The sequence below is a fragment of the Crassostrea angulata genome, unplaced genomic scaffold, assembly GCF_025612915.1.
Source record: "Crassostrea angulata isolate pt1a10 unplaced genomic scaffold, ASM2561291v2 HiC_scaffold_102, whole genome shotgun sequence".
Taxonomy (NCBI): domain Eukaryota; kingdom Metazoa; phylum Mollusca; class Bivalvia; order Ostreida; family Ostreidae; genus Magallana; species Magallana angulata.
The window spans coordinates 1-288,358 of NW_026441657.1; the positions used below are offsets into that span (position 1 = coordinate 1).

General features: G+C 35.1%; 19 protein-coding genes and 2 long non-coding RNA genes across 26 annotated transcripts; 9 read left to right on the plus strand and 12 right to left on the minus strand.

Annotated features, from left to right (window-relative positions):
• Positions 1-246: 246 nt before the first annotated feature.
• On the minus strand, positions 247-3,997 carry LOC128169134 (uncharacterized; the record flags this gene model as incomplete). The annotated part of the gene is made up of 3 exons (XM_052835295.1): positions 3,788-3,997; positions 653-1,223; positions 247-341 (listed from the first exon to the last, which is right to left on the minus strand). Coding segments are annotated over exons 2-3 (666 nt in total), but the record flags the coding sequence as incomplete, so codon positions are not given.
• A 137-nt stretch (positions 3,998-4,134) lies between these two features.
• On the minus strand, positions 4,135-13,116 carry LOC128169161 (uncharacterized). Its single transcript, XM_052835324.1, has 4 exons — positions 12,980-13,116; positions 10,910-10,997; positions 5,091-5,215; positions 4,135-4,672 (listed from the first exon to the last, which is right to left on the minus strand). Exons 1-4 carry the CDS (start codon positions 13,026-13,028, stop codon positions 4,281-4,283), a joined length of 654 nt encoding a protein of 217 aa, XP_052691284.1. The 5' UTR covers positions 13,029-13,116; the 3' UTR covers positions 4,135-4,280.
• Positions 13,117-14,080: 964 nt separating this feature from the next.
• On the minus strand, positions 14,081-29,701 carry LOC128169160 (delta-like protein D). The gene is made up of 11 exons (XM_052835323.1): positions 29,537-29,701; positions 22,283-22,437; positions 21,696-21,828; positions 20,403-20,554; positions 19,731-19,867; positions 17,875-17,991; positions 17,166-17,639; positions 16,721-16,874; positions 16,420-16,609; positions 15,096-15,202; positions 14,081-14,945 (listed from the first exon to the last, which is right to left on the minus strand). Exons 1-11 carry the CDS (start codon positions 29,579-29,581, stop codon positions 14,783-14,785), a joined length of 1,827 nt encoding a protein of 608 aa, XP_052691283.1. The 5' UTR covers positions 29,582-29,701; the 3' UTR covers positions 14,081-14,782.
• Positions 29,702-30,113: 412 nt separating this feature from the next.
• On the minus strand, positions 30,114-34,465 carry LOC128169164 (3-beta-hydroxysteroid-Delta(8),Delta(7)-isomerase-like). Its single transcript, XM_052835326.1, has 3 exons — positions 34,038-34,465; positions 32,567-32,603; positions 30,114-30,961 (listed from the first exon to the last, which is right to left on the minus strand). Exons 1-3 carry the CDS (start codon positions 34,327-34,329, stop codon positions 30,619-30,621), a joined length of 672 nt encoding a protein of 223 aa, XP_052691286.1. The 5' UTR covers positions 34,330-34,465; the 3' UTR covers positions 30,114-30,618.
• Positions 34,466-36,045: 1,580 nt separating this feature from the next.
• LOC128169147 (uncharacterized) lies at positions 36,046-37,662 on the plus strand. The gene is made up of 2 exons (XM_052835310.1): positions 36,046-36,188; positions 36,536-37,662. The coding sequence occupies exons 1-2, from the start codon at positions 36,107-36,109 to the stop codon at positions 37,195-37,197; spliced, it is 744 nt and encodes a 247-aa protein (XP_052691270.1). The 5' UTR covers positions 36,046-36,106; the 3' UTR covers positions 37,198-37,662.
• A 3,338-nt stretch (positions 37,663-41,000) lies between these two features.
• LOC128169158 (protein CLN8-like) lies at positions 41,001-45,430 on the plus strand. The gene is made up of 2 exons (XM_052835322.1): positions 41,001-41,212; positions 43,766-45,430. The coding sequence occupies exon 2, from the start codon at positions 43,772-43,774 to the stop codon at positions 44,606-44,608; it is 837 nt and encodes a 278-aa protein (XP_052691282.1). The 5' UTR covers positions 41,001-41,212; positions 43,766-43,771; the 3' UTR covers positions 44,609-45,430.
• Positions 45,431-50,197: 4,767 nt separating this feature from the next.
• On the plus strand, positions 50,198-55,820 carry LOC128169163 (uncharacterized). The gene is made up of 7 exons (XM_052835325.1): positions 50,198-50,381; positions 50,515-50,563; positions 50,752-50,961; positions 51,090-51,166; positions 53,058-53,148; positions 54,054-54,241; positions 55,667-55,820. The coding sequence occupies exons 1-7, from the start codon at positions 50,367-50,369 to the stop codon at positions 55,754-55,756; spliced, it is 720 nt and encodes a 239-aa protein (XP_052691285.1). The 5' UTR covers positions 50,198-50,366; the 3' UTR covers positions 55,757-55,820.
• Positions 55,821-61,278: 5,458 nt separating this feature from the next.
• Positions 61,279-64,533, plus strand: LOC128169152 (uncharacterized). The gene is made up of 7 exons (XM_052835316.1): positions 61,279-61,293; positions 61,427-61,472; positions 61,610-61,825; positions 61,927-62,003; positions 62,378-62,468; positions 63,633-63,838; positions 64,370-64,533. Exons 1-7 carry the CDS (start codon positions 61,279-61,281, stop codon positions 64,457-64,459), a joined length of 741 nt encoding a protein of 246 aa, XP_052691276.1. The 3' UTR covers positions 64,460-64,533.
• Positions 64,534-69,752: 5,219 nt separating this feature from the next.
• On the minus strand, positions 69,753-137,854 carry LOC128169151 (protein polybromo-1-like). The gene is given in 47 exon segments (XM_052835314.1): positions 69,753-70,728; positions 73,093-74,478; positions 74,817-76,530; positions 82,008-82,045; positions 82,349-82,575; positions 83,246-83,360; positions 84,762-85,145; positions 85,490-85,525; positions 86,254-86,437; positions 88,697-88,822; positions 93,298-93,459; positions 98,973-99,044; positions 99,470-99,567; positions 99,978-100,016; positions 100,346-100,479; positions 100,767-100,839; positions 101,109-101,193; positions 101,640-101,786; positions 101,972-102,046; positions 102,665-102,766; positions 103,058-103,196; positions 103,460-103,539; positions 103,970-104,194; positions 105,242-105,328; positions 105,665-105,707; positions 110,530-110,618; positions 110,701-110,838; positions 111,315-111,482; positions 111,589-111,718; positions 113,153-113,337; positions 114,595-114,765; positions 116,113-116,163; positions 118,766-118,834; positions 119,077-119,175; positions 119,304-119,373; positions 119,528-119,767; positions 120,108-120,199; positions 120,383-120,550; positions 121,665-121,808; positions 122,087-122,248; positions 122,650-122,797; positions 122,913-123,010; positions 123,155-123,274; positions 130,608-130,746; positions 135,870-136,024; positions 136,189-136,307; positions 137,648-137,854. Coding segments are annotated over 47 exon segments (8,739 nt in total). The 5' UTR covers positions 137,772-137,854; the 3' UTR covers positions 69,753-70,639.
• A 4,045-nt stretch (positions 137,855-141,899) lies between these two features.
• LOC128169150 (glucose-6-phosphate 1-dehydrogenase-like) lies at positions 141,900-153,482 on the minus strand. Of its 2 annotated transcripts, none has more exons than XM_052835312.1 (12): positions 153,215-153,482; positions 149,449-149,486; positions 148,962-149,070; positions 148,512-148,720; positions 148,206-148,367; positions 147,963-148,088; positions 147,657-147,750; positions 147,253-147,379; positions 146,949-147,038; positions 146,395-146,603; positions 145,827-145,996; positions 141,900-143,507 (listed from the first exon to the last, which is right to left on the minus strand). In XM_052835312.1, exons 1-12 carry the CDS (start codon positions 153,425-153,427, stop codon positions 143,414-143,416), a joined length of 1,641 nt encoding a protein of 546 aa, XP_052691272.1. In that variant the 5' UTR covers positions 153,428-153,482; the 3' UTR covers positions 141,900-143,413. The 2 variants fall into 2 exon arrangements, with proteins under 2 accessions (XP_052691272.1, XP_052691273.1); XM_052835313.1 differs by lacking the exon at positions 141,900-143,507 and adding an exon at positions 144,033-145,147 and having other exon boundaries at positions 153,215-153,474.
• Positions 153,483-156,686: 3,204 nt separating this feature from the next.
• On the minus strand, positions 156,687-185,113 carry LOC128169135 (centromere protein P-like). Its single transcript, XM_052835296.1, has 9 exons — positions 185,051-185,113; positions 173,862-174,041; positions 172,964-173,042; positions 172,289-172,355; positions 159,815-159,894; positions 159,459-159,541; positions 158,704-158,880; positions 158,162-158,253; positions 156,687-158,046 (listed from the first exon to the last, which is right to left on the minus strand). Exons 1-9 carry the CDS (start codon positions 185,092-185,094, stop codon positions 158,012-158,014), a joined length of 837 nt encoding a protein of 278 aa, XP_052691256.1. The 5' UTR covers positions 185,095-185,113; the 3' UTR covers positions 156,687-158,011.
• On the plus strand, positions 160,398-168,102 carry LOC128169137 (uncharacterized). Its single transcript, XR_008241502.1, has 2 exons — positions 160,398-161,328; positions 167,432-168,102. It is a non-coding gene; the product is annotated as an uncharacterized LOC128169137 (long non-coding RNA).
• On the minus strand, positions 176,304-183,972 carry LOC128169136 (uncharacterized). Its single transcript, XR_008241501.1, has 2 exons — positions 183,850-183,972; positions 176,304-176,662 (listed from the first exon to the last, which is right to left on the minus strand). It is a non-coding gene; the product is annotated as an uncharacterized LOC128169136 (long non-coding RNA).
• Positions 185,114-187,864: 2,751 nt separating the features above from the next.
• LOC128169141 (PRA1 family protein 3-like) lies at positions 187,865-191,537 on the minus strand. Its single transcript, XM_052835303.1, has 3 exons — positions 191,317-191,537; positions 190,584-190,801; positions 187,865-190,074 (listed from the first exon to the last, which is right to left on the minus strand). The coding sequence occupies exons 1-3, from the start codon at positions 191,493-191,495 to the stop codon at positions 189,929-189,931; spliced, it is 543 nt and encodes a 180-aa protein (XP_052691263.1). The 5' UTR covers positions 191,496-191,537; the 3' UTR covers positions 187,865-189,928.
• Positions 191,538-191,683: 146 nt separating this feature from the next.
• On the plus strand, positions 191,684-207,553 carry LOC128169140 (NEDD8-activating enzyme E1 catalytic subunit-like). The gene is made up of 16 exons (XM_052835302.1): positions 191,684-191,837; positions 193,701-193,791; positions 194,230-194,310; positions 196,997-197,079; positions 197,608-197,688; positions 198,378-198,421; positions 198,663-198,727; positions 199,102-199,257; positions 201,747-201,849; positions 202,032-202,145; positions 203,090-203,143; positions 203,411-203,447; positions 204,885-204,966; positions 205,368-205,468; positions 205,777-205,895; positions 206,948-207,553. The coding sequence occupies exons 2-16, from the start codon at positions 193,702-193,704 to the stop codon at positions 207,043-207,045; spliced, it is 1,308 nt and encodes a 435-aa protein (XP_052691262.1). The 5' UTR covers positions 191,684-191,837; position 193,701; the 3' UTR covers positions 207,046-207,553.
• Positions 207,554-207,700: 147 nt separating this feature from the next.
• On the plus strand, positions 207,701-214,427 carry LOC128169138 (uncharacterized). Of its 4 annotated transcripts, XM_052835300.1 has the most exons (3): positions 207,701-208,972; positions 212,244-212,328; positions 212,696-214,427. In XM_052835300.1, exon 3 carries the CDS (start codon positions 212,702-212,704, stop codon positions 214,367-214,369), a length of 1,668 nt encoding a protein of 555 aa, XP_052691260.1. In that variant the 5' UTR covers positions 207,701-208,972; positions 212,244-212,328; positions 212,696-212,701; the 3' UTR covers positions 214,370-214,427. The 4 variants fall into 4 exon arrangements, with proteins under 4 accessions (XP_052691260.1, XP_052691258.1, XP_052691259.1 ...); XM_052835298.1 differs by lacking the exon at positions 212,244-212,328; XM_052835299.1 differs by lacking the exons at positions 207,701-208,972; positions 212,244-212,328 and adding an exon at positions 212,377-212,513.
• Positions 214,428-223,216: 8,789 nt separating this feature from the next.
• On the plus strand, positions 223,217-241,049 carry LOC128169144 (gelsolin-like protein 2). 2 transcript variants are annotated; one of them, XM_052835306.1, is made up of 14 exons: positions 223,217-223,326; positions 227,675-227,790; positions 230,689-230,769; positions 232,372-232,445; positions 232,633-232,707; positions 232,864-232,935; positions 233,240-233,367; positions 233,788-233,896; positions 235,504-235,614; positions 237,157-237,243; positions 238,715-238,803; positions 239,565-239,643; positions 239,998-240,093; positions 240,527-241,049. In XM_052835306.1, the coding sequence occupies exons 2-14, from the start codon at positions 227,784-227,786 to the stop codon at positions 240,620-240,622; spliced, it is 1,104 nt and encodes a 367-aa protein (XP_052691266.1). In that variant the 5' UTR covers positions 223,217-223,326; positions 227,675-227,783; the 3' UTR covers positions 240,623-241,049. The 2 variants fall into 2 exon arrangements, with proteins under 2 accessions (XP_052691266.1, XP_052691265.1); XM_052835305.1 differs by lacking the exon at positions 223,217-223,326 and adding an exon at positions 223,552-223,698.
• Positions 241,050-242,114: 1,065 nt separating this feature from the next.
• Positions 242,115-247,501, minus strand: LOC128169145 (uncharacterized). The gene is made up of 3 exons (XM_052835307.1): positions 247,340-247,501; positions 244,956-245,108; positions 242,115-243,638 (listed from the first exon to the last, which is right to left on the minus strand). The coding sequence occupies exons 1-3, from the start codon at positions 247,398-247,400 to the stop codon at positions 243,355-243,357; spliced, it is 498 nt and encodes a 165-aa protein (XP_052691267.1). The 5' UTR covers positions 247,401-247,501; the 3' UTR covers positions 242,115-243,354.
• A 7,256-nt stretch (positions 247,502-254,757) lies between these two features.
• Positions 254,758-256,990, minus strand: LOC128169142 (neuronal acetylcholine receptor subunit alpha-7-like). Its single transcript, XM_052835304.1, has one exon. It carries the CDS (start codon positions 256,423-256,425, stop codon positions 255,112-255,114), a length of 1,314 nt encoding a protein of 437 aa, XP_052691264.1. The 5' UTR covers positions 256,426-256,990; the 3' UTR covers positions 254,758-255,111.
• Positions 256,991-265,537: 8,547 nt separating this feature from the next.
• Positions 265,538-268,324, plus strand: LOC128169153 (uncharacterized). The gene is made up of 2 exons (XM_052835317.1): positions 265,538-265,571; positions 267,653-268,324. The coding sequence occupies exons 1-2, from the start codon at positions 265,538-265,540 to the stop codon at positions 268,255-268,257; spliced, it is 639 nt and encodes a 212-aa protein (XP_052691277.1). The 3' UTR covers positions 268,258-268,324.
• Positions 268,325-279,563: 11,239 nt separating this feature from the next.
• Positions 279,564-280,781, minus strand: LOC128169154 (uncharacterized). The gene has a single exon (XM_052835318.1). The coding sequence runs from the start codon at positions 280,779-280,781 to the stop codon at positions 279,564-279,566; it is 1,218 nt and encodes a 405-aa protein (XP_052691278.1).
• Positions 280,782-288,358: the final 7,577 nt, after the last annotated feature.

Consider the following 288,358-nt stretch of genomic DNA (forward strand, 5'->3'; position numbering starts at 1 on the left):
GTTTTCTTTTATGTCATCTCTTATAGCATACTCTACAAAGCTTCATTTTGCTAACGTTAAAAAGCGCACCAATGATCTCCTACCAAAAAAAAAAAGGATAATATCTTTTTCTTTAAAAATCTTAATAGTTTTTTCTGTATATTATTTGATAAATAAAACTACATATATGGAATCAGAACATTTTTTTTAAGTTGTTAAAACACAATATTTTACTAAAATACGCAATGAAAACCAGAGTCGGCGAACTTGAACAACTTGGAATTTAAAACAAAACAGAAATTTAAAACATTTACCTCTTTCTTTTTCATCACTTGTTGATACCACTGCAGAATGCTTCGAAGCTAGAATTGATTTTAAAAACACAAATTAACGGTATATATTAAAATTGAAAAACAACAGACCGCTGATTAAAACTCTATCCTTTTCATTATTATATTTAAGAGGAGACTCGTGAAGATATCAACTCCTGTACATATTAATTAAAATCCGGTTTCAGTAAAGTCTATTTTGGATACTGACATACATTAAACATTAAAATACGTTTTTTTTAAATAAGTTGATAGGTAACATAATTGGTATTCCTTACCTTACCCTAACCTGTACAGTTTTTGTATATTGGTTAAATTTTAACTAAACAAAACCCCAAACTAACCTTGTATTATTCTTAGCTTCTCTTGGTTGCTTTCCGGTGATGTAAAGATAGTTCCAGTGCGCAATGACTCTATTTTCCGTCGATATTTATTTCCACCAATCAACCCTTCTTCAATTAAGACAATAGCATCCCGCAATTCATCCCAATAATATTCAAACTCATCGTCACCCACTGTTCCGTTGGTGTGCGCTAACATGTTTCTTAAGAATCGTATTCTCTTTATACAAGCCCCAATGCCTCTGTCTCCTTTCTGTGGATCTTTTCCCCAAGCGGAAGAAAATGGAATGCGACCAATATTTCGTAAAATTTTAAAAAGCATTTCAAACTCAATGTCAGTTAAAGAGAGTGGTATTTCTTTCCTCATTGGAGACAGAATTCTTCTCTTTAGACCATATATGACCTTATTCAGTCTTCCTATGTGCTCGTGAGCCTCTAATCTCTCGTCGGAAGGTCTAATGTAATAACTGAGAACCTCCCGAAATAGTTCAGTACAAACTATCATAATAAGCTCCCATAAACGACTGAAATTTTCAAATGATTTCTGTGTTTCAGGAACATCCATTCTTAACATCTGTAAAATAATTAACACCATGCTATATAATATCAATATTCTAAACATTCAGTGCCCTACTCAAACATTTTAACCTTTATGAAACATTCTTAAAATAGTGAATGTGTGAAATATTATCTATATTGAATAAAAATGACTCATTACAAGCATGTTAAGATTATATTCATTTAACCACAGTAAATTTAAATCCGATATAAAAATGGTACATAAGTGAAAAGAAAAAAAGTTACAAAAATTACTGTTAAAACTATATAAAACAAAGCCGTATTTTTCATTGTGTACCTAAGAAAGTCATGCAAAATGTGGTTGTGATAGTAAGATTCATTACGCAATCTGATCGTTGTTGTCATCGTGTTAGTAAATTAATATTGTGACTCAATGTTTTGTCAGCGTTATGTCCCTTTTAATTTTGTAAGCATGTCCTCTGTCAATCCTTCACTAGTCGCTGGAACTACTCTCACATGTAAGCATCCAGTTCAAGGAACAGACTAAGACATACTAACCAGAGGATCAAGGGAGCTTTTCTGATTATGATGCTGACCAATGCACTTTGTGGGTTTCCTTATGCAGTTTAACACACAGTGTTAACACTTATAACATCAAATTAAGGAAGTCCTTGAAGGCAAGTAAAAATGGACTAGTTTTACAATACACTCCATCAGGCACATTCCCTTCTAGATATCATTAACTACAGGTGAAAAAGCATCCCTCTCAGTTGCAGAATCTACATTCATAAATTCTGTTTTAATATAATAACTTTTTACTTGTCTTCCGTTTAATGTTTGAGTTCATATTTTGATCATAACATGTTTACTTTGTTACAAAGCGTGTGAAAAACTGAAAATCACTTTAGCTATCAATGCGCTAATCTTCACGACACGATTGATGTGCGATGAAAATAAATCTGTTCGGTTGTTGTCTGTTCACAAGAACCTGCCGAAATAATGCGTCCCAAGACTTTGATTTACAGCAAGTTAGCATCCTCAATCGATATCTTTAACTTGAAATGATAAATATTTGTTTCATGAAACATTAAAAACTGTTCCTCGTTCAAGTCCGAATTTAAACCAAAGAGTATTCGCAACTTTGTGCATGTCAACAAACTTGACTAATCAAGTCTTCAATATTGCCATTAAAGTTATAAAGCTCTAGGAAAAACAAATTCATTTGATAAATGCATCATCCCTCGATTAATCATAAGCATCATTCAGGCAAACGGTTGGCATCAGGTGATCGAAGCCTATGTCCTTACCGTAGGTGGTTTGCCTATGGTTTTGTTCATCATAGAAAAGTCACGAAGTTACCTTTTTTTCTTAAATTTGACTGAAAAATGCATTTCTACAAAATAGTGTTCTTCGACAGTATACACTTTAACCCTGGTCAAGAGATTAAAAACAATGAGGATAGTGTTCCATGTTGATTGTTAACAAGCAACGATAATCGTTTTATATACGATTGGTCAAAATGCAAAAATATGGCTATTGACAATTCCAAAATCGCCACTATTCTCGCAAGTTTTGATTTGCTAAAAATTGAATATTGAGTACAAAAGGCTAGACTAGGATTTGGGTGTCGCAGGGTTACGTGTAACAGAAATATTAAAACACATACAAAGTATTGAAAACATTTTCCAGAAATAACCTGTTTACTAAATGGAAAACTTCACATAAATAATATGCATGGAATATTGCATTTAAAGGCAGGAGACACTCAATTGTGCTTTAATTCCAGCAGGGTTGACGATAAGTAGACAAGGTCAGAGTCGAGGCATTTTAGAGAGTGTGCGTTGTGCAAATAATAATGTGTAAATATGCGGTTTATCAAAGCCTTTGTGAAACATTGAACAATTTTTTGTTCTTAAATGAATAATCCGGCCCGAAGGCCATTTTTTGAAACGGAGTTTTAAGAGGAAAAAGATCATGGAATGCAATTAAAGAAATTGTTGACGTATCTGATGCGTTCTATAGCGTTTGCTATCACCAAGTATCATAATTTTCTTGTATGAAAATTTCAGGGTTTTCGTATCATTATGTACATTGTGTTTTATCCCAACGTGAAGATTAATTGTTTGTTTTAAGGTTATATCTATTGATTATTTTTTATACGTTAAGCCCTTTTTAGGATAATATTTAGCACTTATATTGCTAGGTGCCCGTTTACGGGTCAAACAACCTGTCTTTCAAGTTTCCTTTTAAAGGGGGTTTAAAGAACATGTTAACGGTTCATTAATTCGCTCATTGGTAATTCAGTACTGGTAATATGACACTAGCAAACTGTTAACACTGTCATGCCTATTTTTAGACCAGGGAAGTACATTATTTTCGTTTTGTTTTAATCGTTCAATTTGAAAAAAGGGTTATATATATGAAAACGCAAGAATAATTTTATTAATTTGATATATTGTCCAATTATATACATAAAGTTTGTGTTTTTATCGATTTATTTATTTCTGATATAGGAGATAAATATATCAATGGAATTGGTTAGTATTTCAAAAACAGTTTAATCATTCCTGCAATCGGTCAGAATATGATGTTAAATGCTATTAAATGAAAAAAACTAACCTTTTCTGCGATAATGATATTCTTTTAAACAACGGAATAGAGTTGGACAAGGACTGGCTTCCAGGTTTGCTAGCACAGTGGTTAGACGTCACCGGTTTCTGTGTACATTAAAAGACCATTTCGTTCACACGCTTAATAATTCCGGCTGCCAATATTTTGACAATGCCGCAAACGTGTTTGAAAATAGGACACGTGTTTCCCAAAGACGGTAAGAGTCAAATCGCTACAATTATATATCTAAAGTACGCTTTCTTTTTTCTTGAACACAATCATACTCTTTCACGAGTTTCAATGAAAATGATACATGTACACGTATCCCAATATACTTGAGTAAAAATTGTGTTCAATTCAATTTTTGTAATAATTTATTTTCAATCGATTCCATGCAACTTTTACATGGTAAAGAAATGGGATAGTATCAAGACATTCTACAAGATATCAAATACAATCAATAGACACTATCATCAGACAATAACTTGCGGGACATGTGGACCTAGCTGTCGGAGTGCTCTACTTCATTGTCAATCAGCCCGGCTTTGTCGTGTGTTGGTGTATCTTTATCCTCCTTACAGTTATTTTCGTTTGTCGCTTCTTTCATTTGGTCCTCTCGTATTTCACAAGGCCTCTCCGAGACAGCTATATTACAAGAATCAGTTCTTACTTCCACGTTTTGTTCAGTAAGTGTTTCGTCATCTGTAGTGAATGCTGGGTTGTCAATAGCACCTTGTGATAACGTGACGTCACCTGACGAATTGATGATGTCACTATAACGTGGTGGAAGGGGTCCTTCTGGGGGCTTTAGGCTTTGATGACCGGGTTCCACTGTTTGTGAGTATTGAGGAGGGTCAATATCGTACCTTGGACCGGCCGTGGCTGTTACGGAAGCTGAAAGTAAACAGCTAAAAATTAATAAAACATGTCTCTATGTAATGTTCGTTACAAGTAATTTTGACATTTTAACCATTTTAATAGTAAACTGACTTTACATGAAACGTCTTTTAATAATTCTTATAATAATTTTTTTCTTTAAAGCATTGTTGAACATACTATGTCCTCGTAAAATCGCGAGATGCAACCATCGCGGATTTTTAACCACACTTTTATTTTCCAGACAGTTTTGAACTATTAGGAAAACATTACAAAAAGTTAATGATCGCGATTTTATATTCTCACGATTTGATACAAAAAAACGGAATCGCGGAATTAGGTACTTGCGTAAAATAAGGAATTTACAGTACTTAAGGAATGTAAAAACTCTGGGCAAAATGTGTAGTATAACATGGAACACTAAACACTATCTCACCTCCAGTAGTTCCTGGTGCTGAGGGTTTACGTCTGCATTTAATGTAACAAAAGAAGCATAATAAAACCAGTATAATGGCACCGAAAAAGAATCCGACAAATATCCACATCAACTGTGAGTTTGTTCTGTAAAAAGACAAAAAGGGAAATATCAGTAGATGATATGAGAGATGGAATTTAACAATAGGAGAATAACACTTGAATAAATGATTCCATAGTGTCTTGTTGGTGCTAAAATCATTATAACGTCATAATTGATTTTATGAATCTTTTCCACGTATTTTACGGTTTTAAAGAAATTATGTAGACAAGGAAACAATTTTTTGACACTATATATCAAATCAAGGGAAATCGAGGTCATTTTAAAGAGGAGATCAAGAGAGTTTGATTTTTTGTAGAGTGACTGTAGGCATTCTACGTTTATTTCATTAGACAAAAATGAACAAATCTCCGAATTATGTTCCTTTGTTTCATATTTCATTACATATGAAAGTCTAAAACATTATTTTTATAGTGTTACCAAAAATCTAAGCCCAGGTACACCCTATTAAATTAAGCTAATGTTAGGAAGCATCATGTTAGGAAATTATAGCTTAACTTTCATAAACCTGTAGGGAATTTTTATATATCTAATTTTTGAATTGTTTCAACCTCATGCAATCAGGTGTGTATCATTCTCTCTAGAGTGTGATTTTTCTTTTTTTGTTAAGGTTCTCCGATCCTCAGCCTCAAATTATTATATTTATCATGAAAATATTATATATGCTTAAAAATTTATGAATGAAATAAAAATTTTAAATATATGGCATCCATGCATTTTACGAAGTTATTGCAATTTTTGCCACGATGGATATAATGTAATAAGTATACACGCTGAGATCAAATAAGACGATTGTACCGGTGCATTGGTGGCTCGAACCCTCGACCATTATGTAGTGGGTCTCCGCGTAGCCACAAAGCCGAACTGTTCGTTGAAAAGCTGTGTGTAATATTAACATCACAACACTTATTAAATTTGTCAATATAAAAGGCACATTTGTGGCACTGTGACCGCGTAGATTTTACGGTACTAGAGAATTCTTCTGGGTCTGCATCGGTCGTGTGCAGTACGAACCGGGTGAGGCAGTGTTGGAGTAAAGGGTATAAAGTGTAGGCGCGCTGTAGGCCGTAAGGTAATAACAAAGGGTAGGTTTGCCGTATTCCCGAAGGTCCACCAGTATACAGTTCCAGAGAAATAAACAAGCAATTGATGCAGGATTCCGTTTTTATTGAGACTTATTATATTCGGTGACTGTATGTGGTTCTTCTGTTTACAGTGTATGTATTTATGACTACATTTACTGACTATGTATAGTAAATCTGTTTACAGTGTATGATACAGTTAGTACTATGACTATACTCACTGACTGTATGTAGTCTTTCTGTTTACAGTGTATGTTATTATGACTATACTCACTGTCTGTATGTAGTCTTTCTGTTTACAGTGTATGTTATTATGACTATACTCACTGACTGTATGTAGTCTTCCTGTTTACAGTGTATATTATTATGACTATACTCACTGACTGTATGTAGTCTTTCTGTATACAGTGTATGTTATTATGACTATACTCACTGTCTGTATGTAGTCTTTCTGTTTACAGTGTATGTTATTATGACTATACTCACTGTCTGTATGTAGTCTTTCTGTTTACAGTGTATGTTATTATGACTATACTCACTGACTGTATGTAGTCTTCCTGTTTACAGTGTATATTATTATGACTATACTCGCTGACTGTATGTAGTCTTTCTGTATACAGTTTATATTATTATGACTATACTCACTGACTGTATGTGGTCTTTCTGTATACAGTGTATGTTATTATGACTATACTCACTGACTGTATGTAGTCTTTCTGTTTACAGTGTATGTTATTATGACTATACTCACTGTCTATATGTAGTCTTTCTGTTTACAGTGTATGTTATTATGACTATACTCACTGTCTGTATGTAGTCTTTCTGTTTACAGTGTATGTTATTATGACTATACTCACTGACTGTATGTGGTCTCTCTGTTTACAGTGTATGTTATTATGACTATACTCACTGACTGTATGTAGTCTTTCTGTTTACAGTGTATGTTATTATGACTATACTCACTGACTGTATGTAGTCTTTCTGTTTACAGTGTATGTTATTATGACTATACTCACTGTCTATATGTAGTCTTTCTGTTTACAGTGTATGTTATTATGACTATACTCACTGTCTGTATGTAGTCTTTCTGTTTACAGTGTATGTTATTATGACTATACTCACAGACTGTATGTAGTCTTTCTGTTTACAGTGTATGTTATTATGGCTATACTCACTGACTGTATGTGGTCTCTCTGTTTACAGTGTATGTTATTATGACTATACTCACTGTCTGTATGTAGTCTTTCTGTTTACAGTGTATGTTATTATGACTATACTCTCTGACTGTATGTAGTCTTCCTGTTTACAGTGTATATTATTATGACTATACTCGCTGACTGTATGTAGTCTTTCTGTTTACAGTGTATGTTATTATGACTATACTCACTGTCTGTATGTGGTCATTCTGTTTACAGTGTATGTTATTATGACTATACTCACAGACTGTATGTAGTCCTTCTGTTTACAGTGTATATTATTATGACTATACTTGCTGACTGTATGTGGTCTCTCTGTTTACAGTGTATGTTATTATGACTATACTCACTGACTGTATGTAGTCTTTCTGTATACAGTGTATGTTATTATAACTATACTCACTGACTGTATGTGGTCTTTCTGTATACAGTGTATGTTATTATGACTACTCACTGACTGTATGTGGTCTTTCTGTATACAGTGTATGTTATTATGACTATACTCACTTACTGTATGTGGTCTTTCTGTATACAGTGTATGTTATTATGACTACTCACTGACTGTATGTGGTCTTTCTGTATACAGTGTATGTTATTATGACTACTCACTGACTGTATGTGGTCTTTCTGTATACAGTGTATGTTATTATGACTACTCACTGACTGTATGTGGTCTTTCTGTATACAGTGTATGTTATTATGACTATACTCACTTACTGTATGTGGTCTTTCTGTATACAGTGTATGTTATTATGACTATACTCACTGACTGTATGCAGTCCTTCTGTATACAGTGTATGCTATTATAACTATACCCACTGATTGTATGTAGTCTTTCTGTATACAGTGTATATTATTATGACTATACTCACTGAATGTATGTGGTCCCTCTGTATACAGTGTATGTTATTATGACTATACTCACTGACTGTTTGTGGTCCTGTATACAGTGTATGGTATTATGACTATACTCACTGACTGTATGTGGTCTTTCTGTTTACATTGTATGTTATTATGACTATACTCACTGACTGTATGTAGTCCTTCTGTTTACAGTGTATGTTATTATGACTATACTCACTGACACTATGTGGTCTTTCTGTTTACATTGTATGTTATTATGACTATACTCACTGACTGTATGTAGTCTTTCTGTTTACAGTGTACGTTATTATAACTATACTCATTGACTGTATGTGGTCTTTCTGTATACAGTGTATGTTATTATGACTATACTCACTGACTGTATGTAGTCTTTCTGTATACAGTGTATGTTATTATGACTATACTCACTGTCTGTATGTGGTCATTCTGTTTACAGTGTATGTTATTATGACTATACTCACTGACTGTATGTAGTCTTTCTGTATACAGTGTATGTTATTATGACTATACTCACTGACTGTATGTAGTCTTTCTGTATACAGTGTATGTTATTATGACTATACTCACTGTCTGTATGTGGTCATTCTGTTTACAGTGTATGTTATTATGACTATACTCACTGACTGTATGTAGTCTTCCTGTTTACAGTGTATGTTATTATGACTATACTCACTGACTGTATGTAGTCTTTCTGTTTACAGTGTATATTATTATGACTATACTCACTGACTGTATGTAGTCTTTCTGTATACAATGTATGTTATTATGACTATACTCACTGACTGTATGTAGTCTTTCTGTATACAGTGTATGTTATTATGACTATACTCACTGACTGTTTTTCGTCCTGTATACAGTGTATGGTATTATGACTATATTCACTGATTGTATGTGGTCTTCCTGTTTACAGTGTACGTTATTATAACTATACTCACTGACTGTATGTAGTCTTTCTGTTTACAGTGTATGTTATTATGACTATACTCACTGACTGTATGTAGTCCTTCTGTATACAGTGTATGTTATTATGACTATACTCACTGACTGTATGTAGTCTTTCTGTTTACAGTGTATGTTATTATGACTATACTCACTGTCTGTATGTGGTCATTCTGTTTACAGTGTATGTTATTATGACTATACTCACTGACTGTATGTAGTCTTTCTGTATACAGTGTATGTTATTATGACTATACTCACAGACTGTATGTAGTCTTTCTGTATACAGTGTATGTTATTATGACTATACTCACAGACTGTATGTAGTCTTTCTGTATACAGTGTATGTTATTATGACTATACTCACTGACTGTATGTAGTCCTTCTGTATACAGTGTATGTTATTCCGTTTACACTCACTGACTGTATGTAGTCTTTCTGTTTACAGTGTATATTATTATGACTATACTCACTGACTGTATGTAGTCTTTCTGTATACAGTGTATGTTATTATGACTATACTCACAGACTGTATGTAGTCTTTCTGTATACAGTGTATGTTATTATGACTATACTCACTGACTGTTTTTGGTCCTGTATACAGTGTATGGTATTATGACTATATTCACTGATTGTATGTGGTCTTCCTGTTTACAGTGTACGTTATTATAACTATACTCACTGACTGTATGTAGTCTTTCTGTTTACAGTGTATGTTATTATGACTATACTCACTGACTGTATGTAGTCCTTCTGTATACAGTGTATGTTATTATGACTATACTCACTGACTGTATGTAGTCTTTCTGTTTACAGTGTATGTTATTATGACTATACTCACTGTCTGTATGTGGTCATTCTGTTTACAGTGTATGTTATTATGACTATACTCACTGACTGTATGTAGTCTTTCTGTTTACAGTGTATATTATTATGACTATACTCACTGACTGTATGTAGTCTTTCTGTATACAGTGTATGTTATTATGCCTATACTCACTGACTGTATGTGGTCTTTCTGTATATAGTGTATGTTATTATGACTATACTCACTGACTGTTTTTGGTCCTGTATACAGTGTATGGTATTATGACTATATTCACTGATTGTATGTGGTCTTCCTGTTTACAGTGTATGTTATTATGACTATACTCACTGACTGTATGTAGTCTTTCTGTTTACAGTGTATATTATTATGACTATACTCACTGACTGTATGTAGTCTTTCTGTGTATAGTGTATGTTATTATGACTATACTCACTGACTGTATGTAGTCCTTCTGTATACAGTGTATGTTATTCCGTTTACACTCACTGACTGTATGTAGTCTTTCTGTATACAGTGTATGTTATTATGACTATACTCACTGACTGTATGTAGTCTTTCTGTTTACAGTGTATGTTATTATGACTATACTCACTGTCTGTATGTAGTCTTTCTGTTTACAGTGTATGTTATTATGACTATACTCACTGACTGTATACAGTGTATGTTATTACGTCTATACTCACTGACTGTATGTAGTCTTTCTGTATACAGTGTATGTTATTATGACTATACTCACTGACTGTATGTAGTCTTTCTGTTTACAGTGTATGTTATTATAACTATACTCACTGAGTGTATGTGATCCTTCTATTAGTCACCGTTCTGGATGACCTACTGTACGATACAAACAATCGACTTTGCACAATGTTTGGCATATCTAGAAAACGATGAAATTTAAGAATTCATATAACACGTTTCACAAGGGGTTTCAAATAAAAATATTTTCATATATTTACAAGTTTACTTGTTCCATTAATTTAATTGATGACAACATCATGTTCGATAATTTTTCAAATGTGAGACATGGGAATTGGAAATATATTTCCTAACATTTATGAAATTTTGATTAATATCAATTTTGCCCATGCATCATAAACTAGTATCTTTATCCCATTACTATATTTAGCATTCGAACAGTTACTATATATGTCGATTTATGATAATGTATTTATATGTAAATTACATAAAAAATCACACACCACCATCAGCAATAAATCATTTGGCGAATAAGCCACATTGCATACCCTATCAACAATTTCAAACTTAGATAAAAACACCCTTCACTTACACTCATAATTTATCTTGAATTATCTTTATATGGGAGAAAATATATTCTGTATATAAAGAATATTTCCTTTGAGATTCAACTAGCATATGGTTTTAATCCAATGAGATTGGAGTGGGGGGGGGGGGGGGGTATAGAAACATCACAAATCATGAGAAACTATTTTATCACATGTTTTAACAATAACTCAAAAAATTATTACTGTATTGCATATCCAATCAAATTTAATGATACGATTAATGCTACATAGTGTTGAATTATGAACTCACGTAGCATATTGAGCTAATTAATAATGTAAAAAATACCTAGAAAAATATCTTAAGAGAACATAGCATAGGGATTCTTTTAAAATCTATTTTACATCTTTATCTCTTAAGTCATATTATGAGTTATCATTTGAAAGAATAACAAAGGGTTAACTGCATACTATAGCTATAGCATTTTATTTTCTTTGTATCTAATTCACATATAAATATATTTAACTGAGTAAATTATCAACATCTGTTATTATTATGTTAAAAATACTTTCTTGAGCGTACTTAATTTACTCTTCCTACTCTGTTTATCAACAATGCAGTGCTTTACCTTCAAGCCTTTTATCAACTGATTACTTGTAATGCTCTCGTGACTGAAATGGTGCATACTGTTAAAAGGTTTTAGTGTTACACATATGTGTTTATTAGACATGAAGATTGAAATTAAAAAAAAATTAAAGCTCCATAAGGAAGATACATTTTGCTTCACTTTCAACTACATGTATATATAGTCATAATTGCTATTGTAAAAAACTACCTGACAAAGTAAATATATATTTTTTAACTTTCTCTTTCTATATATAATGCATATAATCCGATTGTTTGATCTAATTCAATGAGCTGATTAATTGCGTTGTGTGTTGCTGGGACGAGTTGCATTAGTCACTGTCCTATACTCTGGCCGTCTTATGATGAGTACTGTATAAGTACTATAGGAGTATAACATCCGGTAATCCTCATCCGCCTTAAGTACATGTATCTTATACAATTTATTATACCGATGTTAACTACTTGTTAAAGGCGAAGTTTCTTCTTTGTAAAATTCATTTATAAATTTTAATTACAAAATATACCTAAACTTATATGATACACTATATGACATATATCGACTACTTAATATTGTTGTTTTGTACGCTATTATTGCCTATCACCTATAGCTTGATCTTGAGTTATGTATAAGTGATATATTAAATATATTATCCTGTATAAAAAATACACAATCTATTATATATATAATGTATACCTTTTGTTGTATGATAAACCTATATTATATACACAATAGCCATCAAACACGAGCTCATTATGTCTATCTAGTAGATTATTTCTAATGTCATTGAATATACATGTATGTTGATGGTGATGCATGGGTTAATCAGAAATGTAAAGTTTTCGTTTTTTATCATATTCAGCAAAATACAGTCATCATTTTGTACATTGTAAACAAACTTTTTCTCTCCTGAAATACAGTAACTCGTTAACAGTATTATAAAATATTCTTTTTTATACACCTCAGGATAAAAATCCCTTAAATGTACTCACCTAAAAGTATCATAAGAAGACTCCATGCTAACGTTTGACCGTACCCCATGTTTTCGCTGTACGACTTTACACAAGGAACTGACTATGAACAGGTTATATGTCATTTGTGTTTGTAACGACTTCCGGATGAGCACACGGATACAGTGAGTTCATACATTGATTACAACCAATAAATCACACTTTATCAATGAGTCGTGTGGCTCGTAGTTTAAACTATCTTATCCAGATTTCATCAAGAGCAACTAAGGATTGCCAAGTCATATTCAATCTCAAAGTTGTAACAAGTTCTTAACTAGTAAAAAGACGGAGATTTGGTTAGCCTGGTCCAGCATATCTCTATATAACTTGTCTGTAACTTTGGAAAAAAATTATATGTTAAACCTTTTTTATATTCTCAATGTTGAAGACATTTCATTATCGCTTCTTCTCTTTGAAAATTGAAGCAATGCTGAAGACATTACGCATGGTGTTTTACTGTTAATGAAGCAAATGAAATCTAGGTTACGTGTAATTCCGCGAAAAAAAATCGTAGTATTTGTTGTGTGTTTTGTACTTTACAAAGTATCGAAAGAACGAAACGTAGACCAAAATATAAAATAACAGACCAAATAAAAAATATCAAAGACATGAATTACGTAAGTTTACACATTGATGACGTCATGACTGAATGTGTTCACATCTCTTAAAAGCAAAATACTAACTTTCAGATCTGATTCAAAAGAGTAAATTATGATTTTGTGTTTAGAGTAAAAAGGCACTCATTTGATTGTATGCTTATCTAACATAACCGCGTACCATGCTCATTCTTTCTTTTTGGAAATTTTAGCAATAATAAAGACATTTTGCATGAACTTTTCTTCTTTTTATAGTTTAAGTCTCACAACTGCAACGGTGTGTGTGCACAACGTAAAAGGCTAATGGTCCAATGCTTGAATATGTTGACCTTAAGAAAAAATATATTTACAACTTTTATCTTTTTCACCTTAATGTCAAATGTGAACAGAATCTCAAGTTTTCTGTTTAATCGGTAAGCTCTACTCATCGCTCAATTCAAAAACGAAATATGAGTTATGTCTCTTAGATAAACACGAATGCTTTAAAAAAAACTGTTTTATTTGATATATGGTTTAAAGTACAAAACCTTTGGGAAAAAATGTGGATTCAATAATAAAAACATTCTTTAAGTATCATATTTACATTCATTCAATCTTTATCCAAGTAGTAGGTTGTTCACAAAGTCATGGCATAATCTTATCATACACACATATAAGTAAATGTAAAAATCAAGATAGTTTATCATTGTTCATACATTGTTATGAATATAATAAAGCAAATTTAAAGGCAGTTTTCACATAAAAGCATAAGTACTTTATCACCAATATTTTATTAGTAAATAAAACTGTCATTCAAAGCCTTGGTAATCTTACATTCTAAAAACTGTTAACAAGCAAACTAAAAATAGAAATATGTTATGTTAAAATATAAATGAAATATTCTACATAAATGGCACTGTCTTGTAACAAATATATATAATCAACAAGTGTACATAGTTCTAATACATCTAATCTATTATAAGCCTTTTAAAAGCGTATCAAATTCAAATCTCTTCTAAATCTCGTTTGCTCACACATTGACGTCAGTGTGGAATTACGTCAAAAATGGCACATAGCTTTAGAAGCACACGAACGTAGCAGGATAACCACCTTCATTTGGCACAGTTTTATGAGCCATTTGTTGGCCTGCATACTACGGGATAAAAATGGCTAATATTTATTGAGACATATGGTGCCATTATTTTGTGACTCATGGCATCGCCTTAAAATTAACTTTACTGTTGTTGTCTTTTTTCTGTTGGTTCATTTCAAAATACAGGGAATTCTCAAAGGATTGCGCATTTTGGGATTCTGTTACACCGGTGCTGCTGGTTCTAGCTACATTGGCTTTGTTTTCTAATTCCTCTAAAGATCTACAATACAAATCAATTTTTCTTAATCAACATGTCTCCTTAACGATTAATCCATGTAAGTCAAAAGAACAACAAAATAAAAATTGTTGCCAGCTTTGTTTACTCATCCAAAGAACTTTTCAGTCAGTTAAATGAAAGAAGACAACTCACTTTTTTCGCCTTATGATGATGAAGAACGTTATAAACATGACGAGAGCGACGATGGCCAGGACAATCAGTAGGACGACGAACCAGTACTGGTGGATCCAACCGTCATGCTGCAACCAAACAAAACACAGTCATATAAAAACAACCAAACAAAACACAGTCATATAAAAAACAACCAAACAAAACACAGTCATATCAAAAACAACCAAACAAAATACAGTCATATCAAAAACAACCAAACAAAACACAGTCTTATCAAAACCAACCAAACAAAACACAGTCATATAAAAACAACCAAACAAAACACAGTCATATAAAAAACAACCAAACAAAACACAGTCTTATCAAAACCAACCAAACAAAACACAGTCATATCAAAAACAACCAAACAAAACACAGTCTTATCAAAAACAACCAAACAAAACAGTCATATCAAAAACAACCAAACAAAACACAGTCATATCAAAAACAACCAAACAAAATACAATCATATCAACATCAACCAAACAAAACACAGTCATATCAAAAACAACCAAACAAAACACAGTCATATCAACAGCAACCAAACAAAACACAGTCATATAAAAAACAACCAAACAAAACACAGTCATATAAAAAACAACCAAACAAAACACAGTCTTATCAAAACCAACCAAACAAAACACAGTCATATCAAAAACAACAAAACAAAACACAGTCATATCAACATCAACCAAACAAAACACAGTCATATCAAAAACAACAAAACAAAACACAGTCATATCAAAAACAACAAAACAAAACACAGTCATATCAACATCAACCAAACAAAACACAGTCATTCCAACAGCAACCAAAAATCAGTCACTCTAGGAGCAACAACAAAAAAGAACAGTCATAAAAACAGCAACCAAACAAAAAAGTCATATCAACAGCATCCAAACAAAACACAGTCAAAACAACAGGCTAACCGTACATGTACACTGAGTTTAAATCATCTCACTCAAAAGAACTTATGTTATAGGTACACATATCTCAACTCTCTTTGTTTAAATCATGTAACAACACAAGGCTTACGTTATTTGTCGACCTATCTTAATTTTCCTTTCTAAACTAACGCTACGCCACGCAGCTTATATGTTAGTCGAAAACATATTTTGTTTGCTCACTTTGGGCTCATGTTTGCATCTAAAGATACAATTTAGGAACATACTTGCTAATGTTTCTCCATATGTAGCAACATAATATTTCTATTTCCAATAAACACGTAAGTAGATATTGCAAACATCCTGGCGTGTTATACTGTGTAAAGGAATGGTATACTAGGGTGCAGTCAATGACCATGTACCTGTATTTGGTCCTGGGCGGCGTTGGAGGGAAGCGAGGAGTGGGAATGTTTATCTGGGAGATCCCGGGGGATGGGCAGTAAGTGGTCCACCATCACAGCGTGGGAGTCGGACAGCACGCGCTGGATCTCTGCTATACTGAACGGCTTACCGTCCGCAGTGCCTCGAAAACCAATCTCAGTTAGGATTTCCCTGGAAGAAAATGCAAAACAAACATCAAAGAATAATTACAAGACACAAACTATCACCTCATAAATCAGGTGTAAAAACAACACCAAAAGATGATTTAAATAGCTTGTGTACCCTTCTTGGGTTTTGTACACCTCTTTCTCCATTTCCAGATATAATTCGCCCTTTATTGGCGTGAAATCGTGAATTATTTTCATCAATGCTTTTCGTATAGCCTCCTCATTTCGACTGTCTACCTTCCCTCTCAGAATCACTGTAGCCTTTGGAGCTGCAAAGATCGAAAAACATGATTATGTATTATTAAGAATTTTACATACCTGGCTATTACAGTGGAGTCAGTCGATTATTAGTACTTATTTGTGGTTCTATATATGAAATACATACTGTCAGGGACATTTGCTGTCAATGGAATTCTTATTCTAAATACCAACTGAGGTCAAATGTTTATTTTTTGCACTTATTACAAACTAGATTGGTGGTTATCTGACAATGAATCAGTGATTGGACTATTGTGGTGGAGGGTACACGGACGGTTATTTTGGTTTTTTATGGTACTTACCTATGGTAGTCGATGGTATGATGGCAATGGTGGTAGTTTCTATTGTAGTTATGTTAGAATCACTTGTTTCATTTATAGGCACTTCAATCAAAGTTTCGCAATGCTTTCCTGTAAAGTTGACAGGACAGTCACAGAAATACCACTCCTCCTTCAGATTTTCTTGCACACAACTCCCCCCATTTAAACAAATGTCTTCCTGTAGTACACATGTACTGACATTCTCACAGTGTTCCCCCTGTGAATCAAACGGACACTCACAGACGTACCCCACATTCTTGGTGTACACACATGTCCCGTTCCTTAAGCACGGGTTAAATTCACAAGGGTTGTGTTCTTCCTCGCAGGTCTCTCCTTTCCAGCCAATATCACAGATACAATTTAGTGTATTGTCTGAAACATTAACAATGCAGCTTCCATTGTTCTTACAGAAGCCATCGTAACACTCTACGGGAATCGGCTCTGTACAGTTCTCTCCTAGAAAACAACAGAACAAAGGATCAACTCCGAAAACCTGTTCATGCACCGGGGACGTGTCATTCATATATGACCGATATATTTATATAGTACATGTACTTTTATTTCCAACATATGAATCATTTTAGCATTGTTATGTATTTTCCATTGTCTTAACAACTGTGTGAATTTATTTAAGGAGACGATCTCTCAGAACATAGAATTTAAGATGTCAAAGGAGCATTTAAGTTGTTACCTTGAAAGCCTTTTTTGCATTCACAGATCTCTCCATTTGAACTGTTTGTACAAGTCTGATTGGCTCCACATACTTCACTGCCGCATAGGTTCTTGTCGCAGTTTATACCAGACCATCCTAAAGAGAAGTGATGATTTATTTGAGGGTACTTGTATGATTTAAACAAGTTTTAATCTAAACAAATTTACTGTCATAAATGACAAAGAGCTTCGTAATTTTATTGATACTTCTTTATATGAAGCATTTCAATGTATCAAAGATTCGTTCCACTGCGAGCAAACAGTTTTGATAATGATAGAAATAAACGAATTGAAGTATAGAATAGCTTAAAAAACACAATATATTTTGTTTTAGATGTGGCCTCGGGTGAAGAAACACATAATGTAAGTCGTTCTCACCATTAGGACAGACTTTCTGACAGTGTACAGTGTATATTGTATGGATGACGGGTTCTCACCATCAAGACAGACTTTCTGACAGTGTACAGTGTATATTGTAAGGATGACGGGTTCTCATCATCAAGACAGACTTTCTGACAGTGTACAGTGTATTTTGTACCATCAAGACAGACTTTCTGACAGTGTAGAGTGTATTTTGTAAGAATGACGTATCCTCACAATCAAGACATACTTTCTTACAGTGTACAGTTTATATTGTAAGAATGACGGGTTCTCACCATTAAGACAGACTTTCTGACAGTGTACAGTGTATATTGTAAGAATGACGTATTCTCACCATCAAGACAGACTTTCTGTCAGTGTACAGTGTATATTGTAAGAATGACGGGTTCTCACCATCAAGACAGACTTTCTGACAATGTACAGTGTATATTGTAAGGATGACGGGTTCTCAACATCAAGACAGACTATCTGACAGTGTACAGTGTATATTGTAAGAATGACGGGTTCTCACCATCAAGACAGACTTTCTGACAATGTACAGTGTATATTGTAAGAATGACGGGTTCTCACCATCAAGACAGACTTTCTGACAATGTACAGTGTATATTGTAAGGATGACGGGTTCTCACCATCAAGACAGACTTTCTGTCAGTGTACAGTGTATATTGTAAGAATGACGGGTTCTCAACATCAAGACAGACTTTCTGACAGTGTACAGTGTATATTGTAAGAATTACGTATCCTTACCATCAAGACAGACTTTCTGTCAGTGTACAGTGTATATTGTAAGAATGACGGGTTCTCACCATCAAGACAGACTTTCTGACAGTGTACAGTGTACATTGTAAGAATTACGTATCCTTACCATCAAGACAGACTTTCTGTCAGTGTACAGTGTATATTGTAAGAATGACGGGTTCTCACCATCAAGACAGACTTTCTGTCAGTGTACAGTGTATATTGTAAGAATGACGGGTTCTCACCATCAAGACAGACTTTCTGACAGTGTGCAGTGTATATTGTAAGGATGACGAGTTCTCACCATCAAGACTGACTTTCTAACAGTGTACATTGTATATTGTAAGAATGACGGGTTCTCACCATCAAGACAGACTTTCTGACAGTGTACAGTGTATATTGTAAGAATGACGGGTTCTCACCATCACGACAGACTTTCTGACAGTGTACAGTGTATATTGTAAGAATGACGGGTTCTCACCATTAAGACAGACTTTCTGACAGTGTACAGTGTATATTGTAAGAATGACGGGTTCTCACTATTACGACAGACTTTCTGACAGTGTACAGTGTATATTGTAAGAATGACGGGTTCTCACCATTACGACAGACTTTCTGACAGTGTACAGTGTATATTGTAAGAATGACGGGTTCTCACCATTAAGACAGACTTTTTGACAATGTACAGTGTATATTGTAAGAATGACGGGTTCTCACCATCAAGACAGACTTTTTGACCGGATTTTGAGTCACAGGTGTAGTGTCCGGAAGTGTCGTCATGATCCACACACTTGACGTCACACGCTGGGCCGTAGAAGTTTTCCTGACAGTACACACTGGCTTTGTAATCAAGTCTGTATAGCAATGAAATACAGCAATTCTTATAAACATCTTTATCCCATTGGCGATGAATATTTAATGTTAGAATAAAAAGACATAAAACTGATATGGTTTACGTATGAAATTAATGAATAATCGGTAAAAATAAAATTTAACACAGGTGAACATTATTATTTTACAATCAAGTACGCTAAATCTGTTTCCAAGAACTGGAATCACATGAATATATGAATTTTAGCTGCCCTTCAAAAGCAAAAAATGTATTGCCCTTGTCCTGTTTTTAACAAAACATATTTCATAAAAAAAATAAGTTTTGATTTTTAAACAGTTATTTCGGGCATCATGAAATGAAGAGGATAAAAGATTGCCTTTCTGTCCTAAAACAAAAACATGGAAAATACCCTTGATAAGACAAATATACAAAAGGTGGAACTCTTTTAAACCAAGCATCCTTTTATGCAATAAAAAAAGTAATTTGCTTCTTTTATACATCTCAACTAAGTTTCCTTGCGGACGTGCAATGAATTCTGCGATAGATTACAAACTTACATTGACTTGGCCGTTGCCAGGCGGAAGCTTTGTTCACGTGACAACTTTTTACTTTTGGCTGCGGACAGCGTGAAGTTTCCGTACAGGAAGTCCACCTTGTCGTCTTGGTTGTCATCCACATCAAACACGTCCACCTTCAGCTGGGCCTTCTCCTGGGGTCAAAGGTCATCAACATGTAAATTCAATGATGCTTACCATAGGGTCAATCACCGACCGAGACCTAACAGCGTGTACGGTCACTTCAACTACATATTATATGGCCGTATTTGTTCATCATTTATTCAAAGTCTGTTGATTTTTTTAATTCAAGAAGTATTTTGTATATTGTACACAAGTATAATGAAGTTTACTTAAGAATATTAAACAACAGGCAACAGAAATTGTTGTTTTTTGTAAGTGTATAGCAAATAATCATTATTTAAAGCTATACACGCTATAATTTGCGTCAATTTTGAATGACAGTGAAAACGCATGTGTTTGTCTACTTATAAAAGTTATCCTTAATCTGTAAATTACAAGGGTGAATTCCATCTCATTACAAAGATATAGATTTTTAATTGTTTATTTTCCTGCCAGGAAAATATACCTTTTCATGAATATTGATGAAGGAAGAGCAAACCGACCTCATTGCGCATGTCCGCGGAGAACTAGGTGGTCGTTATTGTTTGCCTAATTAAATATCCAACTTGATTTTTAATATGCTTAACAGTTGTTAATTTGAAATACTTACATGTATAATGAGTAAAATACGCTTGCCATTCACGATACCCTTACTTCTGCATTAACACTTATAGGATCTATAAATAGCACATAGGGGAAAACCACAGGTCTACGTCATTTTTTTAAAGGAAGTATTCATATCTACTCACAGGCTTGTATTTTTTTCTTTTGTTTGTACTCGTATATCGGACAAATTTATGCTTTACTGAAAATATCCTTTCCTTTGTGAAATTATCACAGTTATGAAGATGTTGACCCTTCACCAGTTTTGGTATGATAGGCTAAATTTAGCTGTCGATATCACGTGATAGATTGATATTCACGAGGAGGCATTACAATAAATATTTTTTATTGTTTAATATTTGATATATTTGTTACGTGATCGAATTGAGCATTATAATTAACAGAATAAAGGTAACTTTTATTAGTAATCAAACACATACATTTTCCCCTTTATTCAAAATTGACGCAAATTATAGCGTGTATAGCTTTAATTTTTTAGTGCAAAATGATTTTGAGGACTGTATTTCAAGTGATATAGTAGAAACGTTGATAAACAGTTAAGCAACATACATCCCATATATCCAGGCTGAATATCATTGGATTTCTGACGCCACCAAATGAGTCACCGAAGATGTTAACGTTAGCGTTGTCGATTCCATTGGAGGACCGCCTCCCGATCAAACAACGATTCACGTTTCTATTTCTGAAATACAAAAATTTGTTTCTATGAAGTCCTTTCAGATAATAGAATTTAGTGGATGATTTTAACGACTTACTAATTTCTGCTTTCGGTAACAAGGATGATACCCATATGAGCAAATAAGCTCATTAAAGGTCTCTGTGCTATCGCTTGAATTCATTTATAACAACGTTAAATTTACGTTTCTGTTTCGTTTAAACACTTTTTATTCTGCGATCAAATCGACTGACTTTTTTTTTTCTTTTTAATGTCTGCTACAAATGAAAATGAGCTTAGTCTACTTTGTCTAAACTAAGTTTAATATATGGTCACATGAACTTACGTTTCTGCTTTATCTATTACATATGAACAATCTTTGTTTATGTTTTGTCCATAAACATAACAAATCTTTGGTGACATGGGCTTATGTTTCTATTTTGTCCACACAATTAACAAATCTATGGTCACATGGACTTACGTTTCTGCTTTGTCAACACATATCACAAATCTATGGTCACATTTGCTGAAGCAGAAAAGACCTCTACCGTCACAGCAGTGGCCATTTTCTCCCGTCCCTGCGTGGTTTATGTAACGAATGAATTTCAGCTCTAATATAGCTTTGTTCCACACAGTCTGAAAATAAACATTTTTTTTAAATCAATGCTTAATATAACTTTTTTGTTTTTAATTGTTTGTGTGTGAGTATTGTAAAAGGTTTGACATTAAATTCATCTCGATTTCTGGGAAGCATAGTTACGGTAATTGTTTCACGTACCGATATTTATGAAATTAGGGATTTAAGGCGTTATACAGTTGATTCGTAACATATGAAAATAAAATAATATAAAATTCACTATAGTAATTTTTAAGCTATAAACGAGTGGTGTATTTGAAATTAATATTTAATGAAATGATGATCAATCCATTACTGTAAAATGTATCTCTCAAATAATGATCGATTGTGTTATTACATTGTGTTATTACATTGTGTTATTACATTGAGTCTCGTTTGTTTTTAACACCGTGCTACAAATTTCCTTTATCTCTTCCTTGCTACAGTTTCGGTTTATTTTCACTTCAAACCATATAATGATACTTGAGGTGCACGAAAAAAATAGCACTTACCTATATAAAATACAGTTATAATTGTCAAAAAGAAAATGGGAGGGGGGGGGGGGGAAATTTGATTATTTTTTGTATTAAACAAACGCAATTATCTTAATATCGTATTGTTATTTGAAGACACAATTTCTTAAAACTTTTAAGTTCGACATAAAAAAAGGTCATGGATGATTGCCTTTATTTACGTAATTGACTGGCTACTTCGAGAGAATTTCTTGCAATATTGGTCAGCGTAGTAGATTTGGTGATGCGAAGAATTGCTGTCTATACTGTCTGGTCTGTGTAACTGATTTGGTGATGTGGAGAGTTGCTGTGTGGACTGTTTTGATATTGTTTCTGATTTGGTGATGTGGAGAGTTGCATTGTATACTGCCTGGGTAATGTTTCTGATTTGGTGATGTGGAGAGTTGCATTGTATACTGCCTGGGTATTGTTTCTGATTTGGTGATGTGGAGAGTTGCTGTCTATACGGTCTGGGTAATGTTTCTGATTTGGTGATGTGGAGAGTTGCTGTCTATACGGTCTGGGTATTGTTTCTGATTTGGTGATGTGGAGAGTTGCATTGTATACTGTATGGGTATTGTTTCTGATTTGGTGATGTGGAGAGTTGCATTGTATACTGTCTGGGTAATGTAACTGATTTGGTGATGTGGAGAGTTGCTGTCTATACGGTCTGGGTAATGTTTCTGATTTGGTGATGTGGAGAGTTGCATTGTAAACTGTCTGGGTAATGTAACTGATTTGGTGATGTGGAGAGTTGCTGTCTATACGGTCTGGGTAATGTAACTGATTTGGTGATGTGGAGAGTTGCTGTCTATACGGTCTGGGTAATGTTTCTGATTTGGTGATGTGGAGAGTTGCATTGTAAACTGTCTGGGTAATGTAACTGATTTGGTGATGTGGAGAGTTGCTGTCTATACGGTCTGGGTAATGTTTCTGATTTGGTGATGTGGAGAGTTGCTGTTTATACTGTCTGGGTATTGTTTCTGATTTGGTGATGTGGAGAGTTGCATTGTATACTGTATGGGTATTGTTTCTGATTTGGTGATGTGGAGAGTTGCATTGTAAACTGTCTGGGTAATGTAACTGATTTGGTGATGTGGAGAGTTGCTGTCTATACTGTCTGGGTATTGTTTCTGATTTGGTGATGTGGAGAGTTGCATTGTAAACTGTCTGGGTAATGTTTCTGATTTGGTGATGTGGAGAGTTGCTGTCTATACGGTCTGGGTAATGTTTCTGATTTGGTGATGTGGAGAGTTGCTGTTTATACTGTCTGGGTATTGTTTCTGATTTGGTGATGTGGAGAGTTGCTGTTTATACTGTCTGGGTATTGTTTCTGATTTGGTGATGTGGAGAGTTGCATTGTATACTGTATGGGTATTGTTTCTGATTTGGTGATGTGGAGAGTTGCATTGTAAACTGTCTGGGTAATGTAACTGATTTGGTGATGTGGAGAGTTGCTGTCTATACTGTCTGGGTATTGTTTCTGATTTGGTGATGTGGAGAGTTGCTGTCTATACTGTCTGGGTATTGTTTCTGATTTGGTGATGTGGAGAGTTGCTGTCTATACTGTCTGGGTATTGTTTCTGATTTGGTGATGTGGAGAGTTGCTGTCTATACTGTATGGTCTGTAAATACCTAACTTTATTTTATCAAAGAGAACTAAAGTAATTAAACTAATCACGCGTGGGAGGTAAAGCAACCATACGGATTTTTGTCGAATGCCTTTGAAGTATTTCACAACATTCTCTCATCTGATGCGTAAATTGTTTCTTATTATGGCTTAAAACTGTCAATTATTTTTTAGTTTAGTTTTTTTTAATTTGATTGACCTTTGTGATATATTATGGTTTGAAGTTCTCTTATATTTTATATGTTGAATCACTAATTTGGATGATAAGTCATATGACTGCACAATTTGATTGGCCGGTCATTCTGTGTTTTTAATCAAGCAATGTGATTGAATACTTCTTGTGAGCCAGATACAACGCACTAGATATACCTCTCATGTGATGCATAGAAAATTTAAGATGTTAGCGGCTGCGGGTTGAAGAAGGAAGTAACTTTTAAGAAGGTAGTATAATACAATTTATGTCAAAAGGAAAATACCTAATACCATGTAAAATACAAGGTGTTGAATTGCACCATAACCCGAAAGTCCAGCGTAAAAAATTGCAACGCAACATTAAGTAATAAAGTCAGAGATAACTCAAAAATTCACTACACAGAACAGAAAAAATAGGACAGAGAATCTTAATTATGATGTGATTACTCAATCCTATAAAGACAAATTACGACAATACGTTAATATTGGGATACCTTAACCAAAGCAAATATCAATGTATTTTCGACTTGATTTGGGCGATTTGGGAATTAATTATAAAATATTAAAGCATAGTAAAATCTTTATACGTTCATTAATAAATAATGACTTTTACACGTATTAATTTTCCTTTGTTTACAAGGATTCATAAACATATTCAGAATGTTTCAGACACATCCATTATGTTTATTAAGACGAAGTAACAGGGACAAACTCTTAATTTAAGCAAATGAAATACAGTTTAAACCTTCTGCTCCCGCTATGAATATTTACAGGCCACAAAAAATTCAACTCAATTACAAAGAGGTTTTATCTTGCATCTATTACTTCAATTTGTAAAAGAAATAAAAACATCACGTGGAACATTTACATGTTTATGCTTTGTTTTGCGCATTGCGTTTTTAGCATCACGGAAGTTAATTATATTTTTAGAATATTTTTAATTAAGTGCATATTATGGCTACTGATTGAGAGACTTTCAATCAAAGTTCAAGGGATCAAATAATAATCAGGTGGTACTCGATTGAAAATTTTTGTTAACAATAAAATCAAGAAAGGGTTACTCACTGCACACTGTTACTTTAACTTTATATAATGTATCAACATCTGAAGCTTGGATGGATGGATGTATGAATGTATGAATGAATGAATGAATGAATGAATGAATGAATGAATGAATGAATGAATGAATGAATGAATGGATGGATGGATGGATGGATGGATGGATGGATGGATGGATGGATGGATGGATGGATGGATGGAGAGATGGTGACTCAGTGATCATTACAAAATTAAGAAGAGAACTTAACAATAAGCTTAAAGCAAGATAACGTTCGTAACATTGTGAACTTTCTTGTTTTGTTTTCTGCTTTATTTGCTCTTCTGGATATTGTGAAATTGTCCCCGTTTCTGTTGCCTTACATGTATTTCCTGTTCACGTTTGTTTCGACAGCTAACACGCTACTTTTGCCACAGTGTATAGACTGAGGGTTACTGTGTTACATCTGCATCATCACGTTAGATTAATGCTGTTTTAAATTCTCCATGCTAGACAATTTGAGAGTTATCTTATTGTACATGAATTTGGTGTATTGGATAGCTTTGGGACGCTCCGTTACATTTGGATAAGTTTGAGCGATCCTTTGTAGGTTGTTTGGACAGATTCAGAGAACCCCCGTTTTGTTTACGTTATTGAACAGTTCGAGTTACCCTGATATATACATGTAAGTCATTGTTTTGTACTTAGTGGTCTTTTTATAGGTTTGCATCATTGGAAAGATCTAAACCAATGAATCTCGTCTATTAGTGACTTATACGGATCTTAGATACATAAATGTCATCAGTAAAACTTCTGTAATATGTCAAACTTGCTTCATGTATATTCAGCCCCTAGGAATTGTTTTTTTCAAATTTCGTTTTTTCCTCAACAACATTATTACCGCGATCAATCAATCAATCCCGCATTCGTAGCTCTACGCACTTGACACAATTTTAATTGTTAACACTACATATTCATACATTTCTTCATCCTGTATATGGAGTACTTTTTAGCGTACATGTCTGACCCTCTCTATTCTGAGGACCGTTCTCAGATCGTATTCATCGAACTCCTGTACAGATGTGTATTGACAGAAAGGGACATGATAAAGTAGGTCAGTTGACCACACTGACCACAATGTAACCTACTGACGGGCTATTGGATGGTAATATACCATGGAATGATATTCTAACGTATCATGTATGGCTGTTAACAAGTCAAATATGGTATTAACATTACAACATCCCAAAGATTTGCACTTGAATTAAAAGCATGTTAAATTATTACATCACAGAATGTGCATCATGTTCATGTAATTAAAGAAGTTTCCATAAAAATAAATCATCCAAAGGTTAGTGATTACTTCACTTCCTGTCCAGATTTGTTGTGAAGCAGTAGGAGTGGAACAGGAGTTTTATTTCAAAGTTTGTTATACAGAAATGTAGCATTAAATCATGATTTTTTTAAGTATACAGTCTCATAACTGCAACGGTGTGTCATACAAATTGAGTAACGCGCGTTAGCGCGTTATAAAAATTTGTATGCACACATCGCTGCAGTTATGAGACTGTATACTTCATAAAATCATGATTTAATGCTTATATTTACATTTTCTTAACTTCACGCTTTGTCTGCAAATGTGATTTTTACCTTATCCTAAGGGTAGATTCATATAAATGGAAGACCCACAGTAACAGCCACAAGCGTGAACTTTGGTTTTCGCTTGTGACGTTGCAGTTTACAGCGTTCAACGTTTGTGATGTCATAATAAAACTCGTCATTTTAACCTTTGAGTACCCTGTGTGCATTACAATGTTATAACAGTCGTAACTTTCAACACACTTTACGAGCAAAAAATATGTGGAATGTTAATATTTCGTTGTAAATTATCATAATTATAAACATTGTAAATACATTAACATAAGTCTATGTAGATCTTGAACCTAGACCTAGGATGAATACGACTTAATCAAAGCCCTGAATGTCATCAGAAGACTTTTTGTAATATTGAGTTATAAGGTATTATGTATGTCAGTAATAACAAGCATTCTGAGAGTATTTCATAAGCAATACACGTCCCCTACCGGTTTGTAGAAATTTGTGAAAACAATGCACTGTTATGCAGAATATCATTCTTACCGTCTTCTGTACCCCGAATCAACAGACCCTGTCGAATAAATTAACAACACAATGCTTGAAACTATTTTATAAAACTTATTTGTTTGTTAGAAACAACAAGCATTCTGAGAGTATTGCATAAGCAATACACGTCCCCTACCGGTTTGTAGAAATTTGTGAAAACAATGCACTGTTATGCAAAATATCATTCTTACCGTCTTCTGTACCCCGATTCAACAGACCAACCCGATAACGAACCCGATTGTAATTATACAAAACCTGTCGATTAAATTAACAACACAGTGCTTGAAACTATTTTATAGAATTTATTTGTTTGTTAAAAACAATAAAAGGGATGGTCCAAGTAATGCACAATATTATTACTGACTACATACTTTCCTCGTTTATTCAATACACACCGAACCCGATACCGAATCCGAACATTAAAAAATTGGAATATAAAAAATTAATTTTCTCGAAAATATGTCAACCACACGCTACAAAAATGTAAACTTGATCTGTAGTTTGACATTTTGAAGCTGTTCAGCAAATTTCATGTCATTCCTCAAACGCATATAGAAAAAAAGCGTGGAAAACTGAAGTGGGACAGACAGACGGACGGACGGACAGACGGATGGACGGACAAACGGATCGACGGACGCAGAGGAAAGCTAAAATCCCCTCCGGTGAAACCGGTAGGGGACTAATAATGTGAAATTCCTTCATTCAGACTGCAAATAAAATTCCTTATACAAATATATAGCTGACCACTAAAAAAGTTACGTATTTTTCTTGTTCATCGACACTGATTAGCATGCAATTTTCAAAAAGATGAGATTTCTGCTACGATAATCGTCGCTTATATATTTTTGAAGTCTTGATCATTTGGGATGTATAAATTCCATATTGACATATTCATATGCGAATAAAACACCGTTAGTCCAATTCTTGTGTGTAAGTATGTAAACTGAGCAGGAAATGGTCTGTGTGACAATCGTATGTGGATTAATGAACCAGGCTTTATTCTAATCAACTCTCCGTGTAAACCAACGACCTGAGGTAATCTTGAGCCATTCCAGGACCGTATAAATCAAGGAAATTTTGTATATTGTAATTAATCAGGATGGTGTAAATCCAGGAAACTGTTTATATTAATCAGGGTCGCGTGATCACAAACATACGAAGTACCATTCGTCATTATCAATATCATTTCTGAAGGATAAAAAATGAGAAGGAAGACAAAGAGACAGATGCAGGTATCGTGCAGAGGTCGTTCAAGCGTGTTCATGCGTTAACTACATGTAATACAGCATTTGTAGGCAGCGCAAAGAGCAGCGGGCTAAATGGGCTCACTTGTTGAATACTCATGTGTGTTATAAATTAACAAAACGCCAAAACATACATAAAAAATTAAATTCTGAACACAAATTTTCTTTTACATCGTTTTTACTATGCTCCAGAAAAAATAACCAATAAATCAACTATTCGCTACATAATTATCTTTGGTTTAAACCGACTTTTTCTCAATACCAAGAGATGGAAAGAGATCTCCAACCCTTTGAAACTTAACATCATATCCCCGTTTCTTTTCACAAAACAATACAAAAATAATATGTAGTAGTTGTACCTACCGGCGCCACAGCAGAGAGAATTAATCCTAAAAGAACAAGATCCATGTTGTTTGTGAGGGACCAGAATACGAAGGAAGGAGGGGGAGGGGAGGGGCTAGTCCATCACAGTCCTGTGTGTAGTGAATGCGATGAAAAAGTGTGTACTGCCGGCCCGTGTGTCACACGGAAACTTGACAGGAGGCCATAAAGACACACAGCCCCCGGCACAATTATGACGTCAACTCGTTAATCATTACCGCGGAACGTTTTTATTTTGGTGTAAGCTTCTGTTGAATAATCAATTTTAATGTTTTTAATTAACGCGTCACTAATATTTAATCGTCATCCGCTGTTTTCTCTGGCCATTTGATGCAACGGCCAGTCCCCTTGTCTGACTCATCAGTTGTCACATATACTTTGTGAAATGATATCAGAATATTATCAACAATTTTTAAAAACTCTTCAAATTCCACTATAATTAGCCAGTGCGATAGTTTTAATTAATTCCTTACCTAAAATTTGCATAAATAAAAGGATGGAGATTGTGTTATGTCGGAAATATATATTTGTATGTTATAAAATACGCAAAATGAATCAATTCAATTTAGAATTTTTTATTTACATAGGTGACATTTAGTGCTATAACACAATGTATCAACAATATAATAATTTGTAACACTTCTTTAATCACGATTAAGTACATGTACTGCAGCGTACAATTTCACAATAAACATATTTTTAAATGTGCAGCAATGTTTCTGGTTTCTTTGACAAAGATTTTATTCATTTATTTTATTTTATTGCTTGGAATCGTACATATTTTTTTTCTTAAATTCTACAAACAAATGAAGACTTATAACATTTTTTTTCGAAATCCTCCGACTAAAATGCCATTACTTAAATTGAGAGGTATATTCACGTGCAAAACAATTAAATGTATCAGGGTTTCGTTTCAAAATATAAATAATATTGCAAACATCAAATTACCGGTAAACTCTCTCTCTCTCTCTCTCTCTCTCTCTCTCTCTCTCTCTCTCTCTCTCTCTCTCTCTCTCTCTCTCAAAATTTTAAAAATACAATGGTTTTGATGAATCACACTTCATTTATTTTTTCTTTTTAGTTTTGTGTAAATCTCCAGATGGACTCGCCGATAGGGCTACATAGGCTTGTATTATCAATATCAATGGTACAAATATCCAAAATAAATTCAGGAATACAAAATAAAACCAGAACGTGAGTGGGTGCCCGTACTCCCCGTGTACAAAGCCTTCCTTCCACTCTATACACATATAGAGCGTGTCTCCGTAAAGCTGACAAAGGGAGACAATCAGCTGTAGGGGGTATCGATGACGACTTCCGGTCAGGTGAGCAATGGCCGCCGCAAAGCTGAGAGGACCGTCTACCACGGCTGTAATGGTTTCCATGCAGACCGTGAATGAGTCAGACCTGTTGTCAAAACATAGATAAAAGTTAATTATAACTATAGGAGACGTCACTTAAAAGGATGCATGTCGAAGGTCATACACAACAGGATGATTCAAAACATGCACGATCAACTTCGAAATAAACTCAGTTCAGAATATCCTTATAATCTGCCTTCGAGTTATGGGACTTAAGATAAACGAATTGTAGGAGGTTTAAGCTTTGTTAATATTTTTTCTTTGAAAAATTGCTTTACATTCCAAATTCAAAATTTTTAAAAAAAATATGTCAGCATTCAGCCTCATTGTTTAGATTTTATGTCAATTGTCTATTTGAATAAAGCTTAAGGTTCACTCAAAACTTGTTATTTTCTATAGCCTGTGTGTTGGTTTGTTAAATCGAATTCAATATACTCAGGTACTGATTAACCCAGCCCCCCCCCCTCTTTTCGGAAAGTCATTAAATAAAATTGAGCAATTATATCAAAAGCTATCGAATCTTATTGACCTTATTTCGTAATCATTATGTATTGTAAAACTGAACATTATCAAAAGTTAACGATTTTCTTGAAGTAAACATTGAATGTGCTCTGGTTTCCTCTGGTCCAAATCTGTGTATCAAACACTAACTGGCATTAACTCTGGTTTATATCTAAAGCTTAGTTAAGTTTGTTTGGCGTAAGTCGTTGAGAGGCTTTGTCGGTACCAATGTGTCTTGAACCGACCAAATGTTGGATCTTGGTCAGATGGCAGGGGATAGCTTTTTTTTTTGTGATCTAATTTTCAGGGGATTTTTAAATTTGCTGAAATTGGTTTTGATGCAGGGGACACATGGTCCTGACTCTTGGGATTTTTTTAACATTTCAGAATAAAACAAATACAACTCATATAATAGCACTATATAGAATAGCCAGGGACGGTCTCAAAAATTTATGACAAATTGCCCTTTTTCACAGTTTCATGGGTCCAGCACCAATTAATGGGGGAGGGGGTGTCAATCACCTTCTTTTCGAGTGACATTTCGTGTTCTGAACCCATCCCACTTTTCAAGCATAAAACTGAAAGTAAAAATGTTGGCCTTAGTTTCGCATTTTCATTCCATATCTGATGAAAAGTGATACCAGTACTAAAATGTCATATATCAATGAAATGAAAATGAGCTCCTCTATCCACAAAATGATTGCAATAAATATTCTGACAACTTATACCTCTCAAATAACCAGCCAAACCCCAGGTTCTCGCTTTATTTCAAAGTAATTTAGACGACGTGTGATATCGAAAGCTTAGATGTTCTAAAAAGTCTTAACTTGGATATTGTCTTATTGAAAATACAACTTCGTGAGATATCGAGCGCTAAAACTAAAACTAAAATCGCTGTTTACAAAACTAATCGACTGTTTATAAATGCGCTCACGTCAGAGATCAACGGTTGTAAATGTGAAATATCGTCAGTTATAAATGTAAATTGACGTAAAATATCGAGTTTTTACAAATACACTCACGTGAAATATCGCTTTTGCTAATTAGATACATGAGAAATCAACTGTTTAAAGTATACTTCTTTCAGATATCAACTGTTCACAAATATATAAATATAGTTTAGATATCGACATTTCACAAATGAACTTACGTCAGATATCGACTGTCTCCTCGCCCGTATTCCTTCCCTGTCAAGTAAAAATATTCAACATATTCAATTGATCAAGCGTTCTCTACATTCAGTTTGCAGTTAGGGTTACATGTAACATGTGATTATTAAAGAACTATGAAATATCTTTTTTTTTTTCACACAGAAATAGGGCACTCTGGTCAACTCGTATGCTTAAATGTTCGTTTTGGAAGGATGGCATTACTATTATTTTTATCATATGCGTTATGATTTGATTACTCCAAAATATTGTAACAATCTGAACATCTGCTGTCGTGTTAATTATGTACTTGCATTTGAAGCACCCAGGAAAGCAAAAAAAAAATTAACTTTGACTTAAATATTACTTTTATATTCACTATGTTATGTTCAACTTCATATTGTATCAAAATCATCATTAAACAATATTTCAAACTATAAATATTTTGGTTTGATTCGTTCATATAATCAATTTCCGCGCCAAATTTTAGCAATATTTTCAGGAAAATTGTTATTTCTGTTTGGGGCCCCATAATAAAAAAAGGAAATGGCATGTGACATGGGTCACAAATAAAATAAACATTTTTGGTCCCCACCTTTATATCTTAATTGTTTTTGGATGATTGACAACCTCCTTAAATCAGTACGAGCATCCTCAAAGCTACATTTACATATAAATAATATAAAATCATAAGTCTTAGTTTTAGCGAAAAAAACAAGCTAAGTGAGAAGGTTCCTAGGTAAACCCTTCCTGTACCTACATGCTAGAGGTCGCATTGTTCCCCTCGGTGTTAAGGCTTTTTTACAATCAAAATCAATAATCACAGTTTTACAAGGTTGCCTAAAAAAATGATTCCTGGTCAAATCATAAGATCTGTTACATAACTGTTTGATTTAGAATATTAATAATTTTAAGAAGAGCTTGCACTTTGTGTAGTTGTGTCAAACAGCAATGTGACGTAGGCCTGTTTATTTCATTGCTAGCCACTCAGCCATTATCAACAAGATTTGTCTGTGTTTTGAGCTAAGACTACGCAATCGATGCATATTTCGCTTGAAACCGCGTCATTTTTAATTTGTTTTGACGCAAGGAATAGATAACTACTTCCTACTGAAATTCCAAGGTCTTGTTGAAATGGTTCTGGTGGAAACAAATATAAGTGATACATCAGCATATTAAATTCTAAAAACTCGGCCTGCAAATGTAAACATTAACAATGTGACATTTTGACTGGGACCGTTCAACCGTTTTAACGACAAACTAAATGTTATACCATGTGATATATACATGTATAACAAACAGCGGCCTATAACAGTTCTAATGTACAAAAAGCTTTGTATTTTCATTAAAAAAAATAATTACTGTCGTCTGTGCATATGTGTATTACGGTGTAGAGTTCAAAATCTAGTTCAAACGAGAGAGAGAGAGAGAGAGAGAGAGAGAGAGAGAGAGAGAGAGAGAGCTTAAGCTTACACATTTCGGCTAAGTAGGATCCGCCCCCGATGATCGTTTCATGGTTTGCGGCGAAGTAACCCTCCAGTACAGAGTGAATAAATCCACACACCACGAACCAACATATAACAACGCGATCCGCTCCTCGCTTGTTAAACCGCCCCGCTAGGATCCACGTGCTGATCAGCGCTATAGCGACCAGGCCGAAAAACAGTCCCAGGAGCTCTGTGAGTGGGACACGGTTAGGCCTGTACCCTGGGAGGGAGAGGTTCCGCGGGTAGTAGGGGTGGGGGGTCACCTGTCCCTCCGGCATGCTATTGTCTGTTGGTAGCCGCCAGTCACAGTTCACTGTCGTCAAGGATCGCTGACTCTAACAAAACCTTTATTTACGTTTACCCGAGAGCCATGCATGAGTACACACAAGGAGCTCTCCGAGTTGTCGGTCCTAGACACTCCAAGTGTTGTTGTTTCGGATTCGGAAATCGATAGAAATATAATGGCGCAGAATTCTATTTTCATTGTTATAAGTTTTTATGAAATGACAATCATAGTTAGACGCGCAGTACAGTTACCTGTGTTATAGGGGAGTCCAAAACAAACATAAAATCATTCTAATTTGTAACAATAAAAGACTTTAAAGAGATTGACATATCTTACAATATCTTAAAGTTCTAGCTGGGACATATTATGTGTACAGTCGTTTTACCGGTAACGAAAATTTGCCAGTATCGAATAAGTTTTCTAAAAATTATTTGTGAAAAACGAAGTTAAGGTTTTAAAAAATCCAAGCTAGGTAATTATAATACAGAAATAAATATTCTCTCAGTGTGTGGAGTTGTTTGACATTTGCACGATTATTTACCGTATTATTTACAAATTAAAAAGGTGACCCAGATATGAACTGCCGGAAGTGCAAGGCAGAAAAAACGAAAGTGTGAAAACAGTTAAACCTAACTATGAAAATAAGTTTGTTCTTGAACCCTTTTTAGTGGATAATTAGTAATTATAATCCATTTAATGAGATTATGCATCATATCAAATAATAATTGAGCTTTGAATGAAATAACGACTTCAAATAGAACCACGTGTAGTTTTCCTAGTATTGGTTCAATGCGACAGAAGTATTATTTGGCTGGATATATTGATAGATATACGGGCAAAACAAAGGCAAAAGGAACTACTTATCATCAATTACTATTATAAATTGTTTTCATGAAAATTCAATTTCATAAAGTAACGCAAAATGAAAACTGTTCAATTCCAGTTTCAATTTGACGAGAAAACTCTACGATAAAAATAACCATCATATTATTTGTTTAAATAACGTATTTCCACAATTATTTTTCCTTCTTCATTTATAAGTCTATTGACATGTACCTCTAGTGCATTTGTAAAATTAATTCGCCCCAAAATATTCGGTCAGAAATGATAGAGGGCGCTTGATTCGATACTGGAAAACGTATTCGAAACTAGGAAAATGGAGGGGGTGTTGAAATAACTATCTCCGTAATTCATCCTTTATATTTTCATAAGTTTGATACTACAGTTTAGAAGGACAAAGAAACGTGATTTAAACAAAAAATAAAAACATTAGGAATTCCGATAATAATAATCGTAGGCACGACGAAACCGCATACTGATTCGTTACCGGTAAAATGACTGTATATCTTTTATTGTTAATTTTTTTCTTGTTTTTATTTGTGTCTCACAAGTATGTCCGTGTATAATAAAATTAATGAATGACGTTTAAAGCCGATAATAATCGCTGTGCTGCATTTAGAGTGGGCTTCAAAATTGGGGTGTTTTTTTTATTTAACATTAATAAAAGAAGAGATTGGTCCTTGTTCTGTGTCAATGACTGACTTCCTTCATTCTGTAATCTCTGAGGGAGCGATGGTGAGAGGTCTTGTAGCTCATTAGCAGAGAACTCTGCCCTTCATGAGTTCTCCGTTCTAGAGTTTATGCCGTGTTTATGTCTCTGACTCTTACTTCTGTGTATTCTCCGTTCTAGAGTTTACACCGTTTGAACGTCTCTGACTCTCACTTCTGTGTATTAATTCTCTGTTCTAGAGTTTGCATCGTTCATACCCATGTCTGGACCATTAATCACCGCAGTCAAGCACGCGCCTCGCACGGGCGTTTACCTCAAAGGTTTGGCATCCCTGAAGACAGGTATGGAAGCCCTTGTGGCTATTTCACTCCCTCTTCCCTAACAGTTTAACGGAGTCGCCACAAATAAAACCTGCTCAATTATGAAAAATAGGTATCCTTTTTTAATTGAATATGAAGCCATTTTTATTTTAAATTGAAAAACCGTATTTAAAATAGCTTATTTAATTCCATCCATAATTTTGGATTTGAAAATGAGCTTTAATCTTTCAAAAAAACTGAAAAACTTCCTGATTTCTATGATATAAGCATGCATCTACTTTCTCAGTAGCCTCTCCTGGGCACCTTACTCACTCGGCGCATTTTTATTACGTATAAGAATAGCTGTGCGTCGTACATATATATTACAGAGGAATTCCTGAACAGTGGAAACTTCAGCCACAACTCAACAGCAGCGATAATGAACGCTCGTGTACTGTCGTGCCTGCTCTGTCTGTCCGCCGCCCGGGCGTGCCTCGTGGACAAGAACAACACACTGACCCCGAAGGAGCTGGTGTCCAAACTGGACATTATTGTGTACGGGAAGGTGACAGAGTTCACACAGAGTAAGTTGACGGACGCCTCCTTCCAAGTGTACTGTATCATTAAAGGAAATACGACGATCCTTCAGAACATCACCATCGAGGCCGTGAGTCCGAGGTCCTCCTGCTCGGGGACCTACGTCTACTGGCTCAACGTGACGTCAAACTTCGAGAAGGCGGGCGCCGTCATGATCCTGGGCCTCCAGGAGACAGACACCCCGGGGGTCTACACCTTCCACGAGGTCAGTGACCTTCAGTCCTCGGCCTTCAGCGACAACAAACAGTCGTGGGACTTAATGGACAGTGTCATCAAGTCGGAAAAATTCACCCCCATTGACGTTGTGGAGGAGAAAGGGTGCCCCGTGAACGGTGGTCAGACAAATGGACCAAAGCTTGAGTCTCAGAGAGAGAATCGGGGCGTACAGCACAGCATAGACAGCCTAGCAGCCGCCGCGGGGGCGGTCCTGTTTCTGTGGGGTCAATCTCTGTGACGGACCGTCTGTGTGTAATCTGTGAACACATTTCTGTGAACATTGAATCGGTGGCGGATCATTTGATGGATTCAGACGTTATTGTTTATTGTGGTATTATTACAAGTGAAGAGTTATGTAACTTCCATGGTGTGAGAATGTTGAGTATTTACATTATGAATCACTACATGTATAAAATTCATATCTAGGTTGAGATAACTCGAAGTACTTGATGAACGCGAGCATTGTATTATATACTTAAGTTACAAGGAGACATTGATGGTTTTATACGATCTCGTGTGAATTGTTAAACTTAGAGAAATTTATGCATATGAGTCAAACATATTTTAGCATGTCAAATTCTATTCCATATTCATTTTATTTTCGCTAATTTTTTTTTAACAAGCTATAATGCAGCATCTTTTACACAAATGATAAACCTCAAATATTTAACTGTATAAAGTCAATAAAAATGTTATTAGTTTGTTACTATTTTAAGTTAATTTGTGATTGAAATATTAAAAATATGAAGACAAAAATAGAAAATTAATTTCAAAAAACGTTTAATAGTCAAAATAACTGAATTTCACTATAGTAAACTTAAAAAAAAAACAAATAAACAAAGACTGGCGTTTTTACTGGAATAAAAACTTAACAAGTGACTTTTGTTGACCTTATAAGTTTTAACTTTGTCTATGAAATAACTATGAGGACATTAAACAGTTAGAATAAAGAATGATTAAGATATATGCATTTTATTTACATCAACCGAGAATGATTCCCTCTATTTCTTACGGAAACGTATAGTTAGTTTATAGCTCTAGAGATCAGCTACAGAAACTGACAGGACTGAAATCGACACGCCCCGTTTATCGATTGGTTGAAACCTACAACAACCTAAGAAAAATCACGGACTGCACGAAATAATCATGATGATGACAGATTCATCTGTCAGATCATAGCAGAAATTTTTTTTTACATAACCCGCTGACGCGGGTTTATGTATTTTTTCTGCAATGTCGCCACCTTCATATACCATATATTTAAATGACCTTTTAATAAAATAAAATAAAACAAGATAAACAGAAATTAAACATTAAGAGGCAGGAAAATTTGAATGGATTTTATTTGTGTGTGTTTGTGTTTTTAAACATACTTGTATTATTGCATTTTATATAACATATCGCCATTTTTAATAAAAAGAAGATCGTGTCATCTTAAAACTACTCATCTTTTGTCCATTTTTTCATTCCAAAGTGTCCAAGGTATCAGGAGAAAACGTACATTGAAAAAATATAAAATATTGTTTTAATGCAATAAAATAACTAATACAATAATTTGTATCATTTTTAATCACGTTAACAAACATCGCCTTAGCAACTAAACTAGTCTGCAATTAACTGACAGTAATAAAATCGTTAAAATTCCTCATCTTCTCTTGGTCTTGCTAACGACAGGAAATAATTCAAACACACGACGTTTCAAATTATGAACAAAACTTTGTTGGGCATATTTCACCGAGACCATTAATAAACCCTTTTCCTAGCATTTCAGCTGTAAACTAAACTTAGTGGAAAAAATTACACATAGATGACGACACACCCATAATCGGTGTTGAATAATTCTGGGCCCGGAGAGAGCACCTCCATAAGTTATTTTTGAGAGTGTTCCGGCATGAAAATGCACGAAGGGTTCCAGTTGTCTTCAATGATGTTGGAATGTTGTTAGACGGCGAATCTCCGCCTTTTGATGTAAACATATTTATAAAAGATACACGCATAGTTATGTATCTATCTATGGCGGATGAAAAAAAGCACCTGTCCTTGGCTTGTGTTAAACTGTGAAATTCCGATGGTGCAGATTTGATATTACGAGAACTATGGCGTGTCCGATGATGATTGGTCATTAATTAAATCATGCTGAATTCTTTAAATTAATAAATAGGAAATAATAAATAGGAAAAGAAACCGCATACATAGAAAGGCAATACTTACAAATTGCCCAAATCACTGGCAGCATTACAGAAAGCTAAGAAATGAGGTTATATCAATGGGCAGAAATGCTGAAGAACACTACAAAACCTCACATCCCAAATACTTGATAAAGACATCTCACCGGGTAAATGGTGGTGTCAAACAAAATCTCCTTACTTACTAATACACATAAACCTGTACCCCCTGTAAGATGACACGGCCAAATTTTACTTCACCCGTTGGAAAAAGCAGATGCACTAAAAACAACAACTCAAATATCTCAAGAATCAATGGGGATAAAACTTTACTTATTTATTCAAAACTTTATTTTATTATCCCAAATTTTTAAAACATGGGTCTGACCCCCCCCTAAATACATGTACCATTGGGAATATATTTATTACAGAACAGGACGTGTTAGACAGTTGAGGAATTTAAATGCTAACAAAACCCCCTGGTCCAGATGGTATAGCACCAAAATATTCTAAACTTACACCCTATTCTATATGCAAATCACTTGTAAAACTTTTTAATAGATCACTTAAATTAAAATGCCTCCCAAACTTATGGAAACATGCCAATGTTACACCGGTTTCAAAGCACAGGTCGTCCAGATTTAGTCAATAATTATAGACCAAAATCCCTGATCAGTTCAGTTTACAAAATTATGGAAAAAGTCATTTTTAAATATTAATACATTATTTTAGAAAATGATATCCTAATAAAATGTCAATCAGGATTTCAACCTAATGATTCAACTGTCAACCAGTTATTGAAATTAATAATACCATAACATATAACTTATATAAAGGTAAAGATGTCAGGCTTACTTTTTGTGATATTTCAAAGGCCTTCGATAAAGTATGACCAAAAGGACGGCTGTTTAAGCTAGAGTCTTGTGGGATAAATGGTAATATGTTGAAATATGACAGAGTCTAAAGAGTAGCACTAGACGGGTTTTATTTAAATTCTAGACCTATAACTGCAGGAATCGCACAAGGCTCTGTTTTGGGTCCCACTTTATTTCTCCTCCATATCAATGACATGTCCAATAAACTGGTTAATAATACAAGATATTTTTTACGGACAATACCTGTCAATAGTTGTGGATAATGATGTTAACACAGCAGCATTTTCTTTGTAACGATACTTTACTGAAAGTGTGTCAAAAAAAGACAGTTTGCAATTATAGTCATATAGCTCCTAAATGAAACAATGAACATACGAAAGTTTGGCGTTATATTGCGAAAGTAACGCGTTTATTCGCGAAACTCTCGCGTTTATTCGCGAGAGTTACGCGTAATATCGCAAAAGTTACGCGTTAATTCGCGAAAAAAATATTTTGTTTACCTACGAAAGTGAGCTTAATGGGCTTTCGTACAAACCAGTGTCAATGTGTAGATCGTAAAATAAATGTGTAATTGATGAAGTGTCAATTTCTGGGCAGTTTATTCATGTTTCCCTAACTTTTTAAAATCATATCTTCGCTGGCGAAGGGTGACGATCCACGGCGTTTCTTTATTTAGTTAAGAGAGAAACACTGCGGATCGTCACCCTTGGCTGGCGAACATGTAAAATTTAAACATCTCTTTTAAGATGTCGAGAGAGCTGTTATGAACTTAGATTAAAGTACACCTCCACTCTGTATTATCACTGTCCACGGCAATTAGTTTGACTTAGGAGGTGTCTCGGTGCAATCTCTTACGTCATACTGTTGACAAACACTTTGTCTGATACTGCGTTATCTTTTATATGAACTATACATGTACCTATCCAAATAAGTCACGTGACGTGCATATCAGTCACGTGGTCTCTAAATCTGACTGGGTTACAATGAGAGGACGATTATCAGTTCGAAAAATAGCTCATATCCTGTGTGTACAATTGATATCGCCATGTTAATCTCCTCCGTACACACGTCCCTGTGTTATCATGGCTCGTGATTCACCACGGGACTCGGCCATTGTGTCCAGCTTCTATCCTCCGTCCGGCAGATTGCCTCTCACACTCCGTACCCGTCCGATTCCGGCCTTACTGAGGGACATACGTGGACATTTTACAAGGTAATGCTTACTGTGTCTCTAAGGTGGTCTATAGGACACATCCTAGTTGTAACGTATGTCCTATCGAGATAAACAATGAAATCAAGTATATTAAACGGTTTATATTTTTTCTTTCCCATAATTGTTATATAACACATTAGCAGCTAACTATATAAATAAATATATTTGCATTGAAAAATATATATGCATTTACATATAAAAATATATAACTTTACCCTCATGACCCTGTAGCTTGTAATTTTTGGTAGAAATATACCTTTTACTTTAAATATATTTGAGTTATCGAGTTTTGTTTGAGCCGGTAGCATTTCGAGGTTATTGACATCCTTACACTCAGTTATTCGTGTCGACGATTGCTGCTAACTTACGATCTTGTGGACCCACTTTCTTTGAGAATTCTAAAATCGAATAAGTATTTTGATTATAATAAACTTATATCCACATTAATATCGACAGGTGTCCTATACCGTCTTACTAAGATTGTACACAAGTCAGAATGACCTGAGGGGATGTAAATGGTGGCAAAGTGTACGCGGATATAACACAAGTGCAACCATCTGTTCAACTAGAACGACTTTTATTTCGTTTATCTCCAAACGTACACATTGCGTTCGTTTCAGATTGACCGACATTTTTTTTAAGTTTGCTTTTAGAAGGAAAAGATTAAAATCAAAATAGAAACTTTAAAACATATTCTTTTGAAACTTTTTGTGACTTGTCAATTGACGAAGTTAAGTGTTTAATTCTTATAAAATAATTGTCGTTAAAGAAAATCTTCATTCAGGACTTTATCAAAAAGTGTGCTGTTTTATGCTATTTTCCCCCGGTACTTCAAACTTGCGACTGTTCTGTGTAGAAAGGAATTTAAGTGCGTATTGTTTGCTGAGTAACAACTGACAACATAGTTGTATTGACTGAATAGGGACTACATGTACAACAACTTGAACGTCTTCATACAGCCGCTGAGAAGTCGAATCCAGACATAATTAGTTTCACTAAATATATTAATGCATTCAATTAGATACTGGTATACATACTCCTTGGTATATTTAACATTGCTTTAATCAAAATTTCTAAGAGTAAGTACATCGAAACCGCTGTCATTTACTGAATTTGAATCATTGAGAATTAGACTTTATGCAGACTTTGATTCTCAATAATATTAAATGTTGTGAAGTACCCCACGCCGCACTGACCAGGCATCTAAGTATACATTGTACTGATCGGTATGGAACGCCATAGCTGCCTTATGTGGCTATTTAATGTGAAGATGGTGTTTTGTTATATTATGTTGTGGTTATTTCATATAAAATGGTGCTTTATTATATGAAAATGGTGCTTAATTATATGAAGATAATGCTTTATTATATGAAAATGCTGCTTTATGATATGAAGATGGTGCTTTATTATATGAAGGTGGGGCTTTATTATATGAAGATGGTGCTTTATTATCATATAATAAAGCACCATATTCATAAAAAAGCATCATCTTTTAATAAAGCACCATCTTCACATGAAATAACCACAGCATAATATTATGACCGGTAGAAATTCACAAGTCGGTATGTCGAATAACAATTTATTAACGATCCAAACTTGTCGTTTCTACACGATCTATGCAGTCGGCATAGACAATACAAGGTCCAGTCTCCAACTGATGATCATTGTGGATAACGACTAATTTATAGATAAAACATACATACAGGTGTAAATAAATAGAGTTATTCTTGACACAATAATTAATTTAAAGGATTACTCAAGATATATAATTAGTTAAATAACAGGTGACATCTTAGTGTCCGGCGGTGAAGGTCTAATTAGAAATATTTAGCACTAAATTGAAGAAACAGTATGTCACTCTAAATAAGAGTTTCTCACACGGTGACAATATAATAAAGCGCCATCTTCCTATGAAATAGCCACGTAGGACAGCTATGGCGTTCCATAGATCGGCATTAAGGTTAATGTGCAGAGATGTTACAATAAGAGTGAATTAATATATTTGTGGTCCATACAGGCAATGAGGATAATATTCACAGAAAATGTTTACACTTCCTGCTGGCACGGGTTGTTTTGGCATCATTTACTGTAGTCTTCATCAATGGTTGCTACCTTTATACCAGAATGAACTACCAAAGTAAATGGTTTATCGTATAATTGTAAGTTAGTAAGTTAAATGATGCGATTAAATGAAAATGATTTCTGCTGTTAACATTCAACAGTCTTCATATAACTGTCCTGTAGATTACCAGTCCAGAGTGAGATTCAGGATTGACATGCATCGACCTCCCTGATAACGCTTATCAAGAGGATTGGGCTTGCATTTAATGACTAATACTAATAGTGAAACAGAAAGGTTTAAAAATGAACTATCAATAGGACAATAGAGCAACGGATAGTACCCGGACGTTCATGGGGGGTCATAGCTCATAAAAGTTATCATATTGCTCAATACATATGCTTTTTAAAGCAAGGGGATCCTTCTCAATCGCTTAAATTTTGCTTGATATGAATACTTACTGCATTTAATTATTTTCATGACGTCTGTTTCAGACCAACATGGGACTTGTTGAACACATCCATCCCGCACTGGCGGAAGTAGATTATCGGAAATGGACTGTAAAGGTCACCTTTATTTTTGCGTCTTTCCTGTTCTTCGCTGCCCTGTATTTGTTAACTGGGCTCGTATCTATGACAACATGGACCTACCGGAACCTGCGCGAGAAAGAGAAGATGTTTTGGAAGTTGGCGGTGGTCCGCGCCATGTACGGTATTTTCTGCACGGTGGTGGGCGTCTGGGCTATATTCGTGGACACGGAGCTGGAGAAGGACCCGGTGTTCGCCACATCCCCCACCAGCTACTTCGCCCTCACCGTGACCGTCGGTTTCTTCGTGTTTGAGTGCGGGGCCATTCTGATCTCGGACATTGTTTACAGGAAGGTCAGTATTCTTCTGAACATTCACCACTGGTTGTCACTCCTTGGCTACTCGACCTTAATGGTCACGGAGGCGGCGCACTGCTTTGGTACTAAAGGACTTATATTGGAAATGAGCACGCCATTTTCCGCCATTTGTTGGACCGTACTGAAGGCGGGGAAGGCAGACTCCTTGTTCTGGCACGCCAATCAGTTTATGTTGGTCCACACCTTCCACCTTCGTTCTGTGGTGGAGTGCTTTATGTGGTATCTGACCTATCAGCACTGGGAGCGGATCTGGTCAGCCATGCCGCTCTCCATCTTCTCCTTCCTCTACATTCAGCTCATCCTCGTCACTTTTCTGATGACGCCATATTGGACCTACAAGAAGACGCAGCAGATGATAACCCCCGTGGACTGGAACTTCGAGGACTCGGAGGCCAACAAAGCCAGGAACGGCGAGGCCAAGAAAACCGCGTAACTCGAACTGAAACAATTATTGGAAAGCGCGGACGTGACGGAAAACAGGGACGATGCCTACTATGTGTAACAGGATCTCATCCTCTATAATACTCAGTGACTCTGATTGCCTCCTACCTCTGTTGTCAGCTGTGATACTCAGTTTATGTTTAAATTCGTGATTTTATTTGTAACATTTAACAATTTTTTATGTAAATAGAAAAAAGAAAATAAAACCATTTTCATTGGCTCATAAGCCGGATGTATGTATACCATTAATTGTTACGGCCAGTAGAGAAGTGATGGTATAATCATGACAAAACCTGTCTCATGCACTGATATATTTATCATACAATTACAGCATTGGTTGTCAATTTAGTATTTCATGTCAGGCGGGCATAAAATTGAATTGATATTAAACATACAGTGCCATCTAAATATTCAATGTCTGCTCACCTGACGGCCATGATAACCATAGTGACCTGTCAAGTTGTGGTGTTTAGAATTCCAATACGATAAACGTAACGTCGATTTTCTATCACTTAGTCTATGTATCCTGATATTAATTTTACAGTCCATTTTTATTCATCAGATTTCATCAAGTATTGTTGTACACCATTACATAAAACAGGAAAAAATGTATTAAAACAGTTTGATGTTGTAAAATATAGAAATAATTTGAAATTATTCTCTTGAATAAAGATATAATCTATCGTATAAAACAATATTTATTTACTTGCACATTGCATTACAATCACCGGTATTGTAACACATTAAAAAAAGCACGAATTTACGCACTTACCAATTTGTATGAAGAAATAAATACAGATTTTGATAAAAACTATACACTGCCTTTTTATTTATTGAGTACTATTGAAACAACCAAAACATTGCATATTTACTTGATGACGCTGAAAGTTGCTTTTCACTGCAATGCCTTAACAATCGTACTTTGCTGGGAACAACGAGAGGGTTGGTTAATATCCAATATCTTAATTATTGCTGGGAACAGAGAGGGTGGGTGAATGTCCAATATCCAAATTATTGCTGGGAACAACAGAGAGGGTTAGGTAATGTCCATTTTCCTTATTATTGCTGGGAACAACAGAAAGGGTTGGTTAATATCCAATATCTTAATTATTGCTGGGAACAACAGAAAGGTTGGTTAATGTCCAATATCCCTATTATTGCTGGGAACAACAGAGAGGTTTGGTTAATGTCCAATATCCAAATTATTGTAACATTGTGCGTTGTATTAGTCTCGCTGTACTATGTGGTATAATTCAATGTAATAGTGACGTCACAATAACTACCAAATATCCCACTGAGCCATCTTGCTGCATTTATTTAGGCTAACTCATTCATGACAGTATATGTGCTAGTGCTGCAGCCCATGCAGTGATTGTAGGTTGTTTTTTGTTGTTTTGTTTTGTTGTTTTTTTGTTGTTCTTTTTTTGGGGGAGGGGGGTTTTGTGGACGCCTAGAGGGTATACCGGCTGTCACACAGACGGTATAGCGACTGACGCACAAATAGTAAACCGACCAAAGCACAAATGGTATATCGACCGACGCACAAATGGTATAGCAACCGAAGCACAAATGGTATATCGACCGACGCACAAATGGTATAGCGACCGACGCACAGAGGGTATAGCGACTGACGCTCAGAGAGTATATCGGCTGACGCACAAAGAGTATAGCAGCAGATGTACATGGGATAAAGCAGCTGAAAGACAATCTGACCCGGCCTTAGAACCATTTTAACAAGACCTTGGACTTTCGGTACAGAGTAACTATCTACATGTAATTCTTGCGTCAAAACAGTTAAAAATGACACTGGTTTCAAGCGAAATATGCACCTATTGCGTAGCTTTAGATCCAAAGCCAGACAAATCTTGTTGATTTCAAAGAGACATGTATGGCTGAGTGGCCAGCAATTATATAAACAGGCCTACGTCACATTGCAACCTAAAGTTCAAACTCTTGTTAAAATGGTTATATTTACATTCAGTGAATTTTCCCCCTTATATTTGCTTTGAAAATATGTGTTGTTCAATTTCTTGTGAATACACTTAGCCTATTCATGCGCCATGGGCACAAATATAGAAGTGATCACGCGTCTTGAGTGTATTTATTATCGATGATTTGTGCTTAGGTCCAACCACTGTTTCACTTTCGGTTTGCCAGAGTAACCGCATAGGAGAGTTGATTAAAATCAACTCCCAAAAAACATTTAACAGACATTCCAAAGTAGAGCGATCCTCGTAGAATTTGGTTAACAAACATCACTGTCTATAATCAAATAAAAAAGAAATTCTCTCATTGAGGTTGGCACCTGAAATAATAGTAATGTCAATCATCCGAAAACCACTTGAATATAAAGATGGAGACCTAAATTGTTCATTCATTTTATCTGTGACCCATGTCACATGCCATTTTTGAAAATATAGGACCTAAAGCAGAAATGATAGTTTTTTGATGGAAATTGATAATTTGAAGAAGTCAAACAAGTATTTATAGTTTGAACAATTATTGAGTTATGATTTTAATACAGTATGAAGTTGAACACATGACGTAGTGACTATAAAAGAAAAATCTAAGTCAAAGTTTAAAAAATCTTGCTTTACTGGTGGCTTTAAAGGCTAGTACATAATGAACACAACAACAGATGGTACAAAAGTTTGGAGTAATCAAATTATAAAGCAAATAAAAAAATATTGTAATGTCATATTTCCACAACTTTGCATACAAGTAGACACTATATAAAAAGTGTCTGTTTGGGAGGGTAACTGTTGAAATTGACACCCCGAGAAAACTATTGTCAACCGACGCGAAGCGGAGGTTAACAATGGTTTTCGAGGGGTGTCAATTTCAACAGTTACCGTCCCAAACAGGTACTATTTATTTTATTATACTGAATGTCTTATTTTTAAAGAAAATTACTTCTTTTATATATAAATGAAGTGAATTCTACGGCGAACCGTACGCGCATAATTTACGCGCATGTAACAATTCGTTGTGTTACCCGTTGCCCGTTGCCAAGTGTGTTGCTAACGCTGAGGGTAATAGAACGGATTACCAAACCGCGTCTAAACCAATCAGATTTCAGTATTTAACATAAAAGTATAATAAACATTTAAGGAGGCTGGGGGGTCCAAAAAAAATTCTCCGAAATTCACTAAATTTTCAGAAATGTTTCAGATAATCTTCATTTACATTTTAATATGGAAGACCACATCACAATCATTGTTAATTTTATCATTTATTGCATCGGAAGAAATTGCACATTATGTAAAAAAATAAATTATGAAAAATATTTGAAATATAAATAAAGAAAAAAAACATACAAATAACATCACAAAAAATTAACACAATAAGAAAAACTTAAATATTATTTGTTATGAAGAAAAATATCACAATTTTACCAAAAATATATATGTCATAAAAATGCAAATATTTAAAACAAAAAAAAAGTAACCAAAAGATTATTTCCAAATTTTAACATAATAAAAATCAATACATGTGTAATAAAGATTGAGCATTTTAAAAAAAATTCGATGGTGATATTAAAAAAATAGATAAATAAAAGGAAAATATTAGAACAAAATATTTGGAGTTTTACAAGTTACCTCCCTTTGAAAAGTTAGAAAATGCTGAAAAACAGCTAAAATGATTTTTTTGCATCTTGTAACCCTTGGTTTTCATCAATTGACTCTTTAAATAATGCTTCAATACCATCATATCAATTTCTTTCAAAAGACAATTTCAGTACGATGTAAGAGTTATAGAACATTAAAGTGAAAATCTTTTTTGTATAGAGATAAAAACGCTTTAAAATAGCAGCCACCCCCCAGCCTCGTTAATGTCTCATTTAAAAGTAAAACAAGTAGGGATCACATTTCAAAAATTTGAGATATAGCATGAAATAAGCTAATTTTAGGCCAAAATTGGAGTTGATTTTTTTCTTAACTTCTATGAAATATAAGCTAAATATGCCACAATATATCGATAGAAAGATCAAAATATTGTATATATATGTATTTTAGAACATCATGAATGTATCGTAATACACAAACTATCTAGAAGTTTGGTCTGCGCTGAAAATTAGGAAGCTAAAGTAACAATACCCTAAAATTAGTGAGTTATGATAATTGTTCATTTTCTTCTTGAAAACCTTCCGCCACAAAATATAGTCCGTCACTAAACTCTGTGAAAATGTAATTTTTTTGATACAATTTTATTCATTAAAGTTTATTTGGCATTGTAAAATATAAATATACAGCTAGAATTAATAATTTTTATGTGATTCTGAATTTTCAGACTAGAGGTGACACAAAATGGCTACCGAAAACCTAAGGAGCGAACTTTTTAAGAGGTAACCTAACAAACTCTAAGACATTGAGGCAGAGTAGAAGTTGTCAACTGTTTATCCGACCATTCCGTGCAGCCATTAAAGCTATGCAGCGTATTTCCAACCTTTGATGATAACGTTACTTTACTGATTACACAAAACCATACAAGGATAAGCATAACACATCTACAAGCTTCATACGTGGTATGAAAAATACTACATGTACTACGTTGTGTAAATAACAGTTCAAATATGGTTTTCTGATGTCGTTTTAATTTCATGGGCAGAAATAAATTTTAAATCATATATTTCTTAATATATATACTTATTATCCTATAAGAACCATTTTAACAAGACCTTGGACTTTCACTAAGATGTAACGATCTATTTCTTGCGTCAAAACAAGTTAAAATGACGCTGGTTTCAAGCGAAATATACGCCGATTGCGTAGTCTTTGCTCAAAAGCAAGACAAATCGTGTTGAATTCAAAGAGCCATGCCTGAGTGGTCTACAATGAAATAGACAGGTCTACGTCACATTGCCTTTTTACTCAATCTTATTTTTTTCTTTCGAAACAATGACGCATTATGATAACAAACAAAGTACTCAACACTAAATCTTAAAAAGTTCAATTTCATGTACTAGTATTACGGTACAATTCGTGCAATTTGATTATAAGTTACGATCAACACTTATTTGGTTTATTTATCATGATTGGTTTATGTTGCATATCAAGTGAAATTTTAACAACTGAGATAAAGACTGTCGTATCGCTCCGTCCACCCTCCTTCATTAAGTCTAAACTATTACTTATTATGGTCTCACTATTGAAATACTTTCATAACTGACTATTTTTGGACCGGCAAGTAATCATTTATACGCTCTTTCTGGGTTATGAATACATGCTAGAACAGCCAAAAACCTGCTGCTCAGCGCGCCTCGATCATAAATAATAAACTATGAAACACCTTACATACACCCTCTGACTCCATCCTTGTTTACAAATCATCAGGTGTGGGGGTTTTTAAACGGCTCTGCGAAGTTCCGAGATTTTATCAATAATGTAATTAATTTTGTACTTTTTACTGAAGATTTTAAAGGAAGTATATAATAGATATCATCAAACTAATGATATATCAATAGTCAACTAGCAGGTACATCAGTAAACAATCGGTAAACAATGGACGGCCATGGGTAGGGGGGGAGCATTTAGATAGACAGGGAACTGGTCGTATAGAAATGTACTCGGAGATGACTATCTGACAGGGACTAGAAGTTATAATCTGCAAAGATCATCAAATACATTGTACTAAGAAAGTTCTAAGTCCTAATCAACAAATGTAATCATACAATAAAGTGCAATAGATTTGTATATATATAAACCAGTAACACGGCAAACCCACCACAAAAAGATCCTCCATCAACAGAGATGTCCAGACTTCAGGTATCTTTATGCATGTATTTCTTAGATTTCGAACTTTTATAAATATATGTTTAAGGAAAAATAACCATTAGCCTGAACAACTGCGTGTTTGTTTGTTAGTTATTGCTAATCTGTGTTTGGTTTAACTTCAAAGATTTTGACAACGTTTCTGCTGGCCTTCTCTTTGGCAGGGGCTGAAAGAGGTAATCATTTCTTTTTTTTCCCTATCTTTCTTTTGACGTACCATCTGGTAGAAGCGAAAACTCTCTCTCTCTCTCTCTCTCTCTCTCTCTCTCTCTCTCTCTCTCTCTCTCTCTCTCTCTCTCTCTCTCTCTTTCTCTCTCTCTCTCAGAGTCAACTCGTTTTGTAAACTTTTCTTTTGTATTATAAGTTGCTCGCTCACATATCAGTTGTGTCAACTGTAACAATGGAACATGTGTCCCAATTGCTGACACCTACCGCTGCCTATGTCCCACGGAATCTGTCGGAGACTATTGTCAGTACACGGCCTGTAACCTGGACAATTTCTGCATGAACAGCGGGACGTGCCAGGGCGGACGGTGCGTGTGTCCAGATCCTTACAACGGCGATAAATGTGAATGTAAGTGGAAGCGGACTACACACATATTAGTCATTCCTCAACATCTTTTTAATACTTTTTGGCTTGAAGCTACCCTCGTGAATTAAACATCTTTAACAAAAAAATAACTTTAGATGTTGTGTCTTTAGATAAAATCTATCGTAAGAATTGGGATAATGACATCGAAAACGACTTCGCTGTGGAAGGAAACATCAGCATTCAAATGGTAAGTACGTGAGTTTTATATGTCAGCGCCCTCTATACAATATTTACACTTTCCATTGTGTTGGTTTGTGATAAAACTACAAATAAAATTATTTTCTGCTAATCAACATTCCCATTACTTGGTACATAGCTTCAATAGGCGTGTTCAAAAGCGTCACGTGATTGATTGACAGCTGGGCCCGTACATATTCGGATTGGTAATCCAGATAGCCCATCCCAGTTTTCAGACCGAGAGTTACAGGGTTGATGTGCGCCGCGTGATAAATCACAGAATACATTATTTATTTTAAAATGATGTGTGTCAAATGACGTACACTGCTGCAGCAGAAAAGGGGGTTTGCATGATGGGAAATAATGTTTTCAGTAATTTTGATCTACGTATCTAATTGAAAAATATTGTAAAATTTATTTAAAGTAAAGGGAAATGTGTTTTTGAATGTTAAGTGAAAACACAGCGTTCGGCACGTGCTTTAATCTGTCATGAAGCTCTTCAGACTTTTTTGGATTTAAACACGTGCCCACGTGTAATGAATTCTGAAATAAGGAATCATACCTTGGGTATAATGAGATAATAATTTCAGTCGGGGCGTAATCAAATCCAATCAAGCACAAAGGGCTTTATGAATTTGATCACGAGCCGACCAGATTTATCACCTTATAAAATTCAAAAATCATATTTCATTATCATAGATATATCACCCTTGGTAGCGACATACCAGAATATTTGCCCCGATGTGACAGGAAAATCTTGGAGTGTTATCTTACCAAGGCCGAAGGCATTAATTGTCGCACAAGAAGACCTGTAATATATGTTATATAGCATTTTATAAAAATCAAAATCAGTTTGAGAACATATTTACCTTATGAACAAGTGTTTTTATTAGCACTTCATCATATCTTACAAATCATTGTAAGATTTTTTGCAAAAATTATAATTTCGATCTGTGCTTTAAAAAATGATGATTTGTCAAATTAAACAATTAAAGTTAGTCCCTCTGAATAGCTGACGCTGTCCTGATATCTTGATTTTCTATGAACTGTTCACGACGTAATTGATAGGCAGAATTATTGCACACGAGGGTGATATAACAGTTTTGGAAGGGTAATATACATTGTAACTATTTCTGTGAAATATAACTGTTTCCTCGAAAGCAATATAACCATTTTCGGTTTGATTCAGCAATTTTCGGGGCATATGAATAAAATTATCTTATTTGTGACATTACAAGAAAACTATTCAAAAATGCTAGATACATTTATATAATTTTCAGCAATTGCACCAATAAATATTAGAATATTAATTATGCAAACCCCGCTTGCGCCCCAACAATACGGCAATTTAATTTATTAGACTGTACATTACAAAATCGACTGAAGGGTTATTAGAGACAAAGACACTGGAAAATGTAAATATTACCTCACCAAAAATATCAAATTTAAAAGGGAGGATCTGATTGTTAGTTTGTTAACTATCTAACCTCCTTGAGGTAACCAACACTTGACTGATATAGTATCTCAGAGGTATTAAATCAATATAGCTGAATTTTCATGCTGAATTTATTTTCTTTACGAAAATGTTATTTTCCACTAAAATGACAAAAATATCATGGTTTAAAAATTTCTGTTAGCAATATTTTTGTGGGGAAAAGCCTTTAAGAAGCCTTAATCAAAGCAAAATTGAATTATAGTCGTCCTGTACAATAATTGATCTGCTTTATATTCCTTAGAAGAGAAATCTTTCTTCTGACAGAAATTAATGATTTTTTCAAATCTTGAATATCATAAAAGTTTAAGTGTTATGCAGACTTATCATACTAGCAGGTTTTTGCAGCAAAATAAAATTCTAAAAAATACAGCTGATATTGCTTTAAATATGTGAGTACATGTTGCAGGAAGGACAAGAAAACACTCCTCATAATGGACAAATCGTCAAAGGAGAAACATTTAAGCTCAGTCTATACGGCATTAGCCTAGCATATGGTAGTAAGTAGTCAAGCAACAACTAAAATCAATTATACTTTAGTTCATAGCCGCAAAGACAGCTATACCAGAGTCACTACAGCTACACTAAAGGGACAGTTACACTACACATTTAGCTACAGTTCCACTTCACAGCTACAGTAACTCTACACAGTCAGCTACAGTTACTCTACACAGTCAGCTACAGTTACACTACACAGTCAGCTACAGTTGCTCTACACAGTCAGCTACAGTTACATTACACAGTCAGCTACAGTTACATTACACAGTCAGCTACAGTTACATCACACAGTCAGGTACAGTTACACTACACAGTCAGCTACAGTTACACTACACAATCAGCTACAGTTACACTACACAATCAGCTACAGTTACTCTACATAGTCAGGTACAGTTACACTACACAGTCAGCTACAGTTACTCTACACAGTCAGCTACAGTTACACTACACAGTCAGCTACAGTTACATTACACAGTCAGCTACAGTTACATTACACAGTTAGCTACACTTACATTACACAGTCAGCAACAGTTTCCCGAGTAAGCTACAGTTACATCACACAGTCAGCTACAGTTTACAGTTAAAGGTCAGTCAGCTGCAGTACCATAACACACAATCAGCTACGGTTACCACAGTCAGATATAGTGTACAGTTAAAGGTCAGTCAGTTACAGTTACATCACACAGTCAGTTACAGTTACATCACACATTATTATGTAATCTATATCAATGTTCATCTTTGTAATACCTTTTTTACCTCACAATATTACTATGGTCAGTTAAAAAAGCTATTGTTAAACTTAAGCATAGGAAGTCATGTATCGGGTAATGAAGCTATGTAATAACTACATATAATGAATGCTTGGTTGTTCCTATACTCATAAATGATTGTTTTATTTTTAATTCAGGATTTGAATACTGCCTGAGGTTTCTTTACAAAGTCGCAGATTCAAGGGGCATACTTGAAGTAGCACAGAGACGGAAGGAAATTCTTCCCCCTCAAATGAGAGTGGAAGCTAACAGCAGCTACTTCAAAATGGATGGTCAGTGGCATGAAATGACACTGACCCTTCACGGCTGGTCCTGGTCGGACTTGGTAAGTAATCAGTAAGTTTGTCCATACTGGACGGGATGTGGTATAGACAAAAACAATCTTAAGTCTTGTACCAAAAGCTAACTTGATTTATTTTGTATAAACCATATCATAAGTAATGTGTCATATCAAATTAGTTAGTCCGGAATATACCTACAGCAAACTTCAACCAGGCATTAGTAATAGTCAACTAATAAGTAAAACTTTAAATTTTAACAAAACTAGTCATGTATTCATCGACAGATGCAGAAATTTAAACAAGACTTAATTTTATCTATAATTTTGCACCAGTACTGAGTACTTCTGCATAATGCAAAAACTAAAGGCAAGAGCAGACATGTTAAGTTATCAATCCATCGATTGCATGAAAGTTACAAACTTTATTCTAGTATGGGGATGTATATTTGAGAACAAAACTGCAAATATTTCTTGAACTGACTTGTTTCTGCCAAAACTGTTGTCGCAAGGTAAAAAGGCAATAAATAAGAGGTTTTACATGTTTTTTATGGAAATTACGCAAAAACAGGCAATGTTTTTTAATCACTAAAAACCGCGCAGCTGCAGACAGACATTGAACATTAAAAATCTGAAGAAAAAAAATCTTAGTAAAAGTCATTGGTATCCACTCTCCAACCGTATGTTGAAAAAAGGGTTAAAACTTACCCACTAAATTTGTAGTTTGTCTCAAAGTAGGATACCATATTCCTAAAATGGGTCTTAGAAACTACCAATCGGCACGAGGTATATTTGTGTCTTAGGAGGTACATTGATTGGTTTTTATTGCTTTTTTTCTTTTGACAACAGTTTTAGTCAGTTTTTGGACAGCCAGTTCAAAAATTGTTTACATTTTTTTATCCAATGTACAAGATGGCCGGCTGCACACCCCCTTAAATTGATTTTTAAAAAGTACACAGTATTTATGGCACTATTTGACAATGGATGCTTTGTTTTTCATAAATGAAAGTGTATTTGTTGCATCGATTTCAGAGGTTTTTAATTCAAGTAATGCGAAACAAATAAAAATTGTTTATGCGCATTTTTAACCAATAAATGTTTTTTTTAATAATTTATTTATTTATGAAATACAAGCATACACACAATTTTACCCCAAAAACCACACACAAACACACCAAACGCACACGCTCGCCTGCATATTTTAATAATAAACTCTATGTATAGAGTATATATGTTTAATCACGCTAAGCAGTGGTTACTTGCTTAAAAAAATACACCAAAAAAAACAGGAAAAACAAATAGCCAAAAAAGGGAGGAAAAGGAAAAATAGATGTTAAGTTAATAATACACAAGAGGAAAAAACAAAACATAAAACAAAGAAGAACAGCGAAACCGATAACTGTTGACTGATTGCGTATGAAAAGACATCAAGACGTAAACGTTTAAAATAAAGCAAACACTTTCTTTATACAGGTGATATCTGGAGATGCAAGAAACACAGCTTACATTGCTCTGGACCAAGTCAAGGTCATGAGAACGGACTGTCCCAATATTGGAATCTGAATTTGGTAGACTGAGATCTAGAATATTTGTTCAATTGTCGCCAATTATTTTGAATAAAGATAATCAATCCAGTATTTGATTTGTTGTTGAATTGTAAGCAGTAATTTAAGAGATACCATCAACACTTACAAAACATCTTTGTAATAAAACAAGTGGTGTCACACTGCTTAATGGAGCAAAAAACTGATACACCATAGTCCTAACTATAGTAACTAGGATCAAAGGGTTGCATTTGTCGTATCAACTAAGGAAGGGTTTTTTTGTTAATGAGACATTTTTTTCTTCATTATTCATGAGATGAACATTAAATTCAAACATGATTGCAGCGCAATGTATTATTTTAAAAGCCTTTAATGCCCACAGACATACCCACATACATTTAAGTACTCTATAAAACAATGGTAGGTTTGATCGTACAATGAGTTTCTAATTCTGAATATGTTACTTTGCTTGGATAGTTTGAAAGCTTCGGCAATAAAAATACAATTTTCGAAGGCAAAAAAGTAAAGAGGCTTGTTTTGATGTCACAAATGTTGAAAGATGAGCTTATGCAAAACCATCAGCAAAGTTCACGTTCACCTACATCGGTTACAGTTGTGGCTGATGCAATGGTCCTTCCATTATTGCGTGGACCCTGAGGTCAACGCAGAAAATATATAAGCGAGGTTAAACCGGATGCTATGGGGAAAATTCAGCCTGCGCATGAGCTAGTCTGGTTCATGTGGGTAATGGGTAGCTCAGGGAACCAGGCTAGCACACGTTTATCTGAATCGGGATCGGGATTCCGTGCCATATGCACACATAAGTTCAAATGCGCTGTAATTGTAAAGTTGTCGGTAAACAGTACAGAAACAAAGTATTCCTTTTAAAGAAATGATTGGGATGTGATATGAACAATCAGTATTATGAAATAAGTTAATGTTATGCCGAAACTACAACATGCATCAAATAGCATAATTTGCAATGTTTTGTTGTTTTCCGAATACACATGTAACTTAACTTTACATTTATAGTAGGCGAGGCTAGAGAACTTCCCGATTAAATTTTTTTAAGCATTTAAGTATGATTGAATAATTATGTCACTATGAAAGTTTAAATCTCAAGAAAAATGCATCAAAATATGAAATTTTTAATTTACACAAAGCTGTCACTGCATAGTTAACAAAGTAGTGCGAATTGTAATGTGTGCGCAAATAGTAGTTTGCATGTATAGTATCATGCATTCGGTGAATTCTACTATTTGCGCACACATTACGATTCGCACTACTTTGTTAACTATGCAGTGACAGCTTTGTGTAAATTAAAAATTTCATATTTTGATGTATTTTTCTTGAGATTTAAACTTTTATGCAGGGACATAATTATTCAATCATACTTAAATGCTTTAAAAAATTTAATCGAGAAGTACTTTAGCCTCGCCTACTATAAAAGTAAAGTTAAGTTACATGATTGTGTATTCGGAAAACAATAAAACATTGCAAATTATGCTATTTGATGCATGTTGTAGTTTCGGCATAACATTAACTTATTTCATAATACTGATGGTTCATATCACATGCCAATCATTTCTTTAAAAGGAATACTTTGTTTCTGTACTGTTTACCGACAACTTTACAATTACAGCGCCTTTGAACTTATGAACACATATGACACGGAATCTCGATCCCGATTCAGATAAACGTGTGTCAGGGTCCACGCAATTACAAACTCGATTGAAAATAACCGAACCCGATTGAAAACAAAATGAACCAACTGTGTTTAGGATTTGAGCTAATTAAGTCTGCTGTTTTTTGTATAATTGAATAAAAATCCAATATTTATACATAATACGTTAATTGGAAAAGCTAAATATTGGGGGGGGGGGGGTATTCTTCATTAATATTTAGGACAAATGAAACACCTAAACACATAATACTTATCTATCTATTAATATTCTTTTTGTTTTTGAAAATAATTTTTAAAAATTCAAAGATACACCATTCATTTTGCTGATTCATTTTGATGTTGGTTATTTAAAAAAAAAATAAACATCTAGTTGAACAGGACGGTCATAATAGCTCCTTCTGGCGGCCAGGAACAAATACAAGGAATAACACCTCTTTCTTAGGAAATGAACATTCCTTTTTCTTTCAGAATCAAATAGGCTTCTTCAAGTCCATACAATACTTTCCACTGTTCAAATACTCGTCAAATTTCCTTCTTTATTCAATTGTTATATTTATGGAGTACAGTCACGAATACTGTAGTATCTCTAAAGCTCTTTTGATAACTTGCTGTATAAACGCATTAAACCTTCTCGTGATGAAATAAACGCTACTTTCTTCGTCATGATCAGACATATACGATCAGTCATACGTAATTCTCAAATTTAACATATTCAGTATACTGCAGTAAGCATCAAAATCATTGCATAAACGTAAAAGTTGCGTAAGTTTTTCTTTTATCGTTCCTGCAAATCACAAAATTCTTTACCATCTCGCCAACTTCTGTCTCCCATTTTTAACAAAACAGTGCTACCCCATGGATTGCTGGACTTCCAAATGATCTCTGATTATGTTATTTCACATTTGTAGGTTTTTGGTTTGTTTTGATTTTTCAATCTAGAAATTCCCTTTGGATCAGTAGAAACCTTTCCATCTATTGGATTTAAATCTAGAAATTCCTTTTGGATCCGTAGAAACCTTTCCATCTATTGGATTTAAATCTAGAAATTCCTTTTGGATCCGTAGAAACCTTTCCATCTTTTATTTCAGACGTCGTTTAAATGCCGGTATTCTTTTCCAGCGCCATTCGGTAGCACAAATTTTCATTCAAAGTCATCTCGTTTAATTCAAGTTAAATATCGAAGAATAACCTTCTTGAATATATTACATTCCATTCATGTTCTTTTCTTTATCATTTGTCGAACTCACAGCTAAGAGGATAGTATCAGTTATGTTTAACCATTAAAGTGAAATTTTCAGAACAGATCAGAGACATCACATGGTCTGCATTGTGAACTAGATATTCTAAATTTAAGGAGGCCGGTTGGTCAACGAATTAACCATCAGATCTACCTAAAAGTTTAAGATATGGTTTGTTTACCTATAAACAATCATTTATAGTCTGTCCCGAGTTATTGCTTCCATCACTTTTTGATTATTTTTAATAAAAATACACATACCTGTGAAAGAAATGCTTTTAAAATCGTTAAAAGGGAAAATATCCAAGATATCTTCATTGACAAATTATCATTTTTCATTCAAAAAAGTTCACAGGAACGAAATAAAATTTCTTACGGAGATTAATAATGGGAAATGTTTACATCTTTCCTCCATTCGGAAGTACTCGGGACACCTAGCACAGTTTTTCAACGTTATCACCCGGGCTTATAAATGGCTGATACAATACAAAATCCCCGTAGACTTTCTATTTTATGATCTGTAATGAAACCTGAAGTGGTAAAAGCAGCGTTCCAAAACAGATAATCTGGACATTATTCATACTAGTGGGTGAACGTAGTTTTAGCACAAAGGTATTCATAATTATCGAAATATCAAGCGAAAAGTGGATGAAACAAAAATTCGGAACAGAGTATAGTAAAGAAAAAGTCCTTTTAAATTCGGGTATCATCCTATTTATATATTTTTCCTTTCAACATGAAGTTCTTCTCTTCTAAAGGGGATCAATAAAATCTCAAAATTGCCATCGAGCCCTTACAAAGAAATCGTGCGTTTTGGGAAGTAATTTGTAACTAGACTTTGATCAGTGCGTGCACGTGTTGACTTTGCATATGATATCGGACATTTACGAAATAGATTATCAACACGCCGTATTGTTGACATTTACATAACCAAGCTTTTAGTCGACAATAATGCTATTAATTTCACTATGCTCTGCTTACTTAGAGTAATCTAACTGTGTCTTGGTACAGGCCATCGCTACAGTAAAAATGCCTCCCATCTACGCGTAATGTAGCAAACAATTGCTCCGAAACGATTTTGGAGAAAATTAATGACATTGCATTGAAAATAACAATTAAATTATTCATAAAAACATTTTGAGGCTGTAAATATCTTTCATCTAAAAATCTAATTCATTTTAATGATTTCAACACTTTTTCCTCAACGTTTTTTTAACTCGCTTCGAATTTACACACCATGTTGACATTCGAAACTCTTGGGATTTTTCATATTAGATGCATTGAGTTAGAGTTATCTCTCGTTTTTCCTTTAATAAGAGAATATATGACAACTTTTCAATAAAAATTTACATGTATTTGTAATATCGTTAACTTTCTGAGTTTATCCATGCAAATGTGATATTGTGGAAACATAAATTAAAGAGCCTCCCGTGATTTAGCATGAATGTAATGCGCATGCGCACGATTGTAAAATTTAAAAAAATCCAGATGATTTCCGGTTTTTTAAAGGAATTTTCGTTGACTATCAATTAGCGAGGCTTAATTGAGAAAAGAAAATCAAAGCAAATTGGTAATCTTCAAGTACCAGTGATGTTTAAAATATATTAAACAAAAGACAGTACTCTTCCGATTTCTTGCCATTAAAGCCCAAAAATTCGAGTCTATTATTTTAACATAATAGTATAGATGTGTTCCATACCAAAAATTTGTAACTTTATTGATCTTCAAAACACTACGTAGCTACAATATGATAGTGGATTTTTAATACTATAGTTATCTTTCTGATCACGAGGAAAAAAAGGTCTTTATAAAGATGCAGAAAATATTCAAACAAAGCCAAATATTTCAACTTTTCAAGCAATACTTGAAAGTCTGTGGCTAAACAAACAATTGAAATCTTAAAGATAGATAAGATAGATAGAGATCTGAGAAATATGTTTACTTCCCCGTCTCTTTTAAAACATAAATTTCATAACAACATGGACTGCACACCCAATGTTTGGTCAAGTATTAATTTGTACCCATTTCCTTGAAATGGTAAAAAACGGCTAAAGTTGTGTCTGTTGTAAACTATTCATAGTCACCAGAGTTAATCACTGTCCTTCCTGAGAAGGCTGCTTCATTTCTTGCACAAAACATGATTTCAGATCAAATTTAGACCGACAATCTTTACATCTCCTATATTGTTTTGCCAAAAGTACACAACAACGTCGTATGCACCAACTGTCTCCATCCTCATTTACAAATTATCAGGGTGGGTACGTGGGGTTTTTGAACGACTTTCCAAAGTACTGAGATTTTATCAACCATATAATTAGTTTAGTACTTTCTCTAGAAAATCTTTAAAAAAAAAGCTATCTGAAAAACAAATCTCACTGATGGTATATCAATAAACAATTGACAGGTGCATCAGTAAATGAGCCGAACAGGGAGCGGTTTATAATAGAGTGGGAACTGGTTGTATAAAAAAGTACTTTGAAGATGATTATCACAAATGGAATAGGATTTTTAATCTACAACTTTCATCAAATAATTTACAATTATTTGTTCATATATATGTATATATACACGGATAACAGAGCAGACCTGCTAGAGTCAACAGAATCTACCACCAATAACGATGTCTGGACTTAAGGTAATTAGATTCGTGTCCAAATACTCTTACAATTATAAAAATATTAATTCAAGAAAATGAATACTCCATATATTTAATAGTGGGTAACTGCAGGGATATTTAAGTTATAACTTATGTTTGTACTTTAAATTAGATTTTCACAATTCTTCTGGCCATCTCTCTAGTGGAAGCTAAACTAGGTAACTCTGTCTGTCTGTGTGTGTGTGTGTGTGTGTGTGTGTGTGTGTGTGTGTCTCTCTCTCTCTCTCTCTCTCTCTTTCTCTCTCTCTCTCTTTCTCTCTTATAATATTACAATGTCTTTCCTTTGTAACGTTAGTTGCACGAGGACATGCCTACTGTCATTTCTCAATTTGTAACAATGGAACATGTATCCAAACCGCCGACTACTTCCGCTGCCTATGTCCCCCGGAATCTGTCGGGGACTATTGTCAGTACAAGGCCTGTAACCTGGACAATGTCTGCATGAACAGCGGGACGTGCCAGGGCGGACGGTGCGTGTGTCCGGAGCCTTACAACGGCGATAAATGTGAATGTAAGTGGAAGCGGACTTACAACGTCTTAAACGTCTAAATCGGTCAGAAGTTGGCATTATAAGATATCTTGTCAATGCATAATTTATTCTTTCAACTTCAGATAAAATATACCGCAAGACTTGGGACACTGACAATGAAAATGATTTCCATGTATATGGACAGATTAGCATTCAAACGGTAAGATATCAATCACGAATCCAATACATATTCAACAGCTTTATCATTCTCAATGTCAGCAAAAACTAGACATCAGCCTATGTTATAAACAGATTTACTGACCATGTCGATTGCGCAGTTGCTAAATTCCCAGGTACATTGACTATAGAAAAGTTACTTATTTGTGTAAATGGCCAGCAACATTTTTCAGTTGCTTTAGATAAAGATAAAGAAATATATTTTCAAACTGAAATAAACAAGACATTAGTGTAAGTTATTGTAAGGTATTGTAATAAGCCTATTATATAACGCGTTATTATTAAACTATATGCAATGGTAAAAATAAAGATTGACTGTCAACTGACACATAGTAAACATGAGGGTAAATGTTACAGACAGGACAAGAGAACACTCCTCACCACGGGCAAGTCGGCAAAGGCGAAGGATTCATACTCACCCTATACGACATAGCATACAAGTATTTAGGTTTGTATCCACGTGACACAAATAATACAGGCCATGTTTGAGAATTTTAAAAACAAAACTAGACATGCATATTGAATTTTCACTCAATTTACATGTTCAAAAAATATATTTTTCAAGATATTTTGGAAATGGACGTGAATGTTATCGTTAATGATGCGCAAAGTTTAAAAGAAAGGCTATGTTCGGCGTCGCACACTGCCGCTTGGCAAGCTCGCGGATATAAATTGTTTTGTTTCTCAAAGAATATATTACGCAGGCTTTTTGAATTTTTGGGTACTGTTTTGGGGTTACTGAAAATTGATTATCGTTAATAAAATACAGTTGTCTGACAAAATAACATTAAACATAATTTTAGTATTACCTTCAGTTTACGAAATCAAATGTTGGATTGCCTTCATATATCGACTTGTTACTATTAAGAATTGAATGCTTATTTTGGATATCTTCAGACCTTTAACAACGGGCTGAGAAAACAATGAATCATACTGCCTGCTCCAGCGCTGTGATAATTTGTCTGCTCAGCCTGGTGTGTTTTAGTTCATAATCATTCATGCTTTTATTAGTTTTTATTTTTATGTTAATTTCCATATTTTTGTGATTATACGCCGTGATTAGGTTTGACGCGTGTTTGACGTGTATTGTTGACACTGAACGTCACATATTTCTATTGCAAATATATAAGGAGATATACACTGAATGCAGACATATAGCAATATATACTGAACCAAAGGTCTAAGTGTTCACCCAGTATATACGGTAATGTTTTTAAAAATTTGTCTTGGCGTCGTGGTGAGCGATTCCCATGTAACTTTCAAATAGTTGAGAACGATGTATTGAACTTGACCTATTGTTGCGCCATTCGAGACCTTGACCTTTGTTGAATATCAACCAACCACTTCCAGTTTGGTTGAACTTCGCCCAGAGCTGCTTTCAAATTGTTTTAGGTTGCCGATAGAAAAGACGTTTCACTTATAAAAAAGAATCCACATTAAAGTTGAACTACAACAGCACAGATTACCTATACATGTATTAAGATCTGTATATAATTCTCATTCATAAGCACCATAAATAGGCCATTCATACCATGATCTGTTTAGATATGCTATATGCGGCAGGTTACATGTAGCTCTAGGTTATCATACTGATGAATTGACTTAATTCCAGGGTTTGACTATTGTGTGAGATTTCTATACAACATCGCTCTCGATGATAAGATTAGTGTGCATCCCGCCATTTTTGACGTTTACCAGAGGCGTAAAGAAATCGTACCCTTCCAAAATAGGATGGTTGCCAACAGCAGCGCTTTCATCAGGGACGGTCATTGGCATGAAGCCAAATTCAACGTGCACGGCTGGGAGCAGGCGGACTTGGTAAGTAATTGTAGACTAGTAACAAACTGTATTAATCTTGCAGATGCAGAAATGTTTTGAAGTATAAATGACCTGGTTAAACAATGATGGCTCAAATATGGCCGATAAATAGGATAACTATGTATAACTAATACATATAAGTTGTAAAAATTTCTAATATACCATTACACGCGTACCTATGATTAAAAAAGAGGAAATTATTGTATTATCATTATGATTAATACACTGATATTTCTAAATATCAAAGTGTAGCATCAATGTTGACTTACTAATCAAAAATTTTAAAAATCAAAAAGAAAAACTCTTCTTCCAAGTTAAAATTAAGAGTTTAAAATTTAAAATATTTTTAGTTATGGGTTTTTTTTTTTACAAGTGTAAATTCCGTTATCCTTTGATTTGATCCTTTGATTAAATCTAGTGAATAACAATAAGATTTATGATTTTATGAATGGTTTGTATGATGTTATCTGGCTGGCTTTGAAGGGAAATCGACTTAAGTGGGTATATCTGCTGTATTATGTTTTTCTACAGATAATATACGCAGCGTCGGCAAACACCTCGTACATCGCTATAGATCAAGTCAAAGTGATGAGAACAGACTGTGCCAATATTGGAATCTAAATAACCTCGATTTGAGTCTAGAATACACTGATGTTCAATTGTCATAAGATGAACTACAAATAAAGACTAATGAAACAGCCTTCTTTAATTAACTTGGTGTTGTTAATTTAAGATCGAAAAACCATGTTTGGTTGTATGGTCGTATGGTTGTAACACATAGTTTTATTGTTTGGGAAATTTAAACTTGTAAGTAATTGATCAGTTTGTAAACTACTTATATTGATAGAAAAACTAATAAATCATGATACTAACAATGGTGGATTGCATCAATTAGTTTCATGTATCAACTATACCCGGAAGTCCATACATCGGTGAGTCGATCCTTTTTGTCTTTAATAGTATTTCGCAGTCGACAAAAATCAGAAAGACTTGGTAGAAAATCAAACGTCATATTTTCTAGAAATTTCTACAGACATTACAAAGTGAATACTGTTGCCCAGAAGAAAATAAAATTTTAAAAGTTTATCATTGATTTTTAAATTCTCAACAAATACATACATTGTATATCCTTAAATATCTTATATGAGGGTATGTTTTCATATTTACATAGCTTAATCACTTTTTTTATTTTTAATTGTCATAAATTTAGTGTTTTAAAATAGTGTTTTTATTGACAATGAAATCTGCTCTATTAATGTACTTCGCCAAATATTTTCATACAACTGTAGCTAAGGTGCAAAGTTTACCTTAACAGCAGTATAACCCTTTCAAGACATGAACAAGTTTATATTCTTTAAAACAAAATAGTAAACTACATAATGTATCGCAGTTGGATGCTAATAATCGCAAAGTTCAGTTAAGGGACCGTTTTTTAAATTCTATTGTTTTCACTATTTCAAAGGCTTAACGACATGACTATGCATCGCATTTTACTGAAGTTATGAATTAGCATTAATAGATTTTGAAAAAGCCCTCGGGTTCAATTTCTTGGTCTTTAATTTACAAAGTCTTGAAATTTCTTTGCTTTGGTGAATACATTATTCAATTGGTAAAGATATCTAATACAAACTTCAAAGCTGAATCTTTACAAACTGGTTTTCTATCAAACGAAATTTCTGTTGAAAAATATGTAGACCCTGTTGCACCTTATTTATTTCTTTTCTGTCTCTAGATTTTATCAACTTCAATAAAGCATAATACTGGTATAAAGGCCTTTAATTGATACATATGACAAGGGTCATAGAAGATGATACATCTCTAGTTATTAATGGCTCACCCAATTCACTTGCTTTTGATACTTTAGATTTTCTTTTTTTATTATTATTAGTATTATTATTTTGGCTAAAAATAAATAGCTCTAAAACAAAACAAAAAATGGATAGGATCGAAAAAATCAAATCAAATATTCATCGCTCTAGATGGAAACTCGATTGGGGTTCAACGACATTAAATGATTGGATATTTATTTTTCTGCTGACCTTAATAAAACTACTGGCCTAAACGGAGCTATGCAGATTCCCAAAATAAAAACAATGAAAAAGAAGAAGATTTTCTAAAATTTTCACTAAATGACTATATTGGTCCTGCCCTAACCTGCCTAAACCCCTGTCCCAGGGGTCATGAATTTCACAATTTTGGTGGAAGACTTCATGGACATCATAACTATGCATTCAGTTTTTAACAAAAAATATGTGGTAGTAGAGAAAGGGTTTTCTAAGTTTTAACACTTTTTACAATATGGCCATATTGGCCCCATCCTAGAGCCTGAATTTTAAATGGAGTCATGAATTTTACAATTCTCACATGTGTTGGAGTAGAAGAGAATATTATTGAAAATTTTGGGTTTTTCGCGTTTTTGTGGCATCCCGGGGGTGGTAGAGCCATGAATTTCAAAATTTAGATTTGTCTTACCATAGAGATGCTTCACAACAAGAATGGTAACGATTGGCCTTGTAGTTTTTTTTAAAGAAGTAAAAATTGTAAAATTGTTAACCCACGACGGACGACGACGGACGAAAACAGATAGCAGTAGGTCACCTGGGTTTACTAGTTCAAATTCTAGTAATGTAATCCAATATATTTTAACAGTTGTCAAAGAACTTGAGAATGTAAGATTATAAAATCATCCTGTTACGAAAGGGGCTTAATGTTTTACATAAGAACATCTGGAGAAATTTTTTTAAAATTATCTATACAGGATCCATCCAACTACATTGTTAAGATATTTTGTATACGACATCATAAATCTGACTTTGTTATGGATATCCTTGCTCAGGTGAGCGATGTGACCTACCGGCCTCTTGTATTCGTTTAAGAAGGATTTTTCCCCAAGTGTACCATAACATGTCAGCAGTCTCTTTTATATTGTTATAATTGTAACAGTCTATAATTAAGTTCAAGAGGTCAATTGGCCTTAACGGTCACCTGAGTAGCAAATAAACCATACACAAACTTGTCGAAAAGTATCATATATGCATTTAATTAGTTTTCATTCTGGAGTAGAAAAATTATAAATCTGTAATAACGACCACCCCCCTGCCTGAAATCTTTTAAAAAGAACTATGAAACCTATAATTTTGGCAAAAAACTTAAAGATCTGGTCTTCAAAATCATGAATTCAGGTTTCCTTTCAGGTGTGTGGGAGTAAAGAAGATAACATTATATGCATTAACACCTATACATCCATTTTGGCCCTGCCCTAGAGTCAAAACCCATACCCAAGGGACATGCAATTTAAAATTTTAGTAGAGGACTTCCTGGTAAACATAATTATATGAAGTCAGTTTTACATACAGATGTGTGAGAATATAGAAGATTTCTAAACATTATATGCATTAACGCTTTATTGCCCCCCCCCCCCCCCCAATATGTCCTGAACCCCTTACCCAGGGGCCATGGATTTCACAATTTTGAAGTAAGTGGACATCATAACCATGTATTCAGGTTTTTGCCCACATTTGTGGGAGTAAAGAAGATTTTTTTTAAAGATTTATTACATTTTTACTATATGGCCATATTTGCCACACCCTAGAGCCCGAACCCCTGACACAAGGGTCATGAATTTCACAATTTATGTAGAAGACTTCATGGACATCATAATCATGCATTTAGATTTTATCAAATGTATATGGGAGAGGAGAAAAAGATTTTCTAAGATTCAATACATTTTACTATATGGCCCGACCCCAGGGTAAAAACGCCTGACCAAGAGGCCATGAATTTCACAATTTTGGTAGAGAGCTTCATGAACATTATAACCATGCAATCAGTTTTTTCCTCACATGTGTGGGAGTAGGGAAGAAGATTTTTGAAAATTTGGCTTTTTTTTCATATTTGGCCTCACCTTTGGCGCCTCGGGGATAGTAGAGCCATGAATTTCACAATATACATTTCTCTTACTATAGAAATGCCTCAGATCAAAAATGGCAATAATTAGACTTGTAGTTTTTAAGAAGAAGTTAAAAATGTAAAATTGTTGACGCACGACGGACGAAAACGGATAGCAATAGAATTGCGAGCTCTGCATCTTGATTTAATCTTGATCAATGAAGCCAAAACTTGGCTGACCATTTACAGCGCTTTTGTTTAATACTGCATTTAAACATGGAATATAAAATTTGTACCTTTTCATTTCAAATCTTGACCAAGCCCCTTTATTAGTGATTGATTTGTCAATATTTGGTTTGTTTAAGACTCTAAACCCGATGATTGACCTATCGCTGGTTTGGGACATTTCAGTAGTAAAATCAGCTACAATAAATCACATTGTAACAATGGTTGTTGCATCAAACCATATAGTCCATGGTTCAGGAGGCATTTGTTTTGTATAGTTTCATATTTCTCCACAGAAGAACAAAAATAAAGATAAGGGGAAAGATCAATATTTATTTTTAGAACCTACAATGTCTACAGAATTTACGTAATATATGAATACTGCTGCCCAACAAAAAATTTAATCCTAGAATTTGTAAATCTTTAATACACACATACGTGGTATATCAGTATAAAGTTTCATTAAAACTTTAATTACCCGATCATCCCCACCACACTAAATGTGACACATTTTCTGATTATCACTACTCCTCTATACCCTATCTGTGGCCAAACGATAATTGGAATGCATTGGAAATGGTACTGGTCTGAACCCCAGTTTGAAAAAATAAGTACAATAATTTCAGTTAAATATATAGCTCTTTCAGGGCACACCTATAAATTCTGAATAAAGTTATGTAGTACTTATATACTCTGTTCTGACTTGCTAAACATTTCAGTTGATAAATATTATAAAAGAAGACATTTTTGAAAAGATCATTTTTCAATTTATTTTGTTGACAATACTTATTAATGAAATTAAATAACGGTAAACCAATAAAATAATCATGTGGCCATAAGTTAAGTATAAATACTTTTGAAAAAATAAAAGGAAATTTCCAAGAAACTGTTTTAAAAATAAATAACAAATTATCAAAATCATTATTTTTGGGGGCAAAATGGTATTCATAACATTCCAAGCAAAATGTTGCACAAAAATAAATTGTGACGGATTCCGCTAATAATACACTGTCATCTTCATACAAAATGTCATACGTTTCACATCTTATATTGTTATGTAATAAATTAAACCATAGCGATCTCCGCCATACATTGTTGAACTTTTTTTCTAAACATACAATAAAGTTTTTTTTTCTTAATTTTCATAAGTTCAAAAAGAATGTCATACATTTCATATCTTATATTGTTATGTAATAAATTAAACCATAACGCTTTCCGCCATACATTGTCGAACGTTTTTTTTTCAATAAAATTTCAATAAGATTTTATACAATATACCACATTCATCAGAAAATAAACGTTCATTGCGAATTGAAGTGAATAAACTTCCAATACAACTTAAAATAGTATTAGGTCTGTAGTTTTATGTATTGTTTTTTGCACCCATATTCTTATATACAGGCATAATCCTCCCTTCCAGCCAAATGTTTGGAATTTTACCAGATGAAATAATTAAATTGAATAATTTTTCATAGATCGGTACCATAATTTATGAGTAGCTTTAATGAATTCATTCTGAGTTAAGTACTCGTTCAGTTGGTGACAATTTAAGTTGCTAGGTTGTAGATTTGCAATATATATATCAGCCTTGCTGTTAATTTCGTCACTGATTTAAGAAGACTTGTATATGTCTCTGAAATATGTATATAGACCATCAATATCGATTGATGTTTTTGCTGGCGTTTACTGTTTTTTATATATTACTTTCCGATATTCTTTAAGATTTTTATTTCTTATATCTTTCAAATGATTACTTTTTTTGCTTCTATACTTTACCTGTTCCTTGTCAAATTTTCATATATATATATTTTTTCATTATCTTTATATTTGTTGTAGGAATTGTTGGTACGTTTTCTAAAGAAATAAGTTTACTATTACTATATTAAGCACGAGCTATGTGGCATACATTTGTACAACAGGGCTTAGAATCATAACGTCTGTTTGGTGTTTGATTTTCTTGGTCATTTTTTCTAACACCCATATGTATATCTTATTTAAATTTTCGACAATTTCATTAATTACATCCCCAGTGGCATTGTCTAAATTACAGTTCTCTAACAGTGCCAGTATTTGGTTGTATTGGTCACCATCAATAGATTGTATATACAATTGTACATTAGAGGAATTCCATGATTTAATTTTTTTAACACAGTCAACTGTTAATTTTTTTAAAAATCTTGGCTTGTCTTTTTAGTAAAATTTAGTACATTACAATAGGTGTATGGACGTCAGAAAATAGGCTGCTTTGATCAAATACTAGCATATCTGACATATATTTGTAAATAGAGCAATCACAAAGAAAATAATCTACTACACTAGAGTTTTGGCTTGTGATTTTTCCGGTTAAATTGTCACCAATACGCCAATTTACATAATTCTATTAGAAGTTTTCCATATGTATTCTGTAGTTTGTCCTCATTGTTTCTTAGACGATCGTTGTATGTAAATGTTGGTTCGGTTTCCATTGTTTCAAAAATTCACTAAATAGGTCTTTTCTTTCGTATTAGATATCGTAAAAATCGACAACTGTTCCAGTTTTAGCATTTAACTTATTACCTAATATAACATGTTTATCATCTTTCGACAACTCCTGCATATCTAACCTGGTTCAATCATATATACTAAATGAGTCTCTACAACGATTTGTACAGAAACATTTACAACCTGTCAATATCCAAGCTATCTCCATTATACTTCTAGAGCTCTTGACAAGCCACCGTGTATACGAGTATATATAGTAATCAAGGCGTCTCCATCAGGTCGGGGTGTGTGCTCATCTACAACAAGTCATTAATGAGCTGTTTATTTTGCAGTTTATGTAATGATAGATCTAAACTACAAATTAAAAGTTTAAACTAATTACATTGACCGGTGCTATAATATTTATCTAATTAATTAAACCAATTCAATTGACTTGTAATAGAATAACTAATTACAAATATAAGTGTCACCAAAATAATTACAACTAGAAAGATTTCGTTACAAGTAACGAGTAGGTCCTCTGTTCTATTTTGTGAAACGATACTATGAAATATCGATAAAATTTTAAAATCATCACCTCCTTTCAGATAAAACATAAGATTGTCATATTTTTAACAATGCTCAACAACGTGTTGTTGTTGTATTTTTACCATAATTTAAGATCAAAGATCGAAGCTTTCAGTCCCCTGAGTATCCCTAAATACGTCATAAATGGGTGTGCAATGATTTTTCAAACAATGTTATTGTTACGATCGACAACTTTGCTTCTATAATGCTATAAAAAAATCTTTACCGTTTTTAAATTATTTGTAATAAACTTCACGAGTCTATTGACCCTTAATTGAAGGGGCCAGCCCCATTTTCTAATTATGATACTTTACTACTTTTATTTTATATGCCTTAACAAAATATCAACTAATAAAAAAAGTGCAGATCAAAACATTTGAAAATTCTGATTGAATATTCGTACCCAATTTTCGTGCCTATGTTAGCTCCAAAACATAGCGCCACTGGCGTAAAACAACTAAATAGTGCACAACTTCATATAGTCTTCTTATCCTTAAAATTTCATAGTCATTTCTCTGATTGCATTTGAGATCAGCTCTTCGCAAAACAGGTCGTAAAATTTTACAAAAGGGTCCGTGAATCGGGACTGAAAGTGACGACCGGAAAAAAATTAAAAATATATTAAGTTAACATCAAGTCTAATCCGTGAACAATTAGCTGAAATCGGTCGAATAATTTTTGAGAAATCGCATGCAAAAAGTTGGGGGAGGAGAGATGATAAGAAACAGTACGAAAACAATAAGGTCATCCGTTGGAAACGGAAGACCTTAATGATCATTCACTTGAATGAACTTAATAGAATGACATGTGACTGTATGAGGACTGTTCGGAAATTATTGAGACATTTTCTCTTATTCCCTTGGGAAAAAAGATAAACTCTTGAAATTTCACCAAAACATAAATCAGAATAGAGCTGATCATAAGAAAAGTTTCTAGTCCATGGCATGATTAGACCACTCTTGGTAAGCTGACTAAAGTTCCTTTATCCGCTGACCCGAACGAGTGCAACCCCTCACTCGTCATAACGTCATTTTAACGCTTCTCACTGCTCATTTGTTTTAAACACCTTACAAACGGTTAGGAGTAAGAATTATACTTCATTTCTCATCTTTTGGTTTTATTTCAAGATGTCAACATTTACATATTCTCTCCATTCTGGATTTTTTTGTGGAAAAAAAACGATTTATTATTACCAGAAAGTCAAAATTCTGTGAAATGTCTGTTACAGTCAGTTTGTACATATCTAATAACTGTTGACATCAGTTAGTGTATAAAACGTACTTGATATTTAGTCCCTTTGTCTTGATTTTAGTTAAACAATTAGTGAAAAAAGACGACAAACTGAGTTTTTATACCTTGCCATCGTATAGTTTTTTTTTAAGCCATTGCGTGGCCTCAAAAGGTATTCTCCTGAGATTTCCACTAATGTGCTGCATATTCGCTGGGCGCGCCCCCTTGACATCAAAATTCATTGTACATGTAACTTTGTTGTCAGATTTCTATTACTTTGTAAATATATTTGTACCATATTTCAACTTGATCATTAGTGAAACTTGATCAAAAGTTAGTCACAATAAATTGCAAATGACCATATTTAATTTGATTTCTTTTATCATTAACTGTTTGTCTACGGACAGTTAGAAAGTAGATGTTTAAGTTTTTTAATCTCCGAGTTTATACATGCACCGGGTACCTCTACCACCCACTTGTTTATCTGCCGTCGTAAAAAAAAATATTAGATACGCTTTTAATATTATTTGTTGGGTTTTCTTCAATGTTTATACCAATTTTCACCACAATTCGTCACTTAGAAAAGGGAAGTATTCGTGTTGTCTCAAAAATTTCCGAACAACACTAATACATCTAATTAATGAAAAAATGTATCTTATTTCTATTTACGATAAACAACTGAATCCAAATAACTGGCAGATATAGCTAATCCTATAACATTTTTACAATGAGCTGTTTATATTGACAAACAATAACTCAGATAAACATGTCTTACATGTATCTTATTGAATGATAATTAACACGGACTGTGTGTCTTAGTTATCTATATCTAATTAATGTGAACGATAATGACTCAGACTTACCTGTAAGAGTGTCCTGTCTGGTGATATACCTGTATATAAGCACCGTACTACTGTTGTACCGTGATCCGACCCAGAGATGGTGAGTGTTGACATCATAACTCAGGCTGCATGGTCCGAATTTCCCTAATGGGTTTATCAGAAGATGTGACAGGAACTGACCGTCCTTGTCTAAGATGTGTACTTTATCGGTTTTAGCATCATACACCAGGATGTGTGACAGCGGGTCAGTACAGATTCCACGTGGCTCAAGTCCTGATCCTGATGGATGTCCAGTGTAGGAAAAACGATGTCTTCCTCCACGCTCTGTCACTAATATGGCACCAGACCTGGTATAATAACAGTCTGACACCACGACATCCCCATTGTTGTTTTCTGTTATATAGTTAGGTTCAGTATACAGCTCCCGTCCTGTGTTGTCGTATTGAATAGTTTGTGTCAGTCGTCCACTCTGGTCGTACCGGGTTACCTTCCCTGTCGATGTTGTTATAAATTCTGTATCGTCTGTATCTTCTGTATCTTCTATATCTTCTGTATCGTCTGTATCGGCTGTATCTTTTATATCTTCTGCATCTTCTATTTCTTCTACATCTTCTGTATCTTCTATATCTTCTATTTCGTCTATATCTTCTGTAACGTCTGTATCTTCTGTATCTCCTATATCTTCTACATCTTCTATATCTTCTGTATCTTCTATATCTTCTGTATCGTCTGAATCGTCTGTATCGTCTGTATCTTCTGTATCTTCTATACCTTCTACATCTTCTATATCTTCTGTATCTTCTGTATCTTCTACATCTTCTATTTCTTCTGTTTCTTCTATATTTTCTATATCGTCTGTATCTTCTGTATTGGCTGCATCGGCTGTATTTTCTATATCTTCTGTAACGTCTGTATCTTTTGTATCTTCATAATCCTCTTCTTCTTTGAAATCCTCTCTACACATCACGACCAGTAGATCCCCAGTGGACGGGGACCAGTGCATACACCGTGGTTCCCATGCAGAGTCTGTTCTCTCTATAAATGTGGTGGTTGTTTTCATGTCCTTTGACAGTTTGTTGATGTTATATTTCCTATCTATATAAATCAGTTCATTCTCACTGTTCACTGTATGTGATCCTTTACATATATAACTACGTGAACCCTCCACACGATGTAGAGGGACACTAGTTGTGTCTGTCAAGATGAGTTTTTTCCTACCACCATTGACCCAGACCCGGTCTGATGTCACACAGGAAATGTGTAAACAACCATCAACACCTGTTACTGTGAGAGAGTGAAGTAACTCAGGAGGGGACATCATTTTAAGCAGACACTCGTTTACTTGCTGTGGTTTTTCTGTCCCTGTGGTTGGGATTTCATTTAGTGACTCTGTCACATCAGCAGTGGCTGGATTTAGATTTACAAACATCAGACACAAACAGTGAGATAGAACAGATTGATTACAAACATCACATCTTGTATAATGATTGTTACAGCAATGTTTGTCTGTTGTAATGTATCAATATAGAACAATTATTAATTAATAATAAACATATACATGTATCTAATTAATTGATTAGTCACAGATATGGAATGTAATTTCTTCTCTTAAAACGTGTGTGATGTTCACAGTCCTATAACAAATCTGTTCTTACATTTTTATTGACAAATGATAAAGATTATGTCATATGTCTGACTTGTATTTACATATTATATAGTTTACAATGATAATGACTCAAACTTACCTGTCAGAGCAAGCTGTCTGGTGATATACCTGTATATAACCACCGTGTTGTTGTACAGTGATCCGACCCAGAGACGGTGAGTGTTGACATCATAACTCAGGCTACGTGGATAGAATATCCCTGAAGGTCTTATCAGTAGATATGACAGGAACTGACCGTCCTGGTCTAACATCTGTACTGCGTTGGTCCAATCATCACACACCAGGATGTGTGACAGCGGATCAGTACAGATCCCATGTGGCCATAGTTTGGATCCTGATGGATGTCCTGTGTAAGAGAAAAGATGTCTTCCTCCACGCTCTGTCACCACTACAGCTTTATAGTCAGACACCACGACATCCCCATTATTGTTCTCTGTTATATAGAGAGGATCTCTATACAATTTCCGTCCTGTGTTGTCGTATTGAATAGTTTGTGTCAGTTGTCCACTCTGGTCGTACCGGGTTACCTTCCCTGTCCATGTTGTTATGATCTCTGTATCCGCTGTATTGTCTCTATCTTCTTTATCCTCTTTTTCTTTTGGTTCCTTTCTAGACATCCCGACCAGTAGATCCCCAGTGGACGGGGACCAGTGCACACACCGTGGTTCCCAAGTAGAGTCTGTTTTCTCTATAAATGTTTTGGTCGTGTTTATGTCCTTTGCAAGTTTGTTGATGTCATCATTCCAATCTATATAAATTAGTTCACTCTCATTGGTCACTGTGTGTAATCCACTATCACTAAATAAGTCACCCTCCACACAATGAAGACACACACCTTTTGTGTTTGTCAAGATGAGATTGTTTCTATCACTGACCCAGACCCGGTCTGATGTCACACAGGAAATGTGATAAGAACAATCAACACCTGTCACAGTGAGAGATTGATGAAACTCAGCACTAGACATCAGTTTCAGCAGACACTGGTTTCCTACGCGTCGGGTTCCTTTCTCTTTGATTTGGATTGCACTCAGTGCCTCCATCACATCCTCTTTTTTAAGTGACTCAGTCATGGAGAGCTGGCTGGTGTGGAGCATGAGATGAATCTCGGTGAGGGCTTTCTTAATGGATGAAAGGAATTGAAGTGCACTAAATGTGAATTCTGGCTGTTCGAATCTGTGTATATATCTCTGTAGGCTGTTGATATGTCTGCTCATTTCTATCTTCTGTTTTAAACATCTGTGTTTGAAATTAAAGTCACAAAACACATTGTACATGAAATTTTTTGTCACTCTATTTATTAGATTCTTCAGTGTCTTAGCCTTTGTTAACATCTCTGATTGATAGAGGGAGAATTCTGTGCGACAGGTTTTGAAATCAGCTTCGATTCCCGTAAGGAGAACCGGTCTGTAAAAGAGAGCCTCACTTCTAATGGTGTGAATGGTTCCTCTGTGTTGTTCTCGCTTTGTTTTATATGCTCTGTTAACATCTACTTGTCTGTGATTTCTATGTTTTCTGCAGTGGAAACAGACAGGGAGTTTACAAGGTTCACAGTAATTTACATAAACTTTGCTAGGATGTCCCACACAGATTTCTTCTGTTGGGATGTAGTTGATTTTATCACGGTGTGACACAACATCATGGTCTATTGTGTTGAGATCTTTTACATGGTTCTCTTTACACTGGGGACACAGATCACATGGACACGATACACAATGGTACCCTGTGTCCCCCGGACACTTAGAACACTTATGTATTCTATATGTGGAGCTTGCCGTGTTCATGATGTAGAAGGTCTAGATTTTTGAATCACAACCTGTAAAATAAAAATAAAGTGTTTTAGGACTATGTCAACCACATTCTTTCAAACATGTTATAGTGATGTTATGGATACATATAAAAATCATATGAGTTACGCAATATGTGTTAAGCAGTGATATGATGAGAGTCTAAGAGAGACTTTTTTTCTGCTTAACATGTACTCTGCTCTCTTTCACTATGAATCATTACATATTTACTCTCTCTCTTTCTTTCTTTCTCTCTCTTAAACATTGATATACACCTTTTCCCATCCGCTTTTTTCTCTGTAACATACATTTACTGCTAAACACATTCTATCTCTTTCAGAAACTGTATTTCTAAATACAATTATAGCATATTTATCATTTCTGATTTATGAATATAAAATGACATTTAGAATGAAAGAAAATTTTCAATCATGGTACACTTTTGAATTTTTTCAAAAGGTCTCTCTCTAAAGAAATGGACTTGATGTTGAATTTTTCAAAAACAAAAATATATATAGGTAAAATAGTAAAATTTACTCGATTGTTGTAATTTGTTTTTAAGTTAAGATTTATCTGCTTGTCCTGACCCGGGGCAATTGGATATTTTGTAGTGTTGCATATTTCTAAAAGAAAAAATCTATCTCTCTGTCTTTCTCCGTCCTCTCTTTAATTTTCTATTTTAAACATGTATTGTTGCTACATCTGCTTTCTCTCTTTCTTTATCTTTCAGTTTATATCTCTCTCCTTTTCCTCTCTCTATCTCTCTAATTTCACTGCTAACATGTATCTTTCCTCTCTCTCTCTCTTTGTTTCTTTCTCTCTATATCTCTTTCTATTACTATCTCTGTTGGACATGTACTCTTTCTCTCTCTTTCTCTCTCTCTCTCTCTCTCTCTCTCTCTCAGAAATCTACTCCTAAAGAAATACAAGAGGCCCATGAACCACATCGCTCACCTGAGCAACAATAGGCATGATAAAATCAGCTTAATGGAGTCATAATACAAAATATCTTGACAATGTGGTATAATACTTGTAGATCCTGTATAAATAAAATTCAATTTATCCCTCATTGATATTCTTATGTTTATAACCAAGTCCCTTTTCTAGCAGGGTGATTTCATAGTAATATCACATGTTGAGCATTGCAGTTCTAAAAAAGATCCTAAAGAATTGTTTTTTTATTTGGTTGTTTGTGTCCAGAAAGAATAGAACAAGTACCTATTGGTTATAGAAGTCAGTTTCAGCGGCAACTTCAATTGATTACTTGATCACATCCCGCTCAGTTGATCAGGCCCCAGAATCATGAAGCAATCTTATACTTGAGTCAAAAATTGTACACTTTCTTTGTGTCTCTTGATTGAAAACACTGACAAAATTGAAATGATGTTAAAAGTATCTTGATATTACGTTGTTAATTACAAATCGACATTTTATGATTACCAATGATTTTTTAGTGATTGAAATGTTGATTTAAGTCTAAGATTGCTTTATGATCCTTGGGTCATATCTTTTCAGATAACCCAAGATAAGGTAGATAAGCAAGACAAACCCGCTTGTACATGTTGTAGATGATGAATCCGCTTGTATGGACTTCGTCGTCCAGACATAATCTGTAGAGCCGTGTTGACCATTTTCCCAGTATTTTTAGTTCTTGTTGTTAGTTGCAGTCTGTTAAATGAACAATTAAATTCAATCGAATTGTTTAAAGTTTAGAATCAAAAGTCCAAACGAAAAAATACAAAACAGGACCAGATAAAAAAACGGACCTCTATTTTTAGAAAATCAGAGGTAGGATCAGTTGCCATGGAGGAGTAAACATCCTCTGCCAACCGGTCAAAATAAATTATATGAATAATAAATAAATAAAAATAAACATTTTTTTTAAATAATGTTACATTTGCTGCATTAGAAATTCTGAACTTACAAACATAAATACCGAATGTCAGCATTGTAACACCATCATAGATTAATTAAATGTCAGACTTCAATTACAGAACATTTAATTAATATATAATGGTGTCACAATCCTAAATAAATAAATCGATTTTATGAGTAGAATATACAGTCAAACCTGTTTTAAAAGGCCACCTTGGGGAAATTTGAAAAGTGGCCGCGTAAGACAGGTGGCCTTTAATTCCAGTTTGCACACAAAATCATGTAAATCAATGTATAAATACAAAGGCATTAAAGGACATGTTTAATTATAATTACAGAATCATTTGCGTTTGTAATTTCAGGTGTTTAAATGTACATTATTTATTTTACATCTTTGTATCAATAATTTTTTTTAGGCCTTTCCTTGTAATGATGGTCCTGCGACATTTATTCTACGAGATGTCGCATCATTGAACCAACAAAATTCATTTATATCCTCGTTCCCGGGCCATTACAAGGGTCTAATTGATTTCATAAATTTTTCGATACGAGTACTTATTTTTAAATTGTGTTAGTTTGAGTTTTTCAAACTTGAAACTCGACATGACATACCTAACTCAAGAACTTTTCACTTACATTTAATACTTCCCCCTTTAGGTTCGGAGTACTAAAAGCCATGTTTTCAAATAATTACAACACAAAAAAGGTAAACATATTTCATCGTATTTGATTTGAACACATATAGGGAACACAATAATTATTTATTTACCCAAGCGACTCCATGTTTTCATACGCTCGATCAAAATGATCGGGATATGTCATCAACTAACAAGGCGACATATCACGTGACAAAATAGTGGGGAAATGGCCGCTAAATTCAGTGAAATTACGTGGTCGGTTAGTAAATTGGATGGCCGCTGGCCGCGTCAATTTGGTTCTAAAATTATAAAAGCCGGAAGTTATTTATAACATGGAAGGATAGTCTAACAGGATAATGACGATTTCATTCGTATTTCGAGCTACATTACTTCAGTTTAAACAATACAGAACTTACTTGTGTGGTTATTAAGTTTTTTCGCGTTAAAAAACTTTTAATATATTATGTTATCTTAATCATAGAATATTTTAAATAGAGAGCGGTCTACTGCAACTTTCATGAGTTGTTGAAATAGGTCAGTTACAGATTATCTATCTACCCTTAGATGGAAGCAAGGGGTAGTGTCTCTTACGTAATCAATCAATTAACACTACCACGCCAGCCCCCTGGGCCGCGTTTTACAAAAGAACTTACGACAAAGTCATAAATATTTTCAGTCTCGCGGAATAATATAGAAAGAACAAAATTTAGACAGAACTTTATTTATACAACTACTCTGATGCCCATATAATAATATTCTACAGCCATGAGAATAAAACATTGATTAGTTTCTGATTAATTAGCATTCATTAATTTAGTCATAAGTCGTAATTTCTTTAGTAAAACGTAGCCCTGGAGTTCACTCGACCATCCAGGTAAGGTCCACGCGGAGCTATAATTATACGCTTGATCGGCCGCGTGTATACACTGCAACCACTGTCTTTGAGTTATCAAGAGTGAAAAACAATGAAATACGTATAACGGGCCCCACGTTTTACATGTACTTCGAGAGATCAAGAACTTCGAGATATCAAGAGTAAATTTGCTTAGTTATTTAGAGAGAAAAAAAATCGGGACCGTGAGCACACTTCGAAAGATCAAAAACTTCTCGAGATCAAGAACTTCGAGAGATCGAAGTTCGAACCATCGAGTGTCACTTGTAATCACATAAATAGATCTATTAACATATTTTCTACATGTAGATTGAACATAGTACTTACATGTATCTTGAATGACAAATATGTCGGAGTTTTGGCTGTTTTGAGGTATTCCTACGCGTCCCTTCAATTGCGTTGCCAGAACTTCCGCAAAAAATCAGACAGACTCATTAAACCACTAAAATAAACGTAAACTAACCAACACTTAGCATTGATGAAAAAAGGTTTTCCGAACAATTCTTCCATTGATACGTCGGTCTAAACAAAAATAATTTGAAGGTCATGGACGTATATATATATATATACGTCCCGGGTAAGGTCAAGTGATTTTATTTTTCATGATTTTTCATGGATGTTCTAATTGATATATTCTATTATATGCACTTTATTTCATATAGGTTTCACGATATACTTTATTTCATTCCGGTACCGGTGTACTATATAATTATTTTAATACTACATAAAATCAGTTCTCCAAGATCTTTTGAGAATGTGATAAGACGATAAAAATCAGCCTGTTACAAAAGGGGCTTAATGTTTTACAAAGAATATCTGGAGAAAAAATTAATAAAAATTATTTATACAGGATCCATTTTACTACATTATTTATATATTTTCTACATCATAAATCTGACTTTGTTATGGCTATTCTTGCTCAGGTGAGCGATGTGGCCTATCGGCCTCTTGTATACAGTAAAATCTTCTTTAACTAGGTTTTTTTATGCACGTGTACCATAAACATAATTTTATACCAGTCTCTTTCATCTTGTTTTAGTTGTAGCAGTCTATAATGGTAAAAACTTTACCATTATTGTTGTATACATCACTAAGAATTGCGAGCTCTGCATCTTAATTTAATCTTGATCAATGAAGCCAAAAGTTGGCTGACCATTTACAGTGCTTTTGTTTAATATTGCATTTAAACATGGAATATCAAATTTGTACCTTTTCATGTGAAATCTTGACCAAGTCCCTTTATTTGTGATTGTCACTATTTGATTGGTTTAAGATTCTAAACTAGATGATTGAGTTCATGCTGGTTTGGGACATTTCAGTAGTGTATCTGGTTGTTAAACACAGCTATATGATCAATAAATCACATTATAACAATGGTTGTTGTATCAATGGTTGCATGAACCATATAGTCCATGGTTCAGGAGGCATTTGTCTGGTTCGTATAGTTTCATAATTCCCCACAGAAGAACAAAACCTTGAAGATAAGGGGGAAGATCAATATTTATTTTTAGAACCTACAATGTCTACAGAAATTACATAATATATGAATACTGCTGCCCAACAAAACATTAATCCTAGAATTTGTAAATCTTTAACACACACATACGTGGTATATCAGTATAAGGTTTCATTAAAATTGACATAGCTTGGTTATTCTCACAGCATATAGAGAACTTCATTTTAACAATAATAAAGGAATTACGACGTATTACTAAGCTTTACATTTTGGGTTTACACACACACACAAACATAAAAGTTGTTCTTTCCAAAATACTACATGTATAATCACATCGAGCCATTAAACATATGAAGCATTGCAGCTCTCACCCCCATAAATACATGTAATTATCACCCCCATAAATACATGTAGTTATCAATGTCCACTCACTAATAACTCACCCATACATGACTATTCTAACCGTGTGTTGATATTTTATATAGGAATGTTGATGTTTCCACACATACACCTACACACACACCTCTAATAAGACAACCATACAGATAAACAGACACACATAACATAAGAATCGTCCGCCCGCCACTCATCTCTCAATTGCTGACAGTGAACACAAGCTCTGAACACAAAATATACAGATCCATGAACAGTCTCCTCCCGAGCCTGGGGTTACACAGGAATAAATTCTGGAGAAGAAAAATGACAAACATTCTAAATGATACATTCTATTAGAAGGCGTATAGAATGCCTCTAAATTTAATGTTCTATTGGTAGACTTGAATAGTGCCTTCAATGATAATGCCTTTTGATAGATTTTCATAATGCCTCAAATGTTAACATTCTAGAGAAAGACTCCATGCCTCAAATAAAAATGTACTAGAAACAGACTTACATAATGCCTCAAATGTTAACATTCTAGAGAAAAACTTCATGCCTCTATTGAAAATGAACTAGAAACAGACTTACATAATGCCTCAAATGATAATGTTCTAGAGATATTCAGAGTGTCTTTCAGCATGAGGTCACGTAATGCCCACAGAGCGTTGGAGGTGTTCCCATGGTAACCTGGTCCCTCGGCCAGCCAATGAGCAGGGAGACGATTTGGGTCGGTGCTCGTGTTCTCTGCGTTGGCAGTCAGGTTTTTGTCCCAGTCACTGATGAAAGGTTTGTCTGCCCTCAGACCCTCAATATATCTGGTCAAAAAATAAACTAACATTAGAAGACTGAGTAACTCTGTGAATGGGCTCTTGTTACGTTCATTGAAACCAAAGCTGTGTGAATAGGTGAGTTAAATGTATCTTGTTCAGAGAGCCCCATTATCTGAATAGGTTCCTTATATTATTATCTGGTAAATCTTCAGTCTTCTTTATAAATATACCTGGGTGGCTTTTACAAGATGTAATAGTCAATCTTGCCAATAATACAGTTTATATAATACTGTCTGGTTCAGTTTCTGAACCCCATTACCTGTTCTATATGGAGCTGAGAGAAACTTAAACAAATTATTTTTACCTTTGACATCTTTAATCCAAAATCTTTCAAAATAATTTACTTAATGGAGAAACATATTCTTTAATTTCTTCTAGAATCTGAGATGTTGTATACTTACGTGAGATGTTTACATTTACCAAAGATGTTCTTTACTCATCTGAGATATCAACAATTACTAGAGATTTACAATAATCACTTGGGATGTTAACAGTTACCTGAGATGTTAAATACTCACCTGAGACATTTACAGTTACCTGAGATGTTCACTATTTACCAAAGATGTTTACTATTTATCTGAGATGTTTACAACTACCTGAGATGTTCATTACTCACCTGAGATGTTTAAAGATACCTGAGACAATCATTACTCACCTGAGATAGGCCTCTGAGTGCAGCAGTCTCTGGGTCCGGGGAGGGACGCTGACAAACATTGGGGAGGGGGGTCTGGGTGGGGGTGGGGGAGGGGGTGGGGGCGCCATCTGTTGTCCTGTATAAACAATAGATCCATTTGTCATTGCTGTGATACCAGTGTAACAAGGATAAACAATGAAAATCAAATAGATTGATATACTGAAAAACTCCAAAAATACAAAAAATGCAACAACAAAATTAAATCAAAGAAAATATGTTTTAATATATCAAATATATCAAACATATAATGATACATCATCATTCTTTTTTTCATGAAATTTTTTTAATTGTTACTCCTCAAACAGTAGAAACTTATCATTAATAGCAAAGATAAGAAATTTCTTTGCCATTTCTTTTGCTTAAGTTTGATGAATTTAAACATTTAAGCTAAAAGTTATCTATTAAAATTATATTTAGTACACTCACATTGTCCAATTGAATTTTTGCGTTATTGTTAACATAAAACTAAGATATAAGTTCATGAAGATTAGGTAAAGCAAGTAATAAAATTAAACTCTTGTAATTTGTGTTGGTAAATGATTGATTTTTATCCAGCTTGTGAAAATTCTAATCCCTAACCACAGTTTGGGAAATTTAAACAAAAATCTTGCTGGATTAAAATCATATATATTATCAAAAATCATGGATGATTTAGCGTGTAATTATTTTAAATGATATGAGCAATTTTGGAGAAAAAAATAATTGAATTTTTCAACCTTAAACATTCTAATAATAAAAGGTTAAGATTGAGGAATAGTGATTATAAAAGGTGTGTATAAAACAAGCCAATCGAAGTTAATGATATGGAAGTAGAGAGAAATAATCAACAGTTATTGATACAGAAGTCAAGGGAGATAACAACAGCCAAGTGTAGTTTGACTTTGTGCAAATAAATCAGGATATAGTAAGGTAGAGGAGAATGCCTTTATATTAGTACAAAATCAGATACACATCATGCCAGTACATGTTAATCTGGACTGACCCACCATCAAAAACATTGCATGAACACTTCACAACTTCTTTTGTGTCAGTATCATCGAGACGTCCCCCTCCCCCCTCAAAATGTGAAATGTTGCAAGTTTTTCAATGGGTGGGTCTGAATCAGAAAAAAGCAGTAACACTCTAGCATATACAGGACTTCATAGAGGTCTCTAGCTCTGTACATACAGTAGTGGGCTTCATTAGCTGTCATTGGCTCACCAATATGAATCTTTTAACCTTGTATTGCAAGGACCACATGTGTAATCAATCAAAACTTTATTTAAAAATAACAATTATATTTTCTTCTGACATACTTTTTTTATATATCAATTCCAAAGAATTCTAAATCCAGTTATTTCACACTCTTTCTTTACTTTCATTTTGAATTTAAAATCTATGAAACAGTGATTTATTAAATCAGACTTAACATAGACGATTTCTACTGGACAATTTCTTTCAGTCTTAACCTTTCTGATTGGCTGAGCCAAAACTCTACCTGTCTCTACAGTGGGGTAGAACTCGGCCGTTGTTACCGAGACAGTTGCCCCCGGCGACGGAGAATTAAATGGCCGACGAAGCATTTCCTGTAGTGCTGACAGTCCAGAAGCAGAGAGAGAGGGAGGTGAGATGCTATAGCACATGTTAGGAGGGACAGCCCCTCCCCCCTGGCCAGGGGGATGGGGTGTCAGGCTGTAGGGAGACATACCACCCTGAGGGGTGCCCGCTAGGTGACCGGGCAGCATGCTGTTTGGCGGAGTGTTGGGGTATCCTCCCGTCATCGGCCTCATTCCTGTGGGGGTGCCGTGATACGGAGGCATGTACTGTCGCCCCGGCGACATCCCACTGTGTGGGGGGAGTCGAGGCACCCCATTGTGCAGTCCTTTGTTAACAAAGCCACAAAATAAAAAAACCAAAAAACTCAATATCATGCAGAAAAGATCCCAACAAAAATCAAAATATAATCAAGCAGGAAAAAATTACAAAAAGAAAACATCAAGTAAGCTGCTTTAATTACCTCACTTTGTAAAAGATCTTTTTATCACTGCTTATTGTTTTGCATTGATCAATGATGTTTTCATTAAACAAATACCCATTAAATTTATAAAATTTGATCAACTAACTAGTTTAAATTCAAGATGCTACAACACAGACAGTTATAGACTACATCTTTACAGAAGACATGCTGGCGTACAGACGGAACTATCCCCGGTGTCCACTACTCACCTTGTACCATGTGACCTTGGTACTGTCCCTGCATGCCTACAAAATCAAATCATACAGAGCCTCAAATCTAGTCATCAAATCAATCTAACAGGATTTATGATGAGGAAATGTCTGTTGTTAACTCTAACAGTTCTTGAATGTGTAGATCCTAAACACATACTGAAATGTTTTAATTTCTCTACTGGCATGCGACCAGTTCTCGCCGAGTACCATTTCTCGCCAGTACATTGTGACGTCATTTTATCAACACATAAAATTATAGACGAAAAATGACGTCACAATGTACTGGCGAGAAATGGTACTCGGCGAGAACTGGTCGCACGCCAGTATGCATACAATGTAATTGGCTGCAGACAATTACATCACTGTGACACCTAAATCAATTTGCTCGGTCACAATTCCTCTATGTGAAAGGTAATGCAAATCAGTGCCATAAATGCTACTGGTTCATTATATAAAATATAATTCCTTAAAATTACACTACAAGCTATTGACTTTGTAAAGATACACTAGGAATGAAATGGACTTTGCTATAAGAATAAATTTGTTATAAGCATGTACCCTGTAACCATGTGTTACTGTATTTATTATGAATTTGTTTGTTATACTTGTGATCAATGTTACCATGTTTTTTATAGTAACTACATTACTGTATATCCATGCTTACCTACCAATCCCTGGTCAGTGTACTGACTTTGTTATAAATGTGTTTCTTGTGACTGTGTATTTTATGGTGCCATATTGTACTGTACATCTGTACTTACCACCAGGGGTGCCTGGTCTGTTGGAGGGTGCGGGGGATCCCTTACCCCCGGAGCTGTCCCACTGCCCTTGCAGGGAATCGTTCATGGCCTTGGTGGCCTCCTGTTGCTTGGCTAACTGCTCCTCGGCTATCCTCTTGGCCCTCTCCTCATACTTCTCCTTATCTTCTTTGTTTAAATTTCTCCACTGTGAAAATACATCAGTCAGTCAGACAAATGATTTATCTGACCCCCTACCAGTTCAGCAAATTATCTATCTAATTATTTATTTATTACTAACTTGATTATTGGTCATTAAGTCGAAATAAAAAGATTTTTTTCTGTAAGCATTTCTGCAAATTTCTTGTTATTTTTAGCTGTATTGAAATAATATTTTTGGTTTGCAGGAAATTAACACATCTTTACAGTGAATGAAATGAGATTTATTCATCTCTGTTTACAGTTTCTGATAAAGGTCTTTAATGTACCACATCACATGCAAAATTGTCAAACCATGCAGTGGAAAATAAAGTACACTAAGCAAAATGAAAATGAAAACTGAACATTCAGCTACAACAACATCAATGTTTGAATGATATCACAAATCTATCCACATTTTATACAGAATATTTGGGAATTGTAAAATTAGGAAACATCATTTTTACCATTCATGCAATCGGCTAATCCAAGGATCTTTTCACCAAAAGATAAATTAGTTTATAAGTGTCCTGTTTTAATTGTTTATAGAAACATCAAGTATATACAGTACTGATAATTGACACAATTTTGCCAACAAACTAAGATACCCCTAGCATTAACTATAAACGCAAATGTCTACATATTTACTTCTAAGAAATGAAAAGCTAGGTGCAAAATGTTCAATCAGATGGCAGTATTACCTCCCCCAAAACGTAGAACTTTAATTACCCGAACATCCCCATCACACTAAATGTGACACATTTCCTGATATCGCTATTCCTCTTTACCTTAGCTGTGGTCAAACAAACAATAATTGGAATGCATTCATAATGATACTTTTCTGACCCCCAGTTTGAAGAAATAAGTACTATAATTTCAGTTAAAGATATAAATCTTTCAGGGTACAATTTATAAATTCCAAATAAAGTTCATTAGTACCTATATATACTCTGTTCTTATTTTCTTTTGCACAATGTTTTGCTAAACATTCCAATTGATAAATACTATAAAAGCAGAATTTTTTTTAAAGTGTTTTTTTTCAATTTATTTTGTGGTTGATATTTATCAATGAAATTAAATAACAGTAAACCAATGAAGTAATCATATGACCATATTTTATGTATAGACACTTTTGAAACAATATGAAATGAAATTTCCTTGAAACTGTTTAAAATAGATAACAAATGAACAAAATCATATACCAAATATTTTGGGCAAAATGGAATTCATGACATTCCAAGCAAAAGGTTGTACAAAAATAAAGTGGGATACGCTGAGTAATGAGGTATGATAAATTTGAACCTGAATAACTTAACTCCTAGGTAATCTCTGACCCCAAATAGTTTTATTCCGTATAGGCAAACTCTCCTCCTAAAATAATTTCTAGGTAAACTTTGATTCTAAAATAATTCCTATATAAACTCTGCTTCTTAAATAATTCCTATGTAAACTCTGCTCCTAAAGTAATTCCTATGTAATCTTTGCTTCTAAAATAACTCCTATGTAAACTTTGCTTCTAAAATAATTCCTATGTAAACTCTGCTCCTAAAATAAGTCCTGGGTAAACTTTGATCCTAAAAAAGTCATAAATAATCTCTGATTCTACATGTAAATAATCTCTGAATTTAAATAAGTCCTAGGTAAACTTGAATCCTAAATAAGTATTAAATAATTTCTGATCCTAAAAAAACCCTAGATAAACTCTGATCCTGAATAATTACCTGCACACCCACTAAGCGACTTATTTCCCCAAAGGAGATGTCAGGTGATTCGGCATTGATGATCCTACGACTTTCTTTAGAGAACAGAATATAGCCGCTTGGGGGACGCCATTTCCTGTTTTTCTACAAGTCAACAAAAAATAAAAGAATGCATGCAGCAGTATGACAATCATGCAGTGCTCAATACCCAGGGGTCTCTGTGTCTCAGGTCTCTCTAACACACACACACAGGACACTGACCACTGGGAACCACCCACAGGGTAAGGTCACCACCCACTACAACTGTCAGACACCACAGACACAGAAAGCCACCACTTGATCATTCCGATCAAGGTCTGTTAAAATATTTCAATCATGTAAATTTTTTTAATATTTCTGTGACAATTATATATCAGATTGTGGGGCCCAGTCTTTGGTCGTGACTGACAGGGTTGTGGGTAGGGCGATTGACCAGTAATCCATTGGGTGGTTCTCCGAGACCCCTTGTGTGACTACCATTGTGTTCATGCTACAATGACCACATCTACTGGTGACCACATCTAAGCTACCTTGCCCCCGACAATGCGGCTGATTTCTCCAAATGTACACTCCGGATTCTCCTGCTGAATTATCTTCCGGATTTCCCCGGAGTAAACAATGTAGCCACTTATCTGTCGCTTCATTGAATTCTTTCCCTGGAATTGATGGTCACACATGACTGAACAGGTTACACAACCAGTCAGGCATGACATAGGAATCTTATGCATGACCTGTCTGCTTGACCCCAAACAATGTAAAACAAAAACAATAAACAAAACAATAACAGAACCAGTCAACCATCTCCTGGTTACCGATACCTTGACGGCCTGAAAACAAAATTCATACCGGTATATCAATTCATTGTTATTATGTCAAATCATTATATCATTAATTAATGATCATTAAAAGTGATTTATAGATTTCATGAATTCAGAAAGTTAAGAAGCAACAATGCACTGAAGGAAAAAGACATATTCATTTATCATCATAATATAAAAGATAGATAAAATAGATGTATATAAAGATAGAATATTAATTCAATTGATAAACTAACTTGCAAAACATTGAAAGAAGGGCTAGATGTACATATAAAAGCATTAAATCAAAAGTTGATGCATAGAAATAGGACGTCATCACAAAACAAACATATTGGTATAATGGCATATCTTATGAGATAGGACGTCTTGATGCAAGTATACAATTCTTTATCAGTTTGAGATCAGAACTTTTCTTTTTATTATTAGTCTAACAAGTTATTGAATTATAAGGAGGGTAATCATTAATTGTGAAGAAAAATATAAGGCAAACAAAATCCCTGGCATGCAGACAAATAGATTGAAGCACACACAACAGGAGTTAGACATTCTATAACCATTCAGATAACTTTAGGGGAAGAGTTCTGTAACATTAGGACCTCATGGAACATGTAAGTGTAGGTCTGTCATGACAATGTTTATAGAATCCAAAAAGAGAGACACCAAGTCTTAATACAGCAATGAAGTACAGTAGTCCTCAGAAAGTCAGCAATGAACAAATGTGAAGTATGCCCACAATATGTAACTTAATTTCTCATTTAGTCATCCATATACAAGTCCCTAAAGAATCTACGATATACATGTCCCCAAAGATTCTACGATATACATGTCCCCAAAGATTCTACGATATACAAGTCCCCAAAAGGTCTAAAAATATACAAGTCTTTAAAAAGTCTTATAATATATTATTTAGTAGAAAGTAAACAAATTGCAAATTCTTAGTAACATGTTCTTAGTTAGTCAACAACATACAAGTCACTAGGAGGTCCAAGTCATCAGAAAGTCAACAATACCCAAGTTCTTTGTCTTCTAAAGTCTATGAAACAAGTTAATAAGTAAGCCTTCAATACATAAGATATCTGGAATAGTATATGCAAGTCATCTTAAAGTCAAAACTATACGTAAGTCTTAGGAAAGTCTTTAATACATGTCCTTCGTAACTTAACAATATGTATTAGGAAGTCATCAATAAACAAATTATACATATGTCCTCAGAAAACCAAACAAAAATGTCATATACAAATTATCCTATATCACAAGGTGGCGATTTATATGATATGTTAAATTGTTTGTATCCATCAATTTGGTTGTACATGTATCATCTTCATGGCTCAGTGGTTTGGGTTATCAGGCTTGTGAACATAAGATCATGAGTTCAAATCTGCCTTGGACCTTTTTCCTTATTTACTGAGTTAAAATTTTGAAAATCATAATTTTTATCCCAAGTTGCATATTTTTGTCTATTTGACTAACATACTTCTTATACATCATGCTATCACAATCAAGTAATATCTGCTGATTTGAGAAACTATTTCAAGGTATAGTGAGCCACCTTATACTTGACTGCCTTCCTTAACCTGTAGCCTCTGAGTCTTACAGTGTGTGAATAAAGACTAATGTAAAGAGGGCATGCTTAGGTACAAGAGAACTTTGTCTGCCACATCATAGCTGGGTATAGGCAGGAGAGTTAGTTAATTAATACGTGGTTCTAACAGAATAACCAGGAATCAGTGAATGTTTAATAGAGTTCAGAACATGATGCAAGTCAAGCATCAATCTTTATGATCAAGCAGAAATCTGGTGCACACAATAAATCAGGATCGGGCAGTTATCTGATACTCTTGGGTTAAAATAATACAAAATTCCAAACATTTTTTGATGAACTAGGTTTCAGTTACTTTTGCATTTCATACATTCATAATATGCAGCTTTATAAATCTTTTCTTATATTTTTGGTCATTTCTAATTCCGCAAAAAGCTGTAATATGTTTTTTTTCAAACACTTTAGATCTCAATAAATCTGAGAGGTCCATATATATCTCTGTGTTTTGAATTTTTCTTGAGAATGAATTTGAATAATTTATCCACATTTTGCTGCAGTATAAGTTGTTGAGGTCTACAAACATGTTTCACAAAGCCATAACAAAGCAGTTCTCTATGGATATATAAATCTGACAGGTTTAATCATCAAACGCAAGCTCAAAAAAATTCTACCTTCTTCTTTTTTTCTGTGTGTTCTTCCTAAAAAGGTTACCATGACACCATGAGATTGATTGACAACCATGACATGACATACATTGGAGACAGAGTCCCCGTAACTAAGGACATCATCCCTTCCTGGAATGGATCAACAAACTTCTCCTTCTTCTACACAAATGTCAAACTATGGAAGGTAATTCTTTCTACATCAAGATTTTTACACAGAAAACAGAGAAAGCAAACCTCTACTCCACAAGAACCAATAAGCGGCTTTGTCATGCTTAAGCTTTGTCACTAACACAGCAAGTGTACAGTCCACAAAATCAGAGGCAGCTCAAAGACACTCTAGTTGCTTTTCCAAATTTTCCAAAATAAATTATGAGACCATTTTGAACTTCTTGGGTCAACTAAATGTTCACCTCCATCTGATTCAATAATTTTTCCCATCTCTTCTGTAGCTGTTTCATTTAGATACGTAAATAATGTGTATCACCTTAATTCCATAGCAAATTCTACATGACTAGCTTTCTTCTCTTAAAAGATCTGTCTTCAGTAATAATTCTACCTGAAAGTTGCAAATTTACCAGTTGACCCAAGAAATGTGTTTGAAGGCTAGATCTTTACATAGATTACACAGTACAAATGAAAAGTAATTGGATACTGGGAGCCACTCATTTGATCTTAATTTGAAAAGGTTCCTTAACAGGAATCTACGCATAAGTTTTATAGTATCCTAAACATCCAAATGCTATTAAAATGTTACATTTCTCAAAATTACTTTTAATACTATAAAACCAAAATGTAACTTTTACATCTATATATTATCTTAACTTCTATCTTTAATGGTCATAGAAAACCTTAAATGACTATTTGTGTTCTCATTTTATCTTTAAAAACACAGTTTCATTCATAGATTTTCTTAACACTGCTGAATAAATAATCAAAGCACTACCCTGGAAGTTAGAATAGTTGTTAAAGATTAAACAAACATAAACAATAACAACTAAGGCTTGGCTGTCTACAGACACATAGGGCTATACCTTTTTGGTGGATTTTTCTGGTACAGGGGTGAATTCCTCCATAGTCTAAAATGAAGCAGGGTGTTAGCATTTCTTACAACTCACAGTCTAAACGATCTATAATCTGAACAGTACAGCTTTAAGTAACCCCCTCCTCTTGGTCTCTTATTGTTATGTTGATCAGAATTCTCTCTGAATCCATATCCTCCATAAGTTTAATGGTAGGAAAAGTTCATTTCTCAAGTTTATAGGGAATGAAAATCTAAGTAATTTGTAAGTGTTATTTTTGTAATTCAAAAAACATTATACATTTGTTCAGTAGTCATATAATTCATTCAATGACTGGTTAACATAAAGGTTTTACATTCATGTTAAACACAGTACTTCTAAATCTAACTTCTAGATTAAGTGTAAAATTGTAGTTTTATGAAACTACAAAAATAATGTAATGTAAATGTTTACTGTACAGAATGTTAATTCTACTTCAGAATCTTGTGAATGAAATTAATTTTAAATCAAACTTTATGTATAGACTTGAGTTATTTATAATCAGGCTCTGGGTATAAAAGTGTAATGATTATATTTTAGAATTTGATGATTTTTACTTTAACCTTTGATCTGATTATGACCATAATACACACATATTTTTATCCCCAATTTTACATTTGTTTTGACATAATCTTGGACAGGATTCTTGGATGGTCCCTGGTGAAGAGAATATCACAGCTACTTGTTTACTAGTGTGGGAATTCTCTTGATTGACAGATACTTTTTGGCAGGTTTTAGGGTGGGACGTACCTATTTGGCTGGTTTTATGGTGGGGACGTATCTTTTTGGTGGGTTTTGGGGTTGATATATTGAAGGGCTTAACGATGGGGACATACCTTTTTGGCAGATTTGGGGATGGGGACGTACCTTTTTGGCAGGTTTTAGGATGGGAACGTACCTTTTTGTCAGGTTTTAGGTGGGGACGAACCTTTTTTGTGGGTTTTAGGGTGGATTTATTGGTGGGCTTAAAGATGGGGATGTACCTTTTTGGCAGGTGGGCTTAAAGGTGGGGACTTACATTTAATGGTGAGTTTTGAGGTGGGGACATACCTTTTTGGTGGGCTTTGGGGTGGGGATTTCTGGGAACCCCTGGTGGCTGGCCTCCATGTCGAATGACATGTTGGTGTCATCCAATGTGTCCATCAATGTGGAATCCTGGGAGTCGTCCATGAACGTATCGTCGGCCGCCTTCATCAGTAATGGGGACGGTTCCTGTAACAAACAGCCAGAATGTAACTACTAACTAATACTCAAATCTGTCTAACACGATACGATCAAACTATATCAAGGCTACAACGGATATCTAAAACCTAAATAATAACAGAGAAGTCGGTGTAACATTTATACCTAACAGAATATTTGTATCACTATGCTTCCATTTTTCTAAGAGTATTAAATTTCAAAATAATCTGAGTTTCCATGGAAACTTAACAAGTTTATATCCCACGGTAATCTCAGAGACAGATGCCAGATTATCAATTGAAAATCTAAAATATTCTACAATTATTCCTTTGTACTACAATCCTCTATCCTATCACACCCATTCAACACTTCCCCAGAACCTGAATGCTGTCCCTGCATCACATTAGTATGGTGGTTTGTTATAAACTTCTGTGATGTAATAAACAATTACAGTGGCTATATAATGCCTGATATTGCATTTTTTTGTATGATACACATGTGTGTACAATAAGAAGACGAGTGATAAGATCAATTTCTATCTGTGATCTTTATTAGAAGTATTATCTGGGTCATGTGGCCAATGCCGAGTCATCTAAAGAACAAAGAACTCTCAATATAACAAAGGAAACTCCATCACACAAAAAACAGGAAAAACCAATAAAAGCATAAACATACAAAGGATTTTTGTCATTAATATTTTAATCAATGCTAATCTTTTAACAAAGGCTGTAAAAATCACAAATGAACAAACTGGGATGAAATACGAGATCTGTTCCAGATATATTTACACAGAAATGAGGGTGACCCCTGATCAAGGTCACAATGAAGCTTCCTTTTCCACAAAAAACATACATTGAACAACAAAGACGAGAGCAATGAGGCGACTATAGGAATCCCCCTCCCCCACCACAAACAACAGTGCGGAGTTCACCGACACTGGAGGGCCTACTGCCAGATGTCAGAGGAAATCACAGCTTTCTCTCTCAGACAAGATATTGATTGGGGTTAAATCTCACAAGAGGCCGACTACAGCAGAGAGATTGGCTGCTTGGCAGCTCTCAGTACTACCGCTATCTACAACACAGATACCTCCACTATACAGAATCGGGTGTCCGGCAGCATGGCTCGCTATACTGCTGGCTCGCTCACACTGCTGGCTCACTATACTGCGTATGCTGCTGTATCACTTAACGTCTCCCTCTCTTGTCCCTGCCTTCACTCTCACTGCACCGACACACCCTCAATGATTATTAACATCAATAGAGGCTAATTTATTCCGTCTGCTAGCAGAGGTAGTGAATTACATCACAGACATTTTAAAGAGTTCCCTATCGATCCCTGCAGTGAGTTCTGTGGTATAGCTGAAGCTGAATTCCTCTGACAGTCTGAGATTAGCAGAGGGAGCAGTCAGCAGACAAAGTGTTGCTTCCTACAGCGATGGCCGACTATTGATTCTGACACAACCCGGTCTTTTACACCAGATATTGATTTATTTAAAATTAACAGACAACAATTACTCAGAAGCCTGATGACAATCTGCCTGCTCAGTGTCTGAATTATTGATTATCAGTTAAACATAACATAATGACAGCTTCATGTTTTAATGGAGTGAGATGAATTGTGATGTCTGTGGCAGTGAACAGAGAGCGGGGTCTCAGAGATCTCAAGAGATCGGGAGATCAGGGAGAGAGAGGAGATAACCAATCACAGCAGGCAGCCCCATATAACACCAGCAGTATAAGACAGCGTGGCTCGTGCCACTGTTTACCTATTCAGCATGTGTAAAGCAGCACTTACAGAATAAACAGATTAATGATGGGTCATTGATACAAACACTTGCTGATCAAATACTTCTTATAAATGCCACATGTGTGTGGTATCTAGAACAGCATAATTATCTAAGCATGTGGCATACAGATTTATTTCTCACTGCTGTCTGTAGGTTGGGTGCTTTACAAATTTTATCACTGGGATAATCATTTCCCTTATCATTGAATTACAGCTGAATATCTAGTGTCTTTTCTTTTAATGAACATGTTTAACCAGCTGGCACACATAGACTGTAAAATTTGCAAATCCTTGGGATTCACATTATAAATTTTTCCTGAAAAGTTCAGTGATTTTTCTATGCCAACTAGAGGTTCAAATAAAGATGATTTTTCTCTCACTATAATTACTGAGCTCTCAACCTTTTGACCTGTAATTTTTAAAAAAGGAAAAATCTTCTTGGAAATAACAACAGGTGGACAACTATAACCTTAAAAGAAATGTTTATATCTTATAGTTCATGAGAAGCATAAGAAAGCGAAGAAAAAAGCAAATCAAATTGTAGGGTTAATTAATATGCTTAATATAATTTATTCAGCTAAATCAAGTGGAGGGGTTTTCAGCAGTTTGATTAAAAATGTTGATAATTTTGTAATTATGGTAAAAAAATTTGTAATTATGGTTAAAAAAAAATCAATAATAGTGTTAAATCTAGGATTTGAAAAGGGCATGTTAAATAATGGTGAAAAGGCACTTTTCTTCATGGTAAATATTAAAAAAAAACTTTTTTTCTATTTTTTTGATCATGTGGACATAATGATTCATTATCAAAGAAAAAGTATTCATTTTTTAGGGATGGCAATTATTAACATAAATAATAGTTAATAGTTTGGAACACTGGTAACCATTTACAGAAATCAATATAAGCTTATTCTTTGAAGTTGCATATTCTTACTTAATGCTCTTTAACAGGTTGACATTTCATGAAGTGAAATTGGACACAGTAAAGAGAGGGAGAGGGGATACATATGCATGTTTTTTTATATCATTAACAAGTTAGCAGAGGGTGTCAGTTTACAACCAAACAGCATGGTATATACAGGGCATATACAGAGCACAAAGGCCTACATAGATGCTTGATCCCACTGTTCATTTTATACAGGAGTTACAACAAGCAACATGCTCCCAATGAAAAGTCACATTCTCTGCATGGTCATATATCTGAAATTGCCATTATTACTAAGTCTCAATGAAATTATAAAAGGCATGAAAATGTAACATGCCAAAAAAAAAGTACCATCAATTGCACAGGTCAGTGCATTCAAATCAGTAATAATTTAGATACTGTGGAATCATTAAATTCCATGGGGGCCAATTTTCGTGGATTGCTCAAGTTTTACGAGTAAGTGGGGACGTAATTTCATGTATTATCTTATACCTACAATAGGATATATGACTTTATAACCCATATTTAATAATTCATGGAGGATGTTAATTTCTGGATTAGAGGTACCCACTAATTCCACGAAAAATTGAGCCACCACGAACTTTAATGATTCCACAGTATGTCCATCACAGGGCACCTGCTCCAAAAACCTTAACTTCCTGCTGCATCCCATGTTTATGGCTCAGATTTAGCATTCAAGTCTGTAACTTCAAAATTATCCCCAAATACAAAATCCAAGCAAGTTTGGTGAAGTTATAGGACTAGAAATAACTTAGATAAAGGACCTGCTCCAAAAATATTAACCAGACTCTGAGGCAGAGGTAAGGAATAAGCTCCCCTTACTTCATCTTAGTGAGCTAAACATGTCCTCAAAGTCATTCATATGAATCCAGAAGTTATAAGAAGCTATCATTATTATAATCAAAGTACTGAAAGCCAGGCTCTTTTGGTGTGTCTTTATGCATATTGTGTAGTAAAGACTGAAAATGCCAACACTTTTGACAAAACATGGCTCTTTGTGTAACTATTTGGTATAGCGGAAGCTTTTACTTTGACACTATTTGGTTTTTTGTTTACTTTTGAAGTTGTGCTATTTATAGTAACATTGGCGATTTGCCTGCCTACAGCCAAGACTCTGCTTTCAGCAAAGCCGCTGCCGGGCTAAAAAAAAGCACAGAACATGCAATATTTCATTAGTCATTGTCTTAACTAAATTTTAATATGATGAACAGTTCAAAATATCACCAGTCAGATTTTGAACACATACACTTGACTGGCTTTACAACTAAAACATTTAAACAAAGATTTCCAACAGAGTACCAAGTTCACACTTTTAGTTTACACCATAGGAACTTAATCTATATTTCCTCATCAAGGAGAAAATTTTAACTACAACCATTAAATCATTTTTACCATACTTTTATGTTGAAGGATATATATTTCCAGATAAAAAGTTTGTTTCTCTTTCCACAACAAGCCTTTTTAAAGTTAAATAGTCATGTTTGAGATGGATCAAAATCCCACAGAAGCCATGGTTTAATTTCATCAGTATTCTAACAAAAGCAAACAGCACACATTCACTGCAGTAGTACACTATACTTAAAGCTGTAAACGATTCATTAAACGCCAAGATATAATGGTACATAATGACCATATATCCATTTATCACATCTATTTGTGCACTTCACATAACGTTTCCCTTAGAATCTTTTATATTGAGATCTACATAATGCACAAGTATAATAGTTTTTTATGACAGCCCAATTTAATTAGACATTAAACTTCACCTTCATTGTACAAAACCTATGAATGAGGGAAGTTGAATTTACACAAAGTTTTCTAACAAGTGCTCCTTATTCATTGAGTGTTCGAATTAAATGTGGACTAACTGTTGAATGAAACATGTATGTACTGTCAATTATACAGCTTTATTCAGTAGTGACCTACGCTATGTACAATCACTGCTTTATATACTATCAAGGGCTATGTGCGGTTTTATGCATTTTTGCCCCCAAAATCAAAGTTTTATAAAGAGCTTTAAAAATAAGGTGAAAGATAGTTAAAATCATATTGAAAATAAGGGTGTAAAAGGTTATCAACACAGTGACGTCATAATGTAGAAATGACGTCATGAAGATTGCCTTATTTGGATAAATTGATGTTTAATGGCAAACTATGGGTGTTTTCCGATGGTTTTTTAACTGGGAAACATCTAGCGCCGGCTTGCTCAAGTACCATTTTTTAGTATAATGTGTATAACTATCTGAAGAAAAAATGTTAAAATCGCACTTGAGCAGACCTGCGCTCTATACTTCCGAATGCAAAATATAAAGCAAAAATGAGAATATTTTCATTTGTTTGCAAATTTGCGGGAATTAGGTCATTTAGGGTGTACGATATTTGGCGGAATATGATTTTTGAACAAGTTAGCTAAATTTGATTTAGCCCATATCTAAATGTAACTATTTATCTACTGACATATTTTACATTTGGCGATATATTTGATTTAGCGGACGCCGTTTTCCGCCAAAAACGCTAAATAGAATACACAGCCAAATGTAATACGTTTACAGTATTTCACCACACCGCAAATAGTCCTTTCTCATTTTACGCCAGTACTTAATTCCGCAATTCAACCGTTTTGCATCAAATTGCAAATTGTGAGAATATAAAATCGTTAACACCAAATGTTTATCACAGATTCCTTTAGTTTACATCCATCAGAAAAATAAAAGCGAGATTTTAAAATCTGCGAGATTTGGTACTGGCGATTTTAGGTGGATGTTAATTCCTGGCGTTTAATTAGGAACCTACAGTAATGGTGGCCTACCTTCTGTGGGGTGATGGGCTTCTTGTAGAAGAAGATCTCATCATCTGTCACCAAGCCAGACAGGTTGTACTTCTGTAAAATGTCAAATAATATCAAATAATATTAATATTGATAATTCATATCTGTAAAACAGTGTTAAATCTCGGTTATTTACCAAGCCCGACTGGTTATATTTCTGTGAAATATCTATTGATTATTACAATGTGTACCATCAGGAAATGATAAATGCAGCAATTTTGAGCAATGACTTTTGATACATAATGGTCTTAGGTTTTAAGTTGGGAATAATGCCAAGTTTATATATGTTACAGTTGAGGTACAGTGTAACGCCTATTCCAATTGAAAAGCCATTCATTTCCCTTTCAACCCTTTGCAGACTTGTCTTTTTCTATTCTTTAATTTCATCTGTTAATTTTCTCTCTCTCTCTCTCTCTCTCTCTCTCTCTCTCTCTCTCTCTCTCTCTCTCTCTCTCTCTCTCTCTCTCTCTCTCTCTCACCTTGAGTCCCTTCCCGAGTCGTTTCACTGTTCGATCAGCCTCCTGTACTTTAGACTCACAGAGAAATGTGTCTTCCTCTGAGATTTCAGTCACTCGACCTACACAAAAACCAACCATTACAAAATTACTGATATCTAGTACAAGATAACATTTCTATAGCATAGTTCACAATGATATCTTTATCAAAGCCCAAAATGTCTGATATCTAACACAGCATTTAATGTCTGATATCTAACACAGAAAATAATGATTTATATCTTTATCACAGCACAAAACAACTGATATCTAACAATGCTTGATATCTAACAGCACATAATGACTGATATCTAACACAATGACTGATATCTAACACAATGACTGATATCTATCACAATGACTGATATCTAACACAATGACTGATATCTGTAACACTTACTGCAGCAGTATTCCTTAAGGTGTAGCACACAGCACCAGCCTGATATCTAACACAATGACTGATATCTAACACAATGATATCAATAACACTTACTGCAGCAGTATTCCTTGAGGTGTAGCACACAGCACCGGCCTGATATCTAACACCATGACTGATATCTGTAACACTTACTGCAGCAGTATTCCTTGAGGTGTAGCACACAGCATCGGCCTGATATCTAACACAATGACTGATATCTAACACAATGACTGATATTTTACACAATGACTGATATCTAACACCATGACTGATATCTGTAACACTTACTGCAGCAGTATTCCTTGAGGTGTAGCACACAGCATCGGCCTGATATCTAACACAATGACTGATATCTAACACAATGACTGATATCTAACACAATGACTGATATCTGTAACACTTACTGCAGCAGTATTCCTTGAGATGTAGCACACAGCATCGGCCTGATATCCGGGAGATCGGATGGACCGTCTCCTGAGAGCTGAGGAACAGTTCCCGCCGGTAGAAGAGACGCGTTGGGGAGTGAGGGATGTCAGCCGGGCGGACAAAGGCCGTACCCGTGAAGTAGACATCATTGCTGGAAATAGACCAAAAACAGAGACTGAGCATTCTTAATGAAATCAGATCAACTGCTGCAGATATTAACTGGGGGAAATTCAGAAATACATTATGATTTACATAAACTAAATACCTCAAACAATACACAAGTCAGTATTTTTCAAGGAATTTGCATAAAATCTTCCAAGTGATGTCCATCTTAAGCTACCAGAACTTTTCTCATTTTAGTCAGACTTACTTGGGTTACATTTACTTAGTTGAGTCCAGTTGCTTGTTTTTATTTATTAAGTATTTTTTCAGACTCACTTGATAACAAAGATTTTCTCCACTCGGCTGATTTCTGGAACCTCTGTGCTGTTTTTCAGATAAACTGTGTCACCTGGTTAAAACAAAACACCCAGAACTAGCATGAAAAATTTCAGTTTTATTGGATCTTCCTAGTAAACAGAATAAATTGTTTTCAATTTCATGTTCCTGATTAGATTGTTTTCCACAAACTTTATTTAAACTATCATAAATACTATGTATTGATATGAGAATGCCTACAAAGATTAACGATATTTCATTGAGTCACATTAACTGATCACAGAGAGATAAATAGCTATAGCAGCTCCCGGAAAAAGCTAACATGCCACTGAAATGTTTTACCTATTTTAAAGGTTCCGTATGAAGTTTTCAGTTGTTCATAGTAAATGTAGCCATCATCTGGGTTGGGATTTTCTAGAGGGACATCCTTCAGAAGAAAAAGAATGAATTGATTGTTACCATTCTCTTTCAACAAACAAACAAACATGGAGCTAGAAGCTATAACATTGACCCCTGAAAAGGGAGTTAACTCTCCAAAGAATTCATCACTTTTAGTAATTCACATAGTTGTCCAGATGATTGGTATTTTTAGAAAAATGCTTTGAGTTCACATTATTTAATACTGATGAAAACATCTTCACAAGTCACTGGTTTTTCCATCTCCATCTCTCTCTCTCTCTGCACAAACCATCCTCTCTGTCCAGTATACTGGTGTCCCCATCATCGACCTCCTCCTCTCTCCTTTATATATCTCTCTCCTTATCATTCTCTTTATCCAGTAAATATCTCTCTCTCTCTCTCTCTCTCTCTCTCTCTCTCTCTCTCTCTCTCTCTCTCTCTCTCTCTCTCTCTCTCTCTCTGTACTGTACCTACCATTCTCTCTTTGTCCAGTATACTGGTGTCCCCATCATCCACCTCCTCCTCCTTGCGACTGGCGAACACTGAGGACACTCGCACCGGGACTAGGGGGATCTCCCGGGGCAAAAGGGGCACCTGCTCCCTGCCCGGGATCTGCCACACCTACAACACAACAGACCAGATATCCTTAGGTGACAAATACTCGTAACATTTCATGACACTCAATATAGCTTATGTAATCTTCAATTTTTTTTTACCTTCCTGAAATTGTCAAAGTATATATGTACCGGTAATCTATAAAGTAGTTGCCTAGTAATAATAACCATGGACAGGGGTGTTTCACTGACCTTGATTTTCTTGAAGGATTTGTGGCGATTGCTGTATCTGGATTCACAGACATAGACATCTTTGTCCTCAAACCCCTGTTAATAGAAACATACGGCAAATATGATGCACAAATATTTCCCTTATCATTTAATCAACAGTTATTTCCTTTGTTAATCATTGCATCAGAAGCAGGTTTTACTTCTTATATAAAGTATCAAATTTTATCATCTTTCAGGTCAATTTATCATAAACTTTTGGTGTAGTGTACAGCAGACATTATTATAACCATTTGGTGTAGTGTACAGCAGACATTATTATGACCATTTGGTGAAGTGTACAGCAGACATTATTATAACCATTTGGTGTAGTGTACAGCAGACATTATTATAACCATTTGGTGTAGTGTACAGCAGACATTATTATAACCATTTGGTGTAGTGTACAGCAGACATTATTATAACCATTTGGTGAAGTGTACAGCAGACATTATTATAACCATTTGGTGTAGTGTACAGCAGACATTATTATAACCATTTGGTGAAGTGTACAGCAGACATTATTATAACCATTTGGTGTAGTGTACAGCAGACATTATTATAACCATTTGGTGTAGTGTACAGCAGACATTATTATAACCATTTGGTGTAGTGTACAGCAGACATTATTATGACCATTTGGTGTAGTGTACAGCAGACATTAATATAACCACTGACCTCTGGTTTGGACTTGAAGTAATCTTTGACGTACATCACGTAACACTTGCCAAGGACTTGTGAGATAGGAATACTGGTGTAGAAGTCACTCTTAAACACCTCCTGTTAATTAAACAATTAGTCACAGCAAATTCTAAATATGTATATAGACAACCTGCCAATCAAACAAAATAGAAGTCTCAGCAAATATTCTGTCAATCAAAAATAGAATAGTCACAACAAATAAGAACATTTTCATAAACACCAGAGGAGTGGCAAAAACAACACTAATTTGGTGGTAAAGTTGTGCTGTTAATCAACATAACAGATTTCTAAACAAGAATATCTTGACATTTTGTAGAAATGTTCTGTTTTTTTAGGTGGAAACATTTGATTCATTGATTGATGTCCGACCTTCTCCAGGAACTTGCGACTTGCGAGGTGGAACGTCTCGTTGGGCCGGTAGAACCAGTTACCATGGAGATGTTCCTGTGCATTGTTGTCTGTGTACAACTTCTCAACACACATTATATGAGCCTCTAGCCCCTTTTCTCTGAAATAAAATAAAACACACACATTATGTGAGCTTTCAGTCGCTTTTCTCTGAAATAAAATAAAACACACATGATGTGTCACATTTTATTTTATATCAGAGAGAAGGACTGAAAGCACAAATAATATGTGAGCTTTCAGTCCCTTCTCTCTAAGAACACAAATAAAATGGACAGACATTATAAATGAAAGTGTGGTTCCCTCTACCAATACACTGACTTTAAAAAGTATCCACTGTTTGTTTAGTAGGATAAAACAAGTTACCTGGGCTCTATGTAAACAAAGTCCCCCACTCGGAACGTCTCATCCTTGTACTTAAAACAATCCTCTCCTTCTTTCTCAGACTGAAAAAATAATTTGCATTAAATCTTACTTTTCTTGAACACTTGATTAAGTAATAATAAACAGAAATCTTCAAACAGTGAACTTACACAAACGATAACTAAGGAACAATCTCCATTAAACTTATTGTATCAGGATAATTATAAATCCATCCCTTGAGATTACTGAACTCAAGACTTAGAACAATCTAAAATCCAACCCCTGAGTACATGAAGTAGTATTAGAATAATTTAGAGCCAGACCCCAGGGTAATAAAACCTAGACATCTCAAGTTCATGTTAGATCTCAATCTAACTTTTCCAAAAAACATTCCTAATGTAAGCATGTGACTGAACTTATAGTAACAGTATAGTAATATATGATCCACCCCCTGAGATCAGTGATTTACATTATAGGATATTTTAGGATCCACCCCTAATATCAGGGACTTACACTATCTGGATCCAGGATCCTCTCCTCTGATTCCCTCTTGGACTGTTTGTCTTCGTCCTCTTTCTGTTCCTGCTCCAGTTTGCTCTGTTTCTCCGCATCGAGTGCCACAGTCAGATGTTTCTCCTGGTAACTCAGGGCCGGGGTCAAGAGTCGCTCTCCATTACGGCAAATCTCATCTCGCTGCTTGATGAAAAACATCTGCATTTCCACTGCATCTTCATAAAGCTGAGAATAAAAGAAAGTTCATATGTACATATGTAGCTACCGTATAACGGGTATTTTCTGCGGCTTGAAATTTTTGCGGTTTAACCCCTAAAAAGTATCTAATAATATTCTGCGTTTTCAATTTCTGCGGTTACATTAGACCGCCAAAAAAAAATAAATATATGTTTACCGGATTTGCCTTAAGGAACGTAAACTAGAGAACCAAACTTGCACTATTGTTGCATTTTTATTTCAATTTCAATTATTTTATTTCAAATTCTAATTTTCTTTTTCTGTTTGTAAGCTCGCGTTAATATGAATCTCTAAAATATCTTGTCGTGGACTCTTTTAATTCTGGATAATCGGCTTTGTATTTTTTCATAGCTGCGGCAGGTCCATATTCAGCGGCGTAGTTCCCGATTATGGCTCGGTCCCTGGGTGAATAGGTCGAATATGAACCATGTTTTTTGCTCAAATTTGGCGTTGTAGTTTAATCCATAAATTCAGACACCCTTGTGTTACACTCTTGGATCGATCTAGGGGATAAACTTGCCGATTACTGTCCGTTAGGATTTGGAAGAATACTTCCGCGCTTTACATATCTTAAAATCGACATTCTTACCGTGTTCACGGTGAATGAGAACTAACTCTCAAATGTTTTACAAGTCTACTAAATACTGCTTGTGAACTTTTCTCAGATCATTTTTATTTCATACTCGACTAAACACACAGCCCTTATATCTGTTCAGCTATAATTGATATCGCACAGGTAACATGAGATAATTAGGTGTGAAATAGGACGCAGAGCCCCCTAATAACGGACTGATCACGTTTGAAAATTATAGCTTGTATTTTAAATAGTGTCAAAATTAGTGATTTTTTTAAAAGAATATTTTGCGTTTTGAATTTTTGCGGATTTTTCTTATCGGCAAAATACAGCAGAAAATAAACAACCACAGAAAATACCCGTTATACGGTATTTATTCATTAAACACAAAATCTTTTTTTATCTTTAGTTTATAAAATATCTTATTTTCTTCGACATTTTAATACAGCAAGTGTACTCACTTGAGAGTCTGTGCGACTGAGCCTCCGAGCGCGCTCAAACACTTTAAACATGTCTTCCTGGAACCGATCCATACGAATGTAGCGACCCTGTATCCGTAAAATAAGTCCATAAGACAAAGAATTCATGATCTAATTACGTGCGTTTCAATTTTTAAAAATAATAATTTTCTTTTAACATTGTTAAAGAGAAAGAAATTTTTAGTAGATATATAACAATGTGTGCTTAGGAAGTGATGAAAAAATCATCCAATGACACATGTATGTATGAAAAAATCATCCAATGACACATGTATGTACTTTGAAGTTACAACTGATAACCTGTTGCATTATTTACAAACATAAAACATGACCAAACTCTGATGGATCTAACCCTGACATTTTTCTTATATAATGGAAAGTCTCAATGTGTTCTCCTGGCCTTACCTTTTCTACATTTCTTTTGATTTGATCAAAGGATAGGGGTTTCCTACAAAGAAAAGTATCTTGTAATTAAAATAAATGACATAATAAACATAAAAATTCCGGAACTATGGAGTCAGTGTTACTGAAATACAGAAGTATCCAGTAACAATGGAGTCAGTGTTACTGATATACAGAAGTATCCAGTAACAATGGACTCAGTGTCACTGATTTACAGAAGCATCCAATAACAATGGAGTCAGTGTTACTGATATACAGGAGTATCCAGTAACAATGGACTCAGTGTTACTGATATACAGAAGTATCCAGTAACAATGGACTCAGAATTACTGATATACAGAAGTATCCAATAACAATGGACTCAGTGTTACTGATATACAGAAGTATCCAGTAACAATGGACCCAGTATGTAATACAGATGTATCCAGTAACAATGGACTCAGTGTTACTGATATACAGAAGTATCCAGTAACAATGGACCCAGTATTACTGATTTACAGAAGTATCCAGTAACAATGGAGTCAGTGTTACTGATATACAGAAGTATCCAGTAACAATGGACTCAGTGTTACTGATATACAGAAGTATCCAGTAACAATGGACTCAGTGTTACTGATATACAGAAGTATCCAGTAACAATGGACTCAGTATTACTGATATACAGAAGTATCCAGTAACAATGGGCTCAGTATGTAATACAGATGTATCCAGTAACAATGGAGTCAGTGTTACTGATATACAGAAGTATCCAGTAACAATGGACTCACTGTTAATGATATACAGAAGTATCCAGTAACAATGGACTCAGTATGTAATACAGAAGCATCCAGTAACAATGGACTCAGTATGTAATACAGAAGTATCCAGTAACAATGGACTCAGTGTTACTGATATACTGAAGTATCCAGTAACAATGGAGTCAGTGTTACTGATATACAGAAGTATCCAGTAACAATGGACTCAGTGTTACTGATATACAGAAGTATCCAGTAACAATGGACTCAGTATGTAATACAGAAGTATCCAGTAACAATGGACTCAGTGTTACTGATATACTGAAGTATCCAGTAACAATGGAGTCAGTGTAACTGATATACAGAAGTATCCAGTAACAATGGAGTCAGTGTTACCAATATACAGAAGTATCCAGTAACAATGGAGTCAGTGTTACTGAAAAACAACAGTATCTAATTACAATGGACTCAGTGTTACTGATATACAGAGGTATCCAGTAACAATGGACTCAGTATTACTGATATACAGAAGTACCCAGTAACAATGGACTCAGTATGTAATACAGAAGTATCCAGTAACAATGGAGTCAGTATTACTGATATACAGAAGTATCCAGTAACAATGGACTCAGTATTACTGATATACAGAAGTACCCAGTAACAATGGACTCAGTATGTAATACAGAAGTATCCAGTAACAATGGAGTCAGTATTACTGATATACAGAAGTATCCAGTAACAATGGACTCAGTATTACTGATATACAGAAGTACCCAGTAACAATGGACTCAGTATGTAATACAGAAGTATCCAGTAACAATGGACCCAGTGTTACCGATATACAGAAGTATCCAGTAACAATGGAGTCAGTATTACTGATATACAGAGGTATCCAGTAACAATGGACTCAGTATTACCAATACACAGAAGTATCCAGTAACAATGGACTCAGTATTACTGATATACAGAAGTATCCAGTAACAATGGACTCAGTGTTACTGATATACAGAAGTATCCAGTAACAATGGAGTCAGTGTTACCAATATACAGAAGTATCCAGTAACAATGGACTCAGTATTACTGATATACAGAGGTATCCAGTAACAATGGACTCAGTATTACCAATATACAGAAGTATCCAGTAAAAATGGACTCAGTATTACCAATATACAGAGGTATCCAGTAACAATGGAGTCAGTATTACTGATATACAGAAGTATCCAGTAACAATGGAGTCAGTGTAACTGAAAAACAACAGTATCCGATAACAATGGACTCAGTATTACTGATATACAGAAGTATCCAGTAACAATGGACTCAGTATTACTGATATACAGAAGTATCCAGTAACAATGGACTCAGTATTACTGATATACAGAAGTATCCAGTAACAATGGACTCAGTGTCACTGATATACAGAAGTATCCAGTAACAATGGACTCAGTATTACTGATATACAGAAGTATCCAGTAACAATGGACTCAGTATTACTGATATACAGAAGTATCCAGTAACAATGGACTCAGTATTACTGATATACAGAAGTATCCAGTAACAATGGACTCAGTATTACTGATATACAGAAGTATCCAGTAACAATAAACTCAGTATTACTGATATACAGAGGTATCCAGTAACAATGGACTCAGTATTACTGATATACAGAAGTATCCAGTAACAATGGACTCAGTGTTACTGATATACAGAAGTATCCAGTAACAATGAACCAAGTGTTACTGATATACAGAAGTATCCAGTAACAATGGAGTCAGTATTACTGATATACAGAAGCATCCAGTAACAATGGACTCAGTGTTACTGATATACAGAAGTATCCAGTAACAATGGACTCAGTATTACTGATATACAGAAGTACCCAGTAACAATGGATTCAGTGTAACTGATATACAGAAGTACCCAGTAACAATGGACTCAGTATTACTGATATACAGAAGTATACAGTAACAATGGACTCAGTATTACTGATATACAGAAGTATCCAGTAACAATGGACTCAGTATTACTGATATACAGAAGTACCCAGTAACAATGGATTCAGTGTAATTGATATACAGAAGTACCCAGTAACAATGGACTCAGTATTACTGATATACAGAAGTATACAGTAACAATGGACTCAGTATTACTGATATACAGAAGTACCCAGTAACAATGGACTCAGTATTACTGATATACAGAAGTATCCAGTAACAATGGACTCAGTATTACTGATATACTGAAGTATCCAATAACAATGGACTCAGTGTTTCTGATATACAGAAGTACCCAGTAACAATGGAATCAGTATTACTGATATACAGAAGTATCCAGTAACAATGGAATCAGTATTACTGATATACAGAAGTATACAGTAACAATGGAATCAGTATTACTGATATACAGAAGTATCCAGTAACAATGGACTCAGTATTACTGATATACAGAAGTATCCAATAACAATGGAGTCAGTATTACTGATATACAGAAGTATCCAGTAACAATGGAGTCACTATCCAGTAACAATGGAGTCAGTATTACTGATATACAGAAGTATCCAGTAACAATGGACTCAGTATTACTGATATACAGAAGTATCCAGTAACAATGGACTCAGTATTACTGATATACAGAAGTACCCAGTAACAATGGACTCAGTATGTAATACAGAAGTATCCAGTAACAATGGACTCAGTATTACTGATATACAGAAATACCCAGTAACAATGGACTCAGTATTACTGATATACAGAAGTACCCAGTAACAATGGATTCAGTGTAACTGATATACAGAAGTACCCAGTAACAATGGACTCAGTATTACTGATATACAGAAGTATACAGTAACAATGGACTCAGTATTACTGATATACAGAAGTATCCAGTAACAATGGACTCAGTATTACTGATATACAGAAGTATCCAGTAACAATGGACTCAGTATTACTGATATACTGAAGTATCCAATAACAATGGACTCAGTGTTTCTGATATACAGAAGTACCCAGTAACAATGGAATCAGTATTACTGATATACAGAAGTATCCAGTAACAATGGACTCAGTATTACTGATATACAGAAGTATACAGTAACAATGGAATCAGTATTACTGATATACAGAAGTATCCAGTAACAATGGACTCAGTATTACTGATATACAGAAGTATCCAATAACAATGGAGTCAGTATTACTGATATACAGAAGTATCCAGTAACAATGGAGTCACTATCCAGTAACAATGGAGTCAGTATTACTGATATACAGAAGTATCCAGTAACAATGGACTCAGTATTACTGATATACAGAAGTATCCAGTAACAATGGACTCAGTATTACTGATATACAGAAGTACCCAGTAACAATGGACTCAGTATGTAATACAGAAGTATCCAGTAACAATGGACTCAGTATTACTGATATACAGAAATACCCAGTAACAATGGACTCAGTATGTAATACAGAAGTATCCAGTAACAATGGACTCAGTATTACTGATATACAGAAGTATCCAGTAACAATGGACTCAGTATTACTGATAAACAAAAGTATCCAGTAACAATGGACTCAGTATTACTGATATACAGAAGTATCCAGTAACAATGGACTCAGTATTACTGATATACAGAAGTACCCAGTAACAATGGACTCAGTATGTAATACAGAAGTATCCAGTAACAATGGACTCAGTATTACTGATATACAGAAGTATCCAGTAACAATGGACTCAGTATTACTGATAAACAGAAGTATCCAGTAACAATGGACTCAGTATTACTGATATACAGAAGTATCCAGTAACAATGGACTCAGAGTGACTGAAATACTGCTTACTGGTGATATTCTGCCAGTTTCGTTACACATTACAAAATCTATCACTGATTGTGCTATATGACTGTGGCAATTAACAATATGCCTCATTTAAACTGCAACTGGATACTCTAAGAGCATATCCCAGGTCAACATCCTTCTATGCCATACTCAGAATGGTCACTACTTATGAGATCTATGAGATCAATGAGATATTCTAATTTTCTTGTTCTCCTTGTTTGGCTGTTACTATAGTGTCTTCCTTCCTTTGTTTGGATGATGTACAGTAACTCAACTTTGTTTGTTTTATGTTTCTTTGGTGACTTACTCTCTCTGTTTTGATGTCTCCAAATCTTCATCTGGGTCTCTTTCAGGGAGTTCTGCAAAGGAATCACTGTAGCAACGGCCCTCTTCATCCTGAAATTAAAGAACATGGAAGGTATATGAACTGAAAAACTTCAAAACTGACAACTATGTTTACATACTTTGTACAGTATACCTGGTGATTGTAGGTAGATATAAATAGATTGGTCATCATTTCCATCACCAGGGCTCTGACGTCTGGCACATCATTGGTTCCATCATCCGCCAGCTCCATCTTTTTCTCCAGGACCAGACGTTGTAAGGTCAGGGCATCCTACAATAATAAACATAACTATTAGAAGGGTTATTTCTCTGATTAAATCAATTGCCGGTACATCCTACCTATTTAAGTATCTACAAACCAACTACATTGTTTTCCAGATAATTATAGGAAGATTTCTAATTAACCAATATATAATTATAATTATCTAGACTTTGAATCCTTTATCCAAGAATGATGAATTTCATAGTTTACGAAAATCCAAAAAACTGTAACAATCAAAATGCGAATCACTTTGTAAAGATGTGAATCTGGTTCACTGCATTTACAGACTTTCTCAAACATCTGTACAAGGAACCTTCAAATGAGCGAGTCTGGCTCATTGTATTTAATATGTACCTTGTAAATGAGCCAATAAGGCTCATTGTATTTAACATATACCTTGTAAATGAGCGAGTCAGACTCGATGTATTAATTTTAATATGTACCTTGTAAATGAGCAAGTCAGGCTCATTGTATTTAATATGTACCTTGTAAATGAGCGAGTCAGGCTCATTATATTTACAGGCGTTGTCAAACATCTGTACAAAGTCGGCGGTCATGTCTTCTATGGATTCATACTGATTCTGCTGCATCTTTAACAGAATCTTCTGCATGTCTATCGGTTTCTTGATCACCTCATAATAGTCGGGATAGTCCTACATTAAACAAAACAACCCATAAAACATACAACAGAATTCGAAAGTTACCAATAGATGACCATTAACATTACTTCCATAAATTAAACTGAAGCCGATGACTCACCGTTTTGAGTGGCAGCTTGAGGAAGGGCAGGGCAAGGTCGCGACCTTTGGGGTCCTGGTAGTTGCTGACCGCGTCGTACATTTCCTGGAGTCTGACTGGTAACAGAGTCTGAGACTTGGCCTTGTGTCGACTGACAGATCCACAAAAACAAGAGCAATATACAAAGTGAGTCCAGCTATCTCATGGTACTGGGGTACAAGACTTACACTAACCAATACATAAAAAGGACAGAAATATATAAAGCACACATTGTGAGAAAGTGTTTGCCTCTGTCATATATCTGATCTTCAAAGTGTGACAACTAGGTACATTAATGTACTTTCATTAAATTTAATTATAAAAGAGATGCTTACCATCTAACTCAAGTTTTTGAAATTACTTTCATGATAACGCTAGTATTTTTATGCAATAACATATATATATATACACTGTTTTACAGTTGACTCCATTTTAAACAACAATAATCAATATCAAAACCAATCAACTCAACAAATCAAACAATATCCACATGCAGTAACCGTGGTAACAAGAGTTACCCTTTAGGTTTTCTCCCTTTGTCTCCATCACTGAAATATGACATCACAGACTTTTAAACTGTCATCATAATATTTCAAATATTGGCTAACAAAATCACATACTGTAACATATTATTTATGGCATGTCTTTGGCGGAAATTGATTTTTCAAGAAGTGATTTGAATTAGCGTATTTCTTGATGCACTTGTTCTTATACTCTTATATATGGCATTTAAAGATGTATTAGATTTAGTGGAAGTTGCTTTCCACCCAAACTGTAAAAAAAATACACAGCCAATGTATTTTGCAGCCTTTTACATTGTTTTACAGTATGATGACATTCATGATTGACATGAAAACAGTTTCCAAATGAATCCTTGAGGAATTTCTTATTGTAGATTATCCTCAAAGAAATGCTTTTCAAGGCTTACATGTAGATGAACTTTTGAAAAGTTTTAGAAGCAGTACTTTATTATACATGTAACATCTTCATAACTAAGATTAATTTACACACAGCACTCAAAGTCAGAAAAAAGAAACATCAGAGGGTAAGGCAGAGAGGTGGGGGTGGGTAGTTACTGTAAAGTACTGTATACACAGGGATAACACAGGTCACTGAACTATTTGGTACATTGAGAATTAAAGCATTTTATTAATCTTATGGCATTTTGAAAATAATATCCCTATTGCAATATCGTAAAACGAAATAGAATAATACATATAATGTTTTATTAATTGAACTGAAATCCTTGTAAAAGTGAATATATTTAAACTGATATAATAAAATATCTCTCAAGAAATAATAGAAAAAAGCCTAGAGATATGGTATACTAGCAGATGTGCTAAATACAGAGGATACTCCGTGATTCCAGCAAGAGAAGAAAAGCTTGACTGTTCTGTAAACTGTCACATATTTTTCCCATTCAGCAATTCATAAAATGTCATCACCAACAATAAATATTTCAGGATTTGAGACCCACTGAATTCCCATGTAGTCTTGCTGAGATCACAGAGTCAAAGACAGAAGGAAGAGAATACACAACACTTACTGGTACCTTTTGCTGAGCGCGGCTCGGCGCGACTCAATCACATGGCAAACCTGCTTCCACCGGGTCTTCAGGACTCGCTCAAGTTGATCCGCGTCCTGGTAAACGAGCGAGTCTTCCTCGTTGTAGAGACGCGCATTGTTGAACATCAGCTCAAAGTCATTAATGATGTGCTGTTCACTGGGGTACTGAGGAGATACAAGTACATTAAGCAATATCATAACAATTAATTAAAAAAATCAAAATATTAAAATATATATATAATATGACACATTGAATTAACAGTAAAAATATAAGGACCTGATGCAACATAGGGCTGATTTATTAGATACTATTTACCTGTACAAAGATTAGGACATGATGTCGTAGTTTATTTTTACCTTGTCTGCCTTGAGTTTGGACTAACTATTTACCTTGTCTGCCCTGAGTTTGGACTCACTATTTACCTTGTCTGCCCTGAGTTTGGACTCACTATTTACCTTGTCTGCCCTGAGTTTGGACTCACTATTTACCTTGTCTGCCCTGAGTTTGGACTCACTATTTACCTTGTCTGCCCTGAGTTTGGACTCACTATTTACCTTGTCTGCCCTGAGTTTGGACTCACTATTTACCTTGACTGCCCTGAGTTTGGACTCACTATTTACCTTGTCTGTCCTGAGTTTGGACTTACTTATAATATTTACCTTGTCTGCCCTGAGTTTGGACTCACTATTTACCTTGTCTGCCCTGAGTTTGGACTCACTATTTACCTTGTCTGCCCTGAGTTTGGACTCACTATTTACCTGGTCTGCCCTGAGTTTGGACTCACTATTTACCTTGTCTGCCCTGAGTTTGGCCTCACTATTTACCTTGTCTGCCCTGAGTTTGGCCTCACTATTTACCTGGTCTGTCCTGAGTTTGGCCTCACTATTTACCTTGTCTGCCCTGAGTTTGGACTCACTATTTACCTTGTCAGCCCTGAGTTTGGACTCACTATTTACCTTGTCTGCCCTGAGTTTGGACTTTCTATTTACCTTGTCTGCCCTGAGTTTGGACATACTATTTACCTGGTCTGCCCTGAGTTTGGACTCACTATTTACCTTGTCTGCCCTGAGTTTGGCCTCGATCATGGACAAGTCTATAGGGTTGGTGATGACATGGTAATAATCAGGGTAGTCTCGTTTTGATGGCAGCTGCATGAAGATGTATCTCAGGGGACGACCATCTGGATCCTATAATGATACAACAGATAAAGATACAGGTTCTATTGTTTATATTATTCTCCGTAAAAATATCTAAAATATCTAATACATGTAGTATTTTCTTAAAAAAACTCAACAATAGGAACTGGCAATAAATTTAAAAAATGTTTGAGGTGTAAATTGAACTTTTGTTCATTTATAAGATTACACACATCATAATGTGTAAAATATGTATTTGGTAAACTTAATATAGAGTATTCTTACAGTGGCATCAAACACGGATCTATACAGTGTCCACAGCCTCCTCTTCATCATCTCCTCCGGGGTTGCCCGCTTGGCCCGCTTCTTGTCACTGTCCGACAGCCCGCCACTCCTCCGCTGTTTACTAGAGGAACTCATCTGGCTGTCCTCATCAAAATAGTCGCGCGAGATCTTCTAGAACAAAAACAACCCACTGATTTCATCTCCATTAATTGCAAAATGTTAATGCTTTTGAATTTGTTGTGATGGATATTATCACACATTCTTATTCTTTGCCATAAAAAAAGAAGTAAAAATCAAGTAGAGTAGCACTGTTTGCGATGAAATAAAATGTATTGTTGAATTAATGAATGTTCAGAAGATGGTCAATATAAACAGCACAGCATAGAAGAACTCTTATTTCTCTTATCTATCAGAACTTGGGCAGAGGAAGTCACCAGTACAGCTTCTTGTGTCACATGACATACAGAACAAACACACAATGTGGCTCACATTTCACAAACACAGATACTTTATTTCCGGGATAACATAAAATTTAACATCATTCCAGTATGACATCACTAAAACATAGTCAACACCAGACACAAAATGCCTTACTATGACATCACTAAAATATAGTCAACACCAGACACAAAATGCCTTACTATGACATCACTAAAATATAGTCAACACCAGACACAGTGCCTTACTATGACCTCACAAAGGAATCTCCTTATTCAGACCCCCTTATAAACAAAAACAACTCATTCTCTAAATCTTCAAAGTGAAACAAACAACCCTGTAATTAAACTATTTCTATGTATTCTCAGTACATGTTTCATAAAACAAAAGTAAATATTTTCATTTTTCTTTTCATCTAAAAAAGCTTTTTGTACCCCTGAAACTTCTAAAAATGAAAAGACTCCATTCTTGATAGGGAAAATGCAGATCTAGAGAACACAACATCATCAGCTTAAAAGGATGATAAAGCCTCCTTGATAAATGATTGATGAGAGACATTCTAAAGTACAGTAAAACGTGTTTAATCCGGTGGAGGATGGTTCTGAAAAATATGGCCGGATTAGCCAACACCAAGTTTGGAGGACATTGTTGCATGCTAAACATATGTAATGAGCCTCTTTAATATATAGTGTGAAGAGCCTAATGTGATGTGCCTCCATAATATATATATGTAGTGTATGAGTCTCCGTGACATTTAGTGTGACAAGCCTCCATAATAATGAGATATCATACCCCCCTTTGTATATAATGTTATGAGCCTCCATAACATTATTGTGACGACTCATTAATACATTGTAAAGACCCTCCTTAATAAATGGTTTGATGAGCCTGCTTGATATCAAATGTGATGAGCCTCTTTTTTATACAATGTAAGATGAGTTTGTTTTTATGAGCCTTCTAATCATAATTCAAAGATGATGAGCCTCCTAAATGAATAGTGTTAGAAGTCTTCTTAGTACACAGAAAACTTCACTTTATCTATAAGCAGGAGGAATGTACTTCTGTTGACACACAACTTACCATCACAGGAATATCAAACTGAGAGGAGGACATGTCATCGAGTCCTAAGTCCTGGGGAGAGAGAACATCAGACATGGCAGACATAGTTAGCAGTAAAGACTTCAGCCTCGAGAGCTTCACTGGCTGATAGCCTTAACAGGCTCCACGCACATTATCCACTTTAATATATATTGTCAATTCAAGTATTTACTGCAAATTCGATTAAAGATTTTTCCAAAATCTCTTACATCATATCATTCTTTTCTTTAAATTGCATGCTAATTCAAAATATATTTCAGATGCTTTTTAAATGAATACTCCAGGCAGATATATTGTTTAACTGATGGCTGGTAGGGTACAAGCAAAGCGTTATTGGAAAGGCAACTGAACACACTGACTATAAAATATTCAAAATATTCATAGGAAATGGGGAAACCAAGCATCACTTCTTCTCTAGGGACATATTTGTAAAAAGAAATGGTCACTGTTGGATGAGAACTAGAGACGACCTGATAAAACCTGTTTCATCACTTCCATTCCCACCCCCTCAAACTCCCCTTTTTGATTTATCTGTGAACTTAAAACAAATAAATCATGCCTGATATGTACAAATAATTTTGTAAACAAATCAATGTATATCTCTCTTGTGTTAAGAAACTACATTGCATTATATTTTGCCAGCATTATTGAACATAGCATGTAAAAGATCTTCCAATGTCCGCACCAGCTATTGTTCATAAACACACATAACTATTAGTCCCTATTTAAGAATGTTCATTAATATTATTTAGTTATATCCAGCATCTAACACCCAGCAGCAGTGGCTAAGCACCACCTTCCCCTCAATATCTTCCCATTTTTTATGCCTTCTTTCCTCAAATTTCTTTACTGCTAAGGAATCTCACTACATTTTTATTTCATTTTTTTCATAGCAAATTGCTCTCAACAAATCAACATTTTACTATACTTGTACAGTGAAACAGCAACTATATTGTAAATTGAAAGGCAAATATACAAGCATATTCATTAACATGTCCAACTTATTAACTTAAACCCCCAAAACGGTAAATCAATATTTCTCCGCATAAAAACTGATATCCCTGCGGTTTTGTTTATAAGCAACATGTGTATCTGTGTAAGTCAGTTTCATTACATACAGAAATCAAATCCATTCAAGTAAAATGTACTGGGAGTCACAACATCACAGCAACATTCTGTTACACATAAAAAATTCACAACAATCATCGAACACAACAATCACATGCTATATCAAACAATCTACATATGTCCAGAATTGATATCTCAAGCCCTGAGGTGATGGGAAATCTATAGCCATAGTTACAGATTTGTAATCCATAGTTACAGATTTATTATCTGTAGTTTGAGGTCTATCAGCAATGCTTACTAACAGATATAAACTCATAGTCAAAGCAACTCATAGTCACAGATATATAATTGATAGTTACTTAAGATACTGTGGAATCATTAAAAGGGGGCCAATTTTCGTGGATTGCTTAAATGTTACAGGTTCGTGGTGAGGTAATTTTGTGTATTTTCTTATACCTACAAAGGGGAATATGACTTTAAAGCCCTAATTTATTAATTCGGGGAGGATGTTAATTCATGAATGAGAGGTAACCACGAATTCCACGAAAATTGAGCCACCACGAAATCTAATGATTCCACAGTAACAGATATATCATCCATGGCTAATTTTGTATAGCCAATATATAGAGGTTCATTAGGAAGGTTGGTTAACATTAGGGGTACAATGGTCTTGCATTTTTTTTGTTATTTATTGTAGTGTGCTTACTGTTAAATTTTGTCAATTTCATTTTTAGTGTAACTTTGCTCCAATTTGACAGCTTTGCTGAACACATGTATAAACGATACCTGACCGCCGAAAATAAAGAATTCCTGTCCCTGTACAAACTCGTCTTAGGAAGGACCACCTACTTATAGCAAACCACTCTATGACTCAATGTGACACACATTTGTCAAAGAGAGGGTTCTCAATATGAAAGTCAGACAACACAGACACCAGCTATACACTGAGTCGGTGACCCCTGGCAGCATTCCACAGCAAGAGAGATTAGTTAATCCAAAATGGGACACAATGCACAAAACAACACAAAATTCTCAGGCCAAGTTTAATTAATCTTCAGTTTCTCTGGCCAAATATTTCATAATATAATGCAGCAGGCAGGTATTTTATTGCAAGGTTGAAAAAACAGTCAAAGGTCAATTCTTAAATTTTGACTAAAAATTTTAACTTATTAATAAATCAATGCGGCAGCTGTGCCTGAGAAACTAAACATTAATTTTTAGGAAGCCTAATAAAATGTGGCTATCATTCCTGCAAACAAAATCTAACAATAAAACATACGAAAAGACTTTTGATATTAGCAATTTGACAACATCAAATATGGGTTTGTTGAATAAACTACATGTACATGTATGTGACAACATCGAGTATGGGTTTGACAACATCCAGTGATTCCACAGTCACAGATCAAGCCTCCTGACAAGAATCATGATACCAATAACACCCCCACTGTACACTTCCACTGTACACTCACACTGTACACTCACACCAGAGTCAGATAACACTAACTGTGTTACTCCAGTCAAGAACCATGACTCTTGTCAGGAACCACAACTCCTGAATACTGACCTTGTTGGTCTCCAGTCGTTCTAGCTCCCGCTTTTTGTCAATCATCACTTTCTGGAGAATCACGGCATGCTGCAAAAAGACAAAGACAACCAGCACTGATTCAATAGAAATCAATATCATTTGTTGTTGTAGCCATTGTACATGTACCTCTATTTGTGTGGATTCTCTTAATCCAAAAACTTACTGCAAAACAATTTTATTGAATAATCCAAGAATTCTGAAAAGTGTAAATCTCATATTAAATTGATTTCTCAGTTAAAGTACTTGTATCTGTCAGGCATGACACAGGTGTGTCCCTACCTGTTACCTACCTGATAGAGCAGGGAGTCGTCAGCATTGTACTGCCTGGCATTGTCAAACACAAGGTTTAGGTCTGCAGCTACTTCTTCCAGATTTCTGTACTGGTTAAACTGTCAACACACCCAAAGAAAAAACATTTCTTTTTAAGGTTTAAGAGTCATTATCATTATTGTTCAAAACAAATTTGATATCAATTAGAAAACTTCTATTTAAAGCCAAACAAAGGAAGCAGGGTTACCTTGATCTTCTTGCGTACGTTGGATAGAGACATGGGCCTCACAATCTCCTCGTAGTAATCTGGGTAAAACCTGTCAACAGAACACAGCATCTCCATCAACTCAATCAATCCACCCAATTGCAAAATCAAACTAGCATATGTTTGAAAAATTCAGACAATTTGTATATCAATAAACAGAAAAATTCCTTCTTTATAACAAAAGTCCTTATCAATCTTATGATTACCTTTTACTGGGAAGTTTAATGAATGGCTCATGGACGGTCTCCCCTGATGGCAGCTTGTAGTTTTTGACGGCATTCAGCAGCATCACGTACAGATTATCGTCCTCTGACATTATTGTCTCCGCTCCGGAATCATCATCGTAATCCATCAGACTCGCATCCAATGATGCTTCATCGTCTTCATCATCTGACGGATATTTCAGTGCAGCACAAATTGCTGACATCTTCTGTAGGTTTCTTGTTCTAGAAATAAAGATAAACTTGTTCAACACTTAATGAGAAATTTTCACAACATCAGGTGGTATGATACAGCTTTGATACAATGATTAAAACGCCTGAATGGTCCACAAATTACCCATCAGATTTGCTTAAACTTTCAGTTATAATATTTTTGGTCATAAACCATTATATAAGAAAGACAGAATCCAAATATTCAAGTTTGAAATATTTGAACGTTTTCCTATATATTTATATAGAGCTCTTTGTTTAAAAGAGGTAAATACAGCCTAAAAATGGCCATGACCACTAAGCCCTCCTAAATGTGATCCTTGTTTTGTTCACAATAATAAATGTAGACACTCACCTCACTCTCTCTGGTGGCTTTGGCACCATGCTTTTTCTCTGTATTATTTCCTGTTTCTTCTTCTGAACAATTCTTTTCATTTCCACTGCATCCTGAGAATAAAGAATGAAAAGCTATAAGCAAATTGTCACAAACAGATTTAAAAAGCACAGACATATGTTTGTAGTTCTGTTCAAGATACATATACCAGACTTTAATATGTTCACAAAAGTTGTCTTCAAACACAATTTGTTCAACTGTTGGACATTTTATTACCTTTGTTTGTTGACACATACCTTATAGATGACAGACTTTGGCTCATTAAATGTTCTGGCATTTTTCACCATCAAGAAGAAATCTCTCTCGATCTCATTCAATGTATTGTACATGTTTCCTTGGATTTTCTGAGCAATCATCTTCATGTCGATCGGGTTCTTGATGATCTTATAGTACTCTGGATATTTCTAAAACACAAAGTCAAACTCCTGATAAAATCTCTCCATATTAGATCCTCTTATTCAAATTATGCTTCATTTTCTAATACTGTAGACGTACTTTTGTCCGCGTGGTATTAATTTACGCTATGAACGCGGGCACAAATTTTCCGCGGAATTTTTTCACCGTGTACTTAAAGTGCATTTTGGAATGAAATTTTGAAATTGCATTACATGAATAAGGATAATCGGAAGTTACTACATTATATAACACTTGCATATACGTGTACCCAATGTATATCGTTTTTATCTATGCAAACTGTCAAACTTTGTATTGAGAATTCACATAATAAATAATTTAATCTCCTAAAGATTTGAATTTTCTGTAAATTTACTTGCATGAAATTTAAACTTCTCCCAGCCTGAGATAACGGCACGTGTCAGACGACAAATAGCCCCAAGCGGGTCTGTCCTTCAATGACCCAATTAACTACCCGCTAAGACCCGTGTTTTTACTGCAATTTTTAGATCCCTTTGTGCTCTGACTTTTAATTGATAAAACTGATCAACTCATAATTTAAACGAAATGTGAACCCATAAACTGATAGTTAATTAAAGATGTGGTGTTTCACAAGACGATTTTAGCCAGCGTCGTAACATCTTAACGGCTCACTAATGACTACCGATCAGTGCACATCTGATAATCACTGTTCACTGTGTACAATTTAAGTCCAAAGTTGGACAAATTCTAGGTAATGAAAATCGCTCAGAACTAAATTTAATAATTATCATTCACATATTTTTTTTTCATTCAAAGAATCCGCGTCAATTTTTACCCGCGGATTAAATTGATATTGTGATTCCGCGGAATTATGACCCCGTGGAAAAAAATACGTCTACAGTACCTAATTGCTACACAATATGATACTTTCATGACTAAAAAATCTGCTTCAACTCTATATCGCGGAGCCCCTGGCCAAGCTATTTGGTCATGGGTGTCTGATGTAGAAACTAGCTGCAACTTACTGATCTTTGAGGCAGTTACTGCAACACAAGGCTGTAACTATAACTTACAGATCTTTGAGGCAGTAGCTGTAACTATAACTTACAGATCTTTGAGGCAGTAGCTGTAACTATAACTTACAGATCTTTGAGGCAGTAGCTGGAACACAAGACTGATATCTCGGTCTCCGTCTCTAGCGTTCATGGCTGCAGCAAACAGTTCCTCTATTTCCTGAGGGTCATCCTTCACGTCCTCTGACTGCTTCTCTACAGGTGCATCATCCTCCTGTAAAAAAGATATGTGGTTATCTTCCTGTCTCAATGTTTACACAAAGAATGCAACTGTAATTTGAAATTTGGACAATGACATTTGTAGAAAAGACAAGAGCAAAGGAGATCAATTTCATATACCGGTAATTGCAAGTCTTTTTCTGTTATAATAAACATTCTAAAAAAATATCATATCTTTAAAGAATTCATCAGTATGTGGCGCCACAAAGTGGCATTTTGATAACTTTTCCCAAAGAGTAGAGGACCCAAAGATATTTATAGAAAGAGATCTACCTCCTCATCCTCGTCCACTTCCTGTGCAGCCTGTCTTGTGCTGCGTCGTCGCTCCACCCTCGGTTGTTCCGGTTCACCAAACGCTTCGTTTAACAGCTCGCTTTTTGTCTCGTGGTAAATTTCCAACAATTCTACTGCATCCTTGTATTCTTGAGAGGATTTCTATGGAAAGTACAATCAATGTTAATAAATAAAGCATACTAGCATCTAAAATAAAGTAATGAATGACCAATCTCAAAATATCAAGAGGTTCCACAGTCTTGAGGAAAACTTGGAAAAAATTTAATGATAATGAATACTTGAGGAAAACATGGAAAAAATTTAATGATAATGAATACTTCAGATGATAGGTTTGAGCGAAGAAAAATATAAGAAAATTTATAACATATTTTGAATTCATTCTTCCTAAAATATAAATCTCAAGTAGTTGAATAGATCAAAAGATGAGTGGGAATACATTCATGAAGTGTGAAGTGGTTGGTTGGTTACATTATAAGACAGCTTCCTTTCCTCTTACCAAACACTAGATCATGTGCTTGCTTTACACAGCTACATATGTGTACCTTGTAATACAGCTTGGCATTGCTGACTAGGAGCTCTACATCTGTGGTCAGCTGGTCTATATCCTCATATTCCTCCATTTTCAGCTTCTGTTGTATTTTACGCAGGTCGATGGGTGTCGCTACTACTTCATAGTAATCCGCAGCAGCTCTAACAACAAATTAAATGGAGTTTACTGTACCCTACTTAGTGTGATGCCTAATGTGACTAACTAAATATATATATGGTTGTTAAGAGAGTGCATTTGTTTCATGAGGTGACTCACCTCCTCTGAGGAACTCGAATAAACGTTTCACAGACGAGCCGCCCATCCTCGCCCTTGTAAGTCTTGATGGTCTCATACAACTCCTGACAGATCTCAACCTTCAAGCAGATTTCAGATAATAAACTTACAGTCAGGTAGAAAAATCATATAAAGAAACTGTCAGGAATACATTATAAAAATCTCTGATTCCTTATAACATCCAAATAAAAATTATTTGTTGATTTTAAGAATTAATTAAATACAGGGTCATATTGGGCTTTCCGCTTCCGTTTCTGCGATGTTGGGGCTGGGGACTCCTCCCTTTCCTCGCTCTGTCTCTCACTTCTAATAGTTGATGTTCTTTTCCTCTTTCCTGGCATTTTCTGAAGTGTAAAAAAAATTCTCATCAAAACCAATCTTAAAATAAATTAAGTTATTCCGTATTACCTGTCACTGTGTTGACTTGTTTATAAACAGTATGCTATATCAATAACCATAATATATTTCTTCATGGTATAGTTAGCTTGGTGAAAAGTTATGTTACATTTATATGCCTCTTGGCTTAAATATGTGGTATTTACGTCGGGCTCGGTGCCACTTATCAAGCTTAATTACAGTGAACACTAATCAGCGCCTTTATTCCCTTGTCCTGGAGACGTTCAGACGTTTTTCTTAGGATTGAGGGCCATCTACTGCTGACCTTTTGGTAAGCTTTAGTATAGATATATATATTCACAAATATAACAAATAGTTAGAGGCAAGCCAATAACCTGCCAATCAAAAATTAATAACAGACGGTTAAGTTTTTCTGGCACAAACCAAACAGACAATCAAAATGTAAAATCACATCAAAACATGTTTTCTATGTAAGATTTCTGTGTTAAAAACTTTCCTGCTGCAGTCACAGACTCACTGTTGGACTAAAAATCGATAAGCAATTTTCATCGCGTCTAAAACAAAGAAAACCCGTTAGTTTACTGCCGAAAAATGCAAGCATTGCTGATCCATATAAACATCCATATTCTACTGCCGATTTTGACTTTATACTTACAATTGCTATTTAAAGACCGGGATAATACATAAAAGGCTGCATAACATTTGTATTTCCAAATAAATATTCAACGAGTTCTGCAAACCCGGGATGAAAACGATGATCTGAGTCTTTCACATGCTTAGCCTAATTATAAAAGCCGAAATCTATTTATACAAATATTTTTATTCCGGATTTTAACTGATATCAAGAATCGTGTAATCAAACGGATTCAGGAAATGTACAATAACATCACCCAATATGCAACAATTTTATAACGAATATCATTCTTCCAATTTGCAAAATGCATGTGTACTAAATTCAATCCATTTGAAAATCAAAATATCAAGGTGAAACTGAAAGTAGATTTTTCTTCTCAAAAAGTCACACGGCAGAAGTGTTTTGTGGTGACATTCTATCGGTCGTTATCATCGGTGATGTGTTATCAATGTCAACGGACACTGATAGTGAAGACATCGAGTTTGAATCGCTCAGCATGACTGAAAAGCGACCGTTGGTTCCCGAGCCAAAACCTAAACGATCTTCAAACGTGCAGAATGATGACGCCCAGGGGCAGGTCCAGAGAACCCCCCAGTTTGTATACACCCTTGCTTTCTTCGCTGCAATCGGCGGCTTCTTGTTTGGGTATGATACAGGCGTTGTGTCAGGGGCGATGCTTCTTCTGCAGCCCGAGTTTGAGCTGGACTCTGTCTGGGAAGAGATGGTTGTGAGTGCTACCATCCTGTTTGCCGCTATATTTGCTCTGGTGGGAGGACCGCTAAATGATAAGATCGGGAGGAAGGCGGTGACTGTGGTGGCCAGTCTGGTGTTTACAGGGGGAGCGGTGCTGCTGGGTGTGGCTCAGAACAAGGTCATGCTGCTGGCAGGTCGGAGCATCTTAGGGGTGGGAATAGGTAAGTTTAGGAAGAGCGTCCTAGGGATCGGGTTAAGTTAATGAGAGAAGAAGTATCCTAAAGGTCAAGATCAGTAAGTGTAGGGGGAGCATCCTCTGGGTGGGGATCAGTAAGTGTAGGAGGAGCATCCTCTGGGTGGGGATCAGTAAGTGTAGGGGAGCATCCTCTGGGTGGGGATCAGTAAGTGTAGGGGAGCATCCTCTGGGTAGGGATCCTCTGGGTGGGGATCAGTAAGTGTAGGGGAGCATCCTATGGGTGGGGATCAGTAAATCAATTTAAGGGGCCAGGGTATATTAGTGTAGGATGAGCATTATAAGGGACAGGATAGGTATTTTAGTGTTGGAGGATCATCATAGAGTGGGGATAGGTAAGTACATGCACGGTGTAGCATTATAGGGGTGCTAAGAGTTTTTAAATGTATAGTTCTATTGGAGGAGCATCCAAAGATCAAAATGGTTAAGTACAGAACAAGGTCGCAACTTTATGCCAGGTGTTTGAAGACATTAGCACATTTCCTGATGTTAAATAGTTCTGAATTTAATTATTGAATAACAATGACCAAAGTTATAAGTCAATCAAGAGCAATATACGCATGCATATCATTCTGCAACATTATCACCATCATAGAAATCTTTGGAATAATTGAATCATGTATTAGCTTGTAAATTTTCTACATAATTTATCCAATAGTGCTCTTTAGGTCTGGCTTCTATGACGGTTCCGATGTACATCGCTGAGTGTGCCCCGGTACATCTCCGGGGTCGGCTGGTCACGGTTAATAACCTGTTTATCACAGGGGGACAGTTTGTGGCCAGTGTTCTGGACGGGGTGTTCAGCTACGACAAGAATGGATGGAGGTAAATGATACTGATATTTCAAAGATGACAAACAACACAATGGACAGATGTTACGTTATTGTAAATTTTAATCTGCACTTTCCAAAAGTTATATTCTTTTTCCCCCCGTTTTGGGGAAAAACTGTAGAATTCACACAGCAGCTTTACAGTTTCCCTGTTTGTAACCTTGTCATTAGATTTTAAAAATCCATTTTCATCCTTCCATCATGCATTTTTATTGTCAAAGTGGGCCTACCTACATAAAATTTTTCAAAATCTAAAGAGAATCTATCACATGATGTCCAATTGTTTGGTGGCATAGAAAAGCAGATGATTGGATTTTACCCTTTTGACTTTGGAGTTGACCCCCACAAAAGGATTCAAATCAATTCACATAACTAGCAAAGTACAAAATGGTTTGTTTAATGTAAATCAACTTTTTTTCATGTGCAAAAATTTTCACACGGTTCACGAGAACGTCATCATTGCAAATATTTCTCACCGAGAACCAGTCTTCAAATGTCTTTGATATATGATTGTCCAGATAATCTACATCTTGATCATGAAGATTAGTCACCATAAACCAGTTTATCTCTGACTGGTAAATAGTAAAATAAAGTCGTCACAAATAATGTTTGGTTTACAGTACTTGATCACTCGTGCTTGATGCTATGTTGACAGGTGGATGCTGGGACTCGCGGCCGTGCCATCAGCTGTCCAGTTTGTGGGGTTTTTGTTTCTACCTGAAAGTCCGAGATGGTTGATAAAACATGGTAGAATAACTGAGGCCCGAGAAGTCCTCCAGAAATGTAGAGGAACCGAGGATGTGGAGGAGGAGCTAAACACAGTGAAAGAACTGTGTGAGGAGGACCAGAGACTAATGGAAGAGACAGGTAAAGTAAGATACCAGAGACTAATGGATGATACAGGTAAGGTAAGAAACCAGAGACTATTGGAGGAGACAGGTAAAGAAAGAAACCAGAAACTAATGGAGGAAACAGGTAAAGTAAGAAACCAGAAACTAATGGAGGAGACAGGTAAAGTAAGAAACCAGAGACTAATGGAGGAGACAGGTAAAGTAAGATACCAGAGACCAATGTAGGAGACAGGTAAAAAAGAGACTAATGGAGGAGACAGGTAAAAAAGAGACTATTGGAGGAGACAGGTAAAGTAAGATACCAGAGACCAATGTAGGAGACAGGTAAAAAAGAGACTAATGTAGGAGACAGGTAAAAAAGAGACTATTGGAGGAGACAGGTAAAAAAGAGACCATTGGAGGAGACAGGTAAAGTAAGAAACCAGAAACTAATGGAGGATACAGGTAAAGTAAGAAACCAGAGACCATTGGAAGAGACAGGTAAAGTAAGATACCAGAGACTAATGGAGGAGACAGGTAAAGTAAGAAACCAGAGACTATTGGAGGAGACAGGTAAAGTAAGAAACCAGAGACTAATGGAGGAGACAGGTAAAAAAGAGACCATTGGAGGAGACAGGTAAAGATCGAAACCAGAAACTAATGGAGGATAAGGGTAAAGTAAGAAACCAGAGACTAAGGGAGTATACAGGTAAAAAAGAGACTAATGGAGGAGACAGGTAAAGTAAGAAACCAGAAACTAATGGAGGATACAGGTAAAGTAAGAAACCAGAGACTATTGGAGGAGACAGGTAAAGTAAGATACCAGAGACTAATGGAGGAGACAGGTAAAGTAAGAAACCAGAGACTAATGGAGGAGACAGGTAAAGTAAGAAACCAGAAACTAATGGAGGAGACAGGTAAAGTAAGAAACCAGAAACTAATGGAGGAGACAGGTAAAGTAAGAAACCAGAAACTAATGGAGGATACAGGTAAAGTAAGAAACCAGAGACTATTGGAGTAGACAGGTAAAGAAAGAAACCAGAAACTAATGGAGGATACAGGTAAAGTAAGAAACCAGAAACTAATGGAGGAGACAGGTAAAGTAAGAAACCAGAGACTAATGGAGGAGACAGGTAAAGTAAGATACCAGAGACCAATGGAGGAGACGGGTAAAAAAGAGACAAATGGAGGAGACAGGTAAAGTAAGAAACCAGAGACTATTGGAGGAGACAGGTAAAAAAGAGACCATTGGAGGAGACAGGTAAAGAACGAAACCAGAAACTAATGGAGGATACTGGTAAAGTAAGAAACCAGAGACTAAGGGAGTATACAGGTAAAAAAGAGACTAATGGAGGAGACAGGTAAAGTAAGAAACTAATGGAGGTGTTCGGTAAATAATTTAAAAAAACAGAGACTAAGAGACTGAAGATAAATAATAAGGATGCTTTTGTATATTTAATATATGGTTGACAAAGCATAAAAAATAATTAACTAGCAAATTAAACTCACAGATAAGAAGATACATTATCAACCAATTTTGCGAAGGCTATGTACTTTCTATTTGACAATGGTGAAAATTTTTAGGAAAGGAAAACATCTTAATGAAGATTCTCAGAACCCCATCAGTCAGACGAGCAGTCTTGGTTGGAAGTGGCCTACAGCTTATTCAACAAGTCAGTGGAATCAACACTGTCATGTAAGTCACAAAACAAGTCAGTGGAATCAACACTGTCATGTAAGTCACATAACAAGTCAGTGGAATCAACACTGTCATGTAAGTCATACAACGAGTCAGTGGAATCAACACTATCATGTAAGTCACATAACAAGTCAGTGGAATCAACACTGTCATGTAAGTCACATAATAAGTCAGTGTAATCATCACTGTCATGAAAGTCAAATAGCAAGTCAGTGGAATCAATACTGTGATATAAGTCACACAACGAGTCAGTTCAATCAACACTGTCATGTAAGTCAAACATCAAGTCAGTAGAATCAACACTGTCATGTAAGTCACAAAACAAGTCAGTGGAATCAGCACTGTAAAAAATGTAATACAACATGTCAGTGGAATCAACTCTGTCTTATAAGTTATACAATGAGTCAGTTCAATCAACACTGTCATGTTAGTCACATAAGAATTCAGTGGAATCAACGTAGTCATGTAAGTCACACAACAAATCAGGGGAGTCAACACTGTCATGTAGGTCACACAAGTCAGGGGAATCAACACTGTCATGTAAGTCACCACAGGGGAATCAAGACTGTCATGTAAGTCACACAACAAGTCAGTGGTATCAACACTGTCATATAAGTCACACTATGAGTCAGTTGAATCAACACTGTCATGTAAGTCATACAACAAGTCAGTGGAATCAACACTGTCATGTAAGTCACACACAAGTCAGTGGAATCAGCACTGTCATGTAAGTCACACAACAAGTGAATGAATTCAACACTGTCATGTAAGTCATACAACAAGTCAGTGGAATCAACACTGTCATGTAATTCATACTGCAAGTCAGTGGATTCAGCACTGTCATGTAAGTCACACAACAAGTTAGTGGAATCAGCACTGTCATGAAAGATATACAACAAGTCAGTGGAATCAACACTGTCATGAACGATATACAACAAGTCAGTGGAATCAACACTGTCATGTAAGTCATACAATGATTCAGTTCAATCAACACTGTCATGAAAGTCATACAACAAGTAAGTTGAATCAACACTGTCATGTAGGTCATACATTGTCAGTTGAATTAACACTGCCATGTAAGTCATACATTGGCAGTTGAATTAACACTGTTACAAGTAATAAGGTTGTTTATGTCAGTTGCATTAACACTGTCACTTGTGTCACTCAACAAATTAATCCATGTTGTCCTGTAGTTAAGTTTTCTTGTAAAGTACAGTCATCCAGATCCTACTTGTATGCAGGTACTACAGTCTGACTTAATCACTATAACTTGTTTTATCGTAGTTCATTACTAAGTACAAAAAAGTAATTATTATCATTACATGCTCTGCCAGGTACTACAGTGCGACCATCATAAGAATGACCGGTGTTAGAGACACCAGCCTGGCAATCTGGCTAGCCGCCATGACAGCGGGCGTCAACTTTGTGTTCACGATCCTCGGGGTCTGGCTGGTGGAGAGGATTGGTAGGAGGCCTTTAATCCTGGGAAGTCTGGTCGGTAAGTCACAACCCGACACAATTCCACTGTCAATCTGTCTATATCAACTCCATTGTATATTACACCACCACAAACCGACACAAGTCCATGCACTGTCTGTCTGTATAACTCAACTGTTAATTACACCTTCACATTCATCAAATGGTTACTATGGAGATTCAGTTATTTCTGTAGTAAGACATCTTAATATAAATGGTACTCTGTAAAACATTTTAGTTTTTAAAAATGACCATTGAAGTTACAGAGCACTTTATTTGTCCTGTTTAAATAAAGCGCTATGGCTATTGTTTACAGGCGTGTTGATAAGTCTGGTCGTCCTAGCGGTAGGGTTCCAGCTAGCTGCCTTCCATTCTCCACCAGTCACATTCAGGGAATCCAACGACACCTGCTCATCATACAGGTAAGTACACTATGTATCTATAGGTTTAATGAAGAATCTGACCAGAAAGTTGGAAACACACTCTGAAATATTAACACAAATATACAGTGTAATGAAAGTTAAAAACACACTCCGAAACATTAACCCATTTGTTGTCAAATATTTTATGAACAATGTTGCTTTAAGGGAGACACTTGCTGCAAATTAATGCTCCAAAGTCCCCAATAGCAACTGATGAAAAGATTACTTACATAAAATCTGATGAATAGACTTAAATGGATGTGACCATTGAATGCCCTTAGCATTAACTAAACGTGTTACTTCCATAATATTAACCAACCAGAAAATATCAACATAATCTGGACATTTTCCTGTGATATTTCTGAATATTTTGATTTTTCCAGTTGGTGTGAAGACTGTATAGAGAACTCTGACTGTGGATTTTGTTACACGGAGATTGGAAAGTCTGTCCTCAATGGATCATGTGTCACTGTGGCTACAAACCTGACAGATGGTGCGGGTCAAGGTCGGTGTGACTCTGACCCCTTGACCCCTGGGACAGTGTGGGCCCATGGTTACTGCCCCACGGACTACTCCTGGATGGGGCTGCTAGGCCTGGTCATGTACTTGATGTTCTTTGCACCTGGTACGAATTACTTATTGTCTATTCCTGCATGTAACTTTTCATTTCAAAGTTTTCTTCAGCGAGCTGAATTCACTTCATGTGCCTGTCATACTCCAATCTATCCCTATTTTTTGCTTCATCTTTGTTGTAATTTTATCAGGTTAATGGAATCAATTTAATTTTTATTTGAAAAATCCTTTAACTTTTTGATAAGTGTTCTGGAACCACATACTAAACATATATTTATTTTGGTATTTTGAAAAATATAATGCTTGTACAAGACAGCTAGTATATTGAATCAATGTATACTCTAAATGAGTGCATTATTGAAGTTTCAGATAAATTCACTGGGTAAGACATTTATGTAGGTTTTACAGTATACACTGATTTCTGTAGGTATGGGCCCCATGCCGTGGACCATCAACTCAGAAATTTACCCGCTTTGGGCCAGGAGTACCGGTAACGCTATCTCCACGGCAACCAACTGGTTCTTTAACCTGGCAGTTGCCATGTCGTTTCTAACCCTGACAGAGAGCATCACTAAGTATGGTGAGTTTAAGTTTGAGATTGACCGTGAAATAACTTAGCTGTAACTACAGGCAAATCTCTGCTACCATAGTACACCAAATAAGGCTACAAAAAAGCAGTTAATAAATTGCTGCTGCCACTAGGTTTGTTGTTTTAAAAAGTTAATTTAAGTGTCAGTATATGTACCTTTATAAAATCTTTTTTGTGGAAACACGTGTAAAATCTTGATTATCACTTTGAATTAATAACAGGTTCCCTATTTGTGAAACATGAATGTTCATTGAAGTCAAGTCATGTTATCATGGTGTGTGAGAGAGCGATGTTAAAGATACACAGTTGAACTTTGTTATTAATTTGTTAAACCATCGCAAAGGTTATCTTCTGTTTCTATTAGTGACAATTACTCATTAACAGGGACCTACTGACTATTTTTGTTGACTTATGTTTTCTACTGTTGATATATTGACATTTCCTCATTGTAGGGACCTACTGGCTGTTTGTGATATATTGACATTTCCTCATTGTAGGGACCTACTGGCTGTTTGTGATATATTGACATTTCCTCATTGTAGGGACCTACTGGCTGTTTGTGACATATTGACATTTCCCCATTGTATGGACCTACTGGCTGTTTGTGATATAGTGACATTTCCTCATTGTAGGGACCTACTGGCTGTTTGTGATATATTGACATTTCCTCATTGTAGGGACCTAATGGCTGTTTGTGATATATTGACATTTCCTCATTGTAGGGACCTACTGGCTGTTTGTGATATATTGACATTTCCTCATTGTAGGGACCTACTGGCTGTTTGTGATATAGTGACATTTCCTCATTGTAGGGACCTACTGGCTGTTTGTGATATATTGACATTTCCTCATTGTAGGGACCTACTGGTTGTTTGTGATATATTGACATTTCCTCATTGTAGGGACCTACTGGCTGTTTGTGATATATTGACATATCCTCATTGTAGGGACCTACTGGCTGTTTGTGATATATTGACATTTCCTCATTGTAGGGACCTACTGGCTGTTTGTGATATATTGACATTTCCTCATTGTAGGGACCTACTGGCTGTTTGTGATATAGTGACATTTCCTCATTGTAGGGACCTACTGGCTGTTTGTGATATATTGACATTTCCTCATTGTAGGGACCTACTGGCTGTTTGTGATATAGTGACATTTCCTCATTGTAGGGACCTATTGGCTGTTTGTGATATATTGACATTTCCTCATTGTAGGGACCTACTGGTTGTTTGTGATATATTGACATTTCCTCATTGTAGGGACCTACTGGCTGTTTGTGATATATTGACATATCCTCATTGTAGGGACCTACTGGCTGTTTGTGATATATTGACATTTCCTCATTGTAGGGACCTACTGGCTGTTTGTGATATATTGACATTTCCTCATTGTAGGGACCAACTGGCTGTTTGTGAGATATTGACATTTCCTCATTGTAGGGACCTACTGGCTGTTTGTGATATAGTGACATTTCCTCATTGTAGGGACTTACTGGCTGTTTGAGATATATTGATAATAGTACCACCAACATCCCCGCAATAGTACCACCAATATCCCCGCAATAGTATCACCAACATCCCCGCAATAGTACCACTAACATCCCCGCAATTGTACCTCCAACATCCCCGCAATAATACCACCAACATCCTCGCAATAGTACCACCAACATCCCCGCAATAGTACCACCAACATCCCCGCCTGGGGGATTCCCTGCAATAGTACCTCCAACATTCTCCCAGCACACAACACAAAGCAGAAACCACTGAATTATGCCGCATAGCAGACAACCTCAAAAAGACACCAATAATCGAATTCAAACGCGACCATACAGTTTCATTGATTCATGACCTACTGGCTGTTTGTGATATATTGACATTTCCTCATTGTAGGGACCTACTGGCTGTTTGTGATATATTGACATTTCCTCATTGTAGGGACCTACTGGCTGTTTGTGAGATATTGACATTTCCTCATTGTAGGGACCTACTGGCTGTTTGTGATATAGTGACATTTCCTCATTGTAGGGACCTACTGGCTGTTTGTGATATATTGACATTTCCTCATTGTAGGGACCTACTGGCTGTTTGTGATATATTGACATTTCCTCATTGTAGGGACCTAGTGGCTGTTTGTGATATATTGACATTTCCTCATTGTAGGGACCTACTGGCTGTTTGTGATATATTGACATTTCCACATTGTAGGGACCTACTGGCTGTTTGTGGGTATCGTGTTCTGTGGTCTCGTGTTCATCATGGCTGCCTTGCCGGAAACAAAGGGCCGCAGTCTGGAAGAGGTTGAGACACTTTTTCAAGGATCCATTTGTCCAGGGTTTTCCCGGAAGTCTCCAAACATACTCACTTCTACACAACCAAGTTTATCTATAGGCGGTAACTAAGCATTTGACTTGAAACTCATTTTCTGTGATATTAACCCAACACTTTATAACCCCAATGGGGCATTATCTTGTAGATCTGACAAAAACCACCAAATCTAAAGGTTTTACTCAATCAACAGATCCATCTGCTATTATCATTACTCACTTTTGATGATCTCAAGTGATTGTTCATGTTCAAGGTACAGAAATCACTTTTAACCATGTTCTATGCAATATATTATGTATACCGATGTGCCTGGACCATGTGGATATGTATATTACATTTATTGAGTCTTCATATAGCCAGGAAATTATTTGCAGTTTACACAGTTTACCCAGCAACACTTTGGATTGAAAGATTGGTTGATTGAATCAATTGATTGATTCTGTGCTTGACTGATTGATTAACTGAGTAATTGATTAATGGACTGTTCCATAAGATGTTATTAATAGGTGTTTGATTGATCATTTTTTTCATTCATTTATTCCAATCAATTTACATAGTGATGACAATATCAAATCTATTTAACTGTTATATGATGTAAGTCAATAAATGAATACAGTCATGTACTATTTTGTTGGCGCTGTTAGTATGTAAGTGTATGTATCTGTTATATGGTGAAAGTAGAGGGACAAATCTAAGTTAATTTGGGGGCAAGTAATATGCCTCGTTATTCTGTGATATGGGTTTATTGTACGTTTGTTGTTGATGGAAGAATGACAAGAACAAATACTGAAATAAATATTTCTACTTAATAAACTTTTTTATTTTATTGAATAAGTTGTCCTTTACAAGTTGAAAATTAGAGATGTAACATGTTCAAATATTCTTTTTTGCTTATGTAGTACAAGTTCAGCATGGCAATAAAATACTTCTAATATTCCAAATTAAAGATATATTTGTTGGCAATAAATATTATAACGTGTGGATCTAGAGGGGGTAAGAAGTTAGGGGATTAGGACACCCCTACTACCTCCACCCTCGGAAAGTTCGAACAGAATAAAGATACCAAAAATATGCCCGGGGGGGGGGGGGGGGGGGGCAATTATATATAAATACCACTCTCTCTTTTATTACATGTATAGCATTTTAAATCTCAACTAATTGTTATATATGAAGTAAAGGATAAAAATGATTTTGATTTATAAAATATGATGAACAAACATATAAATTACAAAAGGTAATAACACTGACTTTGAAATTCTGCCCGCGGAGGATTGTTCAACATATGTATTTTTAGAGATAGCATAATTGATCTATAAAAGAATTTAGTCTATGAGTAAGTAGTCATAAAAATTCTTGCAACATTTCCAATAATGGTAAAAACAATCTGGATGGTACATATATACTTTGAGCTGCCAGAAGGCTAGGGAACTTGCGCACCATACAATCGGTACCGTAATACGTTTCACTTTCCGGGTGGCAATTCGATCCCGATGGTTAGGGGTTACTTAAAATATCTCCGGTTGTCACTGTCTATAATGGGCGAGATGAAGTGGACAGAAACTTAGTTGATGCAATGAATGAAAAGGACGTTCTGATTGCCTAGCTGCCGTCTATACTTTGTCACTCGCCGTCCACATAAATTTAGACAGCAATATCGTTCAATGGATGTTATCCTATAACAAAGCCTTATTCTAGTCAAAGGCTAAACACTTAATCTTAAAACATATTTTACGTGCATTGCTTGCTAGAAAGTTCAAATTCGCATTGAAAATGTACATGTTTTGTTTTACTTGAGAGTGTCTTTTTTAATACCCTAAAAGATAAAAAGAAAATCCGTCTTTGATTTTAGCATGATTTATTTGATGATTGAGACACCGTTTACACACACTCCTTTAACACGCGAGAACAATGGACGGTATGACAGATAGTGATGTACTATCCAACAACCCCTGGCTGACAGTTAACCACGCCCCTCTGACAGGTGCACGTCACACCCCCACGCTGTATATGGTCACCGTCTCTATACAACCTAAACATAGAATAATTATCACGTGAAAAAAACATGTGCACGTCATGTCCCAGTTGAACATGTATGTGGCCCCAATCTCTATACAATTTTAAACTTACAAGTACGTGCAAACATTAACGATTTTTTAAAAACTATCAAAGGCGTTCGATTTGATAAAATTGATAGTGAACCTTTAAACTGTAACCACAGTCACAAAATAAAACTAGAGGACTTATAAGGAGACTTACATTCCGCCCTCCGTGCAGGTTCCCGCCCTGAAAATGTCCCCCCCGGAGAACGGATCAGAGCCGGTGATGGAGAAAGGGGTGGAGCTGACGGTAGCTGACCCTGCGCACGCGGTCCTGTCCTTAACACGGAGGTGGTAGGCGTTAACCCATCCCACCTACAAACAAATAAACAGAGAGTATTATGTGCATGTCGACAGGACGTGGTAGGCTTTAATCCAACTTATCTATAAACAAACAACATCCTACCAACAAAATTAAACAAACAGAACATAATTATAATTATCTGTCACCTTTATAATGACGACCTGTCTAGCTTTACCTGGTTTTGGACGTTAAGCAGTTCATACCACGTGGCGCCAAAAATATGGAGGTAGCCTCCCTTTGAGAGAAAGCAGTCGTCCTGGCGTAGGACCGCTACCACCTTGTGTTCCTCGCCAGCTGAAGAAGACAACAACAAAATACTGTGTAGCACTACCTGATAAAGACAACGGAATAATAGTACTGACTGTATTACATTAGCTGATGAAGACAACATTATAATAGTAGTACAACTGACTGTATAACACTAGCTGATGAAGACAACATTTTAATATTAGTACAACTGATTGTATAACACTAGCTGATAAAGACAACGGAATAATAGTACTGACTGTATAACACTAGCTGATGAAGACAACATTATAATAGTAGTACAACTGACTGTATAACACTAGCTGATGAAGACAACATTATAATAGTAGTACAACTGAATGTATATTAACACTAGTTGATGAAGACAACAACATAATAGTAGTACAACTGAATGTATATTAACACTAGCTGATGAAGACAACAGTATAATAGTAGTACAACTGACTGTATAACACTAGCTGATGAAGACAACATTTTAATATTAGTACAACTGATTGTATAACACTAGCTGATAAAGACAACGGAATAATAGATTAGTACTGACTGTATAACACTAGCTGATGAAGACAACATTATAATAGTACTGTAGTACAACTGAATGTATATTAACACTAGTTGATGAAGACAACAACATAATAGTAGTACAACTGAATGTATATTAACACTAGCTGTTGAAGACAACATTATAATAGTAGTACAACTGAATGTATATTAACACTAGCTGATGAAGACAACATTATAATAGTAGTACAACAACTGACTTTATAACACTAGCTGATGAAGACAAGGACATGATACTATAGTACAACTGAATGTATATTAACACTAGTTGATGAAGACAACAACATACTAGTACAACTGACTGTATAACACTAACTGATGAAGACAGGACATAATACTATAGTATAGTAATTTGACATCCAAACAAAGATTTTTTGACCGACAATTTTAATTCTGTCACATGTTAATTCTTATACTACAGTTTGTCCATGAGTATAATCGTTAGAGGATCTTTATCTATATATATATATCACGCAATTGAGTGTAAAATAATGTTTATTGTTATTAAAAAAATGTTTCCAAAAGGACAAGCAAGTGGCGGTAATATCGGCCGTGGAACGTCAATATTAAATAATCCTTTCGTTTACAGGGCTACATCATTGCTATTACTGTAACCATATTAATCGGTCAATCATTTCTCCACATTTATAAATAAATACCTACTTGACAAAACATTACATCATTCATCTGACGAAATTATATTATAACTTTTGTTTTATGAAAAAAAACTCTACAACATTTGGTGTAAACAACATTACAGTAACGCGTGTTGTAACAGTGACGTCACGTGACACTCTGTGACTTACGTCCGTCCCTGGCATAGATGTCGTTGTCCGCCACACACAGACACAGTCCCTTAGTCAGCGCATCGTGTATACCGGCGCCACCCACCGACCCAGCCAACAAAAGAAGCAGCCCCAATGTTGTCATGACACCTGTAATTGACCAGCATGGCTTATCCTAGATAACGTGTAACCGCTAGACAGGGTCGCCTTATCATTCTGTAGAACTCTGTCACATCAGAGATATTGCGTACAACAGCAGTGTGGTGAAGTGCATTATCTACACTTTCTTTGATTTTAGGTACGGCCGGGAAGGGACTCAAAAAGGAATCATTTACCTCTTTCTTATCTCATTTGTATAAAGATGTAAACACATCTATGTACAAACAGCCATGCCCTTGTCTCTAAAAGGTTCGGGAGTAGAATTACAATTTCTAATGCCATAATATTTAAGGGCTTTGACCCTGTGAAAGGAGAGATGACTTTTGTGACCAAATGTCTTCAATTAGACATGAGTCAGATAATGATCGTGTGTAACTATAGATACTATCAGGCAGTAGAATTATATGTCCACGTGTCTACATAGATAACATCAGGCAGTAGAATTATATGTCCATGTGTCTACATAGATAACATCAGACAGCAAAATAATGTGTCCGTGTGTCTACATATATAACATCAGACAGCAGAATGATGTTTCCATGTGTCTTCATAGATACCACCAGACAGTAGAATGATGTGTCCATGTGTCTAGATATATAACATCAGACAGTAGAATAATGTGTCTATGTGTCTACATAGATAACATCAGACAGTAGAATGATGTGTCTACATAGATAACATCAGACAGTAGAATGATGTGTCTACATAGATAACATCAGACAGTAGAATGATGTGTCTACATAGATAACATCAGACAGTAGAATGATGTGTCTACATAGATAACATCGCACATTAGAATGATGTGTCTACATAGATACCACCAGACAGTGGAATGATGTGTCCATGTGTCTAGATAGATAACATCAGACAGCAGGATGATGTGTCTACATAGATAACATCAGACAGTACAATAATGTGTCAACATAGATAACATCAGACAGTAGAATGATGTGTCTATATAGATAACATCAGACAGTACAATAATGTGTCAACATAGATAACAGCAGACAGTAGAATAATGTGTCCATGTGTCTTCATACTAGTATATAACATCAGACAGTAGAATGATGTGTCCATGTGTCTACATATATAACATGAGACAGCAGAATGATGTGTCTACATAGATAACATCAGACAGTAGAATAATGTGTCTACATAGATAACATCAGACAGTAGAATAATGTGTCTACATAGATAACATTAGACAGTAGAATGATGTGTCTACATAGATAACATCAGACAGTAGAATGATGTGTCCATGTGTCTTCATAAGGTATATAACATCAGACAGTAGAATGATGTGTCCATGTGTCAACATAGGTAACATCTGACAGTAGAATAATGTGTCTATGTGTCTTCATACTAGTATATAACATCAGAGAGTAGAATAATGTGTCCATGTGTCTTCATACTAGTATATAACATCAGACAGTAGAATAATGTGTCTACATTGATAACATCAGACAGTAGAATAAAGTGTCCACATAGGTAACATCTGACAGTAGAATAATGTGTCTATGTGTCTTCATACTAGTATATAACATCAGACAGTAGAATAATGTGTCCATGTGTCTACATAGATATCATCAGACAGTATAATAATGGGTCTACATAGATAACATTAGACAGTAGAATAATGTGTCTATGTGTCTTCATACTAGTATATAACATCAGAGAGTAGAATAATGTGTCCATGTGTCTTCATACTAGTATATTACATCAGACAGTAGAATGATGTGTCTATGTGTCTACATAGGTAACATCTGACAGTAGAATAAAGTATCTACATAGATAACATCCCACAGTAGAATAAAGTGTCCATGTGTCAACATAGATAACATCAGACAGTAGAATAATGTGTCTATGTGTCTTCATACTAGTATATACATGTAACATCAGAGAGCAGAATAAAGTGTCCATGTGTCTTCATAAGAGTATATAACATCAGACAGTAGAATGATGTGTCCATGTGTCTTCATAAAAGTATATAACATCAGACAGTAGAATGATGTGTCCATGTGTCAACATAGATAACATCAGACAGTAGAATAATGTGTCTATGTGTCTTCATACTAGTATATAACATCAGAGAGTAGAATAATGTGTCCATGTGTCTTCATACTAGTATATAACATCAGACAGTAGAATAATGTGTCTACATTGATAACATCAGACAGTAGAATAAAGTGTCCACATAGGTAACATCTGACAGTAGAATAATGTGTCTATGTGTCTTCATACTAGTATATAACATCAGACAGTAGAATAATGTGTCCATGTGTCTACATAGATATCATCAGACAGTATAATAATGGGTCTACATAGATAACATTAGACAGTAGAATAATGTGTCTATGTGTCTTCATACTAGTATATAACATCGGAGAGTAGAATAGTGTGTCCATGTGTCTTCATAAAAGTATATAACATCAGACAGTAGAATAATGTGTCCATGTGTCTTCATACTTGTATATAACATCAGAGAGTTTTAAATTAGTAACTGTGTCATAATGAATTGCGTCCGCCAGTTAAAATATATATCGCGTGTCTACATATATAACATTAGACAGTTGAAATTTGTGTCTACATGTGTTTATAGTTAACAGGAGACAGTTGAAAAATCTGTTTGTATGTTACCCATAAAACATTAGACAGTTAAAAATGTTCTTGTGTTAACATCAATAACATCAAACTGTTGAAAACTGTTTGTATATCATCGTAAAAACAGCAAACAGCTGATATCTGTGTTCATGGCATTGTGTCTCCATGAAGAACAATAAAAGATTGAAATATGTATCATGTTTCACTATTAAGAGCAGTTTTTTCTGTTTTAATAGGTATCTATTTGTGGATAATTGAAGTTTAATATGTGACAGTGTGCAATTATATAGAACAAAAAACGTAATGCGGCTATGTTTCATAATGAAGGACAATAGTGAAATTTCAATTAAAAATTGTGTCAACATGCACAGTCTTTATAAAGAGCAAAACGAAGATAAGAATAAGAGTCAACATAAAACTGTAAAAAATAATTGATAATTTGAAATTCTGTTCATATTCATATGTCATTATGAACAACAATGCAAAGTTGATATCTATTTCTCTTTGTCACAATTATGATATGTTTTTAAGGGACTTAGACACGATTTAAGCTCCAAATTTTAAATTTTATTTTCCCATTTTTAACGTTTAAAATGGTTAATATGGGTGTTTATAATGCTTTGTCCAGATTTGAAAGTCAAATTTTGAGTTATAAGCAAGATACAGTTTTAAATTCTTTGTTTTGTAAACAAAGCTCGAGCCTTGTTATTGTTTACATACATTACCGATCAGACCCCACCTAACACCAGAGTAAACCCCAACTAAACTCAGGGTTTACTTTTTGGGTTAATTTGGGTTTATTCTGGGTTTACCTTTTGAAAATTTGGGTTTACTTTGGGTTTACTCGGGAATTGCTTTTGGGGTCAAATGTATGCACTGAACCCGTCTTTTATCTTACTATCTTACTGCCTGTAATTCTTGCTCCTTGTATAATCCAAATACACATGCAGCGTCTGCTTTCAGGGGTATACTTTTGATCGGGGTTTACTCTCTGTGTCCACTCTGGGTTTACACTGGGTCCGCTCCAGTGTTTAGTCGAGGTTTACTTTCTGTAAGGTTGGTATAAGTTTCAATCAAATGTTGCGTTCTTCTGTTATTAATATTATTTATGAACACATTGAATCAGTTTATCTTGTTTTCCACGAGTGATATTGTCAAAGAAATCGTAATTCCATACTTTCAAATATAAGACTCGAGATTTGTTTACATAACAATGAATTCTTACCTCTGTATCTCTCTTACAACTTGACTTTTGGTCAAAGATTCAAAATGTGCAAGTAAACCATTTTATACATAAAAAATAAAATTTTGATCTGAAATTGTGTCCAAGTCCCTTTAAAATGCGATCTTTTAGATCTACATGGAGTTAAAATCTATGTTCATGCGTAACCATACAGAACAACTGACAGTTGATTGTTGTTCAATTATCACATTTTGTTCTATGTGTCACCATAATTATGAATGTTAGATAGTTGAAATCTGTTTCTATAAAGTGATTGCTGGATTGGGAGATGAACATCAAGATATTTCAGTGGAACAGTTTATTGTAGATTGTAAAATATATATCAGAATAAATAATGCTGTGTGTTTGAAAATGTAATACATAACAATAGGGACAATAATTCATCTATTAGTTACTTATTATTGACAAGACAAAATAACAAAAAATGCAGTTTGCAAACTGCTTGATAAAGATAAACTGCCATGTTCTAAAATTGCTTCATTCAACTTGACAAATATTGAATGTCAAGACACTTGATGAAATGTTGCTATAATACTTAAAAAAGAGTTTAAGCATTTCATTTACAAACTTTGATTTTTAATTCTGCTGGTTTTCATGACAAAATATAAAAGTTTAAAAAATAATTTAATAACATATACAATCACAGGGGGTACATTCAAATAAATTGTCACCAGAATGAAAGAAAAAAGATGGACTACTATTAATAGTATTTGATCAATGTAATATTATTTACAGCAACTCTTCTAACATGATAAAGTACATGTACATTATGTAAGTGTGCAATATGAGCCATTTTCAATAATAAAGACAGACATTTTGTAAATTGATAAAAAAAATTTACATTGTGTCTGAGTGTAAAAGTACAAAACCTTAAAGACAGTCCCTTTAATACCTTATATACATTTGGAATATTATGAATATTTACATAAAACGACAAACAATGGCTTTACCCTGGTGATCAAGTTCCTGATTGTAGCACTATACAGAAATTATGTACAACTGAGCACTTTAATTGATGCTTTAATACACAAAACTACACAAAGATTTAGGTTATCAACAACAACTTGATAGTAATTATTATTATCAACAGAAACCATTCCACTTCTTATAATTAACATTCTCAACCAGATTTCACCCCCAACTACCAGTAGAAAAACACAGAAACAGCTCGTTGATATGTGTATAGCATTTTTTGTTTGAATGTCTAAACCTGTCTGTTTATAAAAGGAATATTAGATATACACAAATGACACTAAAGTATGATTGATTACAATGGGGAAACCCACTAACAGACTCTTAAATATGCTTCCTGATGATGAACCAACTCCGTTATAAAGCTTCTCAATTCAATGAAAATTGATCACACTGAATCTACAAATAAGACTGAAACTCTTTACTCAAATTTGGACACATTTAAAATGGAGACCAAGTTATAAAATCCTGCAGTTGTTTATGGAAGCATGCGTAGGCATCAATAGGACTGATGACTTTCTTTATGAAAGTATGACAGAGCCAATTGGCATAGAACGTATGATTTACTGTATTCACATGATATTCAGAAATATTCAGCACAGTCAGTAAGTGTATGCAAGACCAGCTGTGGGTTTACTTTGTACTGTGAAGACATAGAGCATGCTTAAAGAAACATGACACAATAATACAAGATGTCTGGCTAATCTAAATATAGCACTCTGAGGTTTGTACACTTTTATTTTTGTTCAGTCCTAGCTGTAATGTCAGATTTCATTCACTCTTCTTTAATGTTTTGTTCACAGGTTAATATATCACATTTTTGGTGCTGGTTTTTCCCACTTGTAAGTTCCAGTGTAGATAAAGTTAAAACGCGAGCACAATTCGTCACTTTCAGATGGGCCACGACTGCAAGTAAAAAGTACACATATTATATTGTTATCAACAATAAAAATTTATATATTGGTTATAACATTTTCATGAGCAGAATACTTTTTAAAATGTTATCTTATATTACTTCTATTATTAAGAATCTTTATCTTTGTTATCCTTAGTCTGTCCACTAATTAGCCTGCATAGGATCTCTTCACAAAGTCTGATTTCAACATGCACTCAGCCTATGTAGGTATGGAAAAAGAACAGTACTCTCGATCTTTAACCTTCTTTTGAATTCTCAGCAACACCATGCTGTTTTATTATAGCCCTTTCAAACAGCTGATTCTCAATAAGGGCTTCTTATGAATGGACTCTAATGGTTAAGTTAGCCTTTAGAGCTATATATACAGTAATCACAAATATGTAATTGTGTTTTGCATTATGTGAAGTTTATAAGCAAAATTTTTTCATTTGAATATTGCAGATTTAATCAAATTTGTTTTATTCAAATGAATATCTTTTCAGAATAATCCATTAATAATTGTTAAGTTACATGTAGCGATCCTTACAATTCCCTAATAATCAATTTTAAGGTCTATATTTCATGTATTTGCCTTCAGCTTCTTTGCATAATTTTATCTGATCAACATAACTTCTTATTAACTTCAATTGTTTAGTCTACAGCTTATGAATTTCTGTTGTGTTATTGCCACAGCAAAAGAAACTATTTAAAGGCAAAAAACAGCCATAAAGATGACAATTTTGGACAATACTTCAACATTACTGACACAAGAAAAAACCACCAGGATACTTAAATTTGTGAAAATGTCTTAATTTTATTGAAAAATACAAGATATACAATGTCCGATTAGTGATAGAGAGATCATATATCTATTGATAAATAACAGGTCTACAAAGTACAATTAGTGATTCATTATCGTCAGTTTAATAATCAATAGAAGATACATAAATTACTAGTGAAGTAATGATGGAGAACTCAGAAATACAATAATTAACATCTTTTAATAATTTGTGTCCATCTTTCAATATCAATGTGGTGTATAAAAACCGTTCATTGTTGCATCAACAAATTAAAATCAAAAGTACTGAAAACTTGTGTTGATATAACACGCCAGAGATATAATTAATGCATGTACTATGATCTCTGATATGCAATAACACAGGCATCATAGTTCTTAATTATATAAATTAAGCATTGGTTACTTGCCCTCAGTTGAAGCTATATGAATGATATCAACTATAACCAAATGAATTACATGTTAATCCTTAATTATTTTTTTTGATAAAATAACAAGATCAAAATTGTAAAAAAAAACCCACGAATAAAACACCCAAAACACAACAAAAACAGCACCCAATACATGTTAATTCTAGTGAATCTAACGATGATTCTACAAAAACCAGGTCATTAGTATGAAATGAAAGTTAAATCAATCCAAAGGTGATGGAGGTAAAAAGAACAGCCAAAGGTCATCAGTGGGTGGAGGGAAAAGGAACAGCTTTACATCATCTAGCAGGGGGAGCAACACAGACTTGCTGGTCTCTATCACAGAAATGTTTATACAGAGGGTTTCTTATCATTCCATTTGTAAGTTCCATAGTAAATGAAATCAAATCTATGGCACAGTTCATCCGATTCTTTTGGTCCTCGGCTGAAAACAGGAATGGGATTTCAAGTAGCAGGTAGAAAAAAAGAAAACTAATGGGTACAGAATATAAGAACAACAACTAATTACTGCAATGTACAAAAATTAAACATAATAAAAGGAGTATTTAGTCTTATCTTGTTTTTTTAATCAGGATATTGAATATGATTTTAATTTGCTTTTTTGATGATTTTATAAACACTATAGTCAATGCATTATACATGGAAGTTTTAATCTACAATATCAATACCACTACAGATATAACAGTGTTATATCAGACCAGTAAATAAGCCAACCAAAGCATTAAGATTACAGGTAAGCTTTCATTATAATCTTATTGATTATCTTAAATTAGTAAAGCAGTTTTTCTTCAGTTTTTGGAGAATGCATCAAATAAACAAGCACTGGTGTAACCATGATGAAATCCAATTGATTTTCAATTTGATTCTTTCAATATATAGTATACCTTCTTCTGTACATACCACAACTATCTAAATACCAAAGATTTCTATGTTTAGTACTGTTAAAACTTGAGTGGGTAATATCGCATTAAAAGGAGTACACTATAGAGTATCATTAGTACTACACAGACATGCCCCACGCTACACACTACACTACACACTACACACACAACACTACACACACAACACTAACACCTACACTACACAAAACCCATAACACCTACCTGCCGTATTTGTAGGGAATTGGTTTGGGTTTCTCTTTTTCTATTTTGTGAAGTAATGGTGTAAATATTCTCCACGCCTCGTAGAGTTCGTCAGAGCGAACAAAGTGAATTTGGGAACCAGTAAAAACATCCAGAATGAGACGTTCATAGGCGTCGGGAAGCTTGGAGTCCTACAGCAGAGAAGATGAAGTAACGTACTGATATAGTGGTATCATTACAGATATACATTGAATATTAACATATACTAAAAATTTGAAAAAAACTTTCTGTATTATAAACTTTTCCTTTTTACATATACAAAAAGTTCTTTAGTTTTCTGAGTAAATAGGTAACTGTTGATGCAAAGTTTAATTTTTAGGAATCTTTTTTGTTATGAATAAATAAATATATATATATATATTTGAAGACATACTTCCAATATTCTCTGTGCTTTCATTCTACCTTGTTTTATTGCCAACTCTACCAATACTCTCAGTACTTTCATTATACCTTACCAATACTCTCAGTACTGTCATTCTATCTTCATCTATTGCCAACCCTACCAAAACTCTCAGTACTTTGATTCTACCTTGTATCGACTTTTATAAGACAGGTCAAGCTCCGTCTCTTCACAGCCAAAAGTCATGCCCGGCGATTTAGTCATCATCTTAAGGTACACTGCCTCGTCTGGCTGGACACGGATCACTAATTCGTTCCGCTTCACCTCCCCTGCTGGGAAGATGTCCCCTGCCACGTCCTTGAACTGTATCCTGACCTCAGCCTTCCTCTCATTCAGGGCTGTAACAAAAAAAACACAGTCAACAGAAATATTAAAACAATACCAGAATATAAATCTATCACCTGCATAACTACCATAACTCACAGATCAAAATTGGAACAATTATGTTCCCTATAAATATAATCACGTTTATTTATAAAATTATTTCATTTGGCAAAATCATATTCTTTATTTCCCTTAAAAAAATTATGGCAACCTAGACTATCATTTACAAAGCAAATTAAAGAAGGAACTGTTTAACTGGTTAAACATGTAAATGTCATCTAATAAAAATCAAACTAGGATTAAAAATCACCCATTGTTGTCCCATTCAGAGCCACCTGAGAGAAGAGTTGCATTCTCACCTTTTCCACACCTGAGTATGAATGGCACACCTTCCCATCTCTCATTTTTCACCATCAGGACAGCTGTCACAAAGGTTGGGGTCGCGGAGCCTATAGGTCAAATGTCATAGGTCAAAACAATTTGAATTCAATTATGATTTCATGGATAAAAGCAGGCATTGGCATGCACCCGGCAACATTCTTATTTTGCAATGCCTGGCTAATTTCAATTCTTAAATGAATTTTGATGCAGCAAATGTATGAATTGAGCTGATTACCGTGAATGTTGTGACAGAGATTTATAAAATATGTAATTCCCATTCACCTTTGGGAACTGTTGGGTCATCCAGGTAGCCCTGTTTCTCGTCCCCCTGTCCTTCGGGATTTCCCACATACTGTCCCAGGACGACATTGTCAAGCTCCACTTGGGAAATACTCTTCAGAACCTTGACCTATAGACAAGAGGTCAAGGTCATTCCAAAGTGAACATATACTGCTTCAAACTTAATATACATGTACATTGAACATTGAATAAAATGCAACAACCAACTTACAAAAAACTAGCTAGTATACTAGCTCAATTGAAGAGTGGTTGTTATGTATGAAACTGAGAACCATCTTTAGACTCATAACTCTTTCAGATAATTTACCATAAGTTTTATGCATCCATGTAATCTAGACACCAATAAAAAACAATATAAAGACAACACAAGCTCCAGCTCTGCCAACCTTCTCATTCCTGATGTCCTCGGCACCAGTAGATGGAGGCTTCTCCATGGCAACCAAGGTCAGGATCTGTAGAAGGTGATTCTGCATCACATCTCTGTAACAGATACAATTTCTTTAACTTACATTTGCAAATATCTTTCCTAAGACTTATATTTCACAAGCTTCCCAATCATAAGATTTGATGTTTCCAAGCAATTTCCAATACCATTGAAATTATCCAGGTTTCGAATTATGTCTACAAACACAATAACATTTCCTAGTCATTCTTGCATCAGAGACTTTTTTATTCCCAGTGGTCCTCCTTACCTGATGATTCCAAACTCATCAAAGTAGCCTCCCCTTCCTTGGGTCCCGAACGGCTCCTTGAAGCTGATGACGACCGAGGCGATTCCATCTCTGTTCCACACGGGACTGAAAATCTTGTTGGCAAACCTACAAACAGACAGACAAACATCAATACAATCTTCAGTTGACGACAAACCTCAGATACCTAGCAAAGCAGTTAGGTAGATATTTGATCAATAAAGCTAAGATCCCTCTATATCTCACCTTAACACCATGAGATTCTGCACCATTTCCTTGCCGAGATAATGGTCGATTCGGTAGATTTCCTCCTCCTTAAACAAAGCTCCAAGGTGATTGGATAACTGATTAGAGCTCTCGAGGTCCTTACCAAACGGCTTCTCTACCACAATACGTGTCCATTTGTCTCTGTAGATATAAAACTACAATATGATCCAACAACCAATCAAATATTGTAATATGACAAAGCAAAAGAAATCTCAGTGAGATAAATTACTCACTTCAGATTCAGCGACTGAGACAATTTAATGTTGAGTGAGATAAATGACTCACCCTTTGGACATACAGACAGCCTTGAGATTCAATGTGACCGTCTCATAGACAGAGGGAGGTAGGGCGAGATAAAAGATGCGGTTACAGCTGCCTTTTTCTTCGATGGCTTTGTTCAATTTTGCAAACCCGTCTGGTTTATCATAACTGCCAGCAATATACTCATTGACCTTGAAAAACTCTTCCATTTTCTGTTTTTCAGAATCCTTGACCTAAAAAAAAAACTTACATTATCGATCATGTCAGATATTAAATGATAAAAGTTTATGCAGCATTTTGCATGTCTTCATTCTGCAATTCAAATCTCAAAAGAATTTTTCATCTTACAAATATGACAATTACTTTTGCATTTTTTATTCAGCCTTAATTCGTTTTTAAATGTTTATGATCAAGGTATAGCTGAATTGACTACTTAAGGCAGGTGAAAATTGCCTCCCCCTTCCTTCCCCTCACCTTCATGAACGGCAGCGCCTTCTGTCGAATGTCCTCCATTGACATTTTGCTGCGAGCGTATCCAATGAAGTACGTCTTCTCCGGGACTAGGCCATCTCTGTAGAGCCACCTGTCAACAAACGTCAACAAAAGTAAGTCAGGGGACAAAACAGATACAAACCAACACATTTACCGGACCGTGTAAACATAATACTAAAGATTTGTGCAATACCCTAGGAAATAAATAGAGATGATTTAAAACAAACACTGTGGAATCATTAAAATTTGTTGGGGTCAATTTTTCGTGGATTGATGAAATTTTATAAGTTTGAGGGGACGTAATTTCGTGTATTTCCTAATACCTTAAAAAAGGAAATATCACTTTATAGCTCTAAATTATTAATTCTGGAGAATATTAATCTAAAATATAATATTTGCATGATATGTTAGGAGCAACTACACATTTAATGTATGTGCCTTATTTTGAAGAGAAATGAATAATATTTACCATAATGTGGGATAAATTTTCTTCTTGGCCAAGTCTCCCTGTAAAAAAAAATATTTAAAAACTGAAATTTTAAGGATGTGTCACAGAATATTCATAATATGTCTAGATATGTCTAGGGCTCTTCAGTAGAATTTGTTCATAATATTCATCTAAAACTCATAAAAATTCAATGTTGAAATTGACCTGATAAGACAACAATGTAGTTTTTTATTTTGTAATTTTTAGAAGGATGGGAGTGAACAAATCATCAAATAAAGTTTTATTGAATTTAGGTTACAGAAAATTTGCATAGAAGTTCACCTGTTAAAAGATTTTGCATTTTTATTAATATCAACAAGTCAGCATGACAATTTACATACAAAAGGAGAAAATGTTGATAAGTCTCTGCCACAACAATATAACAGAGAAAGAACAGGCCAGGAAAAGGCTGAGTTAGCAATCCTGACAACACAATACAGCAAGAGATTGTTTATGTTTCAAAAAACATCAAATACAAATCAAATTGTTCAACCATTTCTTCACGATATTGAGAAACGAGATATGTATCACCATTTCTACATGATGTGAGAAACAAGATATGTATCTTTAATCTTCAATCTCGACAAGATGCTGACAACTGTTAAGAGGGTAAGGGTTCACATAAAATATTTATGTATAAACATACATAACTGAATATATATCTGGTGTGAAAACTATTTTCACTTGGCCATATCAGCTGTATAATGAGAAAAACTTAAATATCTAACATTCATATGACCAAATAAAATTTTGCCATGCTATGTTTGGACCTTTACCTAAATATACCAGAAAGAGTCAGTCAGATTACATGTTCAAGATAGAGGTCACATACTAATTAAGACAATGAACCCAAATCAAGACTGTCAAACAAATCTCAGTTATTTTATCGAAGTAACTATTAAAATCCATAAATGTAATATATTTCTGTTGGAAAGGAGAAAGTTTGATGTATGACAGGTTTTAACATTAACGCCTCATTGGTTTCCATAACAACAAACACAATGATGGATGAGAACAGAATATATTCAATATAAACCTTTGTTTTTCTATTTGTCCTGTCATCAGAAGCAATTAGGTCATGAACGATTTAATATTGTTCTAAAAAATAGCTATATTTATAAGCAAACAACAATATTGTAAACTAGCTAAAATTAACTATCAAACAACAAGAGTTCATACAATATTATAGAGGACAGGTGAACAGTGAGTTCAGAATATCTGGACATACGCTAACACGTACATGTGTGGATCCAATAAAAAAAATTTTCCCACCTCTCCCACTTGCTAACATGATACACATCTTGTAAACCTTTCTTATTTCGATTCGTGTAACACATCTATGCATCTTAAACTGAGCATCTTTTTCTTTTAAGAGACAACTAAAACTTCCCTGTGAGTCAATCTAACACAAAATGTGTGTGTGTGTGTGGGGGGGGGGGGGGGGGGGGGGTTACTGACTGACCTAGGTATGAGAAGATCAGGCACACCAACAAATATAGGTAAAGACAGATAAATGTAAAGGGCCAATGGGTGGGTGGATGGATGGACAGAGGAACTGATAAATATTTGAGTGGATGGATAGACAGATGGAGAGGATGAGTGGACTGATATGTGGTGGCCTCCTTCTCTGTATGATGTCACCAAATGATGTGTTTCTCCACTTAGTCAGGAGATATCCCCCGGTACAAGCTGAGGTTGAAAGAAAGAGAGATAGCTAGGTTTGACTAACCCTTCTTCCTGGTTGTTCACTTAATCGTCGGTCTCAAGCCCACCAAAGCATTGTATCCACTACTTTACAGGTTTTTGTGATCTTTAGGGTTAGGATGTCATATATCTATATACATGTATTGATATTTGCTCCTTTGTTGACAAAATTAATTTTACTCTTAACTCATACCAGGTAAACCTTGGGCCATTTTCATAGCTACCCCACAGTTGATCTACATGCATTTGCTCTCTTTCTTCTCGATTTCTCAAAATCATTTTTTAATTATCTTAATTCTGATTTTTACATCTTGACAGGGTAAACAAATTTGTACAACACTTTTCTACTAAAATTCCTAACAAGACAATCATGTGCATAACGTCTTAATCTGCTTAAATGCGAATCTTAAAATTTGTACAAATTATATATTAATTTTTTTTTTTAAATTCTGCCTCTTATTTCCTCATTATACAATGGATGTAGTAGAATATAAGATTCATTCCTTAGATACATGTACACTATACAAAGTTTCACTCATTCCAATTCAAATAATACTGAAAAAACAAGCTTTTTAAATTTTTTTTAATCACTTTCAACATCTCTGTTTTACATCCACATAGCCAGCCTAATATTGCCCAATACTTGTCCCTGTTAAAATGCTGGAGAATGTCAATTTTGACTTCACATATATACATTACCGGTACACAAAAAAATCTTTGAAGCGGTGTTATGAACTTTGTCTGACCGGTCAGCAATACACCTGTAATTGTCCTCAGCAGGTAACTTACAGGTAACACTGGGTATCTACTTACCTGTATATTCCCTCTATCCACCCACCATGTCTCAGATAGCGTGACTTTTGATATGCAAGATATACAAGCATCCTATTGACTTTAATGGAGGTTTGAAAATTCAAATAAAAGTAACAGCTGGATTCTAATAATGCTTGGTTGCATGACAAATTAAATATCTATATTTTTGGGGTACATGATATTCATACATGTAAGTTGTCATTTCATGCAGAAATCTAAAATCTCTAACCAATGTATAAATATATACAAAGTATATTTCTAAACACTTGAAGAAACGTTAAATCAAACAAAAATTACATGTTCTCATTTTTAAAAAATAAAAATCCCAAACACTTGGTAACAGCCCAACAAGGGTATCAGCTATGTTGCATGTACCTGATTCTGATTTCATGATTTCTATTCAAAGAATAAAACGTTTGTGTACAATGGACTTTAAATGTCGTCATGAACTTATTCTTATCAAGTTTGAAACACAAAAGTTTCACTTTGAAATACCTGCACCAGACTAAACGTGAAGGTTGCAAGAAGCTTATAATTATTCACTGTGAAGAAATTGAGGAACGTCACAAGTATGCCGATTATTTTTTTTCATCACGTACTGGAAGGAATAAATGCATTCAATATCGCCTGATGACATTTTGAATTATAATTAATTGCAATCATTCTATCATTGAATAAACTGATATTGGGGACAGTCCATTACCAAAGCAAATTAAATCAAATAGAATCTGCTGATAATGAACATGTAACATCACTCACTTTAAAATGGTGGTGTGTTATGACTGAAACAAGCAGAGAACTACTACACATGTATACTTGAATATTAGGCAACTAGTCAAATCTCTGCATTCAAACTTCCTGATTTAGTGTGTATGTGGGGAAGGGGGGGGGGGGGGTAACTAAAGAATGACAATATTGAGAGAGACAGTATGGGTCAACTTTAAAGAACATGTCCAAATACTCGTATATTTATCTAGTCCTCTTACCATGCTTACGGTTAAAAATTGGGACAACTGCTTATTCTATCCGACAAATCAGTCATTGTTATTTAGCCTTTTTAATGAGCTGCTCAGGCATAAAATATTTTTGATTCATTACAAGATAATACATTGTCTGACATCGTAAACATGATATCTGTACACACTGCACATGCACAGTGCAAAGATTTACATATTTAACATGCTAAAATGCACGTGCGTGTCAGCGCGCGTGCGACGGTTTGCACACTTACCGATGCCCCAAGGATGACGAACACGTGCGAGGCCCCTGTCCCCTCGTATCGTAACCCTTCCCTCAGCAGTGATAGCGCGTCCAACTTCTCCCGGTCTGCCATTCTTGTTTGCTTCCCGAATACAGGAAGTGATCCCTGGTGTTTACTCATCCGTGAAGGGGGCGTGTCTTTTTTCCCGATTTCATCAAGTTTCTGTTTATATTCTCTGTACATTGTCGCACATGCTTTCTAACTGGTCGGTGATGGAAAACGCGCACCGCTTGTACATGCAATAAATAATATGACATCAAAGAATTAGCTAAGATTAAAAGGAATTCCCGAGTTAATATAAAATCAATGGGACTTAGCCTTGCTTACGATATGTTCTAGATCCTGATCTAAAATACATGTCACTAGTTGTCAACATCGACCAATAACAACCATCTAAACGGTGACAGCAAGAATAAAACTTCATAATCATCAATGTATAGGTTCTAGCAGGGACGTATATATAGTATATACGTCCCTGGTTCTAGCCTTTAATTCTCTGATCGATGCCACTTTTGAATTTTGTCGGATCCCGGGGAGGGGGCGGGGGTATAGCTATATGGTTTTTCTTTCGTCATCATGCAGGCACGTTTTTGTTTTTGTTTTTTTTTATTAAAAGGGGAGGGGGTGGGGCAGACTCATCCTAAAAAGCATAAAAAACAACTTCTTAAAATCATGAAAATCCTAATCGGTGAATCCGTTGGGCGTAGTGTACCTATAACTTTCAATTTCACTGTTAATTTCTTCCTACAGATCTTATACTTCAATGTTTTAAATGCTCCAAAAAGGTTTTTTAAAAAATTAGGGAGGGAAACTTAATAATTTAATTCACTTTTATGTACGTTATATCGGTAAATTAAAGAAAATTGCTTGCTGCGAGAAAAAAGGGGGGTGAGCCCCACCCCAGATGCTGCGTGCAAGTGCCTGGTCATTCAAGAATCGTGTATTTTGCGAATTGCAGTTACAGGGTCTTATCTTAAATACATATAGTGCATTTTAGTGAAAGAAAAGAAAACCATTTCCAGGTAAAGTATTAGTATTGTCGAAACCGAGCAAGGTTTTGATGGATAATGGGGTTTTCCTCATGCAAATCCTTGAGAACAGTAGCCTAGATCTTTGGATAAAAGGATCAAATAAAATGTATCCAATATTGCATCAATTCTATTTGTTGCACACAATTTAATGGGTATATTAGACTGGATGCATCCCTTGCAACAACCAACATCCTCTCTTAGTTTTCCAATAAAAGTATATACGAATCTCATAAGATTGACAAGCCCTATATTACATGGCTATATCTTATAACCATGTCGTAAAACCACGATTGGATATCATCAACAAATATATGCATTCAGTCAGTGTCCATTAAACATCCATAGTCGATTAAAACATCTATACTAGTCTAATGTACTTTACATGTACTTTTTCATAAAAAAAAATTTTGTTAACAAATACAGAGATTGCAAATTCAGACATATATAGGAAATTGCAATTTTCCGCACTTCCGATCTAAAAATACTAAAATATACATTTCCTACTGGCACGTAGCATTTTTTATTTATTTTTTTCATTTTTTTTTTCTTGTCAAAATTTTTTGGATGAGACCCCCCCCCCCTTTCAAAAATCGATGCTACGTGCCTGTCCTAAAATTTTAATAAGTGATTGGAAATATAATTTTCTACCTTTAATATGTAAAGCCCCTTTCACAATTGGCGACTTTCTAGTCGTGCGACCGATTCATCTCACGACTTTTAAAAAATCGTGCATCACTCTTACGAGTACACAAAATGTTGGAAGACGTTTGTACTAATGTTCGTGGGTTGCATTGCGATAATTCTGATCGCAGTCGGCCGCGTTTGAATAGCAAGCGTTTCCACTATTTTAAGGAGACTTGATGCGACCACTAAAACATGCATGCAACGAATGCGAGACATTGTGGAACATGTATATGCGAGAGTTCGTGCGAAACTAAAACAATCCGCGATTGCAAAGTGTTGTGAAGTGTTTGTGCGTCAATTGTGAAAGGGCCTAAAAACACCCAATCGTACAGCCTAGCTGGTTTTTGAAAAGAATCATCTCAAGATATCAAAATGCCACAAAAAGCTATTTATTTGGAGCATTACAAACGTAGATACAAAGGTATGAAATAGCATTTTTCTGTGTGAACTATCCGAGGTGTACATTATTGCTTCTTTTCTCCAACAAAGCTTAATATTTTATCAGCATAATATCAATCCTAACCTACCGAACGACGGGTATCTCGTTTAAATATACCTTGGCAAGTTTCTTGAAAATTCCAAGTGATGTTTTTCTAACTGTATTTACACAATTTCTTATAAAAGGTATACACGATATCTTACAAGCATTGTAAATCGACAATGCCTGAATTCCTGATGCAGAATCTACTTATGTGCATCAAAAAATATGTTGAAATTCAGTATTTCACAGACTAACAACTTCATTACTAGCTGTGCTTGGGAAATGTGGACGGGCTCCTGCCAGCTCTCGACACAAAATCTGGCCAATGGTTGATTAAGTTTTCAGTTGGGATTAAAATTCAAAGATCAAGATTGGTTGAATCTATGAATATAATGTATAAATACCATATGCACAACACAATCAACTGTTCTATTCCACAATTTACACAAAGGAACCATTCAATATAGGAATAACATTAGTAGGAAGGAAAAATTGTTTTCTATGAAAAGAGCGATTCAAAAAAGTTTGCTAAAAGTAGGTATCACTAGTATCTCACATAGCAGGTATGGTTTTAGATTATATTTAAGGTAGTCCATCCTTAACTATCATATTTCATATCTAATAGATTTCAAGTTTGATCACAAAAATCTCTGTGTGATTTTAAGGGTTTTATTAAATAATAAAGATTCGCCTTTGAAATTAAAAAAAAATGAATATTAACAAATTTTTCATATGTTGAGGTTAACATTAAAGTATATGGGAAAAATGCATTTTTAAATATATTTCTTTAGTACTAGTAATTTTCTCACACTTCTCTTGGTAAAAAGTTGCAAATGCTTTCCCTTTCTTCGAATATGCTAAAATAATTCATAATTAACCATACCTATTTTCAGAAAATGACTTTTTTAAATTTTCCAAAAGGGCTGACAGCTCTTTAAAAAAGTTTTAAGTGCAAAAAGTTCATTTAATTGACTACATTCATACTCCCGAGTTTGGTTTGTGTCGGCCTCATAATAACTTTAAAAGATGTATTTGATGTAGTATAGATCAATCAAAATTGCTAAATTTGCCTCAGCTATGGATGGACTACCTTAAAGCAAAAGCAAAGTCGGTACAAACCATGGCTATGACATTTTTTGGGACTCCGAGTTTTCAAAAGTTTGAATGACTATAAATTTGAATAAATACATTATTCATTCATTTTTGTGTGGTAATTATATCATTCAATGGAATAAAAACAATGAAAACAATTTTACTATTTATTTTTTCTTCTGCTTTTCAGGTTTTTAGTGCATGCCATATTTCTTTAAAAAAAAGAAAGATCATATAACAAGACATGATTCAAAAACATGTACAGCTATTCATTGCCTTGATATCAAATCACCGCATCGTTAACAAAAGGCCCAGGGGCCACATCACTCACCCAAGAAACAACAATAACATGAGAACATGTATCTTTGCAACCCTTCCTTGGGCTAACAAATTTAAATGAACACTAATACACTATATAAGGATGCTTTCATAGTAATATAACTAATTTTGAAGACTGTACCCCTTATACTGATACATCCCAGGGGAAACCATTACTGCTGAGTTCATTATTGCTTTGTGGGTACCAAAATGAACAAACACTAAACTAGGATCCCAGCATAGTAATACCATTGCATCACACTCTGTGACAGAATTTTCGAAACACTTTTTTCAAGAGTTTACCAAATTAATCTTTTTAAACATGTTTTTGTTGAGAGTCTCAAGAAATAAACACCTTTGAGACATTTATCCTATTGTTGTTTTTTTTTTAATTACCTTTCATTTGAAGGATCCTCAACTCTATATTTTATATTTTGCTTTTCCTTTATCAATGGATGTTTGGTAAAAATTTGCTCATTGATTCTAGAGAATATGCTGTAATTGAACAATGTGCGAATTTTACATACAGATGGTCAGACAACTGACATCATGTGATCAGGAACACTGACTGCCAATCGCAGCTCTGCTCTGTTAGGCTAGTACCCAGTCAGTGTCAATCAGATACATTAATTAGACAATAGACATCCAATTCAGTGTCTGTAAACTTCAGTCAGACATCCAATTCAGTGTCTGTAAACTTCGGTCAGACATCCAATTCAGTGTCTGTAAACTTCAGTCAGACATCCGATTCAGTGTCTGTAAACTTCAGACAGACATCCAATTCAGTGTCTGTAAACTTCAGTCAGACATCCAATTCAGTGTCTGTAAATATGTCAGACATCCAATTCAGTGTCTGTAAATATGTCAGACATCCAATTCAGTGTCTGTAAATATGTCAGACATCAAGCTGGTGTCTGTAGAACTGTTCATCAGTCAGTATCAATTAGATATATCAGTCTATGTTTGTTGAACTGTTCATCAGTCAGTATCAATTAGATATATCAGTCTATGTTTGTTGAACTGTTCATCAGTCAGTATCAATTAGATATATCAGTCTATGTTTGTTGAACTGTGTCAGCCCCCACTCATCAGCTGTACCATGGCATCAATCCCTCTCTCAATTCCGTACAAGTCCACCATCTTCTGGAACATTTGTGGAGCTTACTTAATCAGATTCTCTTGATCTGCTTCCAGCACTGGAACACAATGTAAAATATTCTTAATGAGCCCACTTATAACATCATTTAAAACACAGGAGGCCTTTATTTATACATGTTCCATGTTGTACCAGGGTACATCAATTACACTTACACTGCTTGTGAACTATGACCTTTAACCTTAGGTCAGGGTGAAATCGACATAAAGGGTCAATGGTGAAGGACCACATCACACACAGAGTCAGGCTGAAACAAACAGATGATATTATCAATATGTATCTAACAATAAATCAATACTGCAATATAATAGTTTAAATAACAAAATATTTTCATATTCCTCCAAAGAGAATTTGATAATAATAAGAATTGAATTTTTCACCCTAATTATTCATAAGGATCCACGATCTTAAATTTCATTTGGGAAAATGATTCCAATATTATTAACTTAATTAAAGTTGTTTCCTTTTGATTAAAAGTATAGCGATATTGCTTTCATGAAAGATAATTTTAACAAGAATACACCCATATGTGTTACAACAATTGCTAAAGAAGTTAAACTTGTCCAATATCAATAGAGCTTGTCAGGAAAAAGAAGACTTCAGAAGAAGATAAAGTCCTCAATTCATGTGTATTAATCAGCTACAAGTATAAACATATGTACTTTAAAATGGAATGACACCACTTAATGTGATGTACCTATCAGAAATCTGTGGATTTTGGAGCAACAAAACCGTCTCTTCATCCGTATCTGTAGAGACTATGTCAGGATATTTCTCTGTGAAGTGATGAAAGGTTTCTTGTCTGTAAATATTCCATCGAGAAAACTGTTCCATCAGAGAGAAGAAGGAGCCCAAAGCATTGTTGTCACTAAGTCTGAAAAAACAAATCTTACATTGCTCAAGCTGTTGATCTGTAGCTTAGTTGGAAAATTATGTTGCCATGCCAAAGAACTACTGTTCTTCCCATGGAAAAAAATTGCAATTTACTGTGCACAAAAACATGAGCTAATTTTGTACTAATTAATACTGTTTCATAACACAAGAAACTTAAATAGTGTCAGTAGCAGGACTGGTCATTATTCCCCACAGTGGGATCAGTCAGTCCTCTAACAGATATAGCAGTGATTTCCAAGATTTCAACATAAGCTAATGAGGACCATCCTCATCATATTCACTGATTCCTTGCTGGAATTTACTGTAAACCAACTTTTATTCACAATGACTTTATTTTATGGTTTACCCAGGATGAACTGGTATGGGGCAACTACCGGTAATTTTTGCACCAAGCTTAATCCAAACCCATATTGTTATTACAACCAAACGACAAGGAATAGTTCACTGCATAAAATATTTGCAATAATGTCAGAGACTCTCTTGAACTTCATGAAATTTTTTAGTGAGCAAATAAAAGTTGATTTCCAGTATCTGGTCAGACACTGGCCTGACACTTACTGTAGCAATGGATCATGGAGTTTCTTCAGAATACCGTCTTCTACCAACAAGTTCAGGTTCCTGATGGCTACACTGTTTTCTTCCTACAATATTGACATTGATTTTCTCAACGCTGTTGTTCATCTTAACTGGAAATCGATTTTCGAAAGAAAAACAAAACTACTTTGACTCTTAATAAAGTTAAATCCTGTCAAGAAAATGTGAATATTTTTATGGCTCTGCTATTAATTCATAAGCTGCAACTGAACAGTCAGGTCAAAGTTGATCTCTTGTTAAAAACGTTATTATACAAATTCATAGATGTTGTCCAATAATACCAATTGTCTTCATTAGATGATAGCCTGACTGACACCTACCTCTTGGATCTCCACATCAAACTGGACACTGAATTGATTTCCTAGAACACCGCCTTCTACTTCTAAATGTGAGTTTTTTCCTGAAAAAGAGGAGAATAATGTTTTCAATTACTACCAGGTACTCCTTGATGCTCAGAAAGGGACGATTCTTGATCAAACTCAAACTATACCTGACAAGGGATCAACGTTCATCCGTACATGTAGTACACTGTACCAACAAATTAAACAGATTTTTGATTCCCACAATAATTTTTATAGTTTACGTTTAAATCGAGGTTATTGTGTATCCTGATAGAAATATGCTCCTCCACATGCAGATTTGGACAAATTGGGTAAAACCATGTCAATGTATTAACCTGGTAGGGACTCTACATTACAAGCATGTTCTGAGACCAATGCGAGTGTGTTGGGGGGGGGGGGGGGGGTTGGGGGGGGGGGGGGAGGAGAGGGGTGTCAACCTGAACAGCAATGTGTATGGAGTCTGTAAATATTTTACTATTATATATTTTTTCAAGTTATGTTATTTTCTCAAAATAAAAACATAGGTAATCATAGATTACTAAGCTCACCGAGACGGAGCATCACTGTAACACAATTGACCCCATTTTTAATTGTGTTTAATTGTCATAACAATTATGTACTATTTAATGACTTAATATTAATTCCTATGTTTTCGCTGTTTACCTGTACTCTTATAGTAGTCTGTTTACCTGGACGCATGAATGACAGAGGTCATTCGACCGTGCAGAATGCAGCGCTTAGACAAGGACGTACTTGTACACGTGCCGGGGGCAACAGAGCAGAACCGTGAAGACCGCTACCTGGACGCCAATCAAGGACACAGTTACTGGTGAACCAACACTCTTCTCGATGATCTACTCACTGACCAGGACGTTCTGACAATTGTTGTCATTCGAGTGTGGCTGATTGACAGTTAAACTAATTACTACACAAAGACTGTGTAAACGTATTTTAACGACTGGATCTTTTATGGACAGTTTACGAGCTTCAAAAGTAATGACCACGTTAATGCCCACGCATCAGTGACAAGGGGGCGTTTCTAGTGACCGTATATACGAACTGACATGGACAGAGTGAAGCAGTCCTCAACTGACCACCAGTGAGGAACGGTCTCCCTCTGTTGTTACACCCGGCTTCCCAAAGTGTTGTCTGACTTTTTATTATTATATTTTTCATTACTCTTGTTCAGTGACTCTGACATTCTAAAAGACTTTAAATTATTATCAACAATTATTCTTTGATTGTAAAATCCTTAATTGTTTTTCTTTATTGTTTTTGCCTTATTATTGTAATGATTCAATTACTATAGTATTTTTGTTAACTCTATTAAAGTAGTAATTTAATTGGATCTGTTGTTGGCTTTCTTTATGCTGTGTTACAGAGTCAATTTGGTGCCGTGACCAGGATCTGCTGCATCTATCAGTGTCAGTTGCATCACGAACGGGTTCAACTTGCCAAGGAAATTTAATTCGGAATCTTCTACATTCTCTCTGGTAAGTTTTTGTTCTGTATTTTGCCACTAAACACAACGCGAACTAACATGGGTGAAGAAGCTTTTCTTAACGCAATGCAAGGGTTAGCAACTTCTATAGTAGATAACATTGGTCAGGCTTTTGGGGCAACTCAAATCAAACCTTTTGAGGGAGATCCTAAAGAATTTAAGAAATGGATAAAGGCTATCGAGAAATTTGCTTTGTTGAGAAGGGTCCCTGATGAAAAAATCAAACTTGTAGCTTATGAAACTAGTTCTGGACATGCTAGCGAGTTCATGCACCGTTATTTGTCGGGAAATCCGGGGGTTAATTGGGAGACAATGAAAAAGGAACTAAATCAAAGGTTCAACGCAGTAAACGACCCACAACATGCCCTTCAATTATTAAGAACGGTAAAACAAGAACATGGTGAAAACGTACAGATTTACGCTGAACGATTGCTTTCTCTCGCTGAACAAGCTGTAGGGGTTCTAGAAGTACAGTTAGTGGGTATTTTTACAGATGGGTTGCATTCAGATCGCGTAAGGTTAAAGGTAATGAGAGATAATCCTCAAACAATGACCGATGCAATCGCATCCGCGAGACAAGAAATAAATTTACAAATGCGTTTTCAGTTACGCACAGGACGCGACTACTTCTCACCGCGAGATACTAAGGGCGAGCCAATGGACATCGATCATTTTAGGGTTAGGCGCGACCGACAGCAACATAAACGCCAACCGCGACCTGAAAACAAACCAAGAGTAATTCACAAGAAAGTTTTGGCAGTCGATGAGCATCGACCACGATCGCAAATCACTTGTTGGAATTGTCATAGAAGGGGCCATTTTAGTTTTGAGTGTACAAATGCACGCGTCGCAGCGCGAGGTGCCGATGTAAGATTTACATCACGGAAAACAACACCGCAAGTCGCAGCGATTGACGAGATCGCGATTTATGATCAGGAAAGTCAGGAAGAGTTAAACTAAAACGCTCCGTCCATGCCGGGACGATTGGGGGGAGCAAATATAAAATTGAAAATAAATTACCAACTGTTACAATAAATTCGGTTGAAAATCCAAATTCATGTATCATTAAAATTGGAAAACGAAGATTTAGACCTCTTTTGGACACGGGCGCCGCCGTTTCTTTGGTTAACGCAGACGTTTATTGGTCGCTTCCTTATCCTTCAAAATTATCGAAACCGAAAGTAAATTTAAAATCTGTAAATGGCGCCGATTTGAAAATTGAAGGTTGTGCAAATATTAGATTCAAAATTGGTGGATTAACTTTAGATCATGAGTTTTATGTAGTCAAAAATGTAAATAGATCATTCATTTTGGGAAGAGATTGGTTAATTAAAAACGGGGTTAGACTTTATTTTGATTTGGGAAGTTTAAGAATTGGTAAAACTTATGTCCCTATGATGGAAGATATTCATATAGCTTCTATCTTACGTGCATGCAAAAAGACTGTTCTTAGACCTCAGACCTCGACTGTGTGTTATGCAAAACACAAGAACCATTCGAACTTTGTGAATAAAACTGTTGAAATTAATGCAATTGATAAATGTTTTCTAAGTGATGAACCAGGCCTTATGATCGGAAGTGCAATTGCGAAAACAAGACAATCGTGTAGAGTGCCTGTATTGCTGGTTAACAATACTAACAAGATTTTTAAGGTGAAGCGCGGCAGCATCATTGGTAAGATCAACGCCGTCGACGAAATGTGCATCGAACCAACTACCAGTACGGGGAAGGATGATGATCTTCAAGACATCACAGCGGAGTTAAACGTTCCACCCGAACATCGCCAACGGATAGAGAAGTTAATCTCACAACACCGAGACCTATTTGCTGTGTCGGACGCAGACCTAGGACACACCAATACCATACAGATGAAGATTGATACTGGAGATCATTCCCCGATAAAGATGAAACCATACCGGACACCTTTGAACAAACGTAAGATTGTAGATCGCGCCATAGACGATATGTTAGCAGCTAACATCATCCGAAGATCAAAATCACCATGGAGTTTTCCTATCGTCGTGGTGGACAAGAAAGATGGCTCCAAAAGATTCTGCGTAGACTTCCGACGATTGAACAAGGTGACCAAGACCAATTCCTGGCCCTTACCATTGATTGACGATCTACTGGACCAGCTAGGAAAAGCGTCGTATTTCACATCGCTGGATCTAAAGTCCGGATATTGGCAAGTTCAAGTACAAGAAGAAGACAAAGAAAAGACTGCTTTTACGTGTCACCGAGGACTCTTTGAATTCAATGTGATGCCTTTCGGATTATGTAATGCTCCACAAATATTCTCAGAACTGATGAGTGTAGTGCTTCAGGGCTTAGATTCATGTGCTTTGGCCTACCTTGATGACATTTTGATCTTTTCCGAAACTCTGGAACAGCATGAACAACATATCAAGACTGTGTTCGATAGACTTAGAAAACATGGATTAAAACTAAAAGCGAAAAAGTGTTCATTTCTCAAGGAACAAACACAATATCTGGGATTTATCATCGACAAAACTGGAGTTAAACCAGACCCGAACAAAGTGGCTGCTATTCGATCCTTACCGAGCCCTACAACTGTCCGAGAAGTGAGAAGTTTCATAGGAATGTGCAGTTATTACCGCAGGTTTGTTCCTAATTTCTCAAAGATTGCTGAACCATTGGTCTCCCTAACGAAGAAGTATGCGAAGTTTAAATGGAACCCACAGTGTCAACTAGCCTTCGACTACATTAAAGACAGTTTGACGGTTATTCCATTGTTGTCATATCCAGATCCGAGCAGAGAGTACGTTCTGTATACGGATGCTTCAGACACAGCAGTGGGAGCCTGTTTAGTACAAGAAACAGACGACGATGATCAAGAAATTATTCCGGGTATCCGAAGAGAGAAACCACTCTACTACCTGTCCCACAAACTGAGCGATACACAGACTCGTTGGTCAACCGTGGAGAAAGAGGCCTTTGCGATACATTTTGCACTTCAGAAACTGGATCATTACCTACATAACGCAAAATTTGTGATAAGAACTGACCACAAACCTTTAAAGTATCTACTTGATGCTCCTATGAAGAACAAGAAGATTCAACTTTGGGCTCTCGGCATCGCGGGATACAATTGTACGATTGAGTACATTCCAGGGACAGAAAATACTTGTGCTGATCTTCTGTCCAGGACTCCAACAACTACAGAAGTTAGTACGACGGAATTTGACGAGCCTGATGTTCATGACAACACATTGGAAATCAACTTTATTAATTCCAACGCAATCAATCCTAGAGAACACACAAACTTGGACATTGGAGAACCAGACATCCCTTATAAGCCCAAGATTGAGTTACAAGAGAACGGAGAACTCAACATTGCTGAAGAACAAGCTAAGGATCCAGAAATTGCATTCCTTGTAAAACAGCTACAACAAGGCCGGGCAACAAAATCCACAGGAAGTAAGCATCTTTTAATTGATGATGTTCTCTATTATCTCACCAACGCAGATAATGATCCTGTATTACGCCTGTTTGTACCAATGCATTACCGATCTGGAGTTATCAAGCAGTACCATGATGACAATGGCCACTTGGGAATCGACAAGACGTTTGATGCAATTAGGCAAAAGTACTTTTGGCCTAATTTGTACAAAGAGTTATAATTATGATTATGTCGGCAAGTGTGTCATATGTGCAACAAGAAACCTAAAACAACTTAAACCAACAACGCAGATAACGGATGTTCCACCGTTCCCGTTTGCAAAGATTGGTTTAGATCTATCAGGTCCTTATCCGAAGTCTTTATCGGGAAACAAGTATATTGTGGGATTTGTAGATCTACTTTCTGGATGGCCAGAAGCATACGCAGTACCAGACAAGACAGCTGCTACGATCGCTCATTTGATTATTGAGGAAATCTTCCCTCGTCACGGAGCTCCTATGGAAATAATCACAGACAATGGAACCGAAAACGAAAACAGAACTGTGAAAGAAACTTTAGAAGCACTGAACATATCTCATGTGAAGACCTCATACTATCATCCGCAAAGCAACGCCAAGGTTGAACGATTCCATAGAACTTTACATGATGTAATGGCTAAGAAGATGGACGACAACCTAACAACGTGGGATATTCATCTAAACCAAACTTTGGCTGCCATCAGATTCAACGTCAACGAATCAGCAGGATACACACCATTCTACCTGTTGTATACCAGGGACGTTGTTCTGCCAATTGACAACATCCTGAGACCAAGGCGACGGTACCTTGGAGAAGATCCTCACAGAATTGCGCTTGAACAACAACACAAAGCATTTACTACAGTTCATAGGATCTTAAGACGCTCGAAGAAACGACAGGCTAAATATGCTAACAGAACAGCAGTAGATATCGACCTGAAGGTAGGCGATCCTGTTTACTACAGAAACAATCAGCGCCAGAGTAAACTTCAATCCAGATGGAAGCCTTTCTACAGAATCATTGAACAAACATCACCAGTAACGTTCAAGATCAAGAACCAACTCGATGGCAAGGTCACTAAAGCCCACAAAGAGTTGCTGAGATTTGCTAAGATCGATCAATGGGAGATTCCAAAGGATGATACAGGAAAACCTCTACGTAAAACAGCGTATGTTATGCCACAAGAGTCAGAGTCAGACGATGATGAACCACAAGAAGAAGAAGAGGACGTGAATAATGAATCACACTCAGCAGCACCAAACTCTGATGATAATTCAGAAGCGCGATCTGTAGTTTCAGATCAAGATTCATTAATGACTGAAGAACACCATGATCACGAAGTACTCCCTAGCGAAAGTGAAGATGAGGACGACAATGTTCCGCTGGCACAGCTAGCACGACAGTATCGAAGAGAACGAGAAGACTCCTCTTCCGAAGATGATATTCCTCTGTGGGAACTTCAAAAGAGACTTAGAGCAAAAGACAATGTTAAAACTGACAAAGACTTGGACCTTACTACTGACACTGACAATGGGAATGGGTCTCTTTTGGATATGGATGTTAACGCATGTCATATTAAACCCAAGACCACTCGTAAACCAAAATCGGCTGAGAATAAGTTCAGATTCCTATTGGAAACTGCCACTCGACTTATGTAAACTATGTGTTTGAATTTCGAATTGCGCATAATGATCAGTCCTGTTCAGCCGTCACAAGTGCAATGACATTACCCCCTCATTATCACCAAGAAAGTAAATATAATGCGACAAACCTTCTGACAACTTTCATGCAATCTTATAACGTGTCTGCCATCCAATTATGGAAACCTGTTCATTCCAATTTTGATAATTTAAACAATATATCTATTCCTGAAAAATTAAATGATCTTGAAATGGTTAGCATGGACAAACTGGTTGAAGAATTAAAACTGGTAAATTCAGTACCCCCATTATTCGATTTCTGGGGATTACCTACTTGGGCATATGTATTAATGGGTGTAGCTTCTGCAATAATTATAATTGTAATAATCTTTGTCTATTGTAAAATAAAAAGGCGTTGGTCAGGTAAATTGTGGCGAAAACAGGGCAGGGGCAGTGACAAGGGAGAGAATGGAGAAGGATTTCCTTTGGTGATGATTAACTCATCTGGCGATGTTGACGCTGGCAGAGGCAGCAAGCCGTCTGCACCAATGGTGACTTCAGTATATAGCACAGGGACTGATGACCCAGATGCCATCAGAAAAATGTACCCGACAATCATTGGCGAGTATGAACGCACTAAAGGTGACAATTAACCTTATGTATTTTGTTTTGTTCTTTTGTATATAGTGTTCTTTACGGGAAGTCGGGATTTGTATTGTTATATTTAAATATTATGTTACTACATTCGTTCTACCGAAGTAGTGGAGGACCTCTCATATAATTACTTACTGGTGGTAACGGGGACTTAATTATTATTGATTTTATAATGAATCTTCTTTTATGTATATCCATGTATGTTGATGATATGAATTAATCTTAATTCATCTTTTTGCAGGGGACGGATGTAACACAATTGACCCCATTTTTAATTGTGTTTAATTGTCATAACAATTATGTACTATTTAATGACTTAATATTAATTCCTATGTTTTCGCTGTTTACCTGTACTCTTATAGTAGTCTGTTTACCTGGACGCATGAATGACAGAGGTCATTCGACCGTGCAGAATGCAGCGCTTAGACAAGGACGTACTTGTACACGTGCCGGGGGCAACAGAGCAGAACCGTGAAGACCGCTACCTGGACGCCAATCAAGGACACAGTTACTGGTGAACCAACACTCTTCTCGATGATCTACTCACTGACCAGGACGTTCTGACAATTGTTGTCATTCGAGTGTGGCTGATTGACAGTTAAACTAATTACTACACAAAGACTGTGTAAACGTATTTTAACGACTGGATCTTTTATGGACAGTTTACGAGCTTCAAAAGTAATGACCACGTTAATGCCCACGCATCAGTGACAAGGGGGCGTTTCTAGTGACCGTATATACGAACTGACATGGACAGAGTGAAGCAGTCCTCAACCGACCACCAGTGAGGAACGGTCTCCCTCTGTTGTTACACCCGGCTTCCCAAAGTGTTGTCTGACTTTTTATTATTATATTTTTCATTACTCTTGTTCAGTGACTCTGACATTCTAAAAGACTTTAAATTATTATCAACAATTATTCTTTGATTGTAAAATCCTTAATTGTTTTTCTTTATTGTTTTTGCCTTATTATTGTAATGATTCAATTACTATAGTATTTTTGTTAACTCTATTAAAGTAGTAATTTAATTGGATCTGTTGTTGGCTTTCTTTGTGCTGTGTTACATCACCCTTATGAGACATCACCTTCATAAGACCACCTTTATCATTTTATATGAAAATCATACTTTATGATCTTGGATATTCATGGATTCTGTTTTGACAAAATATTGTATATCATCTGATAAATTTTTTTATGATAATCATATGTTAATATGTTAATCAATACAATGATATAAAATTAAATATTGCATCATGTCATATCTCTAATATAATATATATCATATAATAAATAAAATACCGTAATAAACAATAATGAGATTTGATATTGTAACGTATGATATGACATTGTATTGTGTTATACCTTATTGTATTTGATCACATAATACAATATCATAAAATATAATACAATATAGTATCATATTACAATATCATATTACATAATACATCATAACACTGAAACATGATATTATATTGTATAATATAGAATGATATTGTATTGAATGAAACTGAAACATATTTGATACATTATATGATATTATATCATATAATACAATATAATTTGATTCCAACATTGTATCTTATCAAATGATACAATATTATGTGATATGGTAAAATATTATAAAATACATTATTATATTATACATATTGCATCATATGACACAATAAAATATATTACAATATCATATAATACAATTTCATGTGATATGATAATATATCATATAAACCAATATCATATCATACAATATCGTACGATACAATATTATATAATATAACAATATCATATAATACAATTTCATGTGATATAATTCTATATTACTGAAACCAATATCATATTATACAATATTGTATGAAACAATATTATAGAATATACAATATTGTATCATAGGATACAATATAATATTTTGCAATATCTTATGTAATTGTATCATGTGATAAAATAATAAATTAAAAATACAATATAATATTATACAATATTGTATCATAATATACAATACTATACATAACAATATCATGATACATAATCATATCATAAAATATCAAAAAAATTGATACAATATCATATCGTATCGTATAACTTTTTATAATATAACATATGATATCATATTGTATCATATCAAACAATATTGTTTCATATCATACAATACTTTATCATAGGAATCATGTTATATCATTTATCAACAAACACATCTATCTATCGAGCTGGTTTGAGTGAGGTAGGAGATTTCTTTAGCATCCTTGATAATGGAGATCAAGCTCTGCTTCTGAAGCAACCTCTGCATTTAATTTAAAATAAAGTTAAATCAACTATGCAAGCTATCATCTATAAAACATGTGACCTGTTCCAAAAAACTAAACCTCATCCAGCATCCGAAACCTATGGCTCAGATTCAGCATTCAAGCCCATCAGGTGCATTTGTATCATAAGACGCATCATCCATGCAATTTTGGTGAAGTTTGGACCAGTAATAACTAAGATATCATCATCAGAGGGCACTAGCAATTAAAACCTTAACTTCCTCCAGCATCCGAACCTATGGCTCAGATTCAGCATCCATGCCTGTCAGGTGCATCTGTATCATAAGACACACCATCCATTCAAGTTTGGTGAAGTTAGGACCAGTAATAACTAAGATTTATTTTTTAGCATCCTTGATAATGGAGATCAAGCTCTGCATCTGAAGCTACCTCTGCGATTCATTCATATTACAGTTAAATCAACTATGCAAGTTTGAAATAGTACTATCATCTATTAAACATAAGACCTGTTCCTAAAAACTTAACTTTATCCAGCATCCGAAACCAGACTATGCATTCAAGCTTGTCAGGTGCATCAGTATCATAAGACACACCATCCATGGAAGTCTGGTGAGGTAAGGACAAGTAATAACTAAGATATCATCATCAGAGGGCACCTGTTTCAAAAACTTTATCTAACCAGCTCTTAAAACCTTAACCTCCTCCAGCATCCGAAACCTATTGCTCAGATTCAGCATTCAAGCTTGTCAGGTGCATCAGTATCATAAGACGCACCACCCATACAAGTTTGGTGAAGTTAGGACCAGTAGTAACTAAGATATAATCATCAGAGGGCACCTGCAACAAAAACTTAACCAGCTCTAAAAACCTTAACCTCTTCCAGCATCCGAAACCTATTGCTCAGATTCAGCATTCAAGCTTGTCAGTGCATCAGTATCATAAGACGCACCATCCATTCAAGTTTGGTGAAGTTAGGACCAGTAGTAACTAAGATTAATCATCAGAGGGCACCTGCAACAAAAACTTTAACCAGCTCTAAAAACCTTAACCTCTTCCAGCATCCGAAACATATTGCTCAGATTCAGCATTCAAGCTTGTCAGGTGCATCAGTATCAGGCTTGGGGCGAATTACATAGTAAAGTAATGCATTACATTACCATTACTTCATGAATTTGGGCATTAAATTACCATTACCATTACTTAATTTTCTTGAAGTAATGCATTACATTACCATTACATGAGTAAAGTAATGCATTACCATTACCATTACTTTGTGAAAAGTCGACAAAAAGTGTTGAAAAAAGTAATTAAAAGCTGATTAAAAAGTTTTTGCAAATGTTTTATATATAAAACACGCTAAAACATATTTACAGGTTCATGTTTACTCTCAGGCTCAAATTCAATGACTTGAACAAGACTGCTCTTGCTCTTTGTGATCAACGAAGTTTCAAAGGTTTCATTTTTGAACTGCATCCTGTCGGGTTTGAAAATCTAAGATGTAAGTGTCCAGGCAATAATAGAAAAAATATACGAATTTTGTATACTCTATCAGTCAATACTATTGTACTTAATATACAACAGAGAGAGAGAGAGAGAGAGAGAGAGAGAGAGAGAGAGAAAGAGATTATTTTCAAATGGGTTATATTACTGGAAGTTATTTTTAAGCTTTCAGAGAGCATAGTTGGACAGTGCATTCTTTTCTTTTTTGCTTTTAAGGGTGTATGTCTGTTCTCTATTCTAATAGAACACATTTAAGAGAAGGGCGGGGTTCAGGGTGTTTAGCACCTCTTAAAACAAAAGAATGTTTTGATACTACTGAAATTGTCCTGGGGACATTGTGTATTGTTGACACAATCTTTACAGAATGCACAACTAATTGGAGTAAATTTTTCAAATGATATAAAATTCTTAATAACAACACTTTCAAAATGTTATTAAATTGTGTTTTACATCTAGTTATATTGACAATTTAAGAATGCATTTTATATTTTTTTTTAATCATACAACCAAAATATCTTTAACTCAAGAATGTCTTTTTCTTCTTTAAAACAATTTTTAATCAAATACAATTTCTATTATTTAATTCATCACAATTTTAAAATGAACATGCATAGAAAAGCAAAGTAATGCATAGTAATGCAATGTAATGCCAGCATTACACTAGATTTTGGAAAGTAATGCATTACATTAGCATTACTTGTAATGCTAAATTTGTGGCATTACACATAACTAGCATTACTTTGAAAACATGTAATGCATTGCAATGCATTACCATTACATTTAGCATTACCCCAAGCCTGATCAGTATCATAAGACGCATCATCCATACAAGTTTGGTGAAGTTAGGACCAGTAGTAACTTAGATATTGCTATCAATGGGCACCCGCAACAAAAACTTTAACCTGCTCCAAAAACCTTAACCTCCTCCAGCATCCGAAACCTATAGCTCAGATTCAGCACTCAAGCCTGTCTGGTGCATCAGTATCATAAGGCACACCATCCATGCAAGTTTGGTGAAGTACAGACCAGCAGTAACTAAGATACTGCTATCAAAGGGCACCTGCAATAAAAAACTTTAACCTGGTCCAACAACCTTAACCTCCTCCAGCATCTGAAATTTAGGACCCAGATTCAGCATCCAAGTCTTTCAAGTCCATAAGTAGGTCCAGATGCATCATCCATGCAAGTTTGGCGAAGATAGGACAAGTAATAGCTTAGATACAGGACCTGCAACAAAAACTTTAACCAGGTCCGGACGCCGACGCCGACGGTATAGCATAAGCTCTCCTTGACTTCGTCTCGGTGAGCTAAAAAGCATTGTATTTAAATGTTAAAATACATATTTAAAACAGTCTATTTGCAACAGAAAAAAAAGCTTCAGAAGACCTATGTTTTTAAACTGGAGGGAGAATGAACAGCCCATCCTTTACACAAACATTGGTGACATCACATGATACAGACCTGTTTCATCAGTTTCCTTGCTATACTTCTGTATGGCGACTCCTGTTATCTCCTTCGTCCTCTCAACCTGAATCCAGAAAAAATATAAATGATATACAAGTTATACATTTACTGAAAACTGTAAAAGAATTCTGAATGAAGATGAAACCACTTTTCACCATAATGAATTTCTCTTGCGTTCATAGTAAATTATCAATAAAAAATATTGACATGAATTTGCTGTTTGATACATATTTACAACCAATATATATTTTTGAATGAATATGAACTTCAAAATTCTGAATGCTAAATATCATGCATAACTTCCTTAGCTCTAAGATATTTGTTTTAATAGAACAAACTCAGTTTTGAGTTGAATTTTGATACAAAGTTAAGTACTTTAGGTAATAAAAATTCAATTCCCTGCTTCTCATGCCCATCAGTATCTGATTTAACATTGCAAATTGTAACTTTTTATGTGCTTTAAAACATTACTTTTTTAGCATTATGATCAGAATTGCAAATTGTAAAAATAAAAGAAAAATTCCAACATCCTTTATTATGAAATAAAAGAAAAATTAAACACTGCTGACTGCTCTGTTGCATCTGATTTTTAAAAATCTTGGTCACAGAACCAAGCAATTAATTTCCCATGGCCTCATCATTATAATGATTGGTGCCCTATTTAGATCAGACCTGTGATTGTAAAAGCTGAATCTCAGCCACAAGTTCCTCTTCAGTTTTCTGCCTCCTTTCCCCATACTGGAGTTCATATCTACAGGTACAAATATCTACAGGTACAAATACCTGGTACCTAAAGGTACAAATATCTACCGGTACATATACCTACAGGTACAAATATCTACAGGTACAAATATCACCTGATTAGGAATTAGCCTCAAGTTTAAAAAAACTATTTCACTATAAAAAAAGATACTTAATTCAGATTCCTGGTTTAAGTCATAATGAAACACTTACAAGGACAATTTGATTAGAATTCTGACAAGTGTAAAATACACATTTTGCAATCTGTCATAATAATTCAAAAGATTCCTGTTTAAAGGGGCATGGTCACGATTTTGGTCAAAAATTATTTTTTCAATTTTAATGTTTATAATGCTTCAGTAAGGCATTTTTAATTGGCAACCAAAATTTGAGTGTCATTTTTTGAGTTATAAGCGAGTTTCACAGCTTACAATTTTTCGCTATGTAAACAAAGCTTTTGTTTACATTTTGAATGTTGAAGTGAAAATTCCAGTTTTAGACCTAAAATGAATATGTTTATGGTTAGAAACTGTTTATTTATGCTAAAAAGAATAAGAATATAGACAAATCATCATGAAAAAGATATTTTACTGGTATATTGAACATATGTAAACAAAAACAGGGCACGAGCCTTGTTTACATGATGAAGAATTGTGAGCCCTGTATCTTGCTTAAAACTCATCGACGGGCACCCAAATTTCATTTGATCATTAGAAATGCATTCATAAAGCATATATTGTAAATAATAAAAACAGAAAAATAAAATTTGCCCAAAATCGTGACCATGCCCCTTTAAGTAATTGTATCAAGGGTTTTATTTTATCCTTACAGTTCCTGGGACTTCCTGGACACGGTTTCCGTTTTCTGTCGGACAAGTTCCGTCAGCCTGTCTATTTCTTTCTCCAGCTGTGTCAGATCTTTATCCAGACCCTGGGTCAGAGTTTTCCTCTGGACAGGCCGCGACAAAACAGACGGAGTCTGTCCCAAAGCTTCATCCTCCTTGCCAAACCTAATCGAATAGTCCTAATTAACATTTGCATCTACAACAGTCTTAATTCTTATCATCAGTTTAAATCAGATGTATGAAAACAATTTTAAACAAAGTACCAAAGAACTGACTGGAGTTGATTTTATCGATGTTTATTTATTTTAAATCATTGATACATATTATTTTGCATAACAAGTGCAGGTAGTTTTTAATCTGTATTTGAATTACGCACATTTTTGGGAGTTGAATTTAATCAACTCTCCATGCAGTTACTCAGACAAACCGAAAGTGAAACAGTGTTTGGACCTCAGCACAAATCATTGCTGCTGACAAGACTTATAGTTCTTGAAAATAATTGATAAATTCGATGTAATGTATGCTAAAGAATTGTTTTTCAAGGAAAGTTATTTATAAATACTTTGGAAATAGTAAGTTTTAAATGGTACGAACAATTTAAATATTTTTTGTAGTCATCTGTATTCCTACGCCAGATTTCAATATAGTTTCTCGTTCAACTCGACGCTCGGCTGTCTCCAATCCTTGTCGGAGATTTACGGTGTCAGCCGAGCGTTTGGTTGAATGAGACGAGAGTTCAATATTGCTTTGATCCATACAATTTTCGAGAAATATTTCTAATACTGATACATAGTTTGATTGAATTAATTTTATCTTTAAATATTTTTTAACATGATTCATATGGGGGTTTCTCGACATTCTTGTCAAAGAATTCCAAAAATTCATATTATAAAAATGTGCATAATTCAAATTAGAAATTACATGTACTTGTCATGCAAAATAACATATTGATTTTAATATAAATAAACATCGACAAAATCAACTCCCGTCAGTTCTTCAGTACTTTGATTATAATATGAATTTTCGGACTCTTTCGACGCAAGAATGTTGAAAAAAAACATATGAATCATGTCAAGTAATATTTAATGATAGAATTAATTCAACCAAACTATGTATCAGTGATAGAAATATTTCTGGAAAATTTATGGATCCTAGCAATATTGTTCAACCAAACGCGCGGCTATCGCCGTTAATCTCCGACAAGCAAGAAAGACTCTCTGCTTATCGGAGATTTACGGAGACAGACAAACGTCGAGTTGAACAAGACTATATTAAACTCTGGCGTAAGAATACACACGACTACTAACTTTATCTTAATTAAATGTTCGTACCATTTAAAATCTGACTATTTTAACGGTATTTAAAAAATAAGTTTCCTTGAAAAACAATGCTTTAGCATACATTAAATCGAATTTATCGATTATTTTCAAGAACTAAGTCATGTCAGCGGCGATGATTTGTGCTTTGGTCCAAACACTGTTTCACTTTCGGTGAAAAAAAGATACATTGATTTAAACTGGGAACACTTTACAATAGGGACCGCAGGGTGTTAGGCCAAAAAAAAAATTATTCCTGTTTCCTGTCGCCCGACCGACCCTATCTTTTACCCTCCGACCCTAAAAGTTTTTTTTGTGATCATGATGGTGATCGGTAACTTCGCCAGAATTTCCTCAGAAAGAAGTGAAAGTGCCCGGTCTTCTAAATTCACAATCGTGTAAACTTACTTCACTGGCAAAATAATGATAGTATACTAATATACAGACATTTTTACTGCATAAATTAACCTTGTGGTTATATTATAACTTGCAACTATCTTGTATTCAGTGGTTATATATAACTTGCAACTATCTTGTATTCAGTGGTTATAAATATGGGTGATGCAACAACATACTGTGCATTGGAAATTACAAAAACGATGTTTATTACTTTGAATCCTGATATAACAGTTAGTTAATCAGCTGTTAATAACCTGTTATTAGTAAATAACTGCAATAAATGTTAAAATTATCATTGAACTGATGTCCATATTATCTTGAAAATTAAACAGATCCACAACATAATAACGTACGGTAGTAAGTGGGTCAAAGGGTTGGACTAATACCCCAAATACACGAAAGTACAGACACTGATTTGATATTGACATTAAGCTAAAACAAAACAGAAATATTTATCCAGAAAAGGATAAATACATTCATACACATGTAGATTAAATTTTGCAAATAATATTTTTTTTTCATTGCAAGTTGTTTTCAATAGATTACATGCATCAATAATACAAAAACCTTTGGAAATTTTGAATCATCACTAACATACTGTGCACTGTGAACGTACTTTTTTCTCATTATAACACACATCCTTGAAGTTTTTGAAAATAAAATATTTTTTAAAAATGTTACAGTCTTTGTTTATAATAACTGAGAACAAAGATATCTGTATGGTTCGTTTATTCGTATCCGGACACAGTGACTTTAAAATTTGCAATGTATATTTAAGCCCTGAAATATCATAAAACAATAATATAATTTATATCAAAATATAACATTAGTACAATATATATGTATTTCCATCAAGATAATATTTTTACATTATCTTACTATAATTGTACTTTAAACATTTAGCGGGAGGTAACTCTTATAATATACATGAATTACATTTCTCCAAAATAAGTCATAAAATATATTAATCAGATAAAAAATATTCGAAAACACTTTCTCACCATTCTATGGGAACAGGCTCATAATACGTACACCGATTGCGTGGTGAAATTATATTGACATTGACTGATTCTGTAAAAGAGCAAGGTCTGGTCCAAAATTAAATTACTTCTCTATATAATTATAGTCTGTTCTGGTCAATGTCCAGACAAAGATTGTCAAACTTGGCGGTAAAACACATAAAGCAAAATATACAAACCAACCAAATTCAACCTGACACAAACAACCAATAAAAACCAAGATCACAAATATCCACCGACCAACTCATGATCAAGTACTGCCCTAAGGGTATATGTACATGTGTATGAATTAAAAGAAAGGGTGGATCTAACTTTTTTATATGTGAACTGTTTAGATGTATTAATTACAATAACTTTATTTATTTCATACTCTTACACTCTCCCCCCGGTCGCAGAATGACTTCCACGTCATTCAACTCGGAAGCTGCATATATCTGAAAAGTAACAAGGCATAAAATACATATATTTACAATTTAAAATATCATGTATTAGAACATGTAGAAGCAGACACAATGTTAAGTAAAGCCATCTGGCATCTACTTTGGTCAATGTATCGTAGTGAACCATCATTCATCAACCCTTTCACAAATACTGCTCTTTGTAGCCAATCTGGTTGTGTCTGGTTCATCATGACAAACTCTTTTGTCCATGCTGGCATTTTTCTTTGTCTGGTAGATCTTCTTGGGGCTGGAGTAGGTGTATCGACATTTTCTCTGGAAGGCATTTCATCTTCAGAATCATCAGATTCATTGATGTCATCATCAGTGCTATCAACATCATGGATGATATTCTCATCATCATCATCATTGTTGACATCATCCTCTGGTTCATCATCATTGATGATCTCTTCAGGTTGGTTCTCAGGCTCTCTATCCTGATGGGAAGCGTCCTCCCCTGAACCAGCGGCTGAAGCTTCCTCAGTTGTAGATTGATCGTCATCATCTAAACTGGGAGTAACTTGGGAATTTTCATTTCTAAATGCAGAGTTATCTACATAAGAAAATTCACTGTCACTATCTGAATCATTCTCAGTAATAATGCTTACTGGTTCTGCCTTCCTTCTCTTTCTAGGAATAACTGGAGGAGGAGAAGTACTTCTTGGAAGCTTTGTTCCGATAGGTAGAAGCAAATTTCTATGAAGAACTCTAGTTCTTCCTTCTCCATCCTCACGTCTGACTTTATAAACAGGAATGTCATCATTTGCTTTCGCTAAAATGACATAAATATCATCTTCCCATTTATCAGCAATTTTATGTTTGCCATCGTATGCCACTTTCTTGACGAGAACTCTGTCACCTTCCTCTAAAGTGATGGCTCTTGCTTTTATGTCATAACGGCATTTCTGCTTCTGCTGAGAAGATTTTATTGCTGTTTGTGCCTGTCTGTAAGCATCTTGCAGTCTTTGCTTCAGCTCGGATATGTACTTAGTAGTACACTTATCCTCAGAATGGCTGCTGGAAAATCCAAAGACCACATCTACTGGCAAAACTGGTTCTCTTCCAAACATTAGATAGAATGGTGTGAACCCAGTTGTATCGTGTCTAGTAGAGTTATATGCGTGAACCAGTGTGTTTATATGCTTTTTCCAATTAGCTTTCTGAGCGTTATCTAATGTTCCTAGCATTGATAATAATGTCCTATTGAATCGCTCTGTAATACCATTACCCATAGGGTGATATGGCGTTGTCCTGGATTTAGAGATGCCAAATATGGAGCATAATTCCTTTATGATGTTGCTGCAGAAATTTGTCCCTTGGTCCGAATGAAGTTTAGCTGGAATCCCGTAATGAACAATAAAATGGTTATAAATAGCTTCTGCTGTTGTTTTGGCTGTTTGGTTCTTGGTTGGCACGGCAACTGAATATCGTGTGAAATGGTCGGTTATGACTAAAATGTTTTGTATTCCTCCTTTCGATGGTTCAAGAGTGAGATAGTCCATGCATACAAGCTCAAGTGGCTCTGATGTTCTGATGTTGACCAATTCTGCTCTCTCATTGCTGGTCTTGCTCTTAATGCATCTTTCACAGGAGTTGATCCAATCAGAAACATCACGCTGCATCTTTGGCCAGTAAAATCTTTGCCTAATTAAGGAGAGACTCTTATCTCGCCCTAAATGACCCATCTTGTTATGTAAGTATTCCAAAACAGTGGGATACACTGATGCAGGAATTACATATTGCTGATGAGTATTGTCATCTACTTTGACTTCTCTGAGTAAAATACCATCTCTTACTCTAAGTTTGGCAAAGTTCCTGTGGTAAACAAAATCATCTTCAGTAATGAGTGTCTCTCGTTTGGGTCTAATACATTCCTGTACCTTGTTTTTCCAAAAACTAACAGTAGGATCTGTGTTTTGGATTTCCATGATATCCAAATACTTTCCAATATCTGTACAAGGTTGTACTTGGTTGCAAATAGCATCATCTATAGCAAGAGATTCTGCATATGGCTGTCCAGTTGCAAGCTGGCAAATTGCCTTAATGGTGTCACTAGATACTGTTTCCACTTCCTTTAATCTGGATAGTCTATCTGCATCTATATTTGTTTTCCCTGGTTTGTAGATGATCTTGAAATTAAATGAAGCTAATGCTGAAATCCATCGATGTCCAGTTGCATCCAGTTTTGCTGAAGTTAAAACATAGGTAAGGGGATTATTGTCGGTGTATACTACAAATTCTTTGCCTTGAAGGTAATCTCAAAATTTTTCTGTGACTGCCCATTTAAGTGCCAAAAATTCCAGTTTGTGAGTAGGATAATTTTTTTCAGATCTACTCAATCCTCGACTAGCATATGCTATAACTCTATCCATTCCATCCTGCTCCTGATATAGCACTGCGCCTAGTCCTGTCTGACATGCATCGGTATGGAGCTTAAAAGGTTTGTCGAAGTCTGGGTAACCTAGGACGGGTGGTGATGTAAGTTTCTGCTTAATGAGGTCAAATGATGTTTGCTGTTCCTTCTCCCACCTCCACTTTGGATCCACTTTCTTACTTCTTGATTTTTTTCCTGTGGCCATGATATCTAATAAAGGTCTAGCAATTTTAGAGAAATCATGAATAAATTTTCTATAGTATCCTGCAAACCCTAAAAATTGTCTTACCTCTTCAGGATTCTGTGGAATAGGCCAGTTTTTAACTTTAGCAAGTTTATCAGGGTCTGGCTCAACCCCATGCCCAGACACAATGTGTCCTACATATTTAACCTTCTTCATAAGTAAGGAACACTTTTTGGGAGAAAGTTTAAGCCCATAATCTCTAATTCTCTGGAAAACTTGCTGAAGGCGATTAAGATGTTCCCTGAAAGATTTAGAAAATATGATTAAATCATCTAAATATATAAAACAAATTTTTAGATGAAGGTCGCCTAAACATTGCTCTTGAAGACGCTGATAGGTTGCAGGGGCGTTTGCAAGGCCAAAACTCATGCGGTTAAATTCATAAAACCCAAGTGGACCGACAGTGAAGGCAGTTCTCTCCTTATGCTCCTCTGCAATTTCTATCTGATGATAGCCGGACTTCATGTCTAATACACTGAAGTAGGTGTTACCTGAAAGAGAATCTAAAATCTCTTCTATTCTAGGCAGAGCATAATTATCTTTGATAGTCCTAGAATTAAGATACCTATAGTCTATACATAGCCGCAAGGATCCATCATGCTTTCTAACTAAAACTACATTAGATGAAAACGGAGAATGAGATGGTCTGATAATGCCTGCAGCTAGTAAATCCTTGATGTGAGTACGGACTTCCTCAACCAATGCTGGTGGTACTCTCCTGTACTTCTGCTTAAAAGGTATCTCATCAAGGAGTTCAATTCTGTGCTTCACTTTGTCCGTTGTACCTATGTCTGTTGCTCCTGTTGAGAATATATCCCTGTAAGAATTCAACAAATTCAAACAGTCCTGTTTTTCATCTTCTCCAATATCATCTGGGAGTTGAATTTTGGATATAATATCTTCAATTTGTTCTGAACTTGACAAAGAGGGTTTCTCAACTGTTGTGTCCTCAATAGCAACAGGCTGTATTTCGCAAATCACTCCTTTTGGGGATATTGAAATAGTCCTGGTTGTTATGTTGTTGATGGTAACAGGCATTGTTTGACACTCTTCATACACATACTGATGCAGTGTAGCTTCTATGTCTACATCAGATGGAATGCAGGATTTTTCAGATTGCTGCATCATGACAGTTACTTGATGATACGGAATCTTCTTATCCAAGTATCCAAGAATGGTCACATGACTGTTCGGAGGGATGATAACTCTATCTGTCTCAGCACTCTTTACTAATCCTAATACATAGCCATGTCTGTGTAACTCCCTCTCTCTCAATGCAATGCATCTGAATGCTAAATACCATGGTGTGTAAATGGCTGCATCCTGCAGAAATCTTGAGCCAAACTCCTGTTTTGTCACATCCATCAGGTTCTGTAAGATGTTTGTTCCTATGAGCACTGGTACATGTGCATTATAATTGCTCTTGGGAACAACTAAAAACAGACAATCATTTAGTTTGTTCAAAGATGGAATACCAAATGGTGTTAAATCAACACATACATAGCCAAGATAGGGCATCAGTTGACCATCCGCACACTCTATATTGATAACGTCATCCAGTGAATGAAGCTCTACATCTGAAAGGTACTGATTATAAAATGCTTCGCTTAGAGTGGATACTGTTGCTCCTGTATCTAGAAGAGCTGTACATTGTACATCATTGATGGCCACTGATATTTCATTTGGTTTTCCAATTAGTTGTTTTTCTCTGGGACTCTTGATCCTCTCGCCAACCCCTTGTCCCCAGGTGCTGACGTGTTGTAGTTTAAAGCCTGGCGCCTGTGGTTGACTAAAACTCTGCATCCCACAGCGATATGGCCTACCTGTCCACATCTATAACAAGTAGGGGGTTCTCTTACCCTGGAACTCTGAGGTTCCTTAGCAACATCTGTACTTTGGGGCTGAGGAAATCTGGGATATTGCCTATATCCTCCTCTGTATCCTCTCTCCTGTCTGCCTCTCTGATATGGTTGTCTTGGTGCCCTATAAGGCTGGGGCATAGGAGTATAAGAATACTCTTTTTCCTTCATACTTCTGACCTCAGTGGTTAACTGATTAATCTTAGCTTCTAAGCTATCGAATCTGTCAGCTGACTGGTCTTTCACTGTGGCAGCTTTTGCTGTAGCTGATTTCTTTTCTGTAGTTTGTGGATGATGTTCAATCTCTAATTTTCTCACAGATGTTCTCAATTCATCGAATGATTTGCATTTATCATATAGATGTCCACATATATCTTTAAGTGAAGGTCAAAGTCCCTTTAAGAACATGGTTCTTAGCATCTCCTCGAACTGACTACGGTCAATGAGGTTTTTCTGTATGGCCTTATTCAGAATATCCTCCAATCTACAACTCCATCTCGCACATTCCTCATCCTCTCTCTGTCTAGCACTGTAAAACTCTGACAGAATGTCCTCTTTTTCAGCCACTGTGCCATAAATACTGTCTAGCTTCTGTATAATTGAGGATATTCGTGCTCCTGGTCCAAGATGCATTACCACTCGACTTGCTTCTCCTTTAAGTGAGCGTCGTATAGCATGATGAATGACATCTGGACTATAAGACTCATTATAGAGACATTCCACCTCATATCTCCAAACTTCATATGTTGCATCATTCTTAGAATCTCCGGAGAAAAATGGAATTTTAGGGAACTGACTAGGAGGTAGAGATTTGGCAGGTTGTGAAGAAGCAGAGGCAGTATCAGTACTTACAACCTCTTCCTTGATCTTCTTCTCCTGAACAGCAGATGACATCCATGATAAAAAATCTTCAGCTGAATCAGCTTTTGGTTTCATCTTCAGCTGCTTGAGTGCAGATACCACTTTGGCTATCTCCTCTGTTGACATTGATTCCTCAGTGTCTGCCATGGTGTTAAATTGTATGATTGTAGCTAACACAAGTAATATTGAATGTATCAAAGAAAATTCACACAAATTCATGCAATAATACAATGCATGTATCCAAGTAGATGTTGGTATAAGCAAATGAGTAACTAAATTTCACACAGAATAACTTTCTGCAAGAAATAGCAAATTCAGCAATGTGAATTGTTTTGAATCAGGAGGGTAGTTCAAAATGAACCGTAAATAATTTGGACAGTATGCAAAAGGCACAATAAATTATTGCAAGCAACAGCTGATAATGTTTCTTTAAGTAAATGAATCAAAGAAATAAATAAGTTCTACCTGAAAGATAAGATTCAGTTCAAATATAAAGATGACAATGAACAAATGACGAAAGAATTCGATAAATCTTTTTCTATATTGAGATAAACTAGAAAAAATACCGAGATGAATGGAAACAGCGAATTTCCTCGATTACACTTTGTTTACTTCCGGTGTAACGCTATTATTACGGAAACCGAGCCCGATTAGATTTTTTTTTAACGGCAAAAACCGAACCCGATGATTTTTGAACGGCGAAAACCGAACCCGATGATTTAGATACGAGTAGAAATAATATAAACAATGGAGATAAAGCTTAAAACTAAATTAAAGGGGAAATTAATTAAATGTGTGTTTTAAATACTGTGTATAGCTATCAAACAACACATAAACCACTTAGACTGATACTACTACAACTCTGCGACAGAAAACTTGTTCAACACTGAACTCGTCCTCAAAATAAACAATGATGCAAAACCAACTCAATCAACCGACAAAGTAGTCCAAATCTCACGTCAGTCTCGTCAATAAACTGTCAAAAGTCTTGAGAGTATACAGCAAATAGTTTTCTAATTAGCTTTCATAATTAGTATATTTGGGAATACGGGGGAAACAATATGGGTTGTGCGCAAATTGTTAATCTTTTCACTTACACTGTACTGTACCCACACTTCCTTTCTTGCTATTGTACTTCTTAATTTCAAATTCAAATGATCAATACACAATAAAGGGCAAAAATATATCTCAACAAAAAATGGTTTAAGGATTGTGGCCAAACGCAACCCTGTCTCAATCAATATTACACAGGTATTTAAATCCGGATAACTTATACTAAAGTGCACTGTCAAACTAAAGAAATCACAGATTTACATGCTTTGTGGTATACCAATTCTTTCAACAGTTTAATGAATTATGATAAATCAAGACTTGTCTACCTTGAGGTAAAGTGTGCATACATGCGCGCACTCAAATTACTAATGTCAATATGGTGCACCAAAGTCTTATATCTATACGACTCACCAGGTGAGATACACAGTTTGTTTGCACGTGTTGTACTCTGTCAATGAGTTGAACAGCTGATCCTAGGAATAACAATAGATGCGCGGATCCCAGTCAATTTAGGAACACAGGCGCGGAACACTAGTCATGGTTCAATAGGAATACACTGGCAATGGTCGTCATGGTTCACAGTTCACTGGGTAGGGTTGGTGAAGTCTTTCCAGCTCCAATTACATATAAAGTCACTGTGTCCCAACGTGGGCGCCAAAATGTTACAGTCTTTGTTTATAATAACTGAGAACAAAGATATCTGTATGGTTCGTTTATTCGTATCCGGACACAGTGACTTTAAAATTTGCAATGTATATTTAAGCCCTGAAATATCATAAAACAATAATATAATTTATATCAAAATATAACATTAGTACAATATATATGTATTTCCATCAAGATAATATTTTTACATTATCTTACTATAATTGTACTTTAAACATTTAGCGGGAGGTAACTCTTATAATATACATGAATTACATTTCTCCAAAATAAGTCATAAAATATATTAATCAGATAAAAAATATTCGAAAACACTTTCTCACCATTCTATGGGAACAGGCTCATAATACGTACACCGATTGCGTGGTGAAATTATATTGACATTGACTGATTCTGTAAAAGAGCAAGGTCTGGTCCAAAATTAAATTACTTCTCTATATAATTATAGTCTGTTCTGGTCAATGTCCAGACAAAGATTGTCAAACTTGGCGGTAAAACACATAAAGCAAAATATACAAACCAACCAAATTCAACCTGACACAAACAACCAATAAAAACCAAGATCACAAATATCCACCGACCAACTCATGATCAAGTACTGCCCTAAGGGTATATGTACATGTGTATGAATTAAAAGAAAGGGTGGATCTAACTTTTTTATATGTGAACTGTTTAGATGTATTAATTACAATAACTTTATTTATTTATTCAAATCAACAATTTTCATACTCTTACAAAAATAAAATTGTTTTCCTACCTACCTACCCTAATTTTTTTGGTCAGGTGACAGGAAACAGGAATATTTTTATTTTTGGCCTTATTTATGTCTCTGGTTCTGCAACTTTATTACTTCCCCCAACTTCGATAAACAATTTCTATGGAAACCCAGGAAGCTTTTGATTTTCAGAATACATTTGTCACACAACACGTTATAATTACATGGACTTACAAATCGATCTGTTGTCGAATATTTCCAACTTGTTTTCCCGCCATTCTCAAAACCGGATATTTACTTGGCACTGAAAACTTCTGAAATCTATTCTGATAGATAAAATATTTCCGGACAATGCGGGTTTTTTTTGGGGGGGGGGGGGGGGGGGGTCATCATAGCCTATTGTACCCGATTTTAAAGTATTCTTTTTTTTTTTTAACTTACACTTACACTTCGTACACTTAAATTTACATTGCTTTTAAGCCGAAAAAAGACACCAAAAATCGTAGCCAAAGGAGGAAAAAGGAGGAAAAAATTGCAATTTGGAATTTTGATAAAAACAGCCGTTCTGATACCGATACGTAACCTCTCTCGAGAGCGGTCGTGTATCAGTCCGGTTAATCAGATTGAAAAAAAATGACAAAATCTAAATCAAATTAGCTGATATCCAGCATACATTGTTATAATGATCATAGACTGTCTGTATACTCTAAGTATACAACTTGCATTTTTATATGGGCCATTGTTGTCTATATACTTAGGAATGTCAGACATGTCGGCCCAACGACACCTCGGCCCAACGACACTTCGGCCCCAGGACACCTCGGCCAAGACGGGTCGGCCCAAAATTTGAGACACCTCGGCTAACGTAAAAGACATCTCGGTTCAAGCAAAATTAAAACAAAAATATTAATTTGATTTAAATGTTTTTATTTTATTAACATATATATTTTATCAAAATATTACATATCAAATACTTGTAAAAGACATTGAATTAATGAAAAAAAAAATGATACCATTACGTTCTAATTGTTAAGCAAACAATTAAGAAAGTAAAATTAAGAAAATGACGACAATTTCGACAAAAGGGAAATAAAAAGAAGAAATCAATGAATAGATAAAGTAATTATCTGCTCCTATTTTTTTTTTATATTTATGTTTAGTAGAACCGAAAGTTTCATTGGGCCGAGGTGTCTTTTACATGGGCCGACGTGTCAATAAATTTGGGCCGACCCGTCTGGGCCGAGGTGTCAAACGCCCTTGGCCGAGGTGTCGTTGGGCCGAGATGTCCGTCTACCATACTGAGATATCCAGCATTACGTTGTTATATTGACCATGCATTGTTGTCTGTATACTCAGATATCCAGCATATGTTATTATATTGACCATTGCTGTCTGTATACTCAGATATCCAGAATACATTGTTATTTTGACCATTGTTGTCTGTATACTTAGATATCCAGCATACATTGTTAAATTGACCATTGCTGTCTGTATACTTAGATATCCAGCATACATTGTTATATTGACCATTGTTGTCTGTATACTCAGATATCCAGGATACATTGTTATATTGACCATTGTTGTCTGTATACTAAGATATCCAGCATACATTGTTATATTGACCATTGTTGTCTGTATACTCAGATATCCAGGATACATTGTTATATTTACCATTGTTGTCTGTATACTCAGATATCCAAAATACATTGTTATATTGACCATTGTTGTCTGTATACTCAGATATCTAGCATACATTGTTATATTTACCATTGTTGTCTGTATACTCAGATATCCAACATACATTGTTATATTGACCATTGTTGTCTGTAAATACTCAGATATCCCGCATACATTGTTATATTGACCATTGTTGTCTGTATACTCAGATATCCAGAAAACATTGTTATATTGACCGTTGCTGTCTGTACATCAGATGTCTAGCATACATTGTTATATTGACCATTGCTGTCTGTATACTTAGATATCCAGCATACATTGTTAAATTGACCGTTGCTGTCTGTATACTCAGATATCCAACATACATTGTTATATTGACCATTGCTGTCTGTATACTCAGATATCCAGCACACATTGTTATATTGACCATTGTTGTCTGTATACTTAGATATCCAGCATACATTGTTAAATTGACCATTGTTGTCTGTACATCAGATATCCAGCATATGTTAATATATTGACCATTGCTGTCTGTATACTTAGATATCCAGCATACATTGTTATATTGACCATTGTTGTCTGTATACTTAGATATCTAGCATACATTGTTATATTGACCATTGCTGTTTGTATACTTAGATATCCATTATACATTGTTATATTGACCATTGCTGTCTGTATACTCAGATATCCAACATACATTGTGTTATTGACCATTGCTGTCTGTATACTCAGATATCCAACATACATTGTTATATTGACCATTGCTGTCTGTATACTCAGATATCCAGCATACATTGTTATATTGACCATTGTTGTCTGTATACTCAGATATCCAGCATACATTGTTATATTGACCATTGCTGTCTGTATACTCAGATATCTAGCATACATTGTTATATTGACCATTGCTGTGTGTATACTTAGATATCCTTTATGTATTGTTTTATTGACCACTGTTGTCTGTATATACTCAGATATCCAGTGCACATTGTTATATTAGCCATTGCTGCCTGTATATTCAGATGTCCAGAACACATTGTTATATTGACCATTGCTGTCTGTATACTCAGATATCCAGCATACATTGTTATATTGACCATTGCTGTCTATATACTCAGATATCCGCATACATTGTTATTCTGTCGAAAATTGCTTGATCGTACCCAATATCGAACTAGACCTAAATATTACCATGATAAACCTGTATACCAAATTTCATTTCAATATGTTCATCCTCTGTGAAGAAAATGAACAGAAACTGTTGGTGGACCGACAGACAGCAGGAAAGCAATATGCCCTCCCTTCTTTGAAGGGGGCCATAATAATGAAAAAAATTTCCGCTAGTATTGTACATCAATAAGTTTGAGCTGATGATTATATACATTTATTTTGTTGCTTTTTTCTGAGTTAATATAGAATAAAAAGGAAAAAAATAAATAGGATAAATGAAGCATGAAATAAAACAGAATTTCCAGGTACCTGAAAATTTTAAATAATATTATTTGTAAAGTTTTGTTTTATATGAGCGTGAGGGTCTGACGAGCAGAACAGCAAATTGCTGTGCCCTTATTTATTCAAATTTGTTACATGGATATTATAAATTCTGAATTAAGTGAAGTAAATGCAATGGTCCTCAAGACTTGGCTATAACAGAGTTCTTGCTTGTCTTGTGTTTCACTATTCATGTAATTGTTATGAACAAAGCGTATATTCAACATTAATGTACCACATCTGTTTATACTGACACTTTTGTTCTTCATTATGTAAGTTAATAGTACATAAAACATATATGAAAAAAACAATCTAATAAAAATTCACAGGATTTAATGAATTGTTGAGTTAAGAATTCAACTGGCTGGTATAAATAGTCACGTATATCAATACATGTACAATAAGAAACAAGCTAAACAGTGCTCTGAAACATGCACAAATACAGAATACAAAAAAAAGCAATAGTGTTACCATGAATACACACACAATACTCTAGTTCCATGTTAAATTCAATAACTGTATTTTTTTTAACTTTTAAAAATGCACCACATACTAGTATACATTTAAATGGAAGTTATGCAGATTAGTTCATGTTTAATATTGGAATAAATACTTGAAAATAAAACACTGTAAAACAACTCAAGTTTATTTTAGTCCAAAAAAAAATCAAAATTTTTTTGGTGTTATCCAGTTTCCTAGCATTATGAAACTGTTTATGTACTAGTACATGTATTACAAATATGAGAGTATTATACACTTTGGCTTTTTGGAAAGTTATCTTCGCATACATATTCAATTTCAATAGAAATTTCAAGTTACAAAATTCCTTTACAACAAAAAAAGTAAATATCAAAATCCCACACACGCTTTATCAAAATAAATCAGAGGAGACAAGCACAACACAATAGGCACCATTACCGACTCAACAAGCCTACACAAAGTTATCTACATAAAGTTATCAAAAATTGTAACAAATTAATGCATCTCAGTTCTCCCTAGATCCAATAAAATAATACAAGCACTTTAGAAGTATAAATTGATGATTCCATGGCAAAAACAGTCACAAGAACAGCTGAGGTCATGATAATAGTCATAAACCTGCAATTAACTAAACAAAGTTGTAATGCCTTATATAATGACCCAGATACATACATGTGACCTTTCTACCAAAAATGTTGACCCTGTGCAAGTTTTCTATGTATTGCAAACATAAATACATAAGTGTACATCAATCAAAATGAATAATGATTTCACAAAAATAGCTATATACTTTACAGTATCAAATACAGCTTGGGTGAAATTTACATAACAGCAAACCATAAAATTTTACATATGGAATTTAGGTAAGGTTAAACATACTATAGAGACACTCATTACAAATCATTGCACTTTGGGTAATGCTTATAAGAGCCATGGTTCCCGATCTATTGCACACTTTGACATCAGCTTTATAACAATTAAAACATGGCCACTACTTAGAACAAGAATCGGCAAAATGGCAATCTCAGCAGAATTCTAAAATTATCATGATTAGGGGGAAAAAAATGCAGGTTAACAAAAATCTTAATACACTCAGGCATTAAACGGTGGACACTCAAACTCAAGTTAAAATAAATATGTTGAAAACTTAAAACATTTTGTAAATTATGAATATAAATCCAACAACACTGACAAGGTTCTGTTGAACTGACCTACCTCACAAACACAAAATCTCTTTTAGGTTTGAAATCTTCCTTTTGATTGGTTGACTTACGACAATCTATATCGCAACAGTGTGGTCGACATGTCATGCTCCAATTGACAAAGTTGAAGTCTAAATCTTACAGAAAATGCTTTAGAGTTACAAAGAACTGATGTCCTATACTGAAAAATAAATCTTTGTACATTTTGTTGTCCCCCCTTTAGCACTGTCATTCTGTCACCAACAATGCCCCTCCCCCTCTATCCCTGGACTGCGATTTCTGCCTCCTGCCCCAGTCCATCCAATATAATGCCCATCGGAGTTCTCCTGAGCCCAGACGTTTCGAGCTTGTTGGTCAGTTTGTTTCTGATACCCCGCATCCTCAGTGAAGCATGAATCATTGTCACTAAAAGAAATATGCTAAAACATTTAATAAATTTAATGGTACTTTGTAAGTTCTGCACTATTTTAGTGATGTTTTTACAAAAGACAACTTTTCTGTGAAGATAATCAATTTAAACAAATACATGTTTTTTGTATTCAAGCATGTGTTATGAATATGCAACTACACACAATTAATTTCCATTAAAGGCTAATGACTTTCCTGTTTAGTGGATCTAAGACTAACTTTAATTTGCATTGATTTTTTTTTCCGCATAAAGCGAAAATTAGCTAGTTTAACATTTTAGGATCAGTTTGTGGTGAGAATAATTTGCAAGCAAATAATAAAAGTTGGTTTACAGTGATGGGAGCACCTACTAAGAATTCCTCCCATTGTGGGGGAGTCTTTTTATATCACACAATAATCTTCAATGGAATTGTTAAAAACTTTGCACTTGATGCAAACAACTTATACTAATCTGGTTACTTTGCATCTGAGGCAAACTTAAACTAAACTGGTTACTTAACACTTACGCAGCAATGGGAAAGCTATGCCAAACATAAACACAATGACTGCCCCGAACATGTACACCAGCAGGTAGCCGGCTGCCACGATGATGATCAGACTAATCACTGGGTGGTTCCGCTTGAATCGCCTTGCTGTCCATTGGCTGTTCGTACAGTACACAAAGATGCCAAATGCTGCAGAAATTGCAGCAAATCCACAAACCATCTTTACCGGGTGAAGAATTCTGAAAAAGAAAGAACATTTCCTTATTTGTGAGCACTGCCTCCCACTACATGAATGTCAAGCTCAAACTCAATCTTCCTTCTTCTGAGTCAGATTTTTTAAAATTCTTCTCAAGCTTCAAATCTGTTGAAACAAATATTACTGTAATTGCATTCCATTTCTTTGAAGTAATTTGCTGTTTAAATTTACTAGAAATGAAATTTATACATGATATATCTTAAAGATATCATATCTTAAGACTGTACACATTTAGTACAAATTGTGGTGAAATGGTGTATTCAAAATGAACAACCGGACTATTTTTTAAAAAGTTTTTTTTTAATGAAAACTTGTAGATCTACAACATCTACATGTACCAAGCCTGCTTCAAGTGAAACAGTTAACTGTAATGTTCCCAAGCAAGTAGACATACTGTGGCACGGTGACAGTTAGCTGAAGAACTCTTTGATCTACCTACAAGTTCTATGTTTTCAAGCTATGAGGAATACTGAGATACAGACACGGTCTGATGCCTACCCGATGATGAGGAAGATGATAAGAGTGGTCAAGAAGTAGTTTGTCTGGTAGTAATACAGATTGTGGATCACACGGTTCGCCCATTTGTCGGGATCCTTCATGTTTGGCATCTGGAAGCGCGCCGACTCCAGTAAAAAGTCGCTCAGACTCCTCAACGGGGCAAACGTTACATCCACCATCCTGTTGTGTGTCTGCAACAGAAATTGTTTGGGCTACTTATATCACCAACATTAATTTTTTTTTTTTAAATATTAACAATATATTATATTAAAAATGGAACAACACAACTATTTTACGCAAGTTAAAAGTAATTCATGCAAAAGTCAAACCGTATTTTTATATTTTGAGTAATATTGTAAAAGATTTTTTAATTGGTGTAAGCAAGTGATTTTTTAATCGCACAAACGCTTGAAAAGAAGCATTTGTAGAAAAGCGTAACAAAGACTCAGAACAACATTGACTAGTCGTGAAAAACAGCCTCCTGTTTGTTTGACATTAAAGCAGGATATATCCAAAGTCAGGTATTTTCATTGCTGGAGATTGCTGGAACACGAGTACCAACTGCAGATCTGTAGCTTTTATAAGAAATTTCGAGTTGACATCTCGTGAACACCCCCCTTCCCCCCAAAAAACCTTGCAATTTAGCCGGTGCACGAAAAGTTGCGCAGGGTTAGACTGATTAACCGATATGAATTCCTTACACATTCTTTGAAAAATTCTCAATAAAAAAATAAATAAATCACTGACGTTTTAATACTAATGATGTCATTTTACTTGCCTTACAGTCCGAAATATCACAGGAGTTGGCGATTTTTTCAATTTCTTGAAAATAAATGAGAAACAGGCAAAATCCTACATGTACCAGTGAGCCTCATGAGCTTGGTAAGCGTAGCTCACTGGTAGGATTTTGCTTGTTTCTCATTTATTTACAACTAATTTATAAAATCGCCAACTCCTGTGGAAATATCTGACGTTTTCCTGGCTTTAAAAAATAAAATAAAATGATTTTGATTTTTACACGCCAGCAAATATCAGAATCCGACAACACAAAAACTGAAATTTGCCTCCTCCAACTGGAGGCGGCATTCTTGGCTGGATTTTAAAATATTTACAGTTGAATCATGCAGGAACATATATACTAAAGGGATAGGCAACTTCTACATTCGCCATGTTTACTTCCTACACTATCATGCGAGCCTTGAAAAGTTTTTAAAACTCTGTTTAATCCCAGTAAAATATGTTGTATTTTTTTTAGATTATTTATTTCCTCTTTTTAAAAGGGATAGCTTTTTCATACACTTTTAATCATATGTAGTTAACTAATTTAGATATAAAGAAAATAACCATCAATTTTTACATACTCTTGCAAATGAGGATAAAAATGGTTTTCGGGGTTTTGAGAACTCCGTTGTATGATCAGATCAGGGTTATAAAGTACGATTAACAATTCTAGAATAATTTCAATTTTTTTTCTTTAAAGGTGTTATTTAAACAATAAAATGCTTCCTTTGGTGACCATTTATTCAGGATATGAAGGTAGCGACATTGCATAAAAAATACATAACCCGCTAACGTGGGTTATGTAAAATTTTTCTGCAATGATCGCTACCTTCATAACCCGCATGAATCATTAAAGAAAGTATTTTATTGTTTACATTATCATCTTTCTTTTAACTAATTAATAAATTGAGTGTAAAAAGTAAGTAAAATTCACTAAATAACTGTTAATGTACATAAGTACATAAGCTAAAAGAAACAGCCATATTGTCTCCTGTGAGACTTTGAGTCTGACATCATCATGATTGTTTTGTGCAGTCTGTGATTTTTCTTAGGTAGTTGTAGATCTCGACCAGTTGATAAACTGGGCGTGTCAATTTCAGTCCTGTCACCTTCTTGTCAGTTTCAGCCGCTGTAGATTTCGACCAATCGATAAATGGGGCATGTAGATTTCAGTCTGGCTGGCTTTATAGAGCTATGAATTAACTATAAGTTTCCGTAAGAAATAGAGGGAATAATACTTTGTAGATGTAAATGTAATGATATGTCAGGTAACATCATACGAGATTTATGAAGTAAAAAAAAAGACATACGAAATCACGTACCGCGTGATTTCAGCGAGAGTTGCCTATCCGGTTAGTATGTATGTCCATGGTTCAATGAAATGTTTCACTCACAACTAATTAATTAAATGATGGTTTTATTTCACTAATATTGATTTTTTGGGTCCTTACATCCCATAAACAGGCTGTGTAACACTTTCTATCGAACTGTTGAGATTTGTTTTGATTTCGTGTGTTTCTGAAATCTCACAAGAAAATAGGTCAACAACACTTTTGTTTATCAGTGTGATTATCAAAATGTGCCTATGTACTTGTTTTTGACAGAATGGACTGGCCTGGTAGATGGAGTCATGTCCAGAAGTTGCTGGAGAGGAGTGGACCATTCGCTCACCCTGAGTTTGAGCCAAGCACAGAGGTATAACATTACATAATGTTACATTAACATTACATAATCACTATAAACCAAACACAAAGGTTTGACATTACGTAACGTTACATTAACATTACATATTCACTATAAACCAAACACAAAGGTATTACATTACATAATGTTACATTAACATTACATATTCACTATAAAACAAACACAAAGGTTTGACACCTTTAAGTGATACACAGTTGCTGTCAACTCATAAAAAATTATTTACCTATATTAAAGCCATTGCACCTCACAGCAACTAAACAATTCATAGAATCAAACCTTTATAATTCACTTATGTCTGAATTTTATTTTAAGCTTTTGTTTGTAGTCAAAGTACTAGTACTTGCACATGGATACATTTTAACACAGTATGCATTGATATTGGATGCCAATGAAGTCCAAACAGATTTTAAGTGACTTTTTTTCTTTCAGAGTTTGAAGTTTATTCAGGACACATGTAAAATTCTAGTTATTGGAGCTGGAGGCCTGGGGTGTGAGCTTCTCAAAGATTTAGTGAGTGTTTCACATATTACAGTTATAACTACATTAAATATCTCTTGCAGTTCAGTATGGTAATAAATAAAAGCTATACATGTAGTTAAAACAAAATATAACACAGCTATAATAATAATGTAGACATATAGTAGTACTACAATATAAATATTATTATAACTAGATACGACCTCGTTACGAGTAACGAGTAGGTCTTCCGTCCGATTTTTTTTTTTTAGATAATTGATGCCATGAGATATCGATACAATTTCAAAATTACCCCCCCCCCCCCCCCCCCCCCAAAAAAAAAAATAAATTTGAAGATAAAGAATAAAAACCCTAATTACGTCAGACATGGGCCTGACGATGACTCTTTCAAACCGATAATGTAGAGATCAACAACTTTGATTTTTATAATGCATAACAAAATATTTATCGTTTTCAAGTTATTCGTAATAGAGTTTACGAGTCTCTTGGTCCCTAATTAAAGGGGCCAGCCCCTTTTTCTTGATTTTATGGGATAGAATTTTTGATTCTCTACTACTTTTGTTCTATATGTCTTGTCAAAATATCAACTGATAAAAAGATACTGATCAAAACATATGGAAATTTTGATTCGAAATCTGTACCCCATTGTTGTGCCTAAGCGAGCTCCAAGGAATAGCGCCACTGGTGCAAAACAACTAAATAGTGCACAACTTCAAACCATGCTCTACCTATCCTGAAAATTTCAAAGTCATATCTCTTATAGTTTCTGAGATCAACTCTGCACAAAATTGGTCGTCAAAAATTACAAAATCGACCGTAAATCCGGACCGGAAGTGACGACGACAAAAAATTCAAAAACATATAAAATTCAGATAATTTCCCATCATCTGTGAAAAAATTGTTCAGATCGGTTGAGTAGTTTTCGAGAAATCGCGTGCACAAAATTTGGAAAAAAAAAATAATAATAAACAGTACGAAAACAATAAGGTCTTCCGTTGGAAACGGAAGACCTTAAATACAATGGCAAATACACATATAACTACAATATACAAATTTAGTTATAGTAATTATAGCAACAATTTACACATAGTTGTAACATAAAATTTCAAAAACTTATTAGGTTCTACAGTATACACATATACTAAGGCCAGGACAAGGCATCCCAGGGATTTTCTACTCATTAAGTACTAACAGTATGTGTAGTATTTGTATTTATAGATATGCAGTGACATCTTTGTTAGAATAGTGAACACTTGTACGTTTTTCAGAGCTATCATTTTAAACCGAAGCTATTTTGTATAAATACAGCAATTGCTTGGATTTAAGGATGTAATAATTTTATACTACCACAGGTATTGCTGTGGATTTAGGATGTAATAATTTTATACTACCACAGGTATTGCTGTGGATTTAGGATGTAATAATTTTATACTACCACAGGTATTGCTGTGGTTTTAGGATGTAATAATTTTATACTACCACAGGTATTGCTGTGGTTTTAGGATGTAATAATTTTATACTACCACAGGTATTGCTGTGGTTTTAGGATGTAATAATTTTATACTACCACAGGTATTGCTGTGGATTTAGGATGTAATAATTTTATACTACCACAGGTATTGCTGTGGTTTTAGGATGTAATAATTTTATACTACCACAGGTATTGCTGTGGTTTTAGGATGTAATAATTTTATACTACCACAGGTATTGCTGTGGATTTAGGATGTAATAATTTTATGCTACCACAGGTATTGCTGTGGATTTAGGATGTAATAATTTTATACTACCACAGGTATTGCTGTGGTTTTTGGATGTAATAATTTTATACTACCACAGGTATTGCTGTGGATTTAGGATGTAATAATTTTATACTACCACAGGTATTGCTGTGGTTTTAGGATGTAATAATTTTATACTACCACAGGTATTGCTGTGGTTTTAGGATGTAATAATTTTATACTACCACAGGTATTGCTGTGGTTTTAGGATGTAATAATTTTATACTACCACGGGTATTGCTGTGGTTTTAGGATGTAATAATTTTATACTACCACGGGTATTGCTGTGGTTTTAGGATGTAATAATTTTAGACTACCACGGGTATTGCTGTGGTTTTAGGATGTAATAATTTTAGACTACCACGGGTATTGCTGTGGTTTTAGGATGTAATAATTTCAGACTACCACGGGTATTGCTGTGGTTTTAGGATGTAATAATTTTAGACTACCACGGGTATTGCTGTGGTTTTAGGATGTAATAATTTTATACTACCACGGGTATTGCTGTGGATTTAGGATGTAATAATTTTATACTACCACGGGTATTGCTGTGGTTTTAGGATGTAATAATTTTATACTACCACGGGTATTGCTGTGGATTTAGGATGTAATAATTTTATACTACCACAGGTATTGCTGTGGTTTTAGGATGTAATAATTTTATACTACCACAGGTATTGCTGTGGATTTAGGATGTAATAATTTTATACTACCACAGGTATTGCTGTGGATTTAGGATGTAATAATTTTATACTACCACAGGTGTTGCTGTGGTTTTAGGATGTAATAATTTCATACTACCACAGGTATTGCTATGGTTTTAGGATGTAATAATTTCATACTACCACAGGTATTACTGTGATTTTAGGATGTAATAATTTTATACATGTACTACCACAGGTATTGCTGTGATTTTATAGAAACATGTATGTTTACTATAGGCATTGCTGGGTTTCCAAAACATTGATGTAATCGACATGGACACCATTGATGTCTCCAACCTCAACAGACAGTTCCTGTTCAGGTACAAATTGCACACTCACACTTGTTTGATTGTAACATGTTTTGTGTCCAAGTAGCGAATTGGACAATGCACTCGCTTTTCACCGCTGCGACCCGAGTTCGATCCCTGTGATCAACAGTGGTTGTATGTGATAGGGTATGGCGATCGCCCGCTTAGACATGTTGGTTCACTCCGGGTACTCTGTCTTCTTCCCACAACAATGACCCCCAATGAGATATTAATATAAGTTGTTGGGCTTGTATATCAATCATTGTAAAATAGATAAAGTTCAGTTTTTTAACATGTTTTGTACAGATAGATTAATTGTTTAATATTCATTTCTACATGTTTGCATAACAGTTACCTACAAACCAAATGTACTCTGTACAAGGGATCTTGTCACATTACTTAATTATTTTGTTACAAAACATTTGTTATTTGTAATCTCTACATGACTGTGCATTCATTTATCATATATTACAGGGAAGCATCCATCTATATTGACACTAAATCAATGTCAATGTCTCTAGTTCTGTCTTCTTTAAACAGGGCAAAGGATGTGGGTCGATCTAAAGCTGAGGTGGCGGCGGAGTTTGTCAACAAGAGAGTACCAGGATGTAAAGTGACCCCGTATCCTACAATTAAACGTTCCTACAATTAAACGTTCCTACAATTAAACATTCCTACAATTAAATGTTTCTGGATCATTGTATACACTAGATAGTTATCTGGGTGTTTTATTAATGCATGTATGATATGATGATAAAAAATATTTGCTAGAGATGTATGTCATACACATAATGATTTTCTATTAGAACTCTCTCACACTAAACTTGTTAATGAGCTACACTTACTGATGTCAAAGACTTGGGCTACTCTTTGGTTAGGCTTTAGGTACACTTTTGTGACCTTTATTATAATAGTTGTCTCTGGCTGTGACCTTTATTATAATAGTTGTCTCTGGCTGTGACCTTTATTACAATAGTTGTCTCTGGCCGTGACCTTTATTACAATAGTTGTCTCTGGCTGTGACCTTTATTACAATAGTTGTCTCTGGCTGTGACCTTTATTATAATAGTTGTCTCTGGCTGTGACTTTTATTATAATAGTTGTCTCTGGCTTGAACTACACTGTTCGTGAGCTACACTTAATTTACTTCTGAGCTACGTGCTTCTGCTCTAGAGTTCAACTACCCTTGAATTATTTTTGAATCAGACTTGAGCTATAAATATTGCTACATGTACTAAGACTTGATTACACTTGAGCTACACTTTAATTATACTTCAGCTTCACTTTCTGTTATCCTTAACCCTAATCAGTCACTACTGTAAAATTCAGGACTTTGATGAATCTTTCTACAGAAGTAAGTACATTGTATAAATTTATAATGTCTTGTTTTTTTTTTTTCAAACTGTGAAATGATTCAACATGCACCACACATTAGACTACATTTACTTTTAAGTTGTAAACTTAGTTTCTCTAGCTCAGAAAAAATTGTAGTTATAAAGATTATTTATTTCTTTCACATAAGTTGTATCTTATGTTATAAAGACCAGTAAATGTGGTGTGTGGATTTAATTCAGAATGTTTACCTTATTTTACAGAGTTCCATATTGTGGTGTGTGGATTAGATTCCATTGTTGCCAGGAGATGGATAAATGGAATGTTGGTAAGGTCAAGGTCACTATCAAAGTGACTACTGGATCGATGATACAGTAAAACATGCTAACAGCAAACAATCTGAACGCAAATTTAAGCTTACAGCAAAGTCAGTTTCATTCACCAATAATTACATAGTAAGTGATTAAATTTTTAATTTAAAAAAATACATCCTAACATTATCATTTTCCAGTTGTAACTGAAAATTTATGATTTTAGAAAATTGAGCCAATTAAGTCATGAACAAAAGAACAGAGATACATTCAGCTATTTTGGCTTGTAACATCATTCACTGAATAGACAGATATATCACTTATTTTGTCAGCAAAATAAATTTTATTTAGAATTTTTCGGTGGTAATGATGATGTCACTATGCGTTTTAGATCAGTATGCTGCAGTATAACGACGGAGAACTCGACCCCAGCTCTATAGTCCCCATGGTAGACGGAGGTACAGAGGGATTCAAAGGCAACGCAAGAGTTATCCTCCCTGGAATGACAGCGTGTGTGGAGTGTACTCTGGATCTATATCCACCACAGGTGAGAAACCATTACAGGTGAAAAACGATTACTGGGTAGATTACATTACAGGGCAAAAACTTATACAGGTGAGATACCATTACAGGTGAAAACAACTCAGGTGAAAACAACCCAAACACAACATCTATATTTACGTGCATCAAGCATTCGGTAGTATGTCATCATGGAATGCTTCTATTTTGCCCCCAAATTTTAAAGAATGGTTTATGTAGGATTTCTTTCTCATTATATCAACAATGTTTGTGTATTGTATGACATTATTTTAAATGTCTTTTCACCCTTTGTAGCTTTTCTATGTTTTTTTTTACTTATGTAGTCATTCACTGACTTTTATTTTTGGTTTTAATGTTTATATGTTCTACCTATTGCTTGTGTTATTAATTGCATTTTTATTTTATTTTCTTTTGAATAAACAGAGATCGGTAATTCATGTACTTCTTTGCATTGTCTCAAAGAATGGTTTGATTTTGTTGTGTTGTTCTCTTGGTATATTCAGTTACTTTCTAAGAATGACTCTCAGTCTGTATTGGTTAGAAGAAATCTTCTTCTTATGTTCCATCCTTATCATTCAAAACTTTCTTATATCATATACATATAGTTATTTAAAAAACTTTCATACATCAAATAGTTTATTTAAAGAACAGGTTTAAAACCCCATTTTCTTATGCATCATATCTAAAGCAAAACATTTTACTAGTTTACAAATTATTTTGGATTTTAAACTGTGAAGAATTAGATAATTATATTAAACTCTCTTGGTAAATTTTTACAAAAGGCATTGCCTTAATTTGTATTTCCTAGTCAAATATTGGTGTTTTAACTTTTCAATCATTTGATAAACTATCTCAAATTTGTATGTACATTTGTATTTTGACATATTTATGTATGGTGTTTAACATTAATATATAGAAGACACTGTATTGAATGTATAGAAACATACATATATATACTAATTAAATGTTCATGTCTGTCCTAGCTCTTTCAATCATCAAACTCTTTCCCTCTTGTATACATGTATGTTTATTGAATGTTTTATGTACATTGGATGTTGTATGTACAGTCTTCATGTTTCCCCTTGAGGGCCCTTAATTGGTTAATAAGGGAATTGAATTGAATTGAATATTGTGATGCAGGCAAGATATACTAGTATTAAACATTAATGAATTTGGTTAATGAGCCTGTTGTTATTTTTTGTTCAATGTAAATATAACTGTGGTACAACAACAAGCACAGTATGTATATACCTGCATCTCTGGAAATTGCATGAAGTTGTGAAACTTGCTAAATATTAATGGATGAGCATGGTTTATCATGAGTGAAGATTTCAAGTTGTGACTATGTTCAGCTTCATATTTGCAACAATATTTTCAGGAAAACTAGAGGAATCAGTTTTACAAATAAAACATATAACCAGCTCTAAATGTTAAGCATTTCAGTAAACAATAAATTTGGAAAGTTTTGAAAAAAAGCCTACTTAGGTTCAACAGCCAATAAATGTTGATCAATTCAGGCAAATTTAAATTTCTTTTGTGTGTTGTCCACCAAAAGTCAATAAATACCATAGACTGTTATGCTGAAGAATATGTAAAGCTGTTTGGTCTGATTTTATATCAAATTTTGTGTATGCTCTTAATTGATGGTTATGTTAAGTATGTGTATAATAATAGACTTTGCAGTAGCCCTGGTCAATTAAGCCATATTTCAATGAGAAAATGATGTGCAATTTTTTTTTTTACAAAACAATGACATAAAAAGGGTATCACATTATTTTGCCTCATATTAAAATTCGCCCCTGATGTCATGGCAGGGATGATTGTATTACAACTTTGACATCGCATTTATAATAAAAAGAGTCTAAACATGAGTTAGGTTCTAGAAAATCAAAAATAAACCTCTGTACATTTTGTTCACTATTATTTCTGACGTTTGTTTTCTTTACAATCGATGCATAACCTGTAGGTTGAATAAACCCAATTCGGGGGACGAAACCAAGCAGTTCCCTTTTCAAAACATTCCCATAATGCATTTTGGTTTGGTTTTTTTTATTGTATCCCCATTAAGAATTTTTTTTTTCTTTGAATATTTCTAATTTTGGAAGGAGACCGATTCTGCTGGTGTAAATAGGCGAAAGTTTATAACTTTCAAAGATAATTGGTTTGTATGGAAAATTATTTGATATACCGTAGTTATAGCCAAAAAATGGAACCATGCAGCTTTAAGGGTCATAGGGCAAAACAAGTAGAGTAGCACTTAAAATTGTTGTTCAGGCCTTTTCTCAGCAGATAATGCTGATTAAAATGTAAAGATACATAAATGGAGCGCATATTGCTTTGTCATTTGAACTTTTTTTAAGGAGGTTTTTGATTTTATATTTTTATAACTTGTTTTTAAAACTCTCAATGATATTTTTCCCGAATTACATGATTTCTTTGATATTCAGTAGAAAGACAATGCTGAGTTGTGTTTCTATATTTTTTTTCCTGTTTTAGGTGAATTTTCCTTTGTGTACGATCGCCCACACTCCACGCTTGCCCGAACACTGCATCGAGTACGTCCGGATCCTTCTGTGGCCCAAGGAGGAACCATTCGGTAGTAAGTGTCAGAGGGCTCGCTCATAAATAACCCACAACTCACAATTAATCTCAAAGATTATTATGTGCTTAATTGCACATAAAAAATATGGAAATTATGATATAGTTTGCATTATTTTGATAAATCTGACATTCTGTGAATATAAATGTTGCTCAGTTGCTTAAATTCTGTTGACATTGTAGGTGGGGTGAGTATTGACGGGGACGACCCTCATCACATTAAGTGGATCCTGGAGAAATCCATAGCGCGAGCTAACGAGTACAACATCAAGGGAGTTAACTACAGACTGACTCAGGGTGAGATATATATATCACTATAATATCAAGGGAGTTAACTACAGACTGACTCAGGGTGAGATATATATATCACTATAACATCAAGGGAGTTAACTACAGACTGACACAGGGTGAGATATATATATCACTATAATATCAAGGGAGTTAACTACAGACTGACTCAGGGTGAGATATATATATCACTATAACATCAAGGGAGTTAACTACAGACTGACTCAGGGTGAGATATATATATCACTATAATATCAAGGGAGTTAACTACAGACTGACTCAGGGTGAGATATATATATCACTATAACATCAAGGGAGTTAACTACAGACTGACTCAGGGTGAGATATATATATCACTATGATATCAAGGGAGTTAACTACAGACTGACTCAGGGTGAGATATATATATCACTATAACATCAAGGGAGTTAACTACAGACTGACTCAGGGTGAGATATATATATCACTATGATATCAAGGGAGTTAACTACAGACTGACTCAGGGTGAGATATATATATCACTATAACATCAAGGGAGTTAACTACAGACTGACTCAGGGTGAGATATATATATCACTATGATATCAAGGGAGTTAACTACAGACTGACTCAGGGTGAGATATATATATCACTATAACATCAAGGGAGTTAACTACAGACTGACTCAGGGTGAGATATATATATCACTATGATATCAAGGGAGTTAACTACAGACTGACTCAAGGTGAGATTAATACGAGTACAACAGGCTCACACAGTTTAAGATAACTATGGTTTCAACAACAATTTATTTTATTACATTGCAGACTTACACTTTAAGTCTTTAAGAGCACTTAACATTTTTATATCAACTACCCCAAGGAACTGATACATTTTACAGTACATGTTTATTTGCTCAAGAGCTGATTTTTGTGATTACCTACAATGTGTTATAACTGAATTTCTCTCATCAGGTGTTGTAAAGAGAATTATCCCAGCTGTGGCATCTACCAACGCAGTAATAGCAGGTCAGTCCTTGGTACTCTCTAGCCAAGATCTGTTATATCTATAAGAAATGTTTAGATATTAGGGATTGGGAAAAAATCTCCCTAAAAAGAGAGATTTCATACTATCTAAGTCCCTAATAAGCAGGTTTACTACACCTATTATATTATTATGATTTTTTTGGAAGAAGTGCAAGCTCATAAATACATTGTATTAACATATTGAAGTTTTTTCTAGATATGTTTGAGTTATTTCCCCTACTAAATTTGGATTTTTCTTTTTGTACACAGCTGCTTGTGCGACAGAAGTGTTCAAAATAGCCTCAAGGTAAAATGCAATAAAATTATTGCAAAAATTTTCTCAAGCAAACATTTCTTTATACTTGTAAAGGAAGTTCGTGTACTGTTGATTTATAGAACAGACTTTGGTCAGTATAGGTAAGTACTTATGGTACGCATAGCTTTTATACTGGTACTGTCAGCATTGTTATTTAAAGATTTGATTATTTTTACCAGGCCTATATTGACAATTCATTTATTTGTGATAAAATCCTCTTGTGGAACATCTTAACAGATAGAGGGGGAACACCAATGATTTCAACACTTTCACTTGTTATGTCTTATTTCCTTAAAGCCTTTTCAGAAAAAAAGAAAACTAATACTAAATTCATTATACAATGTACATGTAATTAGATAGTAGACACATATAAAGATGAGGAAATAATTAAGTCCCGGACGATTTTTTTATTTATCAGTTGATATAGAATTCCAATCCAGCTCAGGTACCGTAATTGTCATGTTTCTAACACACATGTACAACATGTACCTTGTCATGGTCATTTCGCTTGCTATGTAACAACCTAATGCATCAATTAATTGAATATTAACAGGCAATAATAAACACTTGTTTTTAAAAAAAACCAATACATTCATATACGGGACGATGCATTAATCACAAACCAATATGCTCTGCTGCCATAGCACGGTAAGGAAGGTGATTCTTTTTATGATCAAGATTGAGGGGGAACACGATTTGAGCTACAACTGAACCGTGACTGATATATGTATACATCCTGCCTGACAATAACTAAATGCAGTACAGCATGGTGTTTGTCTTCTCCAAGATTGACTCATTATCGCGATTAAGGGGCACTAATAAAATACAACATGCTGCGTTTGGTAACGATGCAACGCAATCTGATACAATGATTACGAATGATTTCGTTTGAAAATTAATCTTGTTGATTGTAACTGTGATTACAATCCTGATGGTGGGGACGTAGCATTATCACATGCATTAGAAATAAGGTCGCCCAAAGTTAATTCTATGTTTCAAGTCAGTTAAAAATTCAAAACCTTCAAGGGAGGGCTATAAAATTCAAAAATCATTTTCTCATTCGTTTACATCAGTAAAAATACAATGAGCATTCAAGCTACATATAGGCTACCTCTTTAATTATGATCTATCTTTACAATCCCATTGAGTTTAAAAGTTCCGTTTTGCTCAAACATTTCGAATTTCTACAGCTTGCAGTACGTGTATTTTAATAAAATATAACTAGAAAAATTCAAATGAAAATAGGGTTTTGTTTGTTTTTTAAGAAACGCAGTTTCTCCTAAACCTACACACATGGGTTATGTTTAACAAAGAATTAACTTGGGACAGCCTAATTACATTTCTTTGAGGTCCCCAAATACAGACAAAGGTGTAAATACATTGCTATTACTTGACCTGTTCCTGAGGCCTCAATGTTCACTATTTCAGTTGCTGTTTACCATTGAATAATTACATGAACTTTAACGATACTGCAGGGATCTATACGTATACGTTTGAAGCCTCCAAAAAGGTAAATTATCATGTGTGCTTCTTTCCAAGTACTTATCAAATTAAAGCTACAATAAAGTATCACTTCCCCAATTGTTGATTTTTTTTTGGGGGGGGGGGGAGTTCACATATCAATATAGAGTTCTATATCTCCCTGTGAATTCATTGCAGTAAAACATGATTACAGTGACCAATTTGTAATGAATTCACACTAAGTGATGCTAAGTAAGTTTCATTCCTCCAGGTCTTTTGAAAGATATTAAATATGTATAGGCTATGACAAATGAAGTGTTAACCAATTCAATTTTGTTGTCAGGTAATTTTCTATAATAATGTTTAATTGTGTAAGAGTTGCTGCTTGTTAATGTATGGTTTTGTTAACAACAAGGGCTTTCCTCATGCTTTTGTTATTTACCCCTCCAGGAGGACTGTGTGGCCTGCACCAACATCCCCCAGGTCCTGTCCTTCTCCGAGAACGACAAACTTCAGGACGTGGTCACCTACCTGGTGGAGAGCGCCCTCTAGTGAGTAACATTCACAGATCATGTTCAAGGTGGGATTAATACAAATATCCCATTCAGATAGTCAGACCTTGGTTTCTCAAACAAGACAGGAACAATTAAAAACTTCAAAGATTAGAAATAAATATGTTAAGATGCATAAACAATGATGGGGATTCCTTCAACTCCTTTTGACATATCTTTGGCATTTGGGATATTAGGACTGAGATTTGCAAGTTTTACTGTACTCGCTGTATGTTTTCTGATTGCTCCACGTGAGCATCTATTATGCCCGATTTTATGCGTTTTACACGAGTTTTTTGTTCTAACAGCCAAATGAAGTCTCCAGGGATCACAACCTGCATAGCAGGCAAGAACAAAACTCTGTACATGCAGACAGTTAAATCTATAGAACAGCGAACAAAGGAAAATCTCAAGAAGACCCTAAAAGGTAAGTTCGAGTGAAGCTGCAGGTCTGTAGCTCCCGGTCTGAAAAAAATTCGGATGGATGACCTAGAAGCTACAGTGCTTACCATAGAAAAAATCTGCAATTTACGGCGCACATAAAATTGCGCTTTGTTTGGACTTATTAACCTTATTTTCACACAAATTCTGTAAAAGAAATTAGTACCATTAAATTCTTCAGCCAATTTACTACGGATATCGTCACTTTACTTGCCTCAGACATTAACCGACCTCGGAAAATGAAGTATGTTAATTTACGTCCAGATCGAGAGTCACCATTTTTAAATGTAAACAAACTTGCACCACTTTAATTTACAGGGCTGCTGATGGTGTTTAAAAGAATATCATAGGCAAGTGAAGTGACGATATCTGTAGTAAAATGTCCGAGGAATTTTTTAGGATCAAATAATTTTACAGAATGTGAATGTAAATGAGATTAATTGGTCCAAAACTAGCGCATTCTTTTGTGCGCAGTAAATTGCAGTGTTTTACTATGGAAGGCACTGTAGCTCCCAGGTCGTCCATCCAAATTTTTTCAGACCGGGAGCTACAGTCCTGCAGCTAGTTCAAGTGAAGTTCGAGTATAGCCGGGATTTATACTAAGTGTGCCCTGTATTGTAATTTTAAAGTGTGAGTTTTTATGTTGTAGAAATTGACTAGATTCTTAGCTAAATGTGAGGAATTAATTTCCATGTAAAATCGCGAGAGGCAACCCTTGCAGATTTTAAAATTTTGCTTTAATTATTTAGACAGTTTTGAACTATAGGAAATTATAACAAAAAGTTGGTGATCGCGATTATATATTTTCGTGATTTAAAACAAAACAGCAGAATTGCGGAATTAAGTACTTGCGTAAAATAAGGAATTTACAGTAGATTTTTCTTTTGGGAGGGGAGGGGGAGAGAGATTATTTTAAGTTGTATTGTAAGAAAAATGGTATACACAAGCGTACACAAAGATCTGGTTGTTAGTTACAAGACCTCAATTGATGTATAAAACTTTGTTGTTTTTACAAATTTGTACATCTTTTTTAATCAGAATTGGGTCTAGCAGATGGACAAGAACTGTACGTAGCTGACCCCACGACCCCTTCATCCTTGACCTTTAAACTCCAACTGGGTTCAAATATGGAGTGATGCCATGTGACATTTCTGCTGGTTGTCATTTGACAGTGTCATGTGACACTAAACAGTGCAATCAAACAACAATTATTCTGTGCTTTGTGAATTCTATTGAGGAGACATTCTGTGAACTGTAAGCTATTGAGGAGACATTCTGTGAACTGTAAGCTTGTGAATTCTAGTGAGGAGACATTCTGTGTAAGCTTTCATTTTAGTGTTGCCAGTGGAACAATATTTTGACATTAAAGTGAATAAAATTATGACATTACTCATTAATGACCTCTGAAATGTTGGATATAGAATATTATAGAATATTTTTGTTGTTTCCGTATGGGCAAATATTATTACAGATTAGTGAAGGTTTTTAATAACTTAAATCCTAATGAAATGCTTATCATATACATGTATGCTTGTATCGATTACTGCATTTGTTGTTTCTGAATGAAATATCCAATTGAAAATGTCAATTATTTCCTAAAACACTTCACTACATTAAGTGGTTAATAACATATTTCCACATCATTATTGATGTTTTTATTTAATGATGATATTTATGGACATTGTTTATTTTTTTTTAGACCAGGAGAGGCAAAGCTTTGTTTTCTCTGATCTATAACAATCCGCCAGATTACTACAGACAGCACCACATTAACAAGTGCATTGTTTTGTCAGGAGATTAACAAAAAGGACTTTATTTGATATAGGCCTAAAATGGCCCCCTAAAATGAACATCATCATTTTACTGTAATTCTTTTTTTCTTTGTACAGATATATAAGTGATGTTTTTACATTATGTTCATTTTGATTCAAGTGCCCACATTTAAGAAATATGATGTCATAAAGACAACCTTTTTCTTCCATTTTTGCATTTTTAGCAAAAACAGCTTGTTTTGAAGCAGTTTTTCTTTCAGAAAACATAGAGCGCATGCTTGAACAAACAAAATATTTTAATCAGAGATGTAACTAGCCAAGACTTATAACAGACAAAAAAATTGTCTTGTTCAAGCCTGCGCTCTATATTTCCCATTCGTAAAAAGATAAGAAAAATGTCAATTTTTGACTGATTTTGATTGACTTATAGAAATAGCTTCACTTCTGACGTCATATACTGCAAGTAAGTAAATAAATCAAATAAATAGGTGAAAAATATATTTTATATCAACTCTTCTAAAAAATAACATAACATTTTATTGTTCCAGAAACACTTTAAAAAATGGCAAATTATGGGGGCCAAATTCAACTCATATCATATATAGTTCTTTGTTTTGTCAATGACCCAGACAATTGGTATATTAATCAATTAAAGATGGATAATTGTGGTAGAGTCAGGTATATGGCATTCCTACTAGCTCTGGCTAGTGGGTTAACACTCGATCGGTAGAGTGCTGGACTGGCGTGCCAGAGGACCTGGGTTCAAACCCCAGCAGAGGCTAAAAGTGTCTCTGCTACATAAAGAAGGAAAGTAGTCGTTATAGCTTCCTGATGCTGTCCATTAATTATGTCCCACTCAATCACGTGATGCGTTTCATCCAATGACGTAGCGACATTCTAGTCGAAGGCAAAAGGCAATGGATTCATGTCTAAATATTGAAAAGGAATTTAAGCTTCTCATTTTCAAAAGCTTACGTTGGCGTTTTTTCTGCTATCCTTATTTAAACTTAAATTATTGTGAGGAAGAAATATATCTTCTGAGAAATTATTAAATAATATTAATATTTCCGTGATTTCAGAAAATCCTTTTAAACATTTTAAGTCCCTATAACCTTTGAGACGTGATATCTAACATGTGTAATAATTCCGAATTAGTGAGAATCGAGTGACATGGGAAACATCTCGATCCTTGGACGAGGAAGACGGAAGGATTCCCTCAACACTACCCACGTGATCACGTCATTGTAAACAATGAGCGGACGCTTTCTGTTGTATGGAACTGACGAGAGAGGTAGGTATCTGCAAAGTTCTGTGTAAGCTGTACGCATGCTTTGGTGATCTTATAATTTTGTTGAAGGAACGGTTCTAAATAAAAACTTCTTGGTCGGCAATAACGTGTTAGAATCTGACGTTTTTTAAAACATGTTTAAGATTGTATGGAACACGTTGGTCGGCAATACGTGTAAGAACCTGACGTTATATGAAACATGTTCTAGTTGGTATGGATCATCTTGGGATATTGGTCAGTATGTATGAAAGTGCACTGTATTCAAAATTTAAGCATCGTTTTTAAACTTTTTAAATTGTATACAATTTGATTAATAAAGTGCATTTTCAAAGTACTACGATATCAAATCGATCTTATCTAGAGAGGATAATAACCTTGATTATTAATCGTGTTCCCTTTTCCTGTTCCAGATCAATTGGGTTTTCAGCACTTTGCCAAAGTTTTATCGATTCCTGTTTCCTCATGTTATTTCCGCAATACGTTTCATGGACGGGTTTTGCTGACTTCGTTCCGTGTTTACTTTCACACTTATGTATACTATCACTTCATGCTTTAGTATTCTTATAAATATGGGAAATAGTGATATAGTCATCAAGATCCTCACAAGTAGTATTTAGATCGATTAAATTCAATGCTCCGACTTTTTAAAAAGGCCATTATAGGAAGCTATGCTATTTTTAAAATAGACTGGGTGATGTGTCGTTTTTTTTTGGTTTGGATAAAAGGGTACATCTAATGATCAATTGTCTCCCTTTTTTCTCTTTTGGAATGGATATCGGCAAGTGCCTGATAGAATTGGTCATCTCTACAGTATTCAATGTTACTTTTGTTTTATGAAAGAAATCGGTACAATTTTTTTTCGGACTGAAGCAATGCTATTTGGTCTTCATCATACTATTAGTAATTTATGCAGATTGAAGTTGTATGAATTTGTTTCCTTTTTTCTTGGACAAAGTACAACGGATTATTTTTCCCTATATTTGTGTAGGAAAAAACTAATAAGAATTAATAAAAAAAAGTTGTAAATTTGAGTAAAAACAGCTCAATGTGGAATTATACACTGTCATCCTGGTTGTGTTGTAAGTTTTATAAAGATAAAGCGATTTATACGTAGGCCTACATCTATTCAATATAAATTTAATTTACGTAAAATTCTGATCGAGTCCTTCGTCTTCAGTAATCCAAACTAACCACCGAACAAAAGAAAAAAAATAACTTTTGTCGATAATTGTTCCGTATATATTTTGAAATTTTACAGGGAATCCCAAAGCAAACGATATATAGGTCACTGTGTTCATTTCTGGGTTATGTTATGTCTGTTCCTATTTTTTTTTCTGATGTTAATTTCCAGATTACAATTGTTTGTGTTGTTTTCTATTTTTACCAGTTTTCTGTGCATGTGTTAATTTTAGATCATGTCATGTTTGTCTATATTTCTAGTTTTCCGTGCATGTGTTAATTTTTAGATTATGTTATGTTTGTTGATATTTATATGTTTTCTGTATTAAATTATTAGATTATGTTACATAGACTCGGGGGGGGGGGGGGGGGGGGATTCCCCCGCCTATAATGCCTTAATTACCCGGCTATTATTGCATTTCAAATGAAATGTAGCTATAAGCAAGACCCCCTGACCCCATTCTACTTTTTCATTTCTTCCTTCTTTTTCAATTTTTAGAGACAACCCTGTGTAATAGGTTTGTTGATATTTATTTTTTCCTTTGTTAAATTACTACAGTCTTTCCCATCACTTTTTGATAATAAACACATGCATACCTGTCAATGAAGTACCAATTAAATCGATATAAGGCAAAAAATCCAAGAATTCTTCATCGATACATCATATGTTTTTACCTTGAGAATTTCACAGGAACGAAACCAAATATCGTATGGAGATTCAAAAGGATTAATGTTTACATCTTTTGTCCATTCAGAAGTGCTCGGGACACCTCGCACAATATTTAAAGTTATCATCCGGGGTATTTCATGTCTTTTGCACTGCTTTATTCCCGTAGGCTTTCTATTTTTGGTAGTCTGAAGCGGTAGGCTTTTCAAAACAGATAATGTAGACTTTGCATTCTAGGAATGAATGTACATGTAGTTTGGGCGCAAAGGTATTTATGATTATCGAGATATTTTTCAAAAAGTGGTGGAAACAAAATCTTGGGACAGAGTACTATATAAATAGTGCCTGTTTGGGAGGATAAAAGTTGAAAATGAACCCCTGAGAAAACCTGCGCTTCGCGTCGGTTGACAATGGTTTTCTCGGGAGTGTCAATTTCAATTATTACCCTCCTAAAAATCTTTTTATACTGAATGTTCTAATTGTAAAGAAAACTTAACTGACTTGTATAGGGATGGCTAAATTGTACGGCGACTCGTAAACGCTTAATTTTCGCGCATGTAGCAGTATATTAACAGGCACTATTTATTTTATTATACTGAATGTCTTGATTTTAAAGAAAAATTTTACTGCTTTTATATAGAAATGAAGTGAATTCTACGGCGAAACGTATGCGCTTAATTTACGCGCATGAAACAATTCGTTTTATTATACTTTTATGTTAAATACTAAAATCTGATTGGTTTAGACGCAGTTGATAATCCGTTCTATTACCCTCAGCGTTAGCAACACATTTAGCAACGGGTAACATAACGAATTGTTACATGCGCGTAAATGATGCGCGTACGGTTCGCAGTAGAATTCAAGTCATTCCTATAGAAAAGCATTAAAGTTTTCTTTAAAATTGACATTCAGTATAAGAAAATAAATAGTGCCTGTTTTGGAGGGTAACAGTTGAAATCGACACCCCTCGAAAATCATTGTCAACCTCCGCTTCGCGTCGGTTGACAATGGTTTTCTCGGGGTGTCAATTTCAACTGTTACCCTCCCAAACAGGCACTATTTATATAAGGGTTAAGTCACTAAATTGACACATGGAAAACCCTAAATGCTCTCTTGGTTTGTGAGGGTGGGCGTTTTATCAAACATTTGAATTCATTGTTTGAGAAAGTGAACATATTTTCAAGAAACAGTCGGCAAATTGAACAACAGGCTTTCTAAATGTTTTATTTTGGAAAACAATTTAATTGAACAACATGCTTTCTAAATTTTTAATTTTGGAAAACAATTTAATTGTATTCAGTTCAGGAGTTCAGTCGGTACATTCAACTGTACCTTCGACATCTTGATTTCTTTGCCGCAACTATCCTAACGTGATCAAGAAATTGACATGGGCTTGTCTTCAAGGTTTTTATTACTTTCCTTTAACAGGTGACCTGACTTGTTGATATCACGATCTCTTCTCAGCAGGACTAACAGACAGACCGTGTATGAAAAATGTACCCACTAAAATAAAGTAATGAAAGTCACAGATATCTGTATTTTATTCAATAGGTCTGGAAGGCACGTTTTCGTAATTTGGAATTTCTGCCACAAGTGTATTTGTAGAGACTTACGAGCATGCTTGCATGTTTTGCTCATGGTGAACAGTTTACCAATGCTGTCTTGGGAACAAAACACTTCGATCCTGATCACTAAATGGTTATCTATATGCAACAGATAACAAAAGGATTTTTGCAGTATAATTAAATTATTCAAACAAGAAATTATATTGAATAATGTTAGTTGGTGAATGCCTAAGTTCTTTTTTTTGTTTAATGATCATGCCTAATGTAATCCCACATTGGTAATTTTAATCAGCAACTAAATGTTTATCTCTTTAGGTACAAATGGCGCTGTCGAAGCAGGTTGCCGTGGAAAAGTGCTGCGACTTCTGTGAATCGGATGTGAATGTCAAGTGGTTCTGCCGGGACTGCATCAACAATTTGTGTGATCAGTGCAGGCGAACCCACACCAGAATCCCTCTCTGTAAAACCCACGTGATTCTTCCAATCAGCGAAACTCAAGCGGCGACTTTAAGACGAACAACCGTTCTTTTCGACTGTCCTGAGCACGCGCAATCGTGTCAATTTCAGTGTCGCACGTGCAATAAACAGATATGTGTGTTGTGTCTTACCTCGAGCCACAATAAGCACGACTTTCTGGCTTTAGATCAATACGCCAAGTCCATACGAGAAAACTTGTATCTGACGCTGAATTCAAAGTCCAAAGAAGCACACACCATCACAGAGACGCTTCTAACACTCTCTACACACAAACAAACTTACGATGATTGGATGAACAAAAAGTTAAGTGAAGTCGACCAAGTGTTCGAGCACCTGGCTGACGAGTTACAACGACTGCGGACAGAAATACACGATAAGATAGATCAGCGGAAAAACCACGACATCGTCACGATGGACCTGCAACACAAACGGGCGTACGAATTCAGGGAACGACTTCAGTACCAGGTCAAAGTCCTGAGCTCTGAGCTGGACCACTGCAACGATCACGATCTAGCCAACCTCAAGCTCAAAATCGAAACAGAGTGCAACAAACTCCGCGAAAATCTCACACTGGATTTGCCGAAATTTCCGTGTTTAAGACTGATACGTAAAGAGGAGGAACACAAAGACATTCTGATCAAAGTCCTAACAAAGATTATGAAGACTGACCTGTTCAGCCTGAAAACAACAACCTCTTTTGACGTCGACAACGAAACGCCAGTCTTCATGGAGGATCTACACTTGGACCTAACCATCAAGTTACCCGGATGTAAGTATATCTGGGCCATGGCCGGATGTGACGACGGCAAAATGTGGGTGGGAACCGAGGACAAAAAGCTACGTCTGGTGGACAATTTCGGAAACGTAGTAAAGTGTCTTCAGATGACTCAGAGTGCGGCCCATCTCGCCGTCCTGACTTCCGGTGAAGTTCTGTGTAGTAACGGATACGGAATAGACAGGACATCGACGATTCAGAAAGTGTCCTTGAACTTTGACGTCACCACGTTTACCCGCCTTTCTCAGGCTGTTGAGGTGGGTCCTCTGGCTTCTACGAAGCACGGTAACGTTCTTGTCGGCATTCGGAACTCTATCGGAAGAGGTGAAGTTCTGTACCTGTCACATAGTGGCAAAACGATCAACAAGGTCGCCCAGGTCACCAAGGAGGTCGAAAAGGTGGCCATAAACGAGGAGGACCAGGTGTTTGTGAAGGACTCCAGCTGTATCTGGATCATGAGTTTAAAGGGCGAGTTCATCAACCAGATAGAACTCAAAAACGAATTGAAGGGAGTTCGGGGCTTCGTGTGTGACCGCTTTAGTAATCTCGTTTGTTTCCGGTCTGGTGACGTCAGCAGCATTCGTGTTTATAGTTCGCACAGTGCACTTCTTAAACATTTTCGCCTCCATTTGAAATCGGGAAATGACAGGGTAATAGACATTGGTGCTATCGATGCCAATGATTTTATCTGGCTGAAAGAAGATGAAACCATTCACGTATTGAAGTATCTAGTCTAATACTGCGTGTTGATAACTGCTTAACAAAATTGCTTAGGTAATAAAACAAGAAAATGTTTATACTCAAACGTCTATAACGTCTTTACAAATTGGTACAGAGTGTATGTTATCTGGTGGTAGCTTGCAGGGATTCTCTAAATTATATTATTATTTGTAGCAGTTTATTTTATAGTATATTGAAAATGCAGGAATAAATTTACCACGTGTCAGATCACATTGTTTGCTGTATAAAGCGATGCTTTATTTCCGGAACTATTACGAGTTGAGAACTGCCAATGATATAGAATATTGCCGAGAACTAAGGAGTTTTAAATCTGACTTTTAAAAAACATATTTTTACCTTTTATTGCTCATGATCTTTTTAACGGCAATTCTACTTTATTTTAATAAACTGGCACTATTTAATAAGTTATCGTATGAGCCAAGAAGTAGGTGTATTTTTGTTTAGATACGTAAATATACTAAAGAAATAAAGAATAGGCTTATCAAATAAAACACAACTTTTGCCTGAAGCCTTTTAGTTTGCATTACGACATAAAATAACCATACGCAAAGATGAGTACGGTTCAAAGATATCCGCCATTTCTGTACAAACACCTGGAGGGAAAAGGTGTACCCGTAATTCCGTGGGATTTAATTTTCAATACGTGAAATTGTGAAACGTCGATGAGACAAGATTTATTTTGAAATCGTTTGGTTTCATTCTAACTTACAAGCTGATATCACTTGTTCGAATAGATATCATCCAATTGTAAAGGCGATATCACCAATCCAATACATTAAAATGAAATTATCTATTCGAATAAGTGATATCACCTCTACGTTTTGAATTGATGACATCACTTTTCTAAATACTATGTGTGAATTTCAACAGTCACCCTCCCAAACAGGTACTATTTATTTTATTATACTGAATGTCTTAATTTCAAAGAAATTTTACTGCTTTTATACAGAAATTAAATGAATTCTACGACGAACCGTACGCGCATAGTTTACGCGCATGTAACAAGTCGTTGTTACCAGTTGCCAACGTAATAATAGAAGTTCTTATAATAGAAGTTATTATACTTTCATGTTAAATACTGAAATCTGATTGGTTTACAGTGGCGGATCCAGCGCCGGCGCGCCGGGCGCGCCGCCCCCCCCCCCCCCCCCGTTTGATTTTTTTTTTTTTTTTTTTTTTTTTGTGTATGATTTTTTTCTGATCATATAAAATCATGCTTTACTTTAATATTAAATTCAATTTGTAAAATGAAAAATACAAAGATTTATAATTTGTAGGCATATTCATGTAGAAGTGTTATTTCATTCATCTTCGCCAGCCAAGGGTTTTCGGTCCTCTTTGCTCCCCATAAACCCAAGGGTTTATGGGGAGCAAAGTGGACCGAAAACCCTTGGCTAGCGAAGATGTATTTCATTCGATATAGTTTATTCTACTACAGTTATTGCCGAGATCAAAGAGATGCCGCGGACATTATTCTCCGTGTACGATATTTTGAAGTATTTCTTGTTTTTATTTATTTTAATTATTTACGACCGACAAACTCATTGGTGCAAATTTTCTCTTGGACAATTATGACAAATAACAATATTATTGAGTAAGATTGCAAAAGCCTACAAAATGAACAAAATTTAGTTAAAAGTCTTATCCCAGATACAATGAAATAAATACTTCTTATTTGTAAGAGCTCAATTGAAACTTTCTGCAGCTTTTGTTACTTCAAAATTAAATGTCTCATAACATTTTGGTAACATTTCTAGTGACTAAAATGACGGGAAAATAAGTATAAATTGGCCCTCCAGACAACATGATTTTGCCTTTCAAAATATCTAGATTTCAGGAGCTCGTTGGCCTCGGGCAATAGATCATACTGAGCTGTTCCCTGCACCTCGGGAAAAATATTCGGGTCTATCGACTGCTCAAGCATTAAATAATTGTATACTATTACCCTCAGCGTTAGCAACACACTTAGCAACGGGTAACACAACGAATTGATACATGCGCGTAAATTATGCGCGTACGGTTCGCCGTAGAATTCACGTCATTTCTATATAAAAGCAGTAAAAATATTCTCTAAAATTAAGACATTCAGTATAATAAAATATATAGTGCTTGTTTGGGAGGATAACAGTTGAAATTGACACCCCTCGAAAACCATTGTCAACCTCCGCTTCGCGTCGGTTGACATTGGTTTCCTCGGGGTGTCAATTTCAACTGTTACCCTCCCAAACAGGCACTATTTATATAATGTCACCCATTTGCATTTCTTAAAACAATTTATTCAAAATGGAATGCAATCGCTGATTTTAATAAAGATTGAGTCTCCAAACTGTTATACCTTGTTCTTTAATACTAACTAAGTATAAATAATAGAGTATAGATATTATATAAATAATAGAGTACAGATATAATATAAATGATAGAGTACAGATATTATATAATCATAAAGATGATACAATTTTTCAATCCGGCCAAGTAGGGCAAAAAGTTTTTGTAAGATTAACACCATGCAAAATAGTAGCTACATGTAGGGTTGCCAAAAAACAAAGAAACATGCGTTTAAGTAAAACTAAAATATGGAGATGACCAAGAAACTCATCATTCTTGCATGGGAACAGTAACTGAATAGATGATATGCATAGGCGTCGGAACCGGGGGGGGGGGGGGGGGGGGGCTAGGGGGGGCTTAGCCCCCCCCCCCCCCCCCCCCCCCCCACTTTTTTTGCAAAGTTATACATAACCATTAAAAACATAGCATGATAGAGGGTTCAGCCCCCCCCCCCCCTCACTTTTTCTCGCAGGAAAGATTATTGTTCCTAAATTTACCTTGAAAGATTGAGAAGTTGGATTCAGAAGCATCAAAGCCCCCCCCCCCCCCCCCCCCCCCCCGGATTAGGAATTTCATGATTTTGATTTTGGGAAGAAAAAAATTTTGGATAAGTTATTTTTTTGAAAGTATAGGTCTACCCCCCCCCCCCCCCCCCATATCTCGGCCCCTAGCTTTCGAGTGATTTTTGTAGTGTGCATATGTTGTAGGACTAGTGTCATTCTATAGATGTGCCATATTTGGATTGATTGAAGTCTGTGGAATTATTAGGTCAGCCGAGTCACTTGGGCTAATTTTTACCATTTTTGCACAGGGGTTTATTCCTTAGGGCGGGGCCAATAAAGCCATATAGCGTAAATGTATTAAATCTTAGAAAATCTTCTTCTTTACTCCCATAAATGTTTGAAAAAAAATGAATGCATGGTTATTATGTCCACAAATTCCTCTACCTGAATTGTGAAATTCATTGCCCCTGGGTCAGGGGTCAGGCCCCAGAGCGGGCCAATATAGCCATATAATAAACATGTTGAAACTCTTCTTTTTTACTGCCATATGTATAACTAAATGCATGATTCTAGTGTCCACGAAGTGTTTCAATTCACTGCCCAGAAGTTTAGGCTTTTTTTACCGGGATGGTTGGGGGTAAATAGGTGAATATATATGACCTTATACTGAACATGTATATTTACTTAGGGTAATTTCTGTTTCTCATCCATGCATTAATAATTTTAACTTCATCTTAAAAACCGCATGGTAATTTGTCACTTTCGAATAAATATGTGTTCTATTATAGGAAATCGAATTTACTTTAATGTTCTGTGCATTGTAAACTTGTAGAAAAAAACCTGTATGCATTATTTGTGCATTATAAATGAAACCGAATATTATAAAAGACTGACTATAAAAAAATATGTCTATATATATCATATGATAGACTATTGCTGAAGGAGTTTATAACAATTTTTTCATAGATTTGTCTCACCTGTCAGGTGAAATATTTTCCTTTACAAAAGAAATTCCTACGGGAAAATATTTTTCCCTTTTAAAATGGATCTTTGGGATTTCCTACCGGAATAAAAGAACTCCCAACAGGAATTTAAATTCCGATAGAATTTGAATAAAATCTCATATGAATTCAAAATCCAATTGGAAATCTTAATATCTTGTAGAAAAACTACCTGTCTGAATTAAATTCCTATAGGAAATACTTTTATCCATGCACTGACATAAACCGGCAGATTACCTACATTGCTGATGGACATTGGTGGATATTATGTGACATTTTATAGTAATAAGTCAAAATTATATTATTGTAGTATTTATTGAGTTAATATGTACAATAATAATGATCCGTAGGTCCGGTACCGCTGGACTCGCCGGTCGCCTCGTCCTAAACACGTCAGGCGTCTGTATTAGCCGGCTCCAGATCTCCAACTGGCGGTAAAAGCATCTCGTGCTGGAACTCCCGCTTGGTGACGTCACGGGCTATAAACAGCCCGTACATAGAATAAGTCCACAATCACTACACTCCCCTCCGTTTTCTTTGAGAGGAGTAGGTCACGTCTGGTGCTAACAGAACTTCCGAAAAACTAGGAAGTGGGAAAGCCATCCCGGCAACAGTCGGGATAGCAAGTCACTAGGGCAGGGCCCGTCTAAAAGACAAGGGCCTCCACACACACACACACAACGGAAAATCCAGGGACAGTCCAAGTCGTTGTTCCGGGTTGCTGATCAAGTCAGGGAAGGGCAGCTCCGCTATGTCTGGTCAACGAGACATGCCGTACGCAATCCTGAAGGCGAAGATGGAATCAGCGGTACATCCATCACTTCTGTCAGGACATCAGAACTGGGATACTCCGAGTTTGTTGCCTCTCTTTGATGCTGTCCTCTGGCAGGAACTTGGAAATACTCCTTCGCTACGTCAGGGCTGCTCTCCATAATTCTCGGCTTAAGTGAACTGGCAGCCTGGACATACAGATCTTCATCCCGCGAGACTGTCCCCTGGACATGGGGCATGGAGTCCTCCACCAAGTCCACCATGGCCTCAGGGTATCTGGATTCTGAAGAAGTGTCCTTGCTGCGCTGCACCTGTTGTCCCCGATTCCTGTCTGTCGAGGTAACTTCACTATCTCCAAGGACCACAGCTTTGAGCCTCTTGCGTCGCACCCTCCGCCTACCACGCTTCCTCCTGCACCCGATGACGGCACCAGAGGTGTCCATGTCCTGATCCACACACGGGTCACCTGCAGGGGGCTTCCTCAAACTGTTCATCTTATCCCGGGTCAGCTGGCACACAGTGCGAAGCTGCCCGCTTTCCATGGGCTGTGAACTGCCCATCTGTGTCTTTGTACCTGCAACTGCTCGACGGGCACCACGGTAAGGCAAAGGACAATCGTCTCCAGCACCTTCTTCCGTCTTCCGCCTGACATAAGTGCGACATTCTCTCCGAAAATGGCCAGACTTCCCACACTTAAAACAGTTGCTTGTCCTTGGGCCAGGATGCCTTCTGGGGAGGCCAGTCATCTGGGTCCCAAGCCGAGTTGAGTCAAGTACTTCCTTGAGAGTCTTCTCTAGCAGCTGCACTTTCTCCCTCAACTCCCGGATCTCGCTATCTGCTTCGCCACATCCACCACATTTAACAACCCGCATCGAGTCCTCTCCATTGTCGTCCATGACCTCAGGGCACCCAGACTCGACAGCAAGTTCCTCACTTGGCCGCACCTTGGGCTCTGCACTCCAGTCTACAGGGGCCGACACTCTGCTCCCTGGAACCTCAGGTTCTTCGTTGGAGAACAGATCAGGTGAAGGTGAGCTCTCAAATCGCCCCTCAAGTCCACTGTGTTCCCTCCTGCTCTTCGTACAGGAACGCACCTTCACCACCAGTGGGTTGGAACCCGACTTCCGGGAAGTCTGCTCCGTGGTACAACCATCCACAGGGGGCATTTCTGTTCTGTCACTTCTATCGGGTGTCATCATGCGTACCGTTCTAATCAGCTGACTCTCGCTAGCGGCTCTGCTCCTAAACTGGGATCCTCTGCTATAGTCCTCCGCCAGACAGGCACCTCGGTTGGACAGGGGGCTATCCCAGTCCCCACTAACACTTCCTTCCGACTTCTGTCTAGCATCCAGAGGGCAATCCCTGCCAAAGTGTCCCATCTCTCCGCACTGGAAGCACAGGCCTGCTTCCTCTCTCACAGAAGGCGGTGGGGTCCCCGACCTCCTGGTCGTCTCCTTGAGCGCCATCTCTAAATCGTACACCCGGCTCCACAAGTCCTGTATCTCACTATTCTCGGGCTTAACTGGGGTTCTTATCTCTTCAACAGCTTCCTGTAATTGACTAATGCGTCTGTGCCATTCTTGCATTTTCCTACTCTCCTCGTCTGCTTCTCTCCTAGATTCCACTGTCTGGTCATCTTCCGCCATCTGTCTCGCTGTCACATGCTGAGAGGGCCTTCTCCGCCGCGAGTGCTGGTAAAACTGCATCCGGTCAAGAGCCTCCTCCACAGTTTTAGGGTTGCCATCCAAGGCGTACAAGCCGGCATCTACATCCTCCGCACCAAAGCACAGGCGGGGTATAGCATGGGTGTGAATATCTGGCAGCTGGGGGAAAGCTCGGGTAGCCAATACAAGTACACGATCTGCCCACTCCCTCAGGGACTCGTCACCTCTCTGTGATGCTGACTGGAAGTTAAGCTGATGGGTCAGGTCAGGCGCCGAAGTGCCGAATCGCTTGTCAAACTTCTTCAGGATGTCACGGAAACGTAGACGGGGACTGACTTCCAATAAAAGTGTGTAGTATTCACTGGCCAGGCCCTCCAAGGAAAAGCAAAACTGGTCATGTTGTTCTAACTTGGTCCACTGCTGGCTCTGCGAGAGTCTCACGAACTTATGCAGGAATGCCTTCCAGCTTGATTTGCCATCATACCGCAGGTCCTTGTACTTCAGCTTACTACGAGGTGCTGGTGGGCCTCTATCATGACTGCGTGAAGTATGCCTACTAGGTCCCCCCAAGGTAACTGGGGCGAGGGTGTGCTTGGTGGGTTGCTGTTGAGCACAGGGAGTGGGAGTTGAGAAACTTAAACTGGGCAAGTGGGGCCATACAACACTTGATGGCCTATGCCCAACAGAAAACGTCAAATCTGGTGAAAGGTCATTAGGTTGCTGTGTGGCTTGTGGGCTGGGGGTCCCAAAGTGTACCTGGGTTTCCCTTGGCTCGTACAAATGTGATTGAACTTCGGCTACTCTACCTCCCCCCTCCTCTCTAAAATAATAAGGTTGGGGTAGCACCACAGGTGCAGGGTAACCAAAGTTACTGGCTTTAGGTATGAACAAACATAGTGGGGTTCCATCCTGGCTAACCTCAGGTCGACAGCCGGGGGCGTAGGGATAGTGTGTAGTCTGGGCATTACCCAGGTTTACATGCGTCTGGTACAAGTGCGCTGCAGAGGGGGTCCCCCCGCTTGATACTGCAACATTATGTCCCTGGGTGGTGGGGGTCTGGGTCGCAGAGCCCTGAGCCTGAAAATCAGACTGGGCAGAGCGTTGGGCAACATGAACATCCCCCTGGTCTATGTGCATAGTCCCTAAAGAGGCCCCCCTTGGATTGGCAAGTTGACTTCCCGAGGGCTGACGTGCGGGCCCAGCTGGAGGGGAGGGGTGGAGCTGCTGACCTTGGGTGGGTTGGGAATCAAAGACTAGGGTATTGGATTCCAATACATCACTGGCTGATGGTAGGGGTTGTGGGGTAATAACAAAATGACTCTTGGACTCGGGTGTGGCACTAGCACTTTGGACTGTTGAAGGTCTCCCAGGGATAGGGGCCACATAAGAACCATGCAATATGGGGTCACAAAAATTATCACTGGGTGGAACAAAGCCATGATCCTTAACAGGTGAGCTACATCTAACTACCGATCCCTGACTTACACCCGAGTATAATGAATGACTACCCTGCAACGGTGCTGGACCAACACAACGGCCGCCATGAGCAACGCCAACCCCCCTCTTATGACTATTGAGGAGCTCAGTTCCGCCCCGAGAGTATTCCTTACTACCTAAACTGAGATAGCCTTCCCAATCACTGTCCGAGTCTTCAAACATATGTGCCCTCCCCGATGGTTGAGGAGTGTCGTAATGCACAGCCTCCCCATCACTTAGCCTACCATAGGGGTCATAACTAGTATGCTTGCGAGACGCGCGCCCGATTGGACCTACGGGCGTGATCATGTCATCGCTATCACTATCACCTAACCCCAAGTCCGCAAATGCGTTTTCTAACGTGTTGTTCATTGCAAAATAGTGCACTTGATGGCACGTGGTCAACACACAAAAACAGTGAAAAATAAAAATGCAACAATGTCCGACGAAATCTAGCACAAACACTGGAATGTCAGTCTAGTTTCGAATTAACTTTGCAGAAATGGAAAAATTCACGTTTCTTGGCAAGTTATTCGACCACGCGGTGGCCTCCAAAATGGCGGCCTCAACACGAACTATCAACAAAAGTCTACAGCTTACTGTACGGGAAAAAAATTTTCCTCGGAATATCCGGCAAGTCCAGGGCCCCACGTTGGGCGCCAATGTAGTATTTATTGAGTTAATATGTACAATAATAATGATCCGTAGGTCCGGTACCGCTGGACTCGCCGGTCGCCTCGTCCTAAACACGTCAGGCGTCTGTATTAGCCGGCTCCAGATCTCCAACTGGCGGTAAAAGCATCTCGTGCTGGAACTCCCGCTTGGTGACGTCACGGGCTATAAACAGCCCGTACATAGAATAAGTCCACAATCACTACATTATCATGAAATGTTTAATTAAGAGTTCTATACAATTATAAGTTGTCAATATAAACAATTTTATGTACAACGGCGCCTAACAGTATGTAAATAGCTACAGTGTATTTATATACTACATGTAGTAGTTATTTATATATTACGATATCACAATGTTCATTATGGCCAGTGCATGTTAAACCTGTTTATATCACATGGTCAATTCTTTTTTTGAATTCTCAGTTTCATTGGTCCTTTAAATTCCCTCTCTTTGCGAGATGTCCTTTCTGTTTTGATCTGACCTTCCTGCTGACCAGATATGTTTGTGTAAACAGATCCTGAAGTAAGTATACAGACTGTAAGTAATTTTTTCATATTTTATGTTATTTAAAAGTATACAGTATATTTGCTAAATAACTATTATATAGTGAAATATAAATATATTTATATGTAAATTATTAAGAGTAAAAACTGATATGTTTGAGCAAATACTCAAAAAAAGTTATTTTAACAGCTTTAAGCCAGATCACCTAACTATAGCTTTGAGAGAGAGAGAGAGAGAGAGAGAGAGAGAGAGAGAGCTGACGACGTGTTGATCGGGGGCGTGCATTTCGCAATGTATCGTTGCATGCATGACTAAACTCCGATAGCCAGTATAGGCTATATAGCTATTTATCGGCAAAACAAGAAAAGTTGCTTTTTGCTGCTGATTAATTCTTAGCGGGAACAGGTGAGTTAATGCATATCTTACATGTCTACAGCATGTCAATACTGTTAGCTCTGTCAATGTAACTGCATGTGTATGTTACTTTATTTCTGTGCATCAAAGAACCGAATTTTCTCTGTTGATGTTTTTGTTAGTAAACACTAATTATTTTTTAAATGCCGAAATGTGATTAAAACGTTAAAGGTTTTAATTGCTACACTTTAAAATGTTAGATTAGTATGTAATTGTATAACGATGCATTTAAACGGATTGAACTATTTGTAGGCTAAAAAATCAGGAAATACTTGATTGAGCTGTTATTATTATATATTGTATCAGGAAATGCATGAGCATGATTTCATTGATATAGCATGTCACTAACTCTCTACACTGGTGAAGTATAAAGACTCAATAATTGGTATACTACATCAATATCTATACATGTACCACAGGGGCTGGTGTAGAAAAGAAAGCATTGTTAAGAGCATGGGTACCTTGGAGGATTTTCTGTGATTATACTGCTATATAGACTGCGCCTCACAAAATTATTATCTCTTATATGATTTTAAATTAATTGATTAATTAAAGAGTTTAATTTGGAATTAGCCCAATAATATACTCACTGCCAAATTTCAAATAGTTTAATCTACTGTATAGTTGTTAATTTTGTTCAAAATTCATAAGTATATATTAAAGCTAAGATGAATACTGGCTGGTAGATACAATGTCGGTGTTAGCGATCTAAATGGTTGTGAATGGTGGCAACAGGTTGAACGTCAATAAACGGTTCAACAGTTGAAGATTGATTCATTCAACAGTTGAAGATTGATTCATAGCAGTTCAGTTTGAGTTGAAGATTGATCCATGCTTACATGGCTGGAACTTGAGAGAAAAATTAATATCTCATTTTTTAAACAGCTTTAGGAAGTGGGGCCTATAAATAGCCATTGTGTTTTTATGATGAAAAACGTGCATATTTTTTCTCTAATAATGGAAACCTGTCGGAAGCCGTTTTATTAAAGTTCTCACAATATCCCCTTTTAAGTTTTTTATGAAAGAAAGAATAAAGGAAAGAAAAAATAGCTAGAAGTGTTGGATTACATGTAGCGTGAAATAAAAGATGTTTGTACAGCAGTAAGAACCATCACTGGGTGTATTGTTGTTGTGTTTTCCATATACCAGTATGTTGTTATGAACAGGTCATTCCATTGCCCTAGGCCACCATAACAATATAGTCCACGGTAATACACCAGGTATCTGCTGAAACCGCGAGTTAACTTGTACTTGTAGATATATATTAAATATTATAAAGCCAACAAACAATGTTTGAACATTTCCTGTTTACATCTCATAAATATTATATTTCCTTATCATGCTTATTCTTAATATATATTAATTGTTGGGTATAAAGGTATAAAAACTCAGCTGCATTTATAACCTGAGTGAGTCACAAAAACTTCCATCAAGCTCACTATACCAGTAGGGACTCCCTCCCCCCCCCCCCCCCCCCCCCCCCAATCAGCACAAATTCTTGGACAATAATCCTTTTGATATTTCTTATCAACTGAACTTTTCATGGATCATGCTTGTTGTAAAATTGAAAGGAAAGGGAAGCAACTCTCCCCAGTGATCCATTAGGTGACTCTAGTTTGGAGATTACTTAAAGCTGAACACCGCTCGTAAATAGGCACTGTCCGCCATATTTCTCTCTCACCACCGTTATCCCTACAACCCCTATATAAGCTGAGGACCTCTTAGCAGTTAAAAGTATTTCGTTGTAGAGGTCTCACCTGTGTGGATGTACATCTTGTCTCGCCGTGTTACTCGCTCACACTTTTTTCAAGCCAGGAGAATACCAACATCAAATAAACTGGTCAAAATATATTTTATAAACAGAATATACACACAAAATAAGAATTTTAAATTACATAAAATCCAAAGATTAAGAAAGGAATACTTATACACGTCAGCCACGAGTTTCAGGTGTCCAGTCGGGTGTAACGAAATTGAAGGGTTTATATCTGTGTGACGGTGCCTATTTATGAGTAGTGTTCAGCTTTAAACAATAAAAAACTTTATATGATCATTCTTGAGGGCCATGAAGGTCGCACATATTGCAGAAAAAATACATAACCTAGCAGAGTAAGCTCCTGCTATAATGGGAGCCTGTGAAAGACCCATGATTTTGTCAAAGATGCAAAATAACTAAAAGAATTTCCATCTAATAACTGTAAATTCCTTATATTACGCGAGTACTTATTTCTGCTATCCTGCTGGTTTGAATTAAATCGCGGGAATATAAAATCGCGAACGTGGAATTTTTTTTTCTCTTTCTGGTTCTCAACTATTAGAAAATAATGGCGAGATTTTAAATTCTGCGGAGGGTGCTTCTCGCGATTTTATGCGGATATTAATTCCTCGCGTTTAATTAGGAATTTACAGTATATAATATGAATACAATTCCAGGGAACTTGATTCCTCCTAATTGTATTCTGACTGTACCAGTGTGTGTGTGTGTACTGGGGATATTTTCTACTGTCGAACTGATATTTTTATTGTTCTTGATTTATGCGTCACTTAAGGAAGAAGACTATTTCTAGCAAAAAACATGTAACTGACAGGAAGGAAAGTCTAATGAAATTATCAGAATGCTTGACAAAAATTAAATTGAGGAAAAGTTAATTGCAAGTTATGTGTAAATAACAGGTGTGTTGACAAAGATATAAATATTTATTGTTATTTCCTCCCGCATAGACTTTGTCTAGCAGTGAACAATAAAAGCATGCACCCACAAATATTTCATTAAAAATTTCACAATAAATTCACACAAAGGAAATTCATGCTAAGAAGTGCATTCGGTGGGAAAGAAGTACCAGCACCAAAAGCATCACACTGTAAGGGAAAACGATCATGTAAATTTATACAGAGTTCACAGAAAAATGAAGTGCAATATACATGTGTATGCTATTTTCACATGAAATAATTTACATGAAGAACAATTAATGCTATATACAGGGAAATATTCACCCCCCCCCCCCCCCCACTCGCCGGAGTGCCAGTGGGCGAATTTAAAACTGGGCGAATTCCAGTGTCACAAATAATCTCTCTTTAATCACGAGTGCCTGGGTGAATTCAAAACAGGGCAAAACTCTATATAATTGTAGAAGAGCGAAAATTATAGGGGGGGGGGGGGGGTGGGTGGGGTGGGAAATAACCCAGAATACTTTTATAGTGTGTCAACACATGTAAATTGTCAAAAGTACAGATGTGCTATGTGTGTTATCTTGGTTTATGTAACAATTACAGGTCCATTCATGTTCTGTCCCCTTGCAGCAATGTGCTGTCCTATGCACAGTGTTCTGTCCCTTTGTAGAAATGTGCTATCCTGTGCACACAGTGTTCTGTCTTTTTGCGGCAAATTGTGCTATCCTATGGACAATGCTCTGTTCCCTTGCAGCTATGTGCTATCCTGTGCACACAGTGTTCTGTCCCCTTGCAACAATGTGCTATTCTGTACGTGCAGTGTTCTTTCCTCTAAGGCAACATGCTTTTCCATGCACACAAAGTGCTGTTTGCTGCAGAAAGTGCATGTTGTCTTCATGTACAAAAAATGTTCCTTTCATGCAGACATTTAAAGTTTTTCCTTAACAAGCTGTGTGTTATCATCTGCACTAAATGTGCTAGCAGTCTCCTTCATAATTTCTGCACATAATGTGCTGAATGTCTGAACAAGGTGTCATCCCCTATAAACTTTGTGTTGTAACTTGCACATAATGACAGTTTACCAGTAATTACACAAAGCAAAGTCCAATGGCACACAATATTCACATTTATAGTTTGTTGTTAAAATAAAAGGGACAATTTCCTTGATTGATGCATGTTTATAGAGTCTGTGACCTCAATCCATGTTTAGCTGTGGTGAATGATGAATACATAAATGTGCTCTCTATGTGAACATCTTTATTAACGTGTGTGTATGTCTTTCTTTATGATATTTCAGCTTCCTTTAGCGAGCACATACAGGATCTGAGCGGGGCGTAGTTCAGCACTAGGCAGTATAATACACCAATTACTTCCTGTTTCACCACAAGTGTCACAATCCCAGCAAGATGACAGGTATGTACCGACACTTTATCAGATTTCATTGCATTACTACTGCACTGTTTAAATATACTTCAGTTGGATTTTAATCAGCACTTGATGTCATGTAATTTCTACAGCATTATCAAGTTGTTACAAAAAGTTTTGAGAGGCTTCTGCCCTTTTTATAACCATAGACAACTTAAGTATGCATTTTAGTTTAAATGAATATAAGTAAAGCGTTGTTATAACGGTAGACTTCTGAGGCCCCTTATTATTTCTCACTGTAAGAAATGACCATAGGTCGAATAATTGTTCATTGTGAGGGATGTAAGCCACATATATTATACTGAGTAGGTACAGTGCATTTACTGTTCTTTCAAGCATGCTAATGGAAGTATATTGAATTTACACCCTGTGGCTGCCATAGGATTTTACGAGTTGCCATTGACTTCATTAACATCGTAGTAATCACTCTAATGAAGTAGTTATTTATTGGTGTATTATGGAGTGTAAATATCTCAATAAACAGTTTATACTTGTTATTTGGTGTGAGGGCAAAGATGTGTTAAATTGCCCAATACCAAAAGCAACATTTTTGTCTAATTGACTAACATTTAAAAATATTCTGTAAACCAGTCTTTAGATGTAATGACTTTATTTTAAGACTGCACCCAAACAATTAACTAATTTACATGTATGCTACTTAAAATTTTTACCCAAGAACATTAAAGGAGTGCAGAAGCTCATGATTAGAGATTCAGTATTTGCAAGAATGAGGGCAAATAATAATTATATGTAGCAAATCTTGTATAATTTTCTTGCTCAAGGATAAGGCGATGATTAACAGAATGAGTATAATTTCATTTAGAAAATCTGCAAAAAATGTTATAGAGAAAGTTGTTAGCAGTCTATATCATTAATATCATGTTTTATATTGCTATTGTGGTGTACTTCTGTGTCATAATTTACCTACCGGGTATATTTGGTCTCTAGTTGAGAGATAAGGCTCACATCGCCTTCATCATAATAAATTGGGTACTGTCAAACTTAAACATTACACAGTGTCATTTTGAATACTGTTTCATGTAATGATAAATGTATACCTTGTATATGTTTGGTTGAACAATGAAATATTTAATTTACATGAAATTAAAACCACTGATATAAGCAAAAACATAAAACTGTACAAATTTAGGATGTTTATAGTAATACAGTTATATTATGAGATTTTACAGACTACAAGTCGATACATTATACATCTAAATATATTGGTGGTTGTCAATCAGCAATTGATGCAAATAAAATAAAAATTTTAAGATTTTATATGATGACGATGCAGAATAACTCCTATAGGAGTGGTTTGATGGTGGCAGAGAGACGTGGCTTTGACCTCTGTGTGTCCTTTTCCTGTTATGATTATATTTCTATAACAATTAACTGTATTAACTACGAACAGAGGTGTGTCTTTTCTATACAGGACTATGTGTGGGTGATGCCATATTTATTTGCATATAGAAACAGGATCATCTATCCTGAGGAGGCTCAGGCACTTGTAATCCTGGATTAAATAACTCATGTCTCTAAATTAATATAGGCTATATGCATGCATCAGGCTAGCCCATGGACTGGTATTTTTGAGATGATAAATATATGTGTCCTGTCCACTTTAAATGCACAGGAAGTACAAATTGCTAGCCCCAATCCATTGACTACTTGATGATGTGCTCTTAGCCAGCCACTTAGCCAAGACATTGACTAACCAGGTTCACAATCAACAGGAAAAATTTTCTTGTATGAAGCAGTGTGACAGAGGAAATCCGGAATAATATGCTATCAGAGTCAGTGTGTATATAGTACATAGCAAGATCCATATAGAGGTCTAGGCAAGATAATAAAAAAACATCAAACTTAATATTTGTTTGATAAGACTATGATAGGAATACAACTTCCGTATATGTTTAAAAAAAAGTATATTTTACAAGTCCTTAGCTTGATTGTGCGTATAATGTAAACAAGGATTTGACATTCATTTCCTGCTATAAAAAGATTAAAATAGAATGAATGTTTACCAAGTGTAAATCCCCGACAACTTTGCTAAGAGACAGTTATGTAACATCTAAAACCACATGCAGTTTACCTGAACTTAGCTCAGACAAACTCAGAATGCCCCTTTAGACAAAGACTATATTCGTTTCCTTGTAGGAAGTTTGTTTTGCCTCCTATTGGATGTCAGCTAAAAACTCCCCATCCCAAGTAACACTGGTAACTGATATTAACCGCAAAGGTTTAAAATAAAATTCCCCTATTTTACATCTTTCAGCAGTGCATATAGCAGTTGGGAAATATGGCCAGCGCTCGTGAGCACGCACCCTGCCATGTGGTGAACACGCCTTAGGAGATCTTCCTTTATTATATTATCATAAAACACTTCTGTCTTGTTACTTAATGCTGTTAAAGTCAACATGGAGATAACGTAATTGATGATAATTCAAATCCGAGAGTATGATGCCATATATTTATGTGATATTATGTGTCATCTTTGGACTTCACAGGATTTGACATCACAACCAAACAAGTTCATATCTCTTTGAACTTTTTAACAGGCTGTTTGTTTTTTAAATGTTGTCTTTGTATGCTGAAACAGCTGTAGTACAAAATGACAAAATAGCACAGTTATTTGATGCCTGGTACTGCATAGGATGTGATATAAAATTGTGTAATAATCTGTATATGATATGCATGTCAATCAGAGCTAGCATATAGAAGTGAAAATTAGAATCAGAGAGTCATCAAGAACTAAGATATAGTCCCAGAAAGCCTGAGTCTCAGTGAAATTAGGGCTGTGCTGTGCTTTAGCAGCACACAGTGCGCTGTTGTTGTAGTGCTTTCTATGATTTGAGTAACTGACTGTTAATTAACTTTTGATTGTAGGTTTAATCAAAGCCAAACAATATGACTGGAAGGACAGCAACATGGCTCTGTTTGGATCAGACACAGAGAAGCAAGTCAAAAGTAAGAACTTATAAAGCAGCGAGTCAAAAGTAAAACAAGTCAAAAGTAAGAACTTATAGAGCAGCAAGTCAAAAGTAAGAACTTTTAGAGGAGCAAGTCAAAAGTAAGAACTTATAAAGCAGCGAGTCAAAAGTAAAACAAGTCAAAAGTAAGAACTTATAGAGCAGCAAGTCAAAAGTAAGAACTTATAAAGCAGCGAGTCAAAAGTAAAACAAGTCAAAAGTAAGAACTTATAGAGCAGCAAGTCAAAAGTAAGAACTTATAAAGCAGCAAGTCAAAAGTAAAACAAGGCAAAAGTAAGAACTTATAAAGAACCAAGTCAAAAGTAAGAACTTTTAGAAAAACAAGTCAGAAGTAAGAACTTTTAGAAAAACAAGTCAGAAGTAAGAACTTTTAGAAAAACAAGTCAAAAGTAATATTTTATAGAAAAACAAGTCAAAAGAAAGAACTTATAGAAAATCAAGTCAAAAGTAAGAACTTATAGAGAAACAAGTCAAAAGTAAGAACTTATAAAGCAGCTAGTCAAAAGTAAGAACTTATAAAGCAGCAAGTCAAAAGTAAAACAAGGCAAAAGTAAGAGCTTATGGAGAAACAAGTCAAAAGTAAGAACTTTTAGAAAAACAAGTCAGAAATAAGAACTTTTAGAAAAACAAGTCAAAAGTAATAACTTATAGAAAAACAAGTCAAAAGAAAGAACTTATAGAAAAACAAGTCAAAAGTAAGAACTTATAGAGAAACAAGTCAAAAGTAAGAACTTATAAAGAAACAATCAAAAGTAAGATCTTATAGAGCAACAAGTCAAAAGTAAAAATCTATAGAGAAACAAGTCAAAAGTAAGACTTCATAAAGCAGCAAGTCAAAAGTAAGAACTTATAGAGAAGCAAGTCAAAAGTAAGAACTTATAGAGAAACAAGTCAAAAGTAAGAACTTATAAAGAAACAGCTCAAAAGTAAGATCTAATAGAGAAACAAGTCAAAAGCAAGAACTTATAGAGAAGCAAGTCAAAAGTAAGAACTTAAAGAGAAGCAAGTCAAAAGTAAGAACTTATAGAGAAACAAGTTGAAAGTAAGAACTTATAGAGCAGCTAGTCAAAAGTAAGAGCTGATAGAGAAACAAATCAAAAGTAAGAGCTGATAGAGAAACAAATCAAAAGTAAGAACAAAAGTAAGAACTTGTAGAAAAACAAGTTAAAAGTAGGAAGTAAATGAGAAACTTGTCAAAAGTTAGAACTTGTAGAGAAACAAATCAAAAGTAAAAAGTAAATGAGAAAATAGGGAAAAGTAAGAACTTATAGAGAAACAAGTCACAAGAGAGAACTTATATAATTTCTTTGGTAGCAAGTTCTCTTTCGTAAAGGAATATTAAACATGTTCGTGCATATACGTTCGTGAGGTTGTAAATTTGTGGGCAAGGGTTACCCATGAAAGTCACAAGCATTGGTCCCCACGAACAATGATGATTCCACAGTATATATAATTTCCGATTTTTAAGAATCTTGCAAAGATTTGTCACATGCTAATAAAAGCTGGTATACAAATTAGAGTAATAAGTTACATAGAGACAGTGATGTAAATGCTGATGCCTTGACATTGAATCTTACAGAGGAGTCGGCTGAATCTGAGCCTGCCTGGAAAGGAATCGGTCAGAAACCCGGGTTACAGATCTGGAGAATTGTGGTAAGTTTAATAACCTATAGGTGGAAAGGAATTGGTCAGAAACAGGTTTGTAAAACTGTGTGGAAAGGGTTTGTTCAGAAGCCCTTATTACAAATCTGGAGAAATTTGGTATGAGTGTGGAGTGTTTTGAATAGAACATTTATTTTAAGAATTAAGTATAATATACATGAATATTTTTTATTTTTAGAAATTCAAGGTTACCTCCTGGCCCAAAGAGGATTATGGGAAATTTTACAATGGGGACTCATACATAATTCTAAATGTAAGTATGCATGCTCTTTTGGATAAATAATATTTCCAAAAATTAATTCTTAAAGTTCTTTTTACGTGTTGAATTAATCAAATATGAAAAGTTCATCATGAGTTCCTGTAAGGAACAATCTCTTATGTAAAGCTCCGACTGTTGTTTGTTTGACAGACCTACAAGGAAGAGGATGGGGATGAACTGTTGTACGATGTCCATTTCTGGATTGGAAAATACAGCACCCAGGTCAGAGAGAGAGAGAAAATGAAGGACAGAGAATTAAAATGAGAGAGAGAGAGAGAGAGAGAGAGAGAGAGATGGAGAGAGAGACAGGGAGAAAGAGAGAGGGGAAGAAAGAGAGGAGAAAGATAGATAAAGAAGAAGAGAGAAAGAAGTAGGAAGGAGGAAGAGAGGAACAGAGAGAGAATGTGATTGAAAAAAGGAGAGAGAAGAGAGAGAGAGAGAGAGACGGAGACAGGGAGATGCCTTTAAGACATATACATTTACATTTTGTAATACATTAAGTCTACAATAATTGTTTTAATGGTAGGATGAGTATGGTACAGCGGCTTACAAGACAGTGGAGCTGGACACGTTTCTGGATGACAAACCGATTCAGCACAGAGAGGTGCAGGGCTTTGAGTCGGATCTCTTCTTGTCCTACTTCGATACAATCACGTAAGTCCATATTATGTGATACATATTACCCTGCAGAGTGATATATCTATATTCAAGTCTCTTCATAAAGCATTGCTGTATCAATAAGTTTGTATCTAAAATATTACAGTTATCATCTGATGAACTATGCTATATGCATTATTCTGTTGAATTTACTTTTTTTCCTCGGTGTCTGCATTATTGAGCTTTCAAAAATACTTATGCTGATTTTGAAAATGAATTATCCCTGTACAAAACTGCATGTGATGTTAGTTTTTACAAATACATGAATTCAATGGATACTGAGTCACCACTGATATAATTGATGTTTCCCAATGTCAGCATAAGATGCTTTCTATCATATTTCAGATCTGAAACTCAATCTGTATTTGGCATCATGATGATTCTGCCTCTTTATTCCTTTTTTCATCACTATTTCAGAATCCTTGAGGGAGGGGCAGACACCGGATTTAACAAGGTTCGCCCCGAGCAGTACACTCCCCGACTGTTCCACTTCTGTGGCACCAGGAAGAGGGTAGAGGTCAAACAGGTATATACTGCACGGGTGCTACTAAATACCCTGAAAAGTTTGTTTTTCCGACAGAAACAGGTAGATAGTCCATGGGTGCTCCTAAATAAATAGTGTATGGGTGCTCCTAAATACCCTTAAAGGTTGGTTTTCATGACAGAAGCAGAGGCATGTTCTACAGAGTAAGCGCTCGTAAGCTTTTGCTAAAATTCCCTCTACCTGCAACACAAAGTTTGGTGAGCGCTCATGATGTTGAACACGCCTTGGGTAAATAGTGCATGGATGCTCCTAAATACCCCCAAAACTCAAGACAATACGCGGGTATGATAAGGCAACTCTCAGCGATCAAATTCCTCTGATCGATATGACGTCACAATAAGCAGCATGATGTCATATTTTACTCAGAAACATGTCAATTTTTACTTTATCTCTGGTTTAAAATATAAAAACTTCACGCATAAAATATCACTAGAAACTCTTCTAACTGAATATATCTTCCATTTCTCTCTATTACGTATAATTATCATTGATGACGTCACAAGCATGTCAAATAGAGAAGATCATGTCGGGAGACAAATCATCGGAATGCAGTGTAAACAATGCCGAAATAAGACTTATTTAATACAGATACCTAAGATTTAGATGAGTGTCAGTTAGGATATAATCAGGATAATACAGGCATGGGTATTTTGTTTAATCAGCGAGTGTTATAAGGTAAGCAGATCGACATTTATATGGCTTGAGCAGCCTTTCCTCTGTCAGTGTGTACAAAAAAAGGCAAAAGTGTAACACTACCCCGGATAATATGAAAGATGACTTTCGTAAATATCAACGGTATATGACCTAAACTACTTGAAAAGTGCTGCTAGAATCCTGTGCTTCGTTGTTTTAAATGAAAAATACGTAGTATTTACAATGAAATTATAGAAGTTGAGAGGGTTTCCGAAAAATATTTACAATATTTATTTCATGCGATTAACAATAGGTATCTAGCAGTAATACTAATAAACATGAACTAATTGCCGATTGAATTATTGTAGCAAACATACAAATGAACTTCGGGGTAGTGTTACACTTTTGATTTTTTGTTAAGGTAAAAAAGTGATCTATTTTTAACTGTCACGTGTTACCATGGCACGGCAGCTTCAAAGATCGAGTCGATTCCGAAGTAGAAAAATAATATCTTGGTGAACACATTCCCTTGGTATTAATATTCAGTACTGTTTTCTTTAAAAAAAACCCATTTTTTAAATTGATCATAATTTTGACAGTCATTAAACTCGGAGTTGCCTAAACCTACCCTCGTAGGGATGTTTAAGGTAAAAACTGAACTTGTGCTCATAAACACACTCAGCTATCAGTCATCAGGAACCGTAAAGTGTTGTATGGATGCTTGTATAAAAATTCTCCAAAATTTAATCTTTAGTGAGTTTTTTTTTTTTTTTGACCTGCAAATTATTTCAACAAAATGTTAATATGATCATGGAAAAGTCATTGGGCAAATTGTTTGGAGCATGTTTTGATGGTCTAAAATAGTCAAAACACTGATATTAGGAGCATTATCAAAGATGGATTTATTACGTTGTCCTTTATAACCATTATAACTCATTTTGTTGCTATGGTTACAGGTTCCTCGAAATGCTAAACGTCTGGATAGTGGAGATGTGTTCATCCTGGACCTGGGTCTGACTATTTACCAGTGGAACGGCAAAAGCAGCAACAAGGACGAGAGAATGAAGGTGTGTCACACTAAACACTAATTATAGACCGCAAATATATAGAATGAAGGTGTGTCACACTAAACCTTAAATACAGACCGCAAATATATGGAATGAAGGTGTGTCACACTAAACCTTAAATATAGACCGTAAATATATAGAATGAAGGTGTGTCACACTAAACCTTAATATAGACCGCAAATATATGGAATGAAGGTGTGTCACACTAAACCTTAAATATAGACCGTAAATATATAGAGAATGAAGGTGTGTCACGATAAACCTTAAATATAGACTGTAAATATATAGACAGGTGTGTCACACTAAACCTTAATATAGACCGCAAATATATAGAGAATGAAGGTGTGTCACGATAAACCTTCAATACAGACCGCAAATATATAGAGAATGAAGGTGTGTCATGATAAACCTTAAATATAGACTGCAAATATATAGAGAATGAAGATGTATCACGCTAAACCTTAAATACAGACCGCAAATATATAGAATGAAGGTGTGTCACACTAAACCTTTTATATAGACCACAAATGTATAGAAAATGAAGGTGTGTCTCACTAAACCTTAAATACAGACCGCAAATATATAGAGAATGAAGGTGTATCACACTAAACCTTAAATATAGACTGTAAATATATAGACAGGTGTGTCACACTAAACCTAAAATATAGACCACAAATATATAGAATGAAGGTGTGTCACACTAAATTTTAAATAAAGACCCCAAATATATAGATGACAAACTTTTCTCAGAAATTTATTTATTCAAAAAGTACAATACTGTTTATGATTTTAAAAAAAAATGACTAGATGGAGGATTAGGTTTATTTGCTTCAAAGAATATTTCATTAAAAATATTAATGAGTTATCACTTAAAAATGAGACTACACCAATATAATTTATTGTTCGTTGGACATCCAGTAAAAAAAAATATGAGCGGGAGAACGATTGAATAATAAAATTATTGTTTCCTATAGTCAAAATTTTTAGGCGGCATATAAATGAATTTGTGACGGTTATATTTTTCTCTACTTGTTTCTGATAAATAGATTAAAACTATTTAAAATGTGAAAAATAGAGCGGAAATAGAACAGAAAACAGTGCTTAATTTCCTGGATGCCGAAAGTTAATAATAATATAAATTGTATAGTTTTATTTGAAAATGAGCGTGCAGGCTCCGACGAACAAGAAATTATATTGGTGTGGCCTGTTTTTTTAAATGCAAATTCAGAAAGAATAGTTTCAATAACTCTCTCTTTTCTAATTGAGATTTGAAGTATTTGGTACCTGTATATTGGAAAATTTAGACAGAGATCATTTTTATTGAGTGTTTTCAATTGAAATGTTTAATAAGATAAAAATGTTCACTAATATCTATGAAAGAAAAAATTGAACTTATTGATTAGTTTAACACTTGGATTTATTTTAAGACATATGAGTGTTTTATACTTGTGATATTTTGTGTAAAAAAAATAAGAGCTTTATTTTATTTACATGGAGGGTATTTCATTAAATAATGTTGATATTTCTAACACAACACATCAGGCAATGCAATATCTGATTGCCTTGAAAGACGAGCGCCACGGCAAAGCCAAGTCTGAAGTGTTGGAAGAGGAGGGGCTATCTCAGAGTGTAAGTATTGCTTAGCAACCATCTGTTCTATAAATAACTCGCTGCAATGTGTCGTTGTGCAGGCCATGCAGCATATCCTAAAACTCCGAGCTGAGCGTCATGGCAAGGCTCGCTCGGCTGTCATTGATGAAGGACTCATGTCCGACAGCCCAAACGTGAGTATGCGAGTCTGTCCGGGCTCAAGAGAAGTAAAAGTCATAACGATCCAATAGCTGTGTGTATAGTGTATAAATGGTAACCTCACATTGTCCCGGTCATTCAGTGTTATCCTTGGTATTAAAGCATTATACAATATCATTCCTCATACACTATTATTTCTGTATAAGACATATCATTAATATTTAAAGATAATCAAATATGGAACCCACATCAGGAACTGAATATCTCTATGTATTTAAAATTGTATATTTCCAAAGTTTATGAATGTTAAAAAATGATTCAATGAACAGGTGATAAGCTACGTTCAGCGCTGAAATATCAAGTATGCAAAAATTGACTTTTTAAAGTATTAAATTGATAACAAATAAATTTCTTAAATGAAATATGTAGATCAGACATTTGTGTCATACAGTAGGCCTTGCTTAATACTATACCGATAGTTAACTGAATATATATGTATGATATGATTTGATGTGGGAATGTGGATTTATAAAAACAACTTTCAAATTATGTTACAACTTCTATCATGCTTTTATAAAAAAAACTATTGTAGTTCATGTATCATTTATCCCTTAGTCTGGATAAGTAAATTAATGTACACAATTTCTTTCTTAATCAAAGAAATATATTCCATTCTAATTTTAATGTTATATGTTTTAAACCTTTTGAGAATGTTATTCTTTATTTGAAAATAATAATTATATTGTCATAGTTTTAATTTTAACACAGAAGACAATTGGGTTAAAAGTCAACCCTTAAAGCCTATCAATTTTGAGAAATTACATGCACTAGTGCTTCAAAAATTTGACAATAAATATTAAGCATCATCCATTATTAGAATTCGTCATTGTAATATTTATAGAAACATAGATGGGTCTAAGACATTGGATGGTCGCAGGGAGGAAGGGTTCTATGTTATTATTAGTCTAGAGTAAATTATTCTCATTTTGTCTTTTAATCCAGTAAATTTATAGATCACAATTGGATGCAAATATAATGGACTCAAATATAAAGAAACTTTGTCATAAGGTTCTTCCAAAAAAAGTTTATGCAATCATATTATAGTATGTATGTATCAGAGAGGCGGATTTAAATTAGGATAAAACCCATTTAACATGTGCCTCATATCAGTTAGGTTTGTTTTAGGGGGAGGTAGGCAGAAGGGAGGGAGTCATCCCCACAGTTTGCATGCTTAGCTTATCTAATGGTGGAGGATGGGGAAAAAATAGGTGCATGGGAAAGGAATGGACATTTAACAGTCCAAAGTGTATATGAATTTCTCCAATGCTAACGACATTTATCGTTTTGACAGCATGAGTTTTACCACGCCCTGACAGAGGATGATGTCCCAGATGAAGCTGAAAACTTGAAACCAAAGGACACAAATATAGAACTCTTCCGGTAAGGGGAGGAAAAATAAGTCTATGGCAAATTTGTATGTTAATACAATCGCAACTTCTCCGGCCTTTCCAGCAAAGCTCAGAAAAACACCTCGAATGTATTAACATTACCAGATGTTAGAATTTTATACAAAATTGAGTCGCTTCCCATTAAAATAAGTATCGGCCAGGCAGCATTGTATGTCGCTTCTGTGGTATATTTTAGGGTATATCACTGACTTTAATGAAGATAAGCTCACATCTCAACAGATCATAAAATGCGTTGTATTGTTTTTAATTATTAAGTTTTATTAAAAGGGGGGTCGTCATGGATGCCTTTGTAATACATTTGACTCAGAGGTGTTTTTCTGAGCTTGCCAGAAAGGTCCAAGAAGTTGTGATTGATTTTAATATTGTCCATAACATGTACTGTGTATCATTAATGTTTACCACAAAAACTAAAATTAGAAGATGCCGCCAGGAATCACTTGAATTTACTCAAATATTTCCAAAGGGAAGTTTTAATCCATTTATTCTTAAAACAATGATGACATGAAATTGATTTTAAAAAATTCACTCTTTCTGTAAATTTTCCCAAGAACGCAATCTATTTACTTTCTCTAGATATACATTCATGGGCTCTAGAAATTCAAAGTTGGTCTTTTATTTCATGCACTATATCCATAGACGATTTCTGTCCTTGGATTGTCTGATTCAATATTATGCATACCTTCTGTCCTCAGATTGTCTCACTTATATTTTATGCACACTTTCTGTCCTCAGATTGTCTGATGCCTCAGGACAGTTGACCTTCAAAGTGGAAAAGTCAGGGGCCGTGTCTACCTCAGACCTGGACAGTAAGGTAAGGCTTGAACAGTACCTTACCTGAACAGATAGGTAAAGCATCATTAGTACCATACCTAGGGAGTAAGAGTGAGGTCTTAATAGTACATTACCTGGACAGATAGGTGAAAACTTATTATTTACCTTCTATCTAATATCATTGATTCTTTACTCTTACAAATAAATTTAAATCATGCATTTGAACCTACAAATAATGATTGATTATCAAAGCACTCAAATTTAATTTTTAAAAATGAACAATTCCTAATGACTTGTAAATATAAGCTTGACTTAGCTAAGACCTCACTTAGTTTGCTATATGATTTTTTTTTCTGATGATCTAGTTGCTTTATCCATGTTATATATTTTTAAGGATGTGTTCATTGTTGACACCAAGAAAGCCATCATTGTGTGGATTGGGCAGGAAACCTCAATGGCCGAGAGAAAGAACGCTATGGCTTATGCTCATGTAAGTACTTGTAATAAAATGATCATGTAAAAATTAATAATACCTTATGAAGTTGCTTGCAATGATCAATGTTTTTGTAACAATGTGAAGATATTAATGTAAGTAGAGCGTGTAATCCAAATTTAATTCGGTTCTACTTTTGTCTACAGTTTACCAGTGGTAAAAGGGGTTAGGAGAGTAATGCATGTGTACACCACTACTTTTACCATTTTTAGCAAGTTCATGATAATATTGATGACAAGGCTTTTGCAAACATTGCAAAATTTGCCAGATGGAAATTGGAATTCTACAAACCGCAGTACCTGGCACAGTGTCTGACTGGGTGTTTGTAGGACATTCAGTTTGACGACCAATGTATGTCAGTAGTTCTAGCGAAGTGACCGCTGCATAAATATAAGTTGTGTTATTGACTGCTGACTGCTGTTTATTTCAGAAATACCTACAGAGCACTGACCATCCATTACTGAGTGTGGCCTGTCTGGCCGAGGGGAAACACGATAAACAGATCCGCTTGGCCCTCAGTGCCTAATGCCCCGAGGCCAAAGGCCGAGGACAAAGAGGCGGAGTTAGGATCTGCTCTAAGATCTCCAGAGAGATAGCTGGAGTCAGTATCAGCAATATTTAGTGTTTTAGTTGTATTGTTCAAGGTTTCAGTGTTTAGTGTATTGGTAAGAGATTGGATCAATTTAAAACAGGGACCCGACTTTTACAGTCATGTATGGATACAGGTTTATATTTACATCCGTTAAAGTTTTTGTTCTACTTTTGACATATATTTTTTTTAAAAGATCAATGTTAGCCTAGTTCAATCATTATTTACATACTTGTCTTGTTTTTCTTTCTTTATCTCTTTGTAGTGCCTATTCTCTCTGTGCAATAGATCAGAATTTTGCAATAATTTATTTAGACTTAGAATATAAAGATATTTAATAAACTTGAGCAGCAATATTTCTGTGCAGGAGTGTTTGTGTTGGTCTGTTGATACTATTACACCTGGATCTGATAGACACTCCCACCAAGAAATCCTTCGGAGGTACAGCCCTGTATGTCTCTTGCATCCTGGAATACGCCAAATTACCTATAGTAGACAATTATCATAACTACTTCAAGGAGGAAAGTAAACAAATCTGGGGTCTTGTGAGTAAAACAAAAAACCCCACAATTTCGTATTCCAATTTGTTTGTTTTAATCTTGCAAAGTCATTTGTAGATGGCCTTTGACATAAATTTATGAAGTCAAAACCGTATTCTCTACAAGACTTTGATAATTGTGACATTTTTACCTATCAAATAAGTCATCTTTCGTAAAAGTCATCTATAGTGTGTTGTAATCTTGAACCAGGGTCATTTTTTCAATGAATGCCGCGAGTTTGGTGAGTTCTATAATATGGAATCGATTTCTATACTATAATGATTGTCGTGGATCCAAGGTCGCTTTTGAAAGGCAATGAATACTTTTTAATAATCAAATTGTTAGAAAGATAACTACTTAAAGATTGGTATTCTTTGTTGGCGCCACTTGGCGGCATAGATTTATTAAAGTTTGTAGAAAAAAAATAAGCTTGCATCTTAATTAGCTTTGCACTTTACTCATCAGGGGAAGGGGGGATGGTGTATCATGAATTTATTCCTTTAGAAGGGTTGCAATCCTGACATCTTTGAAAATATTTCTTACCTGATGACGTGTGTCCGGTGTTGGACTCGAGTTTTGATAAATCAGGCAAAGGTTTTGAATTTGCTAAAATGTACTTACTGAGTTGACCTTAATGCACATGCGATGCCGTTAAGCAACTAAGAGATTCGCCAATATAGATGACTTTACCTAGCTCGTGTTTTTTTTACATTGGGAAATAGTGTATTGAATAACAACTAAAACTAACATGAATAATGAACTGTTTCTTTATTAAATAAGAATAAATTTGAACTGCATGTGACTTTAAACAAAACTTGAACGAAGCTTATTGGCTTGCATTATGATACGATGCGATGATGTGTTGCGTAAACAGGTAGTTTGAGTGTTAGTCAATAATTTTTCGCATATTAAAAGGAAATGGGGATTCAAAATAGATGTTTTACTTTTTAAAAATGACAACGGAATTAAGAGAAAAAAACCCCCAAATTTTATTATGCAGATGGTTTCACGCATCAAATTTCATCATCTATCAGTTTACAAGTCATTAAAACTCATCTAGAAATGCACTAAAACCAAACCAAACCGAGTTGTTTTGGACATTAATGTTAGTGTCGCTTGAACACGATCGCTGTCTAAAAAAAAGTTGCAATGGGATTAACACAATGAGAAAAAAAAATTGATCCTGAAGCTATTCGATGTCTGCATTTACAGAGTGGATCTAAATAATATATGTAGAGAATAATACAGCCCGAGACTCCAATATCAGCCCTCACTCCGGAGGCCCGAGGTATGATATTGGTCGAGGGCTTTATACAGGCTGTGATATGGAAAAAGGGCATATATTATTATATTTATTACATACTTAGTAATAAAATTTAAGAAAAAACATCAGCTTGAACCAGGGACGTATATACTACCAGTTAGTATATACGTCCCTGCTTGAACAAATTGATTTTAAATAGTATTTGAAAGTAGTCTGTACATGTATTAAATAAAAATGTATCTTACTGTTTTACCAAACATGTAGCTACAGAACTAGAATTTCCCCATAGTTTTAAACTGCACTTATATATAAATATCGATTGTAACAAATATTTATTTGTAAACATGCACAAATACAGAATGAAAGAAGGCAGAGGAGTCTCGCAAGGGGTGTGATACGAATCCGTATTAGCCCAAGGGCTGATAACCTGTACCAGCCCCGGAGGCCGATACGAGTTTTGTGATGTCATCTGTATCACCTATGCACAAAACCTGTATTTATTACTTGGTATGTAATAAAGTTCTTTATGATATCAGGTTTCAATGAGAGGCCGCTGGCTCATGATATATGCCACGCTGCAGTATTTACATTCCCCTGAGCTTGCGCGGCTATGAAGCAGAAGGGAAACTCAACTATACAAATCGTGTAAAAATTCGATATTTGCTTAATCATGGGTTAGGCTAATTAACTTTGTGCGTCACCATGTTTTTTTAAAAAAAGAATACGTAAGATGGGGTTTGACTTCTAAATAATAGAATATTTGATAAATGAACATGTTTGATGATATCAACAAAATATCTACCGGGTACCAGGCTCTGTAAATTCGTTTAGGAAAATATCAGTAAGCACTGGTTAGAGGAAAAAATTCAAATCAGCAAAAATACATGTATGAACATAAAAGAGAAAATCAAGTCATTTGGCAATAATGGTATCCCTTTACTTCCGGCTGGGGTCGGAAGTGGATCAGGGATCTGGAAGCGAGCGGAAACGACCGCCCGGTTCTCCCTGCCGTACGTGAAGTCAACGTTACAAAGGTCTCGGTCACACTGACACAGCTTCCCCGGAAGTGATTTTTTTCTTCCGCCCGGCGATGTAAAGTTCTTTGATACACATCCGGTCTTCTTAGTCCTTGAACAATCTCTCAGATGGACTACAAGGGTACAATGATTAGTTATAAAGTCTACTTATCATCAAATTACGCAATCTGCTAGAAATTGATAATTGAGATCTTTGCCGGGGGGGGGGGGGGGGGGTCGATGCTTATTTTTGATAATTTCACTATTTTTTTTGTCCGAAAACCCCCTTAGATCATCGCATAAAACTTATAACTACCTAAACTGTACGAAGTGTATAAGTATCATAAAAGTGATTATTACGTTAAAGTACAATATCTTGATAAAGACAAATTAATAACAAATTCTAAATCGTTGAAACTAAACTACATTGTTTCTAGTTAAAGCTTGGATTTGTCATGCATTTATTGATTCTCAACGACTCACTGACATAACATTCAAAACCATGATTAACTCAGATCCTTGTCACCCCTGCGAATGTGTTCGGAATGTTTTCTTTATCGTTGCTAAGTATGTAATAAATCCAGAGGTGCTCGAATGAAAGTTCACGAGACTTCACTGAGATTTGTTCAGTTCCTGTGAAATTTCGAGCGGAAGTATAATTGTTCGGATAAAATTCTCAAAATATGCAAGTACTTGTCGTTTTTTCATATCAAATCCTACTTTGATTTATATTAAAACATGAAAATCTTTCAAGATGTTTGTCTTAATTCACCATCTAGCGGTTATTTATATTAAACGATAACATTCAGAACAGAGTTATCGTTCGTGTTCAACCACGCGTAGAGTGGTTGAAAATATGAACATTGGGTTGCTTAATAAAATCATAGCCATTTTTGATGCTTGTGGTGAGCAATACAATGTTTTAAAAAAAATATTGGGTGTCTGTTTTGCATAAAAACATGTTATATTGTAGCCGTTTTCAAGCAACGTATGCATTCTGCATAAAATAGAATAGTCTGTTTCACTATTGATGCTATTACTAGGTCAGACGCGGATCGAAAATTATCTCTACTAAGCATGATAATTGTTTCAACAGCAGACAAAAACTTTTTTTTGAATTGTCACATTTATTTCTAGAACGCATTTTATCCACCAATTAATGAAGATAAAGTTTAAAATCAATGAACCTTTAAATTTTATATTTGACTACAAATACCTAGATTCTATGAAATAGACTATAAACACGAAGCGCGATTTTTACTGTGAAACTGAAAGGGTCAAATAAAACCAGGCGGTCTAAAATTTAAATGACAATAACATTCGCAGGGGTGCTTGTGACCGCTCACATAGGTTACTATTTCACAAGTGTTGATGCGATCTACGGGAGCGAATCCAAAGGACTAATTTTATTCATATTGGGTGATCGCGTAAAATCTTGGACCATTACCCACCTTCGTGTCCCTGGGGGGACAGGATTCTGTTGACCCTGCAAGTTCCATCACAGACCTCCACAGTGGACTTGTTGTGGACAAGAGACAAAGCATCCGGTCCACAGAGTGCGCCGTGACTGAGACTATTACAGCGAAGACATAGGAGACTTGTCACTGAAAGGAGGAGCGAAGGTAATTAATAGAACAACCATGCGTGCATAAGGCTGTAACAGCGCAGAGATAATAGAGTGGTCACCTAATAAAGAGAGAAGGGAGGTAAATGGAACAGCCATGAGGCACAGCGTATACTTGTCACAATAAAAAGGAGGAGGGAATGTGATAATAGAACAACCATGACTGAATGCTTAATTTTGGATGTTGTCGGTCCTATGACACACCAAGCGGTGCAGAGAAATAGAATACCGCTCGTCATAGGACCGACGACATCCAAAAATAAACATTCATTGCTTATATTTATATTTTCATACTGATCATCATGATGTCTATTTGTATGAAATATTGTGTATCGCCGCTATAAAGTCTATTTTTACGCTCTTAGTCAGGAATATAAAACATTCCTGGAACACCTATATTAACATGTTATTTGGTCAGCTTCCGCGATAAAAATATAGTGCCAGAAACTTTGTGGATTGTTTTGTTTATTATTAAGGAGTAGATATATACAAATGACTGTTTTTCAAAAGTACATATCAAATTGGGTAAGTATTATAAGATTGAAAGTTTCATTTAATCTTACAAAAAATAAATACACTCAAAACAAGTGAAGGCGTTTATATTTGTGCTCATTGCGCATGAATCAACAAAGTATATTCATAGAAAATTGAACGTCGCAGATTTCGTCGCCGTTACAGGACAGAGACAATAGACTAGTCACCGAATAAACCAATCGCAACTTCTCGGGCCTTTCCGGCAAGCTCGGAAAAACACCTCGAATGTATTAACATCACCGGATGTTAGAATTTCATACAAAATGGAGTAGCATCCCATTAAAATAAATATCGGCTAGACAGCCTTATAAGTCGCTTCTGTGTTATATTTTAGGGTATATCATTTACTTTAATGAAGTCTAGCTTGCATCTCAACAGATCGTAAAATGTGTTGTATTTATATCAAGTTTTATAAAAAGGGGGGTTGTCATGGACGCCTAGGTAATACATTCGAGGTGTTTTTCCGAGCTTGCCGGAAAGGCCCGAGAAGTTGCGATTGCGAATAAACAGGTTTATTGTTCGGTTAATCTTCCTACAGTTTTCAAGATAGGAAGATGTTCTTTTGGATATCATTTGTACATATATCAGAAGTGCGCATATTGCTATAGGCCTATAGAGTTTTGATTGTTAATTATACCAGCTACTGAACGTCATTTTGTGGGCAAAATATAGGGTACCCCTATTGTAAGGATAACTCATACAGTTTTCAAGAAAAGATTAGTTGTACTTATATTAGAGGTGTGCATATTGTTAGGATTTTTGATTTCTAGTAATTTATGAAAAAAATACCAGCTGTTGAACTTGGTCATTTTTTGATAAAAATATTGCATACATAGTACCCCATTTCTCTCGATATGGTCAAGTAACTAATCAATTCAGGGTTGACAAATGTATTAATGATACTGTTCACACAAAAGAAAACCCGGTTTGCAGGCACACTGACAGCTATTCTCTTCTTTCCCTATTACCTCTCTCTGATATTTTGGTAATCAGTCTACAGCTAACATTATTACCATGCTATTTTGCCCATGTTACTTTCGTTCGGATGTTTTGCCTAGTACACAACTTGTAGGTAGGTATATTGGCCTCAGACATACAGGTGACCGAGCCCAGGCATCTTCTCATCTGGTATCCCAGCTATTTACAATTCAGCTTATCGATATTTCCAATGACATGTTTATTGTTTAATATGCTCAGGACTATCAAAAAAGTAAGGTAAGGCATTTTTTCTCCATGAATATAAATGTCAATGAAAATTCTATAAAAATGTCTATTTTCGGAACAAAGTTTTGGCGTAAAATGTGAACGGTATCAATTTCATTCATTTGTTTCAATCGACGATGTATTGTTTTATTTCTTACACGTAATTCGTGCATTAAAACATATATAGAAAAAAAAGGTGTAAATCTTCATCATATTAAAATCTTCATTATTTTTAAATCTTCATCATTTTTAAATCTTCATCATTTGATTCAAAATTCCACACCAATTGTTTTCATGTTAAACACTAAAAAATGAATGAATGAAGAATAAAAAAAATTCCTATCGCATCTGGTAAAGCCACTCAGGTAGATTATACTATCCCCCCCCCCCCCCCCCCCCCAGCAGACGTAAGCCACTTCAGATAAATTATAACCCCCCTCCCCCACCCCAGCCAACCAACCTTTCGCGCCTTACCTGACGGAGTCTCCATCAGCAAGACCAGTAGAAACCGTCTCCACACCCCAGATACACCCATGTCCGAGGGAGCTCAGTGACCAACTAAAAAACAAACAGGATGGAATCCTTGTTTTCCGTCTATTAGTGGCATCCTTCCGGTCGCGGCTACTTGTGATATTTGTGTTATTGCTTTCAAGAGCCCAAACAAGTTTATTACTCTCTTAAGATGAGCATACAATTCAAGGTGGTTATGGCTGTCCTTGTGGAGGAGTAGCGGCGGTTTGGCAGTGAAGAATTTCGAGGACTCTTCATTGTTATTTTTCAAAAACATGTTATATATATATATATATATATATATATATATATATATATATATATATATATATATATATATATATATATAATATTCAGAAGTATATATATATATATATATATATATATATATATATATATATATATATATATATATATATATATATATATATATATATATATATATATATATATATATATATATATAGGCCCCTTTTGCCAAGATGAAAAATTCGTACAGATGCTAAAAAGTTGTTTTTTTTCGTTTGATGAATTCATTTAGACGCTTATGTCAGTTAGAACCGTTTTAACAAGACCTTGGAATATCCGTTGGACGTAGCTATCTATTTCTTGCGTCAAAACAAGTTAAAAATGACGCGGTCTCACGCGAAATATACACCGATTGTGTGGTCTTAGCTCAAAAGCCAGACAAATCATGTTGATTTCAAAGAGCCATGGCTGACTGGCCAGCAATGAAATCGATAGGCCTACGTCACATTGCTGTTTGACACACAAAGTCCAAGCTCTTGTTAAAATGGCTCTAATTAGATTTAGTTAAACAGTGTTCAGCCGAAATAATTGTATGAATTGTGTTCTATTAGGTTTGCCTTATCTAGCCTGGGTACAAGTATGATAATACTGGTCGATATAGTTTGAATTGGACGTTAATATAAAGGAAAAATCTACAGACACTCCCCTTTAAAGAAACATTATTTCTGCCAAATAATTCTAAAGTTCTAAAATGAATATTGGTTATATAACAACTGACTTCTGTATTTTTCAATCACGGAGAGAGAGAGAGAGAGAGAGAGAGAGAGAGAGAGAGAGAGAGAGAGAGAGAGAGAGAGAGGTGCCATTGCCATTCCTTTTGATCGTCACCTCTTTGTCAGATGTAGTGCTTATCAAGATAACATGTTTCCTGACTTCCGATTGGTTTGAGAAGATAACAGATATTTCCTGGATTCTGGTTGGTTAAAAAGACTGAGATTACTTCCGTTGTATCTTTATTTTGCTGGCTAAAAATGATTGGAATGAAAAGTAGCAGATCTTTATTTTCTAGTTTAGATAAATTTTGCTGCTTGCAAAAATGAAAGAAACAAACATCTAGAAGTTAGAACTTTAATAAGTTTTTAAACCCCTTTATTTTATCGCTATATATTTAGGTTGGATGGTCAATATTTCAAATATCACCAATATATTTTTAAACTACCATGCATGTAATTAGAAAAGAAATAATTTATAATCCCTTTAATATAAAATTAGATGAATATAACAATGACTTCACATTTGTTGATCAGAACCCCCCCCCCCCCCCCATAAACTACAAAATTATTAATGAATGTATTGTTCTGACGTGTGGAAAACTGATTCTATTTGTACGAATATTTTATTATTTTATGCTTCTAACAAACAAATTAAAGGGGATCAATTTGGAGTTTCCGAAAACTGAAACTGTAATCTAATAAAAAAATTAATATACCAGAAAAAGTAGATGATTAAATAAATCCCAGCTTTGAAGTAAATACATGTTCACAAAATTTCAATGAAAATATAATTTGGTATTAAATGAAAAATTGAAATTGTAATAAAATATAACACCAGTACCAGAACCTGTTTAATTAAATATCAAATATTCTCAAATAATTGCAAGGTAATTGTCATAAAACTAATGTACAGTGTTTTTCGGAGACATATTCAAATTGACTTACCCCCCCCTCCCCCCATTACCCCCCCCCCCCCGCCCCCGCCATAAAAAATAGTGTTATATTTTTGTGCTTCAGCACACTGATCTTCCTTTAATCTAGAGTGGTTTTGACCATGCAACCCTAATGATTCTGAGTAAACCCTTAAATATGATAGAATATTATAGATATCCCCCCCCCCTCCAAACAAAAAATGAATATTGATAACAAGCTTCAAACCCTAAACATTGCGGATAAATCGAGGAGAATGGTGTATATTTGTAGAGGGTTATAAAAAAGGAGAACAGGAAACATTGCTGCCAGTTCTGTCAAGGAGATGTACGTCACTGTGTGTGTTAAACTGTTCCTGTTTACATGTATCTCTAGAAAGATGCTCTTTACAATCTGTATTGACAAAACAATCAGAATAAATGCATTTAACAACACTTGAAATGAATGCATGCTTTGAAGTCACGCGAATTAGGACTAAAGATAAAAACCAGAACATAATTAAGGTGGCTCTATACACCACTTTTTGATGACGCAGTACGCAAAAATGTAAATCTGGTAGCATGCAATTCCGGTACTGGCTGATTTAAACTGAGGCTAATTGTATGTGGACCGCTCTATCAAAAAATTTGTTGGTAATGAATATGGAAAATGAATAGTCTTAGATTTAATTTGTTAATTGGAAAAATCATTACTTACAAGTAATCTGACACCTTCACATTGTGTCGTATTATTTATCGTAAAAAACAATAAAATCAAGTATAATTTTTTAAATACTTTCTTTCCGATTTTTGATATCGTACAGCGTAGCTCAGTAGGTTAGTGGGTTCACTATAAACTTGAGTCATGAGTTCAAATCCCGTTGAGGACAATACAATTTTTAACTTTCCAAAATTTTTTAAAACGTATATTTTGGTTGAATACTGTGAAAGAAAATTCTAAACCGGTGAAAGTATATTAATTACATGTATAATATACTTTAATCCACATTAATATTGACAGATGTTCCTAACCATCATACGGGGATGGGAGGGTGGCTTTGAATTCCTCTCAGGTTGGGATACATAAATCCTATTAGTCAATTTTCCCCTTTATTTATTTGACTTAGTTTTGCATTAAAGCGAATAAATTCACTTATATAGGGCTATAATGAAATGTGTATGTATTTATCATTCCATCGTGATATTTAGGAAATTTTCTTTAACTCAGATATGAAAAGTCCCCAAGATGTTTGGGCCCTGGGATTTAGGAACGATAGCTCTTACCTGAGGAACTTTCATACCAAATAAAATGTAAAATATTTTTTGTGTTTATTTGCAATGATTTGTATTCAATTTTTTTATGTCAAGGTTATTAAAATACATTTTCTTATAACATCAAGCAGCTTTTTCAGATGATTTGTCAACAGAGTAAGAAAATATGAAAAATTATGTTTTGGGGAGATACTAAAAAAAATTGTAATAATAAAATTTTTGAATGTTAAGAAGTATTATATTTATTTTTAGGTGTCCAAAGGAAATATCCATCATATGACAAAAACATTTCTCTCAATTTCTTAGTAGTTAACTTTTTAAAAATTATTTTACAAAAACAAGAAAAAACATTTGAAAATTCTTTAAAAATACCTATAGTATCCCTATCATCATTTTAATATTTCATAATAAGTATATGTTTTGTGGTTTTCTATTAAAAATTGGAATAAACTGTGGGTGTATAGAGCCACCTTAAGTGGGAATTGTTTGAAAGCCTGTATAAAACTAGGTGTTATATGTGTTCAGATATCTCCAGAGAAAAATTTAATTTGAAAAGTCAAAAATCAAATTTCAGTAAAACAGTCAATTTTCATCGGATGATTGTCTTCATTGTTAGGAAAATAGAACCATTTAATGCAAATGCAACCATTCCAGCCCCATGCCCTTCTTCATGTGGAAAGATTTGCATGTACATATTTATGTATCTGAATTGGAGACTAATTTAAAAATGAAGATTTTAGAAGTCAGTGTCTAATGATAACTGTCCCTCTTCCAGTAAATATTAATATGTTTGTTAAATCTGAGTTAACCTCTGTTTATGCCTTTATAATATCAAGTACATATGCATATATTTTTTTTTTACTGATCAACTTGGCAACCAATTGGTGTTCCAATTAATATTCTCTCATGGTGCAAAAATTCCTGATTATGAAACTTAATATTACAGATGTTGACCATGAAGAAGTTGTCACAATGTCTGATTGTGGTTGGAGACAGTGGAGGAGTTTGATGGAATTAGGGATGCAAGCAGATATGCATTTAAGAGAGCTCGATGGTCGTGGCCATTTTTAGACTGTATTGATCTCCTAAGGAAGAAGAGCTATATATAAAAATATGCTGGTTGGCAGAAGAGAGAGAGAGTGGGAAGTCATAACAGTTTGTCAGGTATTTGATAAATTACATAAACTACATGTACTTTCGATTGGTATCTCTGTGATTGGTTTAATTTTAATGGATTTCAGGGGTATACTCTTTCATATGAACAAATTAAAACCCACACACAAAAAAACCCTCAAAAAAAACCCCCCAAAATCTTCATTAACTGTGCAAAATAATCCATGAAATTGCATCCCAATGAACCTTTAATGAATGATAACAATCCCCAAAAATTAGACCTCACAAAATTCAATGATTTGACAGCAGGGTAAAAGTTAACTGTAATAGTCCATATATTGTTGACTGAAATCAATAGTCCCAGAGATTATCACTGTGCCATTTATTTTCATTGATTTTACTATGTTTAATACTCTAAGCATGAGTGTGCCAATTGAAAATCTGTCATTTATTACAAATGTTTGTTTATTTTATAAGTAAATTCTAAAGTATGTAATTTTTTTATGAATTTTTTGTTTGTTATCCTTAAGTAAAGGAATGTACAAGATCAAGATTAGTATTTCATTTATAATGAGAAATATTAAGGCTGATATATAATATATAATCAAATCGAAAAAAATAAAATGAATTGTAGCATTTTGAATAGAAATCGAACAAATTGAATAAACCCTGAATTGTCCCAGCCCTAATCTTAATGAACCATAAATTGTACATCCTAAGAAATCCTTGTGTTTGAAGGTCACAATTATAGTTTTTGTTTAGATATTTCTCTCTGTATAAGTATTTTAGTTGATGCTATTTCTCATCTTTCAGGTCATTCATCTATGATCAGGACATTTTCTGGAAAAATAGAAAACTTTTCAACAAGATTGAAATCCTGTCGCACATGTACTTTGTCAACACTTTGTCACCACGATTGCAGTATCAACTGGAACGGAACTACGAAGGCCATGGAGAGTGACATGATAGAAGAGATGGCCAAGGATGTGCATGATGGGTCTGGTCGTATAAAGACAATAGTTGGTGATGAAGATAGCACAATAATTTCCAAACTTTGGATAAACATTGACACAAATATTGGTAAAACATTGGATGCTAATCATGTGAAAGAAATCTTAAGGAACCATCTATACTTTGTGAAAAATAACTCAAAACTTTAACTTTCAATGTCATACAGTATCTCAAGGATAAGCCAAGGACTTGTGCTCTTGTCCGCTTCAATATTTATGTTAGATATGTAATACAAATGTTGAGAGGGTTGTTCATTTTGGAGCGATAATTGTCAGCTTCATTATTTATGCTAGATTGGTAACACATGTAATAATGTTGAGAGGGCTTTTGATTTGGGTGCATTATTTGTATAAGTCTGTTGATTTATTGCATATACATGTGAGGAGTTAAATGTCCAGTATAAACTTGATTAGTATAAAAAAAATTCATACCATAATAATTATATGGTTGTAACAGTAATGGATGTTGTTCTACCGATTGGCTTGAAATTAAATTCGCCCTTTGTACTTTGCATATTGTACATGATGTAATGCTGATTTCGATCCTTTTATATGTTTCAGAGTTGAAAAAATAATTATGAGATACATGTAGGAAATCATAAATTAAATATTTATTTGTTTGTACCTATTATAATTATTTTGTTCCTACCTGGTATCTTGTTATAAGGTGCAAATAGTTTAAAAATTTGTACTTTAACAGAGAAATTTCAAGTTAAACAGAGGAAATTTGGGATTTAAATGAATATTTTTGTACTTTTTTGCTGAATTTTATAAAGTACTAGCATTGTAATAAAGATATTATTAATTGACTGAGTGTTTATTGAACAAAAAGTTGGTATTGATTAATTTATCTACATTAGAATAGTGTTTAAGTGAAAATGGCGCGAAATTGAAAAAATAGACCAGAGGAAATTCAGACTGCAATAGCTTTTTATCTAAGTCATTGACATATGAGTTTCTCCTTTTCCAGTGAAAGCATAACGTTTGAACATTTTATTTCAGATCAAAAATAAGACTTTTAATTATATTTAAATATATTTTTTGACCATTTTGCATTAAATGTCAACGCAAAAAGCAACAAATTAGAACTATGCAGAGGAAATTCGGTTGCAGTTTGTAAAATACTGAGGAGGCGTTGACAAAATATTTTTTGTAAAAAATCATTCTTCTGTTAATGTGTTATACATAGCATATAAGAAAAATGAAATCAAATAATTGCAAACACTGTAGCATTGCTTCATTTCTGTTGCAAGCGGTGTATTTTAATGAGCTTGAGCATTTCCAACAAGGGTATGTTTGGGTACCGTTACCATGGAAACAAACATATTGACCTATTAATATTTTTTATATTCTGTTAGAGGAAATGCAGTGCTATCCATTGAACCAAGTTTTATAATTTTTTAATTACTTTGGTGTGAGTCCCATACTCCCTTAACTACAGTACATATAGCGCCTATAAGAACTCCGTTCAAAGACATGGATTTTGAAAAAGAGGAGAGGGACTGATAACAAAAAATAAAATAAAAAAGAATAAACCCGACAGTTTAAAAAAAAAAAAGCAACTCTAAATTTTAATAATTTTATAACGTCATTTTGTTACTTTATCGCATAAGTTTTTTCATGCTTCTAAAATAAAATAGTGAGAAATAGTACTACAAGTGGGGAGTGATTACAAGTCTCCCTCCCCCACCCTATGATGTAATCTTTGAAAATATGTTGGCGATTAAATCTGAGATGTGTGTATTGTCGTGTGTTAGCTTTTAATATGAAATTTTTATAAAAAGTTTGGAATAATCACTTATGTAAATGGTTTTTTCTTTATTTGAAAAAAAAATCACAATATTACAAATGTAACTTAAGGTCACGTGACAATAAACAACAATAGATTGGTATCAATCAAATAGTCTAATTCACATCACTATATATACATGTCTATATGCCAAAAACAACAATAGATATTGTGATATAATGTTTTGTTTTTTAAATCGTACTAAATAAGAATAGAAAACACGGGGTAACGAACAAATGTTGCGAGGTTGAAATCCATCCACGGGTGTTCGAAGCGTAATGCTCAGTGGTATATATAAAAGCTGAGACGTCTGTAAAAGAATAAGAGACCTACAGCACGGAGAAAATATCAGCCAAGTCAGATATAATAAACAGAATTGTAACCACACGCATAAACAAAAACTAGCAAAACGATGTTGGTATTCTATCACGGTTTCTGCAAAAGCCACAAATAGTTACTGGTTTCGTTAATAGCATGCTGTGTAAAACGTCGTACGTCGCTTCAGGTGTTTCTCCGACTGTCGCGACTGTGTACCAGTCATTCACCACCGACAGAACAAAATTATGTTTGTCTGTCTGTCTTCTGTCAGTCTGCTTCAATTAGCCAGAAGTGGAAGCAAAATCTACAGACAGAAAGACAAGGCGAGTGCCACGGTACTGACCAGGGTGAAAGACACGCTGATTTTCATCATTAGTTTGTCCACCCTGTTACAAATCTCATACCTCTTCAATAGGCGGTTATAACACAAGCAGGACTTGCCATTGGACGGATTATTCGCCATACTTGATACATCATGAGGACGCTCATTTTTTTCTGTCTCGACGTCGATCCGCGTTTTGTGACAGTTTTCATCAGTTTTTGCTGTATCATCATTCTCTACCTTCTTCGATACTTTATGATTAACTTCTACGACCGATTCTTGAAAAGCATCGTTTTCGTAAACATTTTGATGCACAGACTCCCTATGAAACATGTTCGCTGCCCTAACAACTAAATGTCGGTCTCTGATGACTATGATTGATATAAAAATAGAGAGGACGCTGGAAATAAGATGCACACAGAGATACAAAGACAAAAACGGGATGTTTGTGGATTTCCGCGGCATGTTTTCCTCAAACAGGGTAAGAAATACAGTAAAAGCGAGTAACACAGTCAGACAATATGTCATCCTCTCACCGGAAGTGACGGGAAGACTATGAGCTAAGGAATTGAGGACTGCCAGGAGGACCACCGGAAACACCGTACTGATCAGCGCGTACAGAGGGCGCCTGCGCATCACCAGCGTGTAGCGCACCTCCGTCATGTTGAATTCCCGGATAAAAACCGACCTCATATCGATCCCCATCACCTCCCATTCGCCATTTTCCGACAAGTGTGCCATTTCGTTTTCCCGCTTTATGGGGACCAGTTTCTGCATCCAGTCTGTGGTTTGCCAGGCGGCTATTCGAAGCTCGCACGACTGTTTGTCAAAGGGGAACTTTTGGATGTCAAGCAGACACTCAATGGTGTACTGGTCCCCGGGGAACCACATCACAACCCCGTTAGAGAACACAGACACGAACGGGTTGATCCCCAGGTCATGGGTGTTGGTCTCGGAGAAGTACATGCTGACGTCAGGCACCCAGACCTTGTTGTACGGGATGTTGACGGACTTAAGTCCCCCGAACTCCCGCTCGTCCCACACCAAGAAGTCGTCCCGCCAAATGACCATGAACCAGCCCATGAACGTGATAAACTGATACCTCTCTTCCACCGTCCTCAGCGAGTTCATGGTGAACGTGATGTTGACCAGCACAGACTGACTCTGGTCCCTCCGCGGCTTGATGATGGCGCTGTAGTTAGACAGGAGCCTGCTTTCTAGGACCCTGGCGTCGGTACACACAGACACACGGACCAGTAGAACCACCGCCAGGACAGCTACCCACCACCCTGCCATCCTCACTTGTATCTGAGGCACCCAGACAACGATTTTCTTGCAAACTTAGTCTGAAGAAGTCGCCAGACGCATTACCTAGTCCATTAAGCCACCAGCGTAAAAGACCAAGATCTAAGAATCTTGCGCAACTTTAGGATGATCCAATTATCCCCTTTTAAAGGAGAGTTTTTAATTTGTTTTCTTTATTATAGGTCATAATGTCCCGATCAGCCATCAATTACAGTCATGTGACATCCTGCCCTACAGAAAGTGAGTTCCTTTCTTGGAACGGTAGAATTGATCTCGCTTAATGATCATTCATTACAGAAGAAGTAAGAGCTCGCTGTCCTTCTCTCTGTCTTTTAATGTTTATTAACGTCCTTATGATCAACATTTTAGTAGTGTCCTTGTGTAAGAGGTCTCATTAATAGCACCATCGGAAAAAATAATAATGTAAACATCAATCTGCTAATTACTCGGTGACTGGAAAATAAGAAAAAAACAAAGGATCAAAATATCAATATATCTGGGGTGCTATCAAACATCAGCGCAGTTATATAATACCAGTAGATCGCTTTATGTATAGCAGTGCCAGTAAAGAGCCGGACAATGACTGGGTTCATCTCCTTTTTCATCATTTGTTACAATATATTTAATGAAACTGCAATATTCGATCATTACTGTGTACAATGTTTTCATATATTTGGTGTGATACTCTATGCTATTGGAATTGTGAAATTGCTTTAAATACTACAATTTATATTGAATAAAGCAATTTTAAAATTAAAATATCATATCACACCAACTAATTATACCTGACGCTGGATATTGTAACCATCGAAGCGAATGGTTTAGCAAGGGAAAACCACAGGAGGGAGTTGTATTTCTGATTTTATTCCTTAGGGTCATCCCTGAATACTTTTTTTTAATCAATTGTTCTAAAAATCCTAATTTAATCAAATGACTGTTAGAGTAAACATTTAACAATGTCAGCTAACCATTCAGTGTTGAAGAATTCTCACTTGAATTCCCTATGAGTTAAGACTATCCAGTCGGATTAGAATTAATTATGCATGTAATGGCATGCATCCTTTAACTAATAAGAAACCTGAATCCATATAAAGCAGCAGGTCCAGACAGGACTAAGCCAAGAGTGTTAAAGGAACTAGCAGACAGTGTGGCACCTATCTTCACCATCATCTTCAGGTGATTCCTATTCGTAGGCGAGGTACCAATAGAATGGCCAAAAGAAGTAAGTGTCAGCCCAGTCTTCAAAACAAGATGATAGATGTAAGGCTGAGAACTACCGACCAATTCCACTGACGTGAATCTGTTGCAAGATCATGGAGCACATTGTTTCTAGCCATATTATGAATCATACACACATGACAACAGTAGCATTGTTTCTAGCTATACACACATGACAACAGTAGCATTGTGTCTAGCCATCTTATGAACCATACACACACGACAACAGTAGCATTGTATCTAGCCATATTATGAACCATACACACACGACAACAGTGGCATTGTTTCTAGCTATACACACATGACAACAGTAGCATTGTTTCTAGCTATACACACATGACAACAGTAGCATTGTGTCTAGCCATCTTATGAACCATACACACACGACAACAGTAGCATTGTATCTAGCCATATTATGAACCATACACACACGACAACAGTAACATTGTGTCTAGCCATATTATGAACCATACACATACGACAACAGTAGCATTGTGTCTAGCCATATTATGAACCATACACACACGACAACAGTAGCATTGTTTCTAGCTATACACACATGACAACAGTAGCATTGTTTCTAGCTATACACACATGACAACAGTAGCATTGTTTCTAACTATACACACATGACAACAGCATGACAACAGTAGCATTGTTTCTAGCTATACACACATGACAACAGTAGCATTGTTTCTAGCTATACACACATGACAACAGTAGCATTGTTTCTAGCTATACACACATGACAACAGTAGCATTGTTTCTAGCTATACACACATGACAACAGTAGCATTGTGTCTAGCCATATTATGAATCATACACACACGACAACAGTAGCATTGTATCTAGCCATATTATGAACCATACACACACGACAACAGTAACATTGTGTCTAGCCATATTATGAACCATACACATACGACAACAGTAGCATTGTTTCTAGCCATATTATGAACCATACACACAGGACAACAGTAACATTGTGTCTAGCCATATTATGAACCATACACACACGACAACAGTAGCATTGAGTCTAGCCATATTATGAACCATACACACACGACAACAGTAGCATTGAGTCTAGCCATATTATGAACCATACACACACGACAACAGTAGTATTGTGTCTAGCCATATTATGAACCATACACACACGACAACAGTAGCATTGTTTCTAGCTACTGTAAACGTGGAAATGTTGACGATGTGTTAATTTTGACTATACGTATAAGAACTGAGCGTGCCCACTCTTTGCTAAGACATACCGGCCCACCAAACTCCTCCAGTTGAAATTTGTCTTTATGAAGTAAAACGCCACGGCCAATACAGCGAACGATGTTGGTATTGATAATCCCTCCTGAAATGCGCAAATCTTTAATATAATCTTGAACGTCTTCATCCAGGTTTCCGAGTAGTGGTGGCCTTCCTCGTTTCTGGGGTGTAAGAGCGGTTATGGGCGAGCCATCATTTCTTTTGGATTCTAACAGATATGCCGTTTTAAAACGTCGAACTGTGCTTTCCTGGACATTTTTATTTAGCGTCGTTGAATAATATCTCGCAGCTTTTGATGCTCCGTGGTTAATGGCATAGCGCGCTATTTTAGCTTTAGTTTCAGGTGAAAATCGTTCGTAATTACCACGTTTACGTTTTCTGCTACCACTTGGGCTAGATGGACTACAGGTTAACATCTCCTTTTCCACACTTTCATTCACATTTTCAATTAAATTTTTTTTCTCGGGCGTGTTTGCTTTTTGTGGATCAGGCAAGCCTGGTTTTACCGCAGCCGTTTTCAACCAACGCAACATCGTGAATGAGATTAGTTTGCTCAATTTAGCAAAACATAATTTGATATGTGTTCAACTTTTGAAATTAGAAAAATAGCCAAAGGCATGCAGTGGTCGCTAATTATTGCAATTTAAGAGAGATGACTATAGCCTTAGAATACAATTTAATCAAGAAAGATAACTCTAACCCTGGCATTATAAGAAATCAAAGATAGATAACTCTTACTCTTATTAAAAAATTCGTCAAAATTAAAACTCGCCAATTGTCTCTTACAAAAAAATCGTCAAATTTTGAACTCGTCAATATAACCACGTTTACAGTATACACACATGACAACAGTAGCATTGAGTCTAGCCATATTATTAACCATACACACACGACAACAGTAGCATTGAGTCTAGCCATATTATTAACCATACACACATGACAACAGTAGCATTGTTTCTATCTATACACACATGACAACAGTAGCATTGAGTCTAGCCATATTATGAACCATACACACAGGACAACAGTAACATTGTGTCTAGCCATATTATGAACTATACACACACGACAACAGTAACATTGTGTCTAGCCATATTATGAACCATACACACACGACAACAGTAGCATTGAGTCTAGCCATATTATTAACCATACACACACGACAACAGTAGCATTGAGTCTAGCCATATTATTAACCATACACACATGACAACAGTAGCATTGTTTCTATCTATACACACATGACAACAGTAGCATTGAGTCTAGCCATATTATGAACCATACACATACGACAACAGTAGCATTGTTTCTAGCTATACACACATGACAACAGTAGCATTGTTTCTAGCTATACATACATGACAACAGTAGTATTGTGTCTAGCCATATTATGAACCATACACACACGACAACAGTAGCATTGTTTCTAGCTATACACACATGACAACAGTAGCATTGTTTCTAGCTATACACACATGACAACAGTAGCATTGTTTCTAGCTATACACACACGCCAACAGTAGCATTGTTTCTAGCCATATTATGAACCATACACACACGACAACAGTAGCATTGTGTCTAGCCATATTATGAACCATACACATACGACAACAGTAGCATTGTTTCTAGCTATACACACATGACAACAGTAGCATTGTTTCTAGCTATACACACATGACAACAGTAGCATTGTTTCTAGCTATACACACATGGCAACAGTAGCATTGTTTTTAGCTATACACACATGACATCAGTAGCATTGTTTCTAGCTATACACACATGCCAACAGTAGCATTGTTTCTAGCTATACACACACGCCAACAGTAGCATTGTTTCTAGCTATACACACATGACAACAGTAGCATTGTTTCTAGCTATACACACATGACAACAGTAGCATTGTTTACACTCTCTAGCATGGACCCCGCAGCAAAAGATTTTTATCTTTGAAACTAGATCTCCATTCCATGTTACTGCTATGTCCCATGGCTTGTTCTCTGACTTGGTTTGGACTGACTTCACTAGTTCCCTCTGCAAGTTGTAGAGATGCATCTTTTTGTTCTGGACACTTCCTCATCTCTTAGACAGGACACGCTGAGTATTTCATTAGAGATTCCATAACTCCATATTTCGTGTTTATATCTGTGATGATCCGTGACACGTCATTGAGCGGTTTGTCCGGGGAAGAGGACCCAACACCCGGATAATTCATAGTATAGATTTCTTCATTTGTTTTGATAGAAAAAACCAAACTGTTGACGAAGCTGTTCCTTAATTTTTTTGCAAGGAGTGAAGCCTGTTAAGGAAACTGAGTTTAGGGGGTACTCTTCTGAAGTCCACAATACTGGATTTGTAGGCAGAGACACAGCTGACATCATTAGAGTCCAGTAACTTCTTCAGATCAGCAATGGTCTGTGTGATTTCAGAAACGATGATATGATGCATATGATTTCATTTTCCTGTTTATTTGTGTATACACCTCTATTTAATAGAGATCAGATTTCAAATACTGTTTAATGGTGTCTATTTTTCAGCGCAGGTTTTTTTTTATGTTTATCTATAGCTGTTGTCTCTTATTTTTGCATTTCGCTCTGTAAAAGTTCTTTTTTTTGCCCTCAATATGTTTATCAATGTCTTTTGGTTATATCCATAATGTTCTCAAAAAATGCAGAGTTTACTAAGAATGTCACATTGTTCATAGGGAATTAGATCTCCGGTTTTCAAATGAAATCACTTTGTGTTCTTTGGATAGATCTGAGAGGTGTTCCCCACACAGGCTTTACATAGGTGTGTGTCACAAATGTCAACCTACATGGGGGGGGGGGGGGGGGGCGTATGAAAGTTAGTAGGTACAAAAATACGTGTAACGGTACCCAACAGTGATCTTTAATATCATTCATTATAAATAAAATTAAAGCTGAGCAGACAGCAAACGACATATTGTTTTATTAATCATTAAAATTGTAACTGGAAACAGTATGACAAGGGCAGGTACCCTTATAATCAAATCATATCAAACAGCTAGCTCTAGTAAAGTTTCAACCCAGGTAAGAGGATTTCTGAACTATGGTCAACACCACCTTAAACGAAAACACTAGTATGATCAAAAAAAAAAATCTTGCCTAGATGGCCAAGTGGTAAGCGCGGTGGCCGCTCACTGCTAGTTCACCGGGATATGCGCTTGGTTGGTACGTGATCAAATCTTCTTAAAAGCCCTTCGGGGTTCACAGGATTTGATCAAGTGACCAACCAAGTTCACAACCCAGTGAACGTTTTATATTGCTGTTTATTTTAATCAACTGCTTAAACCATGTAATGTTTAATTATGACGTCACGTTGCGTACGAATACACAATGTTATATCAAAAATTTATTACATGAGTAATATCCTAGTATATTGAGCTAAACATGTAATTAATACTCAAAAATGCAATACATCCGAAGCATAGGTATAATGTTTTTATTTCATTTTACCACGTTGTAATTGCTACGTTCATATATGACAAAGTTGTAGAAGAGTCTCTCAGATATCTATTTTTTACATTAATGTGCAAAAGCATGCACAAAGAAAATCAAAGTCGGTCAAGGTGAGGTTTTGCAGTTAAAGAGAGATAACAGAAATTCCCATTGTGACAATTTCGTAGTTTACCGTGAAAAATAACAGGGTGCAGCAATTCATCAATTTCTTAATAAATATTTACTGAAATCGGGAGATTTGGAAATGTTTCAAATAAAATGTTTTCGTTTACATATAGTTGTTCAAAATTGCGACATTTGTTGCATTTTATTTTATTTTTAAATAGTTCAAAAGAAAGTAATATAATCTTGATGTAAATAGTATCATTATCTTTAAACATTTGAGGCAAAAAAACCCAACATACAATTAACACACAAATGTTCATAATTTACTTACTTGTGTACATTTCATAAAAAAGACAGTTTGAAATCGTGAACTTTGGTCTTTAGTTGTTTTAAAACAGGTGAGGCAAAATCATTTCAATTTTATGAGAAAAAAAGACTTTAATACAGTTACAAGTAACAAAATAATATTACCTCTTCCATAAAATATTTATGTTTTAGAGCACGTAGAAATTATGCTACTTTATAGTTTGTGCAAATGTAATATTCACAAATACATGTATACATGCAGTTTGTTTATATGATTAAGCTATGAACACAACATTTCGTGCACAAATTCATATATGAAGAAATAAATTATGTTTGTCTACATGATATTATATACTAGTATACCGGTATTCACTTTGTATACATATAATACATACAATATACGCATTATAAACATTACACGGTTCATTTAAATGTAAAATTCCCACAATTTACATTTTCGTATACATATATATACACATATTGACTTTTTTGGAAGAGGCATTCTTCCTCATCATAACTATGTCCTTAGTTCACTGGTTAAATACACAGAAGCAGATTTTTTTGAAGATTTTTAAGGAATAATGCATTTTACTACCTATTCATAAGAGTCCTGCTATAACACTACAACCCGTGACACGGGGGGATGGAATTCACAATTTTGAAAGAGGCATTCTTCCTCATTATAACTATATACTTATTTTACGGGCATATAACCCGGGAGCAGAGGAAAAGATTTGAAAACAAGATTTTTGGGAGTTGAACTCAATCAACTCTCCTATGCAGTTACTCTGGCAAACCGAAAGTGAAACAGTGTTTGGACCTAAGTACAAATCATCACCGCTGAAAAGACGTAGATCTCGAAAATAATAGCACATATTTCAGCTTGTCTGTAAATATGTGCCGTTATCAAAGCAAGTTTATTTATAATCCTAAAATTTACCTAGGACTTATATAATTAACATTCTCAAAATCTATCATTGTACTATTCGGAACATTGTTGACTTTCCGGAAATATATTTTGTTTACGGTTGATAACCCGTGTTTACGTGGTCACTTCCTTTTCTATTTTGATCAGCTTCAGTGAGGTCGGTTAAAGTTGATGAAGATAATTTTTTGAATTATTATTTGTTAGTTTGTTTAATATTATAATTATACACAGACAAGTTGTTGATATTAACTTTACAGTCATCATTGTGTTATTATATTTCGCCGATGACTATTTGTTTTAGAGATATTTACGGATTTAATAGCTCTTGATAGATATCTGGTAGGATATGCCATGCGGCCATCGTATGGTTTGTTAAAATCACGTAAAAAATTATAATTAGTTGGAATGCTCAATTAAATTTGTCTCTTGAACAGTTTTATTTTAATTTTTGAGCCCCTTTTGCAAAGATTAAGAATGCCTTAACGAAAACCAAGTCAGCCACAGGCCGACGTGCACGTGGAAGTCGAGCCGCGCACCAACCATGGAAAACGGAAGAAGGACCGGGCCACCATAGATGTACCACAGACCTCGAATCTTGTTCCGGTGAAGCATGCTGAAGGTACTAATGTGTTGGATAGCGTTAGCATAGAAACGGTGGGTGTAACACCAACACCGATAAACTCCATTCAATTTTCTTTGGGGCACACTGTGAGCGAATCATTACGAATGAAAATTGTTGAAGGGAAATATGTAGATCTGGCCTTGTTGTTGAAAAATTCAAACATTGAAGATACAGTTAGTGAAAGAGTTCTTGTTGTTGGAAATGATGGTCAAATGGTCAGTAAATCAAGGTCTGCAGTAAAAATAACCTCCATTGAAAAATGGACGGATGCATTCTTGATCTATGTTAGTGTATTTACATCTGTTCATGTAAGCAAATTTCAAGACATGCTGAAATATATGCATGATGTTAGGACAGGGGCTGAAAGGTCTGCAGGTTGGAAGTTGTATGATGAACAGTTCCGGTTAAAAATTGCAATGGACCCTGCTAAGTCTTGGACTTCAGTCGACTCTGAGTTATGGGTTATGTACATAGTAGGTGGGCAGCAAAATTCATTAGCATCAGGGGCCTACAATGGGAATAAGTGTTACAATTTTAATTTCCAGGGATTCTGCTTTAAAAAGCAATGTGTGTATGACCACAGTTGTATTAAATGTGGGCAGGGCCACTGCATGATTAACTGTCCTATGTCCATACATGTGTCAAATAGGCAGTCCTTTTTCAGCCCAAGACAAGCATCAAGGCCAGGACATCAGCAAGGCTTTAGACCACAGGGAGCCAATTTCACAAGACCCTCTAGATTTTCAACCCCCAGGTTTATGGGACCTAGGTCGCACCCCAATCAATGTCTCGCATATGTCCATTTATCTAGACAAGTATCCTATTAGTCAGGTTGCAAATGAAATATTTCAAGGTTTTACATATGGTTTTATGCTTAATTATCAAGGTCCTAGAATTGGTGTTTTTTCAAATAATTTATTATCAGCTGACCAACTCCAAGCTCAATTAGAAGACAAAATATGCAAAGAAATTAGAGAAGGAAGAGTAATGGGTCCCTTTTCACATCCCCCAATGCCAAATATTCATATTTCCCCTATAGGCTTAGTACCCAAATCCAGTGGTGGCTGGAGAATGATAACTCATTTGTCATACCCTCCATCACAGGGAATTAATTTTTTTATTGATCCAAGTACATGCTCAGTCAAATATACTGCTTTTGATACAGTTGTTGATATGATAGCCATGTTAGGGCCCTCAGCTGAGTTAGGTAAGGTGGATATCAAAAATGCTTTTCGTTTGTTACCAATACATCCAGGGGACTTTGATTTGCTAGGATTTAAGTTTAAGAATCAATTTTACTTTGACAAGTGTTTACCAATGGGCTGCTCAATATCATGTGCTATATTTGAAAAGTTTTCAACTTTTTTTGCAGTGGGTTGTTAAAGAAAAGGCAGGTTTATCCACATTAGAACATTATTTAGATGATTTCATATTTGCTGGAAGAAAACAAACTGGAGAATGTAGGACTTTGATGGAAATCTTTAAGCAAACATGTAATGAATTTGGTATTCCACTGGCAGATGATAAAACACAGGGTCCAGTGACTTCTCCTATTTTTCTTGGTTTAGAAATTGATACTGTCCAAAGGTGTATTAGAATTCCTACATCAAAGATTCTAGAATTAAAAGGTTTATTAAAAATTTTGATTGATAGAAAGAAGGTCAAAAGGAAGGAACTAGAATCATTAGTTGGTAAATTAAACTTCTTCAGTAAAGCTGTTAGGGGAAGCAGAGCATTTAATAGGAGATTCTATGATGCCTTAATTGGAGTAGCTAACCCAAATTTTAAGATAAGGATATCTAAGGCAGTTAGGGAGGACATGCTCATGTGGCTTGGTTTTTTGAATAACTTTAATGGGGTAACTTTCTTTCCACAGCAGGAATGGGTCAATTCGAGAGTGTTACAGCTGTATACTGACAGTGCGGGATCTATTGGTCTGGGCTGTGGTTGTTTTTTTCAAAATAGTTGGATGTATTTTGAATGGCCACTTGATTGGGAGAATGAAGCAGTGATGAGAGATATTACTTTCCTTGAGTTGGTTCCCATTGTATTATCAGTAATGACATGGGCTAGGCACTTCAGTTCTAAGAAAATTCAGTTTTATACTGATAACATTGCTTTAGTAAGCATTATTAATACACAGTCTTCAAGGTCCAAGAGAATCATGTCCCTACTCGGGGAGTTGGTCTTGATGTTGATGCAATTTCATATTACATTTAAAGCTAAACATATTCCTGGCATAGATAATTCTGTATCAGATGCCATTTCTCGCAAACAGTGGGAAAGGTTTCATCGATTGGCACCACTAGCAAAGAAGGATCCGGAGAAGATCCCTTTAGAGTTTCGGAGGCTAATCTTGCAGGTGAAGCATCTAGATTGTTAAGGGCAGCCATTTCGCCTAATACAACATCTGCATATAGCACAGGGTTGAATGCATTTGAACATTTTCGAATTAAAGCTAATATTTCAAATATTTGGCCACCTCCTCAAGTCCATATTGTGAATTTTATAGCTCATCTGTCATTAAATGGCTATGCTGAATCCACAGCAAGAAATTACATTGCAGCCATTGGGTATCAATGCAAAATCAATGGTTATCTTAACACAACCAATAGTTTCATAGTTTCAAAGTTACTTGATGGGCTTAGGAGATTGAAGGGAAAAGCAGATAGTAGGCTTCCAATTACAGAGCAAATTCTTGGTAGAATTGTTGGGGCATTGTGCAATATTTGTTCTAATACTTATGAATCTAAATTATTCACTGCAGCATATACCCTGGCTTTCTTTGCCTTCCTTAGAGTAGAGGAAATAGTATTGAGTAAGGGCAATGATTCTCATTCAATACTTGGTATTAATGATGTAAGATTGGAGAACAACCAGCTTGCCATTGCAATAAAGTCTTCCAAAACAGATCAATTAGGGAAGGGGACAACAATAGTGCTCAACTCCTATGACTCCTGCATTTGCCCAGTGAAGTGTATGTTAAGTTTTTTACAGATTCGACCAAAGTTGTCAGGTCCTTTGTTCTGTCATTATGGGGGAAAACCTTTGACAAGATATCAGTTTGCTGCAGTTATAGATAAGGCAATCGCTGCTATTGGTTTAGATAAAAACTTTTACAAATCTCACTCATTTAGAATAGGTGCAGCTACTACTGCTTTTCAGCGAGGGTTGTCTGATGAGGAAATCAAAATTGCAGGAAGGTGGAAATCTAGTGTTTTTCAAACATACATACGGTCACCACTCACACAATTTTCACCTCTTTGTTAATTTTCTTTAACATTTCAGAGCTTAATCGTACAAGTGTTTGGATAGTTGGTTCTTCAATCATAAAGCATGCAGCAATTGAAGCAAGAGTAAGACCTGGGGGAACAAGCCTTGGACTGAAAAGCATGGGGATTGAGTTATGGTGGCAGGGGTATGGGGGTTTAAAATTTGTAGATGTGGCCAAGAAGTTGAGGTACCTAGCTACATTGCAAGATTCTCCTCAATTTATTGTTATACATTGTGATGGCAATGATTTGGGCCAAATTCCATTGTCTAAATTGTTGTACAGGGTCAAGTGGGACATCAGACTTACGGCATCAGTTTTCCCTGACTGTCAGCTTGTCTGGTCCTTCATATTGCCGCGAATAACATGGAGGTACTCCCAGAGGCCTAGGTGTATGGAGCAAGCTAGAAATAGGGTAAATAGGTTAGCTGCGAAGGAGGTTTTAGCTTGTGGAGGGAGAATAATTAGACACCCCCAGTTTATTGGCAAACCCCAAAACCTCTACAGTTCAGATGGTGTGCATTTGTCTAAGTTAGGAAACTACCTCTTTCTGAACAATATTCAGGGGGCATTAGAATATTTTGTTAGGGACGGGAGTAGCAGACACTTCCCAGTTTCATAAACTCTGAAGTCAACTTGTGTCAAGACATGAAGGGGAGAATATGAATATCTAGGTTTAGCTATGGCTACAGTGGTATAGAATTGAAGGTTCCTACCCCACTATGTGGCGGTGGGCTGCCTGAATATTGTGTAATCATATTTACACATTCATTCAGGGAGCCCCAGTGGCGAAATCGTCACATTCAATTCCCAACTTTGGACTATGATTGTTTACGTTGAATGGTGTTCTGTTGAAAAGTTGTTGTTGGTTTGTATAACATAGACTCTGAATTCTTTTAAAAATATCAATTTATTAAAACAATAAGTTAATATAAAGATTTAATAGCTATCAGGTAAATATATAGTTTATTGTTGCCATTGTGTTGGTAGCATAATTGCGGTTTTACCCAGCATGCTACTTGCCCGTCAGGGACAACACATGGAAATGTTGTAGTAGGGGGCGAGCCAGTTGTTCGGCAGTCCCACTGATGTAAATATGCTGCAATATTATATGAGAACCACTGTAGCCAATTTACGCCATTACTTAATAAAATTTAAGTCTATTCTTACTGGTATTGTATTTTATGTTATTTAGCACTTTCAGTAGTCTTTTGATAATAAATAAATTCGGTGTACTGTATGCTGAACCATTGTTTTTCAAAAGAAAAGTATATATAAATGCCTTGAAAATAGTCAGATTTTATATAGTACGAACAATTTAATTGTGATTTGTAGTTGCATGTATTTCTACGCCAGAGTTAAATATAGTTTCGTTCAACCAGACGCTCGGCTGTCTCCGTAAATCTCCGACAAGCAGAGAGTCTCTCTTGGTTGTCGGGTATAAACGGTGACAGCCGAGCGTCTGGATGGACGAGACTAGAGTTCAATAATATATTGCTTCATGATTAATAAGGCAACATGATTCATACGTTTTTTTTTTTCGAAATTCTTGTCAGAAATGTGCGAAATTCAAACACAGGTTAGAAACTACTTGCCGGGCCAAATAACATATCGTTAATTTTAAAATTGATAATAATCAATAAAATCAACTCCCGACAGTACTTCAGTACTTTGATTTTCCATATGCAATTATTAGAGCCCCGCTTTAACACCAGAACCTCTGATCCAGGGGTCATGAAATTCACAGTTTTGAATGAAGCATTCTTCCTTATTATAACTATATATTATTGGCTAAATACTCAGGAGCAGAGAAAAGGGTTATTGAATAATTAATATGTTTTCAATATATATTATCATTAAAGCCTCGCCCTAACACCAGAACTACTGACCCAGGATGCATGAAATTCCCAATTTTTAAAGAAGCGTTCTTTTTTTATCATAATTATGTTCTAATGTCATTGGCAAAATACTAAGATTTTTAAAGTAATAATGCATTTTCATTATATATTCATTAGAGTCCCATCCTTACCCTAGAACCCTTCACACGGGAGCCATGAAATTCCCAATTTTTTTTAAAGAGGCATTCTCCCTCATCATGACTATGTACTTAGAAAATGGGCTTAATACCCTAGAGCAGAGGAGAATATTTTCAAAGAATTTATGCATTTTCACTATTTAATCACAAGAGCCCCCCTCTAAAACAAGAACCCCTGACCCAAGGGCCATTAAAATCAATATTTTAAAAAGACTTTTAATAGACTTAGGTCTTTTACTTCTACGCATACAATTCTGGGGAGTAAAGTGTTTTTGTGTGGTGATTTTTATTTTAATTGTAGTTTTGAAAAGAAAAATGATAAATCACAGAAACGCTTATCTGAAATCTTACATAAATTAGATCCTGTTGATATTTGGTAACATAAATATCCTGATAAAAATGGTTTTACGTGGTGCGATGCAGACAACTGCCATAAGAGCAGAATAGATTACATATTTGTTAGTAACGAAATTTTAGATTTGACGAAATATATGATTATCAGACGCATTCCAGGTACATATAACAAAAACACGAGAATGAGCGATCATACATATCTAAAAGCTTGTGTTGATCTTAACAAATTAGAACGGGGTTCGGGGTATTAGAAATTAAACATTTCTCACCTTGAACACGGTGAATACAAAAAAAGGAATCATTAATATATTTAAGGATTTAAATAAATCATTAGATTCAATCTCAAGATGGGAACTTTTTAAAGAAAAAATCCGATATTTTTCAATGAATTACGCTAAACAATAAAAAAATAATATAAAACTAAGGATTAAGCTTACTGAAGATAAAATTGAAGTAATTGAAAATCTTCCAAGTGTCCTAATTAACATGAATGAAAAAAGAACTCTTGAAAAAGAATTAGATGATATGTACAATCAAATAGCAAAAGGTGCACAAATTAGGTCGAAAGCTCAGTGGATAGAACAAGGTGAAAGAAATAGAAATTTTTTCCTCAGTATGGAAAAGAAAAATCAGATAAACAATACAATTTATGAAATAAACAATGATAATGGGACGTTTTCTTCCAAATCTGAAATCTTGAACGAAATGTGTAATTTTTATGAAAAACTTTATAAAAGTACGTCAATCGAAGACAATAACATATCAAACTATTTAAATGATATACATTGCCCAACACTAGATGAAAATGAAAAACAAAATCTTGATACAATACCATCAATAGACGAATGTAAAGAAGCGGTTTTTAACATGAAAAATAACAAGTCTCCAGGTTTAGATGGAATACCATGCGAGTTCTATAAATGTTTTTGGAGTCATATTGGCCCCTTATTTTATGAAGTATTATTATCCATATTTGATAATCAGGAAATGTCCTTTTCACAACGCCTATCTCTTAGTACCCTTTTATTCAAGAAAGGAGATAAAACCGATTTAAAAAACAATAGACCGTTAAGTTTGACAAGTACATATTATAAAATTATTGCCTTCATATTTGCAAGACGATTACAAAAAGTTATTGATAAATTAATTAGTAAAGAGCAATCCGCATACATCAAAGGGCGATTTATTGGAATAAATGCTAGAGTTGTCTTAGATATTTATGAATATTGCATGGAACATGCAAATGATGGTATTCTTTTATTTATAGATTTTGAAAAAGCGTTCGATTCGGTTGAATGGAATTTCTTATTTCACGTTCTTAAAAAATTTATTTTTGGGGATGATTTTATTACCCGGGTAAACATTTTGTACACAAATCCAATCTTTAGAATTAAAAATAATGGTTAGGTTTCAAAAACTTGCTCAATGTATAGAGGAATAAGAAAGGGTTGTCCTATTTCAGCTTTGTTGTATTTATTCGTAGCTGAAATACTATCTTTGAAACTAAAAAACAATAATCAAATTAAAGGCATTCAACTTAATAACTCATCCACAGAAATGAAAAATTTACAACACGCAGATGATGTAACTCTAGCTTTGAGAAATATAAAGTCAATAGAAAAGGCAATCGAAGATGTTGAAATTTTTTGCAATTATGCTGGATCAAAAATTAATAAGAAAAAAACACAGTGCATACTCTTAGGAAATCTTAAAGACAGGTACACAGAAGTTTGTGATATTAGTGTTACCAACAATGCTGTTCGTTGTTTAGGTATCTTTATTGGTCATAACAAAGAACAATGTTATGATTTTAATTGGTTAAAAATCTATGAAGATATGGAGAAATTATTTGAATCATGGAAGAAAAGAAAGTTAACGATTGTTGGAAAAACATGTGTTGTTAACTCCTTAGCCGTATCAAAATTAATATATGTTGGTTCAATCTTACCTATTCCAGAAAACTATTTAATGAAAAAAATGAAAAATAGTATTTTTAACTCTATATGGAATAAACGTAATAGAATTAAGAGAGAAACAGTAATAGGAAAACAAGGAAATGGTGTTTTAGGTTTTGTAGATATAGAGCTAAAACTAAAGGCTGTTACATGTAAGGCATCATGGGTTAAATGATTGATTGATGAATCCAATGTCATTAATAACATTGTAAACAGATACTTGAATGTAATGAAAATAGATTTGAATTATATGCTCACACTGTCTGAAACAAAAACTGAAAATTTTACACTAATATCTAAATTGCCCATTTTTTATAAAGAAATATTTAGTTACTTTAATGGATGTAAAAAGACAATAGATGTATCTAATTTATCAGACACCAAGTTTGCACGGCAGCCATTGTGGAATTACAATTTGTTTCAATACAAGGGCAAAACATTATGTTTTCAGAATTGGATAGCGAGTAATATTTTGTATGTAAAAGATGTATTTAATGAAAATGGTGTGTTTAAATCACTACAGGAATTTTCAGATATTCTGTCAAATAGATCCAATTGGTTGTGTGAATATAATATAATTCAAAATGTAATTAAGAAAAAGAGTATTTTGTTTGATATGAAATGCTGTGTTTTTACTAGAACAGACTTTGTAAATACATTCAATTTTCATAACGGTATTCATTGTATCTTAGAGAAAAAATGTAATTTTTACTACGAAAATATGTTAAGAAAGTTTAAACCTCCTTGCCATTAATCTTATTTAATTTAAGAGAATTCAATTACAACCTGCTTAACATTATCTTATATACCAATTCTTTTTTGCAAAAATGTAAAATAAGACAAAATGCAAAATGTGACTATTGTGACATCTCAAATGAAGATATGAAACATCCTATTTTTGATTGTGATAATGTCAAACAGATATGGCATAATTTGAACAATGCTTTAAATTTTACTGTTAAATGGAAACATGTTGTAATTGGTTTTTATGTTGAAACTAACCCAAAAATATTGTTTTATAATACAATTATATCTTATATAGCTTTTAAAATATACAAATTCAAAATGGGATGTACAACAAAAAAAAGAGTGTCAAGTTTAAATATTAAACAATCTGTTAAAAATTCTTTATTTAAGGATATGGATATCATGCTAGATTTTTCAAACATGAATTTGTTTAAAAATATGGTAAAGCGTTTGACAAACCTGTTAGAAATTACCTTTGTTCTGTTATTCTCATTATTATTATAATGATGCCAACTTTCCTAATACCCGGGATATCTGGTTTTTGTAAATGGATATTGTTTCTGAAGTGAAATAAAGCATAATTTTAAAAAAAAGGCTTTTTCTTTGTTTTATTATGAATTTAGTTCAACTGCTAAAATCCAGAAGCAGGTAGATTTTTTTGAAGAATTAATGCATTTTCTCTATATAATCATTATAGCCCCACCCTTACACCAGAACCCCTTACCCAGTGGCTATAAAAATTCACATTTTGAAAAAGGCATTCTTCCTCATCATAATTTTATACTTAATTTATGGGCATAATACCCATGAGCAGAGCAGAAGATTTCAAAGCATTAATGTATTTTCACTATATAATCATTAGAGCCCCGCTCTAACATCAGAACCAATGACGCAGGGACCATGAAATTCCAAATTTTCAAATAGGCATTCTTCCTCATCATAACTATATACGTAGGTTATTAGCTTAATACCCAGGAGCAGAGGAGAAGATTTTTTAAAGATTCAAAGCATTTTTGATATATAATCACGAAAGCCCCACTCTAGCGCCAGAACCATTAAGCTTGGGGCCATTAATTTTACAATTAATAAAAACATAGGTAGAGAGCTCAATGCCAATTTTAATCATACCAGCAGTTTGACAGTTTGGTGTTAGGAGTAAAGAAGACATTTTAAAGATTGAACTAATTATGTTCGTTTTAGTCCCAACCCTAAGGCCAGGAATTTCACGATTTTTACTCCTCTTCACCCATAGATGCTATGAGCCAAATGTGGTTAAAATTGGTTCAGTGGTTCCAAAGACGAAGCTAAAAATGTTCAAAACTTTACGAACGACGACGGACAAAAACAGATAGCAATCGGTCACCTGAGTAACTCAGAGGAATTTAAAAGTGGAGCCGGAGATAAACCAAATTTTAAAGAGTTAAATAAGAAAATTTTCCTGACCATAAAAATCCACATTTTATGTGCATTGAAGGATGTAAATAATTATAATGATATCCAAAAAAACCCAGATCAGACTTAAATATAAAAACATCTTTTTGTACAACGTAAAGCGTCTTTGGTGCATTCAAGTCTAAATTTGTACAAAATATATACTGATAAACGTGTCTCGAATCTAAAATTAAACGTTCGTTTTATTTTGCATTAATACCTATTGTTAGATGATTTGCCACATGCAGAACATCACCATCTTGTAAAATAATACCATTGCTAATAATTCTTGAATACTTGAGGAAACAAATTCAGAATGGCACATAGCTGATTTCAGTGTTTCATTGTAAAAAGTCTGAGTGGATGCTCATCAAATCATTTTGTAACTGTTTATCTTGTTGAGGATGTCCGCTTTTTGGGAGTTGATTTTAATCAACTCTCCTACGTAGTTACTCTGACAAATCGAAAGTGAAACAGTGTTTGGACCAAAGCACAAATCATCGCCGCTGACATGAATCAGTTCTTGAAAATAATTAATAAATTCGATATAATGTATGCTAACGCATTGTTTTTCAAGGAAACTTATCTATAAATATCTTGAAAATAGTCAGATTTTAAATGGAACGAGCATTTAAGATATTGTTTTTAATCGTATGTATTCTTACGCTAGAGTTTAATATAGTCTCGTTCAACTCGACGCTCAGAGAGTCTTTCTTGCTTGTCGGAGATTTACGGCGATAGCCGAGCATTTGGGTGAACGAGACTAGAGTTCAATATTACTAGGATCCATAAATTTTCTAGAAATATTTCTATCACTGATAGATAGTTTGGTTGAATTAATTCTACCTTTAAATATTACTTGACTGATTCATATTGGGTTTTTTTGCAACATTCTTGCGTAGAAAAAGTCCGAAAATTCATATAATAAAAATATGCGTAATTCAAATACAGATAAAAGAAAATACCTGTCTGACAGCTGCTGAATAGTCGAAACGATAACAGCGTTTGACAATGAATCGCTGGGTTTTTTTCAAAGGGCTACTTGTCTTTCTTTCATTTCGGCATTTAAATGTGCGTGATTCCGCTTATATAAGTTTAGCCATTTCGTTTTGACTATCAACAAAATCGTCATCTAAATAGTCCTCCAATACTCCTCTGCAATCTTTACGTGAGTGTTCCAATCTATTAATTTGTTTTTGGCCTTTCCCGGGCGTCCTCGATCCTACAAATTCTCAGGTAATCGTCTCCTTACTGTAACTCTGAAATTCTCCACGAATTATAAAAAATCAAACTGATTTTTACAACCTGAATACTTCAAGTTGGTCGCATTTTTATTGTCTGACCTCCAAATTACTAATTTGGGTCTAATTTTTGAGACATGGTCCTCCAATTCCCGCTTAAAATTTGCTGTTTTGTATCTTAAACCTGACTTCGGTATAGTATAAAAGTCTCATTGTTTCGTCTATGGTAATAGTTCTCTCCGCAGAATTCTTGGCATTCCGCTCGTGTTCTTGTTGTCTTTGTTGATATCACAACTAGTCATGCTTGTTATTTTAGCGGAGCATTAACTCGATTAGATTAAGCTAAAATACGCCATGACTGAAGCACACAAAAAGAAATTCGCAATAACATTACCAAATCATTTTTTTATGAAAACTATAAGAAATTTTTAAGGGCTGCAAAATATTGAGTCTCATAACTTAATTATTTGCTGGCCAATACCGACACGTAGTGGCTCGATTGATAGCTAAACTCTTATACTCTTTTTAACCCTTTCCTGGTATCTGAGACAATCTATTTTTTTTCTTACAAAAGAAAAAACTCAGGATTTATGTGGAAATTTTATTAAATCAAAATTTATTGAGAAATATGAACAAATCACGTAAAATCCGGATTGTTTAATGTGTACACATTATGTGTACACGTGTATTTTAATCATTGAAATAAAATGTTCCCCAAAATATGCTAAATGAAAGATATTGAGTGCCAATACACTAGATATATTAATTTCGACTTGACTGTTTCTGACACTAAATGCATGTGCATAACCCTCCAAAATCCATATTTACTAAGTTTTTCCATTTTGGGAATTATCCTTTTGAATGATCTCTATAGTAAATATACAAGCTCAAAATTGTAAAATTAGCGTAACGACCTTGTTATATTGGGTATATCCGTCTAACTACTTTAAAAATACTTAGGACAACAAGGTGGTGCGTTTAAGCAAACTAGTTTCTTTATTGTTAATGTATGTTTATTGTAAAATTATACACATCACAGAAAAAAGGATTGCAATGTTTAAAGCTAGTGTTAAATAAAGAGTATCATTAGAATGAGATAAATGGCATTTTTTATGTACACTCTTACAATAATTGAATAATTCCCTTCTTTTATTTGTACAGATTTTCAAAATATATAACTTTTACCAGAAATCGAATTTGACATCCCACCACATACTTTTGACAGGAGAGAGGCAATTTGATGAGCATTGATTGATTGAGCATTGATTAAAATGTTCTTCTCATGCTAAACAAAATTTAGGACTGGAGCTTTGATCTCTATTGTAAACATTACCGCTTATGAAAAATATTTTAGTAGACTATACTCATGTCCCATATCAATCTATTCAAAATATTTTACTTTCTTTCTTAAATAGTAAGACGTTAACGAAATTATATTTATGGAATACATAAACACATAATCTATAACAGTATGTTTATATACAGATATAATATCTGATTGTATCAAGTATAAATGATATTTGTGCAACATCTAGTAAAATGTTCCAAACATACACATAGCAATTGGTTAACTGGTATATTTACACAAGTATGTAGTTTGTTTATATTTGATCAAAAATTTTTTTTTTTTTCTTTAACATATATTTGTAGTAATACACAGTTTGTATATATGTATTAAGTTCGTGTACATAAGATACACACACAAATATATATATATATATATATATATATATATATATATATATATATATATATATATATATATATATATATATATATATATATATATATATATATAACACAACACTAATCGCAAAACGTAAGCTTCGCGTAGGGCAATATATCAGTTCTGAGGCGGCTAATTTATTCAACGTTGCCCGAAAACTCAGTCAACATTTGTTTTGATATATATAAAGGAACAAATCAAAAAATAAGAAAGGCTTTGAAAACAGATCGCTTTAATTGCCTTGGTTCAACATAGAATTCACGAATTAAATTTTGCGCAAAGTTCATTTCCAAAATATCGCCGACATCAAAAGGTCATTAGTGACATTCCACCGTCCGTAGGAAGTAAGCTAAAGATGTTTTCTCTGATTTTACTTCATAATAATTCGCAAATTCAATATCCCCGTAATGATAACGAACCGTCGCATTGCGCGTCCGTTGTTTACTTGCCTTGACTTTTCTTAAAACCGAATATTCTTCGAGTGGGATAACTTACTTACCTGTACTACGGTAAAATTCAGTCGTACGCGGCATGGACACAATAACGTAAACAAACAGGTAAGCGATTCGATTTTTGCTTTTATTATATCTATGCATGGAAAACATATAAATAACTTCGATGCACTTATTCAGGAACTGTCTAGTCACATATTTTTAACAAATTATTTTCTTATCACATATAACTGAGCGTAATTATCCTTATTCGAGCGATTCGTTCGGTGATAAATGTAAACACGATCTGGAAATAAATAATTCCTGTAGGAAGTTTATATCGTTTATAGTTAAAGGGGCATGGTCACGATTTTGGTCAAATTTTATTTTACTGTTTTAATTATTTACTAAGCTTTAGGAATGCATTTCTAATGATCAAATGAAGTTTTGGTGCCAGTAAAAATAAAAAAATAATTTTTGACCAAAATCGTAACCATGTCCCTTTAAACCACTCGGAGTTAGTTTTAAAGTATAAATTCTTAAGCATTTATAGCTAGCTAACATTTATTAATTTGATATGTTCAGGTTAATATCGGAGAGAAATTTACGTCCCTGTTATTGGGCATCGAAAAAATTATATTAAACGTGAAACAATGTCTGTTTCTTGTATACATGTTTATCTTTTAAAATGCCGAATTGGTCGTTTATAAATTCAAGCTTTTATTACTTTTCAGACTTTAAATGAAGTAAATACAGAAATTTATTTCTGACGTTGTCAAATGTTGCATCGAGTCTCGCAGTAACTCCATACTTGCGTTCGAATTGACAAAGATGTAGCGCCGACATTTTAGCGCACATCAATGTCATGCACCGAGTTCTTGATATAAAAATTATTCTTTAATGATTTAACTTGTAAAACGTATTAAATCGACATTGAAAATACATTGTTACGCCAATTTTTGTTTCGCAAAATAACTCTGAAATTTATACTCGAATCTGATTGGCTACAGGATGCAGGATAGGATAGGATAGAACTTAACTTTTATATTTCTATGATGTATCGTGCATCCTGCATCCTATCCTATCCTTACCTTGCCAACTTTTAGGATAGCAGAACTTTTAGCACTTTTAGAGTATATATATATATATATATATATATATATATATATATATATATATATATATATATATATATATATATATATATATATATATATACACTCTAAAACACTGTTTCAAATGTTTCAAAATATTTCGACCGTGTTACCGGTCTTCATCAGTCGTGTTTATTGACTATGGCAACACAACGTTGAACATATACTATGAAGTCACAATACGAAAACAGTCTGGCTAGTGACGTCACCAAACAATTTTGCGCCAAAAACATGAAATATTGATGAGAGAGTCTAGTAAGAACATTGATAGCAATGATAAATTCATAGACAAATTATCTGAAAAAGTGGAAATAATGGGACATAAAATAGAGAAAAGAGTGTTCAATATAGTAATAATATTATTATTTAAACAGAATAATGTTCTATTTTGTTGATACCAAAAGGCATATAAGTATTTAATTTTATTCTTCCACAGATTTTCGCTAAATTTTGTGTAAATTTTATCTTTGTACAATTTTTCAATACCTATAACAGAATAATCTTCAATAGTATATGCATTTGTGTAAAAATACATTGCTACAGGGTCATTAGTTTCTCTCCGAATCTGTGATAAATTTAAGACAAGTCTTTGATATAAAGTCACCCCCATTTCCCCAACATATACAATTTTGTTACATTTTTCCAAAACACCCCATAAACAACATTACTTGACTTACAATCAATATGATTTTTAACATGATATGTATTGCCGTAAGTGTCTTGAAATTGGCTAGAACAAATAATATTTTTACACATAATATATATATATATATATATATATATATATATATATATATATATATATATATATATATATATATATATATATATATATATATATACACACAGTTTGTTTACATATAATACATGTACTTTATTCTCTTTATTTCACCTTTTTTGCTCTCAGCCACAAACAGGTTGTCTCTGGTGTCCACACATAAAACCGACGGAAACTCATTGTTAAAGCAGTGGCGGAACGAATCCTCTGGGAAAAAGGCGTCAATATAGCGGAGGAACTGTCCATCCTGATCCAGGATGTGGATATGATTGTTGCGAGGGTCTGCTATCAGAATCTGACTCTGGCTGTCTGTAGCAATGCCGTGTGGTCTAAAGAGGCTGAAAGTTAAATTACCCCTGCCGCGTGGATAGACTGATCCTTTGTCATTAGAAGGAAAACCATCGTAGATAAACCGAAGTTCACCAGCCTGATTGACCACCACAACTGCACGGGCGTCATAGTCTGAGACACATATATCTAGGTTCCAGTTCTCACTGATGTATTTAGTGCCACCAGCTGAATAAAGAGGCTTTCCTTTATCATTGAATTGAATACTTTGTTTCTCTTCTGAACCAGAGTAACGCACAACTTTTGTTTTTTGAGCATGCTTGTAATCATCACTTTCCACGAGAACCAGGAGGTCACCAGAGGAGCTAGTACAGACACCGCGAGGTATCCACCCCTGTAGTTTGATAATTGTCTGTATTTGTGTATTGTTCACAATGTTGACACTTCTATCTTTGCTGTCAGTATAAACTAGTTCCCTATTTCTTGTCACTGTTATGTCCTCTGGAGCGTTCCCTGACGTGGTTCGGACTGACTTCAATAGTTCCCCACGGAGGTTGTAGAGTCCAATTATGTTGTCCAAACCACATGTCCACAGTTGTTCGCAACTCAGACAGGACACACTGCGTAATGCATACCCAGTGTTTATATCTGTGGTTATGCATGGTACATAAACAAGTGGTCTGTCATGGGAAGAGGAATCAGTACCAGGGGATTTTACTGAATAGTCATGTTTTTTCTGTTTAATAGACAATGCTGACAGAGATCCAAACTGTTGATAAAGCTTCTCCTTGTTGATCATTGGAGGGGTAAAAGTAGGTAAGGAATATGTTGGTGTAGGAAGCAATCTTCTTGACCCACCAATATTGGATTTGTAGGCAGAGATAAGGCTGAAATTATTGGAGTTCAGTAACTTCTTCAGTTCAGCAATGCTATGTTTTATTTTTGAAATGATGCCTGGGATTTCCTCTTCCTGTTTATTCAGAATGGCCAATTGTTCAGAATCCATTTCAACGAGATTAGATTTGAGCTTGCTGATAAACATGTCTGTTTCCCTGTGCAAAGCTTTTCCATGTGTGTCTATATGCCTTGTCAATTTCTTGTTGTTTGTTTTCAGATCATCTTTCTTTTGTTGGATGTTAGAGGCAGTTTTTTGAATTTGAGGTTTAATGGATTTCTCTAATTCTTGAAGATCGTTCTGTAAAAGTTTTTTTTTTGCTTCAAAATTCTGAACAATGTCAACTGCTTTATGTCCTGAATGTTCTCCGGAAACACATAGTGTGCAAATACGAATGTCACATTTTTTACAGTGAAGTTCACATAGTTTTGTGATATGTTTAGGACACTTTAGGTGATATGGAGTAGATCCCCGCTTTTCAATTAACACCACCTTATGTTCTTTAGATTGATCTGAGAGGTGTTCCCCCACACAAGCTTTACACAGATGTACGTTACAAATGTCACAGTGCATAGGGGGGACCGGAGTCTCACAGAGAATACAACGTAATATATCTTGGGCCCAACACTTGTCCATGGCAAGACAATGAATCTCTGTAGATTCTGAAAAACATATTTATTATAATTGTATAGTTACTATGTGTAGATTTTGAATCCCTGACATACGCTTTGTTGCCATAAAAATCGTCTCATTTTAAGTTTATATCTAAGTTCTATTTAAAATAATTTCCGTGCATATTACATATAACACGCGGTCACCTACAGGTAAATGAAAACCAACGGAAAAACCATAAAAGACCAACAGAAACGGACTGATATACATACAATCTGATATGATAGTGGTACTCTTATTCACTCCCCCCCCCCCCAACAAAAGAAAAAACATGTTCATTTCAAACGTGTCAGAACAGCTAAAACTACAACCATCCTAATTAAGGTATCTCTGTCCTCAAGATGATTGTATTAAGATTTGCTCAAGATGTATATCTGTAGACAAAACATGCTAAAAAATTCAAAGAAAAAGGGGGGGGGGTCAGTGTTAATTCCACTTAGTTTGTTCGTATTTAACTTTTGACCTTTTTGTAATTAAAATGTAGTTTTTCCTATATTGGCATTTTCGCAAGGTTTATTAAAAAATGTTATCGGTATGTCTAGATATGTCCTCAGTGAGCAATTGACATAATACAACACGATGGTCGGCGGTGTTGATTTTTAGGTTGCAAAGATAAATTTTTTGCAAAATTTGGCCGAAAATATTTAAACATTTTTTTCTATATATTTGCAAACCTTGACGCTAAAAGTCAATTAATTCTTTAATACTTATTTCTGAATGTAATACAAGTGCTACAAAATATGTTCCATACATGTTACAATTTGAGAGTTTGCGGGCATAAGAAATATCAAAGAAATATTTGGAGTTAACATTTTCTTAAAGAATGCATGTTATTTTTGATTTAATTTCTTTATCAATTTGTGTTTAATAATATAATAATTATCTTTCTGTGCTAAATTCATCAATATATTTATACTAATTTTAAAGAAAATATTCATATGCCCAGTGAACTTTATACCTGACGAGTGAGATAGCCTTCGTTCCTATAGGGATAATGCTAGGGTATAATTTTTTCTTTAAAAAATTATGTATAATTAAAACCCCGGATCCATGTAGCATGGGTGTAAAACATGATAATGAATTTCATTAATAATCATATTAAAAACAAAAGAAAAGAATAAAATGAGCAAAAAGTGATTTGGTGCTGCATTTTTGAATTGACAAGGATGGCTTAAAAATCTTTTCTTAAAGTAATCAACATGATAAAATTAGTAAAATTGTTATTCAAATTACAGTTTATAAATAAGACGATTTTTAATTGATTTTATTTCTTTATTTTGATTTTTTAAAAAGGTTTTTCAAGAAAACCCATTCTATGAAACAGCTGTTTAGATTGAAAACGAATGATATATAATCATTGACTAAATCTTCCCAATAAGGTAAACTCTATTTAAGACACACTGCATTTCAGTTGCTAACTATATTCATTGCATTGAATTGAAATAAGAAATACATGTATTGCCTTTTTTCCCTACGATTTCAAACTGACATGAATTCATATATACACAATATTTGCCTTTTCTCTCCGACTACCGTGATATTAGTTTACGTTATCAATTGTCACGTTCATTGCTGCACATCCGCTATATAAAGCCGATGCCACTATTCATGCTTCACCTCATTCAGGTATTTCATTCACCCGAACACGTCGCATTTGATAAATAGATTCGTAAAGTGCGTTTTCAAGGAAATGACAACAACTGCACAAGTTACTAAAATATTATCTAATTAAAGACAATAAAACGTACTAAAATCCAGGCCCACAATTTTCAGACATCAGCAGTCGTTGTAGAACGTTCCATATGTCATATTGTTATATCATCTCATATTCACAAACCACACACTACAACAGATCGTGCAGTGACAGCATGAACTTCAGAAAACGGAGTGATTTTTTTTAAGAAACTGAACAAAACATTGTTTACATAGTTTAAAAAAAAACTTAATGCATTGTCATAAATATTTATAATCTGAACTATTACTCAACAAATTTAACATTCATAAGTTTTCGAAAAATTGAGCTTTGTATATAAAAACACAAATTTACAAAGTGTTCCAAATGCCGTCCTTTTTGATCAATGATAAGTTGATGAGAAAAAATCTAAACAACGGTCAGTGTTAGGATCCCGTTTTCTAATATATTCTTACTATTCAAAGAGTATGTTGCTTGTTGAGTTTTTTATTTCCAGGGTGTATGCTTTTTGCATGATTTATATATAACTATGATTGGATAATTTGTTTATAAAAACTTATTTTAAAATGGAAAGTTCTCGCTCTTTTGTTTGTTTCATTTTGAAGAAAATTAGATTTAACTAAAAAAACAATGTTTTTTGTGACATCACAATAAAAATACCCCCCCCCCCCCATTTTTGGTGTAAAAAGTAAAAAAAAAACCTTCATTGGATTAGCCAGAGAAAAATATTTGTAGGCAGGCTCTCGGGGGGGGGGGGGGGGGCACACAGCTTCCTCCCCCAGAAGCCGGCACAGAAAAAGTGAGCAAGCTCACAACCTAACGCTCCTCTATTAGATGACATTGCTATTCATATAATGAATGGCAGGGTACGCATTAAATACGCAAAGCAATTTGATTTCGAAGTGAGCATATTTCCTGAAAGACACTGCATCAGTACCTTCTCAAAGTATTTTAGAAAACTTTGATATCTTTTTGGTAGACACCCTCCTTCCTTCCTCTTACAAGTATGATGACATCACATATGCTATCATGCTTTTCTCGTAATTTTGTTAGTTTTGTTCTCTTATTTCAGACGGAGCCTCCTCTATCCCTACCGATCAGCTTGCATGTGACATCGATAATGAACTTGGTGGATTCGACGGACACTACCTAGCGGCAAAATTTGAAATATTCGTTTAGGATTCATATTTCAATATTATTATTGAAATAAACATCTTATTTGCAATTACAAAATATACAATAAATGGAATTATACATATTGTAATAAACATAATTTCTCTCGTGATTTTGGTCCATCCGTCAAATTGAATATGCATGAGTTGTTTGGGGTTCACAAGCAATGGTGTATAGTGGCTATTTATAATTTTAATGTCTCCTGCCCGTAACGTTAACTAATGAGGATTCCTCGAGGAATCTAGTGGTGGACGAAATATTGAATAATAAAGGGATTCAATGGATAAACATGGCATGGTTCTTTGTTTGTATCGTATATTACTTGCACATTATCAATATCCTGCAGAGACGTATTTTTTATGTACAGCTACAACCATCCCCCCATCCCGGCATCGATCCAATTAACATGATTATTCAACAAGTTGAACCACTGCTAAGCGAAGCTTGAATATTACCCAATTGAGTCCTGTCAGCTGTGATTGTAGTATGGTATATTATCTTTTATTTTAACTTTACTTAATTTTTACGTTTAGTTTCGTTAATTTTGACAATAATCAGTAAAGCGTATTGCATGTATGGCAAACCTTCTATAAGGATAATGTAAAAATAAATTTAACATCCAAATTTCATCCTTTACCCTTTTTTTAACTCAACCCCCCCCCCCCCCCCCAAAGTCAGTGGCTGCGTAGTTAGAGTACCAAGGCCACGTGCGGTGAGGCTTGATTAATCCTGCATGTCTGACCAACGCTGTCGATTTAGTCACTCAGTGTGTTTTTACAAGCTGGTAAGAGTGTTGCACGTGAATAAAGTGAAAAAACATTTGACAGAATGTACATGTTTTCTTCTAAAAGTGAATTACGAAGGTAGTACAAGATCTACCGGTATACCGGTATTATTTGTAAGATTAGCTTTAAAACGACATTAATGTCAATTCTCCTCAACTTGGTTATTTCGCTTTTTTAAACAGTTAAATTAACAATACAAGTCGTGCGGATAGGAAAATATTTAATCATTTTACCGCAATTATAAGATGCGTGTTGAAGGTTTTCCCGGGATTCAATATTTATATATTTTTTAAATTTTGTTTACACCACATGTAAAATGTATAGAAATTCGTAATCTTTTCACCCCTTGCAGAAAGTTACGCTGAAATGCTTACAAGTGATGCGCTAAGCTGTTGATCAAAAGGCTGAGTAGCAATATTTATTGTTTGGGCCGTCTGAAATGATTATTTAACGGTAAATTGAGAATTTTCAAATTTTACAAAGCATTATTTTAAAATTCGGTTAAGTTATAGGAAAAATGTGAATATATTTAATCACTCTCTACAATCGAATCATACATTCTGCAAAAAAAGACAACTTTGCGAGATTGAGATCATGCATGTATTACCTAACATTAGGGGACTGAATTTTTCATTTGAAAAAATTTGCCGTTCAAGAGTTTTTACTGATTATTTGTCATAAATTTTAGTATATGTTGTGAATCATTATCTATAATCATAATAACAAATTACATATTTTTCAGTTTTGTAGAATATTTTTTTTTGTATATTCCATAAAAGAGCACGAATATGTAAGCAATTCAAAAGTAGTATCCTGTAGTATTTAGTATTGCAAACAGATTAATTAATACTCCATGCTTTCTATGCATTAAAATTTGAAGAAAAAAAAACCCACAATCATATTTTTGGTTGTTGATTTTTATCAACTCTCCTATGCAGTTACTCTAGCAAATCAAAAGTGAAACTGTGTTTGTATTTAAGCACAAATCATCGCCGTTGACAAGACTTTAAGTCAGTTCTTGAAAAAAATCTATTAATTTCGATGTGATGTATTCTGAAGCATTGTTTTTCAAGGAGACATATTAATAAATACTTTGAAAATAGTCAGATTTAAATGGTACGAACAATTTATAAAATTTTTGTAGTCGTATTTGTTCCTACACCAGAGTAGTCTTTATCAACGTGACAATCAGCTGTCTGCGTAAATCAACGTCAAGCAGAGAGTCTCTCTTGCTTGTCGGAGATTAACGGAACAATCGAGCGTCTGGTTAAAGTAGATAGGAGTTAAAAATTGCTTGTACCCATACAATATTCGATAAATATTATCATTACTGATACATAGTTTGATTGGATGAATTCTATCTTTAAATATTACACAACATGATTCATTTGGTGTTTTCTTGAAATTCTTAAAACTGTCGGAAAAGTCCGAAAATTCATTTAATAAAAATGTGCATAAGCCAAATCCGGATAAGTAATTACTTGTCATGACAAATTACATATCGTTGACTTTAGAATAAATAGAAATCGATAAAATCACTTCATGTCAGTACTTTTTACTTTAACCTACTCATTCCAAACAATGTTTGTGCATTTTTTGGAGCACAGTGCCCACCTTACATCTTTTTGTTAATTCATATTTCCATTCAATTGATAGCACTTGTTGTCATCTCTTAAGGCCTTAGGAACGCTAATTAAATAGTAGATGTTTACAAATAAAAAGTTAAAAACTAAATATCACAATATTTATTATATTCAAGATACACATGTAACGCCATTAATTATATTCAGTTTAATTATTTTCATATATCTGAAGCGGGCAGCTCATTACTGTATTTTTGGTTAGAGTAATTCCCCTTTGATTTATTGATTTTTGATGATTCAATTAATGTTTCCAATAAATACCAATTATAGTGATGATTATTTGTTGTACAATAATAAAAAATTCTATGTAAATAAGTTGTTATGTATAAGTATTTTTGGGTTAGGTTAAGTTAATTTGTTTATTTTTGATTTCCCTTTTTTAGATACTTCAAATTATTTTAGGCCGGCACATCAATAGGGACAGTGTCTATTGCGGCACGAGAGGAACGACTGTTTGGGGTTAAACTTGAACAGGTACGGCTAGATTGAGTGTGTAGACATCCCTGCTCTTTCTAATCTTCGTGTGTTCTAACCTACGATACAGAGTGTGCGGTCATCCCTGCTTTGTATCGCATTAATACAAGTGTGCGGTCATCTCTGCTTGTATTGGTGGTGGTTGCGGCGGAGCACTAGTGTGTGGTCATCCCTGCTGGTGTTCTGGCCTTTCTAGCGCAAGTGTGCGGCACTCCCTACTTGCGTTAGGTTGCGTTGTTGGCGCAAGTGTGCGGTCATCCCTGCTTGCGTTAACGTTGGTACCTGTTCAGTTGCGTAGGTGTGCGGCCATCCCTGCCTGCGTAACGTTGAGTCCCTATATATGTGCAGGAGCGGTGTTTAAAGTCTGCACTTGTAAATAGTGGCAGCAATCAGGGCTATCTTATTCTATCTCGGGTACGGGCCCGCGGGGATCACAGGCAGTGACCCCCTTGCACGTTACATGTCATCTTTTTATTTCATATGTTTTTTTTGTACACCAGTTGCTCCTGAAGAGATGTATTTTAAAATGTGACCTCATTAAGACGGCTGCTCTTAACGAGCAACTTTATTCAGTGCTTTTCTTGAGCGCTTTACCAGATATACAGGTTTATCCCCGCCATTATTTCACGTGCACAATGGCGAGCGATAATAAGAACTTCGTGTTCAGCCAACCAGTCGAAATGGAAGTTGATAAACAAAATAAAACAGATAAAACAGAGAAGGAACAACCAAACAAAAAGAGTACGATGTTCGTCAAGTGAAAGCAATGTTTAAAGGAAAAGACATGACTGAATGCTTTGCGGTCATGTATATTAAGCACAACAAATCAATTGAGTGCGTTCGAGAGGATATTCTGGATATTAAAACAAACATAGCGGAAATCAAGGCATCTCTACAAGGAGCCAATGAGGATATCTCGGATATTCATGAGAAAATTATCCCTGAAATCAAAGAGAGTGTTTCCTCAGAAAAAAAGAGCGACTCAAACTAGAAGTATGGGGAAGAAAGTGGAACCTGATTATAAAGGGGGTCGCGGGGGAAACTAAGGAGCAACTGCGTACAACTGTGCAGTCCGTATGAAAAATATTATTTGATGTGTTGAAAATGGATACGTGTGTTGTTTAGAATATCTAGTTTCAAGCTGCTGATCGATTACCAAGTGGTAAACAAGGGAAAAAGAACATCATCATCCGCATGGTTAGCTTAATTGACCGCAATGAGATCCGGGAAGCAGCTCGCAAACTTTTG

Coding starts and splice junctions, on each gene's coding strand:
- LOC128169152 (XM_052835316.1), top strand. Junction 61,473..61,609: donor TCTAGTGGAAGCTAAACTAG/GTAACTCTGTCT, acceptor TTGTAACGTTAG/TTGCACGAGGACATGCCTAC. Junction 63,839..64,369: donor GCTGGGAGCAGGCGGACTTG/GTAAGTAATTGT, acceptor GTTTTTCTACAG/ATAATATACGCAGCGTCGGC.
- LOC128169150 (XM_052835312.1), bottom strand. CDS start 153,427: ATGTACAGAGAATATAAACAGAAACTTGATGAAATCGGGAAAAAAGAC. Junction 145,997..146,394: donor CTTATAAAAGTCGATACAAG/GTAGAATCAAAG, acceptor TCTCTGCTGTAG/GACTCCAAGCTTCCCGACGC. Junction 143,508..145,826: donor ATTCCCTACAAATACGGCAG/GTAGGTGTTATG, acceptor TTTTACTTGCAG/TCGTGGCCCATCTGAAAGTG.
- LOC128169147 (XM_052835310.1), top strand. CDS start 36,107: ATGTCTGGACCATTAATCACCGCAGTCAAGCACGCGCCTCGCACGGGC. Junction 36,189..36,535: donor TTTGGCATCCCTGAAGACAG/GTATGGAAGCCC, acceptor TATATATTACAG/AGGAATTCCTGAACAGTGGA.
- LOC128169141 (XM_052835303.1), bottom strand. CDS start 191,495: ATGGTGGATGTAACGTTTGCCCCGTTGAGGAGTCTGAGCGACTTTTTA. Junction 190,802..191,316: donor ATCATCTTCCTCATCATCGG/GTAGGCATCAGA, acceptor TTTCTTTTTCAG/AATTCTTCACCCGGTAAAGA. Junction 190,075..190,583: donor CATAGCTTTCCCATTGCTGC/GTAAGTGTTAAG, acceptor TATTTCTTTTAG/TGACAATGATTCATGCTTCA.
- LOC128169154 (XM_052835318.1), bottom strand. CDS start 280,781: ATGGATTCTGAACAATTGGCCATTCTGAATAAACAGGAAGAGGAAATC.
- LOC128169161 (XM_052835324.1), bottom strand. CDS start 13,028: ATGGGGTACGGTCAAACGTTAGCATGGAGTCTTCTTATGATACTTTTA. Junction 5,216..10,909: donor AGAAGGATCACATACACTCA/GTGAGTATAGTT, acceptor GTCTTTTTACAG/AACAAACTCACAGTTGATGT. Junction 4,673..5,090: donor AGCACCAGGAACTACTGGAG/GTGAGATAGTGT, acceptor GTTTACTTTCAG/CTTCCGTAACAGCCACGGCC.
- LOC128169164 (XM_052835326.1), bottom strand. CDS start 34,329: ATGCCGGAGGGACAGGTGACCCCCCACCCCTACTACCCGCGGAACCTC. Junction 32,604..34,037: donor ATCCTACTTAGCCGAAATGT/GTAAGCTTAAGC, acceptor TTTACTTGACAG/GGAAGGAATACGGGCGAGGA. Junction 30,962..32,566: donor GGAGACAGTCGATATCTGAC/GTAAGTTCATTT, acceptor TTTTGACAACAG/GTCTGACTCATTCACGGTCT.
- LOC128169135 (XM_052835296.1), bottom strand. CDS start 185,094: ATGGCGGGAAAACAAGTTGGAAATATTCGACAACAGATCGATTT. Junction 174,042..185,050: donor ATTCGACAACAGATCGATTT/GTAAGTCCATGT, acceptor CTATTCGATTAG/GTTTGGCAAGGAGGATGAAG. Junction 159,542..159,814: donor TTGATGTGGAGATCCAAGAG/GTAGGTGTCAGT, acceptor TCAATATTGTAG/GAAGAAAACAGTGTAGCCAT.
- LOC128169145 (XM_052835307.1), bottom strand. CDS start 247,400: ATGGGTGTATCTGGGGTGTGGAGACGGTTTCTACTGGTCTTGCTGATG. Junction 245,109..247,339: donor GCTGATGGAGACTCCGTCAG/GTAAGGCGCGAA, acceptor TCCTCCTTTCAG/TGACAAGTCTCCTATGTCTT. Junction 243,639..244,955: donor GTCCCCCCAGGGACACGAAG/GTGGGTAATGGT, acceptor GTACCCTTGTAG/TCCATCTGAGAGATTGTTCA.
- LOC128169158 (XM_052835322.1), top strand. CDS start 43,772: ATGGGACTTGTTGAACACATCCATCCCGCACTGGCGGAAGTAGATTAT.
- LOC128169142 (XM_052835304.1), bottom strand. CDS start 256,425: ATGGCAGGGTGGTGGGTAGCTGTCCTGGCGGTGGTTCTACTGGTCCGT.
- LOC128169153 (XM_052835317.1), top strand. CDS start 265,538: ATGATAGCCATGTTAGGGCCCTCAGCTGAGTTAG. Junction 265,572..267,652: donor AGGGCCCTCAGCTGAGTTAG/GTAAGGTGGATA, acceptor TTAACATTTCAG/AGCTTAATCGTACAAGTGTT.
- LOC128169140 (XM_052835302.1), top strand. CDS start 193,702: ATGGACTGGCCTGGTAGATGGAGTCATGTCCAGAAGTTGCTGGAGAGG. Junction 198,422..198,662: donor TGATGAATCTTTCTACAGAA/GTAAGTACATTG, acceptor CTTATTTTACAG/AGTTCCATATTGTGGTGTGT. Junction 205,896..206,947: donor TCTCAAGAAGACCCTAAAAG/GTAAGTTCGAGT, acceptor TTTTTTAATCAG/AATTGGGTCTAGCAGATGGA.
- LOC128169144 (XM_052835306.1), top strand. Junction 230,770..232,371: donor CACAGAGAAGCAAGTCAAAA/GTAAGAACTTAT, acceptor TGAATCTTACAG/AGGAGTCGGCTGAATCTGAG. Junction 232,446..232,632: donor TACAGATCTGGAGAATTGTG/GTAAGTTTAATA, acceptor TTTTATTTTTAG/AAATTCAAGGTTACCTCCTG.
- LOC128169163 (XM_052835325.1), top strand. Junction 50,564..50,751: donor TTTGGCAGGGGCTGAAAGAG/GTAATCATTTCT, acceptor TTGTATTATAAG/TTGCTCGCTCACATATCAGT. Junction 51,167..53,057: donor GAAACATCAGCATTCAAATG/GTAAGTACGTGA, acceptor TACATGTTGCAG/GAAGGACAAGAAAACACTCC.
- LOC128169160 (XM_052835323.1), bottom strand. CDS start 29,581: ATGGATCTTGTTCTTTTAGGATTAATTCTCTCTGCTGTGGCGCCG. Junction 22,438..29,536: donor TTCTCTCTGCTGTGGCGCCG/GTAGGTACAACT, acceptor GTTTATTTTCAG/ACTGTGTGGAACAAAGCTAT. Junction 21,829..22,282: donor TGTGTTGACAAAGCAGAAAC/GTAAGTCCATGT, acceptor TTTGTATTTCAG/AAATAGAAACGTGAATCGTT.